We start from the raw sequence: 287,053 nt of genomic DNA, 5'->3' as shown, positions 1-287,053 counted from the left end.
AGGTAGTGAGCTACTAAATCCATTCTGCTACCAGTCCATAAAGGGGCAAATAATCTTATAGAATAAAAAAATACTGAGTGAAAAAAGAAGATTAAGCCTATTTTCAGAAGTTTCCTACTGTTTCACTAAAAAAAAAATAATTAAAATTAGTGAATAAAACTCCAGCACAGATTTAGGGTAAGATATAGATTATAGAAAAGACAATCTCAATTTTCTGCCATTCAGAGGCCCACCCAAGATAAATTGCTTAATTCACATTTCAGCATATGCTGAGGCTTACATGCTCAGTCAGAAAACAGCAATCTATCTAGATCTAGTAAAAGAATACAAAATACTGAAGCCATCATGGAGGTTTAACAGTAAGATCTGAGGGCTAATTAAAGCCTGAACCCAAAACAAAACAAAAACCAGTTTTTTCCCCCATATTTTATCTTTCATCCATTTCAAAGACACATAGACAGGAAAGAAGCATGTTGCTCTGGACCTAACTTAACATGTTTTCTTGAGTTGTCATAGTTTCCAGAAACACTGGACCCAGAAGGGGCAGGATACCCTGAACATGTCAAGGATGAAGCAGGCAACCAATACCTTGTGTTGAAACTAGTATAAAAAAGTGGCCCAAATAAGCACACTGCAGACATTCTCTGGTGTCTGAATAAGTTAAGTGCAGTTAAGGGATACACATCTCACTGTTGTGAGCAGCATTTGGCAACAGAAAGAGCCTGTGGAATCAGGGTGGGGATTCAAATCCCAGCTATCTAGCTAACTGTGACAGAAGTGATGAACTTGGGGTACTGACTAGCCATTTTTTGGGTACAGACAATGAAAACGTATTTGGTTGGATTATGTACGTTTCAAGAGTTTGAGTTTTCTTTTCTCCATGCTCTCTTTACTCCATACCATGGTGGGGAATGGACCAAAAAATAGATTTTTGTTTTAATAAAAAATTTTTAATAAGTCCATTAAGAGGCATCTAGGTGGTACAATGATTCCTGAGTTAGGAAGACCAGAGTTAAAATCCAGCTTCAGACACTAGTATGTGATCCTAGGAAAATCACTTCACCTGCTTGCCTCAGTTTCTCTCCCAAAGTAGTATGAGACTCAAATATGATAATATCTGTCAAGTGCTTAGCACAGTGCTGGCACACAGAAGGCACTTAATAAAACACTTGCTCCTTTTCCTTCAGTCAAAGTAGTTATCTTTCTGATACTGGATTAAATATTATAATTAGATCAATTTATTCAAGCCTCTTTATCTTGAAAATCTGATCTATAAAACTGTATCTTCTAACAAAAACTAGGCTCTCTTCAAAAACATAAGTCATTGAATCCTTAGCAGCAGAAAGTAAAATGCTTTCTTGTTGATGCTTATGTTTAACACTAGAGATATCATGGCTCCCAATTTTCCCAAAGCGCATCATATACATCTTATTTCCCTATATCCTATGAATAGTAGAAAAAGAGTGGAAAGAGGAAAGCACTCACAGAAGAACTATCAATCTAATCTGACTTCTGCTCCCTTCTCAGACAACTCAGCACAGTCTCTGGAGACTTCCCAGAAATCAGACTTCATTTTAACCACTGAGAAAGCTTTTTCAGAAATGAAAAGCTCTGCCTGTTGATGCTATTCTTAGGCTCCACTTAAAAGTGCTGATCAAAAAGTTGCAAGTATTCTATCTCAGATTTGGTCTTATACTTGATAAAATGTCCTTTTTACCTCAGGCTTTTCAAAAAAACAACAAAATTTAGGTTCAGTGCTCACTGGACAATAATGAGTTTATTGGCCAGAAAAGATAATTTTCTAAAAAGAGTATTTATGCTCTTGCATATGCTACTTGCAGAGAAACTAAGATAAATTTAGCAAATAAACCTCCATGTTAGGTGTGTAATAAAAGCTTAGGGAAAAGATAAATTACAAATGCTAATATAAATTGAGGCATTTCACCGTTAAAGAATGGTTATAATTCAGCTTTAATCAAATACAATGAAGAATATCTAAAATGTTATGTTTTCACTACCATATACTCAAATTCACTCCAAAATCTCAAGTAAATAAAATCTAAATACTTCTGGGACTACTTATTTCTTCATTTAGAAATGTTCCTACACACATATACAAACATGTACATACCGAATTAAATTATATATAACATTAACAATTCTAAAGAGGTGGTAAATGTTATTTACCATCCCTTCAGAATTGCTAAGAATCATGCAAGCATTGTAAGCATTAATTATTAAATTTATTTTAAATCTTATATTAATGAGCTGTAGTATATGCTATTGATGAGAGAAAATGAAGCATCTTGATATGCATCAAGAATAAGAATGAAAAAAAATTAATTAAAATAAATTTAAAAAAAAAAAAGAATGAGACTGTACAATAAAAATGTTTTACTGATGTCCACAAAGAATTTAAAAGAACCAGATGAAGGCCTACATGTCTGATGGGTCCTTTACAAAAGGTTCTTGGGAAAAAATGAACAAGAATTAAGAAAGTATGGATGGGTGGAGAATGTCCTCAGTAACCAGGCTACAAATCCATTACAGCATATTTTCATTAAAGAAATGGAATGTGTACTCCAAAATTCAAGTAAATTCACAACATGAAAAGAACTTTTACTTCCTGGAGACACACAATTTTTGGTGTGATGGTGAAAAGTGTTTGTTTACCTGAATTTCTTCCTTCATTAGGTATGAGAGACCCACCTCCTCTTCTTCTCCCTCCAAATCTGAACCTGCTTCATCTTCATCTTCCTCCTCTTCCTCATATCCTCCTGGTGGACCTGCTTCATCCTCCTCTTCATCTTCATCTTCATCATTATCATCTTAAAGTAAAATGAATGAGTAAACAACAGGACAAACTGTTACTTGCCAGTATAATCTTTTTACCCTTACTTCAATCATCTCAAAGTCTAAGTTAATTCAAGCATGCCAGAAATACTTGACACTTCAAGTTCCTGATTTTTTTTACCTTAAAAAGAGACTTGAATAAATTGATCTAATTATAATGTTTAATCCCTGTTTTTATCAAAACTCTCTAATTTCTTTCTGAAAAACTGTCTTATCATTAGTAATAAAGAATGTCCTCCAAAAAAACGATCTGCTTAATATTTAATTTAGACTTTAAGATGCCAAACTTTAAAAAAAAAAATCTTCATTTCAAAGCCAGAACTCATCTATATGAATTTATTTTTTAAAGTCACTTTTAAAAAAGCTTTAAAAGTCAGCATGTTTTTATCAGCATTGGGTGCCAAATAATACAATTGTTAGTATATTATTTATCAAGGAATTTGGAAGATTCAAGGCCAATATATTTGTTTTCTTTCTTTCTTTTTTTTTTTAATTTTACGACTCCACCTATTCATGCCTAAGTCTCTATTTGCATGGCTACAGTGAAGACTATATTTAATGCTACTTTATGAATGCTTTTGAAAAAGATTACCCTCTTCATCTTCTTCCTCTTCTTCAGAATCTGGGGCTTCATTATCTTCCTGATCAAATCCATCCAGATAGGTGATTTGTTGAAGCAGTTCAAAAATACTCTCTCTGTAATCTTGAAGGTTTGTGATCTCACACTTAAACAAGTCAAGGCTTTTCAAGCTTTTAAGATTTTGCTGAAAAGTCAAAGTTAAAATTTACATCCAAAATTTTAAAATAGCATCCACACTATCATTTTAAAGCACTGCTAGACTAAAGGCGATAAATCCAAAATGATAAATTAGAAAGAGCCTGACCAAGAGTCAGGAGAGCTAAATGCAAATTCTAGCACATGCTTAACTTTGGACAAGACATTTAACCTCTCTGTTGCCTCAGTATCCTCATTTGCAAAATAGGAGTATTAATATTTCTAACATCTATATTATGAGACTAGTGTGAGAAAAGCATTGTACATTATACAGTGCTTTATAAATAATATATTTTACATTTATATGTAATATAAAGAGATTGCATAGCATGTATAATGGATGGAGAACTTTGTAAGTCAATAAAATCCACATTTTAAGTCCATCTCTGACACATCTGTGTGTCCCCAGGCAAGTCTCTTTACCTCTCAGTAAATCAGACAACTCTATAAGTCAATAAACTGCAGAGAACACAGTAACCTGCATTAGTAGAGGGAGTTTCCTCACCTGGAATTTCTCTATATAAATGTTTATCACTCAGAGAGTTCCCATCTAATAATAATAACCTTTGTATAGCACCTTAAGGTTTTCAAATGTTATCTAATTTGGTACTTGAGCAATAAACCTGGGAGGTAAGTACTATTATTATCTTCATTTTACAAATCATGAAACTGAGTCTAAGATTAGTTTTGATCAGTTAAGAGATGGATCAAAAGTCACATAGCTATCAAATGTCTGAAGCAGCATTCAAACTCATAGACTCCAGCGTTCTATCCAGCTGCTTCAGCACTAGTGCCTAGCTTATCTACCAAATATACTTGTACATATATAAAATCTGTCCATTTCTTTAATTATCTAGATAGATAAGATAGCTACCTAACAAAGCAGAAGGATCACAAGGGTTGTTGTTCAGAAAGCAAACAAGATAAGAGAAGTAAAGTACTTTGCAATCGTTAAAGCTTGGTCTAAACAACTTATAATAAGCTTGGGTAAAAATGCTTGTCATATAAATGCTTTAAGGTCTTGAATTTTATTTATAAACAGCTCAACACTGAAAACACTGAAAATGCTAATGTTCAAACATGAGTTAAAATGACATTTTTCTAATTATTTGCAAAGTCATAGCTAACCATTATCATAATTTAGGGAAATCTAGCTACAATCTCTTTTTTTTCAAATCAAATCATTGGCCAGCAACATTATCAATATTTTTCTCCATTTTCTAACCACTACTACTCCCCATGCCAAAATTAGCAAACCATGAAATAATGGCCCAAAGGATGGGAAGACAAAGAAAATCCAAATTAAATCCTCAGAACCTAAGAATTAACTACATCTAAAGTAGACTTTTCTCATTTGAAAAATCCAAGAACAGTACCTATCTCAACATATAAGAAATTCAGAAATTACAAAAGAGAAACAAGTGGCAGTTATCAAATTACTGATGATACTCAGGTGATAAAAGATCACAAAGGAAATAATGCATGTAAAGGACTTCACAGTTTTTAAGGCTATATAAAAATATTGTCAATTATGGCCATGTACAATTCAAAACGCTCAAGTTAAAAAGCCAATTCAGCTGAGGCAAACTCTTTTACACATCTTTACTTACCAGAGCTTCTACTGTGCTGAGATCTTTGATTTTGTTGCCACTCAGATTGAGGTAGGTGAGATTTGGACATTTTTCTGCCAGGACCTCCAGGCCCCCAGAAATAATATTATCACTAAGTTCCAACTACACAAAAGGAAGAAAAAAAAGAATGGCTATGAAAATATTCAAATCATTTAAAGGAAAAACAAAACAAAACCAAAAATTCTCTTCCTGGAGAGTGATGTTAAAATAAGTACTTTCCTTACTTGTTAGATTCCCTAAACAGAGTGACTTATAAATAACAGATATTTAATAAATTTCTGTTTAACTGAATCTTTAAAATTAATTCTGTAGAACCCCTTTATGGTAGCTGGCAGTTCACAGCTAAAGGATTAGCTTCAACTGTTATATTAAGGTTTCATAGCATCGTTTAGACAGGACAGAAAATAAGACCTGTCAGATTTCCAAATCTATTCACAGGGTTCTAGAGGATTTAAACTTGAAAAAGATAAACAATCCCAGAATTGATACATTAGAGATTGATAAAATCTTTTTTCCTATTTTTTAAACAATTCTAATCAAAGTATAGATGAATAACCTAATTTAGTCAAAAGTAACATTACAAGAATGTTTGGTTCTAGAAGCATGCTGCTTTTAAGGGAATACTTCCAAGGGAAACTTACCTTCCGAAGTTTACTCAAGCTGGGGAGCCGAGCCAGAGAGGTGAGTGCCACATTGACCATGCTCAGAAATTCTAATTCTTTGAAAGTATCATTGAGGCCCTCAATTTCCCCGTTGACAGAATGACAGTTATCAAGGACTAACTCTGTCACCTTCAAAAGAAAACATATTAATGATCCTTCCTTCAGCTTTTTTGAAAACTACTCAGCAACAGGATTCCTAAATGCAAACAGTTTTAAGCCAATTGTCTCACATAGTTTTTCATTCTAGCAGGTTTTGGAGGACAGTGTAAAATCACCTATTAAATAATGTGAAAAAGAGTTGGTGGCCTGCTCTAAAATCCTAGCACCAAAAAATAAAATCTTCAAAAAAGAGAAATCATATGACCCTGACAGTGCTTTGTAACAGGTCAACACTAGGCCATGTACTTAAGCAAACTCTAAACCCCAGGTGCTCGAGAGAAGATACTCAGTAACTGGGAAATATCCATGCTGCAGCTGAAAAATTGCCACTGAACTCAAAACAACCAAAAAGTATGTCTATAAGACACACAAACTGACATCATGTTTCACTATTTCAAACAGTATCCAAAGTTATACATGTTAGGATTGAATTTTGATTTTCTTTTTATCCATACGGATGAAAAAGGATCCCAGAGTGATGAAATTACTTTTAAATCTGCTTTTTGGTTTGCAAATGCCACTACTTATCCCTAAAACAACCTTGAAAACCTTGTTGCCTTCATAAGAAAAAATTAGATGGATCTTTTCCAGAGCCTATCCCAACTTTCCAGTGAAACTGGCAATTCAGACGTCTAAGCCAAACAGTAGCACCCAAAACAACCCCAGCCCCATTACTAACAGTTATTTATCTTTCTCCACCACAATAACATTTGGGGGAGGGGTTCCCTCCTTTTCTCCAACAGGAGGGGCAGCATCAATCTCTAAGATAAATACTATTGAACAACCAAACTTTCTGGGGTAGCCCCGGATGCGCTATACTTTCAGATTGACCCATGTCGCTCTACAATCCTAAATACAAAAACGTGTTATAATTGTTTTGTTGGCCAGAAAGCTGCAAGGAAAGGAGGATGAGGAAAAGACCGGCTAGATCAAGTTGACAACTTGACTCTCCTAAAGAAGGCATGCCTGTAAAGGTAAAAGACCGGAGGGAGGAAATGGTTTAAATCTCACACTCCAACCCAGGTCATAAGCAAGCATCAACAGGTACCCGAGGTGTCTGCAAACATTTTGGGGCGTGTGAGTGTGTGTTAATCAGGCTCTAAAAAGTGCTTTCAGCAAGCAGGCGGGGGTAACCCCGGGGGCAGCCCCGATTTCCTTCTGCCTGCCGGCCCCATCCCACCCCGCCAACTTCAGCAAAAGTCTCCCGACGCGGGAACCGCAGCCCAGTCCCGCAGCTCCTCCGGCCGCGCTCGCCTTCAGCCCACGTTTCGCTAAGCATCCCGACTGTCCCCGGTACAATCTCAGGTGTAACCGTACGTCTTCCTCAAGCGGCTCCCATGCGGACCGGGGCCGGCCCCGCTCTCGTCTCCTACGGGCAGCCCGAGCTTGTCCTTTCCCTCCTCGATCCCGGGGTTCCGCGGGCCGGCGGGGGTGGCGGGGAGAGGGCGCTCGCTGCTACCTGCCAGGCTGCATGGCGGGCACCGCGTGTCTCCCGTGACCTCGCCACCGCCCCGGCTCGGTTCCCCAGGGATCCCCCACGGGCTTCGGACCCCGGAGAAGGGCCACTAGAGTGGCGCCTCTTCGGTCTACGGAGGAGGCGCTTCGGGGAGCAGAGCCCTGCGGGAAGAAGGGGCAGTCCCCGGGCCGGAGAAGGAAGACAGGAGCGGCCCCGGGTCCGCAAGAAGAGCAAGGCAGAAAGTGCGTTGTTCTCTCGCCCTACCCCCACCCCCCAAATAAAAAGGCATCCGGAAAGTCCGGAGTCCAGAGTCGCGCCGAATCCCGGTGGGCAGTGCAGGAGCTAGGGGCGGTCTGGGCACCGCAAGCAGAGACCCCGAAAGTTGGAGGGACTCCACCCCTCCGAGAAGGTGCTACCACAGTTTAAGAGAAGGAAATTTCCTCCCCTCCAGGTCTAGGGAGAAGGAGGAGGATGCAACGGGAATCATCCCCCACCATCCCTGTCCCCTCCCCCTCCGGCCAATGCGGCTTCTTCCAAAACTTAACCGATGTCAGATAAAACCGCAAATGACCCAGATTCTCCCCAAGAAGGGCAGCCGACCGGAACCCCTGCAAGCTGCGCCCCCCCACCCCGAACAAGAGAATGGAAGCGTGTCGAGGGGGGTCGCGAGGACCTCGGGACACCACGGCGGGGTGACAAACACACCCCGAGGCGGCTGGCGAAAGGCTAGGACGTCCAAATTTCGGAGATGAAGCACCTGGAAAGTCCAGGTCTAGCATCGACGCCCTGCCGCTCTTCTTTCTATTTTCTTAACGCACCCCCCCAAAAAAAACCCCACCCTAGAGTTGACTGGAGTAGTTGAGAGAACTTCTCCGAGGTTCTGACCGCTGGGGGGAGGGGGCTGAGGGGCGCGCCAAATCCCTTCGCAGCCCCCAAGAGGGGAGCAGCAGCAGCGGCACCCCACCAACGGCGGGAGGGAGGGGAAAACCCAACTCACAAGAAAAGAGGGGGCTTAGGGACGCCCCCATCACCCCCGAGAAACTGTCCCCTAGTCAATCCCGAAGAAAAACAAGATGATTTAAAACTTAAACATCTCCCTCCCCTACCCCATGTGGCCAGTGAATTTTTTGCACCACCCCCCAAACCCCCGCCACCATCCAGACCCCCCAAAAGCCGTCTCAGAAGGGGGGAGGGGGAAAGATTTCTCTCACCTCCTCGGGGGCTCTGTTCCTTAACTCCAGGTTAATCTTCTGTTTCAAATCCATGGCCTCCTCCTCCTCCATTACTCACACTCCTCCCTTCCCCTTTCCCTTTCCTCCTTTCCCTTCTCTTTCCCACCACCCCCAACCTCCAAAAAAAAAAGAAGGGGGGGGTGTTAAGAAATGAATGAAGAGATATAGAAAGGGAAAAGATTACACCCACCACCACCAGAAAGGGGTGGGGGAATAAGAACAGCAAATGGAGTCAGAGGAGTTGGGACTAAAACTCGGATGCCCCCACCGCCCTCTCCGCACACTCGCACTCACACGCACACACACGCAGTTCCTTCCCCTTCAATGGCTGCTCGGCTACTGAGCCTCCATGACACAGCGCAGCCAACCCCCTATCTGAAGCCCCACCCAACACCTCAACGTATTGGTCGAATCTTCGGGGGCTCTACAGGCCAATGGACAATATAAATGTCGATCAGGATTCTGGGCGGGGTGAAATACTACAGCCTACGATCATTGGCCACAGTCGAGCGCGCAGTTAACTCGGATAGGTACAGAAGAATGTCCGTCTAAGCGGCGATATTTTGAATTCCGGTTGCCCCCCTCCTTTTCTTTGTGTGCTTGGCGCGCTTTCCCTAGGCACCCCGATACTTTTTTTTAAGTGCTAAAGGAAGGGAGCTTGTTCTTCTGAGCAAGTTCCCTAAATTTTATCCTGGCCTTCAAATCTACTAGTTTAAAAGACATGAGCAAGGTGTTTTTGTTATCATACACTTTGGCCCTAGAATGCAGAGCAGGAGTGAGGGGGTGGAGAGGGGGTGCACATATGTTAATGCGTCGTCGTTATTTGCATTTATTTTTGCATTTCCCCCTCCATCATCCTTTGAGGAGCAAAAGAGTGTTTACCTTAATTTTACAGAAAATAGGAAAATATGTTCGATTTTAAATAAAGTTGGATATCTTCTGACCAAAGATATGGGAAGATCTGTGTACGGGCTGATAGAAGTGTTGGGACAAGGAAATAAAATTCCTAGTCTAGTAACAATCGTACAGTGAGCCTAAAGGAAATGACTTTCTTTGTACAGCTTCCTCCTGCTAGTGAGGTTTCCATGGAAATCTGTGTCTAAGGTGGGTTGTGAGGGGGACGGGGACGGGTGGGAGGTGGATAGTCAATATGTTTGTTCTATACCACTCTTCTGGTATTAAGCCACGTGAGGAAGTGTGAAACAGAATGGGAAGTGGTGTGGAGTGTCTTAAGTGTGAAAAGGGGGGCCTTCCCACTCTAATTTTCCTACAAAGTTCACATTCTCACCTCCAATGTCCATTTTTTAAAAAGTTATTAATTATGATTTCCCTAAATTGTATATATTTTCTACATGATATATTATTAAATGTAATTTAATTTTCCTAAATACTAATAAATCTGTTTCAAAAAACTCAGTGTCTCCAAATTGAAGTCATCATTTTCCCTAAAGCACTTGTTCCTCCAGACTTCCTTATGTATGTTAATATTGTGGTAGATTTAGGCTTATTACAAGCCAAACCCAGAAACATCCATCTCAGGATAGATGTTCAGTCTCTGCAATGATTCATGTGCCCACCATAGCTGCTGCCGGGGAGACTCAGGCAATATGGTCAACAAGTTGGGGAAAGAGATATTTGCAAAGACTTTGGCATCCCCTCATAATCTGCATTAATAATCCTCTTTGAAGAATTCCCTGCGAACTGTCCCGGGGACCAGAAGATCATCCAAAAAACTGATCTCAGGTACCTTTTAGCAAGGGCCTACTCTCCCTGATGTCACATCCTTTTTCAGAATAAAGGACAAACAACAATAGATCACTTCAATCACCCCATTATGCTAATTTGATAGCCACTATTTTTCTAACCACTCTTGTTGAGGGGTGAGATACCCTAACAGCCATGGGGGTCCCTAGACCAGTGTTTTCGCAGGTTTGGCCCAGTCTCCAAGCAAGGTTTGGCAAAAATGGATTTATTTTCACTGAGAAGTTCTTTCTCTCACTGGGCGGCTTCCTGATTAGGAAGTCAGCAAAGATTGGGGTACAGAGTTTTGATTTATTTCGCTTTCCAAGGCTTGGAGCGATTTGAGGAACTAATTTCCAAATCAATAAAAAGTGGTGATTCTTACCTGGGCAAAACTAGTTCCCAGATCAATTGGGGGTGGGAGTTTCCCAAAGGAACCAAGTAGGAAGCTGGGGATCATTTTAGAAAATTTCCCAGAGGCCTGGAGGGGATGAGATTCAGGGTCTTTCTAACCCAAGCCCACCCCAGCCCCAAAGATCTGGGGGACACAGAGTCCTATTCCATCACCACAGCCTTAACTCAAAACCTTACTGTTTGTATGCCCTGGACATAACTAAGGCAACAGCCACCTAACATAAAGAAGTCCCTTTATTTCTCTCTTTTCCCAACCTACTTTATTTAACAATGCCAGATTAACCTTCTTAATGCATAACTTTTATTATTTGAAAGTAATAAAAATAGACAAATAGAAAGATCACTCCTGGCTGTGTTGATTTAACTTCATCAAGTGTTAGCATTTAACCTGAATTTTGCAATTCTATATTTCTATAGAGAGGATTATAGGGAGGGCCTGTTGACTGTTCCCAGAAAGGAGAGTATATTTCAATCTGGAGAGATCAGAATTCCTAAAGCCAATTGCCTATCGCCAAACCAATAAAGGTTAAATTCTTCAAGATTAGCATTCAATACTCTCAATAATTTAACTACCAGTGGTTAAAAAAGTAGGTGGTTGCAATGTAAAGCTGTCAGTTTAATGAGAATTCAGTTGCATGCTACAGATAGTTATTCTTTTAGTTGAACAAAATAACATATTAGGAATTCAGGATTTTGTTTTTATTCAGTCATGGCCTGCTCTTTTGGGTTTTGTTTTGTTTTGTTTTTTGTTTTTGTTAAAGATACTGGTGTGGTTTGCCATTTCCTTCTCATTTTAAAGATAAAGAATTGGAGTAAACTGGATTAGATGACTTGCCCGCGGTCACACAGGTAGCATTCAGGTTTTCCTAATTCCAGGGCTAGCACTTTATGCGCTGAACCATAGTTGTGTCTAGGAACTCCAGATAAAAAAATAAAAACAAAATAACCTTGCCATCAAGGAGTTTACATTCTATTAGAAAGAAATAATAGATACATAAATAAATACACTGGTTATTTCAATGGTACAATGAATCTATGATTTCATTATGGCCACCCTAGCCACACTCAAAGTATTGTCAATTGAGAGACTAAAAAAAAAAAAAAAAAAAAAAAAGCTTCATGGAGGAACTGGCACTGGAACTAAATTTTAAAGGCAGAGAAGAAAGGCATTTCAGTCATGAAAGATAGAATTTGTGAATTCAAAAAGGAAGAAAATAAACTGTTTAGTTCAGGAAAAAACTAAGTATTGTTTGGGTAGGTCATGTATGAGAAAGGGAATATTCCATTATGTGAAATAAGGCTAGGAGAGGTAGAATGAAGCCAGATTGTGAAGAGTGTCAAACAATTAGCTAAGGATTTTGTATTTTATTCTCAAGGCTACAGGGAGCCACTGATGATTTTTGAGAGGAGGAAAGACATAGACCAAAAGCCTATCCTGCACAGTGTCCTGGGTCCTCTTTTCTTTTTCTATACTGCTTCCTTCATTTGCTGATCTCAGCAACTTCCATGGACTTAATTATCTTTATGCTGATGATTGTCAGATCTACCTATCCCGTGCTTAACCTGTCTGCTGACCTCCCATCTTACATCTCCAAAACTTCCTTTCAGCATCTTAAATTGGATATCTAGTAAACATTTAACAGTTTGACAAAAAAAGAACTCATTAAGTCCCCCCCAAAAAAATCTCCCACACTTCTAACTTCCCTATTACTTTATAGGGAATCACTATCTTTCTAGTCCCTCAGATTTAAAACTTAAATGTTATCCTAGACTCCTCACAAGCTCATATTTATTGTTGGTGGTCAGTAATGTTCAACTCTTCCTGACCCCATTTGGGGTTTTCTTGACAAAGATATTGCCATTTTTTCTCCTGCTCATTTCCAAAATTATCACTCTTTTTACCCCTACTAATAGCTAAAAGTAATCTTGAGGTCCATTAACAAAAATAAGGGAATCTCAGAGAATCAACTAAAAAACTAATCAAGAATTTAAATAGCAAAATAGAAGGAGGCAAAATGAATCCACAAAAATCATAACATTTTTGTATCATACTAAGAAAAACAAGGAAAAAATGATAGGTGAATTCTATTACAATAAATACAAAATGCATTAGATATTTGGGAATCTAACCTATCAAGATACACTCAATACTCTTATAAATACAATGATAAAATATCAAAAATAAAAAATTCAAATAGTTGGAGAAGAATTCATTGTTCATCATTTGATCATGCCAACATAATAAAAATAGTTTTAATAGATATCAAATAATATCATAAAACAGTAATCATCTAAATTATATGGTTCTAGTTTTCAGTGAAACACATTAGATGAGCAAAATCCAGAAGTAACTGAACATAGTGATCCAATGTTCAACAAATCCAAGAACACAAATTACTGCTGGGAAAAATGGAAAGCAGTCTGGAACAACTCTTATACCATATGATATGTATAACTCAAATGGATATATACAAATATAAAAAATTATATCATAAGCATAAGCACCATATTTTTTTAGAATTTGCCCCAGAAAATTTCTTTTAAGTGAATCCTGTCAGAAAGAATATTTTTATTCATCAAACTAAAAAAGCTAAAACTTAATTAAACTTTAAAACTAACAACTAAACTTTATTAAAACAATGTATGAATTTTTTTTTTTTTTTTTTTTTTTTTTTTTGCTGTGGTAGTTGGGGTTAAGTGAAGCCCAGGGTCACACAGCTAGGAAGTCTTAAGTGTCTGAGACTAGATTTGAACCCAGGTTCTTCTGACTTCAGGGCAATGTATAAACTTTTTAAATGACATAAAATACTTTTTTTTTTGAGGGGCGGGGAGACATAGTGAGGTTATATCCGATACACCTGGAGATTTATGGACAATAGTACCACCGTTGCAGTATCATATTAATGCTAATCTTAAACTTACAGAAAGGCCATCTATTGCTTTATCTAGTAAAAGTGTGCAAATGTTTGATTTGGCCATTAGGTGATGCTATGTTCAATTCATCAGCCAGATGGTCTTGGCACAATCTCTCTGATATATACTTCCACATCACTGAGTCATGCTACCTCAAAGCAGATAAGATTAGAATTTAGAGATGGAAATGATGTGAAATATTCTCAGAATTATTTTTTTTTTCAAATAGAAAATCCATGGATCTCCCCTTCCCCCACCCCTGGAGTTTTCTTTCCTCTACTGAATAACCTCCTTCATTGTCAGGACACAATCAATATACCATGATCACATCATTTACCACCTAGAGTGAAATTATAAGAAAATCATTATATGCTTCTACTATGGCCTCCACTCTCCTATGCCCCCAGAAACCTCTTCTTTCTGGAAGATCATTATAGCCCTAGAATTCACATCTTTTTGCTTCTATTTGTATTTCCAGCATTTAGCACAGTGCCTGGCACATAATAAGGGATTAATAAATACTTGTTGCCTGACTCCAGACAGCTCCTCTGGACAACATCCTTTGCTTGTAATTGTGACTTGGGTTATCTAACCAGCCTCACACTGATCTTTGAGAAGGAACATGGTGTATGTGTGGTTAGGGATCCAGACTTGATTTTAGAGTATAAAGTATGAGAAAGTAAGGAAAGAGAAGCAGAAGGAAAGAGAATAGTTAGCTCTGCCTGGTTCATCATTCCAGAAAGCTTCAAAAGATCTCATTTCCGACATTCAGAAGCCTTCTCTCTTTCAGGTTCCAACTTTTGCTCCAAGTCTGTTCACAGGTTATTATTTAGGACCAATGACATCAAGAGAGTGCTATGTCTTGACTTGCAAGTGAATTGGATTTAAGTGAGGAACAGCTCATCATCAACCTTACTCTTTCCTCTAGGATCACCTCAGTCCAGTGGTAAGTCATAGGTCAGAATGTTTGGCAATGGTTCCTGGGTGTCATATAAATTTCATACAATGCATGGTCAGTGTGGCAAGTTTCCCTAGGCACAGGGAACTGGTTCCATCACCAGAGATAGAGGCTCCAGCCTCAGCCACTTGGGTCATCCACAGTAGGGTCTCTTTTCTTCAGCCAATAGTTCCAGTCACTGTAGTTAGAAGTATGTGTCATAGTACTGGATGGTGGGAGGAGGTGCCAGGCTCACAGATCCCCTACAATATGTACTAGGAAGCAAAATACCAATCAAATAGTCTACAAAAGGACACAGGGGAAATGTTTATTGAAAGATATGGGGGAGGGGGCAGCTAGGTGGTGCAGAGGATAGAGCACTAATCTGGCCTCAGACACTTAACACTTCCTAACTGTGTGATCCCGGGAAGTCACTTAACCTCAACTGCCTCAAGGAAAAAAAAAAAAGATATAAGGGGATGTTCCTTTACAGTATCTAGCATGACCTCATCCCACCAATCAGTGCCTGGCCATTAGTGTGAAATGATTCTATGTCTGTCTTCCTGTGCTTTGTCACAGTTCTAGTAGTGGTGAGGGGAGCCTGAAACTGAAGGAGGGACCCCAAAACCCTGCCTCTGTAAAAGACCCTGCCTAAGGAAAACAGCTTCATTCTGTTACCCTGAGAGAGGGGCACCACCTCCATTGATAACACTCACTACTAGAGGTAAAGATCAGTCCAGAGACACTGATTCAATTCCAAAATTCTCTATTCAAATAGCAGATTTCCACCCAATTTCAATTGTCCCAAGCTCTAGGATCTGCCCATAAAACGAAGTACCATCAACAAACTTCTTCACAAAACCTCAGCATTGTACTAGGGGCTTTTGTCCACGAAGAAAGTCTTCTCTTAGTGAAATTCAGAAATAAACTTTCCTATTCTTTGCCATAGATAACTCAGGTTCCTGAATTTTTGTCAAGTGGACTCACCTAGCACCCTGTTTCTCTGTTTTTCTTTTCTTCCTTCAGCAAGTTCAGGTTCACACATCATCAGTAGGCTATCCACAATGATACTCAAAATCCATGGCAAATAAAAATCGAATAGTCCTAATCCCAAAGCCTTTTGTTATCCCCTGAATGATGGACAGAGAACTGCAGTACTTTCTCAGGAAGAATCTCTCAATTGCAAAGGAAAAAAAATATACTGAATTCTAAACCCTGTATGACCACACACTGATCTTATCACTTTCTGGTGTTTCACAATTTTGTCTCCCCGTGGCAACATCTAAACCCCTCTGTCTACCACAAAGGTGAAATACTACAGCAGAAAAAAAAAAAAAGAAGAAGAAAGAAATGCTACATCAGAAATATAAATTACAAGCGTTATTTGGGTCATTCCCCAAGAACCATCCCCTAATAGATTAGAGAGAGGAAGTGAATTTTCTGAAGAAAACCATAACAAAGATAATATTGTTCCAAATCATTATCAATCATAGAAATTCAAAAGAAACAATTCTGAGATTTCATCTTACATCCTTCAAAGTAGCAAAGATGTCAGAAGTTATAGTTAGAGGAACCTTGGGAAGAGCAACACCCTATTACAATGTAGATGGAACTGTGAGTTGGCCAACCTTTCTAGAAAAAATCTAGAATTACATAAGTCACAAACTATTAATATTCTTTAATCCAGAAATCAGGACAACTAGATAGTACAGTGGATAGAGTACCAAGGCTGGAATCAGGAAGACTCATCTTCATGAGTTCAAATATGGCTTTAGCTATTAACTTGCTATGTGGCCTTGGGCAAGTCACTTGATCCTGTTTGCCTCAGTTTCCTCATTGTCAAGTGAGCTGGGAAAGGAAATGGCAAACCACTTCAGTATCTTTGCTAGTGACGAAAGAACCCTGAAACTCTCTAAAAATCCTTGAAGGAGAGATTATCCTTGAACCCTACATCTGTGGGACCCCACCTGAGGGAAACAAGATAAATAGCTTCATTCTGTTATCTAGGTGGGGCTAGTTGAATCAGGAGCTAGAGAATTCCAACTCTATTGAATTAAAAAGACTCATTCAATTCTATTCAATTCCAGCTCAAACTCCACCCACCAGCCCCCACCAGGAACTAACCCCGGCTAGTAGCTAAGGCTTCTTTATAAAAAGAGCCAAATTTAAATCCTCTCCTTGAAGAGGATGTAACATGTCATGCCATGCTATGCCAAGGAAACCTCTGCCTGCTGGAATGCCATTCTCTTTCAGCGTTACCCTCTCTTTATCCTCACCTAAGACTTTATATCTCTCTCTTGGGATTTCTGTACTAGAAACTTTACTTCTCTGTTGGGACCTTGCCACAAAGGAATTCAGTCTTTCTATTCATGCATAGCAAAGGCTGATTTCCCAGTGCCTATAATAAACTTCTTTTTATCAGTTTAGCTTTTTGAGTTCATAAATTCCTTTATGAAGGACCTCTGTGCCACCAGAAGGGAGTTCCTATAACTCCCTATCCGTGCACCAAATCCCAAGGAGTTTAGGGAGCCAAACCTCTTCATTTGGTTCCCTGAACCCTGAACTTGCCACTAACCTCATCATTTAACTCCCTGACCATCAGGAATCCTAATTGGGGTTAAGTGACTTGTCTAGGATCACACAGTTAGGAAATGTTAAGTGTCTGAGGCCATCAGGAATTTGGTTCCCTGAATCTAATCTCATCACTAGGAAAACCCAAAATGGGTCACAAAGAGTCAAACATGGTTGAAACAACTAAACAACAATAATCCAGAAATCCCCTTTTTGTATATATTTATACATACATATATACACATACAAGGAGACTTTTTTAAAAACAGAAAGAAAAACCACATGTATACAATAACATTCATAGAATTTTGTGGTAGCAAAATACTAGAAACAAAATGAGTCATCAGCAAGTCTTAATTAAGGGTCTAATATATAGCAGGCATTGTGCTAAGAATAGGAGATACAAAGAAAGTCAAAAAAACAACCTCTGCTTCAAAGGAGCTCATAGTCTAATAAAGGACACAGTATGCAAATGACTATGTATAAAAAAGATATATTCAGAATAAGTTGGAGACAATCAGCAGAGGGAAGACACTAGTATTAAGAGGGATCAAGAAAGGTTTCTGTAGAAAATGAAACTTTATGAAATGAGCAGAACCAGGAGATCATTATATATCTCAACAATGATACTGGTTGAGGATGTATTCTGATGGAAGTGGATTTCTTCGATAAAGAAAGCTAATTCAGTTTCAATTGATCAAGGATGGACAGAAGCAGCTACACCCAAAGAAAGAACACTGGGAAATGGATATAAACTGCTTGCATTTTTGTTTTTCTTCCCGGGTTATTTATACCTTCTGAATCCAATTCTCCCTGTGCAACAAGAAAACTGTTCGGTTCTGCACACATACATTTAGGATATACTGTAACCTATTTAACATGTAAAGGACTGCTTGCCATCTGGGGGAGGGAATAGAGGGAGGGAGGGGAAAAATCGGAACAGAAGTGAGTGCAAGGGATAATGCTGTAAAAAATTACCCTGGCATGGGTTCTGTCAATAAAAAGTTATTTAAAAAGAAAAAAAAGAAAAAAGCCAGCGAAGCCAGGAGGCGGAGATAAAAAGGAAGACATATCCAGGAGTGGGGGGGGCAGCAAGAGAAAGTGCTTGTAATTGAGAGATTGGAGTGTCTGGTGGGAGGAACAGCAAGAAAGTCAGTGTTACTGGACTGTGGGGACATGTGAATATAAAGAGACTGGAAATAGTTGGGCCAATAGTTTTTTGCTTTTATTTTTTGAATCAAATTCACCAAAGGTTTAGTTATTTTGTTAGTTTTTTCATAAAATCAACTCTTAGTTTTATTTATTAGTTTAATAGTGTTCATACTTTCAGTTTTATTAATCTCTCTTTTGATTTTCAGAATTTCTAATTTGGTGTTTAATTGGGGGAGTTAATTTATTCTTTTTCTAGCTTTTTTAGTTGCATGCCCAATTCATTTATTTTCTCTCTCTCTATTTTATTAATGTAAGCATTTTGTGATATAAAATTTCCCCATAGAACTTATTTGACTGCATCCCATTAATTTTGGCATATTATCTCATTATGGTCATTTTTGGATTAAATTATTGTTTCTATAATTTGTTATTTGACTCATTCATTCTTTGGGATTAAATTAATTAATTTCTGATTGGTTGTTAGTCTATCTTTCCATGGCTCTTTATTGAATGTAATTCTTATTGCATTGTGATTTGAAAAGGTTGCTATTTCTGCCTTTCTGCATTTGATTATAAGGTTTTTATGCCCTTATACATGATCAATTTTTTGGTGAATATGCCATGTGCTGCTGAAAAAAAAGGCATATTCCTTTCTATATTCAATTTTCTCCAGAGGTCCATCTAAATTTTCTAAGATTCTACTAATCTCCTTAATCTCTTTCTTGATTATTTTGTAGTTGATTTATTTAATTCTAAGAGTGTTTTGCTCTGTTTCTTTCTGTAGTTAATTTAATTTCTTCCCTATGAATTTGGATGCTGTACCACTTGGTTCATATATTAATTTAGCATTAATATTACTTCATTGTCTATGGTACCTTTTAGCAAAATCCTTATCTCTTTTAATTAGATCTATTTTTGCTTTTGCTTTCTTTGAGATCAGAATTGTTACCCTTGCTTTTTTTGCTTCACCTGAAGCAGAATAGATTCTGCTCAAGTCTTTTACTTTTACTCTGTATGCATCTCTATTTCAAATGTGTTTCTTATAAACTTATTGTATGATTCTGGTTTTTAATCCAATCTGCTATTTGCTTCCATTTTATGGGAAAGTTCATCCCATTTACATTCACAGTTATGATTACCAGCTGTATATTTTCCTTCATCCTATTTTCTCTGCTGTATATCACATTTTTCCTCTCTTTCCACCCTGTCCTTCCTCATGAGTATTCAGTTTCTGACCAACCCTTCCTTTAACCTGTTTGCTGTTCTATTCCTCTTCTTCTCCCCTCTTACCCCCTTTCTCCATTGTTTCTGTTCTCCCCTCTATCCACCCTCTCCCTTCTCTGTCCTCTTTCTCCTCCTATTTCCCCATAAGGTAAGAGAAATTTCTATATCCAGTGTGTATGTTATTCCCTCTTTGAGCCAAAACAGATTAGGTTAAACTTCAAACAATGCTCACCCCCACTCCTTTTTTTCCTTCTACTCTAATAAGTCTTTTGTGCCTCTTCAAATGACCTAATTTGCCCCATTTAAACTTCCCTTTCCTTTTCTCCCAGCACAACCTTTTTTCCATCCTTTAATGTCTTTTTCTTTATTATCATCACATCAGAGTTAACTTATACCCACACTCTTTGTCTATGTATGTCCCCTCTAATTATCCTAATAAAAGATACAGTTGTCAAGAGTTACAAGTATTATCTTTCCATATAAAGATGTAAACAATTTTACCTTTTAAATAATGTGTTTTTTCTTTCCTGTTTACCTTTCTATGCTTCTCCTGAATCTTGCAATTGTAGATCACATTTTCTATTTAGTTCTGGTCTTTTCAATAGAAATAATTGAAAGTCCTCTACTTCAATTAAAGTCGATCTCCTCCCCAAAAGATGATGCTCAGACTCTCTGGGTGGTTAATTCTTGATTGTAATCCAAGGTCCTTTGCCTTCTAGAATATGGCATTCCAGGCAGAAGGGACCAATTGTCAGAAACATTTTGGTGTATGAGTGTAATCAAAAACATTATTTAACTGTTTTTTTTTAAAGACAAGTGGAGAAACATTCAAATTATTTGAATTGATATAGAGTGAAGTAATTAGAACTAGGAAAACAATATATAATGTTACTATAATAATGTAAATGAAAACAACAATAAAAGATCACCACTAATAGTTATGACTAATAGTAATCTTTATCTTGGGGAACAGATGATGAAACAAAGATCTCATTGTAGATACCACTGTGGTTTTGCTGGGATCCCCAACTCTCATCTTCCAAAAAAAAAAAAAAAATCCCACAAACCCAATCCTCTGGTGCAGGTATAATTAAACTAAGTTTGTAGAAGTAAAGACTGAATTAGGAGAGGTTATGAGAAAGGCATCATCTTGGCTGATTAATTTAAATAAAACAGCACATTGTCACTCCAATCATTTCAGTCATGTCTAACTCTTCAAGGTGTTTTGTAGTTTTCTTTGTGAAGATACTAGAATGGTTTGCCATTTTCTTTTCCAGTTCATTTTATAGATAAGGAACTGAGACAAACAGAGTAAAGTGATATGTCCAGGGTCACACAGCTAGTAAGTGTCTGAGGTCAATTTGAACTCAGGTCTTCCTGACTTCAGTACCTAGCATTCTCTCTATCTACTGTTCTACCTAGCTACTCCATAAGAAGCACACTAGGCAGAGTTTCACAGTTGATTTTTATTAGAGTATAGCTGCTACTATCCACACTGCCTAGTTCTGCTCACTTCACTTTGCATCAGTTTACATAAGTCTTCCCAGGTTTTTCTGAAATGATTCCCTTTGTCATCATATATCACAACTTGTTTAGTCATTCTCCAGATGATCCAATTAAAAGCATCCCTTCAGTTTCCAATTCTTTGCAACTATTAAAAGAATTGCTATTAATATGTTTGCACATATGGATCTTTTTCTTTTTTTTTTCTGATCCTTTTGGGATTCAGATGTAGTCGGAGCGACACAAGAAGACTCAGAACAAAAGGGAAAAACCACGACAAAGAAAAAGACAGTGAAAAAGTATGTTTCAATTTGCATTCAGACTCCATAGTTCTTTCTCTGGATATAGATAGCTTTTTCTATCATAAGTTTTTTGGAATTGTCATAGATTATTATGTTGCTGAGATGAGTTAAGTCTATCAAAGTTGGTCATCACACAATTTTGTTACTGTGTACAATGTTCTCCTGGTTCCACTCACTTCCCTTAGTATTCTTTCCAGGTTTGAAAAATGTAAATTAAAGCAACTTTGAAATTTTATCTATCAAGTCATTAAATTTGACAAAAAAGAGAAGCAACAGCTTTGAGAAGTATCATAGAAAAACAAGCACATTAATGCACTATTGGTAGAGCTACGGACTGCTACAACCATTCTGAAAAGTAATTTTTAAACTATGTTTCAATTTGCAAACCTATGGTCCAGCAATAACATTATTAGGCTAGTGTGACTAGATTTGTAGAAGAGAATAAAGTGTAAAAAGATTAAGAAGGTGGGAAGGGACAGCTTGTCAAGAACTTTAAATGACAAGAACTCTATATTTGAAAGGTAAAAAAAAGATTGGAATTTATTGAGTGAGGAGGTAGGTAACATGGTGAGAGCTGTGCTTTAGGAAAATGATTTGGGCTGCTAAGTGCAGGATAGAATGTGAGTGAGAAGAGACCTGAAGCAAGGAGACCAATTAGGAAGCTGTTGCAATAATAGAGGTGAAATGAGATAAGAATCTAACATAAGCTAGTGGCTGAGTGGAGAAAAAGGGATATAAATAAAGAGATATTGTGATGATAGAAATAAGACTTGGCAATGGGTTGGATTTGTGGAGTGAATGCAAGTGAGGAATCAAGAATGACACCACAGTTACCAGATTAAGTAAGATTACTCTCAACTGTAATAGCGATGTTTGAAAGAAGAAGCATTAGAAGAGGATAATAAATTCTATTTTAATCATATTGAGTTTGAGATGTCCTCAGGACATCAAGTTCAAATTGTTGTACTTCACTTCAAAAAGGACCGATGACATCGAAGTGATATCTTGACTTAAGTGTGAACTCGATTTAAGTGAGGCAGAGTTGCTCAAAGTTGTTGTCTTCCAGTGACATTGGAGTCCATTGCAAAACAAAAGTCAAGATAATTGGTAATTGTTGGAATCTTTACAAACTGTTAAGTCCTTAGAGTTGATCGAGACAATAATTATCTAATTTAGCATGTTTCAGTATCACTGATCTGATCTTACAAGAAGATGTTTTGGGCCAGAACCTGAAACAAGGTACTAAGTAGAACTAATTGATACAATGCTTGTGTTCACACCTTTACTCGTTGGAGTTCACACGTTTGGGAGATTTCAGGGTTTAGTATGAATTCACACCTCCCTTGAAGCTCTTAGAGCCAGAGAGCACGCTGGGAGATATCCCATAACCCTTCTCTCTTGCATCCCACAATCCCTCTCTCTCGAAGGGGCATAAATAGAGCTTCAGTGAGCCCAGTCAAGAGAGTTCAGCTGAATTACATTGAGAGGGGAGCGTCAAGTGAGTTCAGCCCAGAAGCCCTCTCTTGGAGGCAAGAAAGATTCATTTCCAACTTTTACCTTGGCGCTGGCTGGAGGCTGAAGAAAGCAGAGGCAGAAGCAAAGGACAAAGCTGCAAGAGCTCTTAGAACCAAGCACAGAGATAGGCTTCAACTAACTGGGTTATTTTGGAAGGAGAAAATAAACGTTTGCATTTTTACCAGCTGGCTGCATTTGGGGTAATTATTGATCTGAACTGCAACTATGGCTGCCTCCAGAAAACCTCCCCGAGAAACCCTCTCTCACCCAGAGAGAACCATCTATATATTATATTTTAAAGAAGAAAAACACCACAGGTAATGCTCAGGATGCAGTGGATGACCTTGGGGTCTTTGATATGTGACCAAGCTCTAGGAGCGCCACAGTTCCTTCTTCAGCCACTTTCATGGCTATTGGAACAAATAGTTCCCCATTGCCCATTACACCGGAGGAAATCTTCACGTGCTTGTGGTAGACATTCCTCTAAATCACTAAAGATTTTGTGGCCCATTGGTTACCCTCAACCTGGTTTGACCTGTCTACCAAGATGGTTTTACTGGAGTGCAGCCACGGTGCATTCAACAGCTTCTTGGAGCCCCGAGTGAGAGCTAAATGAATCGGGTAGACTCCAAAGTGGAGAGCAGTCTTAAAAAGAGCTCAGCAACCCTTGTATCCTCCCTCAATACCCCATACATCCCAGTTCAAGGAAGCCAAAGGTATCTGGTGATTCATAAGCACTAAGAGAGACACTAAGGCCAGTTTTTGCCTTTCTTTGTATCACCAGTATCTGGCACAATGCCTGGTATAAAGTAAGCTTAGTTATATGGATCATTGGATCAAGGAAAGATAGCCTATTTGTGGACTCCAGGAAAGGAACCAATAGATTAGGAGAGATTGAAGATTAAAGTAATAAAAGCAATAATAGATACAATCTGGAGAAGACATGAAAGTATAGGATCAAAGTGGATGTAGAAGGGTAGATCAAGGCAAGGAGAAAGATCACCTCTTCATCTTATACAACAGTAATGGATGATATAGAAGAGGAAGATGTCCAAATAGACATCAGCATTCTGAGTAGAATGAGAAGGGGAGAAAGGAAGCCCTTGGCAAATGGCATGAACCTCAAAGGAGAAAAGGTTACTGAATGAAGATTATAAAGAGATAATCTGGAAATAACAATGGGGAGCAAGGAATATTCCAACTCTCACCATGACTAATGGGTTGGGAGTCTGGAATATGAGAGAAAGTATAGCAGTCTTAGAAAGGGAAACCAAGGAAGCAGTATCATCAAGTGAAACAAAGTGCCAGAAGATGAAAGAAAATTTATTAATTATGGAACAGGTATTCTAGGGGCACAATGGAAGGAAGGGATGGTAAATCTGAAGCATAATTTAGGATTGAGGAGACTAAGAGAATGGCCAACAGGGGATGAGGACCACAGTTTATAGTCCAGGGGTCCTCAAATTTTTTAAATGGGGGGGCAGTTCACTGTCCCTCAGACTGTTGGAGGGCCCGACTATAGTAAAAACAAAAACTTTGTTTTGTGGGCCTTTAAATAAAGAAACTTCATAGCTCTGGGTGAGGGGGATAATCATACTCAGCTGCCGCATTTGGCCGTGGGCCATAGTTTGAGGATCCCTATAAATTGGTAGCTGGGTGTTCAGAACCACTGGGTTGAGAATATTAAAAGGTGACAGTGTATTAACCACTGAAGAATGAATGCAGGCAAAGTATCAGTACCTGGAGAATGGTCTGTTGAAGAAAGGCAGGTAAATAGATTGTTTAAAATTCTCCCTCAAGGGCAAAGACCCTCAGAAGTCCCTAACGCTAAAAGAGAAGCCAGAAAGTAAGTGACATGATCTTGGTGATGGCTGCCTAGAAAAGTCTCTATTAATTAAAAGTACATTAATAGGGGACTTTTGCCAAATCCAGGATCCACATTTGTGTGGCCTCTTTTGCCTTGGGCTCATAAACCCTATCTGCCAACTTGTTTTCAGTCATGTCCAACTTTTGGTGATCTCATTTGGAGTTTTCTTGGTAAGAATGGTCTGCTATTTCCTTCTCCAAGTTCATTTGACAGATGAGGAAATTGAGGCAAGCAGCTTTAAGTGTCTTGTCCAGGATTACACAGCTAGTTTCTGAGAACTTAAACTCAAGAAGTCTTTTTGACTCCTGGCCAAAAACTTGTTGTCTCACAATAAGGACCAATGGGAGACAAGGTAGAATAGTGGCACAAAAGGTCATTTTAGCCTCAAAGGCTACAGGCCTCCTCATCTACTTTATGGGGAAGGATCTAATCTCCAAAAGTTTCCGAGAATATTTATTGGTCTATAGGAGAATAATCAGATCTGATCTCCCACACACCAGGGCTTCTTGGGGTACAGTGGCAGTCAATCTCTCATTTGTTTGCCATTTTGTATGTTTGCAAGGTATATTGCAAAACAATCACCCATTCACTTGATTAATTATTGTTTGTGAAGATTATGTTTGCTTGAATGCAGAGAAAAATTAGTTAAGAAACTTTTCATATATATGAAGGAGAATATTTTTGGTAAATAAGTGAAACGTTATTTGGGTGATTGTCCACGTATAACCTATATCAGGTTGCTTGGAGTCTTGGGAAGAGGAAAAGGAAAATAGGGAAGGAGAAAAAAATTTGGGAACAAAAAACTTACAAAAATAAATGTTGAAAACTGTCTTTAGGATAAAGCATTGGCCCTGAAGTCAGGAGGACCAGAGTTCAAATCCAGCCTCAGACACTTAATACTTCCTAGTTTTGTGATCTTGGCACACTCAATCCCAATTGCCTCAGCAAAAAAAAAAAAAAAAGAAATACTATTTAGGGTGATACCCTGAGCCCCAAATCTATAGCTTTTTAAATTCCCATTTCCATGGATTTCAACCAATTCAGAATGAAATATATACTACAATAAATCAAAAGGCATTTATTTAAAACAGAGTATAAAGTAAAAAACAAGGACTGACTGAAAACAAACAATGATTGGCTCGACACTAGTAACATAAAATTATTACCTCCCAAGTATAAGATATGATTTCCTGCGGGAGTGAGGCTCTAACTTGAAAGAGAAGAAGACTATATAGGAAGTAATCTCTATACAACAGAGATACAAAATCAAGGAAATGCTAGCATAGGGGAGTAAGTAGGCAGGAATGACTGAGTGGGCTAAGGATAGCTGTTCACTCTGTAAATAATCCTCACCCACTGGCAAGCTGCTGAAAGTAGAGATAGTAGGGAAGCAACAATGTTTACCCTAATAAAGGGTTGCAAATTGGCATTGATTTGGTACTCCTCTCTCCCTTCATTCCAGGTTGGCTTTTATCTGCGCCCAGCAGGTTATGCTCACTAGTCTAAGAGGTTTTTTATTTTACTTCATTTAATATCCCCCTCCTGTCCCCTTCCCCCCCACCCCGCCCCGTTTACCCTCTCTTCTGCAAATCTACTTACAGCTAGCTATTAATATCACAGTGACTGACAAGATTTGTGATCTCCCAGAAAGAAAACCAGCACTTCATTATCTCCCTTGCACCCGCATCTCTCGCTGGAGCTAGATGTTCCTTTCACTTTTCCCAGACTGGGGAATATCCCAGACTTCCCAGTGTCCCCATCCTCTATTCATAGAGCTATTATTGAGCATTAATTTATATAAAAAGGAATAAATAACTTAATAAATGCTTATTGGCTGGTGGAGAGAAGAGAGTAAAAAGGAAGAAGTTCACCTGCTATACAAGGATCAAAATCAAATCACTTAAATGATCTTAGGAGCAGAAAAATTGGTTTTTCTGCTAAAATCACTTTCCCCTAATAGGAAAGAGGGAGAAATAGAACTTGGAGGAGTCATTCAATTAAAACAGTAATGTCTTTTCCGTATTGAGAGATAGGGAAGATATATATTGACTCTAAGGTGCACTCAACTTATTATACTAATCACTGTTTTTATTAACCTAGCAAATACCCTCATCAGTCTTCGGGGGGCTATAGTTCTATGGTCATCCTCTCTCTGAAGGAAGAGCTAAGGGGAGGTGGAGCAAAGTATCTGAGTGCCTGGTATCCCCATGTGAAGCAACGATGTAGTACACCACATGAACACCAAACTTATTTTCTTGTTCTCTTTTTAACATCCTTCTCCTAAAATTAGCCAAGCAAAGTTCCACAATCCCCCAGTTCCAAAACATGAATGCTAGATTCTAAAGACGCATTTCTCATCTTCATGAAAATTTCAATATAGGGCTATATAAACAGCTAGAATCTAAAGATTGTAATTAAGCCCAATTCTGTTTCTATGCTGTTTTTCAACATGGCATCACAGGCTAGGGAATGAGAAAGACATTTTAACAATTTTCCCATCAGAAAAAACAGTGAAGTTTCAATGTCTGGGAGACTTATAGAAATACCAAAATCTTATTGCTTCCTCTCAGAAACCAAAGGTGGGAAAAACTGCCACTGCCTTTAATACTAGGAAAATCAATACCAACTGAGCCAGACCCAATGATATCTCATCTCATGATAAGAGTTTTGACATAAACTAAGTTCTGCCACCTCCATTTTCTCCTTCCTTTTCTCCACCCACCCTGTACTTCTTTTCTGCGGCTATCCTATATCTTATTCACTAGCCTTCTAGTGAAGATCGTGTCCTTCATGAAGGGTGATACTATAAGCAAATTAAAGTACAAGGGATAGTCTACCTCTCTGATCTGTGGGGAAGAAAGGAATTTATGGCCAAAGAATAACTGGAGAATATTTTCATAATATATATTTATAATTTCATATGTAAAATGGATAATTTTGATTATATTAAATCAAAAAATGGGGGGGGGGGGTTGCCAAGAAGATGAAGTGAAGCCAGGAAGCTGCTTGAGCTTTCCTAGTTTTCCTTGAAAACTACATGAAATGAACAGTCTGATGGAATGAAATCATTTTCCAGCTCAAAATGGATTGGAAAAAGTTCAAGAAAGGTTATTCTCACTGAGGTGAAAAGGATGTTCAGCCCAGCTCAAATGCAGTCTGGGAAAATCAATGAGAGGGTCTTAATCACAGCAGATTAGCAACTGAGACCCTCAGTCCTGGCTCAGTAGAGTAGTAGACTAGTGGAGCAGCCTCCAGTCCCAGCTCAAAAAGCAAATTGTGGGAAACCAGGCTATTTCTTGGAAAGAGCAGATAAAGTTACCCCTTGTAAACACAAGGGACTCCTGGTCTCAGAACTAAAGTTCAGAGCAGCACAAGAAATTTAATGCAGTGCCCCCTTTACTCCAGGAGCAGAGTTTGACCATAAAAGTTAAAAAAAAAAAAAAAGAGGAAATACCAAAAGAAAAGGAAAGAAAATAAGCAAGAAACAAAAGAACCTTGATCATAAAAAGCTACTATGGTGACAGAGAAGGCTAAAACATCAACTCAGACGAAAACAAAATGCTCACAAAGGATTTCTCAAAGAGAATGAATTGGTCTCAAGCCTAAAGAGGTTTCTTGGAAGTGCTCATAAAAGACTTTTAAAAGCAAATAAGAAGTAGAAGAAAAAATGAGAAAAGAAATGAGACATATACAAGAGTCAACAGCAATTCCTTAAAAAATACAATTGGCCAAATGCAAAAAAAAAAAAAAAAAAAAAAAAAATCCACTTAAGAAAATGTCACCTTCAAAAACAGAATTAATCAAATGGAAAAAAAAGTACAAAAGCTAATTGAAGAAAATCACACTTTTAAAAACTAGAATGGTACAAATGAAAGCTAATGACTCTATGAGACATCAAGAATCAATCAAACTAAAAAAAAAAAGAAAAAATGCAAGAAAATGTAAAATACCTCATTGAAAAAATAGCCAACCTGGAAAATAGATCCAAAAGAGACAATTTAAGAATTATTGGTCTATATGAAGACCATGACAAAAAAAAGAATCTGGATAGCCTTCTTCAAAAGATCATCAAGGAAAACTGACTTGATATTTTAGAAAGAGAGGGGGAAATAGTCATTGAAAGAATCCATCAATAATCTTTGGAAAGAGATCTCATAAGGAAAACCCCAAGGAACATTGTTGCAAAAGTCTAGAACTACAATCTCAAGGAAAAAATACTGCAAGCTCCCAGATAAATTAAAAAGCTTTGTACAAACAAAATCAATGTAGCCAAAATTAGAAGGAAAGCGGAAACCTGGGGGTGAGGAGAGAGGAATTTACATCCAAGGTTTCTGATAAAGGCCTCATTTCTAAAATATAGAGAGAATTGACTCAAATTTATAAGAATACAAGCCATTCCCCAACTGATAAATGGTCAAAGAATATGAACAGATAATTTTCAAACAATTGATTTAAAGACATTTCTAGTCATATGAAAAAAAATGCTCTAAATCACTATTGATTAGAGAAATGCAAATTAAGACAACTTTCAGGTACCACTTCATACCTCTCAGATTGGCTAAAATGACAGAAAAAAGATAATGATAAATATTAGAGAGGATGTGGGAAAACTTGGACACTAAAACAAATTCACAATTTGGAACTATACCCAAAGGGCTATAAAACTGTACATACCAGTTTTATCCAGGAAGATCTCTATTGGGTCTGTATACCAAAGATCGTTAAAAAGGGAAAAGAACCCACATATGCAAAATGTTTGTAGCAGCCCTTTTTGTAATGGCAAGGAACTAGAAATTGAATGGATACTCATCAGTTGGGAAATGGCTGAACAAGTTATGGTATATGTATGTAATGGAATATTATTGTTCTAAAAGAAATGATGAGCACGCTGATTTCAGAAGAGTCTGGAAAGACTTATATGAACTGAGTGAAGTGAGCAGAACTAGGAGAACACTGTACATAGTAATAATAAGATTATGTGATGATCTCTATGAGACATGTTTCAGTAGACTTGGGATGGAAAATGCCATTTGCATCCAGAGAGAGAACTATAGAGACTGGGCTCAAAGAACAATATTTTCAACATTTTTTATTTGTTTCTTTTTTGTGTTTTTTTTCCCTTTTGGTCTGAGTTGTTTTTGTTTTTGTTTTTGTGCAGCATGATAAACGTGGAAATATATTTAGAAGAATTGTACATGTTTAACCTGTATTGGATTACTTGCTGTTTAGGGGAGGGCAAAGGAGGAGAAAAGGGGAGGGAGAAAAATTTAGAATGCAGTTTCTTGCAAGGGTGAATTATAAAAACTATTTTTGCATGTACTTTGAAAAATAAAAAAGCTATTATTAAAAAATAAAAAGCTATTATTGTAAGAAAAGAAAAAAGAAAATCATATCCTCCTTTCAAACTAGCCATACTTAAAAAGCTCCTGATTCACAGGATTCTGGGAATTGTAGCTCAGAGACATTCAAAAACCCTCTGCATTATTTTAACAGAATTCTACAATGGGCAATAAGACAACTAGTTATCTTTATGACAGAAAGACAACTAGGCAACTGACTTAATGTTTGAGAGTATTGCCTGAACCAGATAAAAATGTAATTTAAAAATGTTTAACAAAATGAATAAAAATACAGTACAACATAAGGTTAATTTGTGGCTTTTCAAGTCAATATACAGCTCATAGGAATCTCTTTCTATTTTAAGTCTGACACAATTGTTGTATGATATCTGACCCTTACAATAGAAGTGATATACTTGTGGAAAAGTAACTTTTACCTGGAAAATCATGAATAGTATAGTCCAAAAATGAGACATCAACTCAGGACCTCAATCGTACATGATGTGAAAGAAAAGACTGTGAAGTTCAAAAATTTCTTTGAGGAATAGGCATGTATTTTCAACAACAAGGGAGGTCAAGCAGAGGAAATCCAGCAGAGGGAGAAATGAGTTTTGGTAAGCATTTATACCATTCTCAGAATAGCAATCTACCCTTAGAATGAGAAGAGGTCTGTGACAAAACTCCTGATAGCTGCTGTTAAGGACTGAGAATCAATAGAGATTCTTTTCTAGCCAGCACCCAGGCCATGCAAATTACCTTAAATCCCCAATAAGCCTCAAGGAAATACCATTGCAGGAAAGGGAAGGGTAAAGTTGGTAACTTTTCTCCTATATTTCTGCTACCAATTTTCTGTCTCTCCTTATAGTAATCATAAAAAAGTATATTAATAATATAAAAATGAATAATATATTAATGTCAATATTAGTAATTATTTCTTAATAGTAATTAATCACTAGTAATATTTGTCAATATTAGTAATTATTTCTTAATAGTAATTAAATAATCACTAGTAATAATAACAACAAACTTAATATTATAAATATTAAAACATTATATTAATTTTACTACTTCTAATTATTTCTTGATGTTAAGTATTGGTGATGATAAAATATGAGTATCATAACATTGATATAAATTAATGTTATAATTACTAATTATTTCTTATTATTAAATAAATAATTAGTAGTGATAATTATTGTCTAGTTCCCTAGGCTCTGGGCTTTCATGAGCAGGTACAATCGGGGGGAGAGAAACCAAATCTCACAATTTTTGCAGCTGTATTGCTCCTATACAAAGTTTACTCTGGAAAGTTCCTAAAAATAGCTCACATCTAGGTCTCTATAGATGTGGATAAATAAGTCCTTTAGATGCTCCTACAGACCTTCACAGTAACACAAATATATTGGAATAAATTCTTTATTCCATCTACAATCAATGCAAAGTACTCCCTGGAACTCATAAACAATCAATAAAAATCTCTACCTTCCCCAAGTTGTCTAGCCTAATGGCATTATCCTGTTTTGTATTCCTCAGAAGTCAACCAAATTTAGGGCTGTCAATGGGGTAGCCTCCCTATATTCCAGTGACTCCCACTCTCCTAGAATCCTACCCTGGACTCAGTGTCATCCTATGGTTTGAAGTCGCCTCCAAACGAAAACATACTATCTAATCCTACGTCTTTCTCTAAAATATGATATCTTTCTTTGTTAATACCTTTTGTGGCTATTATATTACTACAACTCACCTCAAGATGAGGTGACATAAGGATTTCTTTCTGCAGAAGTAAGATTAAGTGATACACCATGCCCTTGGGGAGAATTTAATACATTTATTACTAACCATATAGTGAAACCAATATTTCAACCTCATTTCTCCCAAGTATAAGAAATACACATATTAAATATAATATGTTGGACTCTATTTGTATGCACAAAATTAGTAATATTCTTTGAATTATATGATCGCCTTTGCAATTTTTGCAGAAAGAAAACAAAAAATTTTACTATTCAGGCTTTATTAGTACCCTCTTGCTCTAAGATGTTAGAACATTATCCAAGAACATTCTCTGGATAATTTTTAGCCTTTATACTGAATAAACAGTCACCCTGGATAATAGTTATCTCCTAAGTCACTGAATATATGTTATCCTTTAATTATGAGAAACTGCCTAATACAGGCCTTTCATTAATATAAGTTATTTGTACCTAAGCCCTACGAGGGTATTCAAAATAAACCAAAGATAATCTAACCAAAAGACTGATCATAAGTTCAACAAGACTATCCACCAGGTGAGCCCTGTAATAATTTTATCAATCTGCATTCCTAAAATCTTTAAGGCCAAATCAAAATGAGATATCCCTAATAATCATGTCAGAAGCAAAGCTTTTTTCTCTACATGTGAGAAGATCCCATTGCAACTAAAAAATGGCTTACTGAGCATATATTTCTGCCTTCCTTCCACAGATATAGGAGCTGATATAGTTCTCATGGGTATAGGGGAACAATTAATGGTTCATCAGAGACCTAGGAGGTACATTGGAGGCAGTCATGTAGCACCCTGATTCATCAAATTGGAACCCTGTCAGTTGTACTATATTCTTTAATACACTTTACTTGAATACATAATTTATGTATTGGGCTCTTCTTTGACTTGTTAATAGCATAGTAGTAATATCTACTATATATCCATCTGCCTTAGAGAATATTTACTGATAAATGTTGGAGAGTAAGCAAAAGAGTCTGGTCACCTATTTAGCCTCTGAAAATTTCCACCCACAAATTCAGGACAGCAGGCTAAATTCCAAGATTATGATGCCTAGGAAATCTTCCCTTCTAATTAAGTGGCTGGGGTTCAGAAACAAACATTGTACAAGAAGTCCTTCTCCTATATTCCTGAAGTCAGGGTTTAGGAGGGAAATCAAAGCTCCTTCAGAAAGCTGAGGTTAAGGAATTCCTACTGGTTCTCATTTCTCTAAGCCACTCAGTACAGTTGTGTGAATTCCTCTGACTGTTCATCATGCTCTGAATAGGAGGCACGTGTTAGAAGCAGGGATTTGTCAGGGAATGAGTAACAATATGAAAAGGAGGTAAGGGATTTGAGTTAACTGAGCTGATTAAGTATAGAAATTTCGGGGAAAGGAAAAATCAAAGTCAGAGAAAGAGTAATGACCTGAGGAAGAACAGAGGGATAGAGACTGGAGGGTCTATATGGGTGAATGATATATTTAAGAAACATAGAAAAGAAATAAAATAAAAGATTATGGTCATATAGAGCAGAGGTATCAAACTCATGGTAGCAAAACTCCTGAATGTAATTGGGAAATGTTTAACAAAATAAATAAAAATACAGTAAGGCATAGATAATGTTAATTTGTGATTTTCTAAGTCACAAGAACACAAAGTCAAAAAGATCCCAAAGTTTGTGATTAATGAAGTAGAATATTTATAGGGTAATAATGAGATCCAGGGTGTAACAGTTAAACATTCATTTGTTGTCCTTGCTTAAAGGAAAACATATTTCAAATCCTACTAGTTAAGTCACTCTGCTACAAAAACAAATATATATATATTAAGCAATCTACCACTACACAAATGCTCAGCCTGGGGAGTTAGGGTACCATCTCTTTTACCCCAAGGTAAAGGTAAAGAAAGGGCCTAAGGCCCTTTTTCTTTGTTCTTATCATTTATATTTCATTCAATTTTGGTGGAAACTGGCCCCCAAAGAGAGGGATTTCCTTTTTTTCTAAAGCTTTCTAGGTCTTTGTGCTCTGGGGGAAATCATTTAAAGGTTATATTTGGCTCAAGTCTAGAAAAATCCCCAAAAAGAGAGTAGAAAAGCAACATAGTGAAAAATGTAAATCAGGCATAGAACAGCTATTTATTTCTTTCACACAAAAGAAATGCTTATTACTAAAGACTCCCAAGCATGCATTGACAAAGACTTAAACAAGCAACAGTAACTTATAAATACTGTTATATTTTCCTGAATAGTTGATACATAAAACATTAAAATATGAAGCATTGTATAAGACTGCTGAATAGGCATTTCACATTAACCTTGGCTCTGCACTGTGTCCCTCAAGGTTCATAGCTTCTATTAAAGGAAGATAGAAGTTCTTCTTGTGTCCAGTCATTCTTTTCTTCCAAGAAGTATTATAGGAATTGTAGGGGTTTACCTTCTGTACTGCAGCCAACACCAGTGAAGGGAATCAGGAGCTCTGGAATTCACTAGGTTGCTATCAGAGCTAGAAGAATCTATCTCAGGACTATTATTCAGTAACCTTTGCTATGGAAAAGAAACATAAAGAGGTAGTTGGGACCCAGGCTCAATTTCTACTAACTCTGCTCTAGTTGTCACATGTGAGCATCATCATTTTTGCTGGAGTGAGTACTCCCCTACCTCTCACAGGAGGATCCAGGAAGAGACAGAATTTATGCAACACATTCTGGAGAGAGAAAATAAGGAAGACTCAACTTTTTTAAAGGTCTATTAAGTGGATTGTTTGTACTGGTTCATATAAGTTTTCCCAGGTTTTTCTGAAACAAAGGAAGGAAGGAAGGAAGGAAGGAAGGAAGGAAGGAAGGAAGGAAGGAAGGAAGGAAGGAAAAGAAAAATAGCATGCTTTTGTGTATTCACATTCCATTAGATCTTTTTTTGGAGGCAGATGGTATTTTTCATCATAAATTGGAATTGTTTTGGATTATTGTATTGCTGAGAATAACTAAGTCATTCACAGTTGTTCATCATGCATTATTGCTATTACTGTGTACAATGATCTCTTGGTTCTGTTCACTTCATTCTGCATCAGTTCATGTATTTGTCCAGATTTTCCTGAAATTATCCTTCTGGTCTCCTATAGTATGTAATATTCCATTACAATTACTTCCACAAATTGTTCAGCCATTCCCCAATTGACAGGTATCTCTTTGACTTCCAATTCTTAACCACCACAAAAAGAGCTGCTATAAATGCCCTTGTACAAGTAGCTCTTTTTCCCTAAAACAAAACAAAACTCCTTGGGATGCAGACTGAAAAAAAAAAAAAAAAACAATAATGCTTAAGGGCAGGATACTATCTCTACTCCAAGAAAAAGAATTATAAGGTACTAAAGTGTAAAGTTTTACTGTAATTTGTGCCCAGTGGAGTCTTTGTGAGGTGACTATCTTTCAGAGGGTCATGAAGGGAGCTACACAATTGGCTAATGAAAGCAACTACTTTCAGAGGCTTTAAATAAGAAGAATTTCAGAAGGTGAATTAGTCCTGCAATAGCATAACCTTCCCAGAATTCCAAGGCTGAAAATACTTTAAGGAGACAAATTCTTGAACCTATATCAGAAAGCAGAAAAGAGGAGAGTGGAACCAGAGAAAGTATTTAGACTTCCTCCTCATTTTCCCCCAGCAAACAGACTGGACCAGTAGGAGATAATAGGCAAAACACTAACATAACCAGGAACAGAAAGAGAAGAAGGGAGAGAGAGAGAGGGAGAGAGAAAGAGACAGAGAGATACAGAGATAGAGAGACAGAGACAGAGGCAGAGAGAGACAGAGAGGAGAAAGGAGAGAGGGAAATAAATGCAGAAACATATTCACTTAAGAGAGGAAACAGTTTTAAGAAGTGTAAATAAGAAAAGAATGCCAACTAAGGAATCAAAGTGTTGGATTTCAAATCAAGAAGACTTGAGTACTTGAATATATATTATCTTGAATACTAATTGGGCAAATGGACAAATCCCTTTACCTCTGTGTCTCAATTTCTCATCTGTAAAATAGGGATAATAACAGCACTCACCTCTCTACATTTGCCATTAGTAGCTCTACTTGGTTTTGACTCAACAAGCATCAAATCTCCCCCAGAACAAATTCATTACCTAAATTTTCATCATTGACTCAGTTTTGATCCTGAACACATCCTCAACTTTTTCAGTTGCCTCTCCCCGCTAATCGAGAGGAGGAGAAGGAGGAGATGATAAAAGAGAAGTAGAAGAACAAGAAATCAAGAACATGATGATGATGATGATGATGATGATGATGACAATAATGACAACATTGACAATGAAGAAAACGACCTAGGATAGACCTTTGGGAAATATTCACATTAAGGGGTCAAAAAATGCCCTGCAAAGTTGAACATCAGATGTGCAACACCAGGTAAGAGGAAGATTAGCTGTGCTGAATAAGAACAATTGATAAGAGTAAAGTAGAAAAATGGTTGAACAGCAACAAAGGTTTAGCTAAATCTATAGATCACAAATTAGTAGTGGTTAAAACATCCCTAGTAGTTATAATCTCCAAACTAGAAAAGAAGTGGAAAAATACATTGTAATATTAATATTCTTCCAGCAAGAAGCAATATAGAATAAAAGAGAGTCTATGATCATGGGCAAAATCACTAAACTTAACCTAACTGGGCCTCCTCTGTAAATATAGAATCTTTTGAGACCAAAGATAGAGAAAATTCCCATAGGATTTTAAGATTTGAGAAGCACCTTACATTATCTTTAACTTGAGAATACAAGTTAAGTTCTTTAGAAGAAAGAAAAATGCCGGAAATATTGAAACAATTGTCATTTTGCTCTGTGTTGCCATTTGTTATTATCTGGAATAAAATTAGATTTCTTGCAAATAAATTTCTAGCAAATAAGCTCATTTTGGAAATGGGTCTTTTGCAAAGCACACTGCATTCTACTTCCTTTAGGGCAGGAGTGGGGAACCTTTTTTTTTCTGCCAATGGCCATTTGAATATTTATAACATCATTGTTGGACCATACAAAATTATCAGCTGTTATGGGCCAGAACTCTGTACTTAAAACAAGGATTCTTACAAGGTGCTAATTCAGTGGAATTGATGAGACAATGGTTAATTCAGTATGATTGATTTAATCTTACAACAAATAATGATTTCCTAGTGATATAATGATCGGTTTACACTCAGTGTAGAGCATATGAGCTGGGAGCCTCAGCCAAAGTGAGAGAGCCAGGGAAGACAATCGTACTGGAGGCTAAAGCACAAGACCTTAGACTCAGATTCATTCCATCTTCTGTCAGGCTCCTCCATTTCCTCCTGCATTTCCTCCACTGAAACCAAGTCCCCTCTGAAGGCCACGAGAAAGCTAGCTGAGCACCAGGCAAAGGAGACAATAAAGACTTTTGGACTTTAACACCTGGCTACTCTTGTGGTGATTACTCTGATGAAAAGAAGGCTGGTCCCAAGACCTCCAGGAAAGCCAAAGAACATTATATTACATTACATTATGTTATATTATATTATATTACAGAATTCAAGCACTAGGAGGTTGTTCTACCTAACTTTCAGTTTATCATCTCCAGGGATTGATCATGCAAATGATTTCAAAAGAAAATGACAAATTTCCCACCCCTGCTTTAGTTACTTTACCAGTAACTACTTTCTTCCAATAATCATAAACTTTAATTCTAAAAAAAAAAAGATTTTTTTTTTTAGAATTAAAGTTTATGATTATTGGAAGAAAGTAGTTACTAGTAAAGTTGGTACATCAGAGTGAGACAGCTACACCATATGAATAGCCATGACTAAAGAGGATGTCAATCACAAAACAGGATATATTCATATGATCACAAAAAATGCTAAAACAGATCTCAGTAGTCACCAGACAGAGGAAAGGAATCTTCACTATAATATATCTAATAAGTGGTCTTCCAGTCTCTGCTTAAAAAGCTCCAAAGAGTAAGAACCCACCAACTTCTTTAGGCACTCTAATGCCTGAGAAGTTTTTCTTGTCATAAAGAATAAATTGGTCTTTTAGTAACTACATATCGTTACTAGTTCTGTATCTGAGTGAAGATTGAACAAGTCCATCCCCTTCTTCTTACAACAGATTTTCAAATACTTGAAGACAACTCTCATACTTCTACTACTTCCAATGGATCATCATATCACATGCACTCAGTGCCCTTACTATTTAAGGTGCTCTCCTCTGGACCCTCTACAGTTGTCTACACTTCTTACGTCACGGTTCCTTGAACTGAACTCTACAATCCATAAATTCTGATAAGGACAGAGTTCAATGAAACTATCACCTCCCTATTCTTGGAGAACTCTTTTAATGTAGCCCAGGATCACATTATCTTTTGCAAGTGCTTATAAATGCTTCTTGATTGACTGTTGATTGTGTTTTGTTTAAATCTTTTCTTTGTAACAATGGAAGATTCAGTAGGGAGAATAGGAGAAAGGGGTTGTGAAAAGAAATTATTCTAATATTTCTTAAATTACTAATGGGGGTGGGAAAATAATAGGTAAGTCAGTAAACATTTATTAAGTGCCTACTATGCTAAGGTAGTAGTACAGGCTATTCCTTCTTCCAAAACTGAAGGGGTACTCTTCCAGAAATAGAGACTTATGGGGAAGGGTAAAACAAAAAGTACAATGTTAGTAAGGCACTCTCCTCCCCATCCCCTATCAGATTAGCTAAAATGATAGAAAAATAAAATGGCAAATACTGGACAGGATGTGGAAAAACAGGTACACTAATGCATTGTTGGTAGAGTTGTGAACCAGTATGACCATTCTGGAGAACAATTTGGAACTCTACCCAAAGGACTATAAAACTGCATAAACCCTTTGACCCAGCAATACTGCTATTAGGTTTGAATCATGAAGAGATCAAAGAAAGGAAAGGATCCATATCTACCAAATGTTCCGACCTGCGGGACAAGAACGCGGACCCTGGAAGAAAAGAAGAGGGAGTGGGGGACAGGAGACGTGAAGAATGGAGACAAGACAGGCTTTCTGGTAGTCTCCTTTATTATGAGCTTAAGCACAGGCATATGTAGTAGCCTATAGGGAAGTAGGGGATTTTCACAGGCACATTTCGGGGTGGGGTTGGAACAGACCGTTACATCACAGAATGTTCTGCCAGTAAATGTGACGTGACTTGTTCCATAGTTCAGTATTGGTCTCCCACAGGTCCTCCTTTTGTCTTTTATAAATGTGGAGAACCATCAAAGAGTGGGTTTTACAGCCCCCGATCTGTGCCCGGCTTAGGTTGTTCCCATGGGGAAGGGCCTTACCCGTCATGGGAAGGGAATGAGCGTATGTTCCTTCCTGGCTTAGGTTGACCAGTCCTTGGGGAATCTTACCCGTCATTGGCTAACCAGGTCTCGATGACTTAGGGCGGTTCCTGACATCCATATAGGAGTCGGAAAGTTCTCCGGTTTCAAGACGGTGATGGTGAACCTGAATGGGTTTGGCCAAAATACTGTCTATCTGATCTTTTACAAAGGTCGTTAACCTCCAAAAAGCCCAAGGCCCGAAAGCACAAGGGCAATTGGGAGTCCCAGCAGGGGAAGAAGAAAAGGGAGGACTCCATGCAGCCCACTCCAGAGGGGGTTATCGAAGAGTTCTTTTCGCCGGTTCACAAGGTCTTCTTGAAGCTTCCGTATCTTATCACACACGATCCCTGATTAATTGGCATAGAAACAGCAGCGTTCCTGTAGGGCTAAACATATACCTCCTTGTTCTGCGGGGAGAAAGTCTAGGCCTCGTCTATTTTGCAAGACCACCTCCGCCAGACTACCAATCTGATCCCGAAGATCATTAATAGTACTGGAAAGGGCCTGGACATTGTCAATCAATTGGTCGGAAAGTTTAGCGTAGGAATGAATGACTCCAAGTCCTGCTGAGCCTACAGCTCCCGTTATTCTAAGACCGACAAGTAATGGAATCAGGAGAGCAGCTCTTTTCCTTCGGCCTCCTACATAATCCAGGCTCGGGAAAGGGGGACTGGGTCGTCCCCGGGAATGATATCGAGGTCAGGGAGGACAGTGGTGTGGACACTGGAATTGACTGGAAGGGCCGTGAAGGCTAGGTTTCCTCCGCACACGAACACCTGTCCAGGAGCAGGGCAGAGGGGAGAAGCGAGCAATTGTGGAGGAGAAGAGGAAGCGTCAGGGGAAGTGGCGGAGGAAGAGCATTCAGTAAAGGTAACAAATCCTGCATCAACGTCATAAGTATTATTCTGAGGAGATTGTTGTATACATACATTTTGACTAAATCCTACAAGCTGAACACGAAAAGGAAGGGCAATGGTACAGTCACTATTAGGTAAGGATGGTTCTGTATTATTAACGGGGAGGCGAGGGGCATGGGGGTGTCAAGGGTCATGCATAGCCAGCAATTGTTTTTTTTTTTCTTTTCTTTTTTTTTAAATTTTATTTAATAATAACTTTATATTGACAGAATCCATGCCAGGGTAATTTTTTTACATTATCTCTTGCACTCATTTCTGTTCCGATTTTCCCCCTCCCTCCCTCCACCCCCTCCCCAAGATGGCAAGCAGTCCTTTACATGTTAGATATGTTGCAGTATATCCTAGATACAATATATGTTTGCAGAACTGAACAGTTCTCTTGTTACACAGGGAGAATTGGATTCAGAAGGTAAAAATAACCCGGGAAGAAAAACAAAAATGCAAATAGTTCACATTCGTTTCCCAGTGTTCTTTCTTTGGGTGTAGCTGCTTCTGTCCATCCTTGATCAACTGAAACTCAGTTAGGTCTCTTTGTCAAAGAAATCCACTTCCTTCAGAATACATCCTCATACAATATCGTTGTCGAAGTGTATAATAATCTCCTGGTTCTGCTCATTTCACTCAGCATCAGTTCATGTAAATCTCACTATCCTCTCTGTATTCATCCTGCTGGTCATTTCTTACAGAACAATAATATTCCATAACATTCATATACCACAGTTTACCCAGCCATTCTCCAATTGATGGGCATCCATTCATTTTCCAGTTTCTAGCCACTACAAAAATGGCTGCCACAAACATTTTGGCACATACAGGTCCCTTTCCCTTCTTTAGTATTTCTTTGGGATATAAGCCCAATAGAAACACTGCATAGCCAGCAATTGTTAGCAAGAGCGGGGTTAGTTAAATTCAGTGCTCTGAACATGGCTTCTAGAATTGTGGAGGTTTGGGTATCAAGATCTATGTTGCGGATTTAGGTAGCACTAAAGGGTGATAATTTAAGGGGGGGAGGATATATCTGTCTAAGGAATTCTTCAATTTGATGCTGTCAATTCCTCTTCCCTAACCCTATCCGTAGGTCCCCCTCCATCTGAAATATGTATAGGAGCAGTTACAGGCCAACAGACATCTTTCCCCACAGTACCTAGACAGGAGGCCTGAGCATATTTATGAGTACTGCCTAGGGGACTTTTAATAGCATTCTCTCCTCCAGAGGTGCCACAAAAGCTTCTTTGGAGAATAGCTGTAAGGTAAGTTTTTCCATCAGTATGAGTACATTGTTGGACATAATTGTAACAAGAGGAGTGCATCGCCTGGGCAAAGGAGCAGCCCTGGGGGCAGGGTCCCGGTGGATTAGTGGTTGAGGGGATGATGGTAGGTTTTATTACACATTGAAAGCTAGTGAATGAGGCCACACCCCTGGAGAGGGTCTTCCTGACTAGGTAGGCGGTGGCAGAACCACAGTCGGTAATATGGTAAGATTGGGGGGTTACGGTGGTGTACCCTCCTCTGCACTCACAGGAGGCCCCATACAGTTGCTCGTACAGCTCATTCCTATCTACCGGCGGTTCAAAACCTCCATCCGTCAGAGGGTTAAGGAATGAAAAGATTCCAAGCAGGATCACGAGAGCGGACATTTCCATGACCTGTGAAAAGAGGAAGAGCTTGTCTCAGGGAGAGTCATCTTCCCTGGAGGGTATGGCGTTATTATCCGTATGGTCTTCAATTTGTTTCACCAGGTGTTCTGGCAACCACCTGGCAGATTTCAGATCTTTGGAATAAATGCAGACAGACCCTCGGCCCCAAATAAGAACCGGGTCAGGGCCATGCCATTTATTAGTTGGGAGTCCTTCCATAACACCTTCGCATAGCTGTGAGCAGAGTTGGAATGCCAAAGGCGATCTGCTGCAGTTTTGCCCTTTATGCCCAGGTGTAGAAAGTGTAGGATGAACAAGGCATGATTGACAAGATTTCATGGGCCCCTTTTATAGGATACAGGGTGCCCTTTTTCAATCTTGAAATGATGTTTTTAAGGGTTTGATGAGCCCTTTCTACTATGCCTTGGCCTTTGGGGTTATAGGGAATGCCTGTGACATGCTGAATGGAAAGAGCGGCACAAAAGGCTTTGAAGGCTTGACTGGTGTATCCCGGGCCATTATCAGTTTTAATAGAAGTAGGCATTCCCATGACCGAGAGGCAGGCCAGCACATGGGCAATAACGTGTTTACAAGCCTCGCCCATTTGAAGTGTAGCAAAAAGAAACCCGCTGAAGGTGTCAGTAGTCACATGAAGGAATTTAAGTTTCCCAAAGTCTGACAAATGAATGACGTCCATCTGCCATATCTCATTGGGAAGCAATCCCCGTGCATTAACCCCAAGATGGGGAGTGGGTAGGAAAGTGACACAAGCAGGGCATTGCTTGACTATCTGTTGGGCAAGAGTGATCCTGAACAAAAGCTGCAGCACGTGGGCGCTAAGATGATGGAGAGAGTGCTCTCTGTGCCTCGTGCAGAGCAAAGAGAGGAGAGTATAACATGAGCGAGCACCGAGGTCAGTGAGGGCATTCCCCTATGACAATGGCCCAGGAAGGCCGGTATGGGCACGAAGATGGCACAGATAAAAGCGAGCAGAGCAGGAGTGAATGGCAGCTTGAATTTGAAGGAACAATTCGATAGCAGCAGAGGTAGGTTTAATATAGGCAACGGTTTCAAGGAGGAGGACAGATTGGGCAATGTAAGCGCTATCGGTATAAATATTAAGGAGTGTTTGGAGGTATGAACGGAGTACAGTAAAAACTGCAAAGAGTTCCATAAGTTGGGCGGAAGGGTAGGACGTAAGGATGGAAGTGGTGCGGCCATGGACAGCATAGGCAGCAATGCCTGTAGAAGAGCCATCAGCGAACACGGCTAAGGCGGAGGACAGAGGGTGAGAAGAGAAGGACAGAAGAGAGAAGAGAAGAGAAGTCTTATTTGGGAAGACAAAAGAATGGGTTCTGCAGAACTGCAAAAGCTTGTCAGCAGGATAGTGGTTAGCAAGTCCACTTCTGATCTTGAATATGGCCATATAGTCACGTCTGGATCTTTTCCAAAAATATTTAACACTAGATTCTCTAGCTAGAACGATGAGCTTAGCAACCAGGAGATAGTAGGGGATAATGACTTTATCAGGAGTAGTAGGGAGATGAATCCACAAAATAGAGGAGGACTGCCAAAAAAAACCCGTAGGGGTATGTGGGGTGGCACAAATAATGAAGCGGAGGGGTTCGGAGTAACTTATAAAGGTGACAAATTGTTCTTGGATGGCCTGTTCTACTCTAGAGAGGACCTGTATACCCTCTTTAGTCAGACTCCTAGGTGATTTAGGATCCGGGTCACCCCTGAGTATGTCAAACAGGGGTTTCAGGTCTCCTGTTAAGTTTGAGATAGGGGTGGATCCAATTAATATCTCCCAAGAGTTTCTGAAAATCATTTAAAGAACCCAGGTGGTCAGTTCTGAGCTTAAGGTTGTGGGGTTTGATAGTTGGTCCATGGAGGTCAAACCCTAAATAAGTATAAGGATCCTTGAGCTGGACCTTATCAGGCGCCACTTGAAGGTCTTTTGCTCGAAGGTTTTGCATTAAGGTATCACAACAGGTTAGGAGCTCGGAGCCATCCCTTCCAGCTATAAGAATATCATGCATGTAGTGAAGGCACAGTGTAGGACTATTCGCTATTCCCTGAGGAAGGACCTTCCACTGGAAGCAGGACGTGGGTTTTTGGAAGTTAATGGCGGGGAGGCTGAAAACAAAACGTTGGCCATGGGCAGGATGAAGGGAAATAGTGAAAAAGCAGTCCTTGAGATCAATTATGATTTTGAGAAAGTGATGGGGGATAGCAACAGGGGAGGGCAAGCCTGATTGCAGGGCGCTCATTATGACCATTGTCTTATTTACTGCTCTGAGATCTTGCAGGAGGTACCATTTTCCTGACTTCTTTTTAATTACAAAAATTGGCGTATTCCATGGGGAATTACTGGGTTCTATATATCCAGCTGCAAGTTGTTGGCAGCTGCCAGCTTTTCTTTGGAGAGTGGCCACTGATTTACCCAAACAGGCTCATCGGTTTTCCAAGAGATCCGGTCTGCGTGGGGTGCAGGACTGGCAGTGACCATTAGGGAAAATTTCCCAGGCCAAGCGTTCAGGTTGTTTCTGGACCGTGATAGGTTCTTTAATGCCTTGTGCATCTTTCCCAAGGCCTTGGCCAGGCCAAAATCCCTGTCTGAGCATCTGAGAGGTCACAACCTCATTGGGACTAAACATCACTAGGCCCATTGGTGAAAGGAGATCTCGTCCCCAAAGATTAAAGGGAGGCGGTAAGGCTGTATGGTACCTGTATAATTTTCAGAGTCCTCCCATGTAAGCATATTAGAGCTCTGTTCGGGGTTGGTAGTTTGGCCAATGCTCCCGGAGGTGAGTCAGAGAAGCTGGTAATAGCCATGATTTAGGCCATTCTTTTCTTAAAACTGTGGCATCTGCTCCGGTATCAATAAGGCCCTTGAAAGACTTGCCGTCTAGTTTGAGTGCCAACATGGGTTTTTGAGGCAGGATATTCTGAACCCAGTAAGCATTAGAGGAACCAAAGCTGCCTGTGCCGCGATGGGGAATCCTAACAGTTCCATAGGTGTTGTTAATAGGCAGAAGAAGGAGCCGAGCAATTTTAGAGCCCGCAGGGACAGTTACAGGAAAAGACTGGGCAGAGGCAATAAGCTTGATTTCCCCCTGGAAGTCATTATCTACCACACCGGGGTGAACAATGAGGCCAGCAAGAGAAGAGCTGGCTCTCCAGAGAATTAGTCCAAAAAGCCCTTCAGGGCAGGGGCCGAACACCCCGTGGGTAACACCTGAGGGCCCCCTTCCAGAGTTAGTACCAAGTGGGAGGCAGAACAGAGGTCCAATCCGGCACTTCCGAGGTGGCCCTGGCGAGCTCAGCAATGCCCGGGGGCAGGGTTGTTGAAGTGGACCAGCCCGTCCATTCCAAGGCTGGGTTCCAAATTTGCTGATGGGGCCTGGGGCGGCCCTGCCGGAAGTTTCCCTGCTCTACTAACGGGTGGCCATTATTATCGGTCTTTGAGCAACACTGAAAAGCTCAGTGTTGGCCCTTTTTGCACCTAGGGCAAATGCTGGAGTGTCCTATACACCCTTGTCTGGGGAAGTTACATTGTTTAGCAAAATGACCGATACTGCCACAGTTAAAGCACTTGCCCTGGGTGGGCGGGAGATAGCTCCTGCAAGAGCATCATGAATGGCTGTGCCAATGGCGACACCCACCTGGCAGCTAGGTCCTCCGTCGGCATATTGGCAAATATAGTCAGAAAGCCTACCTGGTCGTTTGAAAGGCCGAATGGCCACTTGGCAAGTGGAATTAGTTCGGGGGCAATTTCTTTATAATTCTCTTTAAATTCAGATTTCCATAAAACAAAATCCCCCCCCCCCCATTAAGGGTAGCACGGGGGAGATGGTGCCAATCGATAGATGTTAGCCAGAGGTGGTCAAGAGCTTCAAGGATAGAAAGAGTAAATGGGGCAACAGGACCGCATGGGGAGACAACCAATTTAAGTTCCCTTAGAGTCTTACAGCCGAGGCGCTTATATTCTCGGGAGGCGCATTGTCCTCCTCCTGATTTTACAGAATGGGTTTCAATAACAGGAAAAAGCTGAAAAGAGCTAGTGGACTCTGGAGGCAGGCGGTGGGAGGAGGTGGACTTAGGCCTAGGGTGAGCAGCCTGGTCAGGCCAGGAGTAGGAGCGGAGTGCGGGCAGAAGGAGGAGGAGCAGGAGGAGCAGAAGCGGAGGGAGGCTCAGCAAATTCTGGAGGTTTAGAAAGTTCTAAGTCTAAGAGTCTGAGCTCTTTTAAGAGGTCATTCCGTTCTCTTGTGAACTGTAATGTTCCATGGAGCGAGGGGATCTCTGATTTTAATTTGCGAGCAGAGGGAGCCAGGACAGCGAGGGGGGTAGGATTAGTGATGGTAGAAGAGAGGGGGAAAGGAGACATAACACAGGAAGGCGGTGGGCCTGGCGTAGAGGGAGGATTCGTATTAGATAGAATGGGGAAGGAACAATCTGGATTATTGTAACAGGCGGCCTCTTCTAATTCTGCAGAAGTAGCCCTGTCTAAAGGCTCATCATGCAGGGGTATTAAGGGGGCTTCATGAAGAGAGGGATAGATTTTCTTATAAGTGGGTTTAGGACTGTCTGAGGGTTTGTCTAAAGGAATGGTAATAGATACAGGGTCTTCCTCCTTCGTTTCTTTTTCATTCCTGTGGGAGCCTAATTCAAGGTTGGAATTGGTGCACCTGAGGTTACCTTTCAGAAAAGAGGAATTGTCCTGAATAATTTTATTAACATCCTCATCATGTTGATGAGCGGCAAGGAGATCATTAATACAATTCCAATAATTAAAGGCCGGGACAGGGAGCCCAAAAGTCCAAAAAGTTATCAAATTGTGCATACCCTTTGATCCACCAGTGTTACCACTGGGCCTGAATCCCAGAGAGATCTTAAATAAGGGAAAGGGACCTGTATGTGCAGGAATGTTTGTGGCAGCCCTCTGTAGTGGCCAGAAACTGGAAACTGAGTGGATGCCCATCAATTGGAAAATGGCTGAATAAATTGTGGTATATGAATGTTATGGAATATTATTGTTCTGTAAGGAATGACTGGCAGGATGATTTCAGAGAGGCCTGGAGAGAACTGATGCTGAATGAAATGAGCAGAACCAGGAGATCATTTTCCATGGCAACAGCAAGATTATATCAATTCTGATGGACGTGACTCTTTTCAACAATGAGATGATTGATGCCAGTTCCAATGATCTTGTGATGGAGAGAGCCATCTGCACCCAAAAAAAGGACTGTGGGAACTGAGGGTGGATCACAACATAGCATTTCCACTCTTTTTCTTGTTGTTTGCTTGCATTTTGTTTTCTTTCTCGTTTTTTCCCCTTTTGATCTGATTTTTCTTGTGCAGCATGATAATTGTATAACTATGTATACATATATTAGATTTAATTATATTTTTAACATGTTTAATATATTGGATTACTTGCCATCTAGGGGAAGTAGGGAAAAATTTGGAACACAAGATTTTATAAGGATCAATGTTGAAAAATTATCCACACATATGTTTCGAAAATAAAAAACTGTAATAAAAAAAAGTTAATAAAAAATAAGAAGTTGCTAGAAGTACTATAAGGTCTAAGAAGCCTGGAAGAGTTAGTTAAAATAATCCTTCAAATGTTTTTTGAGAGGGTCTTTCTCACTGACCTTCTGGGTTCTGTCCAGAGACCTACACTTGTACCCCAAGTCATTCATCTAAATAAAGGGAATTCTTTACTAATTACAACTATCTGGTATCTGCACTATACAGCCTAACCTAAGTCCTGGCTAGGTAGTGCAGTGGATAGAGTACCAGGTCCAGATTCAAGAATTCAAATTCAGCTTTGACACTTCCTAGCTGTGTGACTCTGGGCTAGCAGCTTAATCCTGTTTGCCTCAGTTTCCTCATTTGTCAAATGAACTGGAGAAGGAAATGGCAAACCACGCCGGTATCTCTGCCAAGAAAACCTCAAAGGGGGTCCCAAAGAATCAGCCGGCTGCAAAACAACTGAACAAGAATTCCTGGCCCGATTGTAGCTTGTCTTTATGTTCCTGAATGAATTACTGGTTTTCCACTTTATCTAAATTGACAGGAGATGGCGCCAGAAGGTAGCAAATATATTGAGTGTTCTGCTCCTCTCCCAATGTAAGGAAGAATGGGAAATTAAGAGAGGGAAAGAAGGATTTCAAATGGAAAAGTGAAGGGAGGAGAAGGGGAGGAGACACTTGTTTTCTGATCACAAAAAAAGAAAATCTCCCATCATGGAAGAGATATGCTGCCTTAATGACAATTTGAGGATTTTGTCCTTCCCTTCTCATTCTTTGCAGCATTAGTTCCTTGGGAGCTGTGCCATTCCTGTGATGTCCAAAATTTCGAGGAAACCTCTAGAAACATTGAGGACCAGATACTGATGCCTGAAAAAAGATTTCTTCCTAAAAGACCTTTTAAATAACAATTTGCAAAAATCAATTCCCAAATCTGTGAATGTTGCTTTTCGGAAGTCTCGAGAAATTATTAGAAATGCCAGAAGATGGCACCCTATGTGTTCCTGAAACTAAGAGGACTCCAGTGAAAAGTTTCATTTCAATCATACTTTCTCCCCTGGGATTCTGACTCCTTGGGAATCTTCTTGTCCATCTGTCTTCCTTTCTCCTTGGCAAAGAATTGCTGTCCTTCTCCATTAAACTACAGTGTTTTAACCATCCTGAAAATAGGAAGCTTTTCCTTAATATTCACAATAAGGCAGATTTTTACAGTTTACAAAGTGCACTCATGAGCACTTGGCCTGTCTCCTAATACAAAGGCAATGAACTCAGGGCACAAACCGAGACTCTTTTTTAATTTATTTTTTAAATTTTTATTAAAGCTTTTTATTTTTCAAAACATATACGTGGACAATTCTTCAACATTAGCCCTTGCAAAACCCTATGTTCCAATTTTCTCCTCTTCCCCCACGCCCTTCCCTAGATGGCAAATAAGACTTTTTTTTTAATATGTCCAATAGCAAGAACTGTTTTGTTTGGCTAAACACATTTGTCATAAGTGTTTTCTTTTTCTTTTATAGGAGGGGGAGGTTGGTGGAAAAGACAGATTTTTGCTAATTAAAAAAAATAAGATTACATTTTTAAAACATGTCTTCACACAAGTGATCTCATTTTATCCTCAAGACAAACCTGTGCTAATGTTATCATCCCATTTTATGTAGTAGGAAACTAAGATTCAGAGAGTTTGATTTGCCCAAGATCACACAGGTAATTAATAGGAAAGCTTTCTTAATTTTTTGAGCGCAAAGGATCTATTTTTCTGCTACATTATGATTATTTTCTCTCCTTACAAGGATAAAATAAGAAACTTTTCTTGGAAAATAGGGTGCCAAAGAAAAGGAGTTTTAATTTATTTAGTTCCAAAGGAGTTTGATTTTGCAGCTGATCCACAAGCCATGTATAAGTATCGCCAGCTTTTGACTAGTCAGGGAATGATGATACAATCTATCATCCTGGTCAGTGTGCCTCCCTCTCGAATTGTTGGAGGTCATTGCATTGATAACGCCGGGATAAGAGGGAGCAAAGAACTCTAAATTGAAATGGATGGATTTTGCTTCTGTAAGACTTGTGGGGGGTGGAGGGGAGCCCTAAAAGGCTTTCTTCTTAATATTTCCTTCTCCAGCCCGAGGTTTCAATGTGAAGAATTTAGAACTTGTTCTGATCTCCGGATTTCCAGTCTCGTGGTGGATTAGACTGCAACCCACATTCCTAGCATAAGAGTACTTTTCTCTCCCTTCTCCAGCCTCCCAGCTCCTGTGCCCACTAGTCTAGAGAAGGCTGGCACTTGATGCTGGCCAGTCCCCTTTAAGCAGATTTAGGACTCTCCTTTCTCTGAATTTGTAGTGATTTTTTATCTCTCCCCACCCCTTAGATCACTATCGCTGACTCTTTTTCTCCCTATTTCTCTTGAGAATCTGCTCAATTGTTGACTGTTTTGTCTGTCTCTGTTTCTCTCTGTCTCTCCATGTCTTCCCCCCATTCAGGCCTCCCTGCCATCAGTCAGTGTCTTCTCCTCTGACAAAAGCCGCCCTAGATCTGGGCTCCCTGGGGAGGAGGGGGGGTGACTGGGTCTGGCAGTGAGAGCCGCTGTCTCTTCATGGTGCTACCGTCCCTCCCCCACTGGGCATACAAACGGGCTTTATCCTGCAAACAAACCCGCCCCCCATCACACCCCCAGCTAGGCAAGCACGTGGCCCTTGGCCCCCAGAATGGGGAGAGGGCAGCAGCAACAGGGCCCAAACCCAACTGCAAACATATGTGCCTCAGTTTCCCTTTCTTGGTCTCAATTTTAATTTTGCCACCCAAGCTCCCAACTCCTGATCCGCCTTAATCTTCCGCTCCCTTTTGGCTGATTTTCTGTTTCTGAGCCTGAGCACATACCCTACATTGCCATTCTATCTTAATCTCTATTGCTTCTTGGTTTTTCTGGCCAAACTCCAAATAACTTTCAGGCATCTCCCCTCAAAGAGAGTTTTGTTTTATATACCACCTCTCTTCATCTTCTTGGGCCAGAGGAAAACCGGATAGAGGAATGACAGGAGGATCTAAATGCTTGTCTAGTGCTAGCTAGATTGAACAAGGAAGAGGATCTTAGGTGTCCCCGCTCTAAGGGGGGAGCTATGTGAACAGAAGAGGGAAAGGAAGACCGCTAGCTGCTGGAATCCTGAGCCAGAGCCAGGGATCCCTGTGAAACGGACTGCATATACCAAACAGGGTCCATCCTGCATGCCTAATAGGCTATTTAAGGAACTGGCTGCTGACATCCAGGGCACCCCCTCCTTCTCTTTCTTCTCCTCCCCTCCTCACACATACTCACACCCATCCAGAGCCACCTTAAAAGCGGGAGGCAATTGTGAAGTATCTGGCCAGTAAGTAGAGTTGGGGCTGGATAATGAGATAAAGACAGAGGGCAGAGAGAGAGGGAAAGATTTGTACAGGGGAGCCAGAAACACACACACACACACACACTCACTCACACTCACATACACATAGAAATAGAATCCCCTGGAGAGTCCCCAGAGACACCCCGAGTGACACTAAAGGGAAAAAATAGTTGGAAAGATAGATCTATACAGGGCACTAATAGAATTTCCTCTCTCTCTCTCTCTCTCTCTCTCTCTCTCTCTCTCTCTCTCTCTCTCTCTCTCTCTCACTCTCTCTCTCTCTCTCTTCTCTCTCTCTCTTTCTCTCTCTCTCTTTGTCTCTCTCTCTGTCTCTCCACAGAGTCTACCTGTTCCTCCCCCCAAAGCTCCTATCTAACCTTCTGTACCCCTTCCAGAGACCATGCTGCTATTTCTTAACCTCTTGCTAGAGCTGGCCCGGATTCTGGCTGCAGATGGGGGTATGTACATTGCTGTTTATTTGCGTTCATGTTTGCGTCCGAATGTTTTTAGCTATGCTAAGGGGAAGGAGGGGGGGAAGAGACTGAGATTGTAGAGGAATAATGGAAAACCCTGATCCCATTCAGGCCTTCTTCCCCTGTTCCTGATCTTCTCCAGTTCTCAGTCCTATTGCATGGGGTTTTGGAGTGGTAGAGAGGAAAAGGTCAGGGATGGCTGGAAAGGTTAGAATAGATTCTGTCACTACTGCAGTCTCAGGCTCCCAAGCTTTCCTTATTTAAGAAGCCTTTCAATTAATAGAAACAGCTGCTGGGGGGAGAGAAGGGAGGGGAGTGTTAATGAATCAATAGGGATTGAGTTCTGACTGTAGCCGGGAAAAAACCGCACCTGCCCAGTTCTGTTCCCAAATCCTCACTCCAGACGTATCACTTCCAGAAACACAGAAATGCTCTTTCTTGATTCAACTAAGGATAAATTGTGTCGCTGTATCCCCTCTGAGAAGGGCCCCTCTAAGGTGTACAGAAATAATTTGAGAAGAGGTGGACAAGATCTCCAGAAGAGGCAGGAAAGATTGAGTTGGGGGAGGAAAAAAAACTAGCAAATTATTAGTGAAGGTGTTCAAGAACAGAGGGTCCTAACTGCTCGTTCCTACAAGAAACAGAAAAGGGAACTGGGACAAGGGGAAGAAAAAAAGGGATCATCTGGGCGAATTTGGGGTGTTTGGGAGAGAAGGGCATCTAGAGGTAAGAGGGGTGGAGTGTGGAGTAGGAAACTAAGCCAGATTAATCAACATTTTCAGAGTCAAAGTCCTCAGCGTCCTTCAGAGCTACAGGAAGACACTGTCCACAGGCTTTCTGGTCGCTCTTTAGCAATCCCCAAATCTCAGGTGGAGGTTGGGGATAGAGGCAGGATGACTAACAAGACTGTTAGCTGTTGGGAGAATCTTGGAGAATAGGAAAAGAAATGGGAGTCAGAGCTATTTAAAATTTCTATCGGTCTGGAAAGTGAATTTATTCTCAGGGAGATTGCACCGGAAGAGAGAATCTCCCCTTAACTCCCAACACAATCTATCCCTAGGTGAAAACTTAGAAGCCGGGCAAGAAGGGCCCCTGTGTGTCTCTGCTGCAAAGACAGGCTGGGTAGGATCCTTCATGTGACCCAGCTGGCAGCTCCCATTCTGCACACAATGCCACTTTCATCCTGCTCCTGCCTGCCCTGGCTCCCCCCGCCCGCCCACCCTCACTCTAGACCCTGCACCCGTTCCCTCTTCCCCTGCACCTCTGGGGATCTGGGAAGTGGGAGAGCAGGGCTTGTGGCTTGGAGGTTATGGGGTTTCCTACTGAGCCGCAGCCCAGGGACCAAAAGCGGTGCTGAGCTGAAATTCACAGATGTGGGATTTGCATCTCATTAGCATTTTATTCATATCCTGTCCCACGACCACGGAATCCCTTCACCCTCTGCCTTTCGGCCCCGGTCCTTGGGGGCTTCCCGGCGGCTTCTTCGCTTTTCCCACTCAGTCCCTGTCCCCTTGCTCCAAACCGGGAGAAAGGGCTCGGTGCTCTCTGCTCATTCGCATCCAGATTAATTTTAGCCCTCAGCTTTCCCCTCTGCTCCCCCCCTCCCACCCCACCAACACGGTCAATCCGTAGGGTGTTTAAATAGGCCTCTCTCCCCTACCCCGACCTTTCCCAGCCGAGGTCTCTGGTTTCAAGACTTCCCCGGGAAGGGCCGCGGTGGAAGGGGATGAAAGAAATAGGGACGAGACAGGTGTGTGAGGAGCCGCAGCTTGGGGCGCTGGGAGGGCCTTGTCACAGCTCCCGTTTCTCCCCTTGCAGGTTCACACTGGACGTACGAAGGTAAGACCAAGTCTCGGTTTTTCTCTTGCTTCCCTACTTCTTCTCCGATGGCGAGCGGGCAGAGCCTCCGGCCTTCAGGAGAGCCTCAATCCTCCATCACCAGCTCTCTTCCCTCCCTGTGCCTCCCACATTTCCTCTTCCTCTAGTCTAAATTTCTCAAGGTCATTTTGTCTCAAGAGGAGTCCTGGGATCACTAGAGACTAAACTTACAAAGGGGGCTTCTAGGGAGTGTGTATCTCCATAAGAGCTGAGGAACTCTTCCCCAACTAACTGTCAAAAGACAGAAGCTTAAGCCTGACCAATCAAATCCCCGAGTCTCGGCAAGGCAAAAGGCTCAGAATTTAATCTTTGAGAGAGGGAGGAGATAGAGGCTACCGGGGCATCCAGGACATTGGGACAGGGAGAAGTTGGCAGGACACTCAGACCTAATTTCCCATTCAACCCCAACCCTTTGATCCAAACTCCCATTCCTTAATCCGAACTGAGATAATCCATGAAGAGCAATGGTGAGAAAAGGGAACATGGGTGGGGAGCCAGTCACTCAGTGGACTCTGGGGGAGGTGGAACCTAATTCAGGCTGCTCTTTGAACTTTTCAGGTCACTGACTCTGTCACCAGCAGAAATCCAGAGCAAATGTCAAGGGCTCTGGTGACAGAAAGAGAAGCAGGGCTAGGAAAATGGGACACCCAAATCCCATGTCCATTTGGTGGGGAGACAAGAAAGGCTGGTTCACTCTGACTTTGTGGGGCTTTCAATCTATTCCTCATCCTGCTCCATCACTCCTATCCCAATGCACCCATAGGCTTTCTTTTCTTTTCTTTTTTTAAATAACTTTTTATTGACAGAACTCATGCCAGGGTAATTTTTTACAGCATTATCCCTTGCACTCACTTCTGTTCCGATTTTTCCCCTCCCTCCCTCCACCCCTTCCCCCAGATGGCAAGCAGTCCTTTACATGTTGAATAGGTTATAGTATATCCTGGATACAATAAACGTGTGCAGAACCGAACAGTTTTCTTGTTGCACAGGGAGAATTGGATTCAGAAGGTATAAATAACCAGGGAAGAAAAACAAAAATGCAAGCAGTTTATATTCATTTCCAGTGTTCTTTCTCTGGGTGTAGCTGCTTCTGTCCATCTTTGATCAATTAAGGCTCTCTTTATCAAAGAGATCCACTTCCATCAGAATACATCCTCAAACAGTATCGTTGTTGAGGCATATAATGATCTCCTGGTTCTGCTCATTTCACTTAGCATCAGTTCATGTAAGTCTCGCATAGGCTTTATTTTCCTTTCTCATCCTGATCCCCATTAGTTATTCTAGTCCTAGGTTATTGTTAAATCAAAAAGAGCAGCCACATTTTTATTTCACAGAATTGGACCCACCACACACTTGAAGAGGAGGAACTAAGGCTAGGGGAAAGTTATTTTGCCTCCCAATCTCTAGATAATACACATTCAATGTGGGGGTGGAGGATTAAAAAGAAGGCACATTCCTGTACCAGTGTTGGGGAATTAGTAGGTGGGCACAGAAAAATGAGGTAAAAATTCTTTATTAGGCGCACATGGTCAGGACCATTGGCCAGCCACTTATCCTGAATGTGGGAGCAATGCCCAGTCTCCTATCGACATACAAACTGAAAGAGTGACATTTGATTCAGAGCTGCCTGTCCTGAAGCCCCATGGTTATGACCAGCCTGGCCCAGAGCCCCTCTCTCTGCACAACAATGGACATACAGGTAAAAGAGGACGGGGTGTCCAGGTTTTCGATCTAGTCATGGAGGTTACACAGAAAGCAGGAAATCACCAGTGTCCAATATCCCTGGGTTTTCTGGAAGTTTTACCCTCACATTTGGAAAAATGAGGGTGAACCTTTCAATTAAGATAGGGTCAGTCCACAAGCAAACCTCACAGATCGGTTCATCATCTCTTTCAGTATTAACTTCTGTCCAGATCTGGGAAAAGGGGGAAATGTGCTGGAAAGTGAATTAGCTAACTAGAACTGGGTGCCATAATGGGGAGGGAAGAACAGATTGACCAGACTCCCAGGAAATTATAGGAACACCCAGGGATAAGAAGTATATACCCCAACACTAGATGTTCCCCTTATTCTCGCAGTGCAACTGTCCCTGCCCCCCACTCTAAACCTGGAGGGGCTCCCCCGAAATTACGTAGCAGCCCAGCTCCACCTGCACTGGGGCCGAAAAGGGCAGCCAGGGGGGTCAGAGCACCAGGTCAACAGTGAAGCCACAGCTGCAGAGGTACTGGGAGGCAAGAAGCATGAACTTGGGTTGCTGAAGGGAAAGGGATGGAGAGCCCTGGAGGGGATGAAACCAAAGGACTGGGGATGCTGGGAAACAGGGTTGGCGAGACATGGGAGGGTAAGGTCAGGGAATGAGGGTGCTGGGAGCCTAGAAACACTGGGCTAGAGACAAGAGAAACATCAGTCCCCTCTCCCCACAGCTCCATATTGTCCACTATGATGCTGATTCTTTTAACAACCTGAATGAAGCTGCTCAAAAGCCTCAGGGACTAGCAGTTCTGGGCATCCTCATTGAGGTCAGTGGACCCCTGAATTCTCTTTCCATTGTTTCCCTTATCCTTCTCCCCTTAATCGTAATCTGTCACTTAGTTCATTCCCTGTATCAGCTCTCTTACTACCATAGTTTGGAGAAGAGATGGTGACAGACATGAAATAATCACCATTTTGTTCAAAGGAAAGAGGAAAAAAATTTTAAGTCAACCCAGATTTTCCCTAGAATGTCTAACCACAAATTCTGATTCCTTAAACTATCACCTCCCCATCCTAGGTAGGTGAGAACCACAGCCCAGCTTATGAACACATCTTGAGTCACTTGGAAAAAATCAGGTATAAAGGTAAGCCACAAGGAAATTGTTATTGGACAAGGTTAGATCTCAAGATGATGTAGAATTATAGAATTTCAATTTGGAAAGGATCTTAGAAATTAGTAAAGCAACCCCTTTCTGATGCAGAACATTCCCATAAGTAGATATCTAGCTTTGAACACCTCCAGGGACAGAGAACTCATCAACAGGAGGCAAATCTTGCTAGTTTTAGACACCTTCAATTATGTTCTTTCCTAGGTTAAGCCAAAATATATCCCCCCTCCTCCCATAACTTCTACCTTTGATTCTAGTTTCCAATGAGAAGAGTAGCTTGGGACTGAGTTCTCACTACTTGGAAAGCACAAAAAACTCATGTTTGGTTAAGGCCCAATTACAGAGGGATGATTTTGGCTAATGCCCCCAACCCTTAGCTAGCAGAGGGAATAGAGTAGTGGGCTTGGAGTCCAGAAGACTCATCTTCCTAGGTTCAAATCTGGCCTCAGACACATCAGCTATGGAATCCTGGACAAGTAACTCAAGTCTTTGTCCATTTTCTCATCCGTTAAATGGGCTGGAGAAGGAAATGGCAAACCACTCCAGCATCTCTGCCAAGAAAACCCCAAATGTGGTCACAAAGAGTTGAGATGAACAACTTCCTTCTTCACCCCCTGCCTTCCTTAGGTCAGACCACCTTGGTGTCAGCCTTTGATGTGGGAGGACTGCTTCCTCCAGAGCTGGGGGAATACTACAGGTACAATGGCTCACTCACTACTCCTCCTTGCTACCAGAGCGTCCTCTGGACTGTCTTCCACAGAAAGGCTCAGATTTCTATGGAGCAGGTGAGATGAAAAGGTGGATTAGGAATTTAAGTTTGGCTGTGATCCTGTTTCTAACCCTCAGTTCCTGTCTCTCCCCACCAGTCACCCTCCAGCCTTTTCCCTAGCCCTTTTGTATACTCTGCCACTCTTAAGCCCTACTCCTTTTTCCTCAGTTGGAAAAGCTACAGAAGACTTTATTCTCCACAGAGGAGAGTGGACCCTCAAAGTTACTGGTCCAGAACTACAGAGCCCCTCAACCCCTCAACCATCGACTGGTTCTTGCCTCTTTCATCCCAGGTGAGGGTGCAGATGGTAAGAAAAAGGAAAGGGGGCCTGAAGGTTAGGAACAAAGAAAATACTGGAGAGGTAGTTGGGGAGGTCAATGGCTCCAAGACTGCCACTAGTACCAAGTACTCCAAGGTGCTTGAGTTGCTCTCCTGAAAAATGAAATTGGATTGAGGAAAAGAGGATCTGATCTGTCTGCTTTTCCGTTGCAGAAGGAGCCTTTTATTCCACAGGTAAGCAAATCCTTCCACAACTTTGCATGGAGAGTCTCTATGAGGGTGGCTAGGGGAGAGGGGAATGAGAGGCCTGACTCAGTCATGGTCTAATAGTTCTTTGGCTCTCTCAGGTGAAATGGTGGGTCTAGGGCTGGCGATCTTGTTCGGCTGTCTCTGTCTCTTGCTTGCTGGTTACTTCATTGCCAGGAAAATTCGGTGAGACTACCCTCCAAACTCCTCAGTAGACCCTCGTACCATTCCTTTTCTTTCATGAAAGGCCTCCTCTCCCAGATCTAAACTTGCCTGAAGATAGGAACAAATTCTCTGACTCACCTCCATCCTACCCTCTAATTCATCTGTTTCCTCCCAAGGAGGAAAAGGCTGGGAGAACAGAAGAGTGTGGTCTTCACTTCATCCCGACGGGCTACCTCGGAGGAGTAGAAACCTTCCCACAAATCCCTCACCTTCCAACAAGCTTGGAGAATTCAGTGCTGGGACTCGGCAGACAATAGCTGTAGCAGTGACCGCTGAATGTCCCTGCCTCCTCCTGATACCTCCTTAGGGAACAAGACTAGACTCTGAAGAAAAATAGCTTGGAAAGCTTTTACCACCAAAGGAAAGGTGGGAAGTCAGAGGATGTTTTTATGAATAGGACAATGTTTTGTCCTAGAAGGAGAATCAGTCGTATTCAAGAATTTCCTCTCCAGGGGAGACAGTATAGACAGTCCCTTGGAAAAAGGGTTGCTGGAAAAGGGGTTCACTGATCCACATTCTGAATGTTTTGGAAATAAAACATTTTTGACGATAACTTCATTCTTGCCTTTGTGGCTACTAGGATGTAATGGAGATGGAAAAAACCTGCCTAGTTCATAATAAGTGCTTAATGTTTGCTGACTGACTGAAAGACAGGAATCACACATCTGATTGGGGAAATCAATATTTCCCCAAACCATCTATTTTAGCAACCATTAAATGACAGAGGACTCCTATTAAACCTGGGTTATACTAGATATTTGAGAATATTGGGAAGATGGCAGGGAAGTTTAGAGAAAGATTTAGGAAATGTTTAGAGTAAAAGTTTTCTTAGGATCTGTGAACTTCTTTAAAAAATTATAATAACTTCATTTTCATTTCATTAGTTTCTTTGTAATCCTATGTATTTTATTTTATGCATTTAAAAACATTGTTCTAAGAAGGGATCCACTGGCTTCATCAGACTGCCAAAGGAGTCCATGGCACAAAAAAGGTTAAGAACCACAGAGATAAAAAATAAAAAAAACCCATGTAATATCTCACCTAGTTCCAAAAGCCAAGTCCCCATACATTGTTATAAAATCCTTTTATTAGTCAAAAATCACACTTACTTTGATTAAAAGGATGGGATATGCCAACCCCAGCAGAAAATAATACATTTTATAGAAAAGTCATTCCCTCTTTTTTCCCTCCCCATATCCCTCCCTCCCCATTAAAAACTAGAAAAAAATTTCTGCAGTCCCTCCACAAATCCTTACAGGACATAACCCTCAGTGGCACTGTGGCCCTAGAGTGCTTTGGGCTACCTTGAGCTCTCTCACTGTTGGGTAAAAATTATTAAGTTCCAGTTATCCCAGTTGCTGGGAAGAGAGAGAGACAGAGAGAGAGAAAGACAAAGAGAGAGGGAGAGACAAAGAGAGAAAGAGACAGAGACAGAAATGGGAGGGGGAAAAGAGAAAGAGACAGAGACAGACATAGAGAGAAAGAGAGAGAGAGAAAGAGAGGAAGAGGAGGAATAGAGATTACTATCTCCCTAAAATACTCCTCATTCTACTCCCTAGGATCTCTGGCCAATGGGAGAAAAGGGAAAAGATGGTGGACAGAGGGAGTAGAAGAATTGGGAAAATAGGCTAAAAAATTTTGAAGGAAGCAGCTCCAAACTCCCCTCCCCCCAAAAGGCAGTTTGGAATCTTTGTCAAACCAAAAATTATTTCCCACAGACCTGAGAAAAAGAGAGATATTCAATTGGGGTGGGGGGGGGGAGGGAAAGGGGCAAAGGGGATAGCTAACAGGGAGCTTCTCTGATCCCTGCAAACCCCAGTAACCTCTTTACCCTTAAGTACCCCAATTTCAATCTCCTGGGCAATGACTAAGCTAGGCCACCTCCCTTAGCAGCTGTCCATAGTTGGAGATGGAGAGAAAGGCAGGAGACAAAGAGGGTACCCCTGGCCCTCAGGGTTTCCCCCAGGTCCCCTCAGTCCTCGGGTGGGATGCGCAGGGCAGAATACACCATCACCCGACTGTCCTCCTGCCGTCGGCCTGCAGAGGGGAAGGGACGTGAGTCTTGAACAGGATGGGGAAGCGGAAGGACCCAGGGCAACAAGGGGTCCTCAAAGGGTGGGGAAAGATAAGAGTTTCAAACCCTCCAACCATTGACCGGCTGTCCCCTGGCAGCTCCCGCTGTGGCCTAGAGAGCAAAGGTCAAGAGTGGACAAAGTGAAGCCCCTGAGGATGGGGAAGGGAAGGGAATTATACAAAGAAGAGTAGCAGGGACACTAAGGTAGGAGTGGGGCAGGGCTCAGTCTTAGATAGTGGGCAGACAGGTGGTGGTCAGGCAGGCGATCAATCCAAGTGGTCAGTCCTTACACGAGAGGCTGCGCTGGATACTTCGGAAGGAGCCTCCAGCTGTGATGAATGCCCAGATCCCCATGGATAGAGTAACTGCATAGATGGGCAACAGGCTGGCTTCATACCAGGGATTCAGAAATGTCTAGGAAAAGAAAACAGTGATTGAAGCCGGAGGAAATGTCCTTTCCATTTCAAGCGTAGCTACTCTGGGCCTGTAACAAAAACTTCTTTAGACTTTTCATTGAAGTCCCCCGGTCTGCCTCAACCAAACTCGACCAGCGGTTCAGTGACTATCCCCACCTAAATGTTGCTTTTCCTCTTACCTAGGTCCTCACGTCCCTAATTCTCTTCCCCCAAGGAGCCCATTCCCGACTCACCAATCCTGATGTCAGTAGGTGACTACCAACAACCAAGCCCAAGGCCCAGTATCGTCTCCTCTCACAGGCATCAAAAAACACAATCCCCCAAAAGGTATGGAGCAAAATGAGGGCGGCTGTCAGAAATGCTGGAGAAAGAGAAGATGATCACCTGGAGTCGCCCTGCAACCCTCCTCCCTGCTGACCTCTTCCCAGTGGGGGGTAGGGGGGCATTCTGGAGAATTTTCCAGGGAGAACTTAATGGGGTATTCCCTTTCTAGTTGGACTAGATTCCATAACAGAAGTGCCGAGAGACCATGGTCTAGGGTAGAGATTAGGGAACGGGTCTTACCTGAGGTTAAGAAGTAATAGGGTGAATCTCCATGAATACCAACCACACCTGGACCAAGGGCATCCGCCAGGATGTTGATAACAGAAAAGACGCCACTGATGATGCCGAAAGACAGACCAGAAACTGGGGAAGTGGGCAGTCAGCAAGGTAAGGAGGGGCAAAGATCCTTCACCTGACTTCCTACTTACTCCCCTCCCCCCCAAACCCACTGCCCCAGACTTTAGTGGAAGGGTCTGGTAGGGAAAGGGGAGGGGCCCAGGTCACTCTGCTAGCCACCCCTCCCTGGCTCACCATAGGCCATTTGGCGGATGGAGATGGGAGATCTTCCGTCCTCACTCAGCGATGCTAACCCCTCATCTGCCTTCCTGGTGGGGATATGAGGGAGGGTGGGGGGGCTCCTTTCCCCCAGGGCCCTCCCACAGCCCTCTCCCTCCAACACCCCCCAACACCTGCCCGGGACCTCCCTCCCTCCCAGGTGACCCCTCCTGCGTTCCCTCCAGGGCTCTGACCCACCCACCCAGCGTCCTCCTCCCTTACTTAAGTAGCTTGTAGTAGGCAAATCGGAAAACCTCCTGAAGCAGGACAGAAACTGCAGCCCCAAAGATGAGGAGGCCATATTGGAGTCGGGCGTCCGACTGATCAGTCACATGGACCAAGATGAACCAGACCACGGAGGCCAAAAGCAGGGAGACCAGCCAAAAAAACGCCCTGAGGGAAGGCCGGGGGAGAAGGCTTAACAAGGGAGTCCCTCGGAGGGCACCGCCGGAGAAGTGGGAGTGGGGTTTCGGCGAGGATCTGCATGGGGTCGGAGCCATCGGGGAATCAGGGGAATGAAGCGGACGAACTAAGATTGGCTTTTCCTTCCAATTAAAACCTTCGTCTTGGAGAGCACGGAGAGGAGGCCGGTGACAAAGGTCTGGGCAGAACCAAACAGGAGGCACAAGTGTGGGTGGGTGTGCCCATTTTAGGGGGAGGGAAGCAGAAACAGAAAGACTGAAACGGGAAGGGCAGGATTCCTGGGCCCTCCCTTGAGGCGTGGCTCCTCCGGGGTCAGCGCCCCTACTCCCCGAGAGGAATCTCGGCCTGCGGAGGGTGGTCGCACGCCAGAAGACTCCGGGGCCTTCAGTTTCCAAAGCCCAACGCCGAGACACAGGGAAGTGGGAAGTTCTCCCGAATGGGAAGAAAGAAGTAGACAAGAGGGAAGGCATAAACCGCCCACGGCTCCCACACTAGTGGGCCACGTACCCTCTCTCTGCCGGCACCCCATTTTCCTCCCATCGGATCGTCTAAGGTTCCCTTTCTTCCCCAGCCTCCGGCCGCCCCCCACTCCCACCCCTCCTCCCTTCCCCACGCCCACTCACCCGGCCACCAGGATGATGACCCGGAGCGGGTCCCCCGCCACCGTGACCAGAAAAAGCGAGAAGGCCGGGCCGAAGGCCACGAAAGTACATCCGAAAAAGACCGCAGCCCCCATGGCCGGGCCTTGGGGGTGGGCAGGGGGAAAGGGGAAGGGGAGCCAAGGGAGGACAGGGACCTACAGGGAAGGGTTTGGGGGGCAGCTGAGCGGCGGAGAGGGTCGATTTCTGCCCCAGTAGGGGCACGGAGCAATGTCACCCCCAGGCCCCAGAGAGGGGGGAAGGGGCGGGGGGCGGGGGAGGGGGGGACACAGACGCCCCAGCAGCAGGTCCGCGCGACTTCCCCTACGGAGGCCGGGTTGGGGACATCCCCAGGCCCCAGCCCAGCCCCATCGCCCTCCCTTCTTGTCCCCACCCCCAAGGCCTATGGTGAGATGGTGGAAGGCGTGGCTAGTCAGGGTGGCTTTTTTTTTTTTTTTTTGTTAGGGAGGAATGGTATGTGTTGCATCCTGGGAGTTGTAGTTCCTCGTCCCTCCTGTCTCTACTCCTCCCTAGGGTGTGGTTTAGTAATTTACGCCAGGTAGGGACAAAAGGAACTGAGTTGAACTTGAACTGGGCATGGAGCCAGAACAGCTAGGTTCCCTCTCCAAGCTTTTTTCTCACCTATTACTAAATCTTGGAACTGAAGTTGCTAGCAAAGGATAGTTAGGACTTCCTCCACCTCCTGGTGGGCTGTAGAAAGGTTGGGGGGGGGCGGGAAGAACGTCTAAAAAAATACCAAGAGATTGGGGACGTGGGGGGGGGGAGTCAGTAGGGAAGATGGGGACGCGCATTGTTCTTAATTGAATGGAAGGAAATAGGTCGGGTCTATAGCAGAAAAGATGAAACTTAAGAGCTCCAGTGAAATTTACTATCATACGTGAGATCTGGCACCCAGGAAAGCATCCGAAAGACTTCCATCTGTGAATGGATAGGAGAAATAAAGAAAGAGGAAAGGATGACCAGATTTCAAAAGAAGTGGTTCTTATGAAGAGCAAGAACGTTTTCAGAACTACTGTACTGTGTGCTGTCTCTTGGTTGACAGCGAACAAAGAAACTCAGCCCCTTTCCTTCCCCTGCCCCACCTTTTGTATTACACTTCCTTTATTTAGTTTCTGAAGATGTATTTTTGTGATATCTTGCTCTCCAGACTGATTGATGAAAGAACTGATAATCTGCACAACCACGTTGGGATGGAGCACAGTACTTTGTAAATAAATGTTTATTGACTAATTGGAGTCACGAGATCTTCTAAGGGATGTTTAAAGAAATTTTTTTCTGGAATTCATGTGAAGGACTATTGTCAGGGAATACAGAGAATAACCCCAGTCTATACAAGACAGGAGCATAAAGCTTCAGGGGAGCCAATAACTTGGGAGTGAAAGGTCCAGTGTCTTCGGAAAGAGAGGCAGGCTGATATGTTCTCTCTTCCAATCTGTGAAGAGGAACTTAGTACAGGGTTAAGGCGAGGTAATAGTTAACCAGAAAGCCAGAAAGGAAGTTACAATTATGCTTAGGAACTTTTACGGGAAATGTTTGGGGATCTAAACAGTGGAACCATCATCACATGATGGTAAATAAAGTTGAAGAGAAATTCATTCTTCAACCCATAAGATCCCTTCCTTCACCAGATTCTCCGATCCTATTCTGCTCCTCATCTGTTTGTGAGAATGAAAGAACTTCACTTTTTTAGCTTCCAATAGCAGGAACTCCAAATTGATGGTCAATAAAAGAAGGGAAATATCCCAATTCTTTGCAATAGTGAGGACAAATGATAGTAAAAATCCTTATTGTAATATTCAAAAGCTTAATGATTAATATATGTTAGAGTAACTAAAGTAAATCTACAGAACAAGAAATGTATGTACTTTGACTGTAACTATGTCTAGCGGTGCTTTTCATTTGGTTCCTGAACAAAACCTAGTCAACCCAGGTAGCAACACTTTAAATGGACTTTGTTATGAATAAAAAATCTAAGAATTTTGAGGTAATTAGTAGTCAATTTATTAATTAGGCTTAGCCAGCAATTGGTTAGTGGTGTCTTTTAGTAACTAAAGACAACTAATAAAGACTCTGAATACCTTAAATACCTTTTGTAAAAGGAAGTACCTCTGACAAGAGAAAATCAACCACAATTGGTGGACATTTAATGAATAGCTTAGCTAGAAGTTTAGAATGTGGTATAGTCAGGAGAAGACAGCCACCTCCAGCAATCTGGACAGGGAAATCTATCTCCATCCAGACCATTCTGGTAATTTTTCCCCTTCATGATCTGGATGGTCCTAAAATCTAATAGAGGGGTACAAAGATAGGGCTCCTTTCCCTGAAAAAAGAATTCACCTAGACTACTTTCTGTTTACACTCTAAACAGAAATTAGGTCTTCTGGTTGGGTGGGATCCTGCCCAAGATTGAAGAGCATGTTCCTTGAAAGCAATTTCACCAATCAATCAAGTCGCGGCCTTCAGAGATTGACTTTTTACAGGGGCTGGGCCTTACATGGGGGGGGAGGAGGGAAAAGAGGGGGAGGAAAGCCTAGATCTCACTTTAATAATTGGTTATTAATATAATAATAAACTAATTTCTCTCAGCTTGCAAGAACTCTTAATTTGTTTGCATCTTGTTCATTCCTCTGATCACTAAATCTGAGGGTTGTCTGCAATATTTTATTCTCCATTTTGTTTTGATTTATTTTTATCAATTATTATTAAATATCTAATAAAATAAATGTGTTAATAAGCAAATAATGACTTGTTAATTTCAATGAATTATTCTTCATAAATGGAAAGACAGTCTGAAGTATTAGATAGAGTTTTGGCTTAGAGCCAAAAATTTGGATTTGTATCTTGACTTAACTGTATTAGTGGATAAATCACTTAACAACTGAGTCTGTTTCTTCAGTTTTACAATGAGGATAATGCTTTTTTTTTTTTAACCTACTTTGAAAGGTTGTTGTTTTAAGAAAAGTACATTGCAAACTTTAAAACACGATATAAATGTAAGTAGTTATCAATTACTGATGTATAATTTGACATGATTTATTGTGTTAATAGAATGAATTAATTCAAAGTGAGATCTTATGAAGTAAAATATAAAATATAGAGGTTGTGTGTAAAAGAACTGTTAATGTTGCACAGGGACAAAATCAGAAAATTTCCATAAAACCTATAAATAATTCAAGTTTTTGGGAAGGCTATTGTAGACTCTACTCAAAACATCACATTAAAAGAACAAGGCTTAAGATAGTACTACCTACACCCCCCCTCCCAAAAAAAAAGCCACCAAACTTTGGCATTCCATCAAAGAAGGTGATACAAACTTCAAGGTGGGGGATAGTGAGCAATGTCCATGGACTGTTTCTACAAATGGAACCAGAAAAAAACAAAAAACAAAAACCACAGAATTGTTTTGGTGGCAGAGGATTCCTTGGAATATCAATGGGAACTGCTGAATTCTGGAAAGACCTCTAATTTTTCAATATCATTAAAATTTGCCTGCCCCAAATGTTCAATAGCTGTGAACATTATTGCATGCAAAAAAATGTGAGTTTATATTTTTGAATAGTATTTTATTTTTCCCAACTACATGTAAAAACAGTTAAATTTATATATTTTTCATATGAGTGTCTCCACATGTAATGTGCATGCTTTGATGAGTATTGATAAAGCTTCTTAGCAAATGGTCTCTTAATAGTTAATACATTAAAAAAAAATAAAATTCCAAACCTATAAGTGATTTAATTAATTTGAATTAATGCTGATTTTGGAGTTTGGATAGTGAGGGGGGCGGAAGGTGAAGAGAGAACTCTGGTCTATGTACCCCTACTCAAATCCCACCAGGTTTGGATAATTCCATTTGAATATTTAATTAGTTTGTGATGGACCAAGGAGCTAGGACCATAGCAAAGCAAAGTAGCTTCAGTTTTGATTACTTCCTTCTTGAGGGGACTGGGGGGAGGGGGGAAGAAGAGGGAAGAGAAGTACAGATGTAATTTCTTTTTTTTTTTTTTTTTTTAAACTTCACTGCTCTGAGTCAGAAGCCAGAATGGATGTTCTACTTATAGTCATAGCTGCTGTGCCGCTCATCTTGGGTAAGATCATTCCCTTCTCTAGTTCTCACCAGAATTCTATGTCTAGTAGTTAGGGAACAAGTTGGTAAAGAAGATGAAAAATGAGGTAAAGATAAAGGATGAAGACAGAGGAACAATTCCATTTCTCATCATTAATTAGTGTCCTGGGTCCAGAATCTAGATGGAGGACATCAGAATAGAGAAAATAGGAAATCCAACCTAGATAAGAAAGGCTGAGAAGGGTAGAAATTACAGATTTGGAGAGATTTCAGGGGAAAAAAAGGAAAGAAAAAGAAATCACTATTCTCTGTCTCCAAGGAAGGGCAGAACTAGAAAAGGCAGGGTGAGGTTAGAGTGGGTTAAAGTAACTCCTTTGCTGGAAAGTAAAAGACTCTTGTCTAGGAGGGGTTTGCACTCAAAGAAAAGATTGTCGACCATCAAGCTTAGGAGAATAACTGTCTCCTTCCCTTCCCTTCTTTGTTTCCCAGTCAGCCAGGTGTGTCTCAGTGTTTCCTTTCCTCTTCCAGATTCCTGTGTTAATAGTTTGAGGGTGGAAAGCAAAAGACCTGCATCTACAGACAAAATCACAACAGTCAGAGCTGAAAGGAAATCTTGAAGTTGATCTTATTCATTTTCCTCATTTTATAATTGAGGAAACTGAGTCCCATGAGGTTAAGTGGCTTGTTTAGGTCACACGGATAGTTAGTGACTAAGCCCGACTCTACTAATATCCATTCTGTAAACTTTTCTTGCTTTTCCGTTCTGTGTATGTGCTTTGAACAAACACCAGTTCTAGAAAGGAAATGTGGCAGAATAAATAGAATGCTGGACTTAAGGGTCAGGAAGACTTGGATTTCAATTTTACCTCTAGAATTTACTAGTCCTGCAGCCATGAGAAAATTACTTAATCTTCTGAACCTCAGTTTTCTTAACTATAAAATGGGGATAAAAATGCCTAATACCTATTTCATTCACAGAATGAATATGAGGCACAAATACGAATGTGAATAATATTCTTTACAAATCTTAAAGATATATGTCTATTTTTATATACACATATATATACAATCTCTTATTAGAACTGTTACTTGAGAGTAGTCAGGATTACATGAAAACTTAATTTGGATGGAAGAAGATTTGTGTTGTGGGAGGTTTTTTTTGTTTTTTTTTATCTCACACCTCTCCCAGACCACTTTTTTTTAATCTAGGTTCTTAGCAAATAAGAGAGACTATGTGGAATAAGTATTTTCTGCTTTGAGATGATAACAATAATAATAGTACTTATAAAGTGCTTTAATATTTTCAAAATGCTTTACAAGTGTTATGTCATTTTTATCCTTTAAACAACTTTTGGAGGTGAGGGGCTATTATCCCCACTTCACAGATGAGGAAAATGTGTCAGAGAGAGATTATGAGAATTGTTCAAATTCACACAGTTCATAAGTGTCTGAAGTGAACATTGAACTCAGGCCTTCTTGAATCCAGATCCAGCAATTTACTCAATGCACCATATAGGTGGGAAAGAGAATCACAAGCAACATTTCAGTCCTTACATCTCAAACCCGGGACAGATTGAGCTGTTGATACAGGATATGAAGCTCATGAGGAGGATTCCGAAGAAATCTGCTGGGGGAGAAAGTATCATAATTGTCTTTTGACAAGTTGATCCTTAGGGAAAGCAGCAGAATGGGAACTTCATGGACTGAGTATTATTTCCTGATGACTTCAGATTCTCAGTGGATTGTATATCTCAAAGGATATAACTTGTGACCCCCTCACTTTTGCCCATGTTAGGACAAGAATATGAAGAAGAAGACATATATGAAGAACTATATGAAGAATATCAGGTGGTCTATTATACAGTCACTCCATATTATGGTGAGTAAAATCCTCAAAAAAGAGGAACACGATTTGTGCTAGAGCCTTCAGTACACCAGTCAGGCTCAAGTAGAGTTAAGTAGTAGATACATAAAATCAGTAGTAATCCTATTTCTCTTTCTCTTTGGGGAAAATCAAGACTATTAACCTAACTCACCCACTTCCCATTTTCATTTCCAAACTCTGAAGTAGGATCTAACTTAGTTCAATTGCTTAATAGTCTCCTAAGTCTGTAATGATTATTTTGGAAACTGTATCATCATTCTCCCCTTCTTAAAGATATTTGTAATATCTATTGTACATCTGTGTTCACATACATATGTAGATATGCAATGGCTATATGTATGCACATATGTATCTTTTTCCTTCTTCCAGCTTATAAAAGATAGAAAATTTTTGAGCATTCAAGAATCTGTCAATGAACTATACAATTATACCCCAAGTTGAGGGGGGAGAGGGAAAGTAGTTAGGATTGAGCTTAGGAGAAGCTGGTTAAATGCATTAGAAGTGAATTTTTAAATTAAAATATAGGTGCAATAGTTTTTAGGGGAACATTACTGCCTATCTCTATATGTTTGCTTATTTGGATGCTTTTTAGATTCCTTGTTCATTAGATTGTGAGTTCTTTAAAGTCAGGGACTATTTCACCCTTTCTCTGAATTCCTAGCCCTTAGAGAGTGTTTGCGTCATACTAATCACTAATAAATAATTGACTTTTTTTTTTCTTCCTCAGATGACTTAGGAGTTAACTTTACTCTTGACTATTCCCGCTTTGAGGAAGAGGACAGGATGGTGAGTGACCCCCTGACTTGGAGAAGCTTTATGGAGGGTTTGAGTGGAATGTGGCTTTTAAAAAAAAAACCCACATCAAGTACTTTAGCATCTTACAGACACTGCTTTCCACCTAACCAATAGTTCTTTTCTTTCAAATTTATTGCAAATATTATATAAAGATGAGTGGGATGACTAGTTACTATGTTAAAGTAAAACTAATTGGTAGACTTAAAATGAATCAGAAGAAAGAGAAACTGGGCAGCCGGCCAAAAAGGATTAGGGAATCTATAGGGAATTAGTAAAGAGGATGTGAGAATTCATTTAGTTTGTAAATACTATGAGAAAGGATTAGTCTTTTATTCAGAAGATCTAGGGAACTCAGAGCTGGTGTTAATGGCTGAGGATGAACCATTTTGTATTATATTGAGGGGTTGGGGAAAGAGTGGTTTTGAACCTAAATCTTGGGGGACACTGAAAATAATGTTTGGGGAGGTTGTATGAGTGGGGGGAAGGGATGAGTAGAGGAGTTAACCTTGTCTTCCAATTACACTCATGACAGAACACTGAGAATAAAACTGTAACTGAAGCAGGAGACAGGAAAGTCTTCCAGACAATGAAAGAACTTCCAGAAAATGTCACACAGAAGCCAACAGAAAAAGTGAGTAATAGGGATGCAGAGCTCATCTAAGTATTTACCTCTCCTGGATAGATTATAAACTGTCCAGGCTTGGGGCATGAAGATAGAGGAGAGTTTATGGGCCAATCTTGGACTCCTGGGGGAACCAAGTTCTCTTATCAAATGAGACATTTATAAAGGACTTAGCACTGTGTAGGGCACAAAATAATGTGCTTAAGAAATGCCAGTTCCTTTCTTTTCTCTGGTTGGCAAAGTACTTTAGCACCTTGCAGACACTGCTTTCCACCCAGCTATTAGTTTTTTTCTTTTAAATTTATTGCAAATATTATATAAAGATGAGTGGGATGATTTCCTTCAGTTCCATTTCTTTCTTTTTTTTTCCCCCTGAGGCAATTGGGGTTAAGTGACTTGCCCAGGGTCACACAGCTAGGACGTATCTGAGACTAGATTTGAACTCAGGTCCTCCTCACTTCAGGGCTGGTGCTCTATCCACTGTGCCACTTAGTTGACTTAATTCCATTTCTTTTAAATTAGTATTTAAGAAGTTTCTAATGTGTGCTGTACATTATACTTGGTGTTGGGGGATATAATAAAGTATGCTACACTTTGGATTTTTTTTTTAATATCTTTTTTCCACTTAGAAATTTACAATCTTATTGGAGAGATGAAACATGAAACAACAAAGAATAAGAGAATGCATATAATTAGAGGCCAAATTAACATAATCAAATGTCAAGATGTGTGATACAGACAAATGTCATAGATGGAAGGAGAGAACATAATTGGCTAGAGGTTTTAGTGGAGAGAATAGGATTATAAAAATAGGAAGGATTTTAATAAATGGAAAATAATGAAAAGGATATTCCAAGGGTAAAAATCAGCAAGGATGAGGAAGTAAAAAATGAGTGTGGAATATAAGGAGATCAGGGAGTAGAGAATAAGTATTGGGCATAACATGGGATAGGTAAAATGGAGCTGAATTATTCAAGGTCTTCTCCAACCATTTTTTCTTTATTTCCTTGTAAATTGCCCTTTGGTTCTCTGCACCTTATTTACTTCTTGTTTCCCCCTTTCATCTCCCACAACCCGCACCAAGCTAAAGTTAAGAAAAGATATATATATATATATATATATACACACACACACACATACCCACACTCCCCCCCCCCCCATACACACACATCTTTCCTATTTCTGCTGACTTTATTTAAATTCTGCTCCATAACTTCCCTTGCTATTACTTAACCTCCCCTCACCCAAGGATCCTTCCCTTGTCTTCTTCCCTCACCCTTTGTTTTCCCATCCATACATCTCTCCCTCCTTATTTCTTTATAGATTTTCATGGTATATATGTCATGTTACCTATTAAACCCATTCCCAATGTGAGTAGGTTTTCAGAACTACCAGCCATTCTCCACTCTAATGCCTCTGTGTCTATTCTTCCTCTGCACCTCCTTTATATAACATGATTACTATTTTTACCTTAACTGTGCCAATCTTTCTTTTGAGCTACCCTATTGTTGATTTGAATCTTAAACATATAATATACATTTCCCCAGGGAAAAAAAAAGATATAAGCAATTTGTCCATGTTTAAACAGTTTGTCCATGTTGAGTTCCTTAAAATGATCTTAGATATTGCCTCTTCTGTTTTAAATTTTCTGTTAAGTTCAGAAGATATGCAAGTTCATTGAATGTCCACTATTTCTCATTCAAAATTACAGATAATTTTACTGGGTATGATATTTTTTGGCCGCAGGCCTAGTTCTTTTGATTGTCAGTAGATATGATTCTAGGACCTTGGTCTTTTATTGTGTCTACTGATAAGTCTTGTATAATTCTAATTGTACCTCTAGTGTATTTTGAATGTCCACTATTTCTCATTCAAAATTATAGATAATTTTACTAGATATGATATTTTTTGGCCGCAGGCCTAGTTCTTTTGATTGTCAGTAGATATGATTCTAGGACCTTCGGTCTTTTATGTGTCTACTGATAAGTCTTATATAATTCTAATTGTAGCTCTAGTGTATTTGAATTGTTTTTTCCTTGTTTCTTGCAAAATTTTCTCTTTGATCTGGGGATTTCAAAATTTGGCAATAATATTCCTGTGTGTTTTCCACAAAGGATCTTTTTAAGGTGGTGATCAGTGGATTTTTTTCTATTTCTACTTTCTACTAGTACAAGGTTAAATAATAGTGGTCATAATGGGCATCCTTGTTTCATCCCTGATCTTATTGGGAATGTCCAGCTTCTCTCCATTATAAATAATGCTTGTTGTTGATTTTAAATAGATATGGCTTATTATTTAAAGGAAAGCTCCCCTTATCCCTACACTCTCTAGTGTTTTTAATAGGAATGGGTGCTGTATTTTGTTAAGAGTTTTTTTCTGTATCTATTGAGATTATCATATGATTTCTATGTAGTCAATTATGGTAATAGTTTTCCTGATATTGAGCCAGCCCTGAATTCTAAGTTTAAATCCCACTGGGTCATAATATATTATCCTGCTGGGGAAGCTAGATGATGCAATGGATAGAGCACCAGCCCTGAAGTCAGGAGGACCTGAGTTCAAATGTGACCTCAGACACTTAACATTACCTACTTGTGTGACCCTGGGCAAGTCACTTAACCTCAATTGCCTCAGCAAAAACAAACAAAAAAAATTAGACAAATTGTTTTATATATATATATATCCTGCTGATAAATTGCTATAATTTCTTTGCTAACATTTTATTTTAATTTTTTTGCATCAATATTCATTAGGGCTAAGTCGATAGACATCTTAAATTCAAGATGTTCAAAACTAAATTCATTTCCCCAAAATTGTTCCTTCTTCCAAACTTCTCTATTACTCTCAAGGTACCATTGATACCTCCATACCTAACTGTTACCTGTTACTGTCTTCTCCCCGCTCCCCTCCCCCCCCACCCCCTTGAGTGTGTGTGTTTCTACCCCCCTCTCTCTCTTTCTCTCTCCCCTCCTCTCCCTTTTTCTCTTCCTGTTGCCAAGGCTTGTTGAAGCCTTCCTTGCTTATGTTTCTTTTTCTTCTTCAACACTGTCACCCTGAGGTATAGGCCCTTATCTCCTCATGTCTGGATTGCTGCAATAGCCTGCTGGTTGATCTGCTCACTCTAAATCTCTTCTTCCACTCCAGTCCTTCTTCCACTCAGCTACCAAAGTTATTTTCCTAAAACATGGTCTGACCGTATCACCTCTGTCCTCAATAAACTTCAGTGGTTCCTCATTATCTTTAGGATCAACTATAAAAATCTTCTGTTTAGTGTTCAAAGTTCTTCATAATCTAACTCCTCCTCATACCCCTCCCAGAAAACCAGTCTTCTTCCATTTTTCACCTTACCACATACTTTTCAATACAGTGACACTGGTCTCCTTGCTATTCCTAAAACAAGTAACTCAATCTCTGGATTCCATATCTTTTCACTGACTGTCCTCCATGCATGGAATGAGCTTCCTCCTTGTCTCTGCAAGAGACTTTATGTTTTTCAAGTTGCAGCTAAAATTATATCTTTTATAGGCAGCTTTTCCCAATCTCTCTTAATCTAATATCTTCCCTCTGGTCATTATTTCCTGTTTATCCAGTGTATAACTTATTTTTATGTAGTTATTTGCATGTTGCTTCCCTATCAGATTGTGGGGTTCGCAAGGGCAGGACATTCTTGCCTTTCTTTGTGTGCTGTGTGCTTAGCAAGTACCTTAAACATAGTAGATGCTCAAGAAATGTTTATTGACTGACTGAATTGATAACATCTGAATTAAAGTGGTAGCAATGGAAATGGAGAATGAATAAATTTAAAGGAGGGTTCAAAGGAGAACATGACAGGACTTGGAGATCTATCTTATATAGGTATGGAATGAGGTAGGGGGATAATTGAAGATAACTTGTACATGACCTGGGATTAATAGGAAAATCACCAAAATTGGTGATGACAATTTTGAATAAAAAAATTGGGGTGTATTAGAGGGGCAGGAGAGTGAATTTAGAAAGGGACATACATAATGAGTTTGACTTTGGACAAGGTGAATAGACATTGATGACAAGACAATATTTAAGTGGAAATATCCTAAAAACAATGGGAACAAAAGTCATAGTACAGGTATAGATCTGGAAGTCATAGGGTGTCTTTAGGGAAGACTGGTACTTTGGGTGAGGGCTGCTGGACTCTTTACAGGGCCGTTTTCCACCTTTGGTGTCCATCTGATCCATCTAACCCTCCTCTGTGGCTCCAAGAAGCTATAGCATGCATAGTGGCCACACCCTGATAAACCGTTTGGCAAACCAGCAAAACTCTGAACCCTCCCAAGATATCTTGGGGTTTACTGGCTAGATTTCTTTCTTAAGTACATGCCTTAAACCAAACTCAATCTGTTTCTCATTGGTCACCAAAAGGTCCTCTGCCAAGCCCCATTTGATCATTGTTTGGGTCCTAATGGACTCAGATTGAATGTAAACAGCAGTTATTTCTGCTTTGGCCAGAAACCCTGAGGGTCTTCCCCTCCAAGATAATTTATTTATTTAGATTTTCTTTCTTTCTTTTTTTTTTTTTTTTTTGGACTAGTTGAAAGAGGAGGTTCGTTGTTTCAGTTGCTACCTATCTTTAATCACTGAATGGGCATTGCCTCTGTCAAACTGAGATCTTTGTAAGATCTTAGCTGAAAAGATCAAGGGCATCCAGGGCCATCTTAATCTTCCTGATCTATATCTAGCTACTGGACCCAGAGGGCTGGAAGGGAAAGTGAGGCAGGTGACCTTGCACAGTCCTCCCTCACTTCAATGCTTGTCATGGCATCTCCTTCCTGATGCCAGGGAACTCTTTGAGAAGGAAGGACAAACAACAAACCAGGCTGAGGGTAACCAAGGGGTCTCAAACCCTATGGTGAGCTAGGAGAGTTTGTACGCCAAGCATGTAAAGACTTCCCCTGGTAGAATGGGCAGATAAGAACGATTTGTTCCAAAGGCCATTAAGGCATGTGAAGCAGATGCTGTGGAGAACTTAGAGCTTGGTTAGACATTAAAAATATCAGGGTCTCCACTGCCTTTCGAGTCATTACCAGTCTTCTTTCGAGTCATTACCAGTCTTCTTGGTTCTATCCTGCCATTGGATAGTGGGGCTCTGAGGAAAGATTGAGACTGACAACTTTGTGCAGCTCTGCTTCATTAAATCCAATTTAGCTGAGTCAGAATATATAAGCATGAGGTGATAGTTAAAGGCATAAAATGAGCTTGCCAATAATAATAGCTTATATTTATATAATGTTTCACATATATTATGTAATTTGGACTTTACTACAACCTTATAAGATAAGTGGTATGATGGTTATTATTTCTATTTTGTGGATAAAGAAACATCTTTTAGAAAGGTTTTAAGAGACCATATAAAGATTAAGCAGTGGAGTCAGGTGTTAAATTCAGATCTTCTGTGTCCCAGGCCAGTACTCTGACCACTACACCAAAGGAGACACTATATATGAAGAACTGGGGCCAAGAAGGAAAAGAAGATGGCCTCAGAGACAGAGAAGGATCTACCAAAGAGGTAGGAGAACTAAGATAATGATGTATCTCAGAGGAAAAGGGAAGGAAGAATTTAAAACAGAGATATTCAGTGACTTCAGATGCTACAGACAGATTAAGAACGGAGAAAAAGCGATTAGATTTGATTAGAAGGAAGTCATTGGTAATTGGAAATAGTGGTTTCAGTAGTACAGTGATGGTGGAAGTCAGATTGTGGGCCACAGAGGAAGAAGTGGGTCACGGAGTATATACATAAACTGCTCTTTGAGAAATATAGTGGTAAAAAAAAAAAAAGAGAGAAGGAACAATGTCTGGAAGAAATGACAGACTCCAGCAAGAAGGAATCTATGTATTTGAAAATTGAAAGGAAGGAATTAGAGAAAGAAGGGAGTTTCTGAGGAAATGAGGAGGATGCTAACGCCTATTATTCAGAGGCAATAAGTGATACATTTTCCTCTGTACCCAGAAGAAAGGAGAGGATGAGTATAGAGGTGAGGTTCTCAGGGGGTAGTGGGCCTCCTAGCCCATATTTCTGTCAGTAACCAGGTAGAGTATGGAGGGATTATGTGTGTGTGTGTGTATTTTAGGAGTCTTCAGCTAAGGATGTTGCTGGGCCCATTCTGCAGCATCACTTCCCACTCCTCCTTCTGCCCTGGGTTCTGCCAATTTGGATGTTGCTACTTTAGAAGGTGAGAGATCAAGATAATTATTCTCAACAAAATAAAACAGGGAAGGTTAAACTAGCTCCTCTTCTATTCTCAACATAACATATCTAGGAAGGGGATGGGAGTGAATTTTGGGGACTGGAGGCTTGGGAGAGGAAGGGTGAATGGGAGAAGTGGGCTAATAACAGGAGATAACATGTTTAGATAACAGGAAAAGATTGTTCCAAGGAGATAATGGGATAATCCTGGAAGAATGTCATGAAATGAAACTTAAAATGTGGCTCAGATTGACTTTGGGACATCCTGGTCCCCATACAGAAAATTGGATAATATAAGCTTTTGAGTACTCTTTGCCAGTTTGGAGAGTTAGAACCAATTTCCAGCTGGTCCTGGCACAGACATGGCAGATATAAATAAGTAATGGGTGAGGTTTCTACTGAGTTGGAGAGTTAAAGGGCAAAGTTCAGCAACAAAAGAGATTCCCTATTGGTTAAAATAGGGTTGAGGGAATTAAAAAATGAAAGGGGAGTGAAAACATATTACAGAAGAGGAAATTGCAGCTAATGAGTTAAAGGTGAAATTCTGTGAGAAGTTAATCTGAAGAAAGGTATTCCTAGTAAGAAGGAAGTCATGGAAATGAGAGTTAAAGAAGACAAGACATCTTCTCTGTGAACTTCCTCTTAGAGGATAAATTCTATGGAGGATGAAGAAAAGGAAAATAACATGTCAGATGTATATTCTGGAGTGGGGAAAAGGGTGCCTGGGCCTTTAATCCTGTTCCAAGGATCAGGGTTCAGATTTCCCCCATGATCATTACCTGTGTAATATCCCAGCAAACTGCTTAAAACTCTCTAGGCCTAAGTTTTTCCACCTGCAAAATGAGACCAAATGAATTCTAAGAACTTCCAACTTTAGATTTTTTCCCTTCTTTTCTTTCCAGGAGAGAGAAGACTGCTATGACTTCTTTAAAAGGGGAACCTGGGATAGGGATGCAGAAACTGGAACAGGATATAAAGAATAACTGAACCACAAACATCATCTGATTGTCCTTCCACTTGGGATAGCAGCATATTGCTTCTTGGGCCATTGGGGTGGGTATTGGGAAGGGCAGGGAGGTGAGCTGTGATTTTCTGTATTCACTTTGGAAGGGAAAACAATTTTCTGTCTGTTACAATCTCTATATTGTCTCCTATTTTGAAGTTTGTATATACAGTATCTTAATTAGAGCAGGCTATTACAGCTTTGTTGTAGGCACTAAAATTTAGAGAGCATTTTTAACGCAGCGGTTTAGAAATAACTGTTTAGCAGCTATTTAGCAAAGATTATTGAACTTCCTCCCCATCAGTAGCACCAAGATGAGCTCTCCGCAGCCCAGTCCGTATGCTACTCACTATTCTCAAATGAATTGAAGACACATTTCTTTAACTTGCTTAGCTGCAAAATAATTTCTTACAACTCTGGATATAAGGCCTAACTTTCACCTTTGCTTCCAATTTGGTGCTATTGTTGTAGAGAAGTGGAGTATATGTCAAAGGAACAAAAGACCTTGCCCCGCGCTCCTGGCCTTGTAGAATTTTCTTTTTTACCCCTCATTATGGATGCTAAGGGAACTGTGCTTCCCCCTTGTGGCAGCTTCAGGAACCGTCACCCCACGCTTGACTTTTCCAACTCTGACCCCACCCCCAAGGTTCAGAGAATTTGAGCCGAAAGTGCAGCTTCTTCGTTTTACCGATGAACAACTGAGGCAAGAGAAATTAAATGTGACATGCCTAGGATCGCACAAATAGTGGGTGTCAGCGGCAGCCTATGAACCCCACTTTTCCTGCCTGCAAGTACACAGCTCCAAGCACTATTGCCCAAGAACGGGGAGATGCTGTTAGAATCCTCTCAACTTCTCTGCTGCGTGTAGCTCATGTTCAGACGGGTCAGCCCGCTCAAACAGCCTCTCCGAACCCACCTTCCAAAAGTCAGGCTCATCCCCGGGACCCAAAGGGAGAAAAGGATGACCACTGCCCCTCTCCCCCCTCCCCCACCAGGGAAAAGCTCCCAGACTTGGAGGGAGCAGGGGGAAAGGATCTAGTCCGGCTCCGGGCGGAGAAAAACAAGGAGCGTGAGGTCTCCTGGAGCTCGGACAAGGGGTCCGAGGTGGGGCACGCAAGGCACCAGTGTATGTAACGTGTGCTCTCTCGGGTTATGTAAGAAAAGTACTAACTGCCTCTCCGGGGCCTGCAAGAGAACGCCGTGTTCCCGTCGCTAGTCCCCGCCCTGCTCTGCCCGCGGAGTACCGAGACACCCAGCTTGGCGGGAGGGGCGGGCGGGTTAAGGAGATGAGGGGAGTCACGAGTCCCAAGCCTGAGACTATGACTGTACGCCCAGACACACCGTGTCCCATAGTCGGCCGGTCCCACACGTTGCAAACCCCGGGCTGTCTCCTCTCCACGTGCAATTCCAACAAGCACACTGCTGGGGGCGGGGGGTGGGGGGAAGAACAATTCCGGGGGCGGAGCCTGGAACTCCAGAGCCGCACCTCGGCTCGGGAATCCCCCTCCCTCGCCCACCACTTTGGCACTCCAGACGGCCCTCCTTCCGCCCCCAGCCGTGTGCGTGCGTTTTCTTTGCAGGATTCGCACACTTAAGACTCTCGGGCCTCAGCCCTTCACCTCTTCGCCTAGATCTAGCCAGTCCGACTCCTCCTTGCCCTCCTTTTCGGTCTTTCCTTCTTCCCCCTCCCCTTTCGGCCACCGGGTGCTCTTTCTAAGCCGCATGTAGGGGCGGAGCACGGTATTAGTCTCTCCGGGCCAATTGGCGCTGGGCCGTCCCTTCATTGGCCGAGCCCCTGTGTACTTGGCCAATGAACAGGGAGTGTCGTCATGGGCCGGTGAACAAAGGTCACATGTTCCCGGCTCTCTAGCCAATAGGAGGATAGCAATCGGGTGCGCAGGGGAAGGCACGTGCAGAGCTGCACGTGTCGGGATGGGGGTAGGGGCGGGACCTGGCTAAGGAGAGACGGAGGAGGGAAGAGTAGACCAGGTTCGCTAGTGAGAGTCGCGGATCGAACAGGAAGGTTGGTGAGTACCTCGGGAGCCCTAGAACTAGCCGCTTTGGGGTGGTTGGGAGAGAATTGGTCTTGAGAAAGGAAGGAATCAAATAATGACTCTGGGTTGGGGATGCGTTATAAAGCTGGGACAGACTGGAAGAGGTCAGTGATAGGGATTCCGATTTTGGAGATTTCCGGGGGGCGCGGGCTCTCCTCGCCCCATCCTTGTGCTTTGGAGGGGCTTCCGGAGATGTGAGTGGACATACGTCTCCCGATCACGGCTGCTTTTACAGCCCTGCACCTGCCCCCCACCCAGAGAGACTGGCACAAGCTTGACCAAGAGTTAAAGAAGAATAAGGGTGACAGTCTTAGTAGACGTGGGACGGCCGCTAGTAGGAGGACACTGTGGTGGTGGATCTAACCAACATTTTCCTTTCGACTTAAGGAAAAGAGTATAGAGAAACCTCCATCATTCTGGAGGCGGCTTCTCCGGGGGAGCTTTTGAGTCATTCCCACCAGCATAGATGACAGGGTGACTTCTGTTGCCTCCACGATAATTTTTAGTTTGCTTTTTTGGGGGGAGGGAAGTGTGTCCTAATTCCATTTCTTCCGCCCTGTATCCACTCCATCGATTCCCCAAATCTGAGACTCAAACTCTTTGTTTTGTTCTTCAATTGCAGACCTACTACAGCATCTGCCCTTAATGTCCATCCCCAGCTTTTCTGGAAACATGGAGTCTCCATCTAGTATTTCCCTCTACTCCTCTTCCTCCCTCTCTTCTTCCTCTTCCCCCTCCGGGGTGGAGAGTGCCCCCAGTGACTCTGGCTTTCCCTCAGATAGTGAGGGAGACTACAAAGGGGCTCATGGGCCCAGGTTGGAGGCTGGTTGGCAGAGGGGGAATCAGTGGCTGAGCCCTCTTCGACGTTGCCGACGCCCCCTGAAGTCCAGCGGTCGCCAGGCTGCATCTTGCCTAGAAAGACCTGGCTTGGCTTCTCCCAAGGCTGGTTCCGGAATGAAAAGATCAAGAGACAGTGAGGAGGAAACCTGTCTGAACGTCCAAAATCCTCTTACAGAAGGAGATCGGCTCTTTGCTCAGAAGGTAAAAAAAAAAAAAAAAAAAAAAAAAAAAAAAAAAAGGAAGGGGGAGGGGGAAGATGAGCCCTGTTATTTTGTATGTTTTCCAAATTGGTTTAGGACTCTGGATTGTTACTGACCCACTTAGGTCAGAGCCCCTGGATGTGAAAGAAATTGTATTGCTAGAATACCTTTGGATCTGCTTACCTCTGAATCTTTTTGTCTTTAGTGTAAAGAGCTCCAAGGATTCATTCGCCCCCTCACAGACCTGTTGAATGGGCTGAAGATGGGCCGCTATGAGAGAGGTGATTATCTACCTTTGTCCATCTGTTCTGTGTTACTCATTCAAGCTGTGTCCATATCATTGCCAGAGTGGAGTTAGGCTGGTGTGGCTTCTTCCTTTTTGTCTCTGAAATAGTTACAATAGCTGAAAGTAATCCTACTCTGTCCTATCCTTAAGTACTATAGCTTCTTCACCAGGAGGCTTGTTATGGAATAGATGTGTACCTCCCCTTCCCTGCCCCCCCCTTTTGTCCTTCCTTTTTTTCTCCCAACAAGCTAAAATTTTGCTTCTTTCCTCTCTTCTCAAACCTGAAATCTTTTAATCCTTGGCATCTCCTTCCCTTTCATTTACATTTAGGATTAAGCAGTTTTCAACAGAGTGTAGCAATGGACAGGATTCAGCGAATTGTAGGTGTCCTACAGAAGCCTGAGATGGGGTAAGTTGCCCTGCTTTTTCTTTTCTCTGACCCAAATTAAAATGTGATATCTCCCTTATCTTGGTTCTTATTCCTTCTGCTTCTGAAATCTCTTAACTATTTTCTTTGAATTTTTTTTTTCTTTTTGCCTTTGCAGTGAGCGTTATCTAGGGACCTTGCTACAAGTAGAGGGTATGTTGAAGACCTGGTTCCCTCACGTAACTTCCCAGAAGTCACCCCCAGAGGATAGGAAGCACAAACTTCTTTCTAAGGTGAGAACTTAAACATTATTGGATAGGGTGGGAGGACTGTATGTAGAGTGGGATCCTGTCTTCCTTTTTATTCTTGAATCCTTCCTTTTTGATATGAGCATCTTCAGGAAAAAAGGTAGGCTTCTTTATGTCACTGCCCCTATTTTATACATTGGTTTATTTTCATTTTTGGGAAGTTTTTTGGCATAAATCTTTTCCTTCTAACTATGGGCAAAAACATAAGATATCCTTTTTTCTTCCAATCTGATTTTACTTTAGAACAGACTAAGGTTTTTTTTTTTTTTTTTAAATCAAAAATCAGTGGATTTGCCACATAATTCCTTTAAGTTGTACAACTCCATAGCATATTTAAGAATAAGACTTAGATTGCAAAAATCTCACTAGCACACTGTGTGATCTTGGCCAAGTCACTTGAACTTCTTTGAGTCTCATCTTTCTCAGCTGTGAAATGAGAGGCTTGGACAAAGTGACCTCTGAAATTCTTTCCCTATCTAAATCTCTGCTCCTATAGCTTCTCAAAACTCTCATCCATGTAAGAGGTACTTTTTATGTACACCAAGAACTGGAAAAGTAATTGTAGGATGCAGAGCAAAAGATTGCAATTGGAGGGGAGTCGGGATAACTGTGTTGCCCTCGAGAGGACTGGGATTCTGACTTTAGGTCTTCCTGGTGCTTCTTTCCATCTCCAGAGAAAAAGCAGCTCTTTATGGCTTAGTCATTCACTATTTTCTCCTCCATCCTTCTGATTCCCAGCGTTTGGCCAGCAGCCAGACCCATCCAACTGGTCCCTCAGCTGATCTCCCCAGAAGGGAGATAAACCAGATTCAGCCAAGACATCTGGATCAAGGAAAAGAAAAGTTGCATTCTCAAGAACAAGAGTCGGCCCAACTCCTCCCAGAATGGCCAGCCATGAACTTGACCTGGATCCACACATCTCCCATCTGCAACCCACCTCTCAGTTCTCTTGGCTCAGCTGCCTTCAGCCATGGCCTTTTGGGTCCCGGCACCAGCTTTGGGGTTATTCTCTTTCTTCAGCCTGGAACACAATCTTTAGCATATTCAGCACCCACCACTCCTGTTCCTGCTACTACAGTGTCTCCTGTTGTCTGTGAGGGCCCTAAGGACCTCCCTGAAGAAGGGCCTCGTTGCTACAGTTTGCCAGCTTCTCTAGCATCCACTTCACTGACCTCAGAATGGAGCCCTACTCTGTCCCCACCCTGTTTACCTATGGTGGCCAAAGAGGTGATAACTAGAATGGATGAGAAACAGGCCTTTAATTTCTGTTGATGTCCTGTTTTCCCCATCCCAACTATAGGACTATCCTCTCTGCCCTGGTTTCTATTTTATGTGTGTTTTTTTAATTTTATTTTTTGAAGTGTGTATATTTGTGCTGAGGGGATAGAAACCCTCTCTGATTAAAGTAATTTTACACCTGAATTATTTGTTGATTTGAGGAGGCAGGACATCTTCATACCATTCTTTGCTATCCTGTGCAAAGGGTTCCTTACTGCATAAACACACACACACACACACACACACACACACACACACACATCATTTCTACTTCCAACCAACCTTTTATTTTTAACTGGAAAGTAGAAGCAGAAGTTGTTTAAGATGCGGCGCTTCTCCCTGTATTATCACTCCCTTCAGAAGCATCTTCTTGGGAACTCAGTTCAATTGTATGTTTTTCCAGGACTACTATCTTCATTTTTGTTATTTCTCTGACCCAGATCAACAGCAGCTCCTGCTACTGTGAACTGGCCATTTGCAGCAGGATGTTGATGCTTTGGGGTATGTGTGTGTCGGGGATGTGAGTCTCATGAAATTTCTGCCAAGGTAAGGATATAAGAGCTTAGAATATCCTCAGTTGGCTGCCAGTTCCTAAAGAAGGAAGAACTATTTTGAATTGTCAGGGTTGGGGTTCCCTCAGGCATGAGCTTTAACTACTAGATGTGGGAAGAAGCAAAGACTCCCTAGTTTGTTTGGTCGTGTCCTACTCTGTGATCCTGTGAACCCTAGCACAGTAGTGCTATCATGAGATTTTCTTGGCAGAGATACTAGAGTGGTTTGTCATTCTCCTCTCCAGTGGATTAAGGCAAAAAGAAGTTAAGTGACTCAGCTAGAGAATGTCTAGGACCCCATTTAACTCAGGTTTTCCAGACTCCAAACCTAATATTCTATCCACTGAGCTACCTGGCTGTGCTTCCCTTCAACTTAAGAAGCAGAAGTGTAGTTATGAGCAATTCTACATCTACTTTTCTCATCCCGAGTTTTTTTTGTATCAGGTTGGGTCTTCTGTTGAATGCTGTCCAATGTGAATATTCTCACTGCAATAAGGCACAAATCCTTCACTTTTCCCTTCTTTTTTTGTCTATCCCCTTTGTTATAGATAGATGACTTTGATAATTACTTGATTAAAATTCAAGGATAAAATAAGTGTGCCTCATCCTCTCTCAGAATGGTAGCTTTTTTTTTCACATCTCCTCTGTCTTAGGATATGTTGGTCCAGTCTGTTAGTTCCTCAGCTACTTTCCTGGATTTTCAGTTTTTCTTTCATTTTAGCTCCTCCCTGAGTAAAGAGGCCTCCAGTATTACCTTTCTTGGAAGGCAGAATCCTACTCTTCGCTGTCTCTTCACTCTTTCCAGTCTTGATTTGGAAAGGACCTCAGAAGTCCTTTGATCCTAGTCCTAGTTCAATAACTTTTTTAAAAATATTTTTTTCTTTATCTCTACTATTCTATCTCTATTGACTATTCTTTTTAATTTGATTTTTTGAGCACTTATCTTCTTGGCATCTATAAAGTGGTGATAGTTTGATTCTTCTCAGCTCTCTGATAGATCATGTGTTTTGTTTATGATTCTACTCTTCTCCCAAAAGTGGGGACATTCCAAGGCTACCTCAGATATTCACTTTTATATTTTCAACTCTCACCTCTCCACTCAGATGAATCTCAGATCTTTATCTGACCTTTTTTCTAAATGCTGGTCCCACATGTTTGACTGCTGAATATCTCTTGGACATTTTCTCTTCCTCCTGAAACTCAAAGCACAAGATTTTAGAACTGGAAGCAACCCTTAAGTTCATCTAATTCAATACTGGCATTTTATAGATGAAGGAATAAAAGGCCAAAAAAATGGTTTGTCCAGGTCACATGATGAAATTTGGAAACCTAACCTGAATTGACTTCCAGTCCAGCTTATACTCCTATACTGTTCATAGCTCTCACATAGCATTTGGTACATGCTACCTTTCATAGCTTTTTTTTAATTAAAAGACTTGCCTGGACAATGTCTGTCATATCTTTATATCTTTAGTAGCTAGCAAAATACCTTACAGAGTACATGTACAACAAATGTTCATTATATGATGCCCTGGCCTGAAAAGTTGATTGGGATCTCTCTGTTTGAGGCTTGAATCTTTGCAGATTCAGAATTTGTGATATGTCTTATGGTTAGTATTTTCCTCTGTATACTCATTTTTCTAGGTAGAGTTCCCTTAATTGTGACTTTGCTCCAGGCTCTGGTAACTTCTGGAATTTGTAGGGTTTTCTTTGGTTCGGACCTGTGTTAGGTGGGCTTAAGGGTGCTGTGTTCCTGGCTGTCCTGCTGCACAGGTCTGGAGTGGTCTGATCTCTACAGACTTCTGTAAAGAGGATGGTGGGGGGTCTCTTAAGTAACACAATTGCAGGCTAGGAATCTCTACCCTAGTACATAGCTTCACATTCTAGATTCCTTGGCGTGCTCCTTCTTGTGAGATGCACAGAGGCAGAGCCTTTCTGAACTGACCTTTCCTCTATATCCATAAGGTTCTGGCTGTTTTTTTTGTGTGGCCTTGAGCTGGTAAAAATGAGCTTAAGTGTAGTTTCTCTTTGAATTTCTAGAAAGATCATTACTCTGCCCTGATGCTATTTTTTTAAGTTCTTGCTGAAATAGTGGGGTAACTTGGCCATTTTGCTTCCACTTTGCCATCTTGAGAGGCCCCTGCGATGTTAGTCTACTCAGTGCAGAATAGCCTTGGGGGAGGAATGGTCCCTGTAATTAGGTGATTGTTTTAGGGAAGGAATCTTTTCCTTTTTATCCTTCTTAAATTCGTGCTTTGAATGGTCTCTTTGAGAGTCAGTAACCCTAGACAGATATGTAGTTTGAATGTCACAGATGTAAAGTTTTCTTATGGGAGAGAGTGGGAAAGGAAGGGTAGAGCAGAGAAAAATAGTAGAAGCTGCAGCAACCTGAAGATTATCCAAGAACTAAAAGCTCAGATGGTGCCGGAAAGAAAGCAACTGTTAGAACTGATTATTTGGTTCATTATATCCGCGTTTTGGGAAAAGTGCCAAGAATAGCTCATGGAATGAGAAATCTTTGGAAGAGGACCTGTTCCTTTGTACTTGTAAGCCTGATGCACAAATTAGGCGCCTACTAAGTACTCCATAGAAGGTTGGGGGCAGGGTTAGTGGGAGAAGACACACCCCTCGTCTGGATGTCTCATAAGGAGACCGACAAGGGGGTCCCTGCTCTTTCTCCCCTGAAGGGGGGAACGAAATGGGTAGAGACAGTAGAGAGGGTAGGCAGCCTTGTCCAAGACGCGGGCAGAAGGTGCAGGGTCAAAGTCCAGAAGACACTTCTCAGCTTCGGCTCCGTGGCCCAGGGCCTTAAAGACCTGGGTAGCAGAAGGTCACCCTGACGTCACCAGAAGGCGCGCGCGTGCGCAGCTCTGCCCCTCCCCGGCCCCTAGTGCTCTACAGCCGCTTTTCTTCCGCCCCGCCCTATTGAAAGAATTCCGTAGTTTCCGCTTCCGGTCGCGACGCACGCTAGAGATCGGTCAGTAGCTGAGTACGTGGGCTGAAGTTATAGTCTCAGGGTGGAAAAAAGATGGGGAGGACGAAGGGGGTGCAGAGAAACCCTCCCTTTACCTTACAAAAGCAGACTAGGTCCGGGGTGGAGGGTGGGTTACCGGCTCTATAAGGGGAAGTCGCGACCACGACGTACTCCTTTGGGCCGTAGGGTGGACTTCCGTCACCATGGAAACCCATCTCTTCTCCTTTCCCACATTCTCCTTTACGATCAGCCAAGCTGTCGGCCTTGCTAGAGCCCTAGCATGTGCGGGCCACCACTTGCCCCCTTCCCGGCCTGTCCTCGTTTGTAAGCACATCCCCTTCCCTCCCTTTTTTACTTTTTCCGTGTACTCCAGCCCCCAGAGGCCTGATGAACGCCGACTGAATTTCCTTTCCATTTCTCCAGCTGGTAGTCGTCTCCCCTCCGCCCCCGCCCCCACCCCACACATCCACCCTTTAGCTGTTTTAGTGGAAAACTCTTTTCCTTACAAGGTCAATTTTGTCCCAAGGTCATGGCAAATCACCTGAAGTTCATTGCCAGAACTGTGATGGTTCAGGAAGGGAATGTGGATGGTGCATACAGGACCTTGAACAGGTAACTGCCGGGAGATCGGTAGCCGTTCCCTCCCCCATACCTCCCCATTATCGGGAAAGTATATGGGCAGCGGAATTCTTTTCTTTGTCTCTTAACATATAGCCAGATAATTTCTAAACCTGTAATAGCTTTGAGCCTAAAAAGATTGAAGGAAGAAGTTCGTCTAAAGTTCAACCACGAAGAATGTTTATTGGATAAACACAACCCAGTTATATGTGAAATATAAAATAAGTCATATCTATTCCTGTTCTTATTGGATCTTTTAGTCTAACTGGATTATTGAGACATAACCTCATAAAAATTTTAATGTAAATATAAATGGCCTTTCTTAGTGGATAGAAATGGACTTGAAGTTAGAGACCCTTCTTCAGATCTGGTCTCTGATGCTTGCTTGCTGTTACCATGGTCAAATAGCTTAATATCTATGAGTCTCAAATGGGCAACTCTTACTGATTACAAATGTGGGATCTGCTGTAGTGGAAAGAGTTCCTGTTGAAAAGATGACATATGCGCTTCAAAAATTAAAACAACATCTGCTTTGCAATTCTTAAACGTTGTAAAATGTTATTAACAATAATAATCCAACATTATTATTAAGCATCTAGGTAATTCGGCATACTAAAAATTAGACCTGAAAATAGGCAGCTTTCTGCTGGGGAGGATATAGTATGAAAACAAATTTTTAAAAATAATTTGAAAAGGGAAAACATTAATATTTGGGGAGAAATAGGAAAGGTCTGTTGTAGATGACATCTAAATTGTGCTTTGAAGAAAGAGGGATTCTGAAAACAGATGGAGGGAAGAAAGTATTATAGATTTGGGGAAACACATCCAAGTATAAGGAAATTGGAGATAGAAGGAGATATATAGGGAACTGGTAGCAGATTAGTTTTGCTAGAATGTTGAGTACATGAAAGTGTTTAATATGAAATAGCAGTGCAAAAGTAGATAGAAACCACACTGTAGCAGGCTGTAAAATGCCAATCTAAGATTTTTGTATTTTAATTCTAAAGCCAGTAGGGAGTTGCAAAAGATTTTTGAATGGACTCATGTCAGATCTGTATTTTAGTAACACTATTTTCTAAATATATGATATCCCTTAGTGTTAAGGGAGTGATTAATAAAGGGTGAAATTAGTCATGAAGAATTTATTTTGTTTTGCTTTTTAAAGAAGATAAATCCTGATGTGAAGGGAGCATAGTGTAAAAGATAAAAATGGACTTAAAGTCAGGCAAGACCTGGATTGATCCCTCCCCAGTTGTATAACCAAAGGCAAGTCACTTCTTCTAAGAGCTTCAATTTCCCAATTTGTAAAAGGAAGATAAAGTGAGGGAAGTGATTTTTAGACTTTAAGATATTATAAAAATGAGTTGTCATTAATAAAGGATATGAGCAGACATTTGAGATCTTGGAGTAAAGAGACAAAAAAACCCCACAGAGGTAGGAATGAAATGGGAGATGGTAAAGTTGGGTTAATAAGTGGAAAGCATTGAGTAATATTAAGAAATAAAGTTGTATAAGTATGAGAAGGGATAATGAAAAGTCTTAAATGATAGACCTGATGATTTGGATCTGTTAATAATTGCTTATCTTTGTGTATGGTTTCATGACTAAAGAATTTTAGGATGGAGGGAGGGAGGGAAAAAAAAAATCGGAACAGAAACGAGTGTCAATATAAAGTAATTATTAAATAAAAATTAAATTTAAAAAAAAAAAAGAATTTTAAACAACTTTTGCTACCCCGATCATTAAGTGATGCCCAAGACCATGAAGCTGATAACCTGGGGATTAGCAGAGGGTAGAATAAAAGCCAGGTCCTTTGCCTTCTAATGGATTGCTTTTCATAATTCTGATTAAAATGGCTTTTTTTTGTCCCAAATGGAAAAGCATTTGGTAGTAATTACATAATTATAGAATGTTAGAGCTAGAAAAAAGTCTTTAAAATTATGTCATTCAGCTTCCTTTTACAGATGAAGAAGGTATGAGGAAAACAGAATTGAAGTGACCTGACCACCATTGGGGAGGAGCTTGAATTCAAAGCTTCTACCTCTTAAATCGAAGTTCCAGCTCCTTTTTTATACTAATTGCCTAGATAGTATTTAAATATTAGAGAGTTTCTTGGAATCTTCCTCCCAGAAAAAAGAGTTGTAGTGGAAGGAGCTTTTTGGCTTTTTTCCCCCAATGAGGCATGGTGGTAAGAGGGAGAAGAAAAGAGGAAGTAAGTTGTTCTCCCTTCCCCGCTCCACTCCAAAAAAGAGGGTCATTGATTTTTGATGTACAGAAGACAAAAATAGGGTCAGAATTACAAACAAGTAGGACAGCTTTGAGTTTATTATATATTTTAAAAGAAAATCTATACATCACAGAGACTTTTTATTTCATGTACAATGTTTTTCCTATTGTATGTATATGGAAATATACATACTTGGTGTTGCAAAATTTTAAGCTTGAGAAGTGGGGAATGCCAGGTTGGAGGGTGGCAGTAAGAGAAATGGAAAGGGGGGGGGAGGAATTGACAAAAGTGCTATCAGATGCTCTGAAAATGAGAGGAGATTAATATATGTTTTCATGAGGCAATTGAGGACAATGAGTAAGTCTTTGAATACACTTCATAAATTTATTTCTATCTCCTGCCCTCTTTGTAGTGAGAATTTTGTTGAAAGGAAGTTTATTTATAGCAAATGGTTGGTCAGATGCCTTGCTGACTTACTCCCTTTTGCTCCTACCTGAAGCATATTTAAAAGAGGGGATTGGCTGATTTATTCAACTTGAGAGAAATGAATTTGTCTGAGTCTTGAAAAATAAACTCATCAAAAGTAAGAGTGGGAGAAGTGGCATCACATGTACATAGAACTGTCAGTCAGTAAACATTTATTAAATGCTTATCATGTGCCAGGCACTGTGCTAAGCACAGAGGATATAGAAAGAGTCCAAAGAGAGTCTTTGACCTCATGGAGCTTATAGTCTAATGGGGGAAACAACTAACAAACAAGCTATATATATATATATATATATATGTGTGTGTGTGTGTGTGTGTGTGTGTGTGTGTGTGTATGTGTATGTGTGTGTATATATATGTGTATGTGTGTGTGTGTGTATGTATATATATATATATATTGAATTATTTCCTATCTAATATATATATATAAACATATATATATATTAGATAGGAAATAATTCAATGCAGAAAGGCACTGAAGGGGAATTGGGAAAGACTTCCTAGAGAAGGAGGGAGTTTAGTTGGGAAGTCAGTAGTCAGGAGAGGAAGGAGAGGAAAGATTCAGAATTGAGGAAGAAGAACATTCAAGGCCTGAAGGACAGCCAGAGAAAATGTAGAAGGACAATCAGAAAGACAGTCTCATTCTTGTGATTAATAAGCTCCCATATCCACTGAGATATAGAAATGACTTAATCTCATCATTTAACTGAAATGACTTTCTAAATTGCTCTATTCAGTGACCTTTTTCTCCATTCTTATCCTTCTTGGCCTCTCTGCAGCATATGACATTGCTGCCTACCCTCTTGACAGGGTTTTCAGGATGCTGTACTTTTCTTGAATTCTGTTCTGTTTTGCTGGATAGCATCCATATCCTACCCCCAATCATTGTTGTGTCCCTCTCCCTATAGCTAGCTAATAGAATATCAGTCCTGGAGTCAAGAGAACCTGAATTCAAATCTTGCCTTAGAGATTTACTATCTGTGTGATCCTGGGCAAGTCACTTCATCCTATTTGTCTCACTTTCCTCATCTGTCAAATAAACTGGAGAAGGAAATGGCAAACCATTCTACTATCTCTGCTAAGAAAACCCCAAATGGGGTCATAGTTAGATCCCACTGAAAAATAACTGAAGAACAACAACAAAATTGCTTTTTGTGTCCAGAAGAGTTAGATTCAAGGTTCTTCCTGGACTCTATACTTTTTTCTTTGTAACTTTATCATCTCCTATGAGTTCAGTTATCATTTCCACCCAGATGATTCCAGATCTATATAATAAGCCCTGGCCTCTTTCTGGAGCTCTGATCTTGCTTCACCAACAGTTTTTTGGTTATTTTGGCCTGGGAGTCACATAGTCATTTCAAATTCATCAGGTTTAAAATGGAGCTCATCTTTCTCCTCAAATCCACCCCACATCTAAATTTCTGTATTTCTATTGAGGGTGCTGCCATATTTCTATTCACCTGAATCTGAAAGCTGTCATCTTGATTTCTGCCTCCAATGCTAGACCTATTCATTTAATTGACAAGTCTTATTCCACCTCTACAATACTTCTTGACTCTGTCCTTTCCTCTCTACTCTTAAAGCCCTTGTTCTGGATTTCACCTCTCCCTTGTATAATTACAGCAATCAATTAGGTTGCAACCTAATTGATCTTCCTGACTCAGAGACTCACTGCATTTCAGTCTGTCCTTGCCAAAATGATATTCCTAAAGCACTGGTGTGACTTGGTCACTCTCTAGCTTAATAAGCGCTAATAACTCCCTATGGCCTCAATGATAAAATATATATTCTTCTCTTTGATATTTTAAACTCTTCACAACCTAACTCTTGCCTACCTTTCCAGGCTTATTATATGTCATTCTCTTTTACAAGCTCTTTAATCCAATTAGTTCTGCCACCTACAGGTAAAGTGATAGGAGTTGAAAACTATTCACCCATCTCCTCATTAGAACATCCACCAATCAGAGTTGCCTTATATTTGTTCTCTGTGTGTGTTCCAGCATACCAGCATCCATCCCATGGACTATATTATTCCAGGCCCTTCTATTCTTCCACTGAGGGTCCAAAATCTTACATTCAACTTAGAGAGGGGAAGGAACATTGTGTGAATCCTACTCTCATCAGAGTTGGCTCAAAGAGGAAATAATTGATATATTTGTTTTACAGAGATTCTTCTCTCCATTAAAAAGTGGGAGAGGAAAAGGGAGAAGGAAAAAGAGTAATAAGGGAAGGGTACAAGAAAGGGGAAGAGATTCAAAAGGAGGAGGGAGGGATACTAAAGAGGGAGAGCTGCGTGACCTAAGTGAGAACAATAAATTTAATATTAGGGAAGAAGGGAAGGAGGGCAAGAAAAAGAAAAGTATAATCTGGGGATATTAGGATGGCAGGAAATACAGAATTAGTAATTTTAACCATAAATGTGAATGGAATGAACTCTCCCATAAAGAGGAGGCAGATAGCAGACTGGATCAAAAGTCAGAACCCTACAATCTGTTGTTTACAGGAAACACATTTAAAACAGGGAGATACATACAGAATAAAGGTAAAAGGCTGGAGCAGAATCTATTATGCTTCAGGTGAAGTCAAAAAAGCAGGGAACAAAATCTTAAATTCATTTTCACTGTTTTTATTATACTAATTGTACATTTCTTTCTCTGCTGTCTCCTTTTTACCTACAATCTTTCCCAACATCAGGATCTTTTCAAATAAATCCCATCTTTTCATTATGTGGCCTAAGTACTTATCAACTTCAGTATTTGACCTTCCAGTGAATAGCCTGAATTAATTTCTTTTTAAATACTGACTGATTTTATCTCTTTGCTGTCCAAGGGATTCTCAGAAGTCTTCTTTAGCACCATAATTTGAAAGTGTTGATTTTGTAGCACTCATCTTTCCTTATAATCCAATCCTCATAGTTATATATTGCTACTGAAAAAAACAAAGCTTTGTTGAAATAGACCTTTGTCAGCAAGGTGATGTCTCTGCTTTTTAGTGTCCTGTTCAGATTTGCCATAGCTTTCCTTCTATAGAGCAAACATCTTTTAATTTCGTGGCTGGTGGTGTGTTTGCAGTGATTTTGGGGTCAAGAATAGAAAATTTGACGTGTTTTCATTTCTTCATCTTTTTGTAAAGAATCAAATCACTGACGTGTTGGCTTGTTGATAAATTTCAAGCTAACTTTTATGCTCTACTCTTTTACTCTCATCAAGAGGCTTCTTAATTTCACTTCACTTTCTGCCATCAATGTTATCATCTGCACATCTGCACATTCATATTTCTCCTGACAGCCTTGATTCCAGATTTTGAGTCATTCAGTCTAGCATTTTGCATAGTATACTCTACATATACGTTTTTAAAAAATAATAAGATAACAATATACAGCTTTGTCATATTCCTTTTCCAGTCTTAAACCAATTAACTGTTCCATTTTAAGTTTTAACTTTCTTTTTGCCCACATACAGGTTATGTAGGTGACAAGTAAGGTGATCTGGTACAGTGTGATCCATACACTTACTGAAAAGAATTAAAATTTTTAAAAGGGGGTTACTAACATAATATTTTTTAAGGAAAAAATTGACATCTCACACTATTTAGAGGCTTGTGCTGAGGAAGGGGAATGATGACTGTGTATAGGAACCAAGTTTATTATCAACTTGGATGTACTTTTTAAGTGCTTATTCCTGGAAATTGCCATTCTTTGGCTCTGGTGCATCACTCTATCCTAGTTTTTCCACCTACCCAACAACCTCCTTCTCAGTCTCTTGCAGACTCTTTTCATCCATTATTTGCTAGCTTTTAAGCACAGGTGTTTCTTGAGGCTCTGTCCTGGGTCCATTTTCATTCTAAACCTCTCTATTGGTGATCTAAGCTTCTGTGGTACCATTTATCATGTATGAGATGATTTCCAACTTAAGACTTGGATCTAATCCAACTTGATATCCCACTCACATCTGACATTCAAGATTTTCCAAATGGAATTTTTCCCTTTAGTCCATTTTTTCTTCAAAATGTTCAGTTTCTATAGGTGACATTACCATCCTCCCATGAACAAAGTTTGAAGTACTTTCTTAATAAATGTTTGTTGATTGAATCTTCTTGCCTTCCTTCCTCTCCCTCTTTAACCCCATTTAGTTAGTGGCTAGGTCTTGTAGATTTTATGTTTACACCAGTCCCTTTCTTTCACTGAGCTACATTATTTAGACCCTTTTTACCTCTTGTCTGGATTATTGTAACAGTACCCTAATTGATCTCCTGGTTTTGAACTTTATTCTGTATACCTGCTTAAGTAATCTTCCCCGAGGCAGAGGGTTGATTCTGGTACTTTTCTGTTCAGAAGCCTTTCCTATTGCTGCTATACTCAAACATGGCTTCCTGGCATTTAAAGCCCTACACAACTTTTTCCTTGTATTTTTCCTTTTCACATACTTTTAAGTTTCATCCAGATGGACTTTTAGGTATTTTTTCAGAATTTAATATTCTATCTCCTGCTTCTGTGCATTTGTTTGGGTAATCCTCCACCTGAAACAATCTGAATCCCTTTCTCTCTCTCTCCCCCCTCTCTTCCTCCTTTTCCTTCCCTCCCTCTTTCCTTACTCTTTCTTTCTCCCCTTGTGTCTGTCTCTCACTTTCTGTCTCTCTTCCTCTTTCCTCTCTCTCTTTCTCTTTCCTCATCTCTACCCCATAGAGCCCTCATCTTCCAAAGTTTTTTAATTTATGGGTTGTTTCTTCTATCAAGGCTTCTTTTACTATTCCTTTAATTGTTAAAATTTTCTCCATTCTCAAAACTTGTAAATATTTATCTGTATGAACATTATATCTTTCCAGTAAAATGGTCCCTTGGATACCAGTATACTGGATACAAGTATTGTTTTTGTATTTGTATCCTTAGGGTCTTGTACATGGTAGATGATTATTACATGTTGATTGACTAAGCCCCATTCCAGAGGACCTCCAAATAGATTTTTTTGTTTTGTTTTTTTGCAATATTGATTTGTTACAACTAAGATACTGTTAAGACTTTCTTGTTTGTAGAACTTGGAATGGGAGTTACTTTCATTATGGGAAATGATTTACTAGATAATAGATCAGAGAAAATCCTTTGCTGTAGTCTTATTTGCTGTGGAGAATTTGTTAATAATCTGATTGCCTAGAAATTGGTTTTAAATTCATAGTCCCCTCTGAAGAAAGTATTGTTTCCAAAAATTTTTCAAGAGCACGTTGGATCTTTGCTGTATCAATTATATTTATATCTTGTACTTAAGTATGTCTTTCAGTGCATTATCGAGTTCAAATACAGCCTCAGACATTTAATAGCTGTATGACCGTGGGCAAATCACTTATCCATATTTGCCTCAGTTGTTGTATCTATAAAATTGAGCTGGAGAAGAAAAGGACAAAAGGACAAATACTGTATTTTTGCCAAGAAAACCCAAATGGGGTCAGAACATGATAACTATGAGAACAACAACAATCCATTGTTCTTCCCAAGTGGTTATTGAATTGAATTTGTCTTGTCCTCAGGTGACCCTGACCCCTGGTGGCCTGAAGTTGAAGAATTTAGAGGCTAAACACTGGTGTTTTTCCATATAGTCAGTAATCAGAGGAACTTCCTGTTCCTTATACTTCTGTCACTTGAGAGAAGAAGCGACATTCCTTATGGATAATTATTCATTTCCAACCCAGTTTACTGATAGTGGAATGTGAAAAAGCATGAAGCCAAGATTATTTGGGAGGTTCACATACATCTTGTATTCTAGATTGTTATCTAAAGACCTCCTAACTGAAATATAAAGTATAATTTTTTAAGCATTTGTAATTTTTAAAAATTTATTTATTTATTTATTCACTTAGTCTTTATTTAGATTTATTTAATTTTTAAGGGCACCTTCTTGCTTCTCTGATCTAATTTCTATTCAATGAACATTTTTCTTTTTTAAAATTATTTTTATTTCATTAAGCATATCCCAATTATATGTAAATTTTTTTAATAATCATTTTTAAAAATTTTGAATTTCAAATTTTCTCCCTCTCTCCTGACCCTTACCCCACTTTGAGAAATTGTGCAGTGTATTTTGATTTTATATATATGAAATCATGCAAAACACATTTCCATATTAGCCATAACATTTGTCTTTCTGATACCTCTGCCAGCTATGGTGTTTTAGATTCAGTTTAAAATATTCTTATTCTAGGAAGGATGGGGAAGAAAGAGTGAGGGGTTAGCAAAGGATAGAATAACAGTTCCTGCCACCCTGCTTAGCCTCTTTGTGTCTCCATCCTACCCTATGAAGACCAAGTTATCACCCTGGATACCTTAGAATCAGCTGGAGTCGGGATAAGCAAAAATCCTTGGTCTTTATTCTTGGTCTTTAGGGGTAGAAATGAATTGGTTGGATGCAGAATCTCCACAACCTCTCCTCTTCCGCCTAAAAGTGACTCTGGCTAGTCTTACTCCACCCCTTAGTCCCTCCTACAATTCTCTGTATACACCAATCATTGAGCCAGCACAGAATAGTGGGAAGGACTATTTTCCAAGCATATGCTAATAGAGTATTGTTCAGTCGGTAATTAGCTTTAAGTGCCTTAAGTGCTGAGTTGTGGGACTTCAGTGCATCAACTCAAGAGTGTCAGACCTTTACATCTCCTGCTTTCTTTTGTTTTAGAATACAGGTGGTCATGCCATCACTGACTTCTCAGGGAGGTGAAAAACCCAAAAAGGAGGTGATCACACCCCCACCCCCGATTTCTCAGGAAGGGAGGTGAAAGCCGGGGCAGGCTCAATATGGTGTAACAAACATGATTTGTATATGCAAGTAGTGATATAACAAATAATATGAATCATCATGATGTTGTAAAAGATTTCCAGAAGTCCTAGGAGGGTATGTAAATAACAATCACATACACACCTCCTTCAGCAGCCAAGAGATAGTCCAAAACCAATCTCTTGTCCATTGCTACACGTATCAGGGAATCCATTGGTCCCCGCAGGTTTGAAGTCCTGAAACAGTCTTTTTATGTGTTAGGGAATTCAATGATTCCAGCAGATGTTGAAGTCCTACAACAGTCTTATCATGTCTCAGAGAATCCAATGATTCCTGAGGGTTTTCAAGCCCTACAACAATCTTATCATGTCTCAGAGAATCCAGTGATTCCTGAGGGTTTTCAAGTCCTACAACAGTCTTATAATTTCTCAGAGAATCCAATGATTCCTGAGGGTTTTCAAGCCCTACAACACTCTTATCATATCTCAGAGAATCCAATGATTCCTGAGGGTTTTCAAGTCCTACAACAATCTTTTCATATCTCAGGGATTCCAATGATTCCTTAGGGTTTTGAAATCCAACAATTTTTGATGTCCATGAGTCAATAGCCATAACTACCAGGCTCTTTCAGTGGTGGGCACAATCAGCAACAGAACTATCCAATGTTTCTTGAGTCTTCTCCTTCATTTCAAGGGTCTGCTCCATCTCTCTCCAATGGACAAGGTGAATACGACTCATTGGCACCCGTCTGATTCCTTCTCCATCTGTGGAGATACAAGCAAACCCTCTCCCCCAAGGAGTTAACCTATCTGGTCCCTTCCATTCATCACTTTCTGGGTCTCTCCACATCACCTGGCAATTATCTAAAGATAATGGAGCTGTTTGCACTGGATACTGCCCTTCTGGTGGGTTATGAAACCCATCTGCCGGAGCCAGCGCATCTTTGTCAAAAATCAAGAAATTAATAGTATAAAGAGCTAGATTTAGAAGTTCTCTAGAGTTACCTGTGGCTCCCCCTTTCTTTTGTTTTTGGAGGAGTATCGTAATGTTTCTGTTTCTCCTCTCTACTATTGCCTGTCCTTGAGGATTAAAAGATATGCCAATGGTGTGTAAAATCTTATACTGTGCACAAAAGTGTGCAAAATCTTTAGAAGTATATGCAGGTCCATTGTCTGTTTTTATTGCTTGTGGCACACCTGTAATTGCAAATGCTTGTCTAAGGAATAAAGTGATCACTAAGGCTGTCTCTTTTGCTGCTGGTATTGCAAAAGTGAATCCTGAAAATGTGTCTACCACAACATGGATAAAAGACAGACGACCAAAAAATTTATAATGGGTCACATCCATTTGCCAAATTTCATTGGGTCTCAAATCACAAGGACTCTTCCCTGGAGGGAATGTAGGAGCATGGAAAGGAATGTAAACTGTACAGGCTTTTACTATGCTCCTCGCTTCCTCTCTTGTTATTCCAAATTGTAAACGTAAAGCTCAAGCAGCCTGATGATATTTATAATGAGATTCCTGGGCTTCTTGTAATTGATAGGTAGTCAAGCCTAACACTGGACGCATCCATTGGATATCTCCTATCAATTTCTGAAAGTTATTTAAGGTGTTTAGCTTCTCTGTTCTTAAGGAAAGTTTTTGTACTGTAAGCACCTTAAGATATACTTCATTTCCTAAATATTGAAAAGGAGCATGTCTTTGAATTTTTTCTGGAGCTATGTGCAATTTGTAGTTCCTTAGTATTTCCATGGTCTTTGGTAGACATGCTTCTAACATTTGTTCTTCAGGTGCACATCCCAATATATCATCCAGTAAGTCGGTAGTAAGTTGGTAGACACAGGGTATAGTCATTAGAGGTGCAACTGGCCCAGTCACTGGCCAAAGATTAAGGCAGACACCTACATGTCAGGCATAGGAAGATCAATAGCAGCTGAAGTTAGTGTTACCCCCTTTACTTTACTTTTGGAAATGCTTTTTTTTTTACTGGAGTAAGAGCAACAGCAACATACATTTGACACATAGTAGGGCTGTTTTTCATTCCCTGTGACAAAACTGTCCATATCTTTTATAGGCTCAGCTAAGTTAACGCTGGGCATTGAAAAGGCAAATCTTTTCATATCCTCCTTATCTAGAGGGATAGAACAGAAATTGTGGTGTTCTCTTCTTTTGTATAATATATGATGGTTCTCTGGGAGCAGGTTTCTTGGGGAGGTTTTCTGAAGACAGCCTTAGTTTCAGTTCAAAGTAATAATCACTTCAAATACAGCCAGCTGATAAAATCCAAACGTTTATTTTCTCTTTCCAAGTCTTATCTCTTTCCTTGGGCCTGGTTAGCTTTCTTAGAGGCCTCTCTCCCTCCTTGCTTCCAAGAGCTCTTGCAGCTTGTCTTTTGTCGCCTCCAGCTTCCTCTGAATCTTGATTCTCCTCTTCTGAATCCTTCATTCTGCCAGACTGCAGTCTCTAGCTTGTCAGTCTTTCAAACTGACTGAATTCACTGACTCAGCTCCTTTTTATGCTCTCTCAAAGGTTGACTCCTCCTCCGAGAGTGGGATTATGGGAGATGTGAATTCACAAAGTTACAAAGCTAACTTTGTGTATCTCCCATACTTGTGAACACTTGTGAATCTTCCAAACTTGTGAACTAATGTGTGCAAGCTAATGTGTGAACTCTCAAAGGTGCAAACCCAAGCACACAAGCATTGCTTCTCCAATTCCATTGAGTTATCACCTTGTTTCAAGTTCTGGCTCATAACATTTCCCTGTAGGATCAGATCAATCATACTGAACCATGCTAAATTAGATAATTATTGTCTTTATCAATTCTAATGACTTAACACTTTGTAAGGATTCCAACAAAAACAATCCTTAATATCTGTAACCCAAAGAGGCCATTCTCTAGGCAATTTGAGTAGGAGATAGAAGTCCAGGCTGAAGAGTTCCTATAGTTTCTATCTATTCATTTACCTTTCTTAAATCAGTCAACATCCTCCATTTTCCAGATTTCTTTCTTACAACAAATACTTGGGAATTCCAAGGACTTAGAGAAGGTTGTAAGTGTCCTTGGTCAAGTTGCTCCTGTATTATATCTAAAAAGACCTGAATTTTATCGCTACCTAAGGGCCACTGTTCTATCCACACTAGTATATCAGTTTTCCATTGGATAGGAACAGGTGAAAGTGTTGGCAGGCCTTCAACAGCAGCCCTGCTTAAAAAGCCGAAGTACTCATTTTTAACCCTAATTGTTGTAAAATATCTCTTCCCCACAGATTGATGGAGATTTTTTCAACTATAAAAGGAGTAAAAACTCCAGTTTCACCTTCAAATACCCATCTCAAAGGGGTAACACTAACTTCAGCTGCTATTGATCCTCCTATGCCTGACATGTAGGTGTCTGCCTTAATCTTTGGCCAGTGACTGGGCCAATTGGCACCTCCAATGATCTGCACCAGTCTCTACCAATCCTTCTAATGGTAGGCCATGTATATAGATAGTGAGCATAGGTCGGTCAGCTGTCACAGTTGCTGTCCAGTATATTCCTGGATTTTGTTGCTTGGAGTCAAAATCTGGGGGACTATCACCAGATTGCTTATTAGGAGTCTGTATCAGTAAACCTGATGGTACTACTCTTGGGTGATAAGTCACACATTATCTACCTGTATTAGTGACTGGGATATTATCTATACATTACCCAGTTTCCACATCAGTTGTGGATGGACACTGTTTTGTAAGTACTCTCAGGAGGTGAAATGGTCAAGCTTACTGTGTCTTGAAGCAAGGGATCCATAACTTGGAGAAGAATAGATTTCACTTCTCTAGGAGGATCTCAGTTGTCCCAGCTGCATACAGCTCTATTCTCCCCAATTGTAATCCCTTTCTCCCATCAGATGGCTTCCTGGCTGATTGATCATGTCTGGGTACTGGACTTCTAGGCATTCTCTGATTGTACCATTGGCTGTCATCATGCCCCAAGTATTTTTTGCCTTGGGCCCTGGAGCTGGGCCCCTCATCCTGTTTCCCTGAATCAGTCTACATTCTGCTGTCCAATGGAAGTTCTGTTGCATTTTGGATATGGGATATTGGGTCTTGTTCTCCCACCCTGTTTTCTCACTCTGTCTCTATGCCAACATTGAGCTTTCAGATGCCCTACTTTACCACATTGAAAGCATTGACAAGTCTTTGGAAGTCCCTTGCCAAAAGGGACCCTGTCTTCCCATATTCAGATCTTGGGAAGTCTGCATCATAGCCTGGCTATAAAAGGCATTTGTGCCCACTGTGGTACAGTGTTTTATGATCTCATCTAAAGGAGCACCCTTGCATAGTCCTAGTATAATTCTTCTACAAACCTCATTAGCATTTCTTTAGCAAGTTGCCTTATCATAATGGCTGTTACTTCATTTTCACCATTAATTCGTATGACAACTGTCTGCAAATGTCCCACAAAATTAGCGAAGTGTTCATTTGGCCCTTGTGCAATTTTTGTGAAAGCCTCATCTTTGTCGTTTTTATTGTGGAGAGAAGCCCATGTTTTGATAGCAGCAGCAATTTGCTCATATGTTAGTATGGGGTAATTAATCTGTACTTAAATGTCTGCATAAGAACCTATACCTGTTAGTTGGTCATAGGTGATTGGAGGATTAATTCCACTTTGACTATTTCATTGGGCTTGTATCCTACAGAGCTCACTGTATTCAGAAAGCCACAACAGAAGTTTTGTCCAGGTTCTAAACATACTCTTGCTATAGAATTCCAGTCACTAGGTGTTAGAATTCTTACAAAGTGTTAAGTCACTAGAATTGATAGAAACAATGCTTAAGTTTACACCTTTGAGAATTCATACATTAGCTCACACATTAGTTCACATATTTGGGAGATTTCAGGATTCAGTATGAGATTCACAAGTTTACACCTCTGACAATCCCACTCTCTCAGAGGAGGAGTCAACCTTTGGGTTCACACTTTTAAGAGATATATAAGAAGTTCTTAGAGCTTCCGTCAAGAGACTTGAAGAGATTGAGAAGTCAGAAGTCAGTGGAGGAGATTGAGAAGCCAGGAGTCAGAGTTGAGCTAGAGGCAGAAGCCTGGAAGAGGTAAAAGACCAGCTGCAAGAACTCTTGGAACCAAAAAAGGAGATAGGTCTCTAAGAAAACTAACTAGGCCCAAGGAAAGAGCCACATTTTGTCTGTACTTTAACAGCTGGCTGCATTTGAGTTGATTATTACTCTGAACTGAAACTAAGGCTGCCTCCAGAAACTTCTCCAAGAAACCTGCTCCCAGAGAACCATCATATTTGAAAAAAGAAGAGAATATTACAACTGAAGGTTAAGACTTCATAAGCCAAATTCTGTATTAACATCTTATTATAAGCTGATGTAGCCCCATAAAGAGTGCAAGCCTTTTTCAGGTCTTTGAGGATTTCTGTATCAAAAGGAGCGTATCTTCTATTTTCTTGACCTGAAGAGTTAAACTGTTGAATCACAGGATACATTTGTAGTTTCAACTCAGATATGTCCTTCCCTTCCTCTGTGGCTTTAAGTACTGCCTTTTGCAGTCTAGTCATAGGAGGGGGTGATTGCTGAGGGGGGGGGGGGTAGAGAAGGTGCTGGTACTGTCACTGCCCTTCCCACTACTCCTCTCTCCATCCTAGAAGGTGGAGTTGATGGGGGCATGTCAAGAACCAGTTCTGGTTTAGGCGGGGTTGAAGCTGCCTTGTGAGAGGGAGAATCCCCAAGCCCTTCACCCTGCCCTTCATCCTCACTTAACTTCCCATGCCCTCTGGTGATATCACTATTGGTCTGTTCTTTGTTTTCCTCTTTTTCCTCTCACTTCCTCATTTGACTTCTGAAAATTTTTCTTTTTTCTATAACTTGAAGGGTTCTTTAAGTATTATGTTGTATGTATAGAATGCTTCCTTGGAAATTGAATCAGGACCTTTATCATTGTAGTATTCACATTATTGATTTCCTAGTAGTTTCCAATTATCTGGCCCAATATCTTCTTCCTTTAAGAACCAAGGGTTTGTGAATTCTAATGTACCCAAGAGTCCAGCTATCTGCTCCCAAGTTATAATTAAGCCTTGTTCCTTGATCAACTTAAGTATGCTTTCTGTAGCGCCCCCTCGGGGTGGGCTTGGGGATGGGGGAGAATCCCTAATATCTGCCCCATTTCAGTTAGAAAAGGTTACTAGTTTAACCCTTAACAAAGTAAGTTCCCTGTTTGTCTATTAAAATACTCACCCTATTTCCTGGTCACCAGGGACTTCTATAGTGAAATCAGGGTCCTTGGTCCACATGTTGGGCACCAAATGTGAAGATCGAGTTAGCCCCCTGGATGCCTTAGAATCAGCTGGATTCAGGATAAGCAAAAGTCCTTGGTGTTTATTCTTGGTCTTTAGGGGTAGAAGTGAACAGAATGGATGCAGGATCTCCATGATCTTTCTTCTCCTCGTCTCCTGCCAAAGTGACACTGGTTTGTCTTATTTCGCCCCCTAGTCCCTCCTACAGTTCTCTGTATACACCAATTATCGAGCCAGCACAGGATAGTGGAGAGGGCATTTTCTAAGCATATGCTAGTAGAGTATTGTCCAATTGGTAATTAATTAGCCTTAAGTGCTTGGTAGTCTGACTTCAGTGCATCAATTCAAGAGTTTCAGCCCTTTACAGTACCCAATTTCTGCAGGTAGCAGAGAGGCTGCAGAAGGAGCCCAAAGGTATTTATTCAATACTCTTCAGGCTCTGTGGGTAAAAATGTGTGACAAAATACAAAGTGCTGAACTTGGGGGCAGGAAAGATTTGGGCTTGATTTTTTACTTCTGAAAATTACTAGTTATGTCACTATTAACAAAGCCCTCAAACTGTTTGCTCATCTGTCCTGTGCAATTATAGATAACCTATGGCATATAAATGTTATTACTGCCTTTTTTTTTTTAAACCAACTACTGATAAAACAGGAGTTAAGGCAAATGACATTTGTTCTTTTACCCGGTTTATCTTTTATTTATGCTCTTGTTTTAAAGAATGTGTTAGAATTTTATTGGTCAGAACATCTAATTTTGAGAGGATATGCCATGAGTGTCAAAATTAATATGATGAGCCCTGAGTAGCCTTGTCTGTTCTTAATATTGTAGTTATTTTCCTTAGGTAATCTTGAAAGCTTAGGCTAAAAGTCTGGAAGTAGTTGTTTTTAGTGCATTGAAGTCTTTGGGGACTAAAGAAATAACTTGTGTTCTTTGATGGGGAAGCTATTGTGGAGAGCTTGTTCTATTTTTTTTTTTTAATTTCTATTTTTTCTTCTATTCTTTTTAAGAAGTCACTCTTGTTTCAGAATTTTCTTCCTCCTCAATTTATCTGGGATTGTTATAGCCCTTCAGGAAAAACTAAATGGAGTCAATTCTGTTAAAAGGTTTTTCATGAAGAAGGTCTTTTGAGCATGTGGTATGACAGTTAGTTTACTGGCATCTTGGGATCTCAGCAGGTAAGGATTGTCTTTGTTTATTGTAGTATTTCTAGTCTTTTGTATTGTACCTGGCCCATAGTAAGCAGTTAATAAGCCTTTATTAAGTCCCCACTATGTGTCATGCACCACTAAATGGTGGGGACAAAAGTGGAAACCTCAGTATCTCTGCCAAGAAAATCCCAAATGGGGTCATGAAGAGTTGGACATGATTGAAGAATGACTATGGAACACAATTGTGTTCAAGTTGAGATGGCCAAGAGGCAGATGAAGATGCAAGTCTAGAGGCCAGCAGAGGTTAGGGCTAGATAATTAGATTTGAGTGTCATCAGCATAGACACAATAATTTAACCCCAGAAAGCTGCTGAGATCACCTTGTGAAATAGAAGAAGACGGAGAAGAGGAAAGGGCCCAGGAAAGAATTAGTGGGTGTGAAATGGGTAAAGATCCAGCAAGGGAGACTGAGGAAGAGTAGTCAGAAAGGAGGATATGATAGCACCAGAATTTTCTATTCCCATACAACCTCAGCTTCCCTGACTTCTACTTCCTTCACATAGCTTAAGCCACCTCAAGTCTCCCCTCCAAAACAAAACAAACCTCACAGGCACCCACACACTTCTCCCCATCAGCCTGGCCAATAATACATGCAGATTTTGTGACAGAACATCCTGCAAATACATGGCCTTTGTCTGATAAGTTCCACAAAGTGCTAGGAATTTAACTCCATCCTTTCTCTCACTCCCTAGTTACTTAGCTTTTTTTTTTTAAACCAACTACTGATAAAACAGGAGTTAAGGCAAATGACATTTGTTTTTTTACCCGGTTTATCTTTTATTTATGCTCTTGTTTTAAAGAATGTGTTAGAATTTTATTGGTCAGAACATCTAATTTTGAGAGGATATGCCATGAGCGTCAAAATTAATATGATGAGCCCTGAGTAGCCTTGTCTGTTCTTAATATTGTAGTTATTTTCCTTAGGTAATCTTGAAAGCTTAGGCTAAAAGTCTGGAAGTAGTTGTTTTTAGTGCATTGAAGTCTTTGGGGACTAAAGAAATAACTTGTATTCTTTGATGGGGAAGCTATTGTGGAGAGCTTGTTCTATTTTTTTTTTAATTTCTATTTTTTCTTCTATTCTTTTTAAGAAGTCACTCTTGTTTCAGAATTTTCTTCCTCCTCAATTTATCTGGGATTGTTATAGCCCTTCAGGAAAAACTAAATGGAGTCAATTCTGTTAAAAGGTTTTTCATGAAGAAGGTCTTTTGAGCATGTGGTATGACAGTTAGTTTACTGGCATCTTGGGATCTCAGCAGGTAAGGATTGTCTTTGTTTATTGTAGTATTTCTAGTCTTTTGTATTGTACCTGGCCCATAGTAAGCAGTTAATAAGCCTTTATTAAGTCCCCACTATGTGTCATGCACCACTAAATGGTGGGGACAAAAGTGGAAACCTCAGTATCTCTGCCAAGAAAATCCCAAATAGGGTCATGAAGAGTTGGACATGATTGAAGAATGACTATGGAACACAATTGTGTTCAAGTTGAGATGGCCAAGAGGCAGATGAAGATGCAAGTCTAGAGGCCAGCAGAGGTTAGGGCTAGATAATTAGATTTGAGTGTCATCAGCATAGACACAATAATTTAACCCCAGAAAGCTGTTGAGATCACCTTGTGAAATAGAAGAAGACGGAGAAGAGGAAAGGGCCCAGGAAAGAATTAGTGGGTGTGAAATGGGTAAAGATCCAGCAAGGGAGACTGAGGAAGAGTAGTCAGAAAGGAGGATATGATAGCACCAGCATTTTCTATTCCCATACAACCTCAGCTTCCCTGACTTCTACTTCCTTCACATAGCTTCCTCTTCCCATGTATCCTGATTGACTCTGGCTTATCAGGGGCATAAAAAATCCCAGTCTGAGCCTCAGATTTGGTGGGAGCCTGAGACCATTTAAATCAACAAATCTTGATGACTTACTGAATGACACAGGATTGGGCCTCTGACCATATTAGGGGGTTCTTTATGCTTTTAATATTCCTTATGTGCTTATCTTCTGGAGTACCTTTTTTAGCCCTGCATCAGATTGGAAAAGATCCTTTAACTTCGTGTCTAACAGTCCATGGCCAGTTTCTTTCCTCCTTAGATCTTTCAGGTCTCCTAGTAGGCACTTTAAAAATTGGTTACTTTTTCTGTTTTCTAATTACATGGGCAGTTAAGTTAACCAAACTTGTTAGTTTGGTGTTAGTTAAATAACCAGAAAGTAACAAAAAAAAAAAAAAAAAAAGCTAAGTAACCAGGGAGTGAGAGAAAAGATGGAGTTAAATTCCTGGCACTTTGTGGAACTTATCAGACAAAGGCCATGTATTTGCAGGATGTTCTGTCACAAAATCTGCATGTATTATTGGTCAGCCAGGCTGATGGGGAGAAGTGTGTGGGTGCCTGTGAGGTTTGTTTTGTTTTGGAGGGGAGACTTGAGGTGGCCTAAGCTGAAAGCATTGGCTGAATAGCTGGCCATTAAGCCAGTGAAAGAAGGGAAAACTGAGAGTGTGCCCATTTGGCCCCCTTTTCCCTTGGTAGCCCATTGAGTATCTTGTGCACACATTTGGCTTGATAAGAGCTGGCTGTGCTGACATATGAAACTGCTCACTTCCTTACTCAGGCAGCTCAGCATTTTTTACATAATCTGTTGAATTCATTAAAACTGGTGACTGGTTCTTTCAGGGTTGTAGGTTGCCAGGTATCTGTAATACAAGTTCCTATTTGTTTACAGAAAAGCTCATGGTAGGGCCAATCCTTCAACACCTCTGGGGCAGGTATGTCATTAGTAGCATTCCTTCCTATTCTCTTGTGTATGCTGTAAAGTTGTAGAACATTTCCATTTTCCACATGAAAACTGTTAGTCATACCATCTTGGCTTATGACTTCAGAGAACAAGAAGAGATTTGCCTTCCCACTTGTGACAGTATTTTCTGTACTGTTTCTGTAGTATAGGCCCTTAGTTATCTCCCATCAGAAATGATGGAAGTATTAGATGCTACAGTAGTAGCTTCCTTATAGGTCTGCCTCCACTTCTACTTCTTTTCTTCAGTACTCTTTTTTAATATGACTATCAAACTAATCTTTATTCTGATCATATTTCTGTCCTTCAGTAGATTTGTGATTTCTTTAATGGGTATTTCCCTCTGGTGAGGTGGAACACAACCTACCCATGGAGTTTCATTCTGTGAGATTCTTATCTTTGCCCTCTAGTAAACCTTCCATAGGGAAGCTACCCAATGTGCTGAGGATCATTTTCTAATTCTCTTGACATTCTCTGAAATGTCAGCTGTCCACCAGCTATTTCATATGACTAGCCTGATTTCTTTTTTTTTTTCTTTAAAAAAAAAAAAAAGATTGGGTTTCTTCATCTTGCCTGGGCAGTTCACAAACCAGATGATGCCATTAATGATTGGCACAGGTACTTTGAACTGTTTCATTTTCTACCTGGTGGCTTTTCTCCTTTCCTGGTTCCAGGAGTTCATCATTTTAATGCTTGATTTAGTGCAGAAACCCAAATGACACACTCTCCTACAGATAAAACTCCCAGGTTGAAGAGATCTGCCCAGCCTTAGCTTTCTTGTTTGCTATGACTATAGTATAGCCACCTGCCAAGCCCCCTTTTAAGGGCCACTCCTCTGACATCTGTAATGTCTCTTTTGTATGCTTCTTATTGGTAATATGTTGCTGCTTGTTCATTATCCACCTTGCTTCTCCTTTGCTCTTTGGGACTCAGCTTTATTTGGAGACTCTTATACTCCATGATCCATAATGATATACCATCATCAGAGAGGGGCCATCTTTAGTCATTCTGATTTATATCTTGCCACTGGATCTTGTAGCCACGGAGAAGAAATTGAGGCTGATGATTTTGCACAGCCATCCAGCCATCCGTCACATTCAATTCACATGCATCTCACGGTATCATCTGCCTAAGCTTTGAATATAAAAGACAAACTAGAACCATCACTTTTATTTTACCCAAGCTTCATATTCCCCACCCCCAGTACTTATCACAGTGCTCCATGTATAGCAGATGATTAATTAATATAAATTGAATTGACTTGGGGAATTCCTGTCAGGGAATCTCATTTGCAGATTTCATCCAAAATGTCGGAAGGATCTAGTCACCTTTTAATTTTCTCACCCTTCTACCATTCTCCCACTAGATACTACCTTACAGTCTTATGATCCAATGAAATAAAAAATGTAAAGCACTTGCAAACCTTAAGGTATTGAATAAACCTATGTATTGGAGGATGGACTCTATTATAATTTTCTCTTGTACTCTTCTGTTTATTTTCTCTCAAATTTCTCTTGTCTGTTCACTGATAGGATCCCTGAAGTCAGAATTTCAGAGCTGAAGGGGACCTTAGAAATATATCACTTCATAATCTCTTCTAGGGTTTCACTTTACATTCTCTTCTAAAGTTTGTTCTCTTGAATTCCTTTAAATTCAACCTTCCTTTTTCTGTATCTGATCTTACAAAACACTGATCCCCAACTGTGGTACTGAGGGCTTTGAGTGGCGGTAAGACCCCATCTCTGAGAAACACAACTCAAGCAGATTCCCAGCCTTATCCCCAAAGACATAGTGCCATATTGAGGTGTGTGAATACCATGATTATCACCATGATAATCATCAACATCTTTTTGGCTTCTAATTAAAGTATACATGCCCTAATTAATGATCCTGCTGTGGAAAGCATCTCATAATCTAGTGGAAAGAGTATTAGCTTTGGAGGCAGAGAATCAAATTCAGATCCTGCCTTTGACGTGTGACTTCTGGGAAGTCATTGAATCTTCCTGGGCCTCTTAACCTTTAAAATGAATGGACTGTATTAAATGGTCTGTGAAGTTTCATCTAGCTTTAAATCTGTTGTTGTGGGATTCTTGGAATGGGGTTGTGATTCTCAACACATCCTAAAAAGTGAAGAGAGATCTCTGAGAGGCATTTTTTAGAGTAGAAAGGCATGTCAATTTCCAGACCTAACGGCTCTTGAATTGCTTGAGGTCTGAAAATTAGCAAATGGAAATGTATGGAATCCCTTATAAATCTCGACAGACTTCTCTAAAGTAAGACCCTGCTGACATTTGAGTGTTTATTTACTCCCTAATTTAAGTTAATCTCTTTCCCAATATCTTAGAATTTGAAGGGCCCTATTTCTACACAAATCTATTAAAAAATGATTATCTGAATTACCAATTGTCTCTGACAGTTAAGCAGCAGGACTCTTAGTGCTACTCAGCACCCCTGAGTCCTGAGTAGAAATCTAGAGTAAGGTTTCACTTGTACATTCACATTTGTAATTTACCTAGTAGATTTTTTAATCTGGTTTTGTGCATTCAAATAACTACTTTCAAAAGCCTTATGATGTTGATACGGAATAGTATCAATGAATAAAAGACTTCCCACTGAGCAGAGTTGGCTGGTAGTTTGTGTACTTCTGCTGCTTTATCCAACCTAATTCTCACCCCACCTTCTCTCTGTAATAACCATGTTTCAGGCTCCAAATCCTGAATCCTTACTGTGACTCATTTATTAGATACAGTGCAGTGATAGGATAAGCTAGGAATTGGGCCAGACAAAGCCAATTACAGAGGGCAGCAAAATGGTGCCTTCACTGCTTCAGAGCACCAGCTGAAAAAGGTTTGGGGTGATATTCGGATACGGGTAATAGGATCAATTCCTTCAAGGGGAGATTTCCCAGGAATTACAGAAAGTTATTAGGTGGGCTCACATGGGAGTCACGTCACACTCAGCGTTTCTGTTTTCATTTGGCTCAGTGGAGAAGGGAAGGGGAAGAGTTAGATCATAAGCTCAAGGAAGGAAAAAATTTTCCACAAGCTACCTTGCTAAGAGCTTGGGGGTGTATAGGATAGGTAGCACCTAGATTCCTATTTATATCACTTTTTGATAGGCCTTGATACTATTTCTTTACAGAGTCCAGGGATAATTAGATCATAATTCCTGAGAGTGGGAACATTCTTCTCCCCTTCCTTTGCATTGCTCAGTAGATACCTGGGCTGAGTTTTATACATTGCAGGGGAAGTATTAGGAGTTGTTCAAGGCATCTAACCAATTTGTTTTGTCTTTGAAGAATTCTTACTGTGGATGGGCTCATTGATGACATCAAGAGGCGGAGGTACTACGAGAAGCCATGTCGTCAAAGACAGAGAGAGAGCTATGAGACATGTCGGCGCATTTACAACATGGAAATGGCACGAAAGATTAACTTCTTGATGCGCAAGAATCGGTTGGATCCATGGCAGGGCTGCTGAGGCCATTAGAGAAAAGAGACCCAGCGTGAGAACTCACAAGTATGCAATAGCTCTGTCTCCATAGGTTTCTTCTAAGAACCTAAAAACTGGGACATTTGCTTCTCTTTTTTCAGTCCTATTTTTTCTTGCCATCTTTTCCATCCCAATATAGCCAAGATACATACATGCATGTGTATCAGGTATTCCCCCTCCCAAGCCAGTGATATCATTAAATGTTCCTCCTTGCAATCATGTGTCTGATTAGTGAAAAACCCCACTGGATTATGTCTTTGCCATTCTGAAGAAACTGGGATGGGGCAGAGTCTTCAAAAATGCATGAATGGAATATAACACTTTTAGTCCATTCTTTGCTCTTTTAATAGTTCCTAATAAAGAACACTAAGGACTACAGATAAAAATGGTCCCCTAGTATTATTTGAAAAAGTCATCTCTTTACTGAATAATTCCCTAAAGAAGAAGGGTAAAGGCTCGTGTAATTGGAATAAATTATATTTCTGAAGTATCCAACCACACTAGTGTGCTGAAATCTTCTCCTATGGGAATTCCTAGAAAATAATCCAATTTGACTTTCATTCCTGTTTTCTCTCTAATTCTGAGGTATGTGGGATGACAATAGATATAAAGATGAATGGGGAACAGCTAAAATGTAGAGAAGATGGAACCCACATGGGGTAGATGAATCAAGGAAATAAAGTGGAGTTTTCCACCCACCCCCCACTTTCTCTTCCCCCAGCAGGGACTCTTGGGTTTGTGACACTGACAGCTTGTGGCATTGGGCCACTGTGGGGAAAGCCAGCTGCTTTGCTTCCTCTCCTGCTGTCTGTTTGCTCTGGCCATGGTCTCCAGATAGCTATGTTGCTGATATTAGGCAAGTAGGCGCCAACCCCTGCAGGGGATGGTGGGGAAGGCCAAGGTGGGCAGCCCACCCTGTTATCTTGCACAGGCTGTAGCCTGCTGAAGCCTTCTGTAGCTGCATGATGTTCAAAAAGGAAATAAACAGAATGCAGACTGCCAAGCTTCCCTCTTGTTTGCTGATGTTCAGACATCTCCCTCTGGTGGTAAGAAAGGCTGGCTTTGGGTTGCTTCTAGCCCAGCTTATTTATCTTCTTTTAAACCTCTTGAGGATTTCCATTTATACTAACACCCTTACTGATTAATTAAGCTGGGGTTGTAATAAAATGTTAACTCATGTGGTCCTTGCCCTCTTTTGAACTTTTGCCCTTCCATTAATGGCAAAGGTGAGAATATTGAGCGATACTAGAGAAATAGAAGATATCCTTATCTCCTAGAAGTCAAAAAGCCAGCTGAAAAGACTATATACATATGGAACCTTTTTTTTTTTAAATATATATAGCTTTTTATTTACAAAATATATGCATAGGTAATTTGTCAGATTGACATTTGCAAATCCTTTTGTTCCAACTTTTTTCCTCCTTCCCCCCACCTCTTCCCCCCATGGCAGATTGACCAATACGTGTTAAATATGTTAAAGTATAAGTTAAATACAATATACGTATACATGCCCAAACAGTTAATTTGCTGTATAAAAAGAGTCAGACTTTGAAATAGTGTACAATTAGCCTGTGAAGGAAATAAAAAATGTAGGCGGACAAAAATAGAAGGATTGGGAATTCTATGTAGTGGTTCATAGTCATCTCCCAGAGTACTTTCCCTAGGTGTAGCTGGTTCAGTTCATTACTGCTCTATTGGAACTGATTTGGTTCATCGTCATTGTTGAAGAGGGCCATATCCATCAGAATTGATGATCATATAGTATTGTTGTTAAAGTATATAATGATCTCTTGGTCCTACTCATTTCACTCAGCATCAGTTCATGTAAGTCTCTCCAGACCTCTCTGAAATCATCCTGCTGGTCGTTTCTTACATATTCATATACCACAATTTATTCAGCCATTCTCCAATTGATGGGCTTCCACTCAGTTTCCAGTTTCTGGCCACTACAAAGAGTGTTGCCACAAACATTCTTGCACATACAGGTCCCTTTCCCTTCTTTAAAATCTCTTTGAGAAATAAGCCCAGTAATAACACTGCTGGGTCAAAGGGTATGCACAGTTTGATAGTTTTTTGAGCATAGTGGAACCATTTTTTAAACAGTCACAATTTTATGTATAATTAGATGCTCTTAATATCTTTTTTTTTCCTTCTGGCAATGTATTTTGTGGCTGTTTTGCCTTTCCTGTGTCAAAACAAAATTTATCAATAGGAATACGTGAAAGCAAGAAATCAATCATACATAAATTCAAAGTATATGTATTCCACAAACATTAAGGGTCTGCTATTACCGGAATACCCTTATGAAGGAATAGGAGAAATACAGAGCTGAGCTACTGTCCCATGACTTAAAATATAAGGGGGAATAAATAGGATATAAAAGATTTCATAAGTGTATGTATCAAAATGCTATTTGAAGGCCACAATAAAGAAGGAATGACTTTGATAAGCTGATCAGAGAAATTTAGGAGTTGGTTAAATTAATAACAAGTTTTATAGGAAGAGACATTCAACATGTCTTAAAATAGAAGTGATTTAAATTTCCCCTCTTTAAAGTCCACTCTTCTCAGCAGCCAAAATCAACTTCCTAAGACATAAATGTAACTGTCAAAGTCAAAAAGCATTTATTAAGCACTTATGTGCCTGGCAGGTACGGCTCTAAATGCTGAGAATATAAATACAAGCAGAAAACTTATCCCTGTCCTTAAGGAACTTATATTCTGATGGAGGAAGATAATATGGAGGAAGGTTGGGGAAGGTGCCCTGGAGTGTCATGATAGTCAGAAAGGAATGAAGAGAAAGTTGGCTCGGCCTTTAAGTGGAGGTTTTGAGAAGTGTTGGCCAATTAGAAGAAATAAAGCCTGCCTCCAGTGGGAGAAACCCAGCAGTGGAATGAAGGGGCAGGATGAGGGGGCTGTTGGGTATGCTGAAGAAAATCCAGTCTCAAGAGGAGTCCAGAATGCCTTCTGAATACAGGTGGCCTAAAATCCAATAGAAGCTTCCCAAGCTGGGAGGCATGCTACACAATGGCTCTAAGAAGCCTTTTAGAACTTACTTGAGTCCATTTTATGTAGTCATCTTGTAGCCAGACTCAACTGATCGATATTCCCAAATCCCAATTGCTATCTCTCACCTCCATTCTCTTATGTTTGACTTTTTTGTTCACCTGAACCTCCTAGAATCTCTAGCAATTATTACAGTGCTTTGTACCCAAGATGCACTCATAAATTCTTGTGTGTTACAAATTACAAATAGAAATGCAGAAAAATATGAGAACCTGTTAAGATCTGTTATACAGAGAAATAAGAATCAGAAGATAAGTATGCACTGACTAGAACATAAGGAACCTAAACCAAAATCGAGTTGAGTGTTGAGAAGCTGAGAACAATTATTGTCCCAAAGATGTTAATTGAACTTTGTTCCTCTCAGTAGAGAGGGCTACTATAACAGATGGTTTTATATACTATCGGGCAGCAAATATATTCAGTTTTCTTAACTCTTTTTAATGAGGACATTTCTATGACTGTAATATAAAAAGGTGTCAATAAAAGTGATTTTTAAAAGAAAGTAAATGTTTGAATGAATGAGCACTCTTGCCTGCCAAACCTGTATCCTCCAGACTTCCTGTTAAGTGTATCGTCAACATTTTAAATCATCCAGGGATCAACTCTTCCCTGTCTGTGCCCTCAGCTCCATTCAATGAGCCATCCAGTCTTGTTAATCTTTATTATCTCTTACAACTGCCCCTTCTTTCCACTCACAGGTCTACCCACTCTTGGTCCTTCACTTTTGTAATGACCTGATTACTCTCCCTTTTCTCAGTCTTTCCCACCTCTAATCCATATTCCAAAGTTGCCAAAATAATGTTAAAAGGCACAGCATAATAATAATTTACATAGCCTTTTAATGTTTGTAAAGTGCTGTAGACACAGGTTAACTCATTTGATTCTCAAAACTGAGGGGGAGATGCTATTATCCACATTTTACAGTTTAGGAAACAAGCTGAGAGATTAATTTGTTCACAGGTCTTCCATACTCTGAATCTAATACTCTTATCCACTTGAACTGACCACCTCTCTCCTGTTCAGAAGCCTTCAGTTGCTAAAGATACAAGAAAGGATCCAGAGTCCTTCATTTTTGAAATGAAACAGGACCAGAGAAGGTATTTATTCCTGCAGTCACACTGGTAGAGTTGGAGTACCAGAATTTGAACCCAGATCCTTTGATAGAAACCCAGTATAATGGCAACAATAAAACTATACAATAATCAATTCTGATGGACATGGCTCTCTTCATCAATGAGATGATTTAAACCAAAGCTATATGTTCAGTGATGAAGAAAGCCATCTACATCCAGAAAGAGAACCGTGGGAACAGTGTAGAACACAACATAGCATTCTCACTCTCTAATTGTTTGCTTGCATTTTGTTTTCTTTCTCAGTTTTTTCTTCCTTCTTGATCTTATTTTTTTTGTGCAGCAAAATAACTGTATAAATATATACATATATTTTAACATTTAACATGTATTGGACTATCTGCCATCTAGAGGAAGGAGAGGAAAATTTGGAAGAGAAGGTTTTGCAAGGGTCAGTGTTGAAAAATTACCCATGCATATGTTTTGTAAATAAAAAGCTTTAATTAAAAAAAAGAAAAAAGAAACCCAGAATGGTGATTAAAAAGATTGGCGAGATCTAGTTTCTGGGTAATTTAATCATTTTATTCATAACACCAGCTGATTATTAAAAGGATGGTCATTCAGCCATCTTTCTTATTTTTTTATTATAACTTTTTATTTAGAAGTTATATGCATGGGTAATTTTATAGCATAGACAATTGCCAAACCTTGTGTTCCTATTTTTCCCTCCCCCCTCTCCCCCAGATGTCAGCCATCTTTTTTAGACCAAAGAGACTCATGCCCATGGACTCACAGTTGATACACCTTTAAAGAGTTGAATGATATGTCAAAGAGGTAAGTGTTCAGTTTGGGGTTGAATAACATGTCATTCTTGCTCAGAGAAAATATCTCTATATATTAGACCACTCCCTGTCTTGGGCTGTCAAGAGGGGTTCTCCAGAATCTAAAGCAACAAGGAAAACCATAAAGATGAACATCTTCTGGAAAATCTCATGCCAGGTATACTCAATGCCAAAGAAACCCAGTGTTAGGTGAAACATTTGACCAAGTTGAATCATCTTCCATTCATTTTCCTTATCTCCTCAGAGACAGGTCCACTTTGTAACCCCTAAAATTATAGCACCTAAATTTTTACAAACTCAAGGTTTAATCATTCATCAGTAATCTCAGTTCCATAGGATTTAAGAGAATTTTCACAGAGGATGGTGGAGTAGACCAATCATATCCATTGAAAATTAGTTACAAGATCCCTATTGGATTAAGATCCAAACTTTTAAGAAGCTGGACCTAGTTTGATCCATTCAATTTTCAGTTAAGGAAACTGAGGCCCACAGAGATCAGGTGTCTTGCTGCTGGTCACAGAGTCTTCACGTAGACTTGGAAGCCTAAAGTTTACAAAGTGAAATCTGAGTGGAATAAAGATTCCTAAGTAGAATGAGGAGTGCAGTCCTGGCAGAGGAGATATTTGAGTGGAGAGGTAGACAGGATGCTAAGTGGGGCAACCGCTATATTTTATTTTGGCTAGAACTTGAGTGAGAGGGGAAATAGTATTAAGATCAAGCTGGTAAGATAGATTGGAGTCAAACTGGAGAGGGCTTGAAATGTCAAGTTAGGTCCTTTCTATTTTATCTAGGAGGAAATGGGAGGCTATGGAGCTAGTGAGAGAAATGATTATTAATAACCAATATGGAGAGATTTAGAGCTCCCCCTTCTTCCAAATTCCTGCTCTTAAAGTTCAGTTTTTAAGAGTTACTGATAATGAAATTGAATAATTCTCAGTCTTGGTCAGACTCTCATCTAACCTATAAGGAATTTAATCTAGAGTGGAGAAGCCTTCTACTCAATCTTCAGTTCTAGTTTAGTTTGCATCACTGGAGTACTTTTGGTACCCAATATAACCTGCTACAAAAAGTTTCTCTGTCAGAGACGTCTGGCTACTGAGGGGACATTGTTCTACTTTTATTGGCAACCAATAACCTTGCTGATATATTGACCACACTTGGAAACTTATACCTCAGTTTTTCTTTCTTGGAGATTTTTGTCAAAACTGTTAGTATTGTTTCTCTACTTAAAATCACTTCAGATTTATCTTTTTACATGTATGTGAAGTAATCTAAATCTTTTAAGGGCAGACATGTTTTTTTTTTTTTTTTATTCCCTGCATCATTAAGAGTAAAATAAAAATTATTTGCAAAATTTAATTGACATAGATTTACTGTGAAGAAGATGGAAACTAATCCAGGACATACAAAAGCAAAGAGGTAGAAATGGCCACTAGTGCCATATGGAATATATAGAAAAGAAATATTTTGTTCTCTAATGGCCAAGACTTTTCTTGTGCCTTTTAAAACTGCTGTGGCAACATTGAAAAAAAAAAAAATCTCTCTTGACTGCTATCCTCCTGCCTACAATAAATACTTTTAGAAGAATAAAATCACCAAATGTTGAGTGCTTATGTATAGGAGGACCCTGTGCCAAACACTGCCATCAATGTGTTGCCACTTGTATTAAAAATGATACTCAAAATTTTTAAAAAACTGGATTTCTTTTTCTCATCCAAACTAGAAGCACAGTGATCAGTCATAGGCTCTATCCCACTTCTCATCTTCACAGAAGCTTTGATCTCCATTTTTGAGCTTAGGCAACTTGCTTAGGCAACTTGGTAGCTATGGTTCTAAGGGCTCAGCATGGATACTGGTTTTAGTTCAGGCACTTGATTGATTTAGCACATTCCTGCTCAAGAGATCCAGCAGCCTCAGCCTCCTCAGAGCAAAGATTACAGGTATTGGTCTCTGTGATCCAGCATAAGACTAATTTGTCTAAGGTGCTAGAACACAGATGAGTTATTTCAAGTGGTGCAATGGTCTTGCTAATCTGGCCAGAAGTTCATTGTAATAACATTCTAATTTATCAATAAGGGATTCAGATCTAAAAAGGGCTAGGAAACTATTACTAACATCGCAAATGAGAAATAAAAACTTTGAAAATAAAGTGGTGCCTTGGTATTATTGTCAACTCATTCCAGAAAGCACTACAAGTGGTGAAAAGGAGAAATATTGAATGACTTTTTCTCATAAGGAGAAATCTCCAGTGTGAAGTCTAACCGTCTCTCCAGGCCCAATTCCCCAAGGGTGCAAATGGGGCTTCCAGCTTCAGAGAAACAAGCCCAGCCAGGCTTTTCTCTTCTTGACCCAACTCACTATTTAAGAACCTCAGCGTTTATATTCTCCCCCCATCACTGTCCAAATATTCCTCAAGCTTCTTTGGGTAAAGGTGGGAGGGGAGTGCCTGGATGTGAGATGAAAGCTCTCTCACTCCACTGGTTGCCCTGGGTTTTAGCTACTACTTGGGGCTGCCAAGAGACCTGGTCCTCCACTCCTGTTCTAGCTCCTCCACCTTTTGCTAAGCATGCTGGATGCTCCATGCCACTTTTCAGAACTACTGTTTTGGGAGCTGGTCGACTATGTGCTGTTGTCACTATACGCTGCAGACCGGCCCAGCCACCTAGATCATGTACATGTACATGTACAATTTCAACATAGTGGATTCCGATCTGAGAGTCCTTTAACAAAACAGCCTTCACTGGGGAGGAGCCCATGACCAAGTACAATAGCAGTGGTGGCAGGGCTGGGCAGAAAGTCTGACCAACCTCAAATCCCTACTGCTCAATCAAGACAATAACCAAGTGCAACAAATCCGGAAGCATTTTTTTCCTTATCCAAATGCTAGAATACTGAATTTGATAAGTTTCAAAGCAGAGGAGTAATAAATGGAGTAGGAACATTTCAAGCCCTTAAAATATGCCTTTGCTCAGACTGGAATTTCCCCCTCCAATTTTTGAAGTTCAACTCAAATCCAGTCTCTTTCATGCTACCTACTATTAGGCAAGTCACTTTAACTCTCTCAGCTTCAGTTTAGTCACCTGGAACATAAGGGACTTGTACTAAGATTCTTTTCTGCCATAAATCTGATCTCTCAGACAGTAATGATTTTTCCTTGAATATGACAAACCTTTTGCATAGTTTGCTTTTTAATAACTTTATTCCATCCTGTCCTCTCCTCATCTATCATCTCAGCTTTTTTCTTCAATCTCTCTTGAATGCTATCCTCCTGCCTATAAATATGTTCATGTCTCTGCTATCCTCAAAAAACTCTCACTTGCTCCATTTTTCCCATTATCTTACAGCTCTTTTTTTTTTTTTTTGGTGATTAAACTCTTTGAGAAAGCTATCTGTCATCATTGGCTTTGTTTCTTTTTCTCTCATTTTCTTCTTAATTCTCTGCAGTCAGGCTTCCATGTAATCATTCAACTGAAGCTTTTGAAAGTTAGCAGTGCTCTCGTCAAATCTTATGGTCTTTTCTCAATCCCAATCCTTTCTGAATCTTTATGCAGCCTTTGATAAGTTAGGCATTCTCTTTTCAGGTTTTTTTTTTTAAATAAATAACATTTCTCTCTTCTACTTATCCTGTATGATTGCTTTCTCAGTCTCCTTGCCAGTCTTCATTTGAAGCAAGGCTATTAACCATAGATATGTCCTAAGACTATTCTGGACTCTATATTATTGTATTTGGTGATTTCATCAGTTCACAAGGATTCAACTGTCATCTCTATAGAGATGCCTTTCACATTTACGTGCCTACCCTAATCTCTGTCTTGATTTGTGTTCTTTCAGCTACCTATTAGACAGCTTGAACTGGATTCCCATCAACATCTTAAGCTCAACATGGCTAAAACTGAATTAATAATCTTTTCCTCAATCCTTCCCTTCTTTCTAACTTCCCCATTTCCAGGGATGCCACCATCTTCCTAGTTATCAGAGCTCAGAACTCAGGAGTCATCTTCAACTCCAAACTTTCTCATTCCCCATAGTCAGTCAATTGCCAAGTCTTGTTATCTTTCATTTCTTGACAACCCCTTCTCTCTGGCACTGCGCTCGTGCTGGTTCAAGGTCTACTCAACTTATATCTGGACTACTGCAATAACCTGCTAGTGGGTTAACCTGCCACAAGTCTCTCCTTTTCCCTTCCATTTCATCATCTTTTCAGCTGCCATACTGGCTTTTCTACTGCACAAATATGTTCATGGCTCCAGTTTGCCTCCCAGGATCAATTTTAAAAATCCCTCCATTTGTCTTATACGAGGTCCTCTAACCTGACCCCTTCCTTTCTGTACCACTCCCTCACCAGGTACTGTGCAATCTAAGCCAATTTACAGTTTGTCCAATAGGATAATCCATTTTCCACTTAAGCAGTTACAGTAACTCTCATCTCTGCCTCCCAGCTTCCCTGGGTCTCATTTAAATGCCACCTTCAAGAAACCCTTCCTAAACCTCCTTAATGCTAGAGTCTTCCCTCCATTGATTCATTCTGTCCACTGTGTATTTGCACATGGCTGTTTGCGTCTTTTCTTCCCCCACTGGATTACGAGCTGCTTGACAGTAGGGGCTTCTTTCAGCCCCTCTTTCAGCGTCTAGTCCTTAGGCGGAGCTCATTCGGAGTTTCGGGGTGCTGCACAGTCCCGTGAGTCAGGCGGTGCTAGCCTGAGTGCCAGTAGCTTCTTGGTCTCAGTAACTTCACTTTAAAGACGAGGAGGAATTGAATCACATCCCCCGAGACCAGCTCGGTGCTCTCCCTCTTCTGCAGCCATCATGTACTACCGCGTACCTCCAAGCTGGGTCAGTAGCTGCATCGCGACTGGAAGCCTGCTTTCATTAGTCGCGCTTTCTTAGTGACCAGCAGCAAGTCGGAGCTTACTGAACACTCGCGGAATTGGTCTCGGGATTGAGAGCGCAGAAAGCTCATCTACAAGTTCACCTGCCCCTCTCACATAATACACTCCCTATACAAGGGAAACATCGGTCGGCTCTACTTCCGTTTCCGGAAGCACGAACTTCCGATTTTTCCTGCGGGGTAATGGTGGGCAGATACTCCTGGCAATCGGAAGTCTTTCAGCCTTCGATATTACAGTACGCCTGCGCTGCCGCGGGTGGGCGAGCGAGCGAGTCTACCTGCATTACTTGGGCTCTCCCCTGTCACGTGCCAGGGGCGCCGGGCGGGAAGCCGCGTGGCGGAGGCAGCGGTAACGACGGCAAGCCGTAAGGTCGAGCGACTTCCGGTTCCGGTGTAACGTTCGGGCTCCGTCTCAGGGGCTGAAGTTTGTGAGGTGAGTAGCGGGCTCGGGCCCGGTGGGGCTGGCCATGGAGCCTGGGGGCTCAGTCTTCCAGCCCTGGCCGCCGTCAGAGCAAGATTGGAGGTGGCGGTTCGTTAAGCGAATGTGCCCAACGGAAAGTGGCCAAGGAGAGGTTTCTGAGGAGTAATAGGATGGCGGGGATTGTAGGAAGGAAAAGGGCGGGGGCGGGAAGGGGAAAAAAGGCTCGGGCTGAAGTGAGCTGCCCGGGGAAAACTGAGGGGTTGGGGGGACCGAGCGGTGGGGAGGGACTTGGGTTCAGAGGGAAAGAAGAGCGTGTCTGGAGAAGCATCCCGAGAGGATAAACATAAAATAACTCAGGACTGGAAGCTTCCACTTTAGTATTCATTGGGGGTCTTTCGGCCTTCCCAGTGATGATCTTTGTTATACTTTAAAACTTATTGTCATCTGCCCAGTGGCAGTGTCAAGTTGGAATCCCCAAAGCTAGTTTATGTACCACCCTCAGCCGTTGTTTTTGTTTTTAGATCATATGAGCTAGCATGTGGTGCTGAGGGTTGCGCGTGTTCAGCATCCTGTATAACTTTATATTCCAGTCCTTTAAATGCTACGGATGTGATGATGGTAATGGTTTTTTCTCCTGTAGTTATTTACCAGCGTGCTCTCCATTTAACTTGAACCTCGAGAAGATCCTCTGAGGACAGGCAAACTAGTTCATCTTAATCCCTACTTGACTGGTGGAATACTCAAAGCCAGAGGAATTAAGTTGAGCATTCAGTACTCATGACAACACTACCAGAATCCCTCCCAGTACTATGCATGATAAGTCCCCACTCTTATATGCTCATATACACTCCCTTAGTTAAGGAGTATATATGGTCAAATAGGAGTTTGGGAAAATATAGTCTTTTTCAAACTGTGATCCCTAAGGAGATTGAGCCTGATTGGTGAAAAAAACTGTTTATGAGTTTTCACTCAGCAAGACATAAGTTAGATACTTAAGTTTAGAACATCCTGTATGTGATCTTTCTCCTTTAATTTTATTTTTTCCCTCTATAACCCTTCTATCTTGTTTTATTCCAAATTCAAAACTATAGTTTGGTGGCAATACAGAATGTGAACTTGTACAAGCCTCTTCTGAACTAAAATAATTGAAAGATGTTATTTCTTATAGGAAAATATGTCTTAAGATACTCTAAAGAAGATTGTTTATCTCTAAATGAAGAAAGCTAGTTACATATTGGACAGAAACTTCAGTGTAGTGCTTGAACAGGCTAAATCAAGGAGCAGTTATTTTCTCCTGTGTCCTAAGCATTATATCTATGATCTAGAGAGAGTATATAAAAAAATTAGCTTGTCTCATTGAATAGCTTATGACTTAGCTAGACAAGTTAAAATGTGAATATAGATGACAACCCTGCTTAGTAGAATGTTCAGTGAGAAGGTCTATTGTTCCAAAGAACCCTTAATGGTGTCTATTTTCTCTGCTGAATTAGATGAGAATTAGGAATCTGGAAGGAAAGAACAGTCAGGCAGGAGAGAAAGTGTTCATCCTCAATTACATGATCCTTGCCTGCTAGGTTATGTTCCCTTCAAGCATTTCATCAAAATGGTCTTTCATGTAAACTTGCAGCTTGACAGATTGGTTATGTAGGTTTTAAGTGAAATTGTAGTATGGTGGCATGAAGATAAAAATCTGTAAAAGAATGTCCTTAGAAGTTGTGAGCCATAATATAAAATTGGTGTTTGACCCTACCATAAGTACTTCATGACCCACTGTCCTGTATTAAGATCCTACAGAACAGGATTCTGTAAGAGTGAGGTTAAGGGAGTCCATGCCTGACGGTACAGAATAGCTGATTTTGAATGATTTTTCCAACTATATTTCCACGTTTTGCAATCTGCCAGACTCTAGAAATGTATTAGTATCAAGAAGGAAGCAGCAGAATATCATATTCAATTCAGTTCCCCCAGGATAAGTGTAAGGGATGCTTTCTTTTGGATTTTATTTTCCTAAGTTGTTACCAGGAAGAGGCATTTATCCACAATTGTAGTGAAATAACTTGCCCAGAAGTGTAGGAGATAATCAAGGGAGAAGACCTTTTTGATAAAATAAACATCATCCTGTATTATTTTCAGTGTCCTATTCTTCCCAATCACCTTCTCCTGATTCAATTCTAGGTACTGTGTTGAATATCCAAGGTTGTTTCACTGTCGCTTGTCCCTTCTAAAGAATGGCCCTATCTAAGAGGGAACTGGATGAGCTGAAGCCATGGATCGAGAAGACAGTCAAGAGGGTGTTGGGTTTCTCAGAGCCCACGGTGGTCACAGCAGCATTAAATTGTGTAGGAAAGGGCATGGACAAGAAGAAAGCCGCTGGTATGTATTTTTCTGGGTTCTGTGATTCTCATTCTGACATTAAGGATTGAAATATTTGAAGTGTTTTGGTTAGAGTTAAAAGGCTTTATTTTCCTTGTGATGGGTATTAGGATTTTCTACTTAGTAGTGTCTGTTGAATCTCAGGCTGCCATTCTGCATACTCCAAGGTTGCCTTAGTCATGTATGCTTATGATATATTCTATCTACATAAAATGTTTATATTTAGACAGTTCTTTGCAATGTCTGGGCTAGCTCTCTGGAGGACCTCAGGATCAGTCAAAGTCCTTGGTCTTTAAGAGGAGAAGTGAAGGAGGCAGGCAAGCTACCATGCTACTCTTCAAAGATAGAGTCTGAAGCCTGAAGTCTTCTCTGCTGAGCAGGCTTCGGGAAGAGAGACTCTGACTCCCTCCACCCTCCAATCCTTCCCCACGATTACCTCACCACAGAGTTCCAGCCCTCTATACTTCTTGCTTTATATAAATTTGCATTATGCAAATTCAACTTTAAAGAATTCTGAAAGAAGTACCTATTTCAAAACCCACCTATGTTAACTTTATGATACTACATTTTTCTCTTTTCCATTCCTGCCCCTCAGCTTAGAGGTTCATGCTTCCCTTTCTTCACCATCCCTCCCCCCCCAATACCATCCCCCCAAAAGAAAGAAAAACAGAATAAAAGAATTCTGGAGAGGCAGCCCTGCATGGGATTAGAAACTTGGCCTGAGACCTCTGGTATCAAGAGAGAACACTTTTGCACTTCTCTACCTACCTGTCCAGCTCTGCATGTCTGTCTCCCTTTATCTGGGCATGGGTACCACGTGTCTGTCCCTGACTCATGTGGCACTTATCCTTTTCTGTCTTTGTATTTGGCTTCCCATTTGTCTGCCCTCTCAGTTCTAGCCAGGCCGCTACATGACTGATCTTGGCCCCCACATGCATTTAAACTGTGTATTAGCTCCCTTGCTCCATAGATACATGGTCCCCTACTTGCCTTCCCTTCTCCACATCCACAGGCAAATTCACACTTTGTGTAAAGGTCTGTGGAATGGTCTACTTACATAAAGCAAGTACTACTGTGTGTGTGTGTGTGTGTGTGTGTATGTGTGTGTGTAGTTTTTTCCCCCTGAGGCAATTGGGGTTAAGTGACTTGCTCAGGGTCACAGAGTTAGGACGTGTCTGAAGCCAGATTTGAACTTTGCTTCTGACTTCGGGGCTGGTTCTCTATTTACTACACCACCTAGCTATCCTTTTTCCCTTTTTTTTCCCCCCTGTAATTCTTTTATTAATCTGAAGTCTAATGTAATTAGGAAAGAGAGTTATAATTTTTTTAAAAATCATATATTCCAGAGTCATATAAACATGGATTTTACCTGAAGTCTAATCTAATTAGGAAAGAGAGCTATAATTTTTTAAAAATCATATATTCCAAGGTCATATAAACATGAATTTTACCTAAAGTCTAATGTAATTAGGAAAGAGAGCTATAATTTTTAAAAAATCATATATTCCAAAGTCATATAAACATGGATTTTATCTACCCTTGGTCCCCTCTATATCAGTAATTTTTGACAATGTAGATCATCTTTTAACATAATAGAGGAAACAAAGTTACTTTCAATAAAAATGTATCTCAAGTATCCAGGTTGAAACTAAACCTTATAGAGTTGAAATTTAAAAATTGGAAGCATTGAATTTTGCTAATGATTTGTCTCCCTTGCCAGAAGTCTAGTGCTTACTATTTGAGGGAGATTTGAGTCTCTTCATAGGGTTGGGTGTCCTTTAAGTTTTCTAATAACTTTTTCAAAATTGTGTCATATTTTAAATTTTCTATTATTTTTTGCTTTTGGTTATTGATACAAATTCCTTGTAGCATGTGTGTTTTGTATAATAAATTGTCTGTGTAGGCTATTGGGGGAGTAATAGGAAGGCAAAATTTAGTTAAGCTCTTAAATTGCAGATTTAATTTGTCTAAGTCACATATCCTTATTAATGTAGTATGGAATTCTCTTTTAAAATAGACCAGATTCCCATGATTCTTGGTCATGAAGTAGTTTTTATTTAGAATTCAGGCTGTTTAGCCACTTTCTAGCCCATGAAGACTATAACTTATATTTCTGCCTCACACACTATAAGAAAAACGTGTGTGTACAACATTGCGTTAAAGAGCATTCCACAGAAAAGGTCAAGAAAACTTTTGGATGGAGAATATAGTTTTTATAAACACTCATTTGATTTAGAGGCTTTATATATCATCACTGGGATCACTTCAGTTAGTAAATGATTGGGAGAACCTGTTGTATATATAGAACTATTTTAGACTCTCAGATCTTTCTACTTCTGCCTTTTTTCTTCATCAGATCACTTGAAGCCTTTCCTGGATGATTCTACCCTTCGGTTTGTTGACAAATTGTTTGAGGCAGTGGAAGAGGGCCGTAGTTCTAGACATTCCAAGTCTAGCAGTGACAGAAGTCGAAAACGAGAGTTGAAGGTAGGTTCTGGTTGGCTGATTAAATGGCATGGGAATATTCTCAATGGTAACACTAGCAGTTAAACTTTCTGTGATCACACACGTAGACACAATAGAATTCCTAACATTCAAGAGAAAGGTCTATGCTGTAGAATAGAAAGTGAGTTTGTTTTCATTCCACCTTTGATTCTTATTCTTTATTGTATGGTGGTGAAACATGGAAATATATAATGAGGCAAACACTCCAGAAAATCCACCTTTTATATGCATATTTGTGCAGTAAGACATGGGATTATTGGTATCCATCTCTTTTTACTTTTTTCCTCTCACCACCTCTAATAAATAGCTTCTTTTTCGGGTTTTGTGGTTTTGATTTTTCCCTATTTAGGTCTTAACTTGTTGCCTCTGAATCTAGATCCATTATTTCTTATCTTTGTTACTAGTTTTTAAGGAATTCCTAGTAGACCTTATGGATGGTATTCCTGAAAAATAACTATGATTGAATATGCATCAAGAATCCATAGTTTTGAATAGAACATATTACCAAAGATGATATCTTCAGCTAGGAACACCAGTTTCATTAACATCCTGTATTTTCTACTCCAGCACTTTTTATTTTGGTTTTCATGTAGGTCATAATCCTCTTTCTTTTCATCAGCAATAGGTTAAGTTCTTTTCTTCCTGCTTTTTATTTATTTCTTCTGTAACTCCCATCACAGAATCTCCTCCTTTCTATCCTTCCAAGATATTTTAATATTTTGCTATTTTAGCTATGCCATCAAATTACCAGGTTGTAGAGAAGGATAAGGAATTTTTTCCCAACCCCACAGCAGCCAGGATACAAAGAACTCTAGACAGAGAAATAGGCAGTGAACACCACTTTTCTATGTAGGGTTCTAAAAAAATAGAAGGAATATTGAGAAATTTGAGAAAAATCATAGTTCAATGAGGAGAGAGAACATAGATGTGAGATGCTAAGAGAGATGTAAAATAATTAGTTGTTTTAAAGTACAGTGGAACCCCTTTATGATGGTGATGTTGAGGGACAAAACTTATACTCACCTTATCAGCTATCAGAATTTTAATTTTCATACATTTAGGGACCTGACTGTATCTGTATAAGAGTAGTTTACATTATACTGGGGCTCTACTGTACATATATAAATGCTTAAGATATGCTAGGGTGAATGAAGTGATCAGAGTTGGGTGGGATTAGTCAAAAAGTCTTCCTGGAGGAGATGTTTTAGTAGCTTTATGCTTAAAAAGCCTTGGGACAGAAGTCCCACTTTTGGTCCCCTTAGGTCCCATTCCCACACACTATATATATATTATGGGAGAGTCCTTTCTCTTGAACTGTAGGAATTCCAGGAAGCGCCCGCCCCTGACTGAGGATATGTCCTTGCAAAACACGAGCCCTCCTAGTGAAGAGGGGATGTCACCCAAAGCCTACCACCGGTGTGTACATTTGCTTTTTCCCATTGCCCCTTCCACTTGGCCATTTTTGGCCATGTTAAACTCACCTTGCAAAATAGACAACCAAGTGTCTTTTGTGTGCTGGGCCTTGAACTAAGTGCTGTGGGGAAATACTGAGGAAGAAAGAGCCCTTGCCCTTGAAGAACTCAGATCTATTTGGGGAGCCAGAACACATACACATGGTAAAGAACACATGCCAAGCAGAATGTCAACAAATGCAACTTAATATAGCTCAAATATACATATATGCTTGAGGGTACAAAACAATAATCAGACTGGGGTGAGGTTATTACCAGAGAAGGCTTCCTGAAGGAGGTGAGTGTTGAATAGGATTTTAGGAGTGGTTGGATCCGAGCTGGTGGAGAGGAAGAGAGGGAAGACATTCCAAATGTGGGCAATGGTATTTATAAAGATAGAAATGGAATTTTGCTTGGATCAACTAGATGATCTTTGTAGGAGAGTAATAGAAGGTGGTGAGATGGAGGCGGCAGTTGGTGGAGGTCTTCAAGCCAGGCTTACTCCTGGGTCTTATCAAGTAGCTATCTGCAAGGCTGTGTTATAACCCCCAGGGCAAAGCCACAAACTCTTAATTGGGTTGGGGGGATGATGGCATTCCTTCTCTAAGGATAGAAACAAATCTGTCTCTTATTTTGGGTTCTCCCAGGAGGTGTTTGGTGATGACTCAGAGATATCTAAGGAGTCATCAGGGGTGAAGAAGAGGCGTATACCAAGGTTTGAGGAGGTGGAGGAGGAGCCGGAGGTAATTCCTGGACCACCATCAGAGAGCCCAGGCATGCTGACTAAACTACAGGTTAGTGACAAACATAAGCGGTAAGTAATTTGTGACATGAGAATTGAGGGAACATGGATCCAGAACCAAGCTGGCCTTGAATTGAAATTTTGCTTGGCTACTAAGGAAGTGATGCTTGCCATTGCTGTTCACTGTTCTTTGTAGAATGAAGTATTATAGTCAAGTAGCCAAAAACTACCCAGTACTTGTGGTCCTGGGTGATATGAAAAAATTAAATAACAAAACCTAAAGGTCATATTTAGAACAGGAAATAATGTGCTGTAAGCTCACACTACTAAACATTATATTATTTTAAAATGAAATTGAGCTTTTAACAATAAAAACAGTTTAAAGACATAAAAGAAATTATCCACAGAATTACCTTTGTGGAAAATAATAAATAAAAGCAGTAGCTGTCTTTGATTCTTGAAATTTTAATGTTCCTAGCTTCTTTTGAAAAATAAGACTTCAAAGATGGAGTGTAGAGAAGGGTGGAATCTTGTAAGGGAGAAGTATATGTTATTTGTGCTCTGATCCCAGAAAGAGGCAATTTGGGCGCACCTAGCAAGTGTTAACAAAAAAAATTTCCATCCACATAATTACTTCACCAAATTCTCCACTAACTGAGTTTGAAATTATCAGGGCTCAGCGAGATATTTGAAGTTTCTTTTGATTGGATCTTCTGGAGATGGTAAGAAAGAAGATGATATTAACTACTATACTTTATGTGCAGATCAAACAAATGATGGAGGCAGCCACAAGGCAGATTGAGGAAAGGAAAAAACAGCTGAGCTTCATTAGTCCTCCTACACCTCAGGTATAGTATTCAATCACATTAAAGAGACAGCTGAATCCTTCATTCCAATAATTCAACAAATATTTGTTAAATGCCTATTATTTACATAGTAGTAGTAGTAAGTATTAAATAAGACATAGTTTCTATTTGCATGAAGCTTATAGTCTAGTAAAGGCTACAAAAATAACCAAAACATATGATACTTAATATGTAAAACTGGAACCCACTTAATACTCTTTTAAGGTTTTTGGAGAGGAGGATTTTGGTAATGAGGAACATTGGGAAAGGCTTCTGCTAGACTTCAAGAATAGGTAGAATTTCATTTGAGGAGATGAGGAGGATTCTTTATAGTGGAAGGAGTAAAGGCATGGAGATGAGATAGTACAGAGTGTATAAAGGATATGACTAACCCTGTTTGACTGGATTATTTGTTTTGCTATGAATGGGGTGGGGTTTGAGAAAGCTAGAAAAGTAGAGCATTGCTAGATTGTTCTTTGCATTGCCAAGCTAAGAAGTTATAACTTTGTCAGTAGGCCACTATTGAAGGGTTTGATTACTCTTGGATATAAATGAGGATAATGTAGTAATAGTATGAAGGATGACTTGATGGGAAGAGGTTGTTGAGTCCCCTGTCAAAGTCAGAGAGTCTCTATTTACTCCCTTTCCTTTCAACTTTTTCTCTTTTTCTATACATCCCACAGCCAAAGACTCCTTCTTCCTCACAACCAGAACGACTGCCAATTGGCAATACTATTCAGCCTTCCCAGGCTGCCACCTTTATGAATGATGCCATTGAAAAGGCACGGAAAGCAGCTGAACTACAAGCTCGGATTCAAGCTCAGCTGGCATTGAAACCAGGACTTATTGGCAATGCCAACATGGTTGGATTGGCCAACCTTCATGCTATGGGCATTGCTCCTCCGTGAGTACTGAACTTTCCTTTTGGTCCTTTTGCTGATTTTGAAGATACAGTTGAGAAAAACTTATGGCATTCCTTGACATTATTTCTTCAAAATGACCTAAATTGCTTTTCAAACACTGTTCAGAGATCCATGTAAATGGTGAATAAATGTCTTGAATCTGTCCTTGTATCCTTAAGGGGCAAGGATTATTCTTATTTTACAGATGTAATAACTGAAGTTATAATCATCTGGAAGGTTTCTGAATCAAATTAGAAATCAATTCTTCATTCATTAGTTGACAAAAACTGCTGGGATAATTGGAAATTAGTATGGCAGAAATTAGGCATGGACCCACACTTAACACCATACACCAAGATAAGATCAAAATGGGTCCATGATTTAGGCATAAAGAATGAGATTATAAATAAATTAGAGGAACATAGGATAGTTTATCTCTCAGACTTGTGGAGGAGGAAGAAATTTTTGACCAAAGATGAACTAGAGACCATTATTGATCACAAAATAGAAAATTTTTATTACATCAAATTAAAAAGCCTTTGTATAAACAAAACTAATGCAAACAAGATTAGAAGGGAAGCAACAAATTGGGAAAACATCTTCACAGTTAAAGATTCTGATAAAGACCTTATTTCCAAAATATATAGAGAATTAACTCTAATTTATAAGAAATCAAGCCGTTCTCCAATTGATAAGTGGTCAAAGGATATGAACAATTTTCAGATGATGAAATTGGAACTCTCCACTCATATGAAAGAGTGTTCCAAATCACTATTGATCATAGAAATGCAAATTAAGACAACTCTGAGATACCACTACACACCTGTCAGATTGGCTAAGATGACAGGAAAAAATAATGATGAATGTTGGAGGGGATGCGGGAAAACTGGGATACTGATGTATTGTTGGAGTTGTGAACGAATCCAACCATTTTGGAGAGCAATCTGGAATTATGCCCAAAAAGTTATCAAACTGTGCATACCCTTTGATCCAGCAGTACTACTACTGGGCTTATACCCCAAAGAGATAGTAGAGAAGGGAAAGGGACCTATATGTGCCAAAATGTTTGTGGCAGCCCTTTTTGTAGTGGCTAGAAACTGGAAAATGAATGGATGTCCATCAATTGAAGAATGGTTGGGTAAATTGTGGTATATGAATGTTATGGAATATTATTGTTCTGTAAGAAATAACCAGCAGGATGAATACAGAGAGGCTTGGAGAGACTTACATGAACTGATGATAAGTTAAATGAGCAGAACCAGGAGATCATTATATACTTCAACAATGATACTGTATGAGGATGTATTCTGATGGAAGTGGATTTTTTTGACAAAGAGATCTAACTCAGTTTCAAGTGATCAATGATGGGCAGAAGCAGCTACACCCAAAGAAAGAACACTGGGAAATGAATGTAAACTGTTTGCATTTTTGTTTTTCTTCCCGGGTTATTTCTACCTTCTGAATCCAATTCTCCCTGTGCAACAAGAGAACTGTTCGGTTTTGCATACATATATTGTATCTATGCTGTGCCATATTTAACATGTATAGGACTGCTTGCCATCTGGGGGAGGAGGTAGGAGGAAGGGAGGGGAAAAATCGGAACAGAAGTGAGTGCAAGGGGTAATGTAAAAAAAAAATTACCGTGGCATGGATTCTGTCAATAAAATTTAAAAAAAAAAAAAAAAAAAAAAGGAAAAAAAATCAATTCTTCTTGTCCAGGGCTCATTTCATTAAATAATCTGTTTGAAATCAGACTAGTGTTCTGCACCATCTGAAAAGCTGCTTATCCTAAGCCATCTTGTAATTAATTAAGATCAGTTAATCAGAATTAAGAATCAGTTTTCACCTCTGATTGATCCTAATTAAGTGGCAGAGAGAAACCTTAAGAAATTCCATTTATAAGACAATTAGAATTTCACATAACCAGTCTTTTAAATTAATAGATCCTTTTCTTATAATTTAAATCATATCCCATATTGGAGTGCCCAGTTTGATTAGAACTTTATAATTGAAATATTTCTTAATACTTAGTGAAGATAGCATGAAACATCTTAGAATTTCTTAACTTTGGTCTTCCCTAGAAGATGAAATTATAAATTTCATTTTCCCTCTTCCCAGGAAGGTGGAGCTGAAGGACCAGACGAAACCTACACCCCTTATCCTGGATGAACAAGGCCGAACGGTAGATGCTACAGGCAAAGAGATTGAGTTGACACACCGAATGCCAACACTAAAGGCCAATATTCGGGCTGTGAAGCGGGAACAATTCAAGCAGCAGCTCAAGGAAAAGCCATCAGAGGACATGGAATCTAACACATTTTTTGATCCCCGAGTCTCCATTGCCCCTTCCCAACGCCAGAGGCGAACCTTTAAATTCCACGACAAGGGCAAATTTGAAAAGATTGCCCAGAGATTACGGACAAAGGTAACTTGGTAATCAAAGATTGGAAATGGTTAGGAAACTAGCAGAAAGGAAATTAGACAGAACGTTTATAATATAGATACTACTAAGTTTTCGTTTATCATAGATTTATTTTATGTTGGATTCAGTTTAATTAACTTCCCATTAAGCTGGCTTTAAATTGAGTTTGCATTCTCTAAGAACATACTATTTGATGAGGTTAAGATGCAAGATTACATACAGCTCAAATGGGAGAAGCTAACCTAAGATTAAAATTTGCTTCAGATATCTGCATGATGTAGATAATTGAAAATTATAAATTGCATAAATTATTTCCCCTTTTTCTGCCCTTCATGAATTTTCATGGGAATTTTTGCCTGAACATCATTGCCCTAATTCAATAAGAATTTATTCCAAGGTGGGCATGGTGTTGGCACTAAAAACATACAAAATAAAACTTTCTATCCTCAGATAGTTTACCTTTTGCTGAGGAAAGGGGAGGACAGTCTATACAAATATAAATAAATATAAAACATATAAAAAGCAATTTCCAGGGGGATGACACTATCTTAATATAGAGAGCAGTTTGTTAATAATAGATTCCCAAACGCACATTGGCAAGATAGAAATGAGTTGGGAAGAGGCATGGGGATACTATAACTTGAAATGAGGGATTGATAGAAAAGGGAGCTTCAGCTGTTCTACAACTCTTCATTCTGAGTCGAATTTTAGATCAGTAAATTGTCATATCCTTCACAGTAACAAAAGTAATACTGATTTGGTTTTCACTTCCTGAGAAAGAGGTAGAATGGGGTGGTAGGGAAAAATTGAAGTATATGTGTACAGTAGCAGAAGAGCAGTCGTCACTCCTTGGTCTCCCTGAGTAGTCAAGATTTGGGTCAATGGAGTTCTAAAACCAGACTTAATAGAAAAAGGAACAAAACATACTTGAAGTACTCAAACTTAGTCAAGTTAGCCCTACCAGGACCTATTCCTTTGTGTCTTCCCAACGTTGGGGCTCTGTTGTAACCAAATATTAAAGCTATGTTGAAATGAATAAAATTTTGATCAGAGTTGAGTGGCATTTTTGAGAAGTCTTCTTGAAGGAGGTGATTTAATAGCTTTATATTTAGATAGTCCTGAGATAGGCAGGCTCTCCCCATTGTCCCTATTAGGTAAATCCTTTTTCCTAAACTGTTGTAATGTTTAAAGAGGCTATGGAAAAATCATTGGATTCATTGTCATAGGCTAGTTGAAAGCTTATTTACTATCTATATCTTTGAGCCTTAATTTCCTTATCTTTTAAATGAGAGTGATGGATTATCTTTTGAATGTAGATCTAAATCCCTGATGCCTCCCACTACTTGCTTTAGAGGCTGGGAAAGAGAAGACATGACTAGTTTTCTCCTGAATCCGGATCTCAAAAGGGGTTTTGGGGGGAGGGTTTTTTGGTCATTCATTCAACAACCATCAAAAGACCTCTTGTAATGTGTTTAATGGGTTAATGATTAGAAGCATTTTCAGGGACAGATCTTTCCTCATGTTTCAGGTGTTTAATGCCCTATGAATTTCAATATTAGAATTTTTCAAGGTTCTGGAAGGCAACCGGTGAATAAATGTAGTATGCAATGCCTAATGTAGATTTAATCACTACCTCTTATACTGATACACCCAAGCCTGCAGAACTCTTTAAAATAATAATGTCTGACAAACTATTTTATTCATTTTAGTGAAATGTGCTGCTTCAAAGTCAGTGGCATTTTCCCACTGTCTCCAAAGGACTTCAACCCTTTCTGTAATGACTTTTATCTGGCATCTGTTAGATGCCAGGTACATTAGAACAACAATACATGGTGGGAACATAGTAGTACAATAATGTTTAGAGCATTCAGCTACTTCTGGGGCATGTAGCCTAGGGAGGAACCTTGAAATCACCAAGTCAGAGAGTAGGCTTTTGATCTTCCTCTTCTGTGAGTTTGTGGTCATCTCTTTCCTTGAATCTTCAGAATATACTAACATAAGCCAGATGATAGTGAAAAGATAGTTCAAGAAATGGAATGTTTTTAAAAGCAGGCTTCTTTCACCTCCTGAATTACTATGACTCCAGCTTCCCTTGCATCTGTGTTTTCTGATTCTCAGGCTCAACTAGAGAAGCTGCAGGCAGAGATCTCACAGGCAGCACGAAAAACTGGCATCCATACTTCAACCAAGCTGGCACTCATCGCTCCCAAAAAAGAACTAAAAGAAGGAGACATTCCTGATATTGAATGGTGGGACTCCTACATTATCCCCAACGGTTTTGACCCGTGAGTTTATTATTTAACATCCTTGATATATAATGTACATGGGGAACTTGAGACATGTGGGGGGAAAAAAACTGGAAAGCATACATTTAAGGATGATGATAAAAACAATTTGTAAATTCATTTGTATTATAGCAGTCAACATTCATTTTGGCCATGGACAGAAAATAGCTTAGGTATTCTGAAGCTGTAGATAAAAATACTTTGAGTTTTTCAACCTATTTTCAAATTATTCGATTAATAACCTAATAGTAAATTCAAACTAGTTTTTAAATACAATTAATTCCATAATACACTTAGATATGTAGATGTCAAATTCTGATAGCCATTGGAAGTCTACAAGGAGAATGGTGTGATCCATAGATTATATAATGAACTCGTAAATATTAAAGAGATTCTTTAGTGAATTCAAGGGAAGTCTTAGGGAATCCCACTTCTTTGAGATCATCATTCACATATCCTTGTTTTTTGGTTTTTTTTTGTTTTTTTTCTTTCCCTAATTCTAGTACAGGGGAAGCTCCCAAGAAAGAAGACTATTTTGGGATAACAAACCTTGTAGAACATCCAGCCCAGCTAAATCCTCCAGGTAAAGTGTGATTCTTTAACCCGTCAGCAATGAGTTCCTTTTCTCATCTCCCTAATTTTATAATCTGATTGTAGAGAGAGATTAATTAGTATGATAATCTTTGCATTTAGGCTTTCTAGCTTTGCTTTAGATGAAATTTAGGTATTGATTTTAGATCTCTGAATGTTAGCTATAGTGGTTTATTCTGGTAGGGACTCTACTATCCATATTTTGTGGGTTTGTCTGGGGGGGAAGTCCATTTGTTGAACATGTCTTTGTACTAAAAACTCCAAGCTCAGTTTTTCCAGAACTTAAACTCATTCTGCATAGATCTCCATTAGTTTTCTACTTTTCTTTCCTCCTGTTTTTTGTTTTACATGATCAGGCTTGGAAATATAGGGCTTGAAGTTTCTTAAGATCATCTAGATCATCTCTCTTTTACTGATTAAGAAACTCATGTCCTGAGATTATAGGATTGTATGATTAAAAACTAGTACACTGTATTTTGCAAGGTCTATCCCTAATTGTCCTTCAGGGAGTCCGTTAAAGTTGGGTGTTCAGCTTGATTTAATCTGGTTTTTTCTAATTACTTTTAATGTGAGTCATCTAGACTTTAAAAGCAGAATTTTAATTTTTTGGTTTTTTAAGGGAGAATAAGAAGCTTGCAGATACCCAATATTGAGCACTGCAGCACTTACATCCTCCTTTCTCCTGCCCTAAAAGGCAGGATTATCTCTTATTATCAGTTGCATTCAGCATTCTCTCAGTTGAAAGACATTTCAGCCCCCTTCACAGGCTTTTACTGTTTTAAATTAATACTGACCCCTCTAATCTGCGCCCTCCCTACCCCTTCCCCCCCTTACATTTTTTTAATAGTGGATAGTGACACACCAGTGACACTGGGGGTGTACCTCACCAAAAAGGAACAGAAAAAACTGAGGAGGCAGACCCGGAGGGAAGCCCAGAAGGAGCTGCAAGAGAAAGTCCGGCTGGGTCTGATGCCTCCTCCTGAACCCAAAGGTGAGAAGTCTTAGCGTAAGAGGGAGGAGAATGATGGCATGAATTCTTTTATCTTGGGAATTTTTAGTATTTCTTCTTAGTCTTGACTTTTATTAGAGCACTTCTAAGTATGTATAGGAAATCATATTATGCAAGATTATATTCCCTTTTTTCCTTTTCCTTTCTCTTCCAAGTTTCACAATTAATGGGTGGGTTTATTTAAGTAACTTAATACTTATTTTCCAGCTATTTAAAGGTCTTTGTTATGAGTTGTTTGCAAATGTTATGTATTATATTGAGTTTTTAGGAGGAAAAAGTGCTTTAGAAATTCAATAAGGAGAATATCCAAGTTATCCTGGAGGCTGCTGCTCTCTTTACATGTTTTGCCAGGAAAGGAGGGTCTTTCATACAAAGAGGCACATCTTTGATAGCATTTTTCAGTCTAACTCAAGATTCAGTACATGGAAAGAGAAAAATCTTCAATACATACTCAGTATTCCATATTATGTAAATTGCAGTATATTAGTTCAGTGTTAATTTGTAAATAAGCTGAGGAAATGGAGAGGGGAAAATTAAGCATTTGTCAAGGAATGCTTTTTCAATTAATTTAAATAATGTTGACAATATAGATTAGAAGAGAGATAGAAAGGCTGTTCCAGCTAAGGAAATGACTCCTGATCAACACTGTTTTTGTCTCTGGTACAGTAAGAATTTCCAATTTGATGAGAGTATTAGGCACAGAAGCTGTTCAAGATCCCACAAAAGTGGAAGCTCATGTCAGAGCCCAGATGGCAAAAAGACAGAAGTAAGTGCCCTGGAACAAAGTGGGGACCTAGGGCAGGGTTCTTTTTAAAACTGTGGGATAGAAAGTTGAATTTTGACCTCCCTTGGGGGATTGGTATACAGAGGAGGGGAGAGTCCTCTGTTGCTCTCTCTTTCCCTCAGCACTGCTTCTGATCTTCAATGCCTTTCTTACTTGTGGATGTCCTTCCTGTCACGACAGAGCGCATGAAGAGGCCAATGCTGCCCGAAAACTAACAGCAGAACAGAGAAAGGTCAAGAAAATTAAAAAGCTAAAAGAAGACATTTCACAGGGGGTACACATATCCGTATTTAGGTACGTGTCTTTGCTGGACCAGTGTCGCCCACATAAATGTCAAAATAGTATGACAAGCCAGCGCTTGGGGCAGTTGGTACAGTCCACAAAGCTTTCCTAACACCAACCCCTTCTCTCTAGTGTTAAATAAAATTAGGAGATTAAGAACTTTAACAGGAGTGGGATCTGACCTGGAAGTAAAATTTATGTTGTGATTTTAAATTCTTCTTGCCAATATAGTAAAGTCAGTTTTTTTCCTTTGACTTTGGGTCAATGAGTCAGTACTAACCTCTAAGTTGAATAAACGAACCTCTTCAGACCAACTGATAAACTCAGGCTGCTCATCTTTTTTAGAAGTTAATATTTCTGATTTCATTTCACGTAGAGCAACTTTCAACACAGTGCTGATAGCCCTCTTTCCCTCACCTCCATATTGATTTGTCTTGTTCTACTATTTAGCTATACAGCTATACATTGCAGTTATACTCTTACTTTAAAATTTATTTCCACCTTGTCAAGAAATATTTATTGAGTACCTTTTGTTTCTAGGGATTGTTAAGTGATGTGGGAGGGATAGATATATAAAACAGTTGAAATACTTTTTTAGAGTCCATTAATTGTGCCATTTAAATAAATAGCTTTCCATCTACAGAGACAAAAAGTGTTTTGTTTTTGAGAAATTTGGAAAAATATGTATCTGAAGATTTTCCACTCCATTATTTGTAAACACTTAAGTTAAAATACATAATCACACTTTCCCTGTCTCCAGAGTACGAAATTTGAGCAACCCAGCCAAGAAGTTCAAGATTGAAGCCAATGCTGGGCAGCTGTACCTTTCAGGGGTGGTTGTGCTTCACAAGGATGTCAACGTTGTGGTGGTAGAAGGGGGTGAGTTTGGGTTAAGGGGAAAAATCAAAGGAGTATACCTAGAATCTTGAAACCTTAGATTGGGGATGGAGTGAAGTATTTTAGAGGCATATTCTGGATTGAGACCCTATCTCTTGGTATTCTGGGAGTAAAAGATGCACAGCTTAAATTAGTATCTATAAGAGTTGTACCAATCATCACATTAAAAATTCTAGACATCACATGGGCTCAGAGGGTCTGTTTCCACTTTTCCTAGTCTAAATCTGGAGGGGAAAGAGGGGGGAAAATGTTATCTCCTTCTTTTGTCTTTGTAGGCCCTAAGGCACAGAAAAAATTCAAGCGTCTAATGCTGCACCGGATAAAATGGGATGAACAGACATCTAACACGAAGGGAGATGGTGAATGGGGGTTAGAGGGGTAAATGGGAGGGATGGGGTGGGGGGGGGAGATTGGGAGAAGTGGGGTAAGGTTGAGCATTACATCTCGCTATTTTTTATACTGCTAATACTGGATGGAATATTAATTTGGGGAAAGAGTTATTCCTAGTATCATAACCATTCGTGGCATTTTTCTCACATATATAATTAACCTAATTATCTGTCTGGTCTTCAAGGATCTTCCACCACTTGATTCTTCCCTTCTTGCTAACCATATATTGCATCTGCCAGAGCACTCTGCTTTAATTACACATGGATACTATTTATCCTCCTGCAGTTTTCTGTCCATTAATTCATGGCCCTGTGTATGTGCCTCTTGGGCCTTGGAATGTTTTGCCTTTCCACAACTTTTTTTTTTTTAATCACATGGTAATATTCTATTAAAGTACAAGTTCCCTAAGAATAGAAAATATTTTCTATATCATAGAGTAAGTATGGTATAGTTGAAAGAATGCTGGAAGTTGAGATGAACCTGGATGTCATATTGCCTCTCAGACATCACTGAGTAAATCACTTAACCACTCTAAGGCTCAGTTTCCTCATTTGTAAAATGGAAATAATACTTAAGGTTGTTACAATGATCAAATTAGACATATGTCTAATGGGCTTTGTCAGTCAAAATACTATATTGATGTTTCAACTATTTTTATTTTTTGTGCCAAGTACAAAATTTCTTAATTTGACTTGTTAAAAGTCCTTACTTATTTGGAGCTTCCAATTCAATTTATGGACAGTACTGTATAGAACTTACATGGTGACATTTGATGATAATAGCAATAGCTAGCATTTATATAGTGCTTCAAAGTTTGCAAAAGCACTTTACAAATATCTCATTTTATCTTCACAAACCTGGGAGATAGGTGCTGTTATCCTCATCTTAAGAGATGAGGAAACTGACACTGAGAGGGATTAAGCAACTTGTCCAGTGTCACGTAACTAGTAAGTATCTAGGCTGAATTTGTACTCATATCTTCATGACTTGAGATCTAATGCTTCATCACACTGTGCCACATACAGGAGAAGAGGGAGCATTTAGATATGGGTGTCTTGAATATTTTTAAAAGGTGATATGAAGCTGGAGGGAGGTTTTAACTGCATTTTGTAAAACTGTATATTTGACTCTAGAGCCAGATTTAATTAACCGTATCTGTCTTTTCTAGATGATGATGAATCTGATGAGGAGGCTGTGAAAAAAACCAATAAGTGTGCATTGGTCTGGGAGGTAGGTGGGCTTTCTAGTACCTTTTTTTTTTTTTTTTTTAATACCAAAGCAGAAGAAATTTGTGTCAGAAAGTAAAAATTCTAATCGGTTCTAAATTGTGTTACAAGTGAGGAAGTATTACATTAAAGTCATTAGTCTTTGATAGTTCAATGGAACTCTTGTTTTGTTGATGTATATACTATACCTCATCCTCTTGAAAACTTCCAGGACAGATTTGGGGTTACTTACTGTGGAAGGCCCAGATTCATTGTTCCATTGTTCCTCTAGATTTCTTTACACTGTGTGAGCCTCGGGTAGAGTACAATAGCCTTTTACTCATTATTTCTAGCTCTCACTGCAAGACTAGTCCAGCTTCATTTCTCAATGTATTTTCTTAACATGTCTTATAGCATTTTTCCTGGGCAATTTTTAATTGATTATATTATATTTTACTCAAGTCTGTTATCTGTTTCTATTGGGAATCTGAAATTTTTATTCTTCAGATATTGTGGTCCATGTTTTCCAATTATATAGCATTGGCAGAAGGTTGGTGTTAAAAGATGAATGTTTGTTTCAAGGATTAGATTTGGGTCATTTAAAGAAGCATTATTCGGGAGCAGCTAGGTGGCAGAGTGAATAGAGCACCAGCCTTGAAGTCAGGAGAACCTGAGTTCAAATGTGACCTCAGACACTTAACACTTCCTAGTTGTATGACCACCCCCCACCCTCCGGCAAGTCATTTAACCCCAGTTGTCTCAGGGGAAAAAAATCCAACCATTATTCACTTTTCCAAAGATAAATTCTGTTTAATTCTGAGGCTAGTTAATTTGTCCTATCTCCAGCCTTTGACCAAGATATATACTCATGTATCAGGTGTATGACCTATCAATCTACCTGCCTCTCATAGCCTGTATAAAAGTCATTATTCAAATATCTTTTTTCCCATATAGAGAAGTAGGCCAAATTCTTTACAGTAATAATGGTTCTCATTCAGGAGGCTGTGAAGTGTTCTGGGGCTACATATAATACAATGCCATCTACAAAGAAGATCATTTAAAAGTACGTCATCTATGGAGAATTCCTCTTCCTTTTGGACTCTGTTAAGCAACCTCCACAAGAGTAGCAAATGCCTGTTGGCAAGCAAACTTTGTGTTTTGAGTCTTATTTGATATTGTGGGCAGTGAGTTCTCTCTTACATCTTTCATCTTGTGTGATTTTGATATGTGCACAGGAAACATTTTAATTAAGGAGAGCTTTTAAAGTAGCATTTTGCTCTACCAACTATTAACAATTAGCAAACGTTGCTTGAAGTAGAATCTTCTATTTTCTATACTAGAGATGTCAAACTTGTCCCACACTACTCCCAAGTAGACTTGAACCAGATAAAATGCAGTGGGGAACTGTTTTACAAAATAAAAGAGCATTAGAACATAGGTAGTGTAATTGATGGTTTTCTAAGCCAATATGTGGCCCCCAGGAATCAGTTTCCATTTGAGTTTGACATCACTGGTCTCTATCTTACAGACTATAAAGATGATCTCCTTTAAAATAACCTTTGTGAAACAAAATGTTTCATACTGTCATCAAATATGTCTTAGATATGTGTATAGATTATTCTGAAAAAAATATCTTTTCACATATGAATCAGTAGTTATTGAGGTGTTTCCAGTTTATTTTTTCAAGAGCCACTATATTTACTTTTTTATTTATCTGCCACTCTCACTTCTTACCTACTACCTACAATTTAAGAAAGTTAAACAAGGGGGGAAAAGTTCTTTAAATTCCTCAATACCAAAACCAGTTAGCCATGTACATGCTCTTTAGGTTCATCAGCTCTATCAGGAGGTAAATGGGATGTTTTATCTAATTTTTTTTTTTTTTTTACTCACAGCTTATTGTGTTAATCAGAGTTCTGAAGTAATTCAAGTTTTTCTCTATTATATTATCATTCTATAAATTTGTTTTCTTCGTTCTGCTCACTTTGCTCTATATCAATTCATAAGGGTCTAATTAATTTTCCCTGAAATTATTAAGATACCTTTATATTCATATATCACAACTTATTTCCTTAATTTTCTCTTAGTTTCCAATTTGGGGCTCTCACACAAATATCTGCTAAAAAATATTTTTGTTCACATAGGCCTTTTTCCCTCTCTCTTTTATTTTTTTAGAATATATATTAGGCCTAGTATAGCTGGGTCAAAGGGTATGCATGGTGTTTCTGAGTAAAGTTCAAAATTCCTTTCTAGAAAGTCTGAACATCTCCAAGAGTATACCATTCTCTCATAGTCAACAAGTTGAAGACATTTGTCATTTTCTGTTTTTGTCATTTTGATAGCCTCCATGAGGAAGTCAGGAAGAGCATGGAAGACAGATTGTGCAAAAGCAAGGAGGTGGACGATGGAGTGTTGTATATGAGAAACAGCAGAGGAGTCAGTTTTGTTGGAACTTGTCTGAAGGGGAGTAATGTGAAATCACTCTAAAAGGATAGGTTGCATCTGTATTGTGAAGCATTTAAAATGCCAATCAAATTGACATTTTATCTTAGAGGATTTAATGAACCACTGAAACTTCTTGAGCAAAGGAGTCAGATTTTTGCTTTAGGAATATCAATTTGGCAGCTGTGTAGAGGATATATTACTGTAAAAGGGAGATAGGAAAATAAATTGGCAGGCTATTACAATAATCCACTTGAGAAGAAATGAGATCCTGAACAGTTGGAGAGAAGAGGATGGTTCAAGAGATGTTGTGAATACAACTGAGTAAATGTTTAGATATGGATGAGATGAAAGTAAAGAGTAAAAGATGACAGATAGTAAATTTGACATGGAAAAATGTCATTGACAGAAATAGAAATTTTGAAGAAGCTCTTGAGTTTTGAAGAAAAAGATACTGAATATGAGGTATTAAGCAAATAATTGATCATGCAGATTGGAGTTCAGGAGAGAGGAAGGCTGGATATGGAGATTTGAGAGTCATCTGTATTGATAAAATATGGCAGTTGATGAGATTTCAAAAAAACTGTGGACAATCTTGGCATATGCTTATACTTAGCAAATAGAAGATGATTGCCAACAAAGGAAATCAAAGGAGTAGTTAAGACAGGTAGAAAGAAAACTAATACCAAAAAAAATCGGGGGGAGAGAGGATATAGGAAGGAAGAAATAATTACCTTTATAGCCTGGTCAAAAAAGATAGTTAAGCATTGTTGGTAAAGAAAAGAGTAGTTTTAGTCAAGATTGAAAGCTCAATTACAAGGTTACAGGAGTAATTTGCATTTTATTTTGAGATGCATAGTAACTTTTTTTCTCAGCAGTGTCTTAATTATTTAATTATTAAAGTGAATTATTTGATTACATACCAACCAGATTTCTACTAAAAGGTGTATTCCATGCATATTAATATCGTACAAAATTCCTTGATGTATGCAACAAGAGAAATATCTTCGTTGAAGAATTTTCTTATTACTATCAGTTGAGTCATAAAACAGGTAAATGTGCTCCTGGCCCCTTTCTTCGAAAATTTCCAACAAAGACTGATAAAGGCTTTCATTTACTTCTGTTTTTGCAAGATATTTTGCTGATTGCATCAAACTCCAGAACACTTCAAAACATCCATGAGATTCCAAAAAAATTTCAAAGGGTTTGGCCTAATTTACAGCTGAATGAAGAATGCCTAATGTCTAGAAATGCAGTTGACTCAACAATCCGTTGAGCTGATCCATTGATAGATGTTGGACAGTTTCTACAGATGGATAGTGAGCTACGCCTAGAATTAAATAAGAGGAAGAGACAAGGCTGAATTATATTTAGGAAATTCCCAGTGCTTTAAACAATCTCAAGCTAACTCTGAAACAAAAAACAGTTTTAAATGCCATTATAATAATATTAATGTTTATGTAACACTTTAAAGTTTTGTCATGTGTGCAACTTAGGGAATACCAACAGTATCTGAAAAATCAAAATTGTGAGTCTCTTAAAAGACAATAGATAGAAGCACGTTGAAACAATTAAGATACAAAATTTTGTCAGTTAATAACTGCATGTAAAATGCAGCATAAAATATATTGCTGAAAATACATATGACCAGAAACAGAGGTGGGCTTGTTATGTAATGAGTAAAGACTGGCCTATGAACAGCCTCACTGGATATTGCCAGACTAAAAAAAAGCCTTGAAGGAAAAAACCCAAACACCTTTAGTGAATCCCCAGTCCCTTCTTTCTCCTTACCTCCGTTTTGGAGGATTTATAGAAGTACCCAGATAAGTAACCCAAGAAGAGATTGATTTTCACAGTTTAAAAACTACTCACATGAGTGGGGTCAAAGATCCATTGAGATTAAAATAAGTAGCATCGAGAAGATATGTTCAGTAGGAAAATCCATCCAAGGATTGAAAATCGCTTTGTCTTCAAGATATATTAAAAATCGCTTTGTCTTCAAGAGATAATTAAGAGTTGACTATACTTCATTAGCAAAAGAAAGATGGGACAGAAGAAAGGGGAGACTTTTTGGTTATTTACTTTTCTGAATGTCTCCCAATTGATATGTTATGAAAAACTGAAGTCTTGGTTTTCTTTTCTGTCTGTTGCTCCCTGCCTCTTTTCCCAGGGCACAGCCAAAGATCGGAGTTTTGGAGAAATGAAGTTCAAACAATGCCCCACAGAGAACATGGCCAGGGAGCATTTCAAAAAGCATGGGGCTGAACATTACTGGGACCTTGCACTGAGTGAGTCTGTGTTGGAGTCCACAGACTGAGACAACTACAGTCCCCACCCATTCCTTTCCACTGCCTTTGTCCCTCCAGCTTTCCTTTATTCCTTCACCCCAATCTGTGTCTGTGTGCACACATGCACACATGTGCGTGTACATGTGTGAGAGAGATCTCCAGAAATTACCAGACAGTACTGTGGGACTGAGGAAGAATTGCTGCTTTGTTCCCAGTCAGTCTGGTGCTGCCTTCCTTTCCCTTTCTGTGCATATGATTAAAGAATTATTTTTAAACCTGGTATGGCATTTTTCACACCTAGGTGTTTGAGGGTACTTTTTTACTCCACTTTCTTTTGACAAATACAATAGGGACATTTTTATGATTGAAGCAGTAAAGACTATTATTTTTTGGAGCAGAGTTGGGTAGCAAGTGAGGAAAGGAGAGATGTTTCTGATAGTATCTTATTTCCTCAATAGCATTTAGACAGCAAGTAGATATTTTATACTCCTATCCAGGAAACTTTTAAGTCCTTTCCTGGTGAAGAGAATTGGCAGTGGAATATAGAGAGGCAATTAAGAAGGTTGTAGTAGGTAGGTGGATGAAGCAGTAAGATTTGGAAATTTAGCAAAGCTTCTCCCTTTACAAAGTAAAAATCCTTTCTCCCTAACCCCTTTCCTCCCTCTTTCCTTTCTCCCCCACCCCCCATTTAAGAGACTACTGGAATCCTACTCTGAAATGTTTGCTCTCTAGGATAGCTTGAGGAAGATATTAACATCTAGTCACCCTGACATCCTCTAAAGTCATTTTAGAAATAATCTAAGATCTGGGATTCCTTCATATTCTATCTATACCCTCCATTTATGCTGCATAAATTGCATCAGGCAAATGCAAGGAGTTCTGGATTTGGATTTAGGAATTTAAGTTTAAATCCTGGCTCTTTTTACTTGCTGTGTGATCTTTGGCCAAGCAAGTCACTTAAATTCTCTTGGCCTCCATTTCCTCATTTGTATAATGTAAGGGAGTCAACATCTCTTAAGTTCTTTCTAGCTCAGGGGTATTAATGGAACACCATTGGGGAGTAGAGGTAGAGAAAGGATGCTTACCTTTGGTGTTCCCTTAAAAGGGTCTTAATATTGCTAACCAAGTTGTGGTGTCAAGTCAACTTGTGCATATTTTGAATTTACAACAGATTCTCAGACATCAGGGAAAATGAGGTTTTCCTAACACATCCTTTCTCTTTTCCTATCCCCCCTTTCCCCCCAAGTTCTTCCAGGTACAAAAAGCACTGTGTACCCAACTGTCCCTTATGTCCTGGAGCAAGAGCTTACCAATCTTTTTGTTAAAAGAGACATATTTATAAGTTTTTAAATGGACCATGGTGGGTTTTTTAAAGCAATGTGGTACAGTGGAAAGGGCATTTGAAGTCAGAAGATCTGGGTTCAAGGCCCTAGCTCTATCACATTATTAGCTGTGATACTGGGCAAGCTCTTTAATTATTCTGAGTCCTCATTTGTAAAAATGGAGAAAATACTTGTAATACCCACTTCACAGGGTTGTTGTGAGGAAAGCATTTTGTAAACGTTTAAACGTTATATAAATGTGAGCTGCTATTACTACTACTACCTACCTCACAAGGTTGTTGTGAGGATCACTTTGTAACTGTAAATCACTGCAAAATATATAAATGTGAGTTGTTATTGTAAATGGAGAAGGAAATAGGTCTTCCACAATAACACATGTAATGGATGAGATAAGTCTTGGGATAGAGGGGGAGGAAGGAGCTAAGATAACACACATAGGTAAAAGTATTTATAATACATGGTAAGTGAAGATAATATGAATGACAGATAATTATAAGAGGGTGGGATAGGAAAATTATCATGGGAAAGATGGCCTTTAGGGAATTTAACAGGGAGAAAGACCAATCCAGTCATGAACCCAGCTTGGACAAAGGTGGGGAATGGAGAAGAATAAAGTTGAGTAAAATAGCAGTTGGTCTGCTATTATATAGTAATATTGCTAAATCAAAGAGTATGCCACAATTTAGTGATTGAAAAGGCATAGTTCCATGTTGGAATCTTTACAAACAGCTAACCCTTCTTGCCTCAGAGAGAGGGCTTCTGATGTAATTCTGCTGAAATCTCCCCGAAAGTCTTTCTTTTATACAAGAGAGAGGAATTGTGGGATACGAGAGAGGGGGATTATGGGTTTTCTCCCATAGTGCTCTCTGGCCCGAAGAGCTTTAAGGGAGGTGTGAATTCACAAAGTTACAAAGTTTACTTTGTGAATCTGGCAAACTTGTGAATTCCGATGAGTAAAGGTGTAAATACAAGCATTGTACTAATTAGTTCTACTTAGTACCTTGTTTCAGGTTCTGACCCAAAACATCTTGTAAGATAGATCAACTCTAATTAGTTAGCAGTTTGTAAAGATTCCAACAGTTCCACATTGCTTTTCACAATGGCAGGGCCAAATTACAACAATAGGGTGTGATCATACCTGTTTTCTGGAGGGCAATTCCAAAATCTGGTGTTTTCCATTTTTGGCAGTCTAATGGTTATAAAGTAGAACCTGTCTTTTTTCTTTTTATTTCTCTAATTAGTGATTTGGATGTTTTTTCATATTTTGTTGATAATTTGAATTTCTTCTTTAGTAAACTTTAATCCAGGATATTGGGATAGGGGATGAAACGGGTTATAGAAACAATGTAAAAATCTTCATAAATTTTTAGAAGCTTGCCTAGGGCAGTGAAGGATTAAATAACTTGTCCAGGGTCAAACATGTCAAGAGGTCAAATGTAAAATGGTGTCTTGCCTTAGAAGTAGGCTCTGCTTTTCTCCATAACTAGTATGTTACAGGAATAATAATGAAAGAATAGTGATAAGTCGAAGTGAGAACTCATTTCTTACTCTGGGCCAGTTTAGGACTAAAAGATTTGAACTACACTATCTCCCAAGTCCCCTTTAGCTAAGGAATAGTAACTGGCCTGTCTGAAGCCAAAATGAAAGTATCTGGTAGGGAAAAATTGAGAATGGTTTCAGATGCTGCCGAAAGATCTAAATTCCTTTAAAAGGCCATCACACTAGGCTATTATAAAGTTGTTTGGGAGAGCAATTTCATTAGCTCTTTAGCTACGTTGCAAGAGTTTGAAAATAAACTCATGAGATCTAGCTATAGATAAGATATATTATAAGCAAGTGGGAAAATAAGCCATTAAGGTGAAGGGAAGGTTTTGTTTTTGTTTCTGTAAGGGTATGCTTGTGGACAAATGGGAAGGAGAAACGGAAAAAGATTAAAGATGCAGGAGAAAGGGACAAGACTGAAGTCAATTCCCGAGAGACGAAAGGGAAGGGAATCAGAGATAGTGGACTTAATTATATATACAATTATCCCTAAATGACCTAAGACAAGAGTGGGTGACGATCAGCAAAGATTCTGAACTAAAGTTCTCTTCCAGTAGCCCCAAATCTTCCCTTGGGTTGGTTTGTCATCTGGAGCCCAGAAGCTAGAAAAGAGCCCTTTATGGTGCGAAGCAATCTAATTGTACCAGATTTAGAGCGGGTGCATCTGCTAAAATGAAAAACGTGATTTGTGTGTGGCTTGCAAACTGTACTTCCAGTGGCAGCGCCGACAAAAACGCCAATCGCTCGGCTCTGCCGCGGAGGTGCTCACCCACAACCCCGACGGTCGCTTCCGCGGAGCCTCCGCTTAACCCGACGGGGCTCGGGGCTGGCTGGCTGGGTTACCTGACCCAGAGTCTTCTCTAGCTTGCTGGGTCTGGCGAGGCCACGGGCACAACTACACCTTCCAAGGCCTCCAAATCTCAAAGTTCGGGTGAAGTTGGACGTATTTGTTACTACTCTTTACGGTTTCCCCCTACGTAGTCTGAACGGTCAGGTGGCCCCGAATGGTTTCTCCCGAGGTGGAGTTGCAGAGAGAGAAGCGAGAAAAACCGTTCCCTCCAGGAGTCTGCGCAGTTCATGTCTTACTGTAGTTGGCGCATGCGCGTCTTCTGAGGCGCTGCAAGATGGCGGCAGGCCGCTTCGTCCCGATTCGGTGCTCCGGAGAGTTAGCGGAAGCGAGGGCTGCAGTCGCCCGGGAATAACAGTAGCTGCTTCGCAGTGGGAATTCCCTGGCCCTTTTCCGTGAGCAGAACGACATCAAGAGAGACCTTGAGGCCCCGAGATTCAGAGGGAAAGGGCAAAGCGGGCCCCTCCCCCAAACCTCCCCACAGATCGGCCGACTCTCTCTCCCCCCTCCCTTTTTTCCCAGCGCTCAACACGCGAGTTTGTGACACAGGCGCAGAAGGAGTCGGAGGGGGCCCTTTGCTCTCGCGCGTGTGCGGACTTCAGCGCGCGCTTTCCGTCTATCGATCTTGATTGGTCTAAATTCATCGCCTCCACTCCTCCCCTTCCTTCTTGATTGAAGAGGAAGGGGAGGCGGGGCTGGGTGGCGCATGCGCAGCAACCTTACTGTCGCTGTTGCGTTGCAAAAAAAATTTCTGGCTGGGTAGTCTTGTGGCTCTCGTGCGAGGGCTGCGAGGGGTTTGAGAAAGTGTTGCGGAGGGAAGGGGGTGGGGGTAAGGAGTCGGGTAGTGTTTAGGCGCCCGACACAAACTCCCATCCCCCGTCCCACGGGACTCCCTGGTTCTGGTTGGGAAAGGGGCTATGAGTGCAAGGTGCTGGTCAGGCCCCTGCTAGAAGCAGGGTCCCTGCGTTCCAAAACGCTTGCCACTCGGGCCAGAGGTTTAGAAGGGCATTGCTCTAGGCCTTGTACGCCCCTGCCCTCTAGGCGAACCTCCTCTGGTCCCGGACTGGTTTAAACACTACATCCGATTCCAAACTGATCAAAGTGCAAGACTAGCTGCTTCCTCGGCCGCCCCCCCCCGAGCGCCTCGGGGCCGCCTTCGGCGCCGGCCCTCCCACCCCCACCGCCAGCCCAGCCGAGCGCGTGCACCCGCTTTCTCTTTCCCTCTCAGCCCCCAGCTTGCACGCACCCGCAGTGATTGTTTTGCCCGCTCCCGCCGCCGCCGCAGGAGGAGCAGCAGCGCTTGTGCAAGGGGGAAAGATGGCGGCCGGCGGCGGCGGCGGAGGCGGCGGCAGCAAGGCCTCCTCGTCTGCTGGGGCCCTGGAATCTTCGCTGGATCGCAAATTCCAGTCGGTGACCAACACGATGGAATCCATCCAGGGCCTGTCGTCATGGTGCATCGAGAACAAGAAGCACCACAGCACCATCGTCTACCACTGGATGAAGTGGCTCCGCAGATGTGAGTGGCCCAACGCCGGTTCGGGGGTACGGGAGGGCAGGGAAGGCCCGGCCGGGCCCGGGGGAGGGGAGGACTTGGAAGGAAGCGCCGCCGGAGCCGGGCCCACGGCTGCCCCAATCCCCAACCATAGCCGGGCGAAGGGCTTCGGGGGCTGCAAGAGACCGGCTCCCGTGGGGCCGGGCATGGCGTGGGTGACCTTGGACCGCGGGGCCCGGATCTAGACGAGTTCCAGGTGCTCCTAGCTTCGGAACGGCGTTTGGCGAGCTGGCCGCGGCGCTGGGTTGGCGTGTGGGACGCCAACGGCTTCGTGCCTCTGTGGCCCCGGGCCTCGGCGTGCGCGGCCCGGATCTCCTCGGGCCGTCCCCCACTACCCCCCGAACGCCCCAACTTCTTTGTGCTCCGCCAACTTCCCACCCCGGGGCCCGGCGAAGGGGGTGGGGAAGAGGGTCCGGCGCGAGGGGCGGGGGTCCGAGAGTATAAAGCCCTTGGCCGCAGGCGGAGTTCCCACCCCGGCCTTAGAAAGGCGCTCGCCTACTGGGGTGAAGGGGAAATGTAAACTTTGCTTCAGCCTAAATGCATTAATCAGGTTCTTTCCTCCAGTTTTTAGTGTTAGGAGAGCATTTCAGCCCTTTTCCTGTCCATAGGCTTAGGGAAACGAATACAGAAAACAAATTTGGAGTGTTAATTTTTTCCAGGGATGGCATTCTATTACCTTCTCTTTGAATTTTCTCTTCAATAGAATTCCTTCCGTATTATTGCTTGAAATGGAGTTTCCAAACTGTCACTGAGTGGTGAATTTGCAGGAATGCCCTCATTTTGTAGGAAGGGAGACTACGGTGCCAGTTGCTACTTTGTGAGAGAATACTTAATCTAAGCTCCTCAATGACCTTTCGGAATTTCATGTCCTTTGTGGCATTATTTCTAGGACTTGTGCCCATCTCGATTTATAGTTGAGTTAAGCAGACTCCGGTGGTGTGGTTTAGTTTTGATACTTAGTTTGGCCAATGTGGCCAAAAGTATCCAGGATGCACAGGTTACTGTGGAGAGGTGTGTTGTGTCTTCTTTGATTTGGGCAACAAAAATGTGGCAAATATCTCGAAAATCAATTTTTTTAATTACACTTATTTTTTATTCTTACTTCCTTTGTTTCAGTAGCCTTAAGTAGAAAGGTAAAATAAAGAATTAGAGGCTTTATGTCTCTTTGTGTGCAAGTTTGTTGTTGGGAGCAGTGTTTCCAGGTTACCGTGGTAATCACATTGTACTACTAGAAAAGTACAAGGCTGCTGGGGTAGTCATTTGTGTGCTCGGATAGACTTTTTAAAAAATTAATCCCTTTCTGGGTAGTAAAAGTCACAGTAATAAAAGATACTTATCTGTAACTAATAAAGTTAACCAAAACTTTCTGTAGATTATAGTTTTTAGGATTGTTGTTTTTAATGCATTGCATAACGTATGTGCTTGTAAACAAACAGGTTTTTGAAAACTGAATAACCTTCTATTCTGTTTAAAACATGACTACCTTACCATTTAAATATTCTTATATGGGATTGGAAATTGGGAGGGAAATATCAAATATATTGCAATTGCAAGAAAATCCTGTATTTTAGAGAACCATTTGATCCTCCCTTGTGATGTTAGGAATCACGAGGCATATATTTATTAAAATTTCTTGTTCTGGTTCTGAAGAAATATATTCCTGTGATTACAGATTGCCTTTTTTGCCCCAGTGTGCTATTTACACTATGGCAGGTCAATGAGGGAACTAACCTTATCTTAAGGAGTAGAAAACCATTGGTTCAGGCAGGCTTCTTCTTTCAAGTCCTTTTCTTTGGGAGGAGGAGAGGAAAGAGGGGTAGTGGAGGAGAGTATGATTATGTAGCATTCTTAAAAGGGACGGTATGGTTGGAGGTCAGGATTTGGAGTCGGGAAGCTCTAGGTTCAGCTTCTGCCTCTGATGTAAGGGGTCCTGGGTGACCCTGAGCAAATCATTTAACCTTTTTCTACCTCAACTTGATCAATTGTAAAATGAAGATAATAACACCCTTTTCAAAAAGGGTCATTGTGAGGATCAAATGAGATATTTCTAAAGTAGGTAGAAAGGTGTCTGGCACTTTTCCTTCCTCAGTTTCCTCTTCTATAAAATAAGGGATTGGCTGCTTGATAATTAAAAGTTCCTTCCAGTTCTAATTTTGTAATCCTATAAACAGTTTTCTTGAGAACTGCCTGCAGAATGAAGTTATTCTGAGAAAATAAAAATGATTTTTCAGGAATGATTTTATATAGTGACATTGCATTTAAATTTAATGAATAACTTTTAACCTTGCTTTTAAACCCTCTGAAAACTCCATCATAAAGGCTTTGAAACCTGACCAGGTTTTAGGGCCAACTGGTATATAAAACTGAACAAGTGAAGTTTTATCTTTTGGCACCATCAGCCTTTCTTTATCTCTGCCTTGATGCTCTCTCTCTAGCCTGCCTGTGTCCCTTGTTTTTTGTGTTTTGTGTTTTTTGTTTTTCTGGCAGTCATTGTCTTATTTCAGTCATTTTAACCTTTCTAAGATTTTTGTTGAGTCCTTTCAGTTGCCTACATTTCTGTGACCCCATTTGAGGTTTTCTTGGCAAATATACTGGAGCCATTTCCCATTTTCTTCTCCACTTTATTTTATAGATGAGGAACTGAGGCAAACAGGAATAACTGACAGGCTCAGGATCATATAGATACTAAGTGTCTAAGGCTGGATTTGAGCTCAGATCTTCCTGATAAAGCTACTAAGTGTCTAAGGCTGGATTTGACCTTAGATCTTCTTGATGTTTCAGACACCTAGATGTCCTTGCTGAGACTATATAAACTTAATTACTACTCCCTAGAATGTTTGTATTTTTTAACTTTATTTTCAATTGTAGAGTAAAAGGTGGAGTATCTTTTTAAAAAATTTCAACATTTCTGCATCATAAAGAAAGTTTAGGAGAGAAGTTTTGAGGATGGATATGTTAGGGGGTCATGCTTTAGGTGATAGCTGCCTTCTTTCAGGCTGCAGGAAGACCCACACTAATTTACCTATCTGAATCATATATTGTATGATCACTTTGGGAAGTAACCAATCCAAGCCTGAAGAATCACTGAACTGTTCCATTTTTAAGATATTTTATGTAGGCAAGTAAGAAAAGTAACTGATATAGGTATTAGTGGGCCTAAACTTTGGCTCTGACATGGCCATTACTTACAATTTTGTTAAATCCTTCAACTGTTCCTCCTTCCACATCTTCCAATTCCTCCCTTCAAAAACCAACAACCATTACTAGTTATTGTTTTTGTGAAAAGTCCTGAACATCACAGATTGTAACCAATTTGTGTTATGAATTCACAGCTACAGATTACATTCACAGAAAGCAGGAGTTCTAGAAGTAAGGGCTTAAACCAGGTCATAAAGAAACAGTTAAAGAATTGAATGTGTTTAGCTTGGAGAAAAGATTTGGAAACATGATTGCATGATTTGGAGGACACACAAGATACTGAGTTTCCGAAGGAAGTTTTTGAACATTATTCCAAGACACCCACACCCATTCCACCCCACCCCCTACACACACTTTTTATATATGAGGAAATTGAGATCCAGATAGTGACACATGAATAATAGAAAAGCCAAAATTTGAATCACATATGATTCCAAATCTCTCTGTGTCAAATGGAAGGAAAAACTAGATTTGTTCTAGCCCTGGAGAATAGAATTAGAAAGAATGAATAGATATTATAGGGAACTGCATTTGCCTTAATATAAGAAGACCTTCCTGATAGAGGTGTCTTTAAAAAAATTGAATGGTCTGTCATTCTGAGGCTGAGTGATTGCTTGGGAAGGGGGAACTTGAACTTTACATAGGGGTTATATGTTCCTTCAAGCACTAAGATTTTGTGACCAAATGATCCAAATAGCTTACTAGAGGGAAATGGAAAATCTGGCAGGGATAGGGCTTATAGGAGCTAAATAAATGTTTTTCATTCATTCTCATTCCACCTTTACCCTTTATCCTCCAGACTTTGTATCTTTTCTGTGCTGGGTTGATTTGGTTTTGGAGCAGAGATGGGAAAAAGGATTGAGAAATAATTGTCTTGACTGGTAAAATGTTATTTTTGTTCTGTTTTTTTTTCTACAAATAAATTAGGCATTTTAAGTTTAGAATGACTGCAGTATAGCCACAGACCATATGATAAATTCATTGTAATCAGGGTACCAAAAAATTATTAATATGTTAATGTGGTGACTGACAAACCAAGCTTCTGGCCTTTTGGTTACAAACCCTTTCCTGTGACTGGTCCATAGACAGCTTTTCTTTTCTTCATTGGAAGACCCTAACAGTAACACATAATCAGGCCAACCTTCTTTAATGTCACAAAATCTACTTTACTATGGAAATGAGAATTTATAATGGTATAAACTCTATAGGTATAGGCAGTACATATTTCAGCTTCAATGAATTTTCCTTAGACATCTCTAGTTGCATGCCTCAGTTCTCTCCCTACTCCAATCATCTTCCCCTCAGATGTCAAATTGATCCTTCTAAGGTATAAGTCTGCCCGTATCACATCTTGCACTCCCCATTCAAAAAACTCTAGGGTTTCTCTAGTACCTTCAGTTTTTTCCCATGACAATAGGAAGAATGAAAAAATCTGGTCTCTTAATTATTACTCTCAGGCTTATACTGGCTAGTTTTCCATACTTCAAGCTGGCTTATTCTATTTGATTTTCTATAAACTTAAATATTTTCTCTATGTTTCTAACTGTCCTTTACCTTCTATCTAAATACTTGGGTTCTATCACCTATTTTTTTATGAATTTATAGACTCATAGAAGATATTCTGTACTTCATGGCAGTGCTAGAGATATATCTTACTTAGCTGTTCATATAATCCATCTACCAGGACCAGGAAAGCCTTTAATACTTTGTTGCAGTGTTATTCACCATTATGGAGCATTGTGATAGTTTGTAAGAAAGCATATTATTTTGGTACCAATAGAAAGACCTTGTCCCATACGCATGTACCCTACCATTCCTATTCCTCTCCCCAGTCTTGAAGGAGCATCTAAGAAAGAATGTAGGAAAAAGAATACTGGCTCTGGACATTAGAGACCTGGGTTGAAATCCTACCACAAACTATCAACTGTGAGCTCTCTCAGCCTCAGTTATTTCATCTATAAAATGAAAATAATAAATTTTTACAAAAGCTATTACCAAATCAAGGTTTTTGTGAGGACTGAAAGAAAATAATTTGTAAATCTTTAAAGTACTTTTTGAATGTCTGATATAATTAATATGTGTTCTTATTGTAAGAGACACCGTAAAACAATAGAGTTGGCTTTGGCTAGGGAGACAGATTCACATCATCATGTCTGTGTGATCTTGGGCAAACTTAGCCTTGTCAGGATTATAGGCAGCTCTTCAAGATTTACATGACACGAGGACTAGGATAAGGAAATTTACCCGCAAAACTCAGGGATATTTAGAGGAAATCTCTGAGAAGAGAGTAATTAACTGGCCTCTGGGGTTCCTACACATGAATACGAGTGTAAATTAGGAGAATGAATCCAGAGAAAATGATAGAGCATATATCTTCTTGGGAATATATCAGAAAAGACATTCCACATTAAGTTGTAAAGTCCTTCAGAATAAGAATTTTTTTATTCTTTGTGAACTCAGATCTTGGCATTGTACCTGAATGCCTACTAAGTGCTTCATGTTTATAAGGGGGGTGGGGGGAGGGCAAAAACTTATATGACAAAGAAAGTACCAGTCTAAAAGTGGTAGAAAGCAGTATCCTATGTATTCTGATGGAAGTGGATCTCTTCGATAAAGAGAGCCTTAATTGATCAAAGATGGACAGAAGCAGCTACACCCAGAGAAAGAACACTGGGAAATGAATATAAACTGCTTGCATTTTTGTTTTTCTTCCCAGCTTATATATACCTTCTGAATTCAATTCTCCCTGTACAACAAGAAAACTGTCCGGTTCTGCACAAATATATTGTATCCAGGATATACTGTAACCTATTCAACATGTAAAGGACTGCTTGCCATCTGGGGGAAAGGGTGGAGGGAGGGAGGGGAAAAATCGGAACAGAAATGAATGCAAGGGATAATGCTGTAAAAAATTACCCTGGCATGCGTTCTATCAATAAAAAGATATTAAAATTAAAAAAAAATTAAATTAAATTAAATTAAAAAAAAAAAAAAGAAAGCAGTATCCTACTCCACTGAAATAACAGGTCTAGTTCCTATTTTACTATTCCTAATGTAATTTTTCAGATCTGTCCAAAATTCAGGAGAAAGTAAATTATTTTTCCAATTTTCCTGAAACAGTACCAGTACATTTATCAGAAGAAATATAATCATCTTGACTAAGCTATATTTAAAAGAAAATTTTAACCACCTAGAAAAATTCTGATAGAATATGCTGAATTGGACTTTATGATTTTTGTCTTAGCAGCCAATGGGTTTTGATAGTGAGAAGAAGGTTTACACATAAATTAAAAAGTAGCATTGGAATTATTTAGGGATTCAGGCTGACATTTTGAGGTTTTACTCTCATTTCCAAACAGTTTTACCTTGTCTGAGCTTCCTGGCATTCAGATAATTAACACAAAAAATTCCCATTTGACTTATTGGTCTTGGCCAGTCTATTAAAATCAAAATCACTTTACTAAGTATTAATTTTTGATTAGGGTGAATGAAATTAGTGATTAGGCTATGTAAAAGGAACACCAGAGGAAGTATATAATAAATTCCACGTTATTTTCAGAGTTGTTCTGTTTGTGCTTCCATTTTAACTTACATATGATTCATTAGTATGTCTTCTTTTACCATCACTTCCATTTCTCTACCCTCAGGACCTCTGTTTTTCTTATTCATTCTTTCAATACCTTTTGAAGACCTTAAGGTTGTTAAGAGGCACTTGTGTCTCCACCCATAAGAATTTTTATTGGTCAGTGCCATATCATATATTACTCTAATATGTTTATCCTTCTAGGTTTCTCTTGGCTCTTTTATTTGTATTTCAAACCACATACACACTTCTGATCTTTTCATCTCAAATATTTAAAAGACCCCTATTTGGTTAAAAATCTTCTTGCTCCCTTCCTTCTCCTCGGGATTATACTTAGCTTTGCAGAATTGGTTGTATGTCTTCATCTTTTGTCTTTTGGAATGTTGTGTATCCCATGAGCTCTCATTTTTAGTAGAAACTGACAGGTCTTGTATGGTCCCAACTGAAGTTCCTGAATATTTGAACTGGTTTTTTTGCAATGCTTTTTCCTTGACACGAGAGTTCTGGGTTTTGGTTGTGACATTCCTGGGACTTCTTGTTGGGAGGTGATCCATAGATTCTATCTTTACTTTGACTTGTGATTCTAATACATTTGGACAGTTTGAATTTGATTTCTTGTGTCCAGACTTAAAACAAAAACAACAGTAACCACATTGTTTTCAGGGAGCCCAATAAATTCTTAAAATCTCTCCCTTGTTTTTTAAAGGTCAGTTTTTTCATATTAGTATCTTATTTTATTCTGTTTTTTTCATTTTTTGATTTTTGGGGGGGGGTATTTTTTTTAACTGCCTCATGGAGTCATTGATTTCTATTTCCTTTTCTACAAAGGTTTTTCTTAAAGGTCTTTCTCTTCTAAGCTACTCTTTATCCTTCCATTGTTTTCCTTCAAAATAAAAAAAAAATTTCTATTTTACTTCATTTCCTTTGGGTATTAATACAATTTTTGTGGAGAAATCCTTTTTTTTTTTTTTTTTAAATATCTACTTGTGTAATGTCCAGGTTAGCTTTCTGGAGGATCTCGGGACCAGCCCAAGTCCTTGGTCTTAGTGGAGGAAGCAGGAGAGCCACCAGGATGGTCAAAAATAGAATGTCTCCTTCCAGTCCTTCTTAGCCCTTATATATTCTATTACAGTTACATCATTTCATCATACTTGTATGTGTGAACTAGAGAACATCACTATACTAATTATATATGTGAACTAGAGAACAATCATCTTGTCAATTCCAGTGAGTTAATACCTGGTTTCAAATGTACTTCTCCAGTTCTGGCCCTCTACATACTTGCAGTTGTACTCCTTCCTTTTCAGAGGGCTCTGGATTTGCATTAATTTTTGATACCGAGTGATGTTTTTAAAAAATGTACTCCCTTCTCCAGCTTTAGTTCCTGAACTGTTAGTTTGTGGTAAGATTAGGCTTCCCTTCCTTCCTCCTCTTTACACTTTTGAATGTGTGGTCAGTTTTGTTTGGTTCTTGTCCTAATCTCTACCTTCAGAGATTAGACTTCTTGGAACTTTCAGGTTCAGCATGGTAGATGTTCAGGACTCCCTCTTTCCCTCCCTCCCCCTTGTGTGTGTGACACACACACACACACACACACACACACACACACACACACACACACACACCCTCTCTTTAGATAATGTTCTAGATTACAGAGCCCCTGGAATCCCTGAAACTTTGGTAGATGTTTAGGACTGACTCTTTCCCTCCCTCCTCCTCATGTGTGTCACACACATACACACACACACACACACACACACACACACACACACACTTTAGATAGTGTTACAGATTACAGAGCCCCTGGTCTCCTTGGAACTTTGTCAGGGAAGTCTTTTGCTCTTGCTGCCACAGATAGAGAATCTTGCAAAGTTCATCTTGTTTGATCTCTCATAATCCTGGTGCTCACTTTGCTTTCATTCCTTTCCTAGTGGTCAGGGACTTTTGACAACTTGTAAATTCTAGGGTAGAAGGTATCATTACAGTTTCCCATAAATTTTTCACCATTATTCAATCTGGTGGGAACTTAAAGGTTTTGTTGAAGTAATAAGTAGAGTGCAGCTGGGCAGCATGTTCATTTTTAGTGGAAAGTCTGAATTATTTGTTTTGAGATGCAATTTACCTATTTTATCTATCTGAAAAAAATACCTTTAGTCATTCCTATAGTGATTTGAGATTAATTATTAATTATTATTAAGAGACACAAGTGCCTCTTAATGTGTATAAAGAACTCAAAGATTTCAATAAAATTCCCCACAAGAACATATTTTCATACTGCCTTGGCTTATAGTTGCATGGGTTTTTTTTTTGTTTGTTTGTTTGCTTGTTGTTTTTTTGGTCAGAACATCAAATCATTATATTAGTTTTTAGTTGTATACATGTTTATTATTAGATATAAAACTATTGTTTGGCTAGGGAAAATTGTGCCTTTTTATGATAAGAAATAATTGCAAATCTCCATTTTTCGAAAGGTACAGTGACAAAACTTAAAATTATTTTGTGAAATTTTATATTTCAGATGTTTGGGTTCTGTTGTTTTGTTTGCATTTTTATAGAGACAGTGTAATAGATTCAGTTACCATCTTTATCCAAATAATTCCCAGAACCATATCTCCAATTCTTAAATCTTCTAAGCTCAGGTCATGTACCAGTAGTTGCCTATGAAACCTTTCAAGTTAGATAGCCATTAGTAAATAAGCATCTCAAATTCAATAGAATTCATTATCTTTCCTCCCAAAACCTCTTCTGCTCCAAAACTTCCCTATTTTTTTCAAGGGCATCAACCACTCTTGATGTTATCTTCCTCTCCACATTCCCCTTTGCCCCACACATTCCAATAGTTGCTAAGTCTTGTCATTTCTTTCTCCACAGCCTCTGCCAGGGTGACTCCTAAAGCATGTCACTTCCCTACTCCATAAACTCCAGAGCCTCCCTCTTAATTTCTGGGGTCAAATATAAATCCTCTATTTGGCTTGACAATCTTAATTAACTAAGCCCCTTCTTCAGTGTTCTTTTACATTACTCTTCTTCATGCATAATGAGTTCTAGTTTTATTGGTCTACTTGCTCTAAATGCACACATGATGCTCCATTAACTGTGACTCCCCCTTGACTGGAATTATCTTCTTACTTATTTTCATCTCTTTCAAGAGTTATATTCTACATGAAATCCTTCCTTATTCTACCATTCCCCATTCGCCTTCCTAAAGCATATATATATATATGTATGTATGTATGTATATATAATTTCTTATCATAAAAAGGCACAATTTTCCCTAGCCAAACAATAGGCTAAGGGGAATGGTAGAATAAGGAAGGATTTCATGTAGAATATAACTCTTGAAAGAGATGAAAATAAGAAGATAATTCCAGTCAAGGGGAATATATATATATATATATATATATATATTCTCTCCAACCCCCATCTAAGCCCCTGTATACAGGGACATGTATTACTTTATCTTTACATTTCTAACACTTATCATCCTGCTTTCCTGAGCCCACAGCAGGAGCAGGACTTACAGGGTAATTAAATAAGAGCTAAAACATAAATTTAGTGCTTTGGTTTTAGGGAGGGAAATACTTTGGAAATATTTTGCATACATTATCATTTCATAGCAAGGATCACTCTTATGAGGAAAATGGGATATGTATTATTATTTCCATTATACCTATCACAAGATTATAGAAATAGCCCTGGACTATATGCAGATGAGAATACTGATAATGAGAAATGTTCAGCAAAACTGCTAACTTGTCTGACATATAGTATTCCACAGTGAAGGTAGGGGGATGCCTTCTGTTATTTATTATTTAGGTCCAAACTTGATCATTATAATTTATAGCATTCAATTAGATTACTTCTTGTTCCCTCTCTCTCTGGCACATACACTCGCTCTCTCTTTTTTTGCTGAGGCAATTGGGCTTAAGTGGTCCAGGGTCACACAGCTAGGAAATATTAAGTGTCTGAGACTAGACTTGAACTCAGGTCCTCCTGACTTAAGGGCTGGTGTTCTATCCATTGCATCACCTAGCTGCCCCTCTTATTCCTTCTCTTTGCATTGTGTGTATAATGTTTCTTGGTTTCTGTTATCATTCTACATCAGGTCTTATAAACCTTTCCCTGCTTCCCTGTATTTCTGTTCATCACTTTATACAACAATATTCTATCAAATTTATGTACCATAACTTGGTTTTTTAAAATGTGTTCTTACTAATCTATGCAAGGCAACTCAGTAGCACAGTGAATAGAGCCTAAATCTAGTCAGGAATACTTGAGTTCAGATCTCAGATAATGACTATCTGGACAATGTCTGCCACAGTTTGCTCATCTGGAAAATAGGGGTAATAATAACATCCACTTCTCAGGATTATTGTAAGAATCAAATGAGATCACAAAGATAAAGCAAGCTCCTAATACAGAAACTGACACCTGATCAGTGCTATATAAAATGTTAGTCATTAATAGCTTTTGTTTTCTTCACCAAAATTTCTCCCAGCATTGTTTCCCCATAGGCGGGAGCCATCCAACAGAATAAAGAATTTATTTTTGTGATGAAAGGGGGAAAATCAACAAAATGAATTAAAATATGATGACCTTGCAGAGGAATATAATGAAAATATTTTCTCATTTTTTTTCAAGGCATTTTTACTTTTGTAACATTTCACTTTTGTTTTGTGATTGTTTTTTTCCATTTACGTTATCATTATTACATTGTCTTGACTTTTCTTCATTCTGCACCAGTACTTGCAAATCTTTTCATGCTTTTGAATATATCATATTTACTCTTTATTATAGCTCAAACATATTCCTTAAATTCAGTGTGTACCATAATATGGCCATGTTTCCAGTTTTTTGCTTTGACCAAAAAAAAAAAAGCTGCAGTAAATATTCTGGTATATGTGAGAGTTTTCTTTTTATCAGTGGCCTCTTATTATATATCTAGTAGTGAAATCCCTGGATAAAAACTTATGAATATTTTTGGTTACTTGTAATGCCAAAATGCCTTCTAAAATTGCTTGATCAATTTACAGTTCTACTAGTAGTAAATTGGTGTCTGTCCAGAACCTTCCAACACTAATTATTCCTATCTTTTGTCATCCTTTAAGTATTGTATCCTAATAGTTCCTGTACTTGGTAGTTAAATTAGTATTAACAAGCTGATGTTTTTCTCTTGAGGAATTTTTGTCATAAGTTTGTATGCCCAAACATATATTTAAAAATTCATGCTTTCATGCTACTAAGATGTGTTTGAATACTTAGGTGTTCAAGACACTGCTGAGAATATATATATCTTTTTTGCCTTCAAAAAGTTTGAAATTATTTAGAAAATGTAAACATCAGTATATAAATGCCAAGGCTGGTATAACAAAAATATATAAGAGAAAATATAAAGACAAAATTTATACAGGTAAGAGTCTAAGCCATGGGAAACCAAAAAGAGAAAATGTCTGGCTAAGATGACAGGAAAAAATAATGATGAATGTTGGAGGGAATGCGGGAAAACTGGGACACTGATGCATTGTTGGTGGAGTTGTGAACAAGTCCAACCATTCTGGAGAGCAATCTGGAATTATGCCCAAAAAGTTATCAAACTGTGCATACCCTTTGATCCAGCAGTCCTACTACTCGGCTTATACCCCAAAGAGATAGTAGAGAAGGGAAAGGGACCTGTATATGCCAAAATGTTTGTGGGAGCCCTGTTTGTAGTGGCTAGAAACTGGAAAATGAATGGATGCCCATCAATTGAAGAATGGCTGGGTAAATTGTGGTATACAAATGTTATGGAATATTATTATTCTGTAAGAAATGACCAGCAGGATGAATACAGAGAGGCTTGGAGAGACTTACATGTACTGATGCTAAGTGAAATGAGCAGAACCAGGAGATCATTATATACTTCAACAATGATACTGTATGAGGATGTATTCTGATGGAAGTGGATTTTTTTGACAAAGAGATCTAACTCAGTTCCAACTGATCAATGATGGACAGAAGCAGCTATACCCAAAGAAAGAACACTAGGAAATGAATGTAAACTGTTTGCATTTTTGTTTTTCTTCCCCGGTTATTTCTACCTTCTGAATCCAATTCTCCCTGTGCAACAAGAGAACTGTTTGGTTCTGCATACATATATTGTATCTAGGATATACTGCGACATATTTAACATATATAGGACTGCTTGCCATCTGGGGGAGGGGGTGGAAGGAGAGAGGGGGAAAATCGGAACAGAAGTGAGTGCAAGGGATAATGTTGTAAAAAAATTACCCTGGCATGGATTCTGTCAATAAAAAAGTTATTATAATAAAAAAAAGAAAGAAAGAAAGAAAATGTCAAAGAGAATCAGGACATAGCTTTGTCTAAGGGAAAAGAATTAAGAAAAAAAGAAATAAAAACAGTTAAATTTCCTGAAGTTATTATTTGCATGTTTATTCTGTTGTCTGGCTAGCTTGTCACTTGTTTAGAATCAGTCCAATTTAGTGTGCTGTTTTTAAAAAGTTATTTGTTATATTGATGCTCTTAAGAAAAATAGATAATCACTTCCCAAATTTCCTGTCTATAATAAAACTCTCCTTTTGTTTAAAAAAAAAAAAAAAAACCATACCAAATCATTGACCATATCTTAGAATGTAAGGCTTATTCTGTACCTGTGGTCTATCACCTCTCCACTGAGAAAACAGGAATATCTCCATACCTTTCTGCTGTCATTGATCTATATTTTGATTGAGGTTTTTTTAGGTGTTTTCCTTTATATTACTATAGTCTAATTTTACTTCATTTCTGCTTACTTCTCTACATTAATTCATATATGTCTTCCTAAGTTTTTCTGAATGTCTTATGGTTCTTACATTGTAGTAATTATGTTACATTCAGTTTGACCAACCTTTCTCCAATCCAAAGATACACCATTGTTTTTCAGTTTTTTGTATTTTTCCCCCACTTTGATTTAATATTTTCCCCATTGTTTATATAACATATATTGTTTATATTTAAATAATTTTGTTGTATTTGTATATATTTTTTTACATTTGTTGTTTACATTTATTTTTTTACATTGTTGAATTCTAGATTTTCTCCCTTATCCCCACCCACAATTAAGAAACCACGTGTGAAATCATGTAAAACATTTCCATGAAAGTTATATTGTAAAAGAGAACATAGATCTCCCACTCTAATAAAAATAAAAACCCTCAAGAGAAATAAAGTTTTAAAAAGAAAGAGAGAATGCTTTAATCTGTATTCAGACACAATCAAATTTCTTCTCAGGGTATGAATAGGATTTTTCGTAAATCCTTCAAAGTAGTTGTGGATCATTGTACTGCTGAAAATAGCAAAGTAATTTATAGTTAGTCATCCCAGAACATTGCTATTTTGTTTGAGTTCATAGAGGATTTTGCAGACTTTTTTTTTTCTGAGAGCATCCTGCTTGTCATTTCCCCTAAAACATTAATATTCCATCATAGTATGTTGTTTTTTTCCCATCACAAAAAGTGCTACTGTAAATATTTTGATATATATGAGACTTCACCCCCTATGATGTATTTGGAGGGATATGCTCAGTAGTGGTATTACCAAGTCACATGGTATAAACAATTGAATTGATTTCTGGTATGCTTCTAAATCATTTTCCAAACTGATTGAACAAATCTACAATTCCATAAATAACATAGTCATATCACAGGTATATAGATTAATAACTGACAGGGACTTTGGAGGTCATCTATCTAGTCTGTCCCCTGTCATTTTATAGATGAGAAAGCTGAGATCTTGAGAATTTAAGTGATAAACCCAAAATCATACAACTTAATAACCTAATAGATCAAGAACTAGAAGGGACCTCAGAGGTCATCTAATCTCATTTCCAATTGGGAAACTGAGGCTTGTAGAGGTTTGGAGGTTTGGCAATGATCACACAGCTAGTAAATAACAAGATACGGGACTTGAAGCCCGAACTACCAAATCTGAGTCACTAACTGGCTAATGACTGTCAGAACCCAGCTTTTAACTGAGGTCCTCTGATGCATTTCTCTTTTCCACCATACCATTACTGTATTAGTATGCCTGTCTTTTCACAACCCCTCTAATTTTGACTTTTTTTCCTTACCAGTTTACTGAGTATGGCTGGTTTACATTCTTTTGTAAATAATGATGTGGAGAATTTTGTTCTATGATTATCGTTTTTGTTTTTTTTTTTTGTTTGTTTGTTTGTTTTTTTTTTTAAGTCAGCTACTCCACAAGCATTTATTATATGCCAGGCACTGGGACTCACTAACACTCTCTCTCTGTGTGTCAAATCTTGCAGTGGAAGCTGCCTCAGAGAACATCTAATTCAGGTCCCATCATTTTTGTACCTGAGGGAACTGAGGCCCTTGAATGGTAAGCAACTTTGCCAAGATTGACAAGGGCAGTAAGTAGTGTTAGAATTGGTATGTGAACCTAGACTCTCCAACTATAGAACCAGTACTTTTTCCACTGAATTATACTATCCTCTTATGAATTTTTCCTTTAGTGGTAGATCCAAAATCTTGATCCCTTTGATTTTTTTTTATGATGTCTTTTTACATTAAGGAAAAATATATTTGAAATCCATTTGTTAACTATTTAGTACAAGATATTAGCTCAAATCTAAATTTTGCTAAACTATTTTCAAGTAGTTTTCCTTACAGAATTTGTCAAATAGGGAACCTTTTCTCATTTGTGTTCTTGGGTTTATCAAGACTGAGCTTCTGAGTCCTGCTTATTGGATTTTTTCTACTGATCCATCTATCATCTCACTTCTTTTGTTGTTGCTCATTTAGTAATGTGCCAATCTTTGTAACCCATGAACCATAGCACACCAGACCCTTCTATCTTCCACTGTCTCCTAAAGTCTGAGTTCATGTTTGTTGTTTCCTTTACATTATACATTTCAACCTCTGCCTTCCCTTTTTCCTTTAATCTTTCACAACATCAGGGTTATATCTAATAGATCCTGTCGTCTTCTTATCTGGCCAAAGTATTTAAGCTTCAGCTTCTGTATTTGATGTTCCAGTGAATAGCCTGAATTAATTTCTTTCAAGTACTGACTGATTTGATCTCCTTGATGTTCAAGGAACTCTTAAAAATCTTTTCCAGCACCACAATTCAAAAGTGTGGATTTTGCAGCACTCATCTTTCCATTACTACTGGAAAAATCATAGCTTTGATGATAGAAACTTTTGTCATCAAGGTGAAGTCTCTTCTTTTAATATGCTTTCCAGATTTGCCATAGCTTCCAGGGAGAAGGCATTTTTAATTTCATGGTTGCACTTGCCCAAAGATATTAAATCTGACACTGTTTCCAGTTCTTCTTTGTTTGCCATAAGTGATGGGACCAGTTGCCAAGATTTTAGTTTTTTGATGTTAAGCTTAAAGCAGCTTTTATATACTCTTCTTTAACTCACTTCAAGAAGCTTCTTAGCTATACTTTCTGCCATCAGAATATCATCTACATATCTGAGGTTGATGATATTTCTTTCTTCCTGTAATTCCATCCTGAGGCTGGATTCTCTACTTAACTAGTACCAAATGATTTCATGATTACTGCTTTATGATATAGTTTGAAGACTGCTAGTCAGTTGCTTTTCAGTCCAATTTTTGAAAACTGTCCTTTGAAATTTTTGATCTTTATTCCTCAAAATAAATTTTTTAATTTAGATGGCAAAGTGGATAGAGCAACTGGGCCTAGAATCGGGAACACTAATCTCTCTAAGTTCAAATTTTGCCTTAGATATTTACTAGCTGTGTGATTCTGTACAAGTCACATAATCTTTTTTGCCTCAGTTTTCCTATTTGTCCCATGAATTAGAGAAGGAAATGATACCCCACTCCAGCATCTTTGCCCTCTCCCCCCCAAAAAAAGAAAAAAACCTAACAGCCAAACAACAATTCTTTGGGAAATTGTTTTATCACTAAAACTATAAATTTTATTTGTCTCATTGTGTACTTTTATCAATCAGTAAATATTTGTTAAATGCCTACAGTGTTCTAGGAACTGTGCTAAAGCTGGGGATACATAAAGAGCAAAAAATAATCCCTGCCTTCAAGAAGCTTACAGTCTAATGGAGGAGACAGTTTGCAAGCAAATATCTACAAAGAAGGTTATACACAAGATAAATAGATGATTAGCAGAGGGAATGCTCTGGAATTAAGAGGGGTTGAAGAAGAATTCCTTTAAAAAGTGAGAATTTAATTGGAACTTAAAGGAAGCCAGGGAGGCTAACAGTTGGATCAGAGAAGGGAGAGTGTTCTAGACATAGGGGAATAGAGAATTCCTGGAGCCATGAGATGGAAGATCAAGAGATAGAAGACATGTTGCATTGTGAGTTTTGTTCATGATTGGTTACTGCATTAATCAGAATTTTTCATGTCTTTCAGAATAACCTTCCTCTACTTTTTGTGGTTGTTATATAAATTGTTCTGATTCTATTCACTTCACTTGCATTAGTCATATAGGTCTCAGGTTTCCATAAATTTGTAATGATTGTCATTTCTTACAGCACAATAATAGGTTACATTCATATACTAATATTTCTTCAACAAATCAGTTATTCCTTAACTGATGGATACCCACATTGTTTCCAGTTCTTTCTATCACAAAATAAACTGCTTTAAATATTTTTGTACGCCTGCATCCTCTATCTTTGCCCTGTACTTTTTTGGAGTATGTATCTTAATAGTGCTCTCTTTGAATCCATCTTCCTTACTTTTTCATGACACCAGCCCACCAAACAATTCTTAGAAATAAGATTAGTCTGGTATGACACAAGTGGTTTGTTTTTTTTTTTTTGTTTTTTGTTTTTTGCTTTAATAACTTTTTATTTTCAAAATATATGCAAAGTTTTCAACATTCCCCCTTGCAAAACCTTCTAAATTTTTTCTCTCCCTGTCTCCACTCCCTCCCCTAGACAGCAAGTAATCCAATCTATGTTAAACATGTGCAATTCTTCTATACATATTTCCATAGTTATGTTGCACAAGAAAAATCTGATCAAAAAACAAACAAAATCAACATAAATTGTGAAAATACTCTGTTGTAAACCACATTCAGTTCCCATAGTACTCTTTATGGATGCAGATGACTCTCTACATCACAAGTCTATTGGAATTGGACTGAATCACTTACTTGTTGCTGTGTACAATGATCTGGTTCTACTCACTTCATTTAGCATCAGTTCATATAAGTCTCTCCAGTTATCTCTGAAATCATCCTGCTGATCATTTCTTATAGAATAGCATTCTGTTACATCCATATACCATAACTTATTCAGCCATTCTCCAACTGATGGGCATCCACTCAGTTTCCAGTCCCTTGCCACTTTAAAAAGAGCTGCCACAAACATTTTTGTACATGGGGATCCTTTTCCTTCCTTTATGATTTTCTTGGGAAACAGGCTGAAGAGAGATACGGCTAGATCAAAGGGTATACCTTTAACTCTAACATAATAGACTCCAAAATACATTTCACATTTTTCTTTCTCTGCTCAAACTACCAGTATACCACTTCCTCTTCTTAGTGAAGAATTTTACTTCATAGTTATCCATCATGAACCTTCCTAATTTTCATATCTAAAATTGCTTCATCCCTCTATTTTAAATTTAATTTAAATTAAATTTTAATTAAAATTAATTTTATCCCAATTTTAATCCCAGATCTTTCTCACTGCCAGGCTCTTCTTCCTTCCACGAAACTTTTTACCTGTTTGATAATCAACAAGTATATAGTAGCATCCAGCACTTTGGTGCTGGGGTTAAAGAGACAAAATTTGATTGTTCTATCTTCCAGGAATCTGGATTTTACTAGGGAGATAATACCATGCTCAAAGATAAAAACTTACAAGACATATACTAAATAAATACACAGTGCTGGTGAGGGGCACTGACAACTTAGAGAATCAGGATAAGCCTCTTGAAGCCACTTGAACTAAAACTTAAATGGAATAAGGATTCTAAGAGGTACTTCTAGAGAGAGAACATTTCAGGTTTGGGGGAATGGCATATACAAAGGGATAGAGCGGAGAAGATGGAGTGTCCTCTATGGCAATATGGCCAAGAATACCAAATGGCTGACCTGAAAAGATAGACTTGAGCCTCAATGTGATGGGCTTCAAAGTCCACATCAGACAATTTTGTCTTCTATCCTGGAGGAAATGAGGAGCCACTTAAGTTTTTTGAGCTGGGAAGTTACATACATGTTCATCACTTTAGAATATCATTTTGGCATCTTTGGATGGATCATAGCCAGCGAGAAACTGGATACAAATTAGGAGGCTTTTAGGTAAAAGTGAATGAAAGACTATATTTGGGTAATTGTGGTATTGATGAAGGAAATCAGTCATTAAAGTACCTACTATTACAGTGCCAGACCCTGTGTTTAGTACTAGAAAAAAAGAGTCTAAAGATAATCCAGTCCTTAAGGAGGTCACATTGTAATGGGGGAGATAAAAAGCAAATATATACAAATAAGCTATATTCGGGGTTAAATAAGACATAGTTAACAGAGCAAAAGCACAAAAATAAGAGAGGTAGGTAAATTTGAGAAGGAGCATCAGACATGGCACCAGCCATTGAAAATGACCAGAACAGAAACATGTCTTATTTATGAAAGAGCAAGACCAGAGTCAATTAATCCAAGAGTTCATAGCAGGGAATAAGATATGAGAAGACTGGAAAGATAGGAAGACATAGAATTTAATTCAGAGCTTTGAACACCAAACAGAAGATTAAGGGACTGATGTGGTCACCACTGTGTTTTAAGAAAAACAGTTTAATGGCTGAATAGGGAATAAATTGGAGTGAGGAAAGCTGGCAGACTTACCCCCAGCTATTGAAGTGAGCCAGACATGAAGGGCCTACACCAAAGCCTTGACAGAGTCATATTGAAAAGATGTTCTGAAGGTGAAATTAACAGGTCTAGGCAACAGCTTGTATATTTGAGTAGGTGAGAAAGAGTGAGGAGTCCAGAATGAATCTTAGGCTGCAAGACTAAGAATAGGTAGAATAGCAGAGTTTAGGGGCAGAGATATTGAGTTCCATTTTGGATATGTTGAATTTAAGATGGACATCTGGTTCAAGATTTCTGAAATTATTGGAGATGTGTCATTAAAAGTCAACAGAGAGGTTCCTTTCAAAAGTTAAATTGTTGGTGGTCATTTCTAAAATTTAGCCACAGAGGGCTGAAAAGATATAAGACCATAGTTATCAGGGGTGGAAGGAGAAAAATGAAGCTTTTTTCCAGGCTGGGGGAAACATAAGAATGATTTTAGACATTAGATTAGGAAATACTGAAAAGAATTAATACAGTGGGAGTGACGGGGCACAAGTAGAAGGGTTAAATTTGGGTGGAACCTTGGGAAATTGAGGAGAGATGAAAAGGTTTGTAAGAGTTATTGTAAGAGAATGGAATGAGTTGATAGGGCAGGTATAGAAGGATTGCCCTGTTAAAAGTTCTGTAACAGATATTATACAATGTTGATGAAATGGAATGGTGAGATATTGAAGAAATACAAAGAAAGGCAAAACACTATTCCTGCTCTCAAGGAACTCTTTGTTGTTTGTCCTTCTTTTCAAAGAAGACCATGACATCAGGAAGGGGATGCCATGACATTTAAGTGAGGAAGACTATGCAAAGTCAGTTGCCTCACTTTCTCCTCCAGAGCTATCTGGGTCCAGTGCCCAGGTGTAGATCAGGATGACTAGAGATGCATTGGGAGACTTAAGCTAAGGTCTTCAACAAATCTGTCTGATTAAGGCTGCCCATTCATTGATTAAGGCTAGGTAGCATTTCAGGCAAAAAACCTCCTCCTTCACCTAAAGGGCTCATAGCCTAACGAGGGAATATAAGACGAATGGAATGAGTCTGAGGGAAGGGATTGGGAGTGGAAAAGGTAGAGACCTACATTCAGATGGTGTAACTTTTATCTTCCTTCATTAAATTTTTGAGCTTCCTGAGGGGGAGCTTATAACTTTCTTTGAATCCCCAGCACTTAGCACAATGCTTGGTATAGATAAGGCACTTAATATATGTTTGTTGACTTTGCCCTCTTTTCCTAGGTGTAGCCTTGGAATGAATGAATGAGGGGAATAGGGGAAGATATGGTCTGACTTGGATTTTAGGAAAATCAACTTGATTACTGATTAGAAGATGAATTAGAATAGTGATAATCATACTTTGATCATCCTACTCTAGGCAATCATCAGGTTGACAAATCAACTACCAACATTTATTGAACATTTGCTATATGCACACATTTTCAGTTGAAATGCTCTTCCTAAAGTTAGTAATGACTTCTTAAATAACCAAATCCACTGACCCCAGTATCTGAGTTACTCTTCCTGTTCTCTTCCATTCTTAGAATCCCTGGTTTCCTTTAAGGCTCAGCTCAAATTCTCCCTTCTGAGGGAGGCCTTTTCTTCTAGTTCCTCCCACATGCTAGTACTTTCCCTCTCTCATCTATTCTTGTATGTGCCTATTTACATATTTTCTTTCTCATTAGTATGTTATTATTTTGAGGACAGGAACTGTCTTCAGTGACAGATCAGAATTGACTAATAGACTTTAAAGACCGCCAACTCCTGGATTAATCATTGCTACATTGATACAAATAAAAAAAAAATACTCCTTTGATCTCACAGAATTTGTAATCTGAAGGGAAGAAATGTGTACACTTGGGCATATGGACCCATGATTTAATTGTAAGGAGACTGTATACCAGTACAAGCTCCACTTTCTCTGTAATTGAGTTACTCAGAGCCCAGATTATTAAACTGTGATTTGTGACTTCCACATGATCTTGTAACTGAATGTGGATGCCACAAAATTAACTTACTAGTAATAAATGTTTGATTTGTGTGATTATTTTATTTACTTATATATCTGGCATCATATAAAAATTTCTTGAACAAAAAAGGAGTGATAAGTTGGAAAAGTTTAAGAATCCTTGAGCTAGGGCACTGAAGGGTGATCACACAGGTGACAGAAGTAGGGCTAGAACTCAGACCTCCTTTTCCTGGCTTTGATACCAGTTTTCTTCTCTGCATGCTGCTTTTCACATAGATATGTATCCAAGAGAAATACATAGTCATTAGGGAGAAGAGTACTAGCAATAGGAACGGTTTAGGAAATTCTTTATGTTCCTGCTGGTCCTTTAACCCAGTATTGAACTGAACTGGTGGAAAATGAATTAGGAAAAGATGAGAAAATCTATGAGGACATGAATTAAAAGGTACAAGTAAAAGGTGAGGAAGGCCACTGTGTGTGTGGGAGGTGGGGAGGGGAAAGAATGAGGGGAGAAAAGAAATATGGCTGTGTGAATGTAGAGGAGGAGACTCTGCATGCCAGAGAGAATGGATATAAGTCTTTGCTTAGATGTGGGGGGTGGGGGAAGAGAAAAGGAGGATGATTGAAGTTGCTTGTATAAGTGGTTGGAAGAATATTGAGGTCCTTGAAGTACTGGGATGGATCTGTGATTTCATCACAGATCAGATCACAGCCATACACTTCTGCCTCAGGGTATCAAGCTGGTGGGAAGGGGGGAGGAATTCTTTACTTTCCCTTGATGTTTCTTGGATTCTAGTGAAACATGAACTCTGTCCATTCATTTCTCACACTGACTACCTGAGAAGCCTGTCTTTTTTTGCTCATAAATTTCTTTGATGGCACACTTTATTCCACTTTTTGGTAATTCCATGTTCATAATGTGTTGCAACCTACTGGAAGCCATCAATCAGTTAATTTTTATTAAGCACATACTATTATTTTCATTGGGTGGCAAATATGGTTGTAGTAAACCTTCATAGGAAAAGTTACTGTGTGAGATACCAGAGGATGAGCTTGGAAGCAGTGGTAGGCAGCAAAGAATATTCCAATGCCCTTACCTTGACTAGTGAGTTAGGTCCTAACTGTTAATAGAATGAGTAAAAGTTCATCTACTGCTGGAAAGGGTAGTAAAGGAAAGCCAGGACTCTTGAGAGAGCCAAAGGATGAAATGAGTAAAAAGAGGAAAAGATTTGAGATATGAGCAAGTTTATCTTTAAAGAAATAGTTCTAAGCTCTATGGTTTATATGTTTGTTTTTTTTATAATAACAAAATCCAAGATGTTTTTCTATGCCTTTGCTTTCTTCTCCCATAGATTTCTTGAGATTCAATCCTCAACACCCTCAAAATTATGTCATCTCCAGCATAAGACTTCCTCTGCATAACCTTAGCCTGATAATATCCGTTTTCCCCTATTTTTTTTTCCCTTCAATACCATTTCCACTTATTTTATAAGTGCTTCTGGGCCTATGTCTATAGAAACCAAATGTAGTTATTCTGGTGGTCTTAATGATGAAAAGACTTTGTTTTTAAAATCTTTTTTCAATATTTTCTGTCATTCTGTTACTATCTTCTTTCCAATTTCATCTTTTATGCTCTTTAAATAACTTTACCTGAGTCCTTCCACAGTGACTTGAAACTGCTATTTCTTTATGCTTCTCACTGTTTTGCATCAGTATTGTTCATAATCTTCTACCACCCTTCTCCATAGGAAGATTGTGTCTACTTCCCAAGGACTAACCTGGCTCAGTATAGCTACGGCAACTCATAAAACAAAGAAAAAATACAAAATAGTCTCATTCCTAGATCCAAGGCATTTGCATCTGCAATGATAGTATCAAAAAAGGGACAAGAAGATAGTAAGATTCATGCAGTTTTAGGACCTTCTATAAACGTATTAGCCTTGCAGTTTGTACTCCAAATGTGAAATTTTGTGTGCGAAGTGATTAAATGAACGTATCATCGTGATAATTGAATCATATCAATGTTGATATTTTCCTTACAAAGTAAGAAGTTAGAAGACTATTTCAGCTCCTTGGAAAGATAGTTTATAAGGCTTTCTTTGGAGAAACAAATGAAAGAATTGTCAGTTTTATCTTACATCTCAAAAAACAAGAAGCATCATTTCATGAGACATTTGGTTATTTCCAATTACGGTGCTAAGAAATAAGTATTTGGGGGATAAAAAAAAATGACCATGAGAATAATTGTCGAATATGGACCAACATAAACTGGCAGAATAAAAAGTAGAAAAATTCTGTTCAGAATTTGATTAAACCAAATTAAATAGCAGCTAACATTTACATAGTAATGTAATCCATGCTTATATTATTTCACTTGATCCTTGCAAATAATCCTATAAGTTAGGTGATATTATAATCCCTATTTTTCAGGTGAGGAAGCTGAGGCTAAGATAACAGTGATTTACCCAGGGTCACATTGATAGTGAATTTTAATTCATTTCCTTCTAGATACACATCTATCACTCTCTTCACCATACACTCCCCCTCAATCAACATTTTGGTACAATTTAAATCATGAAAGACAATGTCAAAGGTTTAAGAACACTTCATTTTGCTGGACAACCATAACTTTCATGGGGGACTAGTGATGCAGAGTGAGACATACTTTTTCTGACATAAACAAGTTGTAATTATATATTTTTTCTACTTATTTTTAGAAAGAAAGGTGTTTACATGTGCAGAAATGTTTGTGGCAGCTCTTTTTGTAGTGGCTAGAAACTGGCAACTGAATGGATGCCTGTCATTTGGAGAATAGCTGAATAAATTATGATAGCTGAATGTTGTGGAATATTATTGTTCTGTAAGAAATGACCCATCAGAGAGACTTAGAGGAACTGATGCTAAGTGGAATGAGCAGAATCAGGAGATCATTATACAAACAACAGCAAGACTTATATGACAATCAATTCTGAAGGACATGGCATCTCTAATGAAAGAGATGGCTCAAACTAGTTCAGTTTGTTCAGTAATGAACATTTGTTCCAGTTGTTTATTAATAAAGAGAGCAATTTATACCCAGAGAGAGGATTATGGGAAATGAGTGTAGACCACAACATAGCATTTTCACTCTGTTATTGTTTGCTTGCATTTTTTGTTTTCCTTCTCGGGTCTTTTTCTTTCTTTCTTTCTAGATCCGATTTTTCTTGTGCAGCAAAATAATTATATAAATGTGTATGCATATATTGAATTTAACATGTTTAATGTGTATTGGACTACCTGACATCTAGGGGAGAGGATGGAGGGAAGGAGGGGAAATTTTGGAACAGAAGTTTTGCAAGAGTCAGTGTTGAAAAATTACCCATGCATATATTTTGTAAATAAACATCTATAGTAATAAATTTTTTAAGAAGAAATATTTAAAAACTTAAAAAAAAAAAAAGGAAGAAAGAAAGGTATTTAGTTTGGATCAAAATATTATTATTCTGTAAGAAATGACCAGCAGGATGATTTCAGAAAGGCCTGGAGAAACTTACATGAACTGATGCTGAGTGAAATGAGCAGGACCAGGAGATAATTATATACTTCAACAATGAGATGAACCAAATCAGTTCCAATAGGGCAGTAATAAACTGAACCAGCTACACCCAGGGAAAGAACTCTGGGAAATGAGTGTGAACCACAATATAGCATTTCCACTCCCTCTGTTTTTGTCCACTTGCATTTTTGATTTCTTTCTCAGGTTAATTTTACCTTATTTCTAAGTCTGATTTTTCTTGTGCAGCAAAATAACTTTGTGGATATGTATACATATATTATTTCACATATATTTTAACATATATTGGTCTACCTGCCATCTAGGAGAAGGGGTGGGGGGGGAAGGAGTAGAAAAGTTGGAACAGAAGGTTTTGCAAGGGTCAGTGTTGAAAAATTACCCATGCATATATGTTGTAAATAAAAAGCTATAATAAAAAAAAAAGAAAAAGAATATATTATGTATTGGACTACCTACCATCTAGGAGAAAGGGTGGGGGGAAGGAGGGAAAAATTTGGAACAGACAGTTTTGCAAGGGTCAGTGTTGAAAAATTACTCATGCATATGTTTTGTAAATAAAATGCTTTAATTAAAAAAAGGGAAAGGAAAACAATAAATTAAAATAAAAATATGTGTTAAATCTAATATATGTATACATAGTTATACAATTATCTTGCTGCACAAGAAAAATCAGATCAAGAAGGAAAAAAGAAAGAGAAAGAAAACAAAATGCAAACAAACAACACCAAAAAGAGTAAAAATACTATCCACATTCAGTTCCCATTGTTCTCACTCTGGGTGCAGATGGCTCTCTTCATCACCAGGTCATTGGAACTGGGGGAGGATTATTAATGAAACATTTGTAGTATATACAGAAAAGAGCAGAAGTTCTAAAAGAGATAAGTAATTAGACAGTATTGGAATTACAGTTCTAATTAACAATTTACAGTTTGTTTTTTAAAAATCTGATTTCATATGTAATTCTCTTTTTCATAATTTATCAGCAGCTCTGAGTTACTAATTTTTTTTTTTAATTAATCTGGGGTTGCTGGGAGAAGAGGAAATGGTATTGACAAATGAACTATGTTTACATTTAAAGATCTTCCCAGACTTTGTGCTGAAGTGAAAAATTACTTGTTCTATGGTTTGCTTCCTTGTAAAAAGTGTTTGGGGAGGCATGGCATAAAGATAACAAAGTTGCCATGCCTGAGACCACGGCAAAATGAGATGAAGAGATGAGTATTATTTCCAAGTAGTTGTACAAGAGTGAGACTTCCTGCACTATTAGGCCAAAGACTCTGCGCGTCTGTATAGAAAGATCTAACCTGGATTCAGTAATACTTTTGTTGATATATCATGACTGAATTTCCCTTAAGATTGATTTAACTTCCCATGCCCCAAACAACTCTCTAAGATCCTTAAGTTATAAAACATTTATAGAGGCATATAGAGTTTCCTTATTAAGTATTTCCTATACAAATAAAATCACAGATCCTCTCTTCTTTATTAAAGGAGGAGGGAACACAAATAAGTGGAGAGGGAGTACAGTATGTTGGTGAGGACTAAATAATGAAGGGTTTTTGCCAACTATTTGCAGTGGAGAAATCTACAGAGAGTTTTTAGTGGGAGAATTAAGAAATCAAAATATTTTTGTAAAAAGTTTAATCTGGCAGCACTATGTTTGATGGCTTGGAAAGAGCAGAAAGAGATTGGAGAATAGATGGAAATTAGACCATAAGATTATAAGGGTGGTAAGGACAGTAATAGAAAGAAAAAGAAAGAAGAGATGTAAAGAAAAAATGATAGATATTTGATTCAAGGAGCCTAAAAATAATTAGTCAGAAGATGAATCTTTCTGAAGTTGAATGACTGGAAGATTATGTGTTATCCCTTAGTCATGAAATGGAGAGACTCTTAGGGAGAGGGAGCTTAAAAGTATTTTGACCTTTTTCAGTGAAAGTTACCCTTGAGAACATGACTTATTCAAGTCTTTTTGCTTTGAGATTCAGAGTGACTACAAATAGACACCAAAGATAAATGAAAACCTTGACAAGCATGACAGATAGATAGAAAGGAAGGAAAGAAGATCCATGCTTAATTATGTGCTAAGCACTGAGACTAAATACTAGCAAGCAAAATAATTCCTGTCCTCAAAGAGCTTATATTCAGAAGGATTAGCTACAGTGTAAAAAGGTAAGTTTGAAAGGGGATGAGGGAAGCCCATCTGTAAGCTGGTGACAGGCAAAGTAAAGCAGTGGCTCATTTCTTGCCAGTCAGCTTGGTTTCTAAAGTTTGAATGAGGTAGGGGTATAGATGATATCTAGGATTCAGGAGGAATAGTGCAAAAATAGCCAAGAAGAAACAACATATTTATTTGGAATTTATCAACTAATAATTAACTTACATAGATTTTTTATTTTTGCCTTTTATCCCTTATGTTTTGCACAATTAGTGCCTCATTGAATTGAATAACTTTTAAAAACTGATAATTTATCAAATTTGTGACATCAAAATTCAATAAAATGTGATCAAGTAATTAATACAAATTCTGAATGTTGCAAAATTTAGAAACACAACCCAGTGGCATTTTTCTTAAAGTAACACACCATATTGGCACATCTTCCATGGTAATACATGCAGTTTTCTGAACTTTAATTCCTCTATTCCCCTATGTAAAATCTTTGCCCTAAAAAGAATAGATCATTAATTTTCCATCCTCCCCTTCCTTGTTTTCCTTCAGAAAGAACTTCTCCATTTTAATAATATGTTTCTAAATTATTTTTGCTCTCCAGTTATTATTGGAATATGGTTCTCATTCCTTTGCATTTTTAAATTACTACCTATTTTTCATGTTCAAATACCAATTCTACTTTGAAGCCTTCCTGATCACTCTAGGAATGATTATCCTTTCCTTTTAGTTCCTATAATATTTACATCATTGTTACTTGCAAATTAGAATTGGAATAGATCTTAGTCATCTTGTTCTAAGTCCTTTCATTTCACAGATGAATAAATTTGAGGTTAATTTGCTAGTCCAGAGACTAGACCTAGACCTGCATTTCCTTGGTCCCCCTTTGTCATTTTTTCCATTAATATGTGTGTAGATAGATAGATAGATAGATAGATAGATACCACTCCCAACTATCCTTTTGGTAATAACTTGGCTTGTATTTTTAGTTGATCTTTTAAATATGTATACATCTCATTTTCTCTACTTGCTTTTAAGTTTTCTAAGGAAACCAACAAGGGTTGTTGTTGTCATCATCAGGGAAGGGGGGTTGGAAGAGTGGATTTATATTTGTAATTTTATCTGTGAAGGAAATTCCAATGAAAATTGCTATTTGCCCAGAGTCCCATAGCTAGCAGCTAAGTTTTGTACTTTTTTGGATCCTCTTTCTCCCCTGTCATATCAGGAGTTAGATCAGATTACTGCACCCAAAAAGAAGAGCTGCTGACCCTAGGAGCTACATGTATTTTGTTCAGCTATTTACTTTTCTGTATTAAAATTGACTTTTTTTTTTTTTGAAATGACTATTAAGTCATTAAAACTTTAGTATTAGATTAGACATTATGATTATTCCTTTCAGGTAGATCTTAGGTTACCATGGTGAATCTTGCTGACAAAAAGCCAGTGGAGATAAGGAATTTATCCTTTGAATTTTCTCAGTTTTCTCCCCTAAATAAAATATCAGCTATAAGATATTTCACCTGCTGTATTCACTAGCGACAGCCTAAAGTTACCTTAAAATACTCAGGTATTAATTGTTGACTTTTATATTACATTTCTTTTGTAAATTATAGGTTTAATTTACTTGAAGATAAAGGGTCAAATAATATAATAACCCTTCAGAATTCCATCTATTTTTCTAGAAAACAGCTTATTTGGGTGTTTGAATATCAAATTACCTCTCTTTTGGTCTTACTGTCATCAAATCAATCTCATGAAATGGAAAATAGACATACCTACAATGCAGTTGAGAATACTGTGTGCAGTAATATCCCATACAAATACTAATTTTTTAAAAAATCTTTATTCATCTCTAGCTGCCTTTCCACACCGACTGAATCTTTTTTACCTGGCCAATGATGTTATACAGAACTGTAAACGGAAAAATGCAATCATATTCCGCGAATCATTTGCTGAAGTGCTTCCTGAAGCTGCCTCTCTGGTGAAGTAAGTATTCTTTTGAGTTTTTAAAATTGTATCTTAATTTCTTTTTGCACCTGACAAGAATTTGCTTGAATGATCTTTTTCCCTTATATTTTATAATTGACTTAGAATTTTTAAAATTTGTGCCACTTATTCATTGTCTACTTATATATTTCTTTATAATTCTCATGTGCATAGAATAATATTTTTCTTACTTTAGTGGATCCTTTTTTGATGGGATTGTCAAAGTGGTAAATGAGGAAAATTCTGGGAATATCACAGACCTAGATTGTAACAAAACTTCTGACAAAGTATTTCTTTTCCTTATGGAAAGATGGAGACTAGAAAATAAAGCAAGTAGATAGAAGCAAAAAGATTAGTTAAAAGACTAAATTTGTCAGCTAATTCTCAGGATGTCTTAGCCCTAGGAAAGACTCAAGAGTGACTATAAAATTGAAAATCTGTAAGGATAGAAGGACAGTGATATCTTTAACAGAAATAGGGGACTTTTTGAAGAGTTATGTTTAGGGAAGAATCCTATTTCAGTTTAACAGAGAATTATTGTATAGGTTTAGAGTAATCTGCATAGTGGTGATATTTGAAACTATATATAGATGAAATCAAAGTAAGAGAAAGGGACAGAACTCATGGATAGAACCTTCAGTGAAACTCATTCTTATGGGCAAAAACAGTATGATCAAACATAACTGGAGAACCAGAAAAGAACAGTCTTACAGAAGCTAAAAGGAAAGAAAACATTGGGGGAATGGGCCTCAGTGACAAAAATTGTAGTATTGTTCCAGGTGAATTATGAAGTAGGACATACATTTGCAAATACAAAAAAAAATCTGAATTTTGAAGCCAAAGTTGTATGAAAAGCCTTTTCTAGACTTGACTGAAAGGAAAAAAGATAGAGGAAATAGCTTAAGCAAATAGTGGGCTCAGCTACCAGAGTTGTGTGATTTCCTCTGGGAGTGTTCAGTCCAGGAGTAGAAGGATATCACAGATGTTTTAAAAACCAGAGGTTTCAACCCCAAGATCCTTCCCTGCTCAGAAGTTAAATAGTCACAAGGAAAGAAGACTTGAGAGAGACTTGAAGTTAATGCCAAGGAAAAAGAGAAGGTAGTAACAAGAATAATAGCTTCCATTCTTGTAGCAAACTTTTCTTCCCAGAACCTATGTGAGAGTGGTACTACACGTGTTACCATCCCTGTTTTGTAGTTAAGAAAACTGGACTGGGGGTGGGGAGAGGGCAGATGGGAAGTTTAGTGACTTTTCCAACTCTTGTGACCCATAAATTGCATTTAACACATGTCTTCTAATTCCTAAGTCCACATTTTTTTTTTCTCTCAAATCATACAAACTATATTCAAGGATTCAAGTGAGCAATGAACACGACATAGACAGAAAACTTAATTGGAAAGGACATTGAGGGGCAGGGGAGTTTGGGCTTTGGGAGGACTGTTCTGATGATAACCTATGTTTCATGATATAAAAACCAGACGACTGAAAAACACACCTCTGCTATTGCAGAGGTAAAGCCCTTGTTTCTCATTTTCCTCATTAACCCCTTATGATTGCTTGCTCTCAATGTTTATTTTACCTCATTTCACTTGCTAACAGGTGGGAAGAGTGCTAAGGGCACCAAGGCAGGCCCACTTCCCCAATGCCCTTAAGTGTCAGGTATGGTTGAATAAATAAGTTGAGACCAGTTTGTGAAATCAGAAAAGTATAGGAGGGAAAATATAGAAAAATAAAATAATCAGAAAAGATAAAAGAGAGGTTTTATCTATAAATTTTTTCTGTTTGTGTGCATATGTGAATATACGTGTACATACATACATACATAGCACACACATAAGTATGTGCTTGTTGACCGTGGATGTACTAAAGTAAATAGACATTCCAACAGTTGCATAGACATAAGCAGTCCCAACAATTATATAAATATTAGAGGCTACTCATTTTTGTGACTTTTTACCTTCGTGCAGATGACATGTACAATCTAGACAAGCATTTACTACCTCCACCCCTCACCTCACCCTCTGCAAAATAATATGTCATTTCCCTAGAAATACTGTGTGGCCCAATCTTGGCTTTAAATGACCAGTGATCAAGCAACTTTCTTCTCTACAGAGAGAACCACAAATGGCATTTGGGAGATATACTAATAGATATAATAAGTTTGTTGGTTTGTTCATATGACTTCAATTTTTTCTTTTTAAGCATCTATAAAATTTTTTTTTAATTTAAAAACTATTGGATAAAACATTATGCTTCGTTCTAAGAATGATACTTTGAAAATGAAAGCTATTTCTGCTGCAGCCATACTGCCCCCACTTAACAGTTCCTCATACACAATACTTTTAATACATGTCTTTAAATTGGGCTGTCCTAATTTTTTTTATCAGCTAAATTTTATTTTCAATTGTATTTTGTTATAGTACTAAAATGTTTTGAGGTTTTTTTTTAATTTTTCAAAAAATATTTTGTTTTAATCATCCAATTCACCCCTTCTCTCCCTGCCATTTTAGGAAAGAAGAAAAACCAAACCCATTACAAACATGTATTGGCAAGCTAAACAAATTGCCACACTGGCCATCTCCCAAAAAAAAAATGGTCTTATTTTTTTTTTTCATTTTGAATCCTTCATTGCTATACCTTTAGTGCTATAGGAGACAGTATGGTAGCATGTTTCATCATTAGTGTTCTGGAATCATAGTTGGTCATTGTGTTGATGAAAAATCAGCACATTAGTATTCCATAACATTTATGTACCATAACTAGTTTATCCATTGTCCAGTTTATGGACGCCCCTTCAGATTTCCATTCTTTCTATGTCAAAGAATATAAGGGTTTTTGTTTTTTTTATTTTATATATATATATATGCTTTTTAATCCCTTAGAGGGAGTACCTTAATCTAAAATAATTTCCCCTACCTTTCCTTTTTCTTCCTTCCCTTTAGCTTCTCAGCGCCCGCTCCCTCTCCCCCCACTTCCCTGTAATGTGGTTCTCTTACTCTCCCTTTAAGTTCTTCAGTTCATCAAGATGCAACAACTACTCCTAGAACTTATCTAATTGGGCACCCTCTGTGACTCCTGATGAGAACGGGGATATATGTATCATCTCCCCATATGTGAATGTGAGCATTTTGTCCTTTGTCATTGTTCATTCATATTTACCTTTTTATGTTTCTCTTCACACCTGTGTTTGAATTTCAGAGTTTCTTCATAATTTTGGTCTTTTCATCAGGAATGCTTAGAAATCCTCTACTTAATTTAGAGTCCACTTTCTCCCCTGGAGTATAAACTAAGTTTGGGTGAATAAATTATTTTTGGCTATAAACCCATATATATTTTCTGCCTTCTAGATTATTGCATTCCAAGTTTTGTGTTCTTTTATAGTGAGGGCTTATAATTTGTTTCTGACTGTGGCTTCTTAGTTCTTGGATTCTTTTTTTCTACATATTTGCTCTATTTTTTCTTTGTCCTGGAAGCCATGGATTTTGGCTATGATGTTCTTAGGAGTTTTTAGTTTGGGAATTTTGTTCAGGTATATGCTTTCTACTTGTACTTTATTCTCTGTTGCCGGGGGGGAGGGAAGAAGAGTGATTGATTTAAAGCTAGACAGAACCTTAGTGACTTAAGTAGACATACTAGAAAAATGCTACATTTTTTGTATCAATTCTTCACATCATTATGTTGTTGGTAGGTTTTTAGTAGAGAACATTTTTCCAAGGAGATTATATAATCAAGCATTCTTACTGTGTATGTCTGTTTTATTTATTTGCAATAGATGAATAGGTCATATAGGCCACGAATGCAGAACTGTTAAAGTTTTGTGATAATACAGGCAGTATATTATAAGTCAGGGAAACTAAGAAATCGGTAAAAGGGCAAAGCATTCTCAAGATAAGGGACTAACAAAGAAGTAAAGACCAGATATAGATGTTGTTTGAAGTTGCTTCAAGTAGACTAGTGTTGCTGATCATAGAACACATGAATGGAATTGAAGAAAAGTATTAGTAGACTAAAAAGGAAGGAAGATGATAGGCTATGAAGAGCTTTCAGTGCCAACAAAGTAGGAGATATTTGATTCTTGAAGTGATAGGGAACCACTGAAGTTCATTGAGCAGGAAGGTGACATGACTAAAACATAAGCTTGGAAATAGAAGCAGAAAGCTGGGAAACAATTTTTATAGCTAGTATTTCTGGTAAAGGCCTCATTTCTAAAATATTTAAAGAACTGAGTCAAATTTATAAAAATACAAGTCATTCCTCAATTGATAAATGGTCAAAGGATATGAGCAGGCAATTTTCAGATGAAAAAATTAAAGCCATCTATAGTCATCTGAAAAAATGCTCAAATTACTATTAATTAGAGCAATGCAAATTAAGACAACTCACCTCACACTATCAGATTAGCTAAGATGACAGGAAAAGATAATAATAAATGTTAGATAGGATGTGGGAAAACGGGGACACTACTACATTGTTGTTTGAGTTATGAAATGATCCAACCATCCTGAGAGCAATTTGGGACTATGTCCTTAGGACCAGTTGGTTGGTTGGTGCCCTTCTCAAAGAGAACCAAAATAGTGATGGACATGGCTCTCTTAAACAATGAGATGAACCAAATCAATTCCAATTGTTCAGTAATGAAGATAACCAGTTACATCCAGCGAAAGAACTGTGGGAAATGAGTGTGGACCACAACATAGCATTTCCACTCCTTCTGTTATTATATGCTTGCATTTTTGTTTTCCTTCTTGGGTTATTTTTACCTTCTTTCTAAATCCATTTTTTTCTTGTGCAATAAGATAACTGTATAAATATGTACACATATATTGCATTTAACATATACTTTAACATATTTAACATGTATGGGTCTACCTGCCATCTAGGGGAGGGGATAGGGGGAAAGAGGGGAAAAGTTGGAAAAGAAGGTTTTGCAAGGGTCAATGCTGAAAATTACCCATGCATATGTCTTGTAAATAAAAAGCTATAATAATTTTTAAGAGAGAGAGAGAGAACCAAAATAACATCACTATGTTAGAGTTGAGTCACAATGTGACCAGTACAAGTTCAGAGTATTCTGCCACAGGTCAGGCACAAATAGTCCATATGAACATTTGGAGTAGCTTCACTAATTTTGCTTATCTCACGTTTCTTTTGGGCTAACTCCATTCTACTTTACTCATAGAGCACAACACCTTCCTTCTCTGATGAGGGCATACCATGCTGGGCAGTCCTATGCCACGGTTTCTCATGTCCTACAGTCAGTTCTAAAGTTCTTAAGAGAAATCTTGAGAGTGTCCTTGTATTACTTTTTTTGACCATCTTATGAGCACTGGCTCTGTGTGAGTCCTCCATAAGATAATTTTTTTGGCAAGCCTACATTTGACATTGGAACAGTGTGGCCAGCCCAACAGAGGTGTGCTCACTGCAGTAGAGTTGGAATGCTTGGCAGCTTAGTTTGAGAAAGGACCTCAGTGGCCAGTGCCTTATCCTGCCAGGTGATCTTTAGAATCTTCTTTAAACAATTCATTTGGAAGTGCTTTGAGGGGAATGTACTGTCCAGGTTTCAAAGGCTTTCAACAATGATGTCAGCACAGTAGCTCTCTAGACCTTCAACTTGACAGTCAGTCTTCTCCCATACTTTTTTTGGAGCATCCAAACACTGAGCTAACTCTGGCAATGCATGTATCAATCTCTTATCAATGTGGACATCCCTAGAAAGTATACAAGGTGAGAACTTATCCACAGCATTCAAAACCTCATCTTTTATTGTAACTACTCATTCCACGTATGGCTATTGTACAGCTGGCTGATGGGAGGACCTATGTTTTCTTGTTGTTAATTTTTTGCCCAAAATTAGCACAAGCAGCAGAGAATTGATTCATACTTTGTTATATTTCAACTTCAGAGGCTGCACTGAGTGTACAATCATCTGCAAACAAAAAATCATGTACCCACACTCCCTCTACTTTAATTTTGACTTGTAGCCTTTTCAAGTTGAACAATTTACCCTAAGTGTGGTAGCTGACTTTGATTCCATGTTTGTACTCAATTGAAGGTGCTTGAAAACATCATGCTAAAAAGCATGGGAGCAAGTACACAGCCTTGTTTCACTTCATTGGTGACTAGGAAAGCTCAAGAATATTACCCATTATCCAGAACCCGGTCAAACATGCCATCATGAAGTTGGCGTATTGTACTGATGAACTTTTTAAAGCCAACTAAATTTTGACATAATTGTCAATAGGCTCTCATGATTGACAGTATCAGAGGTCTTGATCAGATCTACAAGGATGTAGTATACAGATCTCTGTTTTACTCCTAGCATTTTTCCTGGCTAAGAAGTAGTTGGCTTTTTTTCTGGGTATATTCATAGGTCAGCTTATTAAGAAGGACTCTGGCAATGTTGTTTGCTTGTCCTTGGTTCCCTAAGAGGACCATGACATCAGGGAGATTATGCAAGTGAATTAGATTTAAGTGAGGGAGGGTTGTGCCAGCAATGACTAAGAGAAAGACCTCCCTGTGATTGTCAGGACAATCTATTCCCTTTACCTTTACAAAGACAGATAATGGAGGCATCCTTGAACTCCTGAGGAGTATAACTTCTTTTTGCTGTATAATCTGGAAAATTTTCAATCAACTTTTGTATGCGTGATTGGGCCCCCCTACCCACCCTGTAAATCTCATTTACACCCATTGCTTTACCACAAAAAAGTAACCTAATGGCAATCAAAGCCTCTTCAGTTGAAACTTCAGCTAGAGAGTGATTGTTTTCAACTTGAGTTAAACAGTCAGTAGGAGCTGCATTGGTTGATGATGGTCTGTTGAGAACACTATGGAAGTATACAACTCATCTCTTTTAGGATCCTGTCCTTATCACTAGCACCACCTGCACTAAGTAGTTGAGATGCACCATAGCTCAGGGCATCATAAAAAACACTTTGGATTGTTGCCAACAGCATAAAATTGAATTTCATCTGTCTTTTTACTGAGCGAAGAATCTTTCATCTCTCTTAAATTTTGATTGTACTTTACTTTTGATGGAATTAGACATGGATGAACTATCCTGCTAGTATACCCAGTAGAGATCTTGTTTTTCTTTTAGCAGCTTCTGAATTTCCCCATCATTTTCATCAAATCAGTCTTGATATCTGTGAGTCTTTTAACCCAAATGAGTGAATACATTGATATACACAAAATCTATGAAAGTTGCTTGCCCCTTTTCTGCTCCATTGTTGCCAACTGTGTGTTGGCTTAACTTACCGTCCGAGTTAGTAACAAACTATTCTTTCTCAGAGAAGCACTCTAATCTGTTGACATTAATTCTTCTAGTAGTCTTTTTGTCTTGGGGCCACCACTTTTGTTGAATGCAAGTTTTCATCTTGAAGAGAATAAATATATGATCAGTTCAGCATTCTGCCCTACACATTGCTTTGATCACTTTCACATTCTGTTTGCCTCTTCTTCTTGTAACTTCTTATAGTCTATTAAAAGCCAATGTATGCTGCATCTAATAGAATATTTGCTGCAAGGGTGTATCCACAAAGTTTTATTTTGTGTGGCTTTTATTGCATTGTTGGTGATGAGAAGATCATGAGATATACAAGTTTTCAATAGTAAACGGCCATTGTTGCTGTTTCCAACTCTATCCCTCCCAAAGATTCACTCCATGTCTGATAGTCTAAGCCTACACTCAACTAGTTAAAGTCACCCAGAATTATAAGCTTGTCCTCTTTTGGCACCTTGATAATAAGGGTCTCCAGGTCTTCATAAAATTTTTCTTTACCTCATCAGAGTTTGTCATGGTGGGAACATAGGCACTGATGATGGTGATAATGATATTTTTCCTTCAAGTAGCAATCACCTTGTCATAAGCCTGTTATTTTCTACTTTTGGAAGGCATTTCAGCCCAAATTTCAATAACAACTGTGCATACCCTTTGATCCAGCAGTACCATTACTGGATCTGTATCTCAAAGAGATCACAAAAGAAAGAAAAGGACAAACATGTTCAAAAAAATATTTGTAGCAATTCTTTTTGTAGTGGCAAAGAACTGGAAATTGAGTGGATGTTCATTAGTTGAGGTTGTATGATGATTAACTATGATAAACTTAACTCTTCTCAACAGTGTGGTAATCAAAGACAATTCCAATAGATTGGGGATGGAAAATGCCATCCACACGAAGAGAGAGAACTATAGAGAGTGAATGCAGATTGGAGCATACTATTTTTTCCTTTGTTTGTTTATCTTTCTCTTGGTTTTAACCTTTTGTCCTCAGACTTCTTTAATAATATGACTAATATGAAAATGTTTAAAATGATTTTTCTTGTATAACCTATATCAGATTGTTTGCTGTCTTAGACAGGAAAGGAAAGGGAAATTTTTGTAACTCAAAATCTTACAAAAATGGATGTTGAAAACTATTTTCTTTTAATTGAAGTTTTTTTATTTTCAAAAAATGCAGGGTTAAATTTTCAACATTGACCCTTGCAAAATCTTGTTCCGATTTTTCCACCTCTTCTTTCCAGCCCCTCCCCTAGATAGCATGTAAACCAGTATAAGTTAAACATGGCAAAAATATATGTTAAATACAATATAAGAATAAATATTTATATCATCTTGCTGCACAAGAAAAATCGATCAAAAAGTTTAAAAAAGAGAAAGAAAGAAAATAAAACTCAAGCAAACCACAACAAAAAGAATGAAAATTGAAAACTATTTTTACATGTAATTGGAAAAATATTATTAAGTTTAAAAAAAAAAAAGAGGAAAGAAAAACAAGAGGGGAAAAGCCACCTTAACGGGTAAGATAGGACTTGATCAAAGTAGGGAGAGAGCTGGGTTAAGGAAACCAATTAGTAGGTTATTTCAGTAGTTCAGATGAGAAATGATGAATAAGAGTTGTGGTTGTTAATGGAGATAAGGAAAACAAGATGTTGTGGATACAGAAACCACTAAATTTGGCAACAGATTGAAGGTGAGTGGAAGGGAGAAGTTGAGAATGATAACCTAGTTTATGGGTCTGGGTAACAAGGAAATGGAAGAATTTAAGGTTTTTCAGCTTTTTCCTTTTCAAATTGTAATATCTCTTCAATATCATTTTTATATATTGAAAAAGAGGCATTGTGTAGATTGACAGGTGACCCTTGGGTCTGTGAAAATCTGAGTTCAAATTTTACTTCTGAGACACAGTGACTTGTTATCCCTCGCAAGCAAATCACTCAATATCTCCATGCTCACAACTACAGTAAGTTTCTGGGCCTATGAAATACATATTGTTTATCACCTTGTCAAGAGTTTTCCTAGATATTTTGCTATTATCCTCCCTCCTGCCCCCTACTATCTGTGCAGCATGAAAGATGAGTTGAAATTAGAGGAAATTATTGTTACAATCTTCTTTATCTTTGATGGGGTTCATGTAGAAATGGTCTTGGGACAAGTAATGATGGATGAAAAAACTCTGGTTTATAGTTGAACAGAAGGATTTGGATGTAAGCTCATTTTCTGTAGGCTTACTAAAAGCATCCTTGTACAATTCTAGTAGGAGACAAGACAACAGAGCTAAATAGTACCTCATTCTGTTATGAATTCTTATTTTGTTTGCCAAGTGTCTATGCCTTAATTTTAATTCTATGTTGCTTAGAGAACAATTATTTGGAATTATGGCATTTGTTTAAAATGTTACTGTTGAATTTTTATGAATTCTTGCTATGTCAGCATATATAATTGTGGCAGTATTTCCACATATGATGACACTCTAATTCTAGTACCCAGGATATTTTACATCTATACTCCTAATATGAAAAGCTTTGTCATGTCAGTCCATGAGATAGCAAGCTTCTGATGTATAATTCTGGACATCCAGTTATGTCTATCTAGGTATTTAATAAATACTAAATGTTTAAAGACTGAAGAAATTATTGCTTTTTCTCCACAGTTCCCTTGTATAATCCTTGATCATTGAGGCTAGTCTTTAACCCTTCTGTAACTTCTGGTGACAAAGGCCTGGTCCTGAATTATCATTCTCAATCAGTCAACCAAACATTATGTGCCTACTATATGTTGGGTGCTGGTTATACCTATACAGAGGATAAAATGAATTCTATTTTCTAGGAGCATACATTTTTAATGGGGAGAAAATAAATACATATACACAGAATGCAAATAAAACAATGTAAATACAAAGTAGATAAATACTATATAGGAGAAGGTACTAGCTGTTGGTCAGAGAAAGGAAAGTTAAAGGATGATACTAAACTTCACCTCAGGAAGAAAACCATTCTTTCAGGCAGAAATAAGGAAGGAGGTCATTTCTTGTAGTTGTGAAGGACAGTGCAAGGGTGTGGTGATGGGAGTTGGAATGTTCTGTTTGACGATAAGAGGAGAAAGCCAATGGGGCTGAATCACAGTTTATTGGGAGGCTTAGTGTCCAGTGAGACTAGAAAAATGACTCATTATTTGTTCATGTCGATAAATTTTAGTAGAGTTCATGTAGATTTCATTAAAGGGAGCTTTGATCCCACTCTTAGATCTTAATGTTTCATAGGCTTTATCTTGAGATAAGCCACTTTTGGTTTCATTTAACTAAAATATCTATTTGTCCTCTTTCCTTCTTTTTTTTTAAGAGTATCATCGTTTCTTAGCTGTGTGGTCTTGAACAAGTCACTCTGAATGTTGTGGGTACTGTGCTTTCAGTGCAATCTAAGATTGCATTAGTTTTCTCAGTTGCTACATATCTCATTGTTAATTCATATTGAGTCTGCAGCCCATAAAATGCTTACATTTTTATTTTGGGGTTTTGTTTTTTTTTTTAACTGCTCTTCCCCTTCTTTATACCAGTGAACTTCAAACTTTTGTTCCTCTTAAATTTCATCTTGGTATATGTGGCACAGTGTCCTATCCTGTCAAGATCTTTTAAATTCTTACTTTTATCTACTTTGCTAGCTGTCTCTCCAAGCATTGTGTCAGGTGTGAAGTTGATTAGCATGACATCTATCCCCTTTATTTAGCTCTTTGCCAAACTAGGTTAAAACAGCACAAGGCCCAGCATAATCCCTGGAACATTCGACAGGAAAATCCTTCCAAGTTGACAGTAAGCAGTAAATGATCATTCTTTGAGCTTGGCTATTCAACCACTTCTAAATCCGTTGAATTGTCTTTTTGTATAGCCTAGGCTTTTCTTTTCTATACAAAAAGCATGAGAAATTTCATCAAAAACTTCGCTAAAGACTAGCCAGATTATATTTATCAGATTCTCCTCTCCTGATGTGCCTGATTTGGTTTTTAATAGTATTTTCATTTTCCAAATACATGCAAAGATAGTTTTCAACAGTATTATCTCATGTTTTTGAACCTAGCCTACAATATAATTTAATGACAATATCATTTCTTAAGTTTCTTCAAATAAATATATTTTAATATACATTTTGTCCTTCCCATACTCTTGTTTGTTTTTGGATGACTTTTCTCAGAACTGTATTTTAGTTATGAATCTCTTTGCATCAAATCTCAGTGATTTCTTTGAGGACAAATTTGCCTCCTTCATTTTAGGCCAGGAGTTCTTAACCTGGGAGGAGGGAATATTTATTAACTGTGTTTCAGTGTAATTCATTTCCTATATAATTTGTTGTATCAATTTTATGCACTTAAAAACATTCTTCTTCCTACTTCTTCCCACTTACTCATTCATTTTTCATTCTGTTTTAAAAAATCTACATCCTTTATCTGTAGGACTTTTGAGAGTCAGCATTGTATTGATTTAAGAGCTTTTGTAATCAGAAGAACAAGGTTTGAGTCCAAGCTCCTTAGTTGTGTGATCTTGAGCAAATCACACTGACCTTCATTTTTTTCTTTTAAAAAAAGAAATCTTTGTTCTGTCCATAAATTGTATCAGTACACCACCAATGTTTAACATTGTATTTCCATCTAATTTGCATAGTTATGTTGACATATTGAGTATCTTCCTTTAAGTTACAGTTCCATTTTGCTTTCAATGAATTTCTCTAGTTTGGTATGAAAATAACTATTTCAGGGGCTGAATACCTATGGGGCAGTAGAGCAGGGAGAAAGAAGGAGGGAATGAACACAGAGATATGTACTTGGATCAGTTACAGAAAAGGAATAATTTTCAGAGCTGGGTAGAATATCTACACTGGTACCCTACTTTCTTTAAAAGTTAGAATATACCGAGCTGCATAAAGATTCTCCTGATAGCTAACCAGAGCTGTAGGTCTAAAATGTTTGGGTTCCTCAGGCCCCACGGCTCTTAAGCTTCTGAGCAGGGCAGGAGAAATAGTTTTTTTATAGACTGGAAAAGATTTATTTGAATTGTAATCATGATCATTTATTAAGGTCTGTAGTTTTTTGTGTGTTGTGTCCTCCATTGGATTATAAACACTATGAGATCAGAGTTTATTTTTTGCCTTCTAACTACACTGTGCTAATTTTTGAGGATACAAAGAAAGGCAAGGTGTTCCTGATATAAATAAGGAGACAGCATGCAAACATACAGACCAAATTGGAGATTATCTCAAAGGGAAATTACCATTCAAAATGACTGGGGAAGCCAGGAGGCAGCTATAAGAAGGAAGTGGATAGCTAGGGAAAAAGATGGATACAGGGCAGAACCAAGATGGCAGAATGGCAGGGAGAAAGACTTTAAGACTCTCCCTCCTCTCAAATTCATCTAAGAAGATCTAGAAAATGTACCATATAAAAAGAAAAAATCTGTGAATCATTTGTCAGATTAGGTTAGCACAGGAAGACAGATAAAGAAGTCTATGGACAAAGAAGACAGGATATGTCCAGGAAAACAGGAAGGGAGAGATTAAAGAATAATTTATCTGAAGTGAAACTATAAAAATACACAAAAATATGCATAGCTCTTTTTGAGGTAGCAGAAATTGGGAATATGGGGGGAGGGGGTGTCCATCAATTGGAGAATGACTGGACAACGTATGGTATCTAATTTAAGGAAATATTATTGTGTTCTAAGAAATTTTGAAAGGGATAGTTAGGTTGAAACCTAGGAGGATTAACATTAAATGATACAGATTAAAGTGAGACAAATAACTTTGAAAGAATTTGGGACTTTGATCAGGGTAATGAACAGCTATGATTTCCAGACGACTAATGATGAAACATTACTACTACGTTCTAATAGGTGAAAGGAAGGACTCCATGCAGGATAAGGCATATTTTTTGGATATGTCCAATGAGGAAATTTTTTTTGCTTGGCTTTGTTGGTAAGATTTTTCTTTTGCTCTCAATTAAGGAGAGGCATAGAGTAGGAGGGAAAAAATTGCCAATTAAAAAATAAAATATTTTTTAAAGGAGTATGGACAAGGCAGAAAAATAAATGCATTAAAAAGTTTTAAGACAGTGTGATTCTTGGAGAAGACAGTAAATGAAAAGCTCTTCCTGGATGGATGATTTTTCAACAGGTCAGTTTTCTCACTTGTAAATTTAAAGTTGAACTAAGTGACCGTCAAGATCTCTTCTACTTTTAAATTTGTGATGCTCTGTCGTTAATCAAATTAGAGAAGAATAACATAGGACATGATAAAGAACAATGCAGATCCCTTGAGTACTTGAGTAGTCGTTTAAGTAGTCATTAAGACAACTTACTGTTGATTAAAATTATCATTGGCTTCTCTTGTAGAATTCTTTAAATGATCTTTATGGACCCAAAAATGTCAGTATGCAAACCTTAGTCACAACTTTAGAGGCTAAAAGGACAGAAATCATCTAGCTTGATCCATTCATTTTCTTGTTTTAAAAAACTTAATACACGGAGAGATTGTGACTTGCCCAGAGTCAATGGCTAGTCACAGCCAATAAGCGCAATATCTCAGGTTTCTTTCTCGCATGCCACATTTGTGTCCTCAATTATTATAATTTTTTAAATCAGTTTTTTTGTTGTTGTTGTTGTTTTTTAAACTGAAGCTGTGAGTCATGCCTGAATTCTTGGAAAAGTAGGGGAGGCTGAGGCAATCAGGGTTAAGTGACTTGCCCCGGGTCAATAGCTGGTCAAATGACTGAAGCTAGATTTAAACTCTGATCCTCCTGACTCTAGGGCTGATGTTTTATCTACTGTTCCACCTAACTGTCCCATAACTCCTGAATTCTTGATGATCCCAGTTCTCTGTAAGATAAAATAAAAATTTCATCATCAAACATAAATTACCAGATTCATTTATAAGAAATACCAAAGAACATTAGGAGAGTGTTAGGACTTTTAAAGTAAGTATCAACATAAGATGGACTATACTATACCTCTTCTGAAACCTTTGAGACTTAAATTTTCATCTTGGCTTTGAATTTGCTTTCATACCCTTTTTACTACAGGCTTATTAAGTCATGTTTTTCAACATTTTCTTTCATAGTAACATGATGAATTTCTTCCATCAACTTTTTCCAAAGACATGAAGTAGTTAAGATTGTGATAACAGCAGTAGTTACTGAAATTCATGAACCAACTTAGGATATTTATTCTCTTCTTATGCTTATGAATTAATTAGACCATGGTTATCATTGTTCCCAATTCTAGGAATCTTCATAACAATCAAGTTATTTGGAGGTTTTTAATTTGAGGGGTTATTTGTTTGTTTTTGAGGCAGCTGGGGCTAAGTGATTTGCCCACACAAGTTTGAAGTCATATTTGAACTCGGATCCTCTTGACTCCAGGGCTGGTGCTCTACTACACCACTAGTTACCCTAATTTGATGTTTAAGAGAACTATCTATTGCAAATCAGCCTTAAGTGCTATCCCAGCTACTGAATGTGTAATTGCATTTATTTTTTCATCAAAGGACATTCCAATGATCCGTTAGTCCACAAACATTAAACAGTAAGTTATTTAACAGCTGTTAAGAACTTTGTAGGAGCATCTTTTGTCCTTAAGGCTTCAATTCTTTTCAAAGAAACTCCTGTTAACTTTTAGGATGGATCTGACTCAATATCTATGTACTTCCCTACGCCTGTTTGTTTCACCTGAGTGATGTTGAGAGACTCTTGGAGGCAGGTTAAGAGTTGGAGGAGAGGCATGGAGCTATATACTATTGAGTTCACCGGTAAGAATTGTCAGTGTCTCTCAGTCTTGGAGCTTCTAGAGCTTCTGCTAAGTGAAAGCAGAACTTAAGAAACCCTTGCTTTGTTCTCATTTCAAGGGAAATTGGCTTTATTAGTGAAATGAATTATTGTTGTGATGTCAACAGGCTCATATCTTAGCTCTTAATTGCACTTGATAGACAATTTGTAGAATGAACAGAAGGAAATTTACTCAGCTACCCACCTCTCTCGGCTTCTCCCATTCATTTTCCTCCCCATGTAGCTATCCTTCCCTTCTCCCCCTCTCCCCCCAAAAAAAACAACTTTCATGTTAAAATTAGTTACAGCAAAATATTTAACATTTTGTATTGCCAATCATCAGTAAATAACGTTCCCTAGACAACTCTGGCAAATTATCAAACTCATAAAAATAATGTGGGAGAAGTGACTAAACAGCGGTTCATGTCAGGGGAAATAAACCTGAAAGTTTTTTAGTAAAGTTTATTGTAGTTTAGCAGTGTGATGGAATAGCCAGAGGTTTTTTATCATTTTTGTCATGGAGCCCTTTATCTTTGTGTTGCTGCCTATCAGCCATTTCTCAGAATAACATTTTTAAATGCATTAAATTAATAACAATAATAGCTAACACAGCTAGATGACAGAGTACCATACTTGGCCTATAAGGCCCTTCTCTGGAGTTATATTCATTTCTAGTCCCCGTTTTTATATTATGAGACTTCAACAAATAATAGAGAAGCGATGAGAACGGTGAGAGGACTGGAAATTCATGTCCCTTGAAGAACTAAGAATGTTTAGCTTAAAATTTAGGGCAATTGCATAGATCAAGGGTTGGATATCATTAAATATTAGAAGGTTTCCTCATAGAAGGATTCAAGTTACTCTACTTGATATCAGAGAACAGTAGGTACAATTTACAGATAAGCAGATTTCATATCCTTATAATTAAAGAGAAGAAAAAAGTAAATGGGCTGCATCCTAGTAGGTAGTGGATTTCTTTTCACTGAAGGCATTTAGATAGAAACTAGATAATTATTTGTTAAGAATTTGATAGGGGAAGCCATCTTTTTATTAAAATGGGGGTATATATGTTCTTCAGTTACAAAGTATTTCAAATATGCAAAGCAGTAAATACTGTCGGTTCATTTTTTACAAAGTTATAAAATCTTAAACTTTATAGGGACTTCAGATCATTTCACTTAACCTTTCACCTATTCTACACTCATTAACAATGTAGGCTCACATTAATGGGGAATTCAGCCCCTCTCAAGTATAACAAAATTGGAAGGTTCCCTCAAGTCAAACAAAAACCTTTCTCTATCACTTAAATTTTATTTAAACAAACATACATAAACTCTGTTTTCTTGAATTAAGCAGAATGAGTCTAATTCGGTTTTTCTCATGTGTTCCCCAATAACCCTTTAGCTATTAAGATGCCTTGTTTCCTTTTCTCCTGTCCCTCAAGCTTTCATGCTTTCTTGAATAAATCCTTGGATTGCATGATTCTCTTCACAATCCTCCGGACCCAGATCTGAACACACTAGATTATTTAGAATATAGCATTGTAATTCTGTTAGGTTGCTATTAAATGTAGTCTACAATCTCATTAACTTTTTCCACTCTAATACTTCAGTGTTGACATGTAGGTTTACAATTGATTAAAACATTCAGTTTTGTTTCTTAGCAGGTAGAGTGACCATGGCTACAGTCTGTTTTCCTGTAATTTGTACAATTAACTTTTTAGATTTAGATATAGGATTTTATATTTATCACTTTTAAATTTTATCTTTTGAGATTTTGGTATCATTCTAGCCTGTTGAGATTTTTGCAGAGCATAGTGGGAAAGGTAGAAGAGTTAGATTCCAATTCGTTACCTTTTTTACTTACTGTGAGGTCTGGGAAGATCAGGAGGTGAGAGCATGTTAATAAATCTTAAGTGGCATCTGAATGTGAATTATTGTTAGTGTTATTATTTTGGATAATGATCTAGCCATCCACTATCATGAGCAATCTACACCATCCCCAGTTTTGTGTCTTCTGATCATGATCATTCTATATATTCCTTAATTCAGGTATTTATGAAAATATTCACCAGACTAAAATAAAGGACAGAACCATGTGTACTGCACTATATAGCTCTTTTTCCAAACTGTTATCTGGTCCATTTTATTACCTAGTTAGAAAATTTCTGGTTTGGAATGAGCCTAGAATTTAACCTATACTTAGAAAGGAGAGAAGCATTTATAGAGTCCCTCTTATATGCTAAACATTTTTGCAAATACTATCTCATTTGATCTTCAAAAAACCTTAAGAATTAAGTACTGATGTTATCCCCATTTTACAGTTGAAAAACTAAGACAAATAGAGGTTAAGTGACTTGCCTAAGCTCACATAGCTATTAAGTGTCAGAAGTCAGATTTGAACTCAGTTCTTCCTGATACCAAACCTAGCGCTCTATTTTGCACCTAATTGCTGGCTAAATTACATGAATAAAAATCTATAACAGTACCAACTATTGATAATCCTGTCATTTCATTCTTTTTATTTGTCTCAATTGCATGAAAAATGGTTTAACGTTTGCTTTTTAAATTTTGTTCCCTTCTTTCCCTCTCCCCCTTCAGAAGACAAGCAATTTGATATGGATTATACATGTGAAGTAATGCACAAAATGTTTTCATATTAATTGTGTTGCACAAAAACACAAACAAACAAAAAAAAAGTTCACTATTATTAAATTATTACTATTATTGTATACAAATGTTCTCCTGGTTTCTGCTCACTTTATTTTGCATCAAGTTCATTAAGTCTTCCCAGGTTTTTCTGAAACTATCATCATTGTCATTTCTTACAGAATAATAATATTCCACCACAATCATATACTTGTTCAGACTTTTCCCAGTTGATGGATATCTTAATAATTTCCAATTCTTTGTCATTACAAAAAGAGCTGTTATAAATGTTTTTGTACATATGAGTTCTTTTCCCTTTTCCTTTGGTTTCTTTGGGATACAGAGCTAATAGTAGTAGTATTATTAGGCCAAAGAGTTACTATGCACAATTTTCTAACTCTTTGGACGTAGTTCCAGATTACCCTCCAAAATGATTAAATCCATTCACAACTCTACCACCAGTACATTAATGCCCCAATTTTTCCATCTCCCACACCCAACATTTGTCATTTCCCTTCTTTGCCATTTTAGCTAATCTGATAGATATAAAGTGGCACCTCAAGAGTTGTTTTTCTTTAAATCAATAATGACTTAGAACATTTTTTCATATAATTATTATATAAAGCTTTGGTTTCTTTTGGGAAATTACCTGTTCATGTCCTATGAGCATTTCTTATCTGGGGAATAATTCATATTCTTCTCTCCCTCCCCTCCCCCCGAGGCAATTGGGTTAAGTGACTTGCCCAGGGTCACACAACATCATGAGAGGATTCAAAATATGAGATAAATTTTCATTTCTAGAAAATCTATATAATAAATATTTAACACACGTTGTGTTCAAAGCTATCTATCTTTTCTTTGCTTACTTATGGTATTTTGTTTTGTTCTCTGCTATGCACATTTTACTTTATTCTTTTCCTCCTCTGGAATTCCCTCCCTCCCCTCCCCCAAGAAGGCTACAGTTAAGTGCCGATATATTTGGGTTCATATAAATATATGTATATGTATACATGTGTATATATAGAAAGATATATATAATCATATATATGCAGGTATTCATAAACATTTACATAAGGCTGTACTTTTCTGGTTTGTCCTGTTTTTTCCAAAGGTGGATAACATCAACCTTCATAAGTCCAAGTCTTTCCAATGTTTTTCTAAATCTATCAACTCATCATATCCTACAGCATATTAACATTCAACATTTTACTATCTAGTTTTTTTAAATAGTCTATAGCAATAGCAATAAAAAGTCTACCAATCACCCCCTGAAAGAGATCCTTCAAGGTAAACATACTGAAACATCATTGCTAATTTTGAAACTCCCAGATCAAAGAGAAAATTTTACAAGTAATCAAAAAAATTCAAATATGCTGGAACTACAATTAAAATTACAAGACCTGTCAGCAGCTATAGTAAAAGACTGGAGGACCTAGAATACTATGTATCACAATAAAAAAAAAAAAACTAGGGTTATATCCAAAAATATTAAATCTAGTCAAAATTAAGTATAGTACTGAGCAGTTTTTTTGTTTTGTTTTTAAGGATATTCAATCCACTGTCGTATTTTGGGATTTTGTTAATAAACCATCTGAACTCAATAGAAAATTTGGCATATAATAGTCAATATCAAACACTAATTTCAAGGGAACTCAATAAGTATAAATCGTTCGTGTTTTATATGTGGAAATGTAAACTGTATGCCCTAGATTGTTATTAGTAATTGGATAATTCAAAAGAAAGACTGGGGTAAAGCTAAGTATGATGTGATTCTAAAAAACAAAACTGTGTAAGAAGAAGTAAAAACATATATTATTGTTGTTATTATTATTATTATTATTATTATTATTATTATTATTATTATGCCACATGAATGAAATTCAAGACAGCAAGAACCTACATAGAGGAATTCAATGGGGAAGGAGGACTGGTAAATCTGAAATCTTGCTCGCATCCAGAATGGGTTAAAAGAGGAAACAATTACACACACACACACACACATATATACACACACACACACACACACACACACACACCTACCCCTATCTTCCCTCCAAAATCAAGAAATAAGAGAGGGAGAGAATAGGATAAGGCAGGGTATATAGAAAGATGTTTAGATTAAGGGAGAGATAAATAATAATAAGGCAAGCTAGGGAGTAAAAGTAAAGTAAAAGAATTAGCAGGGATAGAAAATAAGAGATATTCAGAAATGCCATAAAAATGATCAGAAGTAGAATTTATTAGGAAAAAATAAGGGTAATAATCTTAAATCTCAAAGTTAAAAATATTAAATCTACATTTTATATATGTGTGTGTGTGTGTGTATTTGTGCATGTACATAAATATATTTATACTTAATTATAACCATGTTGGAAGAGGTAGAAGGGGGGAGGAAAGGGAGAATAAAGTGAAAAGTGCACAGCAGAGACAAAAGAAAACCTCTAAGAAAGGAAAGAAAAGATGGGCAGCTTTTCTATTATTATATTATGCTTTTTTGAAATGGAAATGTATTGTTACATTTTTTTAATCCTCTTATGTTCTGCTGTGCACACTTTTCTTTCCTCTCTTTTCTTTTTCTGTTTTGTATTTGTTTTAATAAATACATTTAAAATAGTCTGTAACAATATTGATTGATATCACTGATACACATTGTGGTTTCCCTATTTTTCTCTTTGGATTAAATCCAGTTTAGTTGTTTAAGATTAATGATCACTACTCCTGTTTGTTGTTGTTTTAAATAAATTCTTCTCCTGATCATTGCTATTATGTTTGTAGGTATTTCTTATTTCATATCTCTGCTGACGCCTCTGCTTTACAGTTTACTTTGCATTGCTATTACTTGAACCCCACTACTCCCACCCTTACCCCTAAGATCCATCCCTTATTCTTTCCCTCCCTCTTTATCCCTTCCCATTAATCTACATCTAAGTGTTTTTATTGTCTGTAGTTCTTTTAAATGGAATATCTTTCTCTTCCTAATATATATGAAATAGCAATGTTTGTATTTATTTTATATCTTGCAACTTTACTGAAATGGTTTCAGCTAATTTTTTCAGTTGATTTAAATATGCTATCATATTTGCAAAGAGTGATCATTTTATTTCCCAACTGCCTTTTCTAATTTCTTCAGTTTCTTTTTCTCTTATTGCTATAGTTAGTATGTCCAGTACAATACTGAATAATAGTGATTATAAGGGGCATCCTTGCTTTGCCTCTGATCTTATCAGGAAGTTTTCAAGCTTAACCCGATTACAAATAATAAAAGTTTCGTTTATTTCTATGTTTCCTATTGTTTTTAATGGGAATGAGTGTTGTGTTTTGTCCAAAGCCTTTTCTGCATTTAATGAGATAATTATATATATTTTCAGTTTTTTAAATTGATATAGCCAATTATACTAATTGTTTTCCAAACATTAAACTAACCCTGCATTCCTGGTATAAATCCTACCTGATCGGAATGTATGATTTTTGTAATAATAATCTCTTTGCTAGTATTTCATTTCAAATTTTTGCATCAGTAGTCATTGGGGAAATTGGTCTGGTATTTTGGGATTTTTTTCCTTCCAGTTTTGTTCTTCCTGCTTTAGGTATCAGCACCATATTTGTATTGTAAAAGTAAGTTGGTAAGTTTTGTGGGGTTTGGTTTTTTTTTTTGGCCCTTCCCCTCTCCTCCCTCCATCTCCACCTTCTACCTTCTCCACCCCCCACCCCCCAATCCCCCAATTATTTATGTAGTATTGGAACTGACTGTAATTTTTTGCTGAGGCAATTGGAGTTGAGTGACTTGCCTAGGTTCATACAGCCAGGAAGTGTTAAGTGTGTGAGGCCAGATTTGAACTCAGATCCTCCTGACTTCATGGCTGGTGCTCTGTCTACTACACCAACTAGCTGCTTCTTGACTGTTCTTTAAATGTTTGATAGAATTCACTTGTGAATCCATCTGGTCCCAGGGATTTTTTCTTAGGGCTGTCATTTATGGCTTATTGAACTTTTTTCTAAAATAAGGTTATTAAATATTCCATTTCTTCTGACAATCTGGGCAGCTTATATTTATGTAAGTAAATAGTCTCCTATTTTATTTAGATTGTTGGGTTTGTTGACATATAATTGGGCAAAGTAGCTCCTGATAATTGCTTTCTTCATCTTCATTGGTGATTTGATCCTTTTCATTTTTTATACTTTTAACTGGTAACTTTTTAAAATCAAATTTAATTTGTGACTGTGACTTTTATATATATATTTTGTGTGTGGTTTTAAAAAATAATAAAACCAGCTCCTACTTTTACTTATTAATTAGTTAAGTATTTTTCTTTTGGTTTCATTAATCTCTCCTTTGATTTTTCAGGGTTTCCAATTTGCCATTTAATCAGGAATTTTAATTTGTTCTTTTTCTAGTTTTTTAAATTGCATGCCCAGTTTGTTAATCTATTCTTTTCTCTGTTTTATTGATATAAGCATTTAGAGATGTAATTTCTCCCTAAGTATTGCTTTGGCTATGTCCACAAATTTTGGAGTGTTGTCTCATCACTCTCTTTAAAGAAATTATTTTGTGTTTGTGATTTGTTCTTTGATTAATTTTTAATCTCTTCCCACAGCTCTTCATGTAATGTAATTTTTATTGCATCATGATCTAAAAAGCATGAATTTATTATTTCTGCTTTTCTGTATTTGGTTGTGAGATTTTTATGCTTTAATACATGATCAGTTTTTGTGTAGGCAACATTTAGCTGAGAAAAAAGAAAATATCTTTCTATTCCTATTCAGTTTTCTCCAGAGGTCTATTATATCTAGCTTTACTAAAAATTCTTTTGTTTTCCTTAATTTCTTTCCTGTTTTGCTTGTTTGTTTTTGTGGCTAAATTTATATAGTTCTCATGTGGGAAAATTAAATTCTACCACTGGTATAGTTTTACTATTTCCTTCTGTACCTCATTTAACTTTTGTTTTAAGAATTTGGGATGATATGACATTTGGTACATATGTTTTATTATTGATGTTACTTCGTTGTCAATGGTACCTTTCACCAGGATGAAGTTTCCCTGTTTATCTCTTAATTAAATCTATTTTGCTTTTGTTTTATCTGACATCATGATTGGTACCCATGCTTTTTTTTTTTTCCCTACCTCAGCTGAATTCTTACAGATTCTGTTCCAGTCCCTTATTTTTTTCTTTCTTTGTCTATTTCAAGTATGTTTCTTGTGAATATCGTATTGTTGGATTCTGTTGGATTCTAGTTTTTTAATCCATTTTGCTACCTTCTGTTTTATAGGTGAGTTCATCACATTTATAGTTATGATTATTAACTGTATATTTTCTCCATTTTTTTTCTTTATCCTTCTCTCTCTTTTCACCCTGTTCCTCTTCAAAAGTCTATTTACTTCTGATCCCTGCCCTCCTTTTTATCTACCCTTCTTTCTATTAGCTCCCTTTCTCTGCAACTTCTTAATAGGGTAAGATAAATTTCTATAAGCAACTGAGCTCATTGAACTAATTCCAACGAGAATAAGATTCTAGTGTTGATCACCATGCCTCTCATTTTCTCCTCTACTGAAAAAGCTCTTTCTTGCATGCCTGTCATGTGAGATAGTTTTCCCTGTTCTTTGTCTCCCTTCCCTCTTTTCCCAGTACATCCCTTTTTCTCACCAATTTTATTTTTTTAAGCATCCTATCATATTCAACTCACACCTGCGCCATTTTTCTATATATACACCTAACAAGTATCCTTTTACATAATGTAAACAATTAACCTTATTGAATTCTTTATGATTTCTCTTTCATGTTGATCTTTTAATGCTTCTTTTGAGTCTTGTATTTGAAAATCAGAGGTTCTCTTCAGCTCTACTATTTTCATTAGGAATACTTGGAAGTTCTTTTTCATTAAAGGTCCAATTTCCCCTGAAGGCCTATACTCAGTTTTTTGGGGTAGATTATTCTTGGTTGTGATCCTAGCACCTTTGAAATACCATATTTCAAGTCCCTGCAATTCTTAAATATGTTATCCTGATTTTGGTTCCACAGTATTTGGTTATTTTGAGGCTTTTTTCCTGACTGCAATAAATATTTTTTCCTTGACCTGGGAGCTCTAGAATTTGGCTATACTATTCCTGGGAGTTTTCATTTGGGGGTTTTTTTCTGGAGGTAATAAATGAATTCTTTCAATTTCTATTTTATCTTCTGTCTCTAAGATATTAAGAGTTTTCCTTAACAATTTCTTGAAATTCATTGTTTTTCCTCAATCTTATTTTCCAGGTCATTTGTTTTTCCAATGAAATATTTCACATTCTCTTCTATTTTTTAATTCTTTGGGTTTTTTTTTTAATTACTGTTTTTTGGTTTCTCGTAGGGTCATTAGCTCAACCTTTCATCTAACACATAAATCTTGACTTTTCCTTTTATGACCAGTGAGTACCTACCCTCCACTTGAAGACTTCATTAATGGGGAATTTGCTCATCCTTGAGGGTTACAAACAGAAGTGTCTCTACCACTTAAAATTCAATTAAGCAGACATATATCAGCTCTGCCCTCTAGCATTAAGCAGAAAAAGTCTAATTCATTTTCCCCATGTCAACCTTCAGATATTTCAAGACAGATCTCTTGTTCCCTCTACTCCAGTCCCCTTCACACTTACCTTAAATAAATGCTTGGGCAACATGAGTCTCCTCAAAATCCTCTGATCACAAATACGCCAGTACTCTTCTTAAAATGTGGTACCCTGACATGAACACACCCTAGCATATTTTAGAATGTGACAGAGTGTAACCTCCATTGTTAATTCTGTTATGCTTCTATCGAATGTAGTCTACAATCTTATTAATTTCTGCAACTTTGATACCACAGTATATTCTCATAGTAACTAATTAACCACATTCAGGAGAGCTAGATAAACTCTAGCCATCTCTCGACTTATCTTGGATTTTCCATCTTTGTTCACCTTTTTTAGTTCTTTCTATCCTGGTCTAAAGAACAAAAATAAGCAAAATAAGAGTTGAGTAGTTGGGTCTTCCTTGAGCTGTTATTGTTGCATCCATCCTGACCGGCAGTCTGATCCCTTTGTTGATCAATTTCTATGTTACAAAGGTTCTTAAAGTTTTTGTTTTCAACATTCTCCAAAAACTTTCACAAATCCTGGACTTCTTTATTCCCCCATCTTATTTTTATTTCTTCATCTTTTTAAAAATCTTAATTAGTAAATCGAATAATCATATCTGTTTCTCTAGACAATGTCTGCTTTTTTGTTTTTTGTTTTTTGCTGAGGCAATTGCAGTTAAGTGACTTGTCTAGGGAAATGTTAAAATGTCTGAGGCCAGATTTGAACTCAGGTCCTCCAGTTTAAGGACTAGTGCTCTATCCACTGCACCACCTAGCTACCCCTAGATAGCATTCTTTAAAGCAGCCAAATCTCTTTTTCACCTGATTTTTATGGATATGGAATACAACTTATCCCTTCTTTTTCCTCGAAATGTGCTATTTCATAATCAGTGATAGACAATAAACTATGCCCAGATTCCTTTTCTTATCTGCTATTATTGTAGTAGATAGTAACATGTAAGTTCTTTAAGGCCAGGGATTGCCTTAAGCCTCAGAAGAAGCCATGAGCGTGATATATATTTGATAAATGTTGATTGAATTTTGAATGAACTTTTTGAGGTCTATCTGGGTAGTGAAGAAGATAGAACTTCCTCAGTAAGAGTGACATGGTCATATTAATTTATCAATATCAATATAATGAGAGGTCTTATATAAATAGAATCAAAGAGATTTAACAGTTGATTAGGTATGAGTGATATAGGATGAGAGACTTTGAAATTGTGAACCTGCATTGGAAGGAGGGGCTAATTAGATTTGAGGGTAAAGGTCATGAGGTCTCTCCTGAACATGCCGAGTATGAGGTACCTAAGAAACATTTAGACACAGCTGCTAGTTGAAGGTGCAAGACAACATCCAGAAAGAGATTAAGGCTCCATATATGTAATTGTGAGACTTAATTCCATAGAGATGAAAGTTGAACCCATTTTTGCTCCAGAGCAGAGCCATGGAGTATATATAAGGACTGGATAATAATCCAGCAAAGAAGACAGAGGATGGAACAGCCAAACAAGTAGGAAGAAAAGCAGAAGATAACATAAAGACCCAGGAAGGAGGGTCAAGGAGAAAGGAATAATCAACAATATTTAATGCTCCATAGAGGTTGACTATCAGATTTAACAATTATGAGATCATTAGGAACTTTGAAAGTTTAATCCCACCTTGTACAAGAAGCTTTTTCTGATCTTCTTAATGCTTATGCTTTCTACTTCATTAAAAAAAAAAACTCCAGTTTATCTTGTATATATCTTGTTGTACATAGTTGTTTACATGTTGTCTCCCTCTCTATTCCATTAGACTGAGCTGTTTGAGAACTAGGGCTGTTTTTGTCTTTTTTTTCTGCAGTTCTTAATTCATTGCCTAGCCCATAATAGACTCTTAATAAATGCTTGCTGAGATAAGACTACAGATTGCAAGAATAATGAGTAGGAGAAAAAGTGAAGCCAATAAATGTAGACAGCATTTCCTAGTTTCACTGTGAACTAAGTGAGAAAAGGGGATTATAGTATCAAGTTCTGGTATTTTTAAGGATGGAGACCTTGAATATGTTTCTAAGCAAGAGAAATAAGAAGAGACAGACAGTTGGGGAGATAAAGGGCTGATCTACCAAAGGAACTGAAGTAAGGATAATATTAAGGTCACAAATAGAAAGTTTGATACTTAGAGAATAGAGCCATTTCTTCCTATGGATCATAGGAGAAGAAAGTTTGAGATAATGAAGAAATGATTTGAATTATAAAGTTGGGATAAAGGGAAGCTTGGGATGGATGGATGTTGTCAATCTTCTCAGTGAAGTCCTTGGTGAGGTTGTCTGCTAAGAGGGAGAGGTAAAGGTCAGAAGAGATTGTTTGACAAGAAATGGTTTAAAGAATGAATCACTGTGAATACATCCAACCATTCTGGAGAGCAATTTTGGAACTATGCTAAAAAGTTATTAAACTGTGCATACCCTTTAATCCAGCAGTGTTTCTACTGGGCTTATATCCCAAAGAAATCTTAAAGGGAAAGGGACCTGTATGTGCACGAATGTTTGTGACAGGTCTCTTTGTAGTGGCCAGAAACTGGAAACTTAATGGATGCCCGTCAATTTGAGAATGGTTGAATAAATTGTGGTATATTAATATTGTGGAATATTATTGTTTGGTAAGAAATGATCAGCAGGAGGATTTCAGAAAGGCCTGGAGAAACTTACATGGCCTGATGTTGAGTGAAATGAGCAGGACCAGAAGATCATTATACACTTCAACAACAATATGATGATCAATTCTGATGGACCTGGCCATCTTCAGTAATGAGATGAACCAAATCAGTTCCAATAGAGCAGTAATGAACTGAACCAGCTACACCCAGCGAAAGAATTCTGAGAGATGATTATGAACCATTACATAGAATTCCCAATACCTCTATTTTTGTCCACCTGTATTTTTTATTTCCTTCACAGGCTAATAATACACTATCTCAAACTCTGATTCTTTTTGTACAGCAAAATAACTGTTAGGACATATATGCTTTAACATACTTAACATGTATTAGTCAACCTGCCATTGTGGGGAGGAGGTGAGGGGGAAGGAGGAAAAAAATTGGAACAAAAGGTTTGGCAATTGTCAATGCTGTAAAATTACCCATGTATATAACTTGTAAATAAAAAAGCTATAATTGGGGGGGGGGAAGGGGGCGGGGAGGAAAGAATGAATCAGAAAACTATACAAATCAAAAAGATTTTTTAAAGACTTGTTGGTTTTTTGTGGGGTTTTTGGGTTTTTTTTAATCTTGAAACATAGCTGTTCATTACTAGCATAACAATTTATTTTTGGAGTACCAGTTTGGAATATTAAACTATGATGTCTTTTTCTTCTCAATTAGGGATCCATCTGTCTCTAAGTCTGTAGAACGAATTTTTAAAATCTGGGAAGAGAGAAATGTATACCCTGAAGAAACAATTGTGGTACTAAAAGAAGCTTTGAGTAAGTGTCTAGTTTTTCTTAAATTTTTGAATCTCAGTTTCTTTACCTTTTTTCTTTGCTTTTTAAGGGGTGGGGTAGGACCACCCCCAGATGGACTTCATACAGAAAATACTTTTGGTTGCTAAATAAGTTAACCCAGGATCCCTGGGGAAAATACAACTAAAGTGGAGTACATCAAGTGATAATAAACTGACAAAACATAGGATATACATACATATGAAAATGACAAATATGTCCTCTGTTTTTGCTAGAATAATGCAACTTAGCATCAATATTATTGGAATAGAGAATTTTTGCTGCTCAGTGCTTGTCATTAATCTAAATCTGATCTTCCTCTATAACCTATTGTTGAGTTCAAGAATAAGGGTATTCTCATTGCTAGCAAATATACATTCAGATACCTTTGGTATAGATAGAAAAATAAGTAATGAGTCTTACATTAAATCTATCTTGATGTGAAGCAGAAAAATCTCTATTTACTTTCTTTCAATGGATTAGTTGGTTATGAATAACTTACTAAAACTGAAGGAACCAGTAATTTCTGACACTGACCAGCAATTATTCAAAAAATTACTTTAAAAAATAGAAATGTTTTCTAAGAAGCTGTTGAACTTTTAATTGTAATTCATTAAGAGAAAATTTTTTTACATCTTCCTCCGTTCTTCTTGCCCATTAATTGACTTTTGAAAAATTTCATTTGGCAGCTTCTTAGATTTGGGTGGGTATTTTTAAGGGAAAGAAAAAGAGGACAAAAAGAAAGAAACCACACACAATCTTGGATTTCCTTTTATCGTGCTGCAACTTTGGCAAAACTGAAGTGGAGAGTCAGAGCAGCTTCCCGTAATGCCAGGCTGCAGCAACTGAAATGTTTTCCAGGTACCACTTTCAAAACTCAGAAGCAGCTGAAAGAAAATCTGAACAAACAACCGAATAAGCTGTGGAAGAAATCACAAAGTAAGGAAACAAAAGTGACCTATGTCAACTAATGTAAAATTACCTCCTTTTTTGTGGAGCAGAAGAAAATGTAAACCATATGGCAACGCACCTGGCATAAACCATGGGCAAGCCTGTTTTCCGGGCCTGGGAAGCTCCCACTGGCATACTCTTAGAAGGCACCAAGGAGTTGCTGCTAGAAAACCTCTTTTAAGCAATGAAAACACACCAGAAGGGTTTAAATATGCCAAGATTGAAGAGTAGTTGGGGGATCCTTTAAAAAGAAAAGAAGAAAATAATTCATTATGGTAGCTGTCAGGCTCATTTTCAGGTTCAAAGATATATGAAATTAGAGGCATTAAACAACAAAGCTGAAGAAGAGAATAGGCATAAGAAGCATTTCTGTGGGCAGCCACGAAACCTGTCAGATTGGGGACACCCTCTACCAGAGTAGACATGGCCTCCCTCCTGGCCAGAAGCTTATTCTCTGACTGGAGCTCTTCTTATGTTTACCATACTTTATGAAAGCTTCCCCAACAAAAGAGCAAGGGAATGGATTATACTGCATTGTAGTAGCTGGTGTGGGCCAAAACTGAGAAATATTGAGATAGATTTGAAAGTGTGGAGGGAATCAAGATAATGGGCAGTAGACATCAGTCACTAACTCAAGATAACTTGAGCTGGTTTTGCTTCAGCAGCCATATAATATTCAATGTGAATTAGGGAGACCACTGGCATCATTTTGTCCACAATTTGCATGTTTAGCAACATTTCAGGAAAATGCCAATCATAGATAACTTTAAAACTTTTTCTGTCTACTTCTGCTGTTAAATTAGTGGCAAAGATACTTTGGGCTAATGGTTTAGGGACAGGAAAAGGGACATCTATAAAGAATGGTCTTCAGCTACTATTCACAATTAATTGACTTGAGAAACAGATCCTTTGTTAGGTGCTGTTGAAATGCTGCTACCGCACAGCAGAGTAGGACAGCTACATCCTGCTACTTAGTATTTCAGAATTTGTAGGGTTTCCAGGGACTATTTGGAGGTAAGTGGGAATAACAGAGTATGTGTTTTTCTCTTTTGGAATATAAAAAGTGCCAAAATTTCTGCTCTAGAGAGTATTTCCCCCATTGCTTTCAGAAAATCCCTAATATTTAAAATAATGATACAATACAAATGATATGCAAATGCATGTTTGACATATATTCAAAGAATTAACTTTTAGACTATATATTGTGGAACTTAGTATAGAGAATTTTTTCTGAATTTCAGGTGCAACTCTTTTTATTTCCTTGACTTCTAAATGTATGTCTGCTTTGATTCCAACAGCCTCCACCAACCCCAAAGCTGCTCTCAAGTCTAAGATAGTCGCCGAATTTCGAGTAAGTTATAAAACACTGAAACTTGCCAAAGCAGCATATTGTATGTTAATCATCTTTAACAATCACTTGGCGTGCTTATATTTTATTTGTATTTTCCATAGAAATACATGGCCATTTATATCTATCTATTTTGGAAGAATTGGAGGGGGAGGAAAATCAGTGGGATTAGTTGATTTGATTTTTTTTTAATGTATTATTTTATTTGAGTGAGAACTTGCTGTCAAGGTATATATTACCAGGAGAGGGACATGTTAAATTTCTGACAACTAAAGGAGTAAGGCAACATGGAAAAGTTTACACAGAAAAAGTGAACACAGAACAGGCTGAAGAGTCAGAAAGACCTGGGTTCAACTTCTGCTCCTCTCATATCCACCACATGATCTCTTGACACATCCCTTCATCTCCAGGTGCCTCAGGCAGTTCTGCTGTCAGTTGTGGAGATGTGCCATTCTTCATCAGTAGAAGTTTCCTTACCAGAGAATTCTCTATACAGAGGAAATCCTAGATTGGTCTGACCTTTGACCCTCTCTCGCTCCCTCCAAAATCTTAAGGAGTTCTCTTCCTCCCTGAAAATTTATCAATAGAATGTGCATATCTGTGAGTTAAAGTAATAGAGTATAGTTTAAAACATTTTACTTAAAAAAAACTCCAAAAGAGACTTCTATATCCTCTATCCATTGATTAGCATTCTAAAAAAGGAAAATATTCCTTAAGAATTGTTATTTTGATCTAATAATCTGTTACAGAAGTACCTGAATTTTTAGGTGTGGAATGTTGAAGCTATTTCCTTCAATTTTGATTGTATTAGATTGAAAACAAGTATAATACAGAATAATCAGTCAAGTGTGCACTTTTATAGTACATGTAATATGCTAAACATTTTGGTGGCTCTGTTCAGTCTCAGGCTCTCATTGATGAACTGCTGCTGTACAAACGTTCTGAGGACCAGATTGAACTAAAGGAGAAGCAGCTGGCCACTATGCGAGTAGATGTGTGCAGTACAGAGACTCTTAAGTGCTTAAAAGGTAAAATGTTTTGATTCAGATCTGTATGTGTGTATGTGTATGTACACGTACATATATGGGGGGACAGGGTTTTCGAGGGCTTTTGTCAACCAAGGGTATTATATTTGATACTGGAGATAATGGGGAGTCAGACACTGAAGTTTTGAAATGGGGGATGTTGATACTGTCAGATTTGTGCTTTAAGGAGGTTCATTTATAAAGATGGATTGGAGACAGGAGAGAGGGAGATCAACCATTAGGCTTTTAAAATAATTAAGGCATGATATGTTACAGAGGTAAAATTTATAGGAGTTATCCTCTAATTGGATTGTGGGATGAGAATGTGAGGAGTTGGGGATGCCCTTACAGTGTGAACCTAAGTAAAAAGGAAGATGGTGGTACCCTCAGTGGGAAGAAGGAAGTAAGAAAGAGAGAAGAGTTTTGAGGGGGAAATTAATGAGTTCAGGTTGAGTTTAAGATGTTTATTAAACATTCACTTGGAGATGTCTAAAAGGCAATTGGAGGAAGAGAGGTTAGGGCTAGACAAGTAGATCTTTGAGTCACTTAATAATAATTTAAACATTGGAAGATGATAAGATCATGAAGGGGAATATTATAGAGGAAGAAGAGGATTTGGAAAAGTTGTGTGAAATCCTCTACTCTGAACAGATGTGATATGGATGACAGAAGCAACCCCATAAGAATGAGAAGCAGGAGAGCACATTGGCACACAAACCAAGAGAAGAGAGAGTAATGACAATATCAGGGGCTGCAGAGAGGTCAAAAAAAATGACCATTGAGAAAGGGTTGGCAAGTGAGAAATCACTGGAGTAAGCAATTTTGGGTGAATCAAAAAGCACACTTCAGAGAGTTAAAAAGAGGGTGACGGAAAAGGAAGTAGATGTGTCTATCATAGATGGCCTTCTCAAATTTAGCCACCAAAGGGAAGAGAAATATGAGACAATAGCTAGCAGGGATGGATGAATCAAGAATTTTTGAGGATGAAGTAGAAAGAGCAGTAGCAATAGAAAAGTATAATCAGTGTATACGTTGTTCATTCTTTGGTATTTGAGGTTATTGTTTCCCTTTGTATTTCATATAGATTTTTCCATATTTATGCATGGAACTCATATTTTAATCTAAGTGGTAGGATCTAAATTTGTACAATAAGTTTGTGCTTTTTTTTTTCCTTCCTAGAGTTTCTCTAAGTAATGGGAATATTGGGTGAAATTAATCATGATCAGTTTTATAACTCTAAACATTACCAGTTTGCTCCACCAAACTATTTTGACAATGCAGATTACATAGCGAAAAGTCTGTTTCTCCATAGCTTTGCCAGCATTGGGTTTTTACATTTTTATTTCTTTTTGCTTAAAATTTCCTTGTTTTAAATGGAGTGATCCATTTTCTTAACAACATTTTCAATGAAATGGGCAAACTCATTTTTTCTTTGATCATTGTTTGGGTCCTTATCAATTCAGAGAAAATGTAAGTAGCAATCATTTCTGTTTTGGCCAGAAATCCTGAGGGTCTGACCCTTGCAAATGTTTGTTTGTTTTTTTTCTCCCATTTTTGGACTAAGTGAAAGAGGCTGTTTTCTGCCTCAATTTCTACCTAGCCTTACTCACTGAATGAGTGTGGCCTTAGTCAAACTGAGACCTGTTGAAGACCTTAGCTTAAAAAGACCAAGATCTCCCATTGCTTCCAAGACCATCTCCAGTAGTCTTGATCTGTATTTGGCTCCTGGACTCAGATGGTTCTGGAGGAGAAAGGGAGACCGATGACTGCACACTTTCCCTCACTTCATTTGCGTTCAGTTGCATGTTATAGCATCACTTACCTGATGTCATGATCCTAAGAAAACAGATTGATTGTTCTTGGTATTGATTTTCTGAGTTGTGATTTAACAAATATAAATGGCAAATTAAACCCTACCTGCCTTCCCATGCCTCTATTATAGTGTTTCTTAAACTTATTTGGTTTTTATCTGTTAGATTTTGTTCAAATAGTTGGGGCTTAAGCTTATGTGGATAGTATGAAGGCAGATCAGAAGTGCAGAAGGCACAGATCTGAAAGGTTCAGTCCTAGCTCAGCTATTTCCTGCCTCCTTTGACCTGTAGAAGGTCACTAATCTCTTCACTTTCCACTTTTGTAAATGAGAACAGTTGGACCAGCTTTGGCTCTGAGGTTATTTCTAGCTCCAACTATCTGAGATAATGGGGATCTCTTGAGGCCCCCATCAGCCAGGTGTGTTCTCCCTATTCCATAACTGCAAGATATACCTTTATCCCCAAGGAGATGTCTTATCAGTGTATGTCATTTGTCACAGAAAGGTAGTAGACAAGAGATTATATAAAATCCCTTGTGCTGAATAAATAATTCAAGGTTATCTTACCTGGATTAGATTAGTAGAGTTTTTTTGTTTGTTTGTTTTTTAATATGAAGGATATCATGTTTTGAGTATGACACAGAGATCATTTATCTTCACTTTTTTAGGCCTTAGTTTCCTCATCTTTGAAAAGAATAATATTTGTCATACATGCTTCACGGAATTGTTGAGTTTTTACATAGATTACTTCATTGCTGTCTATATCCCGTTTTGAGTTCTGACTCTGAGATGAAACAGTACACACAAAGATCCCAGAAAATGAGTCTTTCTCAGAACTGGAGGCTGTTTCTCAGTGGTCAGAATAATCCCCTCCTAGGATTTATAATCTTATATATGTTTTAAAAAAAAAAAAAAAAAAAAAGGCTATCTTGCCATCTTGTACAATCTGCACCTAGAGTCCTACAGTTTGTTAGCCATTCAAGTTCTTTCTGACTTAATAAGTTCTCTTCCTCTAGGTTATAAAAAAGTATGGATCTAACTACCCAGTATTAAATAGACATTAACTATATACATACTATTGTGTAAGACATTATCTGATAATTTTTGATGTTGGACTCCTATTTTATTGTGATAGAATTGAGTGTTTCATCTTTGAAAATAGCCTAACACATATATCCCAGGTGAATTGACCATCATAGGAAAAATGGGATAGAACTATAAAAAATTTGAATTGAAATTTGTTTTGTTAGGTAGTGTTGACATTGAATTCAATAGGGAAAGAAGCAAGTTGCCACATTTTAGCCACAACTGCAGCTATTTTCAAGGAGCCACTTTTGCTCGAGCCCTCCCAGAAAGGTCATTTGAATCAGATTAGTCTTAAGAATTGGGGAAAGTTCTTTGAAGTGTTACCTTCACTGCAGATCACACTCTGGAACAACAAAAGCAGCTATCTGGATTTTTGAAAGAGAACTTACTCAACAGTGTTTTCCCCTACTCAGCAAAAGTTTAAATGCCGACGCCATGTAGTTCATTGAGTTGAGTACAGAGAAAGATAGCTAAGCTTTCATTTTTGCCCTACAGGAGTTGACAATTTTTTTCAGATCTAGCTTTCAGATTCTTGATTTGGATGTCTCTATCATTTAAGATAAAACCGGTGGGAAAAAGTTTTCCAAAGAATTTGAAGAGGCAAGCTCCAAGCTGGAAGAATTTGTGAATGGCTTAGACAAGCAGGTGAAGAATGGGCCCTCGCTGACAGAGGCACTAGAGAATGCTGGAATTTTCTATGAAGCTCAATACAAGGAAGTCAAAGTGGTGGCCAATGTAAGTGATTAAACTTCCCAGTAGCAATACCTTTGTGGGTATTTAGGTGTTTGTCTAGTGGGATAAGCTGCATTTTGGTACATTGGAGAGATGGGTGTTGACCTGTGACTACTAGAAACTCTACTCTGCCTGTTAGCCCATTATCATGGGAAGCTACCTGGGATTCTTTGTTGAGATTTGTCCCACAATGGCAAGAATTTAGAAACTTGTTGGCAGAAAGGACAGTATCATTTTCTTGCTTTATGCTCATATTCAGTTTTGATAGTGCTATCACCATCCACATGCTTGAGCTGAATCAAGATAATTATTAGTCCTTTCCTTAGAAAAATGAATGATTCTCCCCTTCTCCATTAGGCATATAAAACCTTTGCTAACAGAGTGAACAATTTAAAAAAGAAACTGGATCAGCTCAAGTCAACTTTGCCTGATCCTGAAGAATCTCCAGTCCCTTCACCAAGCATGGATGCTCCCTCACCAACTGGTTCTGAGTCCCCTTTCCAGGGAATGGGAGGAGAGGAGTCCCAATCACCAGCTGTGGAAAGTGAGAAATCAGCCACACCTGAGCCTGCTACAGATAACCGGGATGTAGAAGACATGGAACTTTCAGATGTGGAGGATGATACATCAAAAATCATTGGTATGTCCATATGGGATAAGCAAATGCCTGTATATCATTTTGCTTTTAATATTCCAAAGGGAAAAATACTGCCATATTTGGATTTAGAAAAGGGGAGAATCATTTAGTTTTCCATGGTAAATTACCCATAGATATCCTTAGTAGAGTTGGGAAAGAAAAAATGCTTACTAGAGAGGTCTCCCTGATTCTCTCAAAATCTAAAAGGTTGACTGTTTTGTTTCCTGAATGTTTCTAAACTGCTGAGCTAGCTGCTAGGGTGACATTTGTCGGGCCATTATTATGTTATACTAGTCCTGTGCGTTTAATATTGCTGTTAATGACAGAGTCATATTTTAATATATTATCTTCCCAATAAACTTTGAGCATAATTATTTTAAAATCTAAATTTAATTAAGGGAGGGGGGCTAGCTAGATGGCGCAGTGGATAGAGTACCAGCCTGAAGTCAGGAGGACCTGTGTTTAAATCTGGCCTCAGACTCTTAACATTTCCTAGCTATGTGACCCTGGGCAAGTCACTTACCCCCAATTGCCTCAGCAAAAAAAAAAAATAATAATAATTTAATTAGGAAAGTTTTAAAAAATAAAGTGTTGGAGGAAATAGATTTAGAAGAATTAGAAAGGACTTTATTCACTTATTCTTACCTTCTCTTTCTACCTTCTCGTTTCTTTCTAGATCATCTGTAATCTGCCTTAAGTTCTCATTGCTCAACTAAAACTTGCTCTCTTCCTGCCAAATCTTAGGGATTTTTGGACTTTATCCTATTGACAAGGGCTTTCCCTTCTTAGATAGTCTCTTCTCTCTGGGTTTGTTTCATACTCCTTTCTTTTGGTACTCTTCCTATCCATATGTATACTCTTTCTCAATATTCTTCACCCATTCATTCATGGCATTTCCCCCTTTATGTGGACCTTCCATAAGATTTTTGTCCTGAATCCTTTTTATTCTACTCTCTTATTTGATGATTTCATCAGCTTCCATAGGTTCATTTATCATCTTTATGCAGATGACTTCTAGCTTCAATCCCAGTATCTCTCCTAAGTTCCAGTCTCCCGTCATCAATCATCTCTCAGACATCTTAAACTGAATGTCTCAGAGATTCAACACATCTAAAACAAACTCATGTTTTCCCCAATATCTTAACCCCTCCTCAGGCTTCCAAGAACACTAACATTGTTCCAGACACCCCCGTTTACTATAATGTCAGTGCCTTCTTTGACTCCTCACTCTTAACGCACATATCCAATCAGTTGCCAGACATTGTCAGTTCTCTCCCCACGCCATGGCTCATACACAACCTCTCTCTACTCACATGACTGTCATCAAAGGTGCCAGAGTGATGTTCCTACCACATCACCCCTTTCAGTCTTCCAAAAGCTCAAAAACACAGCCAGCTTAACAGTCTCTCAGTGGCTTTCCCCATTAAGTCTAGGACCAAGTATAAATCCGACTCTTTGTCAATTAATGCTCTTTGTAAACCATTCCCTTCCTAATTCTTCCTGTCTTGTTGCTAACCATTATGCCCCAGAAATGTCACAACTCGGCTACATTTAATTTCTTGCTGTTTCTCCCATGTGACAGTATTTCCTAAATCATTGCCTTTGTGTTAGCTTTCTCCTTGTTTTTCCTTTCAGCCTTTACTTTTGGAATCATGGTTTTCTTCCAAGCTCATTTCAAGCACTGTCTTTTCCATGGCTCCTTTCCTGGACTTCCAAGCTTTGGTGCCTTTCTGTCCAAGGCTACTTTATGTGTTTCATATTTGTTGTTTAGTATTTATCTATATACAAACTATCTCCCTGATTAGAAAATAATCTTGAGGTCAAAAATCTTTGCTTTTAATCCTAGCACCTAATACTTGGTGCAAGGAAACGCTTAATAAATTCTTGTTAATTATAGAAAGTTCTGTGAAAGGTGAAAGCCTACAAAATTTTGATGTAGTCTATGAAATGGCAGAAAAGAACTTAAGAAATTAAGGGGGGAAAGCACATGTTAATTTTTCTTTGTAATATTCATAAATTGAATTACAAATTCAGTTGTCAATCAGTAAAGAAATATAGTACTCTCTCTTAATCAAAAGCAAAACATCAGCCATCAAGAAGACACCTCATTGCCCTTTTCTTTTTAAACAGTGGAGGACAGGAAAGAAAAACCTGTTGAGAAGCCAGCTATATCCACGTCTGCACCCACTAAACTAACAGAAAGTATCCCTAAAGCAGCACCGTGTACCACAGCTTCTGTGACTGTGACATCAACTCCACCACCACCAAAACCCATGAGCACATCAGTTCTTCCTCCTTCCCCCGCCTTGGCTTTGCCGAATCTAGCCAATGTGGATCTTGCAAAAATCAGTTCCATCCTTAGCAGTCTGACATCTGTCATGAAGAATACAGGTAAGTGCCAGTAAGAAGGGTGGTCAGGGGTGAAGGGGGAAAATCAGTCTTGGGCTAATTGTAATTGAGAAGACTGTTTACTCAGTCTTTTTAAAAGAGAAAAATCTTTCAATAAGATTTATATTTGGCAAACATTTCCCTTCTTATAAGCAGTGTCTCTCTGTTTCATTGATATAGTAAAATGACAATATTTATTGAGCACACATTGTGGATGATTCCAGGGATGAGGGTCTAGCACAGGGGTCCCCAAATTTTTAAATAGGGGGCCAGTTTACTGTCCCTTAGACTCTTGGAGGGCTGGACTATAGTAAAAACAAAAATTTTGTTTTGTGGGCCTTTAAATAAAGAAACTTCATAGCATTGGGTGAGGGGGATGATAATCCTCAGCTGCCCCATCTGGCCCGCGGGCTGTAGTTTGAGGACCCCTGGACAAGGAGACCTTATGATTCTACCCTTTGTCCCATTCAAAATCTAATGGATAGAAATGAAATATGTACACCTGAATAGACAGATACAAAGCAGATAGAAATAGTATATCATCATAAACTAAAGATAGAGGGTTGTATAGATGCCCACTAAGGGAAAAATATTGCAGACTTTATTTTCTAAACAGTCCTTTGTTTAAAGTGAGATGGTCCATTTGTAAGTGTTTGATTTAAATATCTGAGGGGAACATATAAACATATAAAGCAAGTAGGGTATATAGGGAGGTATAATGATTCTCTTTAAGTATTTAAAAGGCAGTTGAGTGCAAAGATATCAAATTTCTTTTATTTGACCTAAAAGGCAGAATTTGAATGTTATGTGGAAATTTCAAAGAGATTGTTTTAGTCTTGAAGTTAAATGTCCAGATAGAATTATCCAGAAGTCGAATAAGCTATTCTTTATTTTTTTAATTTATTTTTTTTATAACTTTTTATTGATAGAACCCATGCCAGGGTAATTTTTACAGCATTATCCCTTGCATTCACTTCTGTTCTGATTTTTCCCCTCCCTCCCTCCACCCCCTCCCCCAGATGGCAAGCAGTCCTTTACATGTTGAATAGGTTACAGTATATCCTAGATACAATATATGTGTGCAGAACCGAACAGTGTTCTTGTTGCCCAGGGAGAATTGAATTCAGAAGGTATAAATAACCCGGGAAGAAAAACAAAAAATGCAAGCAGTTTATATTCATCTCCCAGTGTTCTTTCTTTGGGTGTAGCTGCTTCTGCCCATCTTCGATCAATTGTAACTGAATTAGCTCTCTTTATCAAAGAGATCCACTTCCCTCAGAATACATCCTCATACAGTATCGTTGTTGAGGTATATAATGATCTCCTGGTTCTGCTCATTTCACTTAGCATCAGTTCATGTGAGTCTCGCCAGTCCTCTCTGTATCGAATAAGCCATTCTTAAAGGTAGGAAGTTCCCTTTGAGCCTAGATAAGCACTGGTTTAGATGTTATATTAGAACTTGTTTAAATTATCTCCCAGGACCTTTCAATTTTGACATTTCATGAAACCAAATATTGTTATTCAAATCATGTCTAGTTGAACTTTGATCTTTCTCCACCAGGGGTCAGTCCTGCATCAAGACCATCTCCAGGCACTCCTACGAGTCCCACTCACCTCCCAGGCAACCTGAAAGCTCCTGTTCCTGCTACTACAACATCTCACAATCCTCTGGCCAATATCCTCTCCAAGGTGGAAATCACCCCCGAGAGCATTCTCTCTGCCCTTTCCAAAACGCAGACACAGGCAGCCCCTGCGCTTCAAGGTAACACAATGTGCCTCGCAAGGACTCATATTTGTGTATGGATGTTTCTAGTCAGTCCGAATTCAAAAAATACAAATTAAGTATGATAATATTTTTTCCTACAGAATCTGATGAAATTTGTGACCCTGAGCAAGTCACTGAAATTGTTTGCCTCAATTTTCTAAACTGTAAAATAGGAATTGTATATTCCCTACCAGCAGGGTTGCAGTGAGGATCAAATGAGATATTTGTAAAAGATGCTTGGCACATTGCCTGCTACATAATAGGTTCTTGCTAAGCATATAAATGCTAATTTCTTTCTTCTTCCCTTCCCTCCCCCTCCACCCATCCAAGTAGGGAACCCCCAATGAGGAACTCCATCCTCCCACAGATGGAAATCTGCATCTATTTTGCACTTTATTGTTCTAGACTAGAGTGACAGGAGGTCACCGAAAAGTAAAGTGTACACAGGTCACACAGCTCAGTGTCAAAAGCAGGTCTTGAACCTGGCACTTCCTGAGTCTGAGGCAATGCTCTCTGTCTATCCCACCATCGTGGATCTTCATAGTAGCTAAAGACATGTAGAAGAAGCCCATTGTAACAAATTTGACCAACATGAAAATTGCTTCATTGTATGCTAATTTTGTGTATATGGAAACATCTTACAATACAAAGTTGCATGTAGTTGACCAGATAAGATTGAGTACTTGTTGGATTGTGTTGTTTTCTTTTTGTGTCTTTCTTTTTACTTTTCTAGTTTTAATGCTCTACTTTACATCTTGTTTCAATACTGCAGTGGTTCTAGCATGTTATTATGTGGGTTTTCTTTTCACCAAGCCCTCTTAAATCTGTGGGATGTCTCCACAGAAAACAGCTTGGTAAAGGACTTCCTCTGAGTATTTTATCATTTTGTAGATAAAAATTCAGTGTGACATTTGGTTTATCTCTTGATACGGCCTCTTCTACATTGCTTCATTTTATTTCTATCAAAAGCATCGATATTAATGTGATTCTGTTTCTCTAAAATTATATTAATTTGGTAATTAGATAGAAATTTCACATTTTGTAGAAAGTCAAAATAAGATTTCTTGGGGCAGCTAGGTGGCACAATGGATAGAGCACCAGCCTTGAAGTAAGGAGGACCTAAATTCAAATTTGGCCTCAGACACTTAACACTCCCTAGCTGTTTGACTCTGGGCAAGTCACTTGACCCCAATTGCCTCAGCAAAAGAAAATAAATAAATAAAATAAAAGATGATTTGTAGAGGATTTGATTAAAATGTATAATTTTTAGCATTATCTGCTCCCTTTTCTGTTATTCCATCCTATCACTATCAACACTGTAGAAGGAAATAATACTGGACTGAAGACCATTTTGTATTTTCTTTTGTCTTGTGGCTTGCTCTAGCCAACCTGTTGGTTCTAGCCTTTCCTTACTTAGTTAGGCTAGTCTTCAGGCACCAGGTACATTGCCCAGACTTGACTCACAGGATTTTTACATCTTTGTAGAATTTTTCAAAATTTGCTTGCATAACCTTTGGAAACTTAACCTTTGGAAACCCACGTTCTAATAAGGAGAATTTTTAGGGAAAGGTCTGAAGCTCTTTGCCAATAAGCACACCTCAAAAGATTATCTAGGATATATAGTCTTTGATAAAATCCTTTTACGTTCAAATGTTTTATATTTTATAGTTCATAGCATAGGACTAAGTACCAAAGTATTGTAACTCATAACTAGATCATTTTAGTTAGCACTGTTGGAATAGACCAACTGTCCAAATGTAAAAGTAGCTCCTGTTAATAAGCAGTGTATATAGGGCATTCCCAAGTAGTTAAGATCAAATCATTCCTCTTTCCACTGACATAAAGCATATAAAGTTAGTGATATTGTTACCTCATATCATAGTAATAATTTTAAGGATAATTTGGAAATTTTAACATAGATATGGATTCCCCTTTTTTTCCTGTATTTTTTCCTATTTCTAAATGTTATAAAATAGCACATTTAAATAGATTATCACTTACAGTGAGCAGCTAGGTGTCACAGTGGATAGATTACTGGCCTGGAGACAGGAAGGCTTGAGTTCAGATCCAGCCTCAAAATACTTACTAGCTGTGTGACTCTGGGCAAGTCACATAATCCTGTTTACCTCAGTTTCCTCATCTGTAAAATGAGCTGAAGAAAGAAGTGGTAAACCATTTCAGCATCTCTACCAAGAAAACACCTAATGGGGTCACAAAGAGCCAGATGCAAGTGAAACGACTCAACCACAAAAATGTACAGCAAATTTGCACTAGTCTCTCGTGAATTTCCCACTATAATGCAGATGCAGAAAAGACATTCTGCAATACTTCTGTTGCTAATAGAATGAGCATTGGGTAAGTGGTCAAGGGATAAAACTAAAAATGAAAAAAAATCTCCCTTCACAATCTTCCCTAACAATCCCTAACAAGATTAATTTTCTTAACTTTTGTAGCGTATTTTCTACACAAAAGTAAACACAGAACACAAATTCATCTTAAATTTTTATTGACAGTTATCCACTGGATTCCCTCTTTGACAGATGTATAAAAACTGAGGTAACTTTGTTGATGATGAGAACTAAATTAATTTTCTGTAAGTGAAATATGGCTCAAGAAAAACTGATCTCATCCTGCCTTAATCAGTAGCTTATCAAAATTAGATTGTAGAAGTATTTATTTGAGACTTGTGTTGGAGGGATTTTTGAAGTTTTTTTTTCCCCCCAGAAGGATAACACATTTTTTATTACTATAAAAAAATTGTTCTAAAGTGGATTATGGTTACTAGAATCTTTGAAGGTTAATGTGACCAAGGCAGTCTCCATACATTAATCCTTTATAGAAGATTATACATTTTCAGAAAGGTGATCAAATAAAGGAGTTAATTTAAATATTATTTCTTCAACATATATTACTAAGGAATTGTTTCTTTTTTTTTCCCCTATTTATTTATTTGTTTGTTTGTTTGTTTATTTATTTTTTTGATAACTTTTTATTGATAGAACCCATGTCAGGGTAATTTTTTTTTTACAGCATTATCCCTTGCACTCACTTCTGTTCCAATTTTTCCCCTCCCTCCCTCCATCCCCTCCCCTAGATGGCAAGCAGTTAAGGAATTGTTTCTTAAATTAATGTATTTGATACCAAAAGAAGTTAATCTTTTTTTAATTCCATAAAAATATTTAAAATTAAACTAAGGCTTTTTTTTAAAAAAACTCAGGTTTCTCTAGGATTTTTTGCTATCACTAACTTAGGGTTTTTCTTTAAAATGTTTATAGGAGCAACTCTTTTCCATGGAGAAACAACCCCTCATCCCTCCCTGTAGGGAACATTCTGAAAAAAAAATTTTTTTTTCCCCCAACAAGTGGGGCAAATTTTCAGCTGTACCACTTGCCTAGGGTCACTAAAGACTTTTCTTTTCCTTTGCCTGTGATTGTGGGAGCCGGGAAAAGGGGGGGTTAGAGATAAAGTCATGATAACTTAAAGCTCTCCAGTTTAGGAAATCCTTTCTATCTGTACTGATGTTGCTAACCTGTTCTGGAAACAGCCAGTGAATAAGATGATTGTTCTTTTTTAGTTTATAACTTCAACATTTTGAGTTACATTAAATCATTGGATATTTTTGACCAGATTTACTTTACTACTTGCAAAACTTTGTGGGTTTATTTTTTTCCCCCAGATATCTTACTAGTTTGTCATCAGACAGGATGAGAGGGACTGGTTAGTCTTCATGATTTTTTCTGGGTTTTTCTTTATTGTTTCTCAGATGTCCAATCTTTTTTCCCCCCCCCAGGCCTGTCATCCTTACTTCAGAGTGTTACTGGGAACCCAGTTGCTTCAAGTGAAGCTGCATCCCAGAGCACTTCATCTTCCCCAGCCAACACCAGCATCTCCAGCATGAAAGGGAGGAGTCTGCCCTCTAATACACAGTCCTTTATGCCCAAAAGCTTTGGCTACTCTCCTAACTCTTCAACTTCTGAAGTTTCTTCCACTTCAGTTAGCAAGGTCCCCATAGGACACAACCCAGGGCTCCCAACCTCGAGTTTTAAGCCACCATCCAACTCGCTGGGATTCTCTGCTTCCCACAGTGCAAATCCTGCTCTTCCGTCCACTGAGCCTGCTCTGGGGCAGTCCTCCGAGATCTCCAAGCCAAAGCTAGAGTCAGAGCCCACCTCCCCAAGCTTAGAGATGAAGATCCACAACTTTTTGAAAGGTAACCCTGGCTTCAGCGGGTTGAATCTAAACATCCCAATCCTCAGTAGCTTGGGGGCAAACATCCCAGCTGAGAGCCATCCATCAGACTTTCAGCGAGGTCCCACAAGCACTTCCATGGACAACATTGATGGGACTCCTGTCCGGGATGAACGGAGTGGGACTCCTACCCAGGATGAAATGATGGACAAACCAACATCCAGTAATGTGGATACTATGTCCTTGCTGTCCAAAATCATTAGTCCTGGCTCTTCGACACCCAGCAGTACGCGATCACCACCTCCTGGGAGGGACGATAGCTATTCTCAGGAGCTATCTAACTCTGTATCTTCCTATCGGCCTTTTGGCCTGGGCAGTGAATCCCCCTACAAGCAAGCGCCTGATGGAATGGAGAGACCCTCCTCACTCATGGACTCACCACAGGAAAAGTTCTATCCAGATACCTCTTTCCAGGAGGATGAGGATTACAGAGATTTTGAATACTCAGGTCCCCCTCCATCAGCCATGATGAATCTAGAGAAGAAACCAGCTAAGTCGATCCTAAAAGCAAGCAAGCTTTCTGATAGCGACTACCAGCCCATCATGTCCAGCTACAGCCACAGGACCCAGGAGTTTGGCGTGAAGTCTACCTTCCCTCCAGCAATGAGGGCTCTCCTGGACCCAAGTGAGAGTTGTGACCACCTGGCCTCCTCTCCAGGACTGTACAGCACCTATAACCTGAGAGGCAGCGAGTCTGGCTCCGAGCGGTCACCCTCGCCAAGTAAAAACGACACCTTTTTCTCTCCCGACTCCAACCACACGAGCCTCTCTCAGACTGCCACCACACACCTCGGCCTGCCTCAGAAGCAGTACCCGGACTCCCCTCACTCCATCCCTCACCGCTCCCTGTTCTCCCCACAAAGCACCCTGGCCACTCCCACAGGCCGCCCAGCTGCTTCGGGCGTAGACAAAGTCCTGGCCTCCACCATTTCCACCACTTCAACAATTGAGTTTAAAAATATGCTCAAAAATGCCTCCCGCAAGCCCTCTGAGGATAAGCATTTTGGCCAGGCTCCTGGCAAGGGAAACGCGAGCGACGGGGTCGGGCTCACCGGCCTCGTCCAGCCCAGTCTGAGCTCCAGCGATCAGCAGCAGCCGCAGCCAGAGGAGCACTACCGCATAGAAACCCGGGTCTCCTCTTCCTGCTTAGACTTACCTGATAGTACTGAGGAGAAGGGGGCCCCAATAGAGACCTTGGGTTACCATAATGCCTCCAACAGGAGGATGTCAGGGGAGCCGATCCAGACAGTAGAGTCCATCCGGGTGCTGGGGAAAGGGAATAGAGGACATGGGCGTGAGCCTTCCAGGGTGGGTTGGTTTGAGTTGAGCCCCTCCGGCAGCTCCTTTGACAATGGCCCCTCGAGTGCCTCTGAGCTGGCCCCCCTCGGGGGTGGGAGTGGAGGGGGGCTCTCTGGCTTCAAAGCAGCAGCCTACAAGGAGCGGGCACCCTCATTTCAGGAAAGTGTCAGCTTTCGCTCCAGCAACTTCAACTCTACTTTTGAACACCATCTTCCCCCACCTCCCTTGGAGCATGGGGCACCCTTCCAGAGAGAGCCCATGGGGCCATCATCTGCCCCCCCTGTTCCTTCTAAGGAGCACGGTGGGCTCTTCTCTCGGGATACTCCCAGCCACTTGACCTCTGTGGATCTTTCGAACCCCTTCACCAAGGAAGCAGCCCTAGCCCATGGTGCCCCACCCCCTCCTCCTGGGGATCATAGCGGGGTTCCTTTCTCTACTCCGCCTCCTCCTCCACCCCCCGGGGAGCACAGCGGCAGTGGTGGCGGTGGTGGTCCTTTCTCTAACCCTCCCCCTCCTCCTCCCCCTGTCGACCACTCAGGGGTGGTCTCCTTCCAAGCCCCACCCCTGGCAGAGCACAGTGGAGTGCCGGGGCCTGTCGCAGTGTTCTCCAAGGAGCATAGCTCCCTCCTCCAAGGCAATCTAGCTGAGCATTTTGGTGTGCTCCCAGGACCCCGGGACCCCACACAGAGGGACCTCAACGGCCCTGGCCTCAGCCGTGTGCGTGAAGGCCTAAATCTGCCCACACATTCTCGGGAGCACCTAGGCCCAAGCCACGGAGGAGGTGGGGGGGGCGGCAGCAGCAGTGGCCCTGCCTTGGGTCCCCCACACAGAGACACCATCAGCCGGAGTGGAATGGTCTTACGGAACCCCCGGCCGGACTTTCGGCCTCGGGAATCTTTTCTCAACAGAGACCCGTTTCACAGCTTAAAGAGGCCCAGGCCACCTTTTGCTAGGGGCCCTCCGTTCTTTGCACCAAAACGCCCATTCTTCCCTCCCAGGTACTGATGGAGACCAAGGGAAAGCATTTTGAACACTCTAGAGAGCATTGGAAGTAGGTTTTTTTGGTTTGTGCTTTTTTGTTTTTGTTGGGTTTTTTTTGTTTTGTTTTTCCTTCTGTCTCATCCCTCCCCTTTTTTTTTATTGTGATAAAGGCCCCCTCCTCCCATGTCACCTTCCTAAATTAAAAGAAATCTCTGCTTGCACTTCCCAACTCTACTAGACTTTCTATCTTCTCTTACCAGCCTCCCACCCTCATTTATTTTTGTAGGGATTATATGTATATGTATATATATATGTGGGTGGCTGTATGCATATACACATACACACCACACACACACACACACACATACACACACACACACACACACACACACAGCCATTCACTTTGGTTGTAGGTCATGGGGCAGCAGAAGAAAAAGCAAACAAAATCTGTTCAAACCCCATTTTCTGAAGAGTATTGCCATTTAAATAAAACTTCCAATAGTACAGATAATGACATGTGCGATGTTGGGGTGTTATTTGGGGCTTGACTTATCATGTGGTCAACTGATGGATTCCATCCTTCCCTTTTTCCCCTCACCTCATAAACGACACTGCTATCTATAAACAGCTTAGTTGTCTCCACTATGGCCGTCTATGTCCTGCTGATGATAGTTGAAGGGAACAACTTGGGAAGAAAATAGGAAGTTTTGGTTCTGGTAGTTTTTTGTTTTTGTTTTAAGACACATTTAAGTTTCTGAGCACATATGTATCATTGCTCACATATGTATCATCTCTTCTCTCCTAAAGTCAAATTTAAAAATTCAGACATCTTTCCCAATAGTTTTACAAGTAATCTTTGGGACAGAGTGAACATCCTCCCCCTCCCTCTCCCCCCGCCCAAACTTAAAATTCTCATTTATGGAAATGCTAGAGAAAGGTATTTTCTAGCTAGGTAAAAATAGAGGTTGATGATAGATAAATCTATATAAAGTGTGAGGTAAAGCAGTTGGTATGACATTTCTTTTCTTCATAAACATGTTTAGGGATGGGACCAGGTTCATAAGTGACTGCTATTCACAAGTCTGCACTTAGGTCTTTGCCTCTACTTCCGTATCTTTGTCTTTACCGTTTTCCTTTGTTTCTGCTCTTGGTTTGTCCAAAAAGAAAATCACAGCTGAGATCTAGTCATAATGGAAACAAATGCTTCTCAAATTGGGGAGGGTTTGTCCTTTGTCTACAGACCGCCACCCCAGACATTTCTGTACTCAGAATTTAGGCTTCTTGAGTTACTGTTTCTGGTATCTAGAAAACAATTTTTTCTCTGGGATTCAGCAGTCTATCACAATGATTGACTAGGAGAGGGGGAAAATGTTTTGTTTCCCCTTTGCATCCCACAAGTTTCTAAATAAAAATCTAGCATTTTTTAATTGCTATATATACTTGGGATGTATAATTTCTTACTCCATAAGAGAAATGTGGATAGAAGAGGACCTGATGGATCTTAATTTCTAGGATTCATGTATAGCAAGCCTCAGTCTCCAGGCAGGAAGAAAAGGTCTATCCCTGCCCTCAAAGGGACCTAATTGCTTTAAAAGCTTGAGGAAAACAAGGGTGAAATTGTCATTTGTCTCCACTCTCTGTTGAGCCCTTGCATTGCTACTGTTTCCTTTGTCTTTGTGATTTTGTGTCTTTTCCTGCCCTCCTTTTCCCTTTCCTGCCTCCCAACATATACACCCGATATGGAAATGCCCATGTGAGAATCTCCAACTGGGTAATTGAAATAGTATCTGCTGAGGTTTTCAATAGCTCCATCAGGTTTCTTATACTTTCTTCCCAGGCCAGGAAAAAGGAATGGGATCAGAAAAGTGAGACTTGCTGAATGGAGGGCAGTTGGATTGAGGGGGCGGGGGGAGGGGGAGATTGATGTTTGGCAGGGGGTGGTGAACAGTGGAGAGATAATAGAAGGTATGGTTCTCTGTCTTGTTAGAGCAAGCTTACTTTGGTATTAAAGAAAGGAAACCATGTTTAAGCCTTTCAGAGTGTTTGATGTAACTTATTCCACATTATTTATTTGAGCTTAGAGGTTCATGTCTTGTGTAGTTAGGGTGCCAAAAAAAAAAAAATCTGTCTGCCTAATGTGTGTCTTTAGCCCAACTCTTCTCCCTTTTACTGATTCTCCAAGGTCCCCTGCAGCTCCCTACATTCATGCACAGTCTTGTGGGAATGGCTGGGTTAGTAAGCAAAGAAGCAGTTCAGTAACATTGAGCCCTAAAATGTTGGGGGAGTTAATATGATTACTGAATACTGAAATAGACTTCCTTTGGGGGAAGGGAGGAAGAGAGAAGGGATGTGTTTCCCTTTGGAATATAAGAATGTGAATTAATTTCTGCTGCTCTTTGCTTAAACTATATACGGTGTTTACTTGAAAAAGCTCTCTCACCATTTGATTTCATCAGAAGATGGCCTGAAAGGTGCCCAAAAAGTAGACTCCTGAATGTTTGAGGGTTTATGGGTTTGTTTGTTTGGGGGGGAGGGGGGAGGTTTTCATTAAAGCATGATGGTTAATGCCTGAAAGGAAAACTTTGTTGTACAGTTTAAAAGACAGAATTTTGGAGGCTTTTTTTTAAAGCCAGAAAATAATACATATTTGTGTTTGAGGATGGAGGTGAGAGTTAGTAACTTAACTCTCAGCTGTTAGCTTCAAAGAAAACTATCTACAACGGTAACAGAAGATACTAGTGTGTATATATATGTATGTTAAGACAAGGAAAGAGGGGGAAAAAACATTTCTGGTATACATAACATGAACTGAGAGATTTTAGTCTTTCTGTGTCTGTGATTTAAACGTCTTTGACCATGCTCTGACTTTTGTATTTTACCTTGAGTTTAAAAAATTAACAATAAACAAAATATTTTTACACAACATCGTGTGTCTTGACACAGACATGATTATCATAAAAGGAAAGAAAAGTCATTGCTGAAATCCTTACTGCTCACTGTGAAATCACAGACAGAGAACTGGGGGACAGGGAAGGGGAAGGGAAGGGAGTGAGATTACACCGGCACCGCTTTAAGTTTTGTGAATTGAATCAGAAGAGGTCCTAAACATTGGCAAGAATTTGGTGTTTTTGTCACTGCAAAATCTGCTTATCTGGGGCCCATTTCTCTGAGTCCTAATCTTCTGCCTCTTAGACTGCCCTCCAAATGAGGACTGCAGTATGGAGGTGAATGTATGGGGAGGCAAAAAGGCATCTAGATAATGTGAATACGCTTTGCTTTCTAATTCTAAAAGACTTGGTCCTATTATGAAGTTGCTGGTTTATGCAGAATTAAGCTGCAGCTGTTATTGTTTTGAAACCGCTGTAAATGACTGCTTTACTTTTTTTTCTTTCTCTTTTTTTGGAGGGTGGGTGGGTAGGGGTGGGAAGGGGGAGTGCCTGTTAAGCTTAAAAATAGATATGTTGGATTAATAGTCTCACGTGTTCGGTGTGGAAAACTAAAGTACCTGCATTTAAAGGTAACAACAATGAAACTGCAGATCCTTTGAAATGTGTATTGATAACATTTAATAAAATAACTAGTTCTAAAGGTTTGACATTTTTCTTTGAGATTCTGGACCCCTGAGGAAGCCCTCAGGTTTCCTCTGGTGAGTGCAAGCAGGAGACTGAAGAACAGCTGACCTTATTATCAGAGAGCTGGCTTGTGGTCAAAATCTTACTTTTTTTCCAGCAGACATCATATGATTCCCTGGACCAGTGGTGAAACCAACAGCAGGAAACCAGAAGAAGGAAGCCAGGATATGTCTCCGAAGAAAGGGTTGCGTGTCCTTTTGCTTTAAAGATGTATTTATTGTGCACACTTTTGGGCCTACACAAGAGGTGTTGTAGACCAATGGTGTCAAACTCAAAGGAAACATTTCCTGACCACATATATACTTTAAAAACTACAAATCAGCATTATCTATGTTGTATTTTTATTTATTATGTCAAACATTTCCCAATTACATTTTAATCCAGTTCAGGCTGTATCCCAGAGTTTTGTGGTTCCAGTTTTGACACCTCTGTTGTAAACTACACTGTGTCCTTCCCTTTGCCTATTACACACATCCCTTTCCTCCAGGCCTTTCCCCGTATTTATTCAGTTCCCTCAGTCTCACTTTTTGTTTTCCAGTTTAATAAAGAATGCTCTCCTCTGTAGTGTTGTTTACTTATCAAAAGAGGCCTTTGCACATTTTTTGATCATCTCCCTCCTGGGACTTAATTTTGCCGCGATCTATGAGTAATAGTTATGTGGTGAAAAGGAAGCTTAGAAGCAAAGTAGACAGGGCCATTTTCTATGTCTTATTCTTCTTATAGTAGACTTAAGAGGAAAGGGTAATAGGCTTAGAAGGTTAAAAGTTCTGAGAGGAGGATTCATAAGGGGAGGGAAGGGTACTGACATGCACTGTGTAGGTGGTTAAACTAAAAAACAGTTTGTAGTCAGCTATCTGGACATACAAAATAGTAATAATGAAAACTGGAAGTCTCGCGGTCAGCATATCCCCCATATTTATTGTTGCATCCTTGCCAAGTGATCTTTTGTAGTTTAGAATTCTTAACACTTTCCTCTACCCAACCCTATGTAGCCTACTAAATGAATCTTTGGTGCTCATCTGGTTTTACTGATTAAATCCCTCATTGGGGATGGTTTCAAAACCCCTCTGATTACATGATGTTACTATGGGATGTAATTGGATACTTTAAAAATAGCAATTTCCCCAAACAATCCCAAGTATCCCCTTGTTATTTTTCCCAACTCCAGAATGGGGAATTCTCTTCATTGCCTAAGTTTTTCTGTTATATTAATACCTTAACATCACTAAAGAAAATAATTGCTCAGCTTATTTTTTGCTTAAGCTCAATTTGTAAATTGCTACAATCACGCATACTAGAAGGGTTTAAACAAACTTTTGGTATTGGGGCGTTTCTCATACTTTCTAATGAGTAACTGCATAGACAAGCCTAGTCAGCTGCTATTGTTCACAATAGCTGAGTAATAACTCATTGGGGCTGCATAGACAGGACTATGAGAACAACTCATTACCGAGTTATGGGCAAGCAAATGAACAGGTACCCCCCTTCCTTTTTCCCCACTCCTGAGTGGAATTCTAAGAAAGGATAAATAATTACCTGGCTCCTCCCTCAACCATCATTACCCAAACCCTGCACCACTAGGAATCAGAACATATATTTGAAATGTAGTTATTTGGAGATAGAGAATATAATCTTGTCTACAGACTGTGATTATTACGCAGCAGTGTACTAATCCCCTCTTGTCCAGTTTCCTGTTGTCTTACTAGTTAGATGTCAAAACGGTGATAGAATGGGTAGAACTAGCAGTTCCTGATGGTTGTGAGCAAGATAAACAGTTTCTTGTGTTTGACTCAAAAGAATAGTGATTAATGCAGTCTACCCCAGAAATCATCTACTTCATATCAGGTAAAAGAGCTCTCGTAGAGGTTGCTGCATTTTTTTTTTTATTCCTCTTTTGGCAAATCAGTTTTTCCTTGTGTAATGGAACATAGGCAAGATATCCAGTCTTCATCCATTAGGGATAGAAAAGTAGGAAACCTCAAGTTCTCTACTACTATTTTAATGGCTTAGAGCTGTCGACTCAGCTTGTCATAAATGTACTAAGATCCAAGTTCTTAAGGATCTACAAAACAGTTTATCTAGAAGGGAAGAAAGACCAGGTATCGTTCTCTATGCCTATGAAGCCAGATCAAGTATACTTCCTTGGCCCCTTTTGCCCTCCACATCAGAGCTTTGTGTGCTCTTCATACAGTCTCTTAAAAGAGCCAAATCATTTGCCTTCCTTTATCTTTGCTTCCTTTTGCTTAGTGTCCTTATTTCTTTTTAAATCTTAGGACATTGAAAGGGATATCCTGAAAAAGGAAATTAGTATTTTCTTATGGCCAATGAGCTATCTGCTTACCTGCCTTCTCTGGGGAAAAAAAAAAATCCTTTAAGTGTCTAGGAAATTAAGTGCTTTTTTTCCTTCTAAGAGGTTTCTAGGAGAACCTGACAATTTGACCCAAGTTCTTTGAGGGGTTTAATCTATTGTACTTTCAGCCAAATCTTTTTCTTGATTTTTGGAAGAAATTGGTGTAGTACTGTAACAATTGTCTTTAACAAATTGCTTGCTTCATTGAGAGCTTTACTCAATCTGAGTGTATGTGCTGGTGGGAAATGGATTCAGATCATTTTTCTTGGCAAAAGATTCTACTATACTCACGTATCTGAAAAATGAGTGTGCTCAGCTCTCAGGTGGGAGGGATATAACTGGTGGGTTTGGTAATGGAATAATGCCTCTTTGCTTTTGAATATGGGAAGGAGCTGATGATCTTCTAAAATAAAATTACTAGGGATTCTCTGTCCGTGACCTCAATTTGCCATGCTTCTTTTTCTTAGTCTTTTAGAGGAACATTTGTGAGACATCTCTCTTGGATTTTCTATCTAATGTCTTCCCTTCTCTGGGTTTGCAGCCTCTGACCTTCGGGAAAGGCTCTCAGGAAGGAAAAGGAACCCTAGTTGATCCTTTTTTTTCCTTCAGTGTTAGCATGACACTGAAGAACATTGAATGACAGGGAGGAATGAAGAAACCTGAGCTCTAAGGATAGATCTATCCCAGCCAGACTAACGGGTTAAATTTCCTAGAGCTGGAGCTGGTCTCAGTCACTAGTCAGGATGGTAGTTAGGTGATTCAGAGTTAAGTCTGTTCTGTAGAGGTGACTGACTGGAGAGAACCTTCTATTCTCCCAGCTTCTTGTGGCTCAAAATTGAAAAGCAATGATTCAATTCAACTAGCTTTACTATATTCAGGGCACTATGCCAGTCACAAGGAATACAAAACAAGTTGCTCTTGAGGAGCTTTATGTTATGATAGATATAACTTGTGTGCAAATAGATACAAAATAGTTAACTACAAGGAGGTTTTGCTAATATCTCTGAAAAGATCAAGTGCAGGAGAAAAGTACCAAATTAGAGCTTTGAAGGAAACTAGGGATTCTACTGCTCTGGTGTGAAGGTAGGAGTGTGACATGCTAGATATGGAAAAGCACTTATACAGTAACAGGCAGAGGAGGTGGAATGTCATGGGGAGAGGAAAGGAGCAGTAGTCCACCAATTGGGTGTAGCTTACAGAAAGGAAAGTAATGTGAAATAATGTTGGGGGGTGGAGGGAAATAGGGAAAAGCAGATTGTTGAAAACCTAAAATGGCAGGCAAGATTTTGCGTTTCATCCTAGAGACGAGGTGACAGTTTTTGAGAGTGGGGCTGATATATTCTCGGACTATATGACAGTTAAGTAGAAGACAGACCAGAGAGGCAAGCAGGGAAGTAAAATAGATTTTTGCATTTTTCCAGGTGAAATGAGAAGAGAGCCCAAATTAGGGTTGTGGCCTTTTGAGTCCACAGATGCAGAAGTTGGCCCCGGAGAAAAATCACTTCATGTTACTGAGCAGTGTCAAGACTTTTCTAATATATGGATTTGCTAAACCTTTTCGCGTTTCTTATTCTTTGTTTTAAGGGATTATTCCATGGGAAAGGGTGACTGAGGGGAACACATTGATGCAAAGAAAAATTATAAAAATTAACTTTTAAAATTAATGAAAAATAAGATACAGGAGAAAGTTACTGTGCAGATTTGGTAACTGATGAGCCGATGGAAACCTTTCATGGGGACTTGGGTCCACACTGCTGTCCTCCAGCGGGAGGAGTATAGGGTGGCTGGGTCATCATGCTCATCCCCACCCCTTTTCCCTTTTTTTCCTACTGAGTGAAGCAGGGGTGAGGACTTCTGCGTGCTTTATTTCTGTCCAGTTGTATGTGATCTGCATGCACACACTCTCTTGTGTAACCTTGCCCACAACGTTTCTTTTTCTCTCTCCATTTCAGGCTGTTCCGCAGGCCAGAAGACAGAGCCAAGATCTGGGCTCCTGGATCTATGACTCGGGCCAAAGACTCAACCCCCTCTCTCCCTGCCCCTCAGGAAACTCTGACCTCTGTAGCCGCACAGAATCAATAAGCTTCTCTAAGGGAAAACCCACCGTCCTCCAGAGACCCTTCATCCTCATTTTCCTTGTGACTGATTCAATAAACAGATTCAGCCCTAGTCTACGGTGTCCAGATTTAGTGTGGGAAGGAGAGGATAGGCGGTCAGGGAAGCTCGGCCCCACGGTCGGCAGGAGGCGCGGGCTTCGTAGTATGAGGTGAGAGCCCTGATGTGCAGTCCTGGATGGGGGCCAGGAGACTGCCGTGGGGTTCAGATGGAACACGTGTCTGTCACGTGTTCATTTGCATGTTCGTTTAAAGGTCGAGGGGGCTTCTGGGCGCCAGGTGGGCAGGTTAGTCAGGCTCGGTCCCCAAAAAACTGCACTCCGGAGGCCTGAGGAATTCAGATTCAGGCTGCATCCTGAGCCGTCCAGGTAGGCGGAACCTTTGGCAGCGAGTCCCGCTGCTGCCTGGGGTATGTTTTTTCAAGCGTTCCCAGAACGGTTGAGTGACAGGCTCCTCAGCCAATGGGCGAAGGCGGTCTAGGGCCGGAAACCTAGTGAGGACGAAGGGAACCGGTAAGAGCTGTTTCCGGGACAAGAGCTGTGGCAGCCTTTGCTTGGGGGGTCGTCAGTATGCGTGGGCCGTGGCGGCGCCTCTGGGTCCGGAGGGCTCCGGGCTGCGGCTTACATACGGTGCGTGCAGAATCCTGGATGGATCCCCTACCCCCGAAACTGCTCCTACCCCCGACTGCGCCATCCTAGCCAGTGTCCGGCCCATCCCCCCCAGCGGCGTGTCTCTTTTCTCCCCCCAGGCCCCCGCGACGACCCTTCCCCACTGGCTTGCCGAGAGGCTGGGCCTCTTTGAGGAGCTATGGGCAGCGCAGGCCGAGCGCTTGGCGGAGAAGGCCCGGAGGGAGCGGCGGACGATCTGTGTCCTGGTTCCCGGAGGCCGGAGGCTGGAAGGCGAAGCCTGGAGCACCACCCCCTACCAGGTAGCGCGGCAAATCAGGTAGGTGGTGGAGAACCGGCGGAGGCTTCAGCCCTGAGCGAGACTCCCAGAGGAGGAGCTTGGGTCCCTGACACCTGGGCCTGCCTCAAGCCGGGCCCTAGCGCTTTGTGATCCCCATTTCATGGATGAGTAAACTGAGGCAGGCCGAGGCAAAGGGCGTGCCCAGGATCACTCGACTGACCAAACTGAAACGCAGGCCTCCCTGACTCCAGGCCCACAGCTCTCGGGGTCCCTCACCGCCCTCATTTCCATTCTCTGGAGGGGAAGTGACAAGTTGGTGTCCTGCGTCCCAGCCCCAGAATAGAGTGCGGTATTTGTGCCCCAGCTTGCGGGGGAGTGCGTCCTGACCCTGCCCTTTTCCCCCTGTCTCAGTTGTACCCTGGCAGACAGTGCACTGGCGGCCAGAGTCAATGGCGTCCTCTACGATATGGACCGGCCCTTGGAGGGCGATGCTGACCTGGACTTCCTGACTTTTGATTCCCCCGAAGGAAAAGCGGTAAGTGACCCCACCTGCAAGCCTCCTCCAAGTTGGGCTGGTAACTGAGGTGGAAAACCCTTCTCACTAGGTTCTGGAGTCCAATCTGTCCCACCCTTACCGTTTGGGTCCTTTCTCATCAATACTAAACAGGTGGAAGCTATTTTAGACTTTCTGGACAGACTTTGGATTGCTATGTCCCAAAACAGTCTTGGCTGTTCTGCTAACCCGGCCTCTCCAGATTGGGCCAAGCTGAGCTTTGTCCATCACTAAAAAATTATCAAAGTCTTTCCAGCTTCTAATTAGGATAACTGACATTTCTATATAGCACTTTAAAGTTTGCATTTGCGATTTACACATGTTCATTTAATCCTGCTCACAGAACCTTCTGAAGGCCAGCGCTTTTCCCACTTCTTTTAGTATTGCTTATTGACCTATTTATGTCGGGCATTGAATAGATCAGGACTTCTTAAAATTTGTCCACTTAGGACCCCTTTTTGCCTGAGAAATTATATATATATATATGTACATATATGTAAAATAGGTATACAAATCAAACATTTACTGATAATAAATCATAATTTCATGATTCCCACGTTCAGTTACTCAATCCCATATGGGATAGCAACCCATAATTCAAGAAGCGTTGGAATAGAGGAAGTTACGTAGACTTTGTAAAGTTCTTTTGGTTTGATTTCTACAATTGTCACATTAAGTGCAGCTAGGTATTACGATGTCCCTTTTACAAATGGGAAAACTAAGACTCAGACTGCTCAAGTGTCTTGCCCCAAATCCAGGTCTTCTATTAAGTGTTTTTTCCAGGCCTCCCTCTCTTCCCCCAGCATACGGCAAGAACAGGTACCGGTAGAAAGGACAGATAGGTAGCATACAACACTGAAAGACATTAAACCAACAAAACTACTTTTGAAAATTATCTAACTGTTATCCTCAAAAGTGTATTGACCTCTTCCCATCTAAGATCTGGGAAAGATGTCAGAGCTTATGTAGTCTAGGCCTCTCTTTTTACAGTTAGGAAACTAAGACAGCATTCATGTGATTTGCTCAAGGTCACCCACGTAGCAGGTCCAGGATCTACATTCAGCAGTCCTCTGAGCTTTCTTCTCTACAGTGTATCCCACAGCCAGACTGCCTTTCCTGGTTTGCTCAGCTAATGCAGGTTGACTTTAATCTAATGCAGATACAACCTGTCACTAAGCTGTTTGGGAGAAGGAAGAAAAGATAGAAGACCAAGAAAATTCTGTATATTTGCTGCTGAAAAAGAAAGTTAATAGACTAAGATAAAGCCCTGTCTAAAGCTTTCATAAGTATAAGAACTAAGTTTAACACAGGGTGACAAAAGCCAAGTAGAATTAGTGTTTCATGTAGAAGGGAACAAAGAAGGAAACATACACCTCTTTCCTTTCCTTATACCCTCTTTTCATTTATCCATGGCTAATGCAGGAAATAGGGTGGGTAGTAAAAATAGAACAAGACAGAGAGGAAATATGTGTTCTAATCCACATTTCTACAAAATAGCTCTTGGACTTTGGGTGTTCTCTGGATCATTTTGCTGGACCTCATTATCTTCAACTATAAAGTTAAGAGTTCGAACTAGAAAATTTCTGAGGTCCTTTCCAGCCCTAATATGTTTTATTTCTGCCTTAATCTTCTTCCACCTTCTTGCAGTCCTCCTGACAAGTTACCTGAGGTTAACAAGGCAAAGAGCTAATTAATTATAGAATGTTAAATGTCGGGAGGGAAAGATACTCATTACTCCTTTCTTTTGATTCCAGTTGTTCTGGCATTCTAGTGCCCATGTTCTGGGGGCAGCTGCTGAACATCTTCTGGGTGCCCTCCTCTGCTGTGGCCCCAGCACCTCTTGTGGATTCTACCATGACATAGCTCTCAGAGGGAATCGGTGAGTGGAAAAGAGTTAGGAGAGGGTGAGACCAAAAGGAATTTTTTCCCCCAGTAAGCACTCTTTGGAGGTAGAGTAGTGTTCACTTTGGAGAATGCAACATGACTAGGTTAATTTTTTAGACCTATGTTCCTCTGCACTCTGAACTTTTCCTCCCAGGTTTTCTGTTTATCATTGGGTGGGATTTGAGTGAAAAATGTGTTTTATTTGCCAAGCATAGAATGAGGGAAAGGAATGGTATTCTTTATCCTAGTCCCCAGTTCTCAGGTTTCTCCCAATCTTACAATTCCTGACCCTCCTCTCCTTCCATATTTTCTGATCTAAAATTACTTTAGGCCTCCCCTGCTTAAGCTGTGCTGACCATTTTCCTTAACTACTCAACTAAATTGTGTGTACTATGACTTTCTCTCAGTTTCTTACTCTCTCTGCCACAGAAACTTCTGTATTTGTCCCTCTATCTTCTCTGAATGGGTCTTGTCTCCCTCAGTAGTTCTAAGAGATTTAGATATTTGTTCTTTCCTCTGTCCAATGTAGGTTGAAGGTCTATCTCATGTATTCTAACCAATTATTTTTCTAGGACAGTGCGGGGCTCAGAGTTGCCCATCTTAGAACAGACATGTCAGAGGATCGTGGCTGCTGCTCACCCTTTCCGGCGGCTGGAAGCCTCTCGGGAGCAGCTTGGTCAGCTCTTTAAGGTCAGAAGGGATCAGAGACAGTGGCACTTCCCTCATCAGTTGGAACCAAGGGAAATGCTTTCCTCTCACTAACATCACCTTTGACTTTCTCTCACCCAGGATAACCCTTTTAAGCTTCAGCTGATTGAAGACAAAGTAAAGGAACCAACTGCTACAGTCTATGGGTAAGAAGAACACAAGTGATGGTGACCAGGGGTAGTGAAAAACTCATTCTGTCATAATCAAAGACATAGCAGTAGATCCAGGGGCTGCTTTTCTCTGCCATATCTTCCCTCAGCCACCAGGCAGCCTTTTCTCAGTGCCTATAAGTTGTGAAAAGGAGAAAAATAGAGACTCAATACTGTGGGATGCTGATCCTTTTACCCCCTTCCTTCTCCCAGATGTGGCACATCAGTTGACCTTTGCAAGGGCCCCTACCTCCGACATACAGGACAGATTGGTGTGCTAAAGCTCCTGACGGTCAGTGAAAAGAGGAGGGGAAGACGGGGAGGGGAGAAGGGAGCAGTGAGCCATTATCCTAGGGACACAGGAATGTGCTTATTACATCAAAATTAAGAGTTTGTAGGTGTATCTTAACAAAAATGAACTGGGAAAATATAATCCATATAGTAGATTAAAGCCTTCATCAAAATCAGATAAACTTCAAGATATACTTTTATTGATGTCCTTTGGTTTTTTATCACACATATATATACTTTCAATGCCATGCCCTTCCAAAGAACTGAACCATTCCTTTTTATAATAGGAAGAGGGGAGAAGATAGAGATTGCCCCTGTGATTTCAATGATAGATGGACCTTCCACAAGAGGAAGCCCCACCAGGGTCAGCCCTGAAACCTAGAGTTCAAGAGAGGCCTTTGGGGGCTGGGAGCTTAGGGGGCTTACCCTGGACTGCACACGCAGTATGTGTAAGAGGCAAGGCCTGAACCCAGGCTTTCCTGGCCCTCTATCCACTACAATGCACTTCCTCTAATAATAAAGAATTTTTCAAGAAAAAATGTTCAATGTTAACTAAGATATCATATAGTCTGAAATTGTATTCATTGTTCCATGCCCTTGATCCTCTACCTCTGCAAGGAATGGGGGTGGAAAGAGACACAGAATGTCTTCTTGTGCGTTATAAACATTTTCCATTACTTTGTTGCTGGAATTGTTTTAGAAAGTAACCTGGCACTACATAGTAAAAGTTACAAAATAATTACACTTTTGATTGAATAATAATTCCATTACCAGCAACATACCCTGAGGTTGTTGGGGGTCTTTTCGAAGGCTGTTCAAAGATTTTCCTGGCTTCACTATTTCCTATTGCAAAAAAATGGAAGCAACTTGAATGTTGATTAATGGGAGAGGCATAAATAAATTGTGGTGTATTGATGTATTGGAATTCTGTAATGCAATTAATATCAGCATTTATGAAGAATTAAGAGAAATAGGGATAAATAGATGTCCATGAAATAATGCAATTTGAGAGGGAGAAAAAACAGAATAGAGTTCACAATATGATCAAATAAGAAAAGTAAATAGACAGTCCAGTGGAGATTTGAAAGAAAAACAAAAGTTGTATCACTATATGTTGACATTAAGGCAAATATTTCAAAACAGAAAAAGAAATGAGAATATACTATATATGAGAACATATCACTGTATGTGGTGAAGGAATAAAGTATAAATGAACAGAAGCTGGAGGAGGACTTCTAGAAAAGCTTCTCTGAACCAGGGACAGAATATGGGAGCAGGGCAGGAAAGGTTAGGCACAACTGGCAAAAAGAAGGAGAAAGGGCTTCCTGCTTTAGAGGCTTGCTCTATAGGAAGGCTCGGTAGGTTGACAAAATGAAACATAAAGCTTTAAGCCTACCCTTTTAGAACAGCCCAGGTCTAAATCTGCCCAGATGGAGAGCAGACCCAGGATTGAGAGCCAGAAAATTCTGGATTCTGGGCCTGACTAGCCCACTCTGACCATGGGATAGCTCCCTTTTCTCTTAGGCTTCTCTTTCCTGCTGTCTGTCACCATTTCTTAGAGATACTGTAGCTATGGTAAAATAAATTACCTATGGTAGATTATATACAAATTATATATATTTGTATGATGTATATGTTGTTTGAACTTCATTCTCAAAGAGGACCATGACCTCAGGGCGGTGACGCTGTGACAAACAAGTGAATTGATTTAGGTGAGGGAGGGTGGGCAAGGTCATCAGCCTCACCTTCCCCTCAGAGCCACTGGGGTCCAGTAGCCAGCTATAGGTCAGGACAAGTGGAGCGTGCCCAGATGCAGTTATATGTAGATATATGGGAAAATTCTTTGAATAGCTGAAAGTATTATCACAAGGTGTTAGAAGACATTCACTAGCATTAGCATTAAAAGCCCAGTCATGATGTTAGATTCAAGACAATGGAGCATGTTGTAACTTGAAAGCTTGTAACTCTGTTAAATGGAGCAAAGGTTCGCCTGCTGACTAGAGCTCATAGTAATCCGAGCAGGCCCCAGTGATAGAGGACATGGGGGACTGATGAAGGGGATGAGGGGAGATCACCTAGGATCATCCTAGTGTTGGAAGGGGAAGGCTTAGTCTGTGTCAGTGACAGTGAATACAGAACAGGGAGCCTAATTCAGATCAAAATTTGGATGGTACAAGAAAGAAAGGAATTAAACATGAATGAAAAGTATCTGATCACTGGGAACCAGAAGAATGGAAGCATTCCACTGCTGGTGGTGATGAGGAAAAGTGGAGTTAGGGCAAAATGGACTTTAACGGATAATTGGAGGCAACTCCACTGACTTCTCATGTCACCAACAGGGGAAAGGATGGAAGGCTGCTCTGGGGCCCTTTCCACCTTCCTTTTCTTTTTCTCCCTTAGAACTCATCCTCATCGTGGGTGGGGTCTTCAGGGGCTGAGGAGCCACTGCAACGAGTATACGGCATTTCCTTCCCCTCCATTGAGGGGCTGAGAGCCTGGGAGAAGCAGAGGGAGGCAGCAACAGCGAAGGATCACAGACGCATTGGGAAAGTACGGCAGGGTTGGTTACTAGGGAGGAGGCGTGAAGGGCAGCTTGGGAAGGTCTGACTCGGGACCGGAGAGGGACTAGGAAGGTCTGAGCCCCGGCTACCACTGACCCAGTTTGTGGATCTCCAGGACCAGGAGCTTTTCTTTTTCCACGAGCTGAGTCCTGGAAGCTGTTTTTTCCTGCCACGGGGGACAAGAATCTATAACGCGCTGGTGACTTTCATCAGGGTAGGAGGGACCAGAACCTTAAGGGGAAGAGACCAAAGGAAAGAGGAGATCACTAAGGAGGGAGCTAGGCCACCCTTGAGAGAGCTGGAACAGAATAGGGACAGGGCATCAATGTTTGTATATGTCAGGGATGAAGGGGAAGAGAGCATGGGGAAGGGGATATCGGTGTGCCGGGGTCAGGTGCGTCGGGTGGGGGGAACTGGCAGCTCTCCACTTCTGCTGATCTCTGCCGTCTCCATCAGGGTGAGTATGCCCGGCGAGGGTTCTCTGAGGTGAGGACCCCAACCCTCTTCTCTACGAGACTCTGGGAGCAGTCCGGACACTGGGAGCATTACAGTGAAGACATGTTCATTCTCCGGCCTACAGAGGCTGACGGACCCACTGATTGCCAGAGTGACTGTTCCACCAGCCAGCCTAGGGACCTACTGGCCCTCAAGCCTATGAACTGCCCTGCCCACTGGTGAGCCAAGAGGGCCATAATTGGTGGGTGGGAGGGGCCTGGGTTCTGGCCGGTCCCGTCCCTCCTCCCCCTCCCCCATCACCTCTAGCTTCACAGCCTGGGAAAACAAAGTCAGACTAGAAGTTCCCAGATGCTCCTTCTGGTCCTCACTTTGGAAGAGCAGAATTTGTGTCCTGAGCTTTCCTCTGCCCCGGTGGTCACTTAGGACACCAGATTCTTGTTCCCAGCCTAGCTGGGTAGTGAGATAGCACACGTGACATGATGTGAGAGTTACAGAGCCATCAGAGTGATGCAGAAATGCTGGCGGCCCCTGGAGTGGAGCAGGCCCTAGGCCGGCACCTGTGGAGGGTAGAGAGGTGGCAGGGAAGGGGCCAAATCCCCTCAGGGAACTCAGAGTCACTCCCCTCTCCTCCCCACTTCCAGCCTGATTTTTGCCCACCGACCCCGGTCCTGGCGAGAGCTGCCCTTGAGGCTGGCGGATTTTGGGGCCCTGCACCGAACTGAGGCCTCTGGGAATCTGGGGGGCCTGACTCGGCTTCGGAGGTTCCAGCAGGATGACGCCCACATCTTCTGTGCTCCAGATCAGGTTATCTTTGTGCCAACCTGGCTACTTTCCCAGTTCTTTCCCACGCTCACATGTTCCTTTTTTGTGGGGACCTACAGGCGGACCTGTCCCTTCTCTATAGCCCTGAGGGCCATCCTCTCTCACTCTTGCTTCCTTTCAGTTTCTCCTGCTGTCCCTCCTCTTCCTCAGAGTGGCCCCTGGACACACACAGCTCCTGGGCCCTCCACCAAACTTGCACTTCCCCTTGTGTCTGTCCCCCAGCTGGAGACTGAGATCCAAGGATGCCTCGATTTCCTTCACTCGGTCTACACAGTCCTTGGCTTCTCCTTTCATCTGGGGCTCTCAACCAGGCCGTCGTCTTTCCTAGGGGAGGCTCACCTTTGGGACCAGGCCGAGCAGGTCAGGAGGAGGGGGAGGAGGGAAGAGAGCCTCCATGGGGCTAGCGGAGGGGATTGGTGGTCCTGGCCCCTTCATCTGCCATTGTTCTGGGAGGGGGAAAATGGGTGAGATGGGAATTCCCCTAGAATTCGAGTGACTTTATTCTGCCACCCTCCAGATCCTTGAAAAAGCCCTGAATGAATTTGGGGAGCCCTGGGAGCTGAATCCTGGAGACGGTGCCTTTTATGGACCCAAGGTGAATGGCACACCTGGATGGAGGGAGGGATGTGTGAGGGACTTGGGACACGTAGGAGCACGGTTCAGTGAGCAGACACTCTGGAGTCGGGACCTCCCTTCAAAAAGGATCATATCACCTCCCTTTTCAGTCTCCTCTCTAGGTGGCCCCTGAGAGGCCCCTTCCCGGTCCAGGTCCATAATCCAAGGCTTAGGGTCATGGAGGACCCACTTCTAACTCAGCATCCCATATCTGCTGTCTTCCTCCAGATTGATGTTCATATCCAGGACGCCCTGGGCAGACCCCATCAATGCGGGACCATCCAGCTTGACTTCCAGCTGCCCCTGAGATTTGACCTCCAGTACATGGGGTAGGGAGGCTTTCCCAGGCAGCCCATGGGATACAGCCTCTGTCTCATCTCCCTCTTGTCCTTTTTGCCAGAAATCAATACTGTGTTTAAGAAATAGTTCAGATTGACATATGTTCACGAAGCCACCACAGACCCTGCCCCTCCTCCCTCCACCTCGACCCCATAGGGAGCTTTCTCTGGTGTTTAGGGGCCTGGGAAATGGGAATGAGCGAGCATCGCTGGCTCTGACCTTCTCCTTCCCTTCACCCCAAGGCAGGCGGGGGTCCTGGAGCGCCCGGTCCTCATTCATCGAGCAGTGCTGGGCTCAGTGGAAAGAATGTTGGGGGTGCTGGCTGAGAACTATGGAGGCAAATGGTAAGGCCACTGGTCCTGACTTGTGACCTCAAATCATCTCCCCCCACAATAGAAGCCCCATGATGTGGTGGATGGGACCACTGGGGTTCACTTTATGACCACAGGATCCTAGGCCAGTTATTTCATCTTTATCTCATGGGGTATGGGGGGCGAGGGGGGGGGGGGTGAAGGTGCTTCTAGCTCTAAATCTGCAATCCTTTGAAACTAGTTCCTGAAGCCTCCCCCTTCCCCCTTTTCCCCTCCCTCCCTCCCCCCCCCCCCATCTCTACTCCTCAGCTCATCTCCCACCAGGCTTTATTGTCCCCACTCCATTCTCTGTTTCTCCCCTCTACCCCAGGCCCCTGTGGCTCTCTCCACTCCAGGCCATGGTCATTCCCGTAGGAGCTGAGCAAGAGGGTTATGCACGGGAGGTGAGAGGGGGTCCAGGGGAAATCAGGGCTGGGATGTGGAAGGGTCTGGGCTGGGAGCCAGCACCTACTACGTGTAGGACAGAGCTACAGAGACAGCCATGAAAGGATCCCTCAGTACAGTTAAAGGAAATTTGAAAAGGGAAAGAGCATTACCCCAAAAAATAGGGAAGAAACCCCGAATCTGGGCCCTGGGGGAAACTGTGAAGGCTCAGAGATGGGAGCTGGAAGCTGTGCTGAGACTGTGGATCCTTATCCAGTCAAGGTCATGGAGGGGAATGGTGCTGGGCGCCACTCGAGCTTTTTGGGTCTGCCGGTTTCTAGAGACCTTTGGTCACTTCCTTGTCTTCCCCCAGGTGCAGGAAGCCCTGCTCGCTGCAGGCCTGGTGGGTGACTTGGATAAGGATCCCAGCCTGACCCTTGGCCGGAGAGTGCGGCGGGCCCAGCTCTCCCAGTATAACTTCCAGTTGGGTGAGTGGTTCCAAAGCGGGAAGCAGAGCTGGCACCTGGAACCCTGGGGTCTGCCCCCATTCTTAGATGGTCTCCCCCTTATCTCCTCATCTGGGCCCAAAGGAGGAGGGGACCATGCCAGGCTTCCCTGCCCCCCTCTTGCCTGGTTTCCTCCTGTCTCTGGGAAAGGGGGAGGGAAGGTGAATGAGCTCCAGAGTAGTTACTGTCTGCTCATCTGTTCTGGACTGTACCAGCCTGGGGAAATGGCACATTCTGGGGCATAGGGGGTATAGCGTGACTCTAAACCTGGACCTGAATCTGACCTTGGAAGCCTGAAGTTTGTGGGGGCTTGGGCAGGTCCCAGAGTTTCCATCTCTCTAAAGGGGTGTGTGTGGAGATGAGACCCCTGCATGTCTGAGATACTGCTGTGGGGCTTTTGTGCGTGCCTCGGTTTCCCCATCTTCCCTCTGTTAGAAGCAGAAAACATTCCTCGTGCCCCAAGGCCTGGGTGCGCGGATCTCAGTGCCCAGGGGACAGATCACCTGCTGCTTTCTCTTTCGGCCTTACGCTGTCTGGATCTGTGTCTGGCGTGGCGCGGGATGTTCTCGCACCTCTCCTTGTCAGTCTTTGGCAGGCTGCTAACACCGGTCCTGGTTTCCTGACCGACAGTGATAGGGGGGCCGGGAAGTGGGGCCGGAAAGGGAAGGAGCTGTTACTTCTTATCTCTGTCTCCTGGGCTGAGGGCTCAGAGCAGGGGCACAGCTAAATATAGCTCTCTTCCTCCGCCGCCGCGAGCACTTTCACAGAGCCGCACTCTCCCAGAACCCCGTGCATCTGAGCCTGAGCCCCCTGCCCGGCATCTGACTCGCTTTTTCCTTCCCCAATAGTGGTGGGTCCCAGAGAGCAGAGTCAAAGGACAGTGAACATCCGCGCGAGAGACGGGCGCCAGCTCGGAGAGCGGGCTGTCGCGGAGGCGGTGGGCCGGCTTCGGGAGCTGCAGGCCGCCAGGGTCTGCAACGCCGAGGAAATGTTCTGAGCCGTGCCCGAGCACACGCAGAGGGGCTCTGGAGATTGAGCTGCCGCCCTCCCTCGGGAATGGTGGGAGAAAGAATGGGATGGAGATGCCGCTCCCAGTGGAAAAATTGGGGGGCATTTTGCTGGAACTCTACTGGAGTTGTGGGAAGAGGGATGTCCCTTCTCTCTCCTGAAAAGATCGACCCTGTAGACTGGTGAGGGGAAAGTGTGGATGAGAATGAGAATAAAAACTTGAACTTCCTATTGTCTGTCTTGGTTCTGATCAGCCTTTGGGTAAAAGAAATGGGCAAAGGACTACGTGCTCTGGCCCTGAGAGGGAAGCTTCCCGCTTCCCTGGAAGGAAGGCAGCAGTGTCGGGGGCCACGTGCCCCGCTCCCTAACAGCCCCTAGAGCTTCTCCAGGGAGCAGACTCCCAGAACCCCCACGCTGGGGGTGAGTGATAGAGGGACTGAGGTACAAGGATGTGGGAGCTCCAAATTGTCTCCCCAATTCGAGTCCTCCAGCACTCAGTGGGGGGCTCTCTCCCCCGGACTCCCTCCTCAGCTTCCCGGAGGATGGGTGGGAGTTGGGGAGAGAGAAGGGGACTCCCAGCCAGCTGACTCCAGGGGGCTCCGGCATCTGCTCCTTGGGAGTCACCTGGTCTGAGCAGACATCTCGGTGACCTCGCCGGCTGGAGGAGGAGGAGGGTGGAAGTTGCCAGGGATTAGAGTGAGTCACATCAGGAAGCTCCGGGGGAGGGCGGGAACTCCAGGCCTGGCCCATAAAGGGAGGAGGAACCGCACTGAAATCACAACAGCAAAAGTGCAGCCCCGACGGAGCCTTGTTCCCAGAAGCTCCGGAGCAGCCAGGACACCTGTCCCAGAGAACCGGGCGGCCGGGCGCCGATGCCCAGCCCCTGCCCCGGCATGGGGGCCCCACGCGCAGCAGCCTTGGTCTTGGTGGTTTGGGCCCTGGGGGCCTCGGCCTCTCAGGGAGGTGAGTCCGGGCTGGGAACGGGGTAGAGCCCGGGAGGAGGCAAGGGGCCCTCCCCCACCCCCTGGCGCGGTGCTCGTACGCACAGTAGGCGCTTGGCAGGTATGGGGAACTGACTCACTGCCAGGTGAGTGCCCTGGACTTCCCATCCTGAACTCTAGCTACAGAGCCTCAGTTGGCTAGTTTGTAAAATGGGGCTATCCACAAGTTTGTGTAAATTTTGTTAGTTTTGAGGAGAGTAAACTGGGAAAGCTTCAGCACCAAGCTGGCTAGCTGGCGATTGATGGATGGCTCGGGGCGCTTCCCTCCTTTCCCATCTGCCTTTGGGCCAGTGCCCTTCCCTCTCCAGATGAAGGGAAGGGTGTCCCTGAGCGGGGCGGGGGGACGGCAGCAGTGCCCAGCATCCTGCTTGATGGAGCGAAGCGGGGCTGACCCAAGCAGCCAAGGGGGGTCGCGCTACTTCCCTGCGAGCAGAGGGGCTGCTCAGAGGCGTTAGGGCGTTACAGCGGGAGCCAGCGAACCCGGATTCGAATCCCAGCGTCCCAGCCAGCAATCTCTGAGTCTCTGGTTCTCAATAAAGTTAGACTAGATAACAATGGCTCACCCAGAGGGACTGGAGATCTGCGAAGTGCTTGATACTCTTGTTGGCTAGGTGCAGGCTCTCTCATACTGTGCTTTCTAGGCCTGATGCTGGGAGCTAGAAACCCCCTCAGAGCCTTCGGCCGGGCTCCCGTCCTCCCTGAGGTCATTAATCTCTTCCTCCAGGCGCCTTCTGCTTTCCCTCATTTCCTGAACAAGGGAAGAAATGTAGGGGGGGCTGCTAATCCAAGGCACCAGATGGTTGTTGAGAAGAGTAGGTGGGGCTGAGTGAACCCGGGGAAGGCCCTGGAAGGCCCTGAGGGATTGGGGAAGGAAGCACTTGAGGGAGGGGGCCCCCCTGCCCCCAGGGGCATGCGATAGGATGGTAGCCAGAGCATCTACCATTGAAAAAATGAGACCCTCCTGGGGGCACGGACAGGGAGCAGCAGCCTTGCCTCCTAACGCCCAATGGGCCCGTGAGGAAGAGCGTGGCGGGGATCCAGGACTATCCACCACCAAAAAGCCCCGTGACTCAGCAACCCCTCCCCGACCTCTTGGCCACATTCCCTTCGGGCCAGGCTGGGGGGAGGCTCGGGGCCAGGACGGAGGGGTCACTCGCTGCCCCTATCAGATGACCCTCTTGGTCAAACACGGAGGAGGAAGGAACCAAGCCAGAGGACGAGGGAACGTGGAGGAAGCCCCTTTGTCGGTTTCAGGGTTTGTCCAGCTTTCAATAAACTCAATCTGAATCGTTTTTTTAATATTTGCATGTCCAATACATGCAGGGCCGGGTGCTGAGCCTTTGGGTACAGAGCAGAATGAGGAGGGGTCCCTTCTCCTGAAAAGTAAAATTGAGTTGGGTTGACTTGAATCCTGCTCCCAGCTCTCTCCTTCCCAGCCTATCTCTTCATCTCGGGTTTAGACAAGGCAGGGAGGTGAGGGCCCTTCCCTCTTATCCAAACTCGTCTCGTGGCTGGAAGCGAGGCGCACTCGCTGGCAAAGAGCTGGGAAGAAGGGGCAACACGGCAGAGCCTCCTGACCGCTGTCCCACCCGTTATTTCCCCTCAGGACCCAAGCCTTCTGAGCAGAGAGAGGCGATTCCACAGTTTTTCCTTTTTAGCCAAGAAGAAGGTGAGAAGGATTTAGGGGGGAAGGGGAGGTTGCGGGGTGGGGTGGTGAGGATTGTGGGAATCACAGCTAACTGAACCATTTCCTCCTAGTTGGCTATGCAGCTCCCCCTGCTCCTCCCAGGCCCCGAGAACCCAATCTTAACGACCCCGTCATACCCCAGCACATCTTTGAGGGACAGAAACCAGGTCAGTCCCAAGTCTCCCTTTCAGTACAGATGCCAAATCCTCTTCTCTCTCTAGGTCTGTCTCTATCTTCCCTTCTTCCAGGGTGGGGGTGGGGGCTGGGTAGTAGGACCCATCCCTAAAACCAGGAAGGGAAAGCCCTCCAGTCTACCAGCTTTCCACAGCCTGACTGTCTGCTCTACCCACAGTGGATTACCTGTTTGAAGACTTTCCTGTGCAGCAGGCACAAAGCCCTCAGAGAATCCTTTTGGAGACCGAAAGTGAGTGACCCCTCCCCCTAAGCCCATTCCTCTTCCTGCCTCCCAAGATGACAGGGTCTCCTATTCTCTTCAAGCACAAAGTTCTAGAATCTCAGTCTCAGAAGTCCCCTAGCAATCTACCTCCTAACCCTCCAAAAGTGAGCAAACAATTTCCACTGGAAGACCTCCAGTGAGGAGGAATTCACTCCAGAAACCTAAATTATTCGAGTTTAAACAACTCTAATTGTTAAAAAGTTTTTCCTCATTTGGGGCTGAAATTACCTCTATGCAATCCATTAATTCTAGTTCAGCCCCTCTGTGGTCAAGCAAATCAACTCTTGGTCCCCTTCCACAGGCCAGACGCCATATCCCGGCTCCATTCATCATCATCTTGTATTGCCCAGCCCTGTCTGACCCTTTGGAAGATTTCCTCCCCACCTTCCCCATAAGTCTAGCCCCAGTCTTGTATCATCTAGTTTGCTCTCAATAGGGATGGAGAATGGTGGACATTTTCCCCACAAGCCCCCTTCTCCTGAGTCTAGGGCCCTGCCTAGTGAAAAGAAAAGACATTTTATCTTCTTCCTCTCCTAGTAGAATCCCCTCCTAATGGAGCCATACCTCTTCAAGAGGAAGTGCATCCCCCTCAGTTGCCCATCGAGCAGAAAGAAGGTAACCCCTTTTCATTCTGAATACCCACCTGCCTCTACCTCCTCATCAGCGCACCTTCCTGACCTCAAAGAAATCCCTTCTCGGGCCTGGGAGTGGCAATGGGAATAATAACTCTCCTCTGGAAGTGATTCACACTCCCTCTATTTTCTCCCCACCACAGTAGAGTCTCCTTTCCACCCCCCAAAGGATGATGGGTTTTCCCAACAAGAGCAGAAAGAATGTAAGTGATTCCATTTTTGACCTAGAAGGAATCTGAGAGATCACCTAGTCCGCCCTCATCATTTCAGCAATGAGGAAGGAGTGACCCAACTGGTCGGTGATGGAAGCAGGACAAGAACCCAGATCCCCGCCTGCCTTCCGTGTCACAGAGCTAACTTAGCAATGCTCTTTCCTGTCTAGTCTCCTGCTTCAGTGCAAAGAAGCTGGGAAAAGGAGAAGTGATGGTCCCTGAGGCTTTGGGAGTCCGGGCTCCCCATCTCTGACCCCTTTCCTCTCTCTCTCTCTCTCTCTCTCTCTCTCTCTCAGTCGATTTCTCTCAGCATGAAGAGCATCCCAATGGCCAGAGGAGAGGTAAGACCTCAGAATGAATCCTTCAGTCCCTCCTTTCCTAACCTGCCTCCATTAAATGCACCGTCTCCCTGAGCTGCCAACTTCTCCCCTTTCTTCCTCCCTCTCCCTTCTCCTCCGCTCGTAGCCTTGTTCCCCGCTCTCCCCTTCCCTGTCTGACTCGGCTTTTCCTTGATCCAGAAATGGAACAGCCCAGCCCAGGGTCCTCCCCTTACAACCAGCCTCGTCACTGCCCTCAGGACCCCCGCTTCGGGGGCTGGGGTCACCGACTGGACGGCTTCCCCCCTGGGCGCCCTTCCCCGGACAACATCGACCAGATCTGCCTCCCTGACCGCAAGCACGTGGTGTACGGCCCTTGGAACCTGCCTCAGACCGGTCACTCCCACCTCAGCCGCCAGGGGAATGCCCTCAACTTCCTGGAGACGGGGTACACCCGCTGCTGCCACCTCGAAACGGACCGGCTGGATTGTGCGGCGTCCGTGGTGAGTGTGGTGGGGAGCTGCGCCCTCGGGGGCCAGGCTGGGAGGGGGGCGAGGCTGCTGCCAGCGAAGCGTGGGCCCCCGCAAGGAGCTTGAGGTGGGAAGCCACGAGCTCCTGCTTCTCGGTCCCTCCGCTCCGGATCTCCCAAATAAGGGGATAGAGTAGGATCTGCCGACTTCCCGGAGGTCTGTTTATGTCTGAATTGCGAGGAGAAGGGGATGTGGGCGCCAGACTCCTGCAGTGACCGACTCTTTTTGCTCTAGTGGGCAGACGCCCTGTTTCGGTTCTGTGAGTCTGAGTTCTCAGTCAAGACCAGAGCCTACTCGTGCTGCTGGCTGCGGGGGGAGGCCCGCCTCTCCTGCTTCCAAGAGAATGCCCCCCTGCCAGACTACAAGCTTCTCCAAGGGCCCTGCCCCGGTCACCCCCCCAGGCCTTCCTCCGGTCTGGCCGTGTCCTTCCCCCCCGGAGTCCCCACGCGGGGCAACATTAGGAACATCTGCCGTTTCCGTCGATACCGGGCTGTTCCCCGAGGGCTTCAAATACTGGACGACCTTGTGCCTCAGCTCCGGGCCGTGGCGCAGCTGGAGGGCAAATTCAAGCGCTGCTGCCACCAAGGAGACAACTACACCTGTGCCCGGCAGGCAGTAAGTGAAGGTCCCTCCAACCTCTGATCCCACCATCTGACTCCGACCTCTGATCCTGTCCATCAGTCCGTCCATCTCCAGCCTGATCCCATCCCAGCAGTCTGCTTCCAACCTCTGATCCTGGTCCATCCACCTCTGACCTCTGATCCCGTCCATCAGTCCGTCTACCTCTGACCTCTGATCCCGTCCATGAGTCCGTCCAACTCCGACCTCTGAACCTGCCCATCCATTCGCGTCTGTCTCCAACCTGCATCCACCTCCAACATCTGGTCCCAAATGCTTCTGGCCCTCATCCACCCGTGACCCCAAGGTGTTCCACCAGTCTCTAAGCTACCCTGGTCCTCTGTAGAGCCATTTCACCTCTTCCAGAGAATAGCCCGAAAGGTTTACCTCCACCTTGCTCCTCTCTGCCCGCAGCCATCTAGGCATTCCATCCCTTCTTCAGACACGGCTCCCCTTCCTAAGCCCACAGCTTCCACGCCCAAGAGCTGAGAGTCTGAGGGAGGGCTGCCCCTTCTCCTGCCCCGTCCCCATCCGCCCTAACCTCTTCCACCCTTCTCACGCAGTGGGAGGATGTTCTGGACAATTACTGTGACGAGGAGCTGGCAGTTAAGACCCACCATCATGTTTGTTGCCACCGCTCTCCCATCTCTGCCCGTGATGACTGCTTTGCTCGCCACGCTCCCTACCCCAACTATGACCGGGACATCTTGACCGTTGACCTCAGCCGGATTACTCCTGACACCATGAACCAGCTCTGTGGACACCGAAAAGTCCTCACCAAGCAGTAAGTTTGCCCTCCCTTTCCTCGGTATTCAAGTCTTGTTACTTAGGCACCTAACTTCCCCCAACATTCCCTTGAAGAAGGCAAAGTAGGAATCTCCAGGGCTTGAGTCCACGCTTAGCCCCTGGGAGGTAAGATTTGAGCTGAAAATTTAATAAGTTTCTCAAGACATCCCATTTTCTCCCCAATTCAGTAAGCAGATTCCTGGGCTGATCCGGAACATGACAGCCCGGTGCTGCGAACTGCCAGCAGCGGAGCAAGGGGCCTGTGCAGAGGAGGAGGTAAGTCTGGGCCTGGGGGAGCTACCGCGGGGACACTGGGGAGGCCACACACATGGCTTGCCAACTCAGCCGGCTTCTCTTCAGTACCTTGAATATACAAACTGAAGCAGGGAGGCCTTTTTAGGGAGAAAGGGAGGAGAGGAAGAATGTATTTTCTTAGCTCTAGAAGTTCCAACTCCATTCTCCCTGCCCCCATTCTTCTCATGCCTCTTGTGGGCCTCAAGCTGGGCCCCATTTTCCTATCTCCAACTCCTTGGAACCCTTCTAGCATTTCCCGATTTGAACATCTGTCTGTCATCTGGACTCCAGCTTTGTAGTAAAAAGGCTTTGCTTCTTCTCACAAGAAGGAAGAGTTCCAATGGAAAAGGAAAATGGTCTGGGGTTGAAAAGGACAACTAGGAGAAGATGGAGGATAGAGTGGCAAAGATCTAGGGGTGGGGCGAGGGAACGAGGAAAAAAATAGAAACAATTCCAGAAAATGGCATTTTCAACACCTTTCCATGGCAAAGTTTATCATCTTTAACAAACCACTGGCACCAAGGTGTCTTTGCTTTTCAACAATTTGAACCCACACCTTTCTCTGCAACTCCATCTCACAGAAATCGGCCTTCATCGAAGATCTCTGTGGCTCCCGACGTGACTCATGGAGAGATTCTGATTACTGTTGTGATGAGAAGCCTGGGGATGAACAAACCAACTGCTTCAATACCCACTATCTAAGGAATGTGGCTTTGGTGGCCGGGGTGGCCCAGAAACCCAAGGACCAGCAAGAGACGGGGACAACTGAACTACCTCCTACCAGCCCCACCCCAGAGCACAAAGGAGAATGAACCACACCCAGCTAAAGTTTAGAGAGGATCCCAAAGGGAAAGAAACCCCTGCTCCTCTACAAACTGTCTTTCTAATAAATACACTGGTCTTGGATCTGGTAGCTTGTGTTCATTTCTTCCCCATCCCACATCACATTGCTCTCAGCATCTGTTTCATCCTGAGACAAGCTCTTAGGGTTCCACTGTCCTCTTCCTGGACTGTAGAGAAAGGACTACAAACTTTATGTATTAGGGATTTCCTATAATGATGCCAAATAATCCCATTTTATCTGTGTCTGTTGCATTTATCTTTTCTAAACATTTCAATGCTATTCTTCATTTATAGACATTGGGATTTAGAACTAAAAGGGACTCTGTCTAGAGTCCTTAGGCTCCTTAGGCCCAGTTCCAAACTGAAGCTTTGAGAGAAGTAATTTATTAGGGAAGTTGACCAGCTTGCCTTGAAAGGGTTTTGGGAGGAAGGAAGGCTTTATTAAGCACCTACTATGTGCTCAAGACAGCCAGATGGTTCAGTGAATAGAGCTCGGAGCCTGCAATTCAAATCCAGCCTCAGATAAGCACTTAAATCTGTGACCGTGGAGAAATCACTTAATCCCATTTGACTCAGTTTTCTCATCTCATAAGGAAATGACAAACCATCCCAATAGCTGCCAAAAGAACCCCAAATGGGAGTCACAAAGAGTCAGACACACAACAAATGTGCTAAGGGATTTACAAAAATTATTTACAAAACCACCTCATTGGAGCTCCACAACCCTGAGGTTATTATCCCCATTTTACAGCTGAGAACACTGAAAAAAGCTGCGATTTGCCCTTAGTCATATACTAGTAAATGGTGAGGTCCGATTTGGGTTTGTCTTTTTAGACTATAGGCCCTGAGCTCTACCCACTGCCCAGCCTCAAGAAGACTGGGAAAGGACTCGGGTCCCAGACATTTACCCTTCCTCTGGAGAGGCTTCCGGCCAGGCCAGACTCGGGGTGCCTAAAGCCCTCCCTCTCCCCCCACCGGGTCCTCAGGGCCCCCAGTCTGGGAAAGCTGGCGAGGTTCCTGGAGGGACTTGGAGTCCCCCGGTACTTCCCGGGGACACAGAGCACAGGCTTTGGGTTTGAAAGCGGATGCTCAGGTTTGCTCAGGAATGGTTCTGCCTCAGACAGGTTCGGGGGCGCCAGGGCCAGGGCCAGGGTGGGGCACGAATTCAGCCAAACTTGCGGTTCGCCCTTAAGTGTTCACAGATTCCTAACCGCGCCCCTCTGCCCACACTCTGGGAAAACCACAGGCGTGCAAGAATAGACGCACGCTGGCCGGCTGCTCCGTGATTGGCCGGAAGATCCCGACTTTGTCGAGGAGACCAATCAGAAAGAGGGACGAGTTCTGGGGGCCCTGGCTCGCTGAAAGATCCTGGGCAGGGGCCCAGCGGCTTGGTTTGGCTCGCTTTCAGCGGGTTTTACTGCGGCTGCGCGGGTTTCTGAGGGTGGGAGGCGGCGGAGGCAGAGGAAGCTTGTGAGCCGAGGTTGGCCCGGCCCGGTGCGGCTGCTGCCTGGAGGCTGGCTGCCCTGGCTTCCACGCACTTAGGGGGAAAGCTTCGTCCTCACCGCCTCTGCCACTGACAACACAAGGCCATCCTGTGCGAAGCCCACTGCTTGCATAAGCCGGGTAGGCTGAGCCCGTAGCCCCTCCGGCCTTTTGTTTCCCCCCACCCCCAGTGGCCGCCAAAGAAATAGCCGAGCACGAACAGAACTATAGTGAGGTCACTCACGAAGTAATGGCTGGTGCCGGGAAAAGCGAAGCGGTCATGATCAAAATGCTCAAAACCCTTTAGTCATAATGATGCTGCTTGAGTGGTCTAGATTTCTGGTGGTCCAGAGGTTAATGGCTGTGAGAGAGTTATTAAGCATCCCCTTTAAATCGGCTGCAGGTTTTAGGAGTGAAAGAATTCACTCATTCCCAAATTATTAGTTGCAAAATGAAAGTTTATTGTTGGATAGAATCAGTTTACCCAGAGACTGACTTCTATAGTGGCAGATCTATGGAAAACGGAGTTTTGCACTGAGAAGGCTGTCTTAGTGGACAGAAAGTCCTCGCAGCAAAGAGGGCTGCCAAGGTCCATCTGCAAAGACTTTAGTTGATGGAAGGGATTATAGTGGGTGTCTTGGTGGGAGCCGGGACAGCCCAAGCAAGTCAGACCTAGTGGAGGCTGGAACAGCCCATGTGGAGGCTGGGACAGCCCAAGTGCAGGCTGGGACAGCCCAAGCAGGTCAGACCTAGTGGGGGCTGGGACAGCCCAGATCTCCCATTGGAATTAACAATACTTCAAAGAGGTGCTTTTTGACTTGCATTAATTGAATCAAAGACTCTGGCATCCTGGAAAGATAGCTTATCTAGGGAGGATAAGCCTTCCCCAGGAGGGGCTGAGAATCTTTTTTTTTTTTTTAATTTTAATATCTTTTTATTGATAGAACGCATGCCAGGGTAATTTTTTACAGCATTATCCCTTGCATTCATTTCTGTTCCGATTTTTCCCCTTCCTCCTTCCACCCCTTCCCCCAGATGGCAAGCAGTCCTTTACATGTTGAATAGGTTACAGTATATCCTGGATACAATATATTTGTGCAGAACCAAACAGTTTTCTTGTTGCACAGGGAGAATTGAATTCAGAAGGTAGAAATAACCCGGGAAGAAAAACAAAAATGCAAGCAGTTTATATTCATTTCCCAGTGTTCTTTCTCTGGGTGTAGCTGCTTCTGTCCATCTTTGATCAATTAAGGCTCTCTTTATCGAAGAGATCCACTTCCATCAGAATACATCCTCAAACAGTATCGTTGTTGAGGTATATAATGATCTCCTGGTTCTGCTCATTTCGCTCAGCATCAGTTCCTGTAAGTCTCGCCAATCCTCTCTGTATTCATCCCGCTGGTCATTCCTTACAGAACAATAATATTCCATAACATTCATATACCACAATTTACTCAACCATTCTCCAATTGATGGACATCCTTTCATTTTCCAGCTTCTAGCCACTACAAGGGGCTGAGAATCTGAAAGGAATCACAGCTCAATAGACCATAACCCGCTTCAATAACACTGCTGTTCACCATTGCTGGACCCACTATAGAGTCGAGACTAGTCTAATGTTCAAGGCTCTTCCCAGCCTGCCTTTATAAATTTATTTCTCAAGTCTGCCCAAATTGACATTCTATTACACTGTTAGCTCCTTAACAAGAGGGACTGTCTCTTTTTCCATATTTGTATCTCCATCTCTTAAAACAATTTCTAGCACATAGTAGGTTCTTAATAGATGTAAAACACATAGCATGAACCATTCCAACCACAGTGTTCACTCGTTTCAGTTGGGTCTGATTCTTTGTAATCCTGTTGAGGATTTTCTTGGTAAAGACAATGGAATCCTTTGCCATTTTCTTCTTTAACTCATTTGACAAATGAGCAAACAGGCAAACAGAGTTAAATGACTTCCCCATGGTTACATGGTAAATGTCTAAAGCTGTAGATCTTCCTGATACCAGGCCAAGAGCTCTATTCAGTGCACCACCAAGCTGCATTGTTAATCTAATCACCAGGTGGCAAAAGCACCTTGCATCTTTCCATGGCTACCTTTATCTTCTTCCCCCTTTCCAGTAATTTTCTAGACCCTTCATAGGAGTTTTATTCATCTTTAAGACCCAACTCTGTTTGATCTGATTTTTCTTGGGCAGAACGATAAATGTGGAAATATGTATAGAAGAACTGCACATGTTTAACATATATTGGGTTACCTGCAGTATAGGGGAGTGAGGTGAGGAGACGAAAGGAAGAAAAATTTGGAGCACAAGATATTTCAAAGGTGAATGTTGAAAACTATCTTTACATATATTTTGAAAACAAAAAGCTATTATTGATTCTATAAGAATCTTCCTCCTATAGGAATCACCACAGTCTGAAATGATATCTCAACTATTATGGACTCCCACAGCATTTATTTTTTTGTTTTTAAAATCATCCACATGAGGGAAAAGACCAATAGCCTTAGCAGGAAAAGTGTTGGACTTGGAGTCAGGAAATGCCTAGTTTTGAATTCAACTAGTCACTCAACTGCATGAACATAAATAAGTTACTTAACTTTTACATGGCTGTTTCCTCATCTGTAAAATGGGGATAAGTAACAGCTATAGTTCTTAGGTTCACCTGAGCAATACTGGAGACCGGGGGAATGCTTTTAAAGGACTCTACAAAAAAAAATGAAATTCTAGGGTACCAGTAAATGTGAGTTGTCTGTACAAATACATTCTATGTGTATGTTTCATTACCATTATATACAAAGTTTGAGCCTATTCTTCCCATGGATATTGTTATGTATTTGTGAGAGAGTATGTTCTGAGTTATAGTACAAAAGTTTCATGACTCATGGTCTAGAGTAAACTTGAGTAAATGCCTCTACTAAGAGTTCATTGAGTCTACTGGCTGATTGTTATTAGGGAGCATACTAATAGATGCTTGTGAGCAAAAGTGTTATGCAGACCCCATAATTTTACCCCTTGAACCCAAGAAGCAGCTACCTTCTAGGGACTATTGCATATGAGTGCAAGTTTAGATCAGTGGGTAATAACCCTGTGAATCTGCTTTAATAACACTATTGCTTTATAAGCTTGTTGACTGATTATAACCTCTCCCCCCCCCCCTGTTCTTCTCATTAGCAATCAGCCAGTAAATATAATTCACTCTTAGTGCAGGACAAACAGTAATTAGAAAAAATTTCTCCCATAAATTTGGAGCAAATTCTACCACAACTACATATGGTTTACATGGAAAAAATGGGCTCAGAACTTGAGTCACAGAAGCACATAGGCAGACTACATATATGACAAATTGCAATTTCTAACTTTGGAAATGCAGGGCCTGGAAGTCCTTTTTCTCTTTTCAATCTCACGTTGATTACTTTCTTTCTCAGGTGATTATTTCTCTATATCCATATCTGTCTGAAGGATTTGTCTTGAGGCTCTCTGCTGCATGAAATTTTTCCTCCTGGATTAGCAGCTCTCCTTTGGAGAAAAAAAGAGAAATTCTTTCCCCTACCCTTAAAGAGGTCTTCCTCCCAGGCTTGCAGGATCTCCAATTCTCCCACCTTTGGAATTCTGACATTTGCCCAGAGTTTGGCTAATTTGTTTATTTAACACTGTTATTTTCTTCATGGCTTGGCTTACAGAGATGTTTATACCTCATAAGACTGTTGAGAACCTTGTTTAGTTGTGATTATATTCTTGGCCCTCTGTGACTACTTTAACTGAAGTAAAGAGGAACTTCCTTACATAAAGATCAGTTGAGATTAAAAAAAAAAAAAAAAAGCTAACGTGTTACTTAGATATAGCTGATTGAAATCATAGTGCTAAAATTTTAATTTGAAAAGGGACTTTAAAAGTCTTTAGGATTTTAGATCTTAGAAGATCATTTATTCTAACTCCACTCATTTTACAGATGATGAAAATAACAAATGATCTATGCTATAAAATGGTCCAGCCCAGCCATTCTGGAAAGCAACTTGGAATTATGTCCCCCCAAAGTACTAATCTGTGCATCGCCCTTGACTCAACAATACCACTACTAGGCCTATTCTCTCAAAGAATTAAAAAAGAAAAGCAGCTATATGTACAAAAATTATTTATAGCAGTAATCTATATAGTGGCAAAGAACTAGAAACTAAAAGGTTACTTGTCGATCCGTATTGACTGAACAAAAAAAGTATGGTATATGAGAATAGAATATTGTTGTGCCATAAGAAATGATGAAGATGATTTTAGAGAAACCGGGACTGTATGAACTAATATAAAGTGAAGTGAGCAGAACCAAAAGAACAGATTTTATTATAATAATTTTGAAAAACTTAGGAATTCAAATCGATGTAATGACTAATCATTATTCAGAGAACTGATAATGAAGAATGCTACCCACCTTCTGACAGAGAGGAAATAGGAGACACATTTTTGGACGTGATCAATGTGGGCATTTGTTTTGTTTAACTATGCCCTTTCATAACCTTTCTTTACACACCCCCAGTCTTCCAATACTTTACTCCCTCCCTCTGTCCCTTCTAAGCTTCCAGCTTCCTTGTCCCATTTAGTCCCACCTAAAATCCCACCTTATATGCAAAGCCTTTCTAGATCCCCACTTAATCCTAGCACCTTTCCTCAATTGATGATTTCCTGTTTATCCTGTTTATAGCATGTTTTTAGCATGATGTTTTCAGCAATGTTATCACCTTCAACAAGGATGTACATGGCATCAAAGTCAATTACTGCACTGATGGTAAATAAATTAGCTTGAAAAGTGGTGAAAGAATGGGTAGATGATTTTTTATTTTCAGTTGATTGTACATTTGATGCAGCCTCTGAGGCTGAGATGCATGAAGTATGGATTGATTCTCTATTGCTTATGTTAATTTGGCCTGACAATCAGTATCAGGTAGGCAGAGGTTCTTCAACAGGCCAGCAGCACATCATCTAATCAGTTACAACAAATGAAGAGATTTTGATTGCTTTAGATAATTCACTTACCTTGGCAGTATACTTTCCAGGGATGTACACATAGATGGTGAGGTTCATACATACATTACCAGAGCTGGTTCAGTAACTGGGAAAGCTCTGGAGGAAAGTATGGGAGAAAAGAAGTAATTAGACCATCTACCAAACTGAAGATCTACAGAACTATAGTGCTTTCTTCTTGTGTGCCCATTGAACCTGGACAGGGTACCAACGCTACACAGGGAAACCAAATTATTTCCCTTTGAATTGTCTGAGGAAGATTTTGAAGATCACTTGGGAAGACAAGGTCCATTCTTGAACCTAACTGCTAAGCATTCAAACTACTGCAGAGAGAGTAGTTCCAATTGACTGGCCATGTTGTTCAAATGCCAAATATACATTTGCCTGAAAGGCTATTTTATTTTATTTTATTTTTTGCTGAGGCAATTGGGGTTAAGTGACTTGCCCAGGGTCACACAGCCAGGAAGTATTAAGTGTTTGAAATCATATTTGAACTCAGGTCCTCCTGGCTTCAGAGCTGGTGCTCTATCCACTATACTACCTAACTACCCCTGAAAGACTATTTTACAAAGAACTCACACATGGCAAGCACTCACATGCTGCATTGGAAGAAGCCATATAAAGACACTCATAAGGTTTCCCTGAAGAACTTTGGAGTCAATGGTAGACTCTGGCACAGGACTGCCCAACATGATATGGCTGCTGTATGTGTTCCATGAGCAAAGCAGAATTGCTCAAAAGAAATGAGAGATGCACAAATTTAGATAAATTTCCTCTTTAAATGTTCACATGGGACTATTTGTACCCAATCTGTGGCAGAGCTTACAGAGCTCTTACTGATCTGATCAGCCACAGTTGAACCCACTGTGTCTTAATACTACTATAGGGATATCACTGTGGTCCTCTTCAAGAACAAAGGACAACAACCAACCAGCTTTTTTGTACACAATTGTTTATATGTTGACTCCCCCATTAGACTGTGATTTTTGCCTCTCTTTGTATCCCTACTGCTCAGTACACTGCCTGCCTGACATATAGTAAGCATATAATAAATGTTTATTGGCTGCTAAAAAGATTTGTTTTTCTTTTTTCTTTCTTTTTTTCTAAGTGGGAGAGAGTAAAAATAAATGCTTGTTAACTGAAAAAAAATTTTTTTTAAGATCACATAGGTAGTAACTGGAACAGCTGGAATTCAATCCCAGGTCTTCTGACTACATATTTGATGCTCTTTAATCCAACCTTTGCTCAAATCATCAATGGCCTCTTTAACATACTTAACACAAATTATCATCGAGGCCCTACTTGAAGACCTCCGGTGTCAGGGAACTCATTATCTGTCAAATAGTCCATTCTTTTTTTGGACAGCTCTAATTGTTAGGAAGCTTTTTCTTTATATCGAGTTCTGTACTCTGGGGCCAAGCAAAACAGATCTAATCCCTCTTCCACATGACATGCCTCCATAACAACTACATTTAACATATTCTTTCTCCATCTCTTTGTAGTTTTATCTCTCTATCTTCTCACCCCAACCAACTAAAATATAAATTCTTTGAGGGTGGGAATTGGGTCATCCCATCCTGCACACAGTAACTATACACAGAGTAGACATCCTATTTCTGAAATGAGTAAAAGAAAGAAATAACTGAAAGGAGACACTACACTGTTTCAAGTTTTTACAGATTAGTTCAGAGGCAGCTTTAGAATAAGAGAAAAGTGATGGCAGTGGCCTAGGGAAGGGTGGGGAAAGAGGAAGAGGGAGAGGAGGACTGAGCTCTTGGAGCCTCAAATAACAGAAGATTCCTGGATCATCAAACTGGAAAAACTGATCAGCCTCCACTGAATGAATTGAGCTATTGGTGAAGAAAAGGATTGACTCTGATTAGGCCTGCAGGCACTGCATCACAAAAGAGTGTTTGTTATATTTTGATTGGAAAGGAAGCTGCTCTGGTTCACTGGGAAAGGAAGTGCAGGCCTATGGGCAAAAGGAATGGCACAAATAATGACTGTGAAGAGACAGGATCAGACCAAGATGGCTGGGCACAGGGTCCCCGGGCTCACCCGGAGGCAGAGCCATATACAGTGTGAGAGAAAGAATGAAACTCCATGGCAGTCCAGGAGTTCAGAAGTCTATCCTGTTCTTGGATAATTAACCTCTTCCTGTCTGTTTTCTCACTCTGTATAGTCATCTTATAGAAAGCAATTGTAATATCCCCTAGAAAAGGCCAACTGAGATCAGTGGTTGTAGAGAAACACTTTCAAGTAAATGTGCTCAATTTTTCGTTATACCTGTAGAGACTTGATCCACTTACAAAGCTTAACCCAACCTTTTCAGGGTTGGAGACAAAGGAAAAATCATCTGGCCTCAGTCCTGCTTCCATAAATACTTCTTGCTCCATTCTTAATTCCAAACTTTGCTCACCACTTCCTTTCCTTTTTGGCTCTATGTTGGCACAAAAGCCAGCCTCTTCCTGTAACTCCAATCAAACACTGGACCTCTGCACCATGGGCTCTTGTTTCTTTTACTGGGTTCAGTTTACATTTAGAACCTTTTTTTTAAAGATAAATCTGATCTCCGCTTTATCCCTTCCCAATCAACATCTTACTCATGCTTCATTTCTAAGAACCCCACCCTTGACACTCCTTTAGAGACTTTCATCATCCAAACCTATTACTAATTAATCTCTAAGAGATGATAGGAGGTTACTTATATGTGGTAACTTCTTTAAAAATATCTAGATTATCTGCCTTTGGTACTATTTTGATTCTTGCAAGTTAGGGATCTCAGATTCATAGAATGTCAAACCTGGAAGTTTAGTTTTTTTGAACTCACATGGTTCTAGCAAGGTTAGTTTGTTGGATACTATCCTAGACCTCATTAAAAAAAAAAAAAAAAAAAAAAAAACAACTTGGGATTAAGATCCTACCTTGGATATTTTAGCTATAGGACTCTAGTCAACTAACTCCCTGAACTACAATTTCCTCATTAAATGGGGATAATGATAACTGTATGTAGTACCTGCTTCACAGGATTGTGTTGAAGCTCAACTAAATCACAAAACAGAAAATCAGCCACCTAGTCCAACTCATATAAGAAAGGAATATTCACTATTAACAAGCCCTAGAAGTGGTTCTGCTTGAGGGAGGGAAGTCCACCCCTCTCTGGGCAACTCATTCCACTTTTGAACAAGTCTAATTGTTAGGAACTTTTTCCTGGTCTCAAACCTAAATTGGCCCCCCAATTTCTGCCCATTATTACTACAGGTTCTGCACTTTGGGGCCAGAGAGGACTAGTATAATCCCTCTTTCCCAGAAGAGTTCTTCAGATACCTCAGACAGTTGCTTCTGCCAACTTCCCTGACTGGACTGGAGGCTCAAGACCTTGGGGGTCCTCTAGCCTCCAGCTTATCAGTGCTCTTAAATGGAACCACTCAGAGCTAAATACAACACTCAAGATGAGTCTATACCTGAGAAAGTCAGAGAACAATAATTCCCTTTTCATGGAAGTTTCACCTTCTTTCATGCTACCCCAAATCACATTAGCATCACCTTGCTGACTCATAATTAAATTTGCAGTCTACTAACCCTCTCCCAGATCTTTTTAACTTTTTTCCCCTGAGGCAATTGGGGGTTAAGTGACTTGCCCAGAGTTCCACAGCTAGGGTGTGTTAAGTGTCTGAGAGCACATTTGAACTCAGGTCCCCCTGACTTCAGGGCTGGTGCTCTATCCACTGCGCCTCCTAGCTGCCCCTCTCCCAAATCTTTTTTAAGAGCATCTGCTCTCTTGCCATCTTCCTCCTCATCCTATCCTTTTCCCACCCAATCTCCTGTCTTATATTTGTGAAGTGTATTATATTAAATTTCATCTTGAGATTTAGTTCTATATTCTCTAGACTAGCTCCTATCTGGATCACCCTGGACAAGTCATTTAACTCTGTTTTCTCATCTGCCAAATGAGCAAGAAAAGGAAATGTCAAAACACTTTAGCATCTTTGCCAAGAAAAACTCAGATGGGGTCACAGTCAGAAATGACTGAAATGACTCAGTCACCAAGAACAGCATCTCTAGTCTATCAATCTCTTTTCTAATCCTGACTCTCTTGTAGAGCATGTTTGCGTTCTGGCCAATCTCATCTGATCTCAGAAGCTAAGTGGGTCCAAGCCTAGTTAGTAATTTGATGAAAGACCACCTAGGAATAATGGGTGACATAGGCTGGAAATATGGAATAATGGTGGATATAGGGATGGATTTGTAATCAGAAAGACCTGGATTCAAATCCCAGGTCTGACATTAGCCTTGTTCTCAAAGGGAATTATCTTGGAGGTGATACTATGACATGCAAGTGAATTGGATGAAGTGAGAGAGGGTGGTACAAGGTCACCTGCCTCACTTTCCCCTCCAGAGCCAGCTGGGTCTAGTTATGGAAATGGCCTTGGATACAGTAGGAGACCCTGACCCTTTAAGCTAAGGTCTTTAACAGATCTGTTTGTTAGGCAACCACCCATTCCCTGATTAAAGCTAGATAAGAATTGAGGCAAAGAATGGTCTCTTTTATCTAATTAAAAAAAAAAAAATCCTATCGGGGAAAGGAAACCCCTCAGGGTTTCTTGCCCAATCACTTAGGCAAATGACTTAACTTTTCTGTTGGCTTTCCACTTCTCTGCCTTCCTATCCTAAACCTGGTTTTTGTCCAAAATGTATTCTCCAGTTTTTCAGCCTCTCAGGAATCTCCCACCCATCACTTCTGCACTAACCACACTCTACTCCTTTCTTCATCTTGACCTTTTGGTGAATTTGTACAACTCTACAAGGTTCTTTTTGTCTTAAAGTGCCATTATTTTAAGGTTTATCTCTCACTGGCAAAGCTTCAGCTTTGGCTCAATCCAACTATCTGCTGTGTACATTCCTGCTGATGTGGTGGGACTGCATGCTACTGAAGTAGGTGGGTGGAGAAAATCAGTCAACTGTTTTTAGTGGGTCCAACACAAATTCATGTCACAACTAAGCCCTAATAGGCTAATTAACTAACTGTTCTCCTTCTTTCTTCAATTCCTCTTCAAATCTACAATGGCTTCTCTTCCCCATATTCTCTTATTTGGGAATTGTTTCATATTCTACTGAAAAAGTGGAGACAATTTTTACCACATGGCTCAAGCCAGTTACAGAAAGAATAATCTGGTCCCTGAGATGGAATCACTTTAGGGGGAGAGGAAAGGGATATTTTCTCTTCTCTTTCCCTCTCTATTATTCATAGAAGTTTAGTAGTAGAGCCAGTAATCCAGAAGAAAGTGCTCCATCTTTCCAACTCCAAGCTAGAAGCAACTTAAAGGAGCTAGAGCTGGAGTTGCAAAGAAAAGATCTACCTATGAATTCAAAAGATAACTAGCCCTGATAATTAAGCATCCAACAACCTGACAGCAGAGATACTTCTCTGGGCAGAGAGATCAATGAGGGGTTCATTGGAAGGAAAAAGATATTAAGGCCCTACAGTTCTGGAGTTGTGGGGTCCCTTGGCCATACATTCCCTCTATGTGTGCCTCACTATCAGGTACTCTAAGTCAGCACTGAGTACTACTATCCTCTCTAAGTCTGAAGGATTGGTCTTTGGGAAAAGTGGGGCTCCCAGTGACAAGGAGAATTATTATGGTTTATAGGTTCAAGCATGAGCCCAATATGTTCTATATTTTTGGACAGGTGACACAAAATCTATCTTGTGTAAGAAAACAGTTGTTGAGTTTCCTGTGCTTCTACATTGGTCTCTTCAGATAATTCCCATTTATTCTTCTAATTTAAATTGTCTTCAGAATTTCATTCTTTAGCAAAGAATTTGGAAAAGAAGTGGATGCCTATCAGTTGGGGAATGGCTGAACAAGTTGTGGTACATGAAGATAATGGAATATTATCGTTCTATAAAAAATGATGAACAAGCTGATCTAAGAAAGGCCTGGAAAGATGTATATGAACTGATGCTGGACAAAACAAGCAGAACCAGGAATACATTGTACACAATAACAGCAAGAATGTGCCATGATCAGCTATGAAAGACGTGATTCGTCTCAATGGTTCAGTGATCCAAAGCAATCCCAATAAACTTTGGACAGAAAATACCGTCTGTATCCAGAAAAAAAGAATCAAGGAAACTGAATGTAAATCAACACATGAAATGTCCACTTTTTTTTTGTTTGTTTTTTCTCTCTTCCATGATTTTTCTCTTAGGCTCTGATTTTTCTCTCCCAGCATGATTCATAAAGCAACGGGTGTTAAAAAGTAAAATAAAAACATGTAGGCAAGGAAAAAAAAGTAATTTCATTCTTTGGAAATTCTTGAACTGCTTGGCTTGACTTCTTCCGTAGCATTTAATCCCTGGGATCCAACATAATTTTCCTCTGAACACTTTGAAATTTGTTCTTCTAAATTCTAGAGTATATATCAAGCTAAACCCAGATTTTCTTTCCTCTGTGATAAACTCTAGGAAGGAGTGGCTACATTCCCCTAGGATTCCTATCACTTCCACCCCAGAGACCAGTTCCTCCTTGTTAATGAGAATCAGAGCCAGGATAATATTTTCCCTTGTTGCTTTTTCACCTCTTGAAGAATGAAATTATGATTAAGTCAAAAGGTTACTAGCTATTCTGTTTTAGGCAGAAAAAAAGAGCTCCAATGGATTCCTGGGTAACCACAATTATGTTGTATCATGTCTCTCTACCAAGTTTGTGATATTTCCCCAGCTCCTCATCTATTTCTTCTATTTTAGGTGCTCTGTAGCATAAGTAAATAACAAAATCTCTTCTGGTTTTCCTTTATTTCCCCCAGTACTCTCTCATGCTTCTTCTTCCCTGGTCCTTAGACTGCTTCACATAAAAATAACATCATCATCATCATCATCATCTTCTTCTTCTTCTTCTTCTTCTTCTTTTTCTTCTTCTTCTTCATCTTCTTTTTCTTCTTCTTCTTCATCTTCTTTTTTTCTTCTTCTTCTTCTTCTTCTTCTTCTTCTTCTTCTTCTTCTTCTTCTTCTTCTTCTTCTTCTTCTTCTTCTTCTTCTTCTTCCCCTTTTATGAGGCAATCAGAATTAAAAGACTTGCCCAAGTCACACAGTCTATATTCTCTTAATATGTAATACAATCCCATTCTACCATCCCTATCGCTTCTATTTTGTAACTATTTGGGTTTTATTGGTTGGTTATGAAGGTAAAATCATCCAGAGCCATAGGTCACTCATAGGTTTCATTCAGCTAAGTCTCATTGATATCCAAGGGATCATATCTATCTCAAGACCTCTATTTCTTCTTACTTATTGATTAAATTTTGGGTATTTGTGTATAGACATTTGAGACCATAAATTTCACTAATGACTCTTTCTTGGATTTTTTCTCCTGGGAATTTCTGGGAAAAAAACTGCTATTCTTTTACCTTTGTGGATTCTGGTTTGCAGAATAAACACAGACTTTATTCTCCCTTGCCCAAAACTTTTAAAGAACTTTTACATGTAAAAAAAATTTAATATTTGGGTTTGTTTTTTTTTTTTACATTTTGAGTTCCACATTTTCTCCTTTTCTTCCTCCTTCTCTCCTTAGTGAGAAGGCAATCAATTTGATATAGATTATATATGTGAAGTTCTGCAAAATATATTTCTATATTAACCATGTTGCAATAGGAAAGAAAGAGCCCCCCCCCAATAAAATAAGAAAAATAAAAATTTAAATGTAGCTTCAATCTGCGTTTAGATTCCATCAGTTTTGTCCTCTGGAGATAGACAGCATTTTTCATCATCAGTTCTTTAGAATCGTTTGGATCACTGTATAGAGAATGGCTTAGTCATTCACAGTTGATCATTATACAATATTGCTATTACTGTGTAAAAAGTTTTTCTGGTTCTGTTCATTTTACTTTGCATTAGTTCATGTCTTTTCAGGTGTTTCTGAAATCATCCTGCTCATCATTATTTATACCAAAATAGTATTCCACCAAAATCATATACCATAACTTGTTCAGCCATTCCCCACATGATAAGCATACTCTTATCATTTTTTTCCCTGAGGTAATTAGGGTTAAGTGATTTGCCCAGGTTCACACAGCCAGGAAGAGGTGTCTGAGACCAAACTTGAACTCAGGTCCTCTTGACTTCAGGGCTGGTGTTCTATCCACTGTGTCACTTAGCTGCTCCATATATGCTATCATTTTTTAAAGCTTTTTTAATTTAGATTTTCAAGACACTCAACAGATATTCTTTTTTTTTTTTTAACATTCAGCACTCACAATTTTAATTTTCTTCACTAACAATTTTCATAGAAAAAATGAAATTTTATTTTAAAATGAGAAGCCAATTTTGGGATTCATTCAATCATTTGAATTAATGAGCATACCCTAAAGTTATCTGAAGTTTATCTGAAGAAAAAATAAAACATAACTTCCCATTAAAAGTAAATACCAAGTGTAGGAATACCACACAGAGGACGTCATTCACACTCAATGTTTTAGTAATTTACATTGTTCATAGATGTAAAGACAATGAAGTATTTCTCATTCAAAAGTTTTAGAGGCTAAATGTTTCCCTTTAAGAAATCAAAATTGTTTGAGAACTAGATACAGCAGGTTCATCTGGCAAAATTATTTAAGATATATTCTATATAAAATGGGCAGGAGGTTGAATAGTAGATAGAGTGCCAGGCCTGGAGTCCAAAATACTCATCCCCATAAGTTCAAATCCATCCTTGAATACTTTCCAGCTATATGATGCTGGATGCCATTTGCCTCAGTTTCCTTATTTATAAAAATGAGCTGGAGAAAGAAATGGAAAATCACTCCTGTATCTGCTATGAAAACCCCAAATGGGGATCACAGAGTTGGATGGAATTGAACTGTTAATAGCAAAACTGAGATGAGAACTCCCAAGTTTCCTGATTCCACATCTTCTCAGTGTTCTTTCCCACTGCATCCAACCTGCATTTTAACCTATTTGACCCCAGTATGTGGAGGCTACAAATTAAAGGGTAAAGAGTATAAGGTCATATGTGTTTTTTCTGTTTTCTACAATTCTATGAATCTTGACTTGGATATCTTGCAAGCCCAAACAAGTTCACTCAAGGCTTTCCTTAAGGACCCACCTGGTTTTTTTGTTGTTGTTGTTGGTTTTTTTTTTTTTTTAAGCAGCCATCAAAAACAGTTGACAAGAAAGCAGGCTTCCCTTTGCATGTTTAAATCCCTAACAATTTTCACAAGGCTGCCATTCAGGGATGATAATTTAGTTACGTACTATATTTCCAAATCAACATACCACAATGAATAACAACCACAGAGCCCTCCTGATTACTGTAGGATCTGCCTGGGTTGCTAAGAAAAACAACAATAACAAAAACCAGTTGCTGCCCGTTGTAAAATTATACAGTCTTATTCAAGGTACTTTAGTGAACTTCTAATGTAGGAGTACTATGTTGTTTGCCTATATAGGTAATATATGTATTGGAATTAATTCTTTAAAGTTACCAACTGAAACAACAAAACTCAAAACCTAATATAATGGATGTCGAGACCAGAGTGGGAATTAAGAGAGTTGTGAATGGGCAATAGAAGACCTGTGTTTAATTTGCTGTATGATTGCTTGATTGATTTTGAGATCTTGAATGAGTAACAACTTCCATGGGATTCTAAGGACAAAATAAGGTAATGACAAGGATTTTTGAAACTATAAAGTGCTGAACAGAAGCAAAAGATCTTTCTTATCCTGGCCCTTCTTTTGTATTCTACTATCCAAGGTACTCCTTACTACAATACAGCAAAAGAGAGGTAATTTTATCAGTGTAGACATCACAGTTTATGAAGGTAGTCCCAATCCTTTCACCTTTTTAATAAATGTCCTTCAAACAAACTGTCTCCATCCTAAAGACAGTTACAACTCAGTAGGGCTGGCTGGCACTTTCTATTGGCACAATCTTTGGTTAACCCAGAGTCCCCTCTCAGTTACAATTAGGTATCAGAGTTAGGTACATTATGCTGGAGGTGCTGTCAACAACCTTTATTTTTCTATTGTTTAAATTATGAAATAAAATTGTTATATTTCTGGGATATAGGTTGTGATTGGCAGATAAGAAGATGTTGAATTTATGACATACTTAAAAAGAAAAGCAAGCTCTACATCTGACCTTAAATTTTTTCCACTTGCAACCCCTTTTCACTCAAGAAAATTGACACAATCTCAAATATGTAAGTATCTAAAATAGGCATACAAATCAAATGTTTATTCTGAGATACCACTACACACCTCTCAGACTGGCTAAGATGACAGGAAAAAAATAATGATGGATGTTGGAGGGGATATGGGAAAACTGGGACACTAATACATTGTTGGTGGAGTTGTAAATGAATCCAGCCATTCAGGAGAGCAACCTGGAATTTTGCGCAAAAAGTTATCAAACTGTGCATGCCCTTTGATCCAGCAGTGTTACTACTGGGCTTGTATCCCAAAGAGATACTAAAGAAGGGAAAGGGGCCTGTATGTGCAAGAATATTTGTAGCAGGTCTTTTCATAGGGGCAAGAAACTGGAAACCGAGTGGATGCCCATCAGTTGGAAAATGGCTGAATAAGTTATGGAATATTAATGTTACAGAATATTATTGTTTATAAGAAACGACCAGCAGGATGATTTCAGAGAGGCTTGGAGACTTATACGAACTGATGCTGAGTGAAATGAGCAGAATTAGGAGATCATTATACACTTCAAAAACAATATTATATGAGGATGTATTCTGATGAAGTGGATTTCTTCAACAAAGAGAAGATCTAATTCAGTTCCAATTGATCAATGAAGGACAGAATCACCTACACCCAGAGAAAGAACACTGGAAAATAAATGTGGACTACTTGCATTCTTGTTTTTCTTCCCAGGTTATTTTTACCTTCTGAATCCAATTCTTCCTGTGCAACAAGAAAACTGTTCAGTTCTGCACACATATATTGTATCTAGGATATACTATAACATATTTAACATGTATGAGACTGCATCTAGGGGAGGGGGTGGAAGGAGGGAAGAGAAAAGTTGGAACAGAAATGAGTGCAAGGGATAATGTTGTAAAAAATTACCTATGAATATGTACTGTCAATAAAAAGTTATAATAAAAAATCAAATGTTTAATGATAATAAGCCATAAAGAAATTTATTTTTAAAAATTCTTTGGCATATATATGTTTACCACTTATTAAAGATGAAAGCAAATTTGTATACTAATGAGATGGCTGTGTTTATTTTTACATTAAGAATTTTCATTATCTCCACATTCAGCTATGCAACCCCATATGAGGTCACAATTCACAGTTTAAGAAATTTTGCTCTACATAATAGAGATTTGCTGTTTCAGGTACAAATCAACAAGCTTTTATTAGGCTTCTACTATATGCCAGAAACTGTGCTAAGCTGAAAATAAAACCAAAAAAAAAAGTCTATCTTTAAGATGTTCAGTCTAATGGAGAAGACAATATGTAAGCAATTAGACATAAATCAGATTTATACAGAATAAGCTGGAGATCATGCCAGAGGGAAAGCTTTAGCATAGAGGGGGACTAGGAAATGCTTCCTGCAGAAAGTTCGATTTTAGTTGAGACTTAAAGGAAGCCAGGAGGCAAAGGCAAAGGAAGGAGAGAGAATTCTAGGCATGGGAGACAGCCATTGAGAATGCAGAGTATCAAACAGGAGAAATATCAAGGAGACCAGTGTCACTGAATTGTAGGAAAATAAGATTTTTTAAAATAGTATTTTATTTTTCCAAAGATAGTTTTCAACATTCACCTCTTTAAAACTTTTTGTTTCAAATTTTTCTCCCTCTCTCTCCTGCCTCCTCAAGATAACAAGCAATATGATATGTTAAAAACGAGCAATTCTTCTAAATATATTTCTATATTCATAATGCTGCACAAGAAAAATTAGATCAAAGCAGGACAGGGAGACATGAAAAAGGAAAAAAAAGGCAGGCAAACAACAAGGGTGAAAATATTTAAGACATATTCAGTCTCCATAGTTCTCGCTCTGGATGCAGATGACTCTTTCCATCACAAGTCTGTTGGAATTGGCCTGAATCACCTCATTATTGAAAAGAGCCAGGTCAATAGCAGTTGATCATCACATAATCTTCTTGTTACTGCATGCAATGTTCTCTTGGTTCTGCACACAAGAAAATAAGATCTTAAGAAGACTAAAAATATAGGAAGAAGCCTGCTTATACAAGGTTTTAAAAGTCAAACAGATGAACCACTCTGGTTTATTGATTAGGGAGATGACATGATCAGATATGAACTTTAGAAAGATTCCTCTTTTAAAAAAAAAAGTTTAGCATTTAGATAACACTTTAAAGTTTGCATAATGCAACTCAACAAATATTATTTCATTTTATCTTCACAACTACCTGCCAAGGTACTGTGATTTTGTTTTTTTTTTTTTTTTAATCCCCAGTTTACAGTTGAGGAAACTAAGTTTGACTTGTCTAGAATCATACAGCCAGCAAGTATCTAAAGCCGGATCTGCTCAGATAATCTTGACTCCAAGTCCAGAATTCCAGTCATCTCTCCAACTTAGCTGCTTTGATTGCTGAATGGAAGATGGACTGTACTTCAGAAATGGAAATACAGGTAATAGTTGGTAATAGTTTAGGGTAAAGCCATGAGAGCTTGTATTAATGTAAGGTGGGGGAAAAGTATTTGTGAAAAATGTTACAAAGGTAGAATTTACAGCACTTGGTAATACATTGAATATGAAGTTGAAAGAGAATGAAGAATTGAAAATCACTCTTTAGTGTTAAGGCTGCACTCCTGGGAAGATGGTGATATCCTCAACAATAACAGGGAAGTCTGAAAGGGTGGAGTATTGTAGGGAGAAATATAATGAGTTAAGTTTTGGACACAAAAGCAAGAAAGATAAGGGGAAAATATGTTTCAATATACAGTCTGAATTCATCAGTTCTCTGCTAGAGATGGATAATATGTTTTATCATGAATCCTTTGTAATTATAATTAGTCATTGTATCATTCAGAATTACAAAGTCAGAATTACAGTTGGTTATCTTTGCAATATCGCTCTCATTGTAAATAGTTCTCCTTGTTCTGCTCACTTCACTTTGTATCAGTTCAGATAAGTCTTCCCAAGTTTTTCTCAAATCATCTGATCCTTCATCATTTCTTTCTTACAGCATATTATTCCACACATTCAAATGCCATAACTTGTTCATCCATTTCTCAATTGATAGGAGTCACCTCATTTTGCATTTCTTAGTCATCATAAAAAGAATTGCTAAAAAATATTTTTGTACATATAGGAAGAAAAACATAAGGGAAAATAAAAAAGGGAAAGAATATAAAAACTCAGAGGAAGAGGTGGGGAAGAACCTCACTTTTTTTTTTATTATAGCTTTTTATTTACAAATTATATGCATTTTTTTTTTTTACAGCATTGACAATTGCCAAACCTTTTTGAACCTCACTCTTAATGAACAAAAGAAAAGTGAACATGCAGTTTGGTGTAAAAATTCATCGAATTCAACAAAGAAGCCAGGGAATAGGGAAGGATATTAAGGAGAATAATACTTGGGAAGGAATAGACAAGCAAAGCAAACTTCCTATTTCTAAACAGAGTAGGGAGGGGGTAGGAAGAGGAGAGAAAGGGAAAGAAAAATAAAGAACTAGAACCTAAGCTGGGGGTGGGGTAGAAGTGCCTTAGATTGTCTTAGTTGAGGAATTGTGCTGAATGAATGTCATGGAACATTATTACACCATAAGAAATGACAAAAGAGATGATTTCAGAAAATCTTGGTTAGTAGAGTGAACAAAACTAGGAAAACATTTTATACAACAGAAGTTCTCGTCAAAGCTCCTCTTTTGCGTGGTGAAACCTATGGGACCCCTTCTCAGAATAATGTTTTTAAATAATTGAAGGAAATGCTAAATTTCAATTAGAGGTTAATGAAATAAAGATGTATTTTTTCCCCATCCAAGGTCATGAACCCTGACAAGGAACCCAAAAATTCCAGATTAGGAGCCCCTGTATGGATACCTCTTGTTTGGATGTGTTTATTTGTTATAAAAGTTTTTTTACTCTTTTTCTTTTTCTTTTTTAGTTTCTGGGCTTATGGCAAAGGAAGGCAGGATTAGCAATAGTGATTATGCCTCCAAAAATATGCCGTTGAAATACATTTTTAAAATGTGCGGAAGAGAATATAAATTCAGGAAGCACCAATAAATACAAACCTTGAAAAGAGATAATTTATTATATTTGTTATACATAGCATATATTTATTATATATGTTTTTAAAGTAATATGAAATAGAGATCCACAATTTCATATAGAATCTGCTTTGTTTTTCTGCTGTGGGCATGAAAATGCTCTTTTTTTAGACGTTTAATTTGAGAATAAAAATAAAATTTTAAAAAATGTAAATACCTTTTAAAATGTCAAAAAATTGAAAACAAAACAGAAATACCTATAATTTCAGAAAGACAATGGAGTGAATTGTATTCTTTGTCTCTGTCTCTGTGTCTGTCTCTTAAATGTTTGGGAAAATCAAAGTCTGTGCCTTGATCACCCAGGAGACAGAGATTGAGACATGTTGTAGCCCAGCCAGGGAAGAAGTAAGGTATTGGCTTCTGATGAAAAACCCTCTGATGAAATACCAAGCAAGCCACTCGGGTGAGGTGAGACTGTGTATGCTTCAACTCTATGATGATAATATTGGGGGAGATAGAGATGGAAAATATTGAACAAAATAGGTCTCCTTGGTCAAAGACCTCTGGGAGCATATGTTCCCTTGGGAAAAATCAAATTGTGAACTGAGAATTCAGACTTTATTAGAAACATGAATGAGTCAACTGCTTCAGAGTTTGAATACTGTTTTTATTATCCACTTCATGCATCAAATGTATTCTAAACTATAATGTAAGTATGTTTTTCTTTGGGAATCACATGAAATTACAAAGGAGATAAGGATCTTAATGGGAAATGAGATATCAACTAAATTCTCTGTGTGCTTCCCTTTGGGATCACATCAAATCAAAAAGGAGATAAGAATCTTAATGAGAAACGAGATACAAGTTAAATTTGAAAGTTTTCCCAGAATACTGGAAGAGACATAACAAGCCAATTTGTAATAAATTGAAGAAATATTTTATATGAATTATATTATACTTTAAACCTTCAACTGAATTAAGAGGCTTGTGGGCCAAGTGCTTCTGCCTTTGGGAAAACTTCCTGAATTATTTGCACCAAGTCCTCACATGTAGAAATACCCTATCTTTTTAAATGGAGAATAATTCTACAAGTGAGATTACCTTTATCCTTACTATACAAATGCTTTTTAAACCACAATTCATTGGCATTTTTTGTTTTTTACATCATTATAATTTTTTTCCAGTATCTCTCTCCTCCCTCACCACCTCCAGATAACTCTCACATATGCCAAATATTTTTAAAGGGACTAGAAAAAGAAAGAGATTTTTTTTAATCAACAAAACTAATCAATACATCTAAAAAAGTAAGAAAATATATGCCATTTTCTTCATCAATGAGATGATTCAAACCAATACCATTTATTCAGTAATGAAAAGAGCCATCTACATCTACATAAAGGACAGTGGGAATTGACTGGAGACCACAACATAGCATTCTCACTCTTTTTTTTGTTTTTTGCTTGGATTTTATTTTCTTTCTCAGTTTTTTCCCTTCCTTCTTGATCTGATTTTTCTTGTGTAGCAAGATAACTATATAAATATATATACATATATTGGATTTAACATATTTTAACATATTTAACATGTATTAGATTACCTGCCAGCTAGGGAAGGGGGTGAGGGAAAGAGGGGATAATTTGGAACACAAAGTTTTGCAAGGGTCAATGTTGAAAAATTACCCATGCTTATGTTTTGTAAATAAAAAATTTTAATAAAAGAAAAGAAAAGAAAAATTCACTGGTAAAATAAATAAAGTGGCAACAAATAGAGAAAAGTGAAAAAGAAAGAAAAAAGAAAATATATGTCATGTTTCACACTTGTGAACCTCCTACTTCTGCAAAGGACTGGATGGTGGTAAAGAGGCAGGAAATCTCATCTCTTGGGGGGGGGGAGGGGCATCCTTATTCTTTTTGGACATATCCCTTTCATGAGAATTTACAAAAGGATTACCTTTGGCCAGATTGGATGTTCTAAATTTTTGGTTTAGAAAATACAGGCATCATAAAACTAGGGAGGATGAACCAGCCCCGTCTGGTTGAAGGGACAAACTTGTGTTCCCTACTGCCTAAACTTGTGATTCTCCAACAGCATGCCCTAACTCCTCAATTTCTGACTTCAGGTCCTTGGTATGCGTGACATTTTTGCTTTTCCTTTTACTACCCAGCCCTCTTTGGCTGTAGTTTCTGTTCCAGTGCCTATTACTTCTTGTAGTATAGCCTTTATTCTGCCTGCCTTTCTGGGTTCTTCAGGACCATAAGAACATGCTGGAATTCTATTTACTCTAAAATGAAATTGGATTTCTTTAGATAAACAGCCGAACTTCCAGTCACAGGAACAAGTTAGTACAGTTTAGGAAAAATCCCATCTAGCCAGTACTGTTGAGTCAGTTTATAGGGGATTTTTGTGTTTATCTAAACATAGCTCCCTGTTTACAGGGTTCTGTTCTTTGTGATATGTGGTCATAGGCAGTAGCCATTCTTGGAAGAAAAGTTCCAAGGCCTGCTGCCTTCCCATTCCCCATTGTAGAAGAAGGCCCACTGCCTATTTCTATGGTATTGGTATTTCTGTAGCCAGAAATTGTTCTGCTCCCTAAATATAATAAGCAAGTATTCCTTATCTCATGGATTTGATTCTTGTTATTCACAAATCTTTTTGTGATATGTTTTTCTTTGACCTCCTGTTATGAGTTGGGTCTAATTACCATGGGAGCCCTTTTTTTGAGACAGCCACTTCTTTCCCTGCCAGCTAGCTGATGTTGGTGTACCCCATGGCCTAAATAGGCACACAGGGGACTAGCTCTAGGCTTCCATGGAGCCAAGTTCATCACTGGGCAGCCTGTCACTTCTGGGAAATGAGGGGGATGGGAGAGGAATCAGGTTTCTTTCTTTAGCTCTACCTCCACCCAAAAGTCAAATCTGTAGCTTTAAAGTAAAGCTGACATTTGGCTCATCTATCATCTCCCCAAAACATGCATAATAGAGTCCTTTTTAGAAAATGGGCAATTTATCATTTGTTAAATTGTATTATCAGAATATAAGACAACAGCTTTTTGTTTTTTGTTTTTTGTTTTCTGCATCAGAAAGTGCTTAAGACATAAGTCATTAAGAGAAAAATATTATAGTTGTTAAACTATCCTTGGAAGGTAAAGACAACTTTGTGGTTTGACCAAACAGATATTTCACATTCTTAATAACCTCAGACCTGAACTTGAACCTAAAGTAAAACAGATTTTAGTTTTGGAGGGTGGATTGATTCAAGGGAAAGAAAGTATAAGAATTAGCTGATCAGTGTTTGGGCTGTGTAAAGATAGGAGTAAAATCACAACTTTTCAATTATGTTTTATTAATATTGATCACATTCTTTTCCCTATCTTCTTTGTAAAGAGGAGTTGGGGCCAAAGAGAATAAAAATTTTAAGAGGATATATTGATGGAAACATACAATTAACAATCATAACCATGGATGTGAATAGGATGAAGTCACCTATAAAATGGAAGAGGGCAATAGAATGAATTTGCAAGCAAAACCCAACAATATGTTACTTACAAGTATACCAAGTAAAGTTAACTACATCTTTCCGTCAGAGTTCTAGAAGTATCCCTGAGGGGTTAGGTTTGGGGTATCATTCTCTTATCTTTTTGGCTCAAGCCTTAATTCTGGTGGAAGGACTTCCTACTGATGTCTGTCAGTGACCTAGTTCCATTCAAACAATGAGCAATCACTGACTTTTACAAAAGGATATTTATTTAGAAGATATAGCCAGGACAAAACTTTAAACATCTGCCCTCTCCCCAGTATCTTAGAAAAGCAAAATTCTTTCCTATAGCACTTTGGTCTCTAAGGAAAGTAGATTTAAACTTAACAAAGTTTCTACATAGTATTGGTCCCACCAAGATCATGTCCAAATGAAGCATGGCCATAGAATGGGTCTTCCCCAAGTTATCCTTGGGTCAGAACAAGATCACTCTTTGATCTCTAGGATTCAATTCCTAGACTCCTAAATTACCAGATTTCTGGGCAGCTCACTCTCCTGACCTTTCAAAATTCACAAGGTCACAGCTTCAGGCTTTCTTTACCGACCACAAAAAGTAGATGCTACAAAATAAAAAAAAAAAAATGAATCAAGGCTCAAGCTCACATGTTGACCTCAAATGAGGAAGAATAACAATGGCCTCTTCCCAGCAATACTTCTTTTCCTCATATCAACAAAAAGGAAGAAATCAAAGAAAATTCCAATCATGAAGAAACATTCTGAATGTTCTTTCCACCACCAACCTACCCAAGCTGCAGATTCTCAATGACAGCAAGTCAGCATGTGGTTAACACAATCAGGAACAGTTACCAAATGTCTACAGATGTCCCAAAGTCTCTCCAAACCACTTCCTATACGTGCTTTTTCCATGTGGAAAGTGCTACATCAGAAGCACATGCTTGTTCAGATTGTATTCATTGGCTAGTCTCCCATTACATGAGAAACACACTTGAAACAAAGATTTACATAAAGTTAATATAAGAAGTTGAAACAGAATTGGTTATGCCTTAGGTGAATTTGTTTTAAAAACAGGAATGGCAATCAAAATTTTAGGCGAGGCAATAGTAAAAATAACATAGTTAAAACAGTAAGCAGGGAAACTACAGTATTCTTAAGGACACCAAAGAAAATTAAGTATTTAGATGATTATGTAAATATTAAATATATAGATAATTCGATATGTAAAATATATGCATCAAATAGCCCAGCATATAAACACTTCTTAATCCAATTACAAGGGAAATAGACATTTATAAAACTATTTACCTAGAAATCTCAATGAGTCCTTTTCAGATCTAAACAAATTTAATTTTTAAAACTGGCCCTAAACAGAATTTTAGAAAAATTACATCACTGAGAATTTCTAAATGAGTATCCAAAAAAAAAAAAAACCAAAACACTATCATTCAGCATTGCATGTTACTTTTTTAAAAACTGACCACAAATTCAGATTTTACGCTGAGCAATATTAAAAAAAAAAAAAAAAACATAACAAATTAAGAAAAGAACAAACAGAAAACACATCTTTTATTGACCAAAAAGCAATAAAAATCATAATAAAGACATTAAAAGGAAGAATTGAAACCTAAAGGGAGGCTAAATAACACAATCCTAAAAAATATGTGGTTCACTCCCTATTTGATAAAAATTGCTGGGAAAACTAGAAAATAGTCTGGCAGAAATTAGACTTAGACAAATATCTTAACACTATATTCCACAAGAAACTAAAAATGGACATGTAACTTGAATATTAAAGTTAATAAAAAAAATTTAAAGAAAATCAAATCATATACATTCTACAGCTATGGGAGAGAGATGAATTATTAACTAAATAAAGGCAATTACAAGAGACAAAACATATCATTTTGATTACATGAAACTGAAAAGCTTTTAAAATAACAAAATTAATGTATCTAGGATAAGAAGGGAAAAGGTGGACTGCAAAAATATTTGTATTAAATATTGCTGATAAGAATTTGGTATTTGATTCTGGAGAGCAATTTGGAACTATGCCCAGAGGGCTATCAAACCATGCACACCCTTTGATCCAGCAGTGTTTCTACTGGGTGTGTACCCTAAAGAGATTTTAAAGGAGGGAAAGGGACCCACATGTGCAGAAATGTTTGTGGCAGCCTTTTTGTGGCAAGGAACTGGAAACTGAGTGGATTCCCATCAGTTGGAGAATGGTTGAATAAATTATGATATATAAATGCTATGGATTATTATTGTTCTGTAAGAAATGACCAGCAGGATGATTTCAGAGAGACCTAGAGAGATTGACATGAACTGATGCTGAGGGAAATCAGCAGAACCAGGATATCATGGTACATGGCAACAACAAGATTATATTATGATCATATATGATGACCTGATGGACATGGCTCTCTTCAACAATGAGATGATTCAGACTAGTTCTAATAGTCTTGTGATGAAGAGAGCCAGCCACACCCAGAGAGAGGACTGGGGGAACTAAGTGTGGATCACAATATTGCATTTTCACTCTTTTATTATTCTTTGCTTGCATTTTGCTTTCTTTCTCCTTTTTTTTCCTTTTTGATCTGATTTTTCTTGTGCAGCATGGTATTTGTATAAATATTTATAGAAGAATTGCACATGTTTAACATATACTGGATCACTTGCTGTCTAATGGAGGGGCTGGCGAAAGGGAGGGAAAAAATTAGAACATAAGGTTTTGTAAGGGTGAATGTTGAAAATTATCCACGTATATATTTTGAAAATAAAAAGCTTTACAGCAGTCACCAAAACCATTTGGTATTGGCTAAGAAATAGATTAGTTGATCAGTGGAATAGGTTAAATTCACAAGACAAAATCGTCAATAACTATAGCAATCTAGTGTTTGACAAACCCAAAGATCCCCACTTTTGGGATAAGAATTCATTATTTGACAAAAACTGCTGGGGAAATTGGAAATTAGTATGGCAAGAATTAGGCACGGACCTACACTTAACACCATATACCAAGATAAGACCAAAATGGGTTCATGATTTATGCATAAAGAACAAGATCACAAATAAATTAGAGGAACATAGGACAATTTACCTTTCAGACTTGTGGAGGAGAAAAGAATTTGTGACCAAAGAAGAACTAGAGATCATTATTGACCACTGTGAAGACCAAGTTAGCATCCTGGATGCCTTAGAATCAGCTGGAATCAGGATAAGCAAAAGGCCTTGGTCTTTATTCTTGGTCTTAAGAGTAGAATTGAAGAGAATGGAGACAGCAATCTCCACACCTTCTTTCTCTTCTTCTCCCCACCAAATATAACTCTATCTTGTCTTACTCCACCCTGTAATCCCTCCTCCAATTCTCTGTATACACCAACAGATCGAGCCAGTACAGAATAGTGGGGCGGGCCATTTTCCAAGCATATGCTAATAGAATATTGTCCAATAAGTAATTAGCCTTAAGTGCTCAGTTGTCCAAGTGCATCTGCTCAGAGTTTCAGCCCTTTACAAATCACAAAATGGAAAGTTTTGATTACATCAAATTAAAAAGTCTTTGTACAAACAAAACTAATGCAAACAAAATTAGAAGGGAAACAACAAACTAGGAAAACATTTTTACAGTTAAAGGTTCTGATAAAGGCCTCATTTCCAAAATATAGAGAGAATTGACTAATTTATAAGAAATCAAGCCATTTTCCAATTGATAAATGGTCAAAGGATATAAACAGACAATTTTCAGATGATGAAATTGAAACTATTTCTACTCATATGAAAGTGTTCCAAATCATTATTGATCAGAAAAATGCAAATTAAGATAACTCTGAGATACCACTACACACCTGTCAGATTGGCTAAGATAACAGGAAAAAATAATGATGAATGTTGGAGGGGATGCTGGGAAAACTGGGACACTGATGCATTGTTGGTGGAGTTGTGAACAAATCCAACCATTCTGGAGAGCAATCTGGAATTATGCCCAAAAAGTTATAAAACTGTGCATACCCTTTGATCCAGCAATATTTCTACTGGGCTTATATCCCAAAGAGATACTAAAGAAGGGAAAGGGACTTGTATGTGCAAGAATGTTTGTGGCAGCCCTATTTGTAGAGGCCAGAAATTGGAAAATGAATGGATGCCCATCAATTGGAGAATGGCTGGGTAAATTGTGGTATATGAATGTTATGGAATATTACTGTTCTGTAAGAAATAACCAGCAGGAGGAATACAGAGAGGCTTGGAAAGACTTATATGAACTGATGCTGAGTGAAATGAGCAGGACCAGGAGATCATTATATACTTCAACAACAATATTGTATGAGGATGTATTTTGATGCAAGTGGATATCTTTGACTAAGAGAAGATCTAACTCAGTTTCAATTGATCAATGATGGACAGAATCAGCTACACCCAGAGAAGGAACACTGGGAAATGAGTGTAAACTGATTGCATTTTTGGTTTTCTTTACCTTCTGGATCCAGTTCTTCCTGTGCAACAAGAGAACTGTTCGGCTCTGCACACATATATTGTATCTAGGATATATTATAACATATTTAACATGTATAAGACTGCCTGCCATCTAGGGAAGGAGGTAGAAGGAGGGAAGGGGAAAATGGGAACAGAAGTGAGTGCAAGGGATAATGTAAAAAAATTACCTATGCATATGTATTGTCAATAAAAAGTTATAATTATGTTTAAAAAAAGAAAATAAAAAGCTTTACTTAAAAAAAACAAGAATTTGGTATTTAGATATATAGGCAACTTACAAAAATATATGACCAAAAATCTTTTTCCAATAAAGAAGTTTCCAAAGGGTATGAACTTCTCTGGGCATAGGAGCCAAGGTACCATTATTCTGGAAAGGGTATATCATTTGACTGCCCTATAGATCAAGTCATCATCTCTGTGATTTCACTGACCAAAATTCCTTCAGGCCATACTATTCTCCTATATATTCTGTCTTCAGAATGTAAAGTCCATGAGAACCAAGACTATCTATGTCCCTTTTTATATTTACAACTCCAGTAGTTATCTCAGTGCCTGACATATAGTAAGTACTTAATAAATGCTTCTTAATTCACTGTCCCTAAAATAAAAATGTCATCTTATTACAGTAGACAATTATTTTCTGTTATTGTCTCATAGTAAGACAAGAAAAACAAATTGAGGTCAATAAGTATAGGCAAATTTTAAAATTATCCCTTTTTCAGATGATATGATGATTTATTTAAAGAATTCTAAAGATTCAATTAAACAATTGATTGAAATAATCTGTAACTTCAGAAAAGCAAGAGGACATAAAATAGGAATAGGGATAAGGCCTGGATCTGTGATTTCATTGGCATAAGGAACTCCTGAGTGGGAAAGGTTCTGTTATCAATGTAGGTCAATACTATCTCTACAACTCAAAACCCTTGAGAGTTGAAGAAAATACAGAGAAATTATTGTTCAGTGTCATGCTCAGCCAAAGTCAAAATTTTAGTCTCAAAAATCATCAGTTTTTTAGCATATAGTCAGTAAAGTTCAGTAGGAATAATTTTTTTTATTTACTTGAAAATAACTACAGAATCTACCAATATGTGTGTGTGTATGTGTGTGTGTGTGTGTGTGTGTGTGTGTGTGTGTGTGTGTTTAGGCATTAGATGAATACAATTATAAAACATTCTTTACAGAAGCAAAAATGTAAATAGAAAAATATTAATTTTTCATGGTTGAATCATGCTAATATAACAAAACAACAATACTATTGATATAAAGTAATTTAAAGATTAACTGCTGCACTAATCAAACCACCAAAAGGTTACTTTGAAAAGCTATACAGAATAATATATCCATTTGGAGTAACAAAAGGTCAAGAAACTCAAGGAAAATGGGGAGAGGTAAGGAAGGCTGTATCATATCTTAAACTATACTATAAAACAATAATTAAGTGATTTGGAATTAGCTTAAAAAATAAAAAATGCTGCTTAACAAAATATTCTAAAAATAAGATCCAGAAGAAATCAAGCATAGCATTGTGTTCAACAGATTTAAGGACATCAACAACTAGGATAAAAGCTCCCTCTTGGTCAAAACCTGCTGGGAAAACTTCAAAGTAGTATGGCAAAAATTAGGTTTATACCAATATATCATATCATATACCGTGTTTCCCCGATAATAAGACCTATCCTGAAAATAAGCCTTCCCCTTACTGTGTAAGATTCCTCTAAAATAAGCCCTCCCCCAAAAATAAGCCCTATTGAGATTGCTACTGTAGTGAAGGTAATCCCCTGCGCTACATGCTACATTACGATACCCTCTGTATGCACTGTCCGTCCCTCCTCCCTCCCGGGGTGAAACGCATGCCGTGCTCTGAGCTGCATCCAATCAGAGCTGCAGCAGTGAGCGCGTAATCCTGTTCTTCCCCAGTGATTTGCTTGCTGGCACCATTGAGAACAGTGCCGTGGAGGAGAGCTGAGGCAGGACAACATAAAAACCCAGTATGTAAGCGGGAGTGAGGGGGCATGATGGAGGATAAAAGAAGAACTCAGGGGGCATGATGGAGGATAAAAGAAGAACTCAGCCAGCACTCACCGCACTAAAGAAATGAAAAACTTCTTTGCAGAGAGAAGAATAGATCAAGTAATGATTCCTGCAGGAATGACTGCCTATCTCCAGACCCTTGATATTGCAATAAACAAGCCATTCAAGGACCATTTGCGCATGGAAGTCAATGACTACATTGAAAATAGAATGGAAAGAAATCAGCGTGGAAACTTTGTGAAGGCCTGTCTGCAAGAAGTTGTGACTTGGGTGAAGAAGTCATGGGATAAAATTACTGACAACTGTGTTGCCAAGGCACTACGAGCAGGTTACCTGGACAAGACATGTTCATTTAAAGAGAGCTATATTGCTGGACATGACAGATTGGGTCCACTTCTTCTGAAGGAAATAGAAGCGTAAGACATCCAGGATGGAATTCAGGGTATGGACACTTATGACGATGTTGTTGAAGAAGATGACATGATCATTATTGAATAAAGGTACTTTTTTTTGTTCACATTTACCTGTTTATTAAAATTGCTGTCAATGTTCATTAAAATAAGCCCTCCCCTGAAAATAAGCCCTCTGGTGTTTTTCTGTCCAAAAAAAATAATAAGACAGTATCTTATTATCGGGGAAACATGGTAGCTACCATTTATGTAGCACTTTAAAGTTTATAAAGCAATTTACATGAGTTAACCTATTTGATGTTCCCAATAACCCCGGGAAGTAGATGTTACTATCATCCCTATTTTACAGATGAGGAAACTAAGGGTGAGAAAGGCAAAATGATTTGCCAAAAATCTCACAGCTACTATGTAGCTGAGGCAGATTTTGAACTCAGGTTTTCCTGACTTCAAGTTCAATCTAAGACATTGTGCCTAACCCCATGCTTCAATAAGCTCCAAATCTAAATAACTTACATAGAAAAGTATTAATTAATGAATGATCAAAGAATATGAACAAATAGTTCTTAAAAGAATTGCAAATGATTAACAAGTATATGAGGGAAAGAATGCTCTAATAAATCTCTAAAAGTAAGAAAAATATGAATCTTAGTACCTGGTTCAAGATTTTACTTTACATTCAACAAATTGATAAAGATGAAGATGACAAAGGATGAGAATAGTCAATGTTGGCTAGGTTGGGGGAAAATAGACTCACTACAAACAACAAAAGGGGAAGCCTATATTCTCTGCATCTTTCAGTCAATAGTACGATGGTAAAAAATAAGCAAATAAATAAACATATATATGTGTGTGTGTGTGTGTGTGTGTGTGTGTGTGTATGTATATATAGTCCATTACATACCAGTGCTTTTGATATCCTGACAGTTTCCTATTAATACACTCATTGAAGATATCCTCAATGCTGCTTCTCAAATAGATTGTGACAAATGGGAAACCAGGCTAATAGGTTAGTAGTTGTTAATTTTTAGTCTTAAGGTTTTTTCCTCCCTTATTTCTTGTTCCATCAATTGATTCTTCAATATTATCACATAGCCCTATTTTGATTATTCTCTTTTATTTGATGGTGAAAACATTTTTAAATAAAATTTTTTGCAAATATTTTCCATTTTTCTTTTATTTATTATCCATCTTCCAGTTTCATTTTGACATGCCACCAAGATGACCTTGCGTAGTTGGGTCTCTTGTGAAGCTTTCTTTAAAATGGTTTTATTCTACATTGTTTCTCTCTTTTATATGAAACGATCCTGTTTAGAATCATCCATCATTTTAAATCAGAAGATTTGTACGAGCAAGTTTTAGTCTAAATGACTCTATTCTAAACCAAGCAGAATCATTTCTCTCCTCTTGACAAGTGAGCTTAGTGTTTGCTGACTTAAGGAGATTTTTAAGCCTTTTTTTATTTTCTTGGGTTATTTTTTAGATTTTCATTTAATAAAATTTTAAAAAACAAAATAAAATTATAATTTCCCCACACATAGTAGAAGAAAAAGAAAAAATGTAAATGAAACTATGCAACTCTATTAATTGCTTTTCTTTTAAGTATATAATAAATTCAACATCTAATTTTCAAAGTAGTCCTCGTTATATGTGATTCTTTCTGGTGTTTATGTTCTCTTCTTCTTGGGAGGGAACCCTTATCCTATTTCTTCCTTCTTCTTTACCTTCCTTTCCCATGAAATTGGAAAAAGAGAGAAAAAAAGAGAAACACACAACACACACACACACACACACACACACACAGAACTCTTATAACAATTTTTTTTTAAGGTTGAATGTTGAAAACTATCTTTATATTTTAAAAACAAAAAGCTATCATTTTATTTTATTTTATTTTATTTTTAATAACTTTTTATTGATAGAACCCATGCCAGGGTAATTTTTTTTACAGCATTATCCCTTGCATTCACTTCTGTTCCGATTTTTCCCCTCCCTCCCTCCACCCCCTCCCCTAGATGGCAAGCAGTCCTTTACATGTTGAATAGGTTACAGTATATCCTAGATACAATATATGTGTGCAGAACTGAACAGTTTTCTTGTTGCACAGGGAGAATTGAATTCAGAAGGTAGAAATAACCTGGGAAGAAAAACAAAAATGCAAGCAGTTTATATTCATTTCCCAGTAGAGAACTCCTATAAGAAATTGCACAATAGAACAAAACCATTGGCTATGCTTTTTAGTTTCCTTGTTGAGGGAATTGATTTATGTGAGTTAAACTTCTATATAAAATTATCCCAGTTCTTTGTTGATGTTGTTTCTTATTCACTATCTATTTATTATTACAGTCTGCTTATTTAAACAAGTTAGGATTGAGTTGCTTCACTTGTATTGCCATATCCTTCCCAAATTACAATTCTTCTTTCCAGCTATTTACTAATTTTTACCTTTAGTCTAACAAGTTGCTCATCTGACAGATGATTTAGGAGTGACTACTGAATGACTAAGTCTTTTCCTATATGTTGAAATATGGTTATTTCAGTTATTGATGCTCATCACGTGCAGAGCCTACAAATTCTTTTTTCCTAAGAAAGCATTTGTGATTAGTATGGCAGAAACTAGGCATTGACCCACACTTAACACCATACACCAAGATAAGGTCAAAATGGGTTCATGACCTAGGCATAAAGAATGAGATTATAAATAATTTGGAAGAGCATAGGATCGTTTACCTCTCAGACCTGTGGAAGAGGGAGGAATTTATGACCAAAGAAGAACTAGAGATCACTATTGACCACAAAATAGAAAATTTTGATTATATCAAATTGAAAAGGTTTTGTACAAACAAAACTAATGCAGACAAGATTAGAAGGGAAACAATAAACTGGGAAAACATTTTTACAGTCAAAGGTTCTGATAAAGGCCTCATTTCCAAAATATATAGAGAATTGACTCTATTTTATAAGAAATCAAACCATTCTCCAATTGATAAATGGTCAAAGGATATGAACAGACAATTCTCAGATGAAGAAATTGAAACTATTTATAGACATATGAAAATATGCTCCAAATCATTATTAATCAGAGAAATGCAAATTAAGACAACTCTGAGATACCACTACACACCTGTCAGATTGGCTAGCATTTCTTAAGTGCCTACTTTGTATTAGACACTGCTATTATTATTATTTGGGGAAACTGAGGGAGACAGAGGTGTAGTGATTCCTGGGTCACCACCAAACTGCCTCAGGTCATTGAGGGGCTTGAACTTAGTATCCAAGAAAAGCTGGGATTCTAAGAAGTAGAATAAGAAACAGAGTCCATTCTAGCCAAAGGAATTAAATCAGTGAAGAAGGCATGTCATCCTGGCATGAGAGACAGCAAAAAGGGTAGTTTGGTAGGACTCTAGGGCACATAAGTGGAAATTTACAAAAATTAAGAATTCCACAGAGACCATGGCAGTATCTCTTTGGGTCATTCAGGTAAGAAGTGATCATGTCCTTGTGAGGGATGTAGAAGACCTTTATCCAAAATGACTACTCAGAGATCACTCAGTAGAAGGCAGAAAAGTTGTTTTTTGAAAATCTCCGGAGAATGAGCCCTCCTACCATGAGCTTTCTCTTTCTTATCTCGTGAAGGGATGGCTCATCCTCCGGAGGTTTTCAATAAACAACTTTTCTGCCTTCTACTGAGTGATCTCTGAGTAGTCATTTTGGGTAAGGGCCTTCTACATCCCTCACATCCTCTAGATACAAGGAAACAGAGATACTGATGTGTCAAGGATGGCCTTTGTCTAAGAATCTTTCCAGAATTATATGCAAATGAAGAGGAGGCAGGAGGAAAGTTGGGAGTTTGATGATAAAAGTACATTAGTGAATGAATTTGGAAGTCAATGAGGGGCTAATAAAAGTACTGCAGAGAGAGAGCATGGTATAGTGGAAAGAGAATGGGATCTAGAGTCATATGACTTCATTTCAAATCTCATTCAAATGAAGTTTTCTATCTGTGTTACCTCAGTAAGTAAATCAATCTCTACGAGCCTCTGTTGGAGGGACTGGATTAAATCCTTCAAAGGTTTCATTCAGTTCTAAATTTAAGATCCTATATTATGTTATGGGTGTTATGGAGGGAGAGGAGACATGTGAACTTTGAAATGTAGTAGTGGAGGCATATGATAGAAAGGGGAAGAGAAGGGGTCATTGAGAGCTTATTCCCCCATTACTAACTTCTTATCTATTCAGATTTCCTAGGATAAATATTTTCTCTTTGCTCTGGAAAGTTGAATCTAATTCATTCTCTCTCTCTCTCTCTCTCTCTCTCTCTTTCTCTCTCTCTCTCTCTCTCTCTCTCTCTCTTCTCTCTCTCTCTCTCTTTCTTTCTCCCCCCTTTTTCTTTTTTAAGTTTTTCTGATGGAAACTGAATGTAAATCCACACATGCTATATTCACTTTTTCTTTCTTTTTTTTCTCTAGTGGTTTTTTCCTTTTGGTCTGATTTTTCTCTCTCAACATGATTCATAAATGTGTATTTTAAAAAGTAATATACATGGATAACCAGAAAAAATAAAACAATAAAGGAAAGCAAATTAGGAAAAATTTTTAAAAATTAAGTGGTATTTCAGCATTTAAAAAAAAAGTTTTTCCCAATCCCCATCTAGAGATAATACTCAGGCAAAATACCATAATTTTAAGTCCTTCTCTCTCTTTCTTCTCCTAAGATCCTTCCCTCAATCACCTCTTCCCAATTGCATTCTCAGTAAGACATCTTGATTAGTAAATATCTGTATTTTAACACCTTATTAAAACTATTGGCTTAAAAGAAAAAAATGGCAATCAAACTTTTAAGAAATATGCTTTCCAATGCTTTAAAAAAAAAATAGACTTTAGACTTCCTTGAGAGAGTCTTAGAGTGGGTGAGGAGGGGAAGATCAAGAATCACATTTGTGATCCAAAGTAAGAGAGGGTGGGGCTCAGTGACACAGACCTCAAGCTTCAAGCCCATCAATTCTTTTACAGCCTCCCATGTGCCCAGCAGTCTGAAGCTTCTGGCAGTTACTGCCACCTCTACTCCCACTCTTCCAGTTTCCTGTGGCTTCCCTTGGTCTCCCTTTTCCAACTTCTGACTCTTCCACTCTTAGAGTCTCATTAGGAGCTGGGCTGTTTCCCTTTCCTTAAATTAAAGGAGCCTTTTCATATTAGGAAAAGCAACAGGCTAGAGATCTTTTGGCAATTAGTTTAGCATTGTACCACCTCATTGACTGTTATTTCCTATCCCATTTTCTATAATTAAAG

General features: G+C 39.5%; 10 protein-coding genes and 1 long non-coding RNA gene across 35 annotated transcripts in view; 8 read left to right on the top strand and 3 right to left on the bottom strand.

Moving 5' to 3' along the window:
* Nucleotides 1-9,125, bottom strand: part of ANP32E (acidic nuclear phosphoprotein 32 family member E) — a 13,508-nt gene extending 4,383 nt beyond the window's left edge. The window contains exons 1-5 of one of the 5 annotated variants that reach the window (XM_051992773.1): nucleotides 8,748-9,112; nucleotides 5,901-6,050; nucleotides 5,239-5,361; nucleotides 3,446-3,617; nucleotides 2,710-2,828 (exon numbers count right to left, since the gene is read on the bottom strand). In XM_051992773.1, coding sequence (XP_051848733.1) covers nucleotides 2,710-2,828; nucleotides 3,446-3,617; nucleotides 5,239-5,361; nucleotides 5,901-6,050; nucleotides 8,748-8,819 — 636 coding nt within the window. In that variant the 5' untranslated portion in view covers nucleotides 8,820-9,112. Of the gene's footprint in view, nucleotides 1-2,673; nucleotides 2,829-3,445; nucleotides 3,618-5,238; nucleotides 5,362-5,900; nucleotides 6,051-8,747 lie in introns of those variants that run through there. The other 4 variants (XM_051992772.1, XM_051992771.1, XM_051992769.1 and 1 more) reach the window with 4 other exon arrangements.
* A 30,172-nt stretch (nucleotides 9,126-39,297) lies between these two features.
* On the top strand, nucleotides 39,298-58,091 carry CA14 (carbonic anhydrase 14). 2 transcript variants are annotated; one of them, XM_051992766.1, is made up of 12 exons: nucleotides 39,298-40,203; nucleotides 51,148-51,265; nucleotides 53,099-53,119; nucleotides 54,678-54,857; nucleotides 55,237-55,379; nucleotides 55,582-55,677; nucleotides 55,929-55,995; nucleotides 56,647-56,804; nucleotides 56,957-57,080; nucleotides 57,281-57,301; nucleotides 57,415-57,499; nucleotides 57,655-58,091. In XM_051992766.1, exons 2-12 carry the CDS (start codon nucleotides 51,208-51,210, stop codon nucleotides 57,722-57,724), a joined length of 1,023 nt encoding a protein of 340 aa, XP_051848726.1. In that variant the 5' UTR covers nucleotides 39,298-40,203; nucleotides 51,148-51,207; the 3' UTR covers nucleotides 57,725-58,091. The 2 variants fall into 2 exon arrangements, with proteins under 2 accessions (XP_051848726.1, XP_051848725.1); XM_051992765.1 differs by lacking the exon at nucleotides 39,298-40,203 and adding an exon at nucleotides 50,618-50,792.
* A 514-nt stretch (nucleotides 58,092-58,605) lies between these two features.
* APH1A (aph-1 homolog A, gamma-secretase subunit) lies at nucleotides 58,606-62,627 on the bottom strand. Its single transcript, XM_051992767.1, has 7 exons — nucleotides 61,954-62,627; nucleotides 61,130-61,300; nucleotides 60,884-60,957; nucleotides 60,593-60,715; nucleotides 60,262-60,389; nucleotides 59,903-60,026; nucleotides 58,606-59,575 (listed from the first exon to the last, which is right to left on the bottom strand). The coding sequence occupies exons 1-7, from the start codon at nucleotides 62,064-62,066 to the stop codon at nucleotides 59,511-59,513; spliced, it is 798 nt and encodes a 265-aa protein (XP_051848727.1). The 5' UTR covers nucleotides 62,067-62,627; the 3' UTR covers nucleotides 58,606-59,510.
* Nucleotides 62,628-65,976: 3,349 nt separating this feature from the next.
* On the top strand, nucleotides 65,977-76,719 carry C4H1orf54 (chromosome 4 C1orf54 homolog). The gene is made up of 7 exons (XM_051992764.1): nucleotides 65,977-66,074; nucleotides 67,848-67,931; nucleotides 68,665-68,723; nucleotides 69,265-69,363; nucleotides 74,792-74,896; nucleotides 75,462-75,563; nucleotides 76,480-76,719. Exons 1-6 carry the CDS (start codon nucleotides 66,029-66,031, stop codon nucleotides 75,558-75,560), a joined length of 492 nt encoding a protein of 163 aa, XP_051848724.1. The 5' UTR covers nucleotides 65,977-66,028; the 3' UTR covers nucleotides 75,561-75,563; nucleotides 76,480-76,719.
* A 1,788-nt stretch (nucleotides 76,720-78,507) lies between these two features.
* Nucleotides 78,508-82,057, top strand: CIART (circadian associated repressor of transcription). Of its 3 annotated transcripts, none has more exons than XM_051992761.1 (6): nucleotides 78,508-78,607; nucleotides 79,257-79,675; nucleotides 79,880-79,955; nucleotides 80,291-80,369; nucleotides 80,506-80,620; nucleotides 81,374-82,057. In XM_051992761.1, the coding sequence occupies exons 2-6, from the start codon at nucleotides 79,280-79,282 to the stop codon at nucleotides 81,905-81,907; spliced, it is 1,200 nt and encodes a 399-aa protein (XP_051848721.1). In that variant the 5' UTR covers nucleotides 78,508-78,607; nucleotides 79,257-79,279; the 3' UTR covers nucleotides 81,908-82,057. The 3 variants fall into 3 exon arrangements, with proteins under 3 accessions (XP_051848721.1, XP_051848723.1, XP_051848722.1); XM_051992763.1 differs by having other exon boundaries at nucleotides 78,516-78,603; XM_051992762.1 differs by lacking the exon at nucleotides 78,508-78,607 and having other exon boundaries at nucleotides 78,648-79,675.
* A 3,271-nt stretch (nucleotides 82,058-85,328) lies between these two features.
* Nucleotides 85,329-109,797, top strand: MRPS21 (mitochondrial ribosomal protein S21). Of its 3 annotated transcripts, none has more exons than XM_051992756.1 (3): nucleotides 85,329-85,441; nucleotides 85,965-86,050; nucleotides 109,110-109,797. In XM_051992756.1, the coding sequence occupies exons 2-3, from the start codon at nucleotides 85,968-85,970 to the stop codon at nucleotides 109,288-109,290; spliced, it is 264 nt and encodes an 87-aa protein (XP_051848716.1). In that variant the 5' UTR covers nucleotides 85,329-85,441; nucleotides 85,965-85,967; the 3' UTR covers nucleotides 109,291-109,797. The 3 variants fall into 3 exon arrangements, with proteins under 3 accessions (XP_051848716.1, XP_051848717.1, XP_051848718.1); XM_051992757.1 differs by having other exon boundaries at nucleotides 85,397-85,453; XM_051992758.1 differs by lacking the exon at nucleotides 85,329-85,441 and adding an exon at nucleotides 85,537-85,762.
* A 9,692-nt stretch (nucleotides 109,798-119,489) lies between these two features.
* PRPF3 (pre-mRNA processing factor 3) lies at nucleotides 119,490-143,276 on the top strand. 5 transcript variants are annotated; one of them, XM_051992738.1, is made up of 16 exons: nucleotides 119,490-119,600; nucleotides 121,764-121,961; nucleotides 124,318-124,448; nucleotides 126,565-126,711; nucleotides 127,424-127,507; nucleotides 128,188-128,408; nucleotides 130,525-130,831; nucleotides 132,947-133,113; nucleotides 133,617-133,696; nucleotides 134,552-134,695; nucleotides 135,380-135,479; nucleotides 135,678-135,791; nucleotides 136,540-136,658; nucleotides 136,952-137,035; nucleotides 138,235-138,296; nucleotides 140,614-142,067. In XM_051992738.1, exons 2-16 carry the CDS (start codon nucleotides 121,817-121,819, stop codon nucleotides 140,620-140,622), a joined length of 1,914 nt encoding a protein of 637 aa, XP_051848698.1. In that variant the 5' UTR covers nucleotides 119,490-119,600; nucleotides 121,764-121,816; the 3' UTR covers nucleotides 140,623-142,067. The 5 variants fall into 5 exon arrangements, with proteins under 5 accessions (XP_051848698.1, XP_051848694.1, XP_051848697.1 ...); XM_051992734.1 differs by lacking the exon at nucleotides 140,614-142,067 and adding an exon at nucleotides 142,884-143,276 and having other exon boundaries at nucleotides 119,492-119,600; XM_051992737.1 differs by lacking the exons at nucleotides 119,490-119,600; nucleotides 140,614-142,067 and adding exons at nucleotides 119,647-119,739; nucleotides 142,884-143,276.
* Nucleotides 141,535-142,888, bottom strand: LOC127559113 (uncharacterized). Its single transcript, XR_007953066.1, has 2 exons — nucleotides 142,586-142,888; nucleotides 141,535-142,043 (listed from the first exon to the last, which is right to left on the bottom strand). It is a non-coding gene; the product is annotated as an uncharacterized LOC127559113 (long non-coding RNA).
* Nucleotides 143,277-143,379: 103 nt separating the features above from the next.
* RPRD2 (regulation of nuclear pre-mRNA domain containing 2) lies at nucleotides 143,380-231,784 on the top strand. Of its 6 annotated transcripts, none has more exons than XM_051992715.1 (12): nucleotides 143,380-148,249; nucleotides 177,440-177,569; nucleotides 205,248-205,348; nucleotides 206,225-206,302; nucleotides 207,613-207,665; nucleotides 208,564-208,690; nucleotides 212,143-212,318; nucleotides 212,673-212,955; nucleotides 215,083-215,343; nucleotides 216,902-217,102; nucleotides 220,896-223,650; nucleotides 231,568-231,784. In XM_051992715.1, the coding sequence occupies exons 1-12, from the start codon at nucleotides 148,051-148,053 to the stop codon at nucleotides 231,695-231,697; spliced, it is 4,494 nt and encodes a 1,497-aa protein (XP_051848675.1). In that variant the 5' UTR covers nucleotides 143,380-148,050; the 3' UTR covers nucleotides 231,698-231,784. The 6 variants fall into 6 exon arrangements, with proteins under 6 accessions (XP_051848675.1, XP_051848677.1, XP_051848679.1 ...); XM_051992717.1 differs by having other exon boundaries at nucleotides 220,896-223,703; nucleotides 231,568-231,666; XM_051992719.1 differs by lacking the exon at nucleotides 231,568-231,784 and having other exon boundaries at nucleotides 220,896-222,071; nucleotides 222,212-222,303.
* Nucleotides 231,769-243,490, top strand: TARS2 (threonyl-tRNA synthetase 2, mitochondrial). Of its 3 annotated transcripts, XM_051992729.1 has the most exons (18): nucleotides 232,240-232,358; nucleotides 232,478-232,674; nucleotides 233,047-233,170; nucleotides 234,943-235,067; nucleotides 235,645-235,762; nucleotides 235,862-235,926; nucleotides 236,143-236,221; nucleotides 238,621-238,770; nucleotides 238,897-238,995; nucleotides 239,238-239,455; nucleotides 239,879-240,041; nucleotides 240,282-240,419; nucleotides 240,577-240,654; nucleotides 240,903-241,003; nucleotides 241,256-241,357; nucleotides 241,695-241,767; nucleotides 242,121-242,235; nucleotides 243,102-243,490. In XM_051992729.1, the coding sequence occupies exons 1-18, from the start codon at nucleotides 232,299-232,301 to the stop codon at nucleotides 243,248-243,250; spliced, it is 2,154 nt and encodes a 717-aa protein (XP_051848689.1). In that variant the 5' UTR covers nucleotides 232,240-232,298; the 3' UTR covers nucleotides 243,251-243,490. The 3 variants fall into 3 exon arrangements, with proteins under 3 accessions (XP_051848688.1, XP_051848687.1, XP_051848689.1); XM_051992728.1 differs by lacking the exon at nucleotides 232,240-232,358 and adding an exon at nucleotides 231,769-231,881 and having other exon boundaries at nucleotides 232,478-232,657; nucleotides 239,879-240,419; XM_051992727.1 differs by having other exon boundaries at nucleotides 232,235-232,358; nucleotides 239,879-240,419.
* A 542-nt stretch (nucleotides 243,491-244,032) lies between these two features.
* ECM1 (extracellular matrix protein 1) lies at nucleotides 244,033-250,701 on the top strand. 5 transcript variants are annotated; one of them, XM_051992740.1, is made up of 12 exons: nucleotides 244,033-244,224; nucleotides 245,869-245,931; nucleotides 246,021-246,116; nucleotides 246,302-246,373; nucleotides 246,944-247,021; nucleotides 247,182-247,241; nucleotides 247,547-247,591; nucleotides 247,769-248,070; nucleotides 248,332-248,712; nucleotides 249,279-249,499; nucleotides 249,690-249,777; nucleotides 250,377-250,701. In XM_051992740.1, the coding sequence occupies exons 1-12, from the start codon at nucleotides 244,134-244,136 to the stop codon at nucleotides 250,605-250,607; spliced, it is 1,728 nt and encodes a 575-aa protein (XP_051848700.1). In that variant the 5' UTR covers nucleotides 244,033-244,133; the 3' UTR covers nucleotides 250,608-250,701. The 5 variants fall into 5 exon arrangements, with proteins under 5 accessions (XP_051848700.1, XP_051848701.1, XP_051848703.1 ...); XM_051992741.1 differs by having other exon boundaries at nucleotides 244,034-244,224; nucleotides 246,947-247,021; XM_051992743.1 differs by lacking the exon at nucleotides 247,182-247,241 and having other exon boundaries at nucleotides 244,034-244,224; nucleotides 246,947-247,021.
* Nucleotides 250,702-287,053: the final 36,352 nt, after the last annotated feature.

The sequence above is a fragment of the Antechinus flavipes genome, chromosome 4 (assembly GCF_016432865.1).
Source record: "Antechinus flavipes isolate AdamAnt ecotype Samford, QLD, Australia chromosome 4, AdamAnt_v2, whole genome shotgun sequence".
Classification (NCBI taxonomy): domain Eukaryota; kingdom Metazoa; phylum Chordata; class Mammalia; order Dasyuromorphia; family Dasyuridae; genus Antechinus; species Antechinus flavipes.
The sequence above is the reverse complement of the archived record's forward strand: the minus strand, read 5'-3'. Positions and strand labels throughout refer to the sequence as shown.

Coding starts and splice junctions, on each gene's coding strand:
- CA14 (XM_051992766.1), top strand. CDS start 51,208: ATGCTGCTATTTCTTAACCTCTTGCTAGAGCTGGCCCGGATTCTGGCT. Junction 55,996..56,646: donor GGAAAAAATCAGGTATAAAG/GTAAGCCACAAG, acceptor TGCCTTCCTTAG/GTCAGACCACCTTGGTGTCA. Junction 57,500..57,654: donor TTCATTGCCAGGAAAATTCG/GTGAGACTACCC, acceptor TTTCCTCCCAAG/GAGGAAAAGGCTGGGAGAAC.
- APH1A (XM_051992767.1), bottom strand. CDS start 62,066: ATGGGGGCTGCGGTCTTTTTCGGATGTACTTTCGTGGCCTTCGGCCCG. Junction 60,390..60,592: donor CTATTACTTCTTAACCTCAG/GTAAGACCCGTT, acceptor CTCTTTCTCCAG/CATTTCTGACAGCCGCCCTC. Junction 59,576..59,902: donor TATCCAGCGCAGCCTCTCGT/GTAAGGACTGAC, acceptor TCCCCTCTGCAG/GCCGACGGCAGGAGGACAGT.
- C4H1orf54 (XM_051992764.1), top strand. CDS start 66,029: ATGGATGTTCTACTTATAGTCATAGCTGCTGTGCCGCTCATCTTGG. Junction 66,075..67,847: donor TGCTGTGCCGCTCATCTTGG/GTAAGATCATTC, acceptor TGCCCATGTTAG/GACAAGAATATGAAGAAGAA. Junction 69,364..74,791: donor CACAGAAGCCAACAGAAAAA/GTGAGTAATAGG, acceptor TCTGTGTCCCAG/GCCAGTACTCTGACCACTAC.
- CIART (XM_051992761.1), top strand. CDS start 79,280: ATGTCCATCCCCAGCTTTTCTGGAAACATGGAGTCTCCATCTAGTATT. Junction 79,956..80,290: donor GATGGGCCGCTATGAGAGAG/GTGATTATCTAC, acceptor ATTTACATTTAG/GATTAAGCAGTTTTCAACAG. Junction 80,621..81,373: donor AGCACAAACTTCTTTCTAAG/GTGAGAACTTAA, acceptor TCTGATTCCCAG/CGTTTGGCCAGCAGCCAGAC.
- MRPS21 (XM_051992756.1), top strand. CDS start 85,968: ATGGCAAATCACCTGAAGTTCATTGCCAGAACTGTGATGGTTCAGGAA. Junction 86,051..109,109: donor GCATACAGGACCTTGAACAG/GTAACTGCCGGG, acceptor TTGTCTTTGAAG/AATTCTTACTGTGGATGGGC.
- PRPF3 (XM_051992734.1), top strand. CDS start 121,817: ATGGCCCTATCTAAGAGGGAACTGGATGAGCTGAAGCCATGGATCGAG. Junction 133,697..134,551: donor AGCCCAGCTAAATCCTCCAG/GTAAAGTGTGAT, acceptor TTTTTTTAATAG/TGGATAGTGACACACCAGTG. Junction 135,792..136,539: donor GTACACATATCCGTATTTAG/GTACGTGTCTTT, acceptor CCCTGTCTCCAG/AGTACGAAATTTGAGCAACC.
- RPRD2 (XM_051992715.1), top strand. CDS start 148,051: ATGGCGGCCGGCGGCGGCGGCGGAGGCGGCGGCAGCAAGGCCTCCTCG. Junction 148,250..177,439: donor GATGAAGTGGCTCCGCAGAT/GTGAGTGGCCCA, acceptor ATTCATCTCTAG/CTGCCTTTCCACACCGACTG. Junction 206,303..207,612: donor GCTGTGGAAGAAATCACAAA/GTAAGGAAACAA, acceptor TGATTCCAACAG/CCTCCACCAACCCCAAAGCT.
- TARS2 (XM_051992727.1), top strand. CDS start 232,299: ATGCGTGGGCCGTGGCGGCGCCTCTGGGTCCGGAGGGCTCCGGGCTGC. Junction 235,927..236,142: donor CCAACTGCTACAGTCTATGG/GTAAGAAGAACA, acceptor TCCTTCTCCCAG/ATGTGGCACATCAGTTGACC. Junction 236,222..238,620: donor GTGTGCTAAAGCTCCTGACG/GTCAGTGAAAAG, acceptor TTTCTCCCTTAG/AACTCATCCTCATCGTGGGT.
- ECM1 (XM_051992740.1), top strand. CDS start 244,134: ATGCCCAGCCCCTGCCCCGGCATGGGGGCCCCACGCGCAGCAGCCTTG. Junction 244,225..245,868: donor GGCCTCGGCCTCTCAGGGAG/GTGAGTCCGGGC, acceptor ATTTCCCCTCAG/GACCCAAGCCTTCTGAGCAG. Junction 249,778..250,376: donor GGGCCTGTGCAGAGGAGGAG/GTAAGTCTGGGC, acceptor TCCATCTCACAG/AAATCGGCCTTCATCGAAGA.